Below are 235,287 nucleotides of genomic sequence, written 5' to 3' on the forward strand. Positions count from 1 at the left end.
AGTATTCTATTTAATGGTTCTTAGATCATTAAATGGCAACAATTTTTTACATTGAATATTTCATGTCTAAAGTTATGCATCAAAATGGACATTTATGTTAGTATCATATATCAATTAAGTGCATAATTACTGTTATCAAATCTGCACTTAGCACATTCTATCGGGGCAACTAACCTTCAGCGCCTTTTCCTGAATTTACCCCCTATGTCCACTACTGGCTTCACATCCTGATTCCATTTCCTGAATTTACCTCTAAGTCTGAGCTGTACTGCTGACTTTATGTCCTAATTCCCTTTCTTGTCTCCCTAACACTGTCCTAAACCAGCTTTAACACACTACTAGGTAAATTTTCAATACATTCCAGCATCGTCCGGAACTGAAGCTAGGACTGTTCTATAAACACAATTACTTGGATACTTTAAATTCTTTCAAAGTATCTGAGATAACTTTGTGGGTCAATTTCTGAAAATTTACCGTGGGGTTGTAGTTTTCAATCACATCTCTGAAATAAATTACGTTATGCACACCGTGAACCTACTTTTAGGAAGCTTCAACAATGTTTTTATCTACATGGAGCTGACCAAATTGCTTATCAAACTTTCTGCAACTGTGATCCCAGGAGGTGTGGACAAATGACATGTCTATTTAGAGCTTGCCCAGGCCACTACACCATATGCGGGTTTTGCAACCCACAGTTTGAGAAGCTCTGCCGTTCCACATTTTGAAATTCATATCCCCATTTATTCTCACTGAGGGCTTAGGAGTATGTGTGAGGTCTCTTAGGAGTATGTGTCAGGTATGGGCAGATGTTTTCAGCTTCCTGCCTTTAGTCTCAGCTACCTACACTGGTGACATCTGGAGAGCAACTGCAGTAAGACTGATAATGAAAATGATTCAGACAGGACACTGCACTAAAGGATATACAGGGGCCTGGGAGCTGTGTTTATAGCATTTGCAATGCAGTGAGACTGCAGAAATGGTGGGGTGGGGGGTGGGGGTGGGGGAGGGAGAAAGGGAAGTTGAATGAGTGTGAATCAGGATGGGGTGGAAGGGGCGGTGAGATGCTTTCATAAAGCCCTTTCTGCATGAAACAGAGCAGTTTGTGTTCACTGTCTTTGATCTTGACGTGTTTATGGTCTTTCACTTGGGTGAAGCAGGCTCCAGATGTGCAGCTCAGCCCTGGGGTTGGCATACACTTGCCCTCCAGCCTTCCTGAAGCAGAGGTTCTCCCTTTGAATTTGGGCTTGAATGCTGGTGTGGCTTTCAGTCTGACAAGTTTCAGGAACAGTGAATTCTGTACCCTTGTCTCTTTCCTGATAATTGATGAAGCACTAACAGTTGTTAATGCTCCAGACAGCAGCTCTGCCAGGCCTTTGCTCACTCCTGAGTCACTTCCAGCGGGACTGCAGAATGTGAGGTCAGTCCTGACCTGTGCTGACATCATATGTCAGAAGTTTGTGAGGGGGAGGGTCTTTTCAGCCATAATTTGAGGGAGAAAAGAAGGGGCACTATGTACCAGAAGATCATTTTTGCTCTCTTCCTTGGAATTCTGCACAAATTGGTTTGAGAATGGTATCTGGTCCTTTAAGCCTCTTCCTCAAATTTAAGGAGCTTTTGTTAACCTTCTCTGACTTCCATCTCTTCCTGCTGGCTGAACTGGAGTGTGCTGGGAGCGATGGCCACCCTGTATCTTTCTCTCAAGTGTTCCTGGCAAACCTATGGACCTTCTGCTCAAGATTAATGATTGCTTTTGGAATTGCACTGATTGGGGCTACTTTTTAAAATAATTTTTGGGTAGAAGTAGACAATTCCAGTAGTGTGTATTGGTGAAGGTGTTCCTGGGACTGGACATCAGGCAGCCTGGCGAGATATGTCGTATGTTGTAAAAGATGCAGTGACCAGAATTGCACACAGTATTCATGTGAGTCTCACCATGCAGAGGCATTATCAAATTCTTTGATTTATTCTCTAGTCCTAACATTCTGTTTGCTTTTATGGCTACCGCCACAAGTGAGCAGAAGATTTTAATGTATTGTCCACAATAACCCCTAAATCCATCATTTCCTCAGTGGTAACTCCTAATGTGGAAGCTAACATTTGTTTAACTCTTAATACTGTCGTAGCTATAATTTGGGTTATTCTTCTTAATGTGCATCACTTTGCACTTGTCCACAATAAATTTCATCTGCCAACCGTCTCTTTCTCTGCTCCCAACCTACTAAGCAAACTCTTTCTATCCTACCACTCATTTGGCACATGCTCTCTCTTTCTCTCTCTTTCCACCCTACACTCCCTCAGCACCTACACTCCCTCAGCACCTTTCATGATCCATTCTTCCTGCACTGGAGCAAGATGTTTCAGCATCCTGGGTCATACATCTTGAACTACATCCTACCTCCAACCAGTGCTCCAATTCTCCCCACCCTCAGATCCCATGCACCAGCTCTAGAAACTCCCTTTAACATATGGTGCTCAGGGCAAAGCCCCAATTCTCCCCAGCCTAATTATGTCCTGCCTCCTGTTCCTCCCAACATCCTTTCTTGCTTCACCCTTTGCATTCATTTCTCTCTCTTGCTGTCCCTTCCAAATGTGACAGGTTCAGGCTTTCTCAGTGTTTGGTCTGTGGCAGAATGGGGACCAGCATCCTCCTGCATTGCTCAGCCACTAAAGGAGGCGTTCTGTGGCCGTTGGCAGGAGAGTTTTTTCAGACTCCTGGGCTGACATTTCCTATGTCTTGTTTGCTGATTTTGTAATTATATGAAATTAGAAATCTGGAAGTGCCAGCCCACATTTTGAAAAATATTTGCTATTGGGCATGGTGTTGTAAATATGGTACCTGGTGGCTTCTGGGATTTTGCATCATCTAATTCACCTAGTGGACAAACTGGACCTGACTGGGCTCCAAGTTTCTGAAGATGCCTACATCTTTTGCCCTTCCATTGTGTGTCAACAAGAATTCAGATGTGTCCCTCCTCCTCCTTCCCTTCTCCCCATGAGATATCAGAGTGGATCCACAGGAGCTACATGTTAAGACTTTTGCAAGAGCTATTTTCTACATGTGAAATATCTACAGCAACTCTGATCTTTGTTAGAGGAAGATATGGTCATCACACGAACACATGTCCTAATAACCTACCACAACTACAGTAATGTTTGGTCCCAACTAACAGAGTGACGTGCAGTTAGGGAAAATACATCCCTTGTCCACTGGTTGCCTCTCTATTTCTGCACACAGTTCAGTTTTGTGATGCTGGTTTTCAAGGCCCTTCATGGGATGGGACTCGACTCTCTGAAGGACAGATTCCACTCTTAATCCCAAATTATACTTTGTAATCTTCCAACAATGCTTTCTTGAAATGACCCTTCCAAAAGGAGATCAGAGTAGTGGGAACTTGAATGTGCATTTTTGTTTACAGGACCATGATCATGGAATGTCAATATATGGTCAAGTCCATGGCTCCTCTCACAGGCTTTTTTTTACTGATTTCCTGCCAGCTTTGGCTCTGCCTCTTGTATTCTGTCTTAATTGATAATTTTTTGTAGTTGTCTTATGCAACTTCCTTTAGCTAAGAAGAGGTAGTATATTATTTATGTTGTATGGTGACTTGTGTTTAAGCATATTCTTAACACTCTATTCAACTAGTTTGGCAATGGGGGTTGGGGTAGCCAAGAGCTGCCAAGACATTAGAAGTCATAGGAACAGCACGGGCATCTACACGGTTGGGTTAGTACAAATGACAGAAGTTGAATTTGTCTGATAATGAGCAAAGTCCTATAAGATGTCCTGTGCTCATGTACCTTGGGTCTGTCTGGCAGGCTACACAAAGGACCTTGGAGGCCCGCTAGTAATAATAAATATTTAATCATACTGTGGTGATAGAGCCAAAGTGGCAGTTAGGCCTCTCTGGACTTGGGAAAATCCACTGCTTATTTCTAGGATAAGCAGCATAAAATATGTTTTGCTGTTCTGGGATCTTGTCAGGTATTTGTGACCTGGATTGGCCACTGTTGGAAACAGGATGCTGAGCTTGATGGACCTTCGGTCTGTCCCACTATGGCAATGCTTATGTTCTTATGTTGCGGAATCATAGTCTCCTCTTCTTTGCAGAACTGCTTTAATTCACACACATTTGTAGGTTTTTGTGCATGAGCTGCTCATTTCAGGACCTACCACAGCATCTCTATCAGGTTTGAGTCAGAACTTTGACTAAGTCAATCCAAACTTTAATGTTGTTTCTCCTCAGCCATTCAGATGTAGACTTGATTTTGACCCAATTACTCTTCAGCTGCAGCTCACAGACAGACGACTGGATATTCTCTTAAGAAATTTCTACTGCAATGCAGAATTCATGGCTCCTTCAATAATGGCAAGTTTTCCAGGTCCCGAGGCAGCAAAGCATCCCTACACCATCACACTACCACCACCATGTTTGACTGTTGATATGATGTGGACTGCTGAATTTGGTTTACAGCAGACATAATAGGACATGTATTGTCCAAAAAGCTCTACTTTTGATTTGTCTATCCATAGGACATTATCCCAAAAGGCTTTGAGGATCATCCAGATGTGTTTTACAAATATGAGATGAGCACTGATATTATCCTTGGATAGTAGCAGTTTCCACCTTGCTTCTCTTCCATTAATCCCATATTTGTCCAATCTCTTTTGTGTCATGGAATCATGAACACTGACCTTAGCAAAGACAAGAGGTTGCATCTCTTTGAATGTTCTTCTGGAAAGATTGTTTTGACTGTCACTTCACCCTTGTAGTAATTTTGGCAGATCGGCCACTCTTGGGAAGATTTGCCACTGCTCCAAGTCCTTTCCATTGGATATAATGGCTCCCAATGTGCTGTGTTAGAGTCCCAGAGCTTTAGAAATGGCTTTGTAATCATTTTTAGACTGATATATTTCAACAACTTTTTTTCTCATCTCTTCTGGAATTTCCTTTGATCATGGCATAGTGCTCTTGCAGAACCTTTATGGTGACTACTTCACTTTCATGGTAAAGTTCAATATATAGTGAGGTTTGGAGTCAACAGGGCTGGCTGCAATCAAGCCTGGCTTAGTTCAATCAGCAAACCTTGATGAAGAAAATGCCGTCTTTAATAAGTAATATCGAAGCTCCCAGGAGTCACACTCTCAAATGTCCAACTTGGTCATCGGTTGCTTCGGTAAATAAGGGAGCAGTTACATTTTCAAATGGGTGCTGGATTACTTTGTTTCTAAAATACATGAAGTAATAATTTCAAAACTGTGTTCCCTTTTTCTAATATTACATTTGGTTGAAAGATATACAGGGAATAACAGGGGAAATCAGGAGGGGCTAAAAAAGTTATCACCTCACTGTAGATAAAAGTAGCATGGGATGAGCTCTGCCCTAAGCCATATGGGGAGTTTAAGAGGGTTTTATACTGTCTCTCTTTGTCATTTCTTCCTTTTTTTCAATTACAGAAGGGTGTTTTATTTAACTATATATGTTTATGGGTGTTTTGTTGTATTATTAGGCCATTTATAGACCGCAAACCACTTAAAGACTGCAGTTGTGAAGAAACAAATAAATAGATAACCGAAAGTCACTGCTGCTTAGTTGAAATCTGATCAGTAAGCTGAGATTTATTTCAGAGCCACAGTCAAACCCTGTGTAGTCACAGAAGCTTAGGGAAAAGTGATCTCTATCTATCTATTTCTTTATTATCCGAGCCTGTCAAGCAGCCCAAAATGAGAAATTGTGCCCCAGAACCTGCAAAACCTCATGACACCATTCCTAAACACTTTATATCAGTTCATAGGAATCCATGTATGACTCTAATTAGGGTTACCAGTGAGAGTTGCCCACCAGGGCTCCAAAAGGAGCAGAGGAGGCTCTCCTTCTGGATGGCACCTGGGTAAGTAGGTACCTCATAGCTTAACCATTTCTCTGCCACCACCAGAGTAACAGATTCCCATCACTGTGGACATCAGGGCACAGATCAGTAGGCAGGGCAAAATGACACTGGGGCAAGGGTGACTTTTGGCAGCCCCCTTTCCTGTTGGACTCCAATTTTTGCAGATGGGTGGTGTAGAGCTTCCCCCTTCCCCCTGCTTGCCTACCCCTTTTCAACATCCCTGCATGCAGCCAGGGTTTAGTTCACCACTGGAAACAAGATTTCTGGGGAGGGGGGGTTAGAAACTGGCAGGAGAAATTCACATCTTGACCCTATATATATAGTCTGGCCTCCTCTATCCTGTCCCCTCTCCCTTCACACTCTGCTTCAGCAGGGGATCTGTATGAGGTACTGGTTCTCTTTAACAAGCAAATTTGTTTTCTTGAAGAATGGATGCCTCAGCTTCAGTAAAAGCACAAACTAGGCAGAAAATTCTGCAGCCAGCACCGAGGGTGGAAAAGGCAGTGTATTTCCAGCCTTCCTGTGCATTTTTCAGTCCTCGGTCTCCTCCCCTTCCCTCCTCCCCCCAGAAACTCCAGTGGGTTTGCCTGGGCAGCAGCAGAGAAGGCAGCAGCCATTGGCCCTGGGGTATCATGTGCCCACCTTTGCTGAATCTTTCAGATGGTCTTGGTTGCATTAAATTGATCACTTGCTGCTCATTATAGCTCAGCCTGCCAGTGGATCAGACCTTTTTTTTTTCCCATTTTTTCTCTCTTCCCCCCTCCCTTCCTAACACCAGAATTCAGGGGGAGCAGGAGGAGGAAGCGAAAAATGCTAGACATTGCAGCATCTAGGAAAATGTCCTGAGCAGATGGTGGACGTCACATCTCTCTCCCTCTCTTTCATTTTGGGATTTTATAAGATTTCATTTCTGTGTTCTCAATCCCAGGATGATGCACATTTGAGAGAATTAAAAGGTGACCAAGGGGCAGGAAGAAACGACAGAGAGAAGGGACAAGTCTGTGCGGCTCCAGGAAAAGATCCAAGCAGATTTTCTGAATTCTTTTTTCTGCAGATGCTGCAACATTCAGGTCTCAGGATGATTTGACGGTGGTGAGATTTTGGGGATTAGTAGAACTTCTGTATTTTCCTCCTCCTTGGCAGACACTGTGCAAGCAGCAGAGGTTCCAATTTCAGATCCCAGAAACCTGTGCAGGATGCAGCATTGAGCAGGTGCAGAGGAGGACAGAAGGAAGACTATATTGCTTTCTGAAATTTTCCCTCTCTCCATCTCCTCTTCATCTAGCCATTTTTGTTGGTTTTCCAGTGAGAGGAAGGGAGGGAGAGAGGATGCCAGAACCAGCTGCATGCATCGCCTGGGCACCTTGTGCCTGAGCCGGCACCGGGCTAAGCCACAGCCAGTTAATGGCATGCGATGTTGGAGCGCTTCCTCTCCTTTCACTCCTCCAGTGCAGAGTAACGTTCGTTGGCCTTTGCTCTTTGCAGGATGGCTCGCTTTGGAGACGAGGTGCCAGCCCGCTATGGTGGAGCAGGTGGCGGGGCAGCAGGAGGCGCAGGACGTGGGGGCAGCCGTCAGGGTGGACCGCCAGGAGCGCAGAGGATGTACAAGCAGTCCATGGCACAACGGGCCCGAACTATGGCTCTCTACAACCCCATCCCGGTACGCCAAAGCTGCCTGACTGTCAACCGCTCACTTTTCCTCTTCAGCGAAGATAATGTGGTGAGGAAATACGCCAAAAAGATCACCGAATGGCCATATCCTTTCTGGAGAATGTGATGAGGGACCCACAGTCAGTCCAGCATGGTCCCCGTGGAGAGGTAGGTGGGAGAGGGGGTCTCTGCTTACTGGAGATAATGGGCATAGAGTTGGGGAAGTGGAGAGAGTTGGTTGACTATTATTATGATTTGATTGTAGACTTCTGAGCTGAGAAACCCATATCATATTCAGCTGGAAATGAGTGAGTAGGGGATGTGCACTACTGCTGTGAATTTATTGAGAAGTTGAGTTTTGCTGGGGTTGAGGAACAGGGGCTGGCAGGGGTAGGCAAAAGGAAATTCATATTACTGGAGTCCCAAGGGTTTGGTTGTTCACTACTGAACTGGGCATTCAAGTGGGGTGAATTGACCTGAACTGAGTTACCAAAGGCCAGAGCTGCTGTTAGGCATCCTGGAGCCCAGGGTATAAATATGGTATGAGGTCCCAAAGCTGACCAGCAGGCTGTGCCTTCTTGAGCTTTGGGGCTCCCTGCGGCATGTGGGCCCAAGGCGATTGCCACCTTCCTATAATGCTGGCCCTCCTCACTGCCATTGTTCAGCTAGAAGGTGAGGGGAGAGGTGGATGGACGAGATGAAGTATCATTAAGAAGGGGCTGCTATCCATTTGGAATCAGATTACAATGTTGGAAGGAAAAGTGGAGGGAAGTGGGGGAAAGGCTTCCAAAAACTGCTTTTCAAAAAGGGGGCAGGACAGGCATTTTGGGCAAGGGGAGGTGAAGATGGGGCCCCTACTGACCATTGTTTCTGGAACCTTAGCTGTGTTTGGCAAGACAGAGATTGGTAGGTATGGACCCCCTAGAGGTACTGGTAGCTGCAGAACTGCAGATAAGGGGCCCACGGAATGCACCCCCTCCTAGAAGTGCTGTGTATGTGATTCAGAGCTGCATGGAAAGGAGGATGGGATAGTGTTCAGCATCTCTGGTGGAAGGGCAGGGCTCAGAGGCCCACGTGGGGCTGGCTGCACAGACCTGGGATTTCATTTGCTGCAGCATCCTCATAGATCATTTCACATTTGTGCTATACAGAGCTTTTATACTTATTAACAACAACTAGAGCAAACCGTTTCCAGGCTACTGATGCCTGACAAAAGTCATTTTTAGCAGACTGCATGCAGGAGACTTCTGTATTCGTTTGGAAACGGTGGTGGAACAACATACGTGGCACTGTCTTCATTTCTGGGAGAGAATGCCATGTTGTCTTTTTATTTCTAGATGTAGTGATGTCTCCCAGCAGTCAGAAACAGAGCAGTGAATAAAATATTTCCAGTCCTTTTCCTGCTAATGTGGAGATTGTGAATGTGTTAGCAGAGGTGCAGGCTGCATGCATGTGACCTCTGTCCACTGGGCCGGATCTGCATGGACAGCCCTGTACTGTACGTAGTGAGACAGAAAGCCACAAAGATGTGGTGGTTTAACGCTTTTGATTGTGGGTCTGTGATCTGTGTAACTTGCTCTTTTGCTCTGATCTACATTGTATCGAGTTAAAACCCTGTGAACAAGGGTTTAGGTAGGAAGGAGGAGAGCACGGGGACGGTTTTCTGCTGTGTGTGCAAGAAATCTGCATGGACTCTGTGCCTGCCAAGACTTGCTCACACCTCCAGACTTCCCTGCTGGCAGATCCTGAGGGAATCTTCTACCCTGCTGTGTGAGTGGGTGTGGATGGGGCCCTTGAGTTGCTGGAAAGACAGATGGATGAATGCTCGCTCAGGTGCATCAGAAAGCCAGATGAGAAGTACTTCAGGATTTTGCTGGGTGCCAATGGCATCCATCCCCCGTTTTTTTTTTTTTTTTTTTACATGAATGAAGTGTTGTATTCTTCAGTAAGTGGTAGAAAGAGTGAAAAACATGTTTGTCCTGGGCTGACCCTGCTTTTGTCCTTCTTTCATGATGAAATCAGGGCTCCATGCCAGTGGCTTTCCTCCTCCTCTGCCTCTGTGTGGACCCTTACAAGCTGCTTTACAAAATGGAGACCACACACACACTGCTAGTGACCATGTTTGCTGTGCATGGTGCTCAGGCCTTTAGCACTGCCAGCCGCTTTCTGTGTAGACCAGAGTTGTGAACAGTAGAAGCCATTTTCGCAGTTTGCTGCAGTCCCTGCGGGTATGTGTCACACTTAACGCATTGGCAGTGAGCGCCCCGTAACTCAGCAGTAAGCGGCCCCTTCCTGTGTGTCTCTGCTGAGAAATTCATTTTCCAGAGCAGGAGTTGGGGGTATAGGAGGAAAGATTTGCTTGTGCTGAATTTGCTCTTCGGCAGGAGGGGAGCTGTGCATGTGATCTGCAGGGCACTGTGTGTGTCTCTAGATTGCACCGCTGTTGCCTGTGCTGTACCTGCTGTGTGGTGATGCGGTGTGTGTGTTTCTGCCTTGTACTGTTGCCACTAGTGCTATATCTGTCTTGTGGTGGGGCAGGGTGTGTGTGGGGGAGAGGGACGGCAGTGTGAATGTATCTAGTTCTGTATGTGTGTGTGTATGTGTGGGAAGGTTTCACTGCAATCCCTGTGGTGCATTTACTGTATAGGAGGAAAATGTTTGATAATTTATAAATAGAAAGTGATGGGGAGGGGGGAGGTTTACAGATGTGTTGCCTGGTGTATTTCTTGCATGTGTGGTGAAACTGTGCAATCATGTCTCCTGATTTTTAAAGTATTTCTAAATAAACAATGTCTCATTTCCTTCGTACCAAACCCAGTAACCCCAGGGTGCTCGGGGCTTAATTTTTGCTGCACTTGCCAGTCACTGGCTTTCAGGCCTACATTTGGCCCTGCTGTGGGTGCTTAAACATTGGCTGTCCTCTTCCTGCCCCAAGACACCTGTGGGGGCCAATCTCTGCTCAATCTTTCAGCCCTGAGGGGGGGAATTCCTCCCCCCACCCCTGCAGGATCTGGCTGCCTATAGGTCCTGCTAAAAATCCCCCAGTAGGAATAGAGACATTTATAGAAAACACTGATTCATTTCCTTTACAATTCATAAAGCTCGAAGCAGGTTGCAAGACAGAAGATAAAAGTTTACATCTAATAAATGAAATGTGCTTAAATCCAACAGTAGACTAAGCTTCAAAGCCACATGTGGGGGTAAATAGTGTTTTAGCCACGGAAAACTGAGGAGGGGGATTGTACAATGACCCTCGGTATGGAAGTGGCTGAGGATGAGAATTGCACTACTTGATATTTTCAAAAGTAGGTGCATTATTTTTCCCTCAAAGTGGTTATGTAGTAACGTTGTTATCGTTTAAAAATCTTTAAAAAAAAGTGAGAACATACACATTCTTCCTCTTTGAAAACTGGTTCAAGCCCCTCAGTAAAAAATATTGATGAACCATGCAGCTAGCAAGCAGTGTGAAGTTACCCCTGGAAGCCTGAGGAGTGAGCGGAACCCCCCCTTAAATGCCAAGAAAGGGGGGTTCTAGGGAGAGCACTCTGTGGAACCTTGGCTCTGAGAAGCACTGGTTCCAGCGCAGGTCCTGGACACTGTGGGTGGGCGATTTCTCGAAACCATGTGACAATTTTGCAAAGTCTTTGGGGAGCTGCAGACTGCACAAGTGATTTGACCCACAGACTGTGCAACAGTTCTCAAAGCGAAATTGCAAAAGGAAAAGGGGCCCTGCTTTCTTTCCACGAATACTCCTTCCCTGCAAAACAATACCTGTGCTTCCGAAAAGACATTATTACCTCTCTAATGGACATTTTTATCAATGTGCATTTCACTCCCACCTTTTTTTCTTTTATGATAGCTCAAAGCAGTTACTTTCAGGCAGTGGTGTGCTGGAGCAGGCTCTCGAGAGCCGTTTGTTCAGTTTTTAAGAATTTTGGGAGCCGGTTCTCCATGGCTACTTTAACAAATGGATCCCAAAATGTGGGCTTGAGCCCCTCCTGAATTCTCTTTTACTTTGCTGGCGAGAGAGAGCCCCCTGTTAACAATTTACCAGCACACCCCTGCTTTCAGGTACACTAACAGCTCATTTTCGAAAGAGAAAAAAATGTCTAAAAAGTGGCATAAAGCAGCATTTGGACATTTTTCTCACAAAAATGTACAAATCAGTATTTTTCAAACCTATTTTTCAGATGTTTTTCTAAGCTGTTCGTCTGCAGTGCATCCAGATCTCAAGGGGACGTGCCGAGGATGTGTTAAGGGTGGGATTTGGGTGTTCCTAAGACTTAGACATTTTTCTGCCATAATGGAACAAAACAAAACTAAGACATTTTGAGCTAGACCTGTTTTTATAACAAATAAGAAACAAAAAGATGCCCTAAATGAGCAGATGACCTCTGGAGGGAATCAGGGTTGACCCCCTCATGTACTCACCGCCAAAATGTGAATAAAAATATGACCTACCAGCCTCAGATGTTATAGCCAGGTCTAGTAGAGCAGCATGCAGGCCCCTGGAGTAGTCTAGTTGTCAGTTTATCTCCCTCTACCTGTCTCATTTGTCGTGGAAACTGTGACCCCTCCCAGACTCACCAAAACCCTACTGTAACACATATAAGTGCCCTCTTCACCCATAAGGGGTACTGTAGTGGTGTACAGTGGGGGGCAGTACATTTTGGAGGGCTTGGGGGACAAGATAAGGGAGGTGAGATGTGTACCTGGGAGCATTTTCATGAAGAGCACAGAAGTGCCCTCTAGGGTGCCCCATTGCTCTCCTGGGATGTTTGGGGGACCAGGCTGCTAAAATGCTGGCTCCTCCTACATGCCAATGGCTTGATTTTCTACATTTTGCACTTATTCAGGTTTTTTTTCAAAAACGGACCAAAAAACAAAACATCCAAAGCACAAAACCTCATCTGACACAGTATTTTCAAAAAAAGATAGATGTTTTTCTTTTTCAAAAATGACCTTCTTTCCTATTCTGATTTTTGACGTTTTGTGCAAAACGTCCAAAGTCAGACTTAGATGTCATATCGAAAATGCCCCTCTAAGTGTTTCCCTGTTCCTGGAGGAATCATACAATCTGAGTTTGTACCCAAGGCAATGGAGGGTTAAGTGACTTGCCCAAGATCACAAAGAGACGCAGCGGGATTTAAGCCCTGGCTGCCCTGGATTGTGAACCTGCCTGCTTTTCCCACCACTTCCTGGAAAAGACTGCTGCAACTGGGGAAATGGTTTTTGCAAATTCCTCTCCCCTTACTAAAGTTAATCACTAAGTCATGCATGAAGTGCACCAATAGCCAGTGTAAACCCTCAGTATTAGTGCGATACTCACACATTTTCACGTGCCAAGCTGTGGCTTTTGGAAAGTCAGAAAGATAAACACAGTAATGCAGCAGAGATGTGTCACAGTTACTAAACTTAATTCCAGGAATTGACACAGTGTACCACAGCTACTCAGAATGCAAAGAAAGTCCTGGACCATATTGATGGCAGTTTAGTGGGACAGTGACCTTAATAAATCCAAATCAAAAAGCCTCTTAAATGTCCTGAATAGAAGAGTTACCAGTAGGAGCTCCTGATGGATACTGGTTCTATGCTGACACTGCTGGTTATACTCCTGTGGAAAATGTACCATTTGATTTTTCTGCATCAAATACTGGAAGACAAAATCCCGATCATCCCATGATGGTGCACCACCCTGGCACAAGGCTGTGGCAAAGCTCCCTACCAGCAGGTATCCATCAGGAGCTCCTACTGGTAACTCTGAATAGAAGAGTTACCAGTAGGAGCTCCTGATGGATACCTGCTGGTAGGGAGCTTTGCCACAGCCTTGTGCCAGGGTGGTGCACCATCATGGGATGATCGGGATTTTGTCTTCCAGTATTTGATGCAGAAAAATCAAATGGTACATTTTCCACAGGAGTATAACCAGCAGTGTCAGCATAGAACCAGTCAAGAGCCATACACAAGACCCTGGTACATATCGTGCTAGAATTTAGGGTGGTCGTATAGCCAAAAGGATATATATACACTTTAAAGCGATGGCACAAGCTAGCTCTAGTAGTGAAATGTCTAGAACACATGCATTTAAAAAAAAAAAAAAAATTCAGGGTTTGCATATAGTTTCCACACACGCCTTTTATACGACCTCCTCTTCCCCGGGACACTTCTTTTTCTCTTTCTCTAACTGTGTAAGGCAGAGAAATTTGCTATTCTTCAAGTGGGGGCCAGTTTGTTAAAATAATATTCAATGTTTGAACCAAGACCATCATTGAACAAAGAGGCAGCCATCTTGCCAGCCTCCACCATCCTGTCTCCATCCCCCAGACCCATCCCCTTCAAGCAGCTTTTAATTTCTCCCGTTTGTGGTTCTTTTGCACAGCGGTTCTGTTTTCTTCCAGCACTACGTAGCTCACAGTAAGTGTGAACTGCTTGGTACTTTCTCCGTCTTGTGAGAATAAAATGGGATTTTGGGCAGTCCGTACCTCAAAGTCACCAACAGTTATGAAACAGAATAACTGTCATGGAGGTATGCCGGCCTGGCAGCTAGTCTGAGGGAAAGGTGGGGTAGATTATGTACTGGTGAAAGAGGGTCGATGTGACTGCCAGTGGCCCCCAGGTCTTGCAGCAGGAGGGTACGTAACCCTTTGAAAAATGAAAGAGCCAATGGAAATGAAAGAACATTTGAACCTCAAGTCTTTGAGCTGGAACAGTTTGTTTAGTGGCTTTCTCTGCTGTGGGGATGTGAGTGGCAAGTATTTGTGTTTATGTGTGTATATGTTTATGTGTGCGTGTGCGTGTGAGTATTTGGGTGTTACATGGGTGCTTGATTCACACGAGCAGCAGGTTTATGTGCGTATTAGTATGTATTGGGCAGATTTTCAGTGGCAGCGTAGCAGTACTGCTGCACCGGTGTTTAAATTCTTCTGCGTATTCATCGGCGTTATCCGTAGAGTCACAGTGCGCTCGGTGCTGCCATTGTTATTGTTCATTTAACCGCTGGATGTTGCTCTTATACTGAATATCCTGTCCCGCCCTCACCTCACCCCATCATTAGGCAGGTAGTGGCTGAAAATCTCTGCGTGAGGAAGTTGTAAGGTAGGTAGGTAATTTCTTCTGAAAACTGAGACCTAGATCTCTATCTGTTGGTCTAGATGTGAGTGTGATTAATTATTTATTTCTTTATTTAATTTCTTATATACCATCCATAAGCCTGAAGGCAATCGAAGCGTTTTATATTCAGGTATTTCCTGTCCCCGGAGGACTCACATTCTAATTTTGTACCTGAGGCAGTGGAGGGTTAAGTGACTTTCTCCGGATCACAATCAGCAGCTCCTATGAACAGGGCCGTCTCCGTCTTTGGACTCAGACCCAACTTGCTGCCAATTCAGCTTTTCTTTGTGCAGTGAAACTGCTGTGCCCTACTTTAGGGGAAGGAGGGGGGAGAGAGAGAGAGGGAGAAAGACAGGACAGAAATAGCACCCTTCATTCCTCAGCTACACCACTAAGAATGATAGGAGGTACTTGGGTCTTAACTGGAGCAGTACCGTTCTTACTGGTCCCAGTATGAAGGCTGTGTTCTCACAGATGTGGGGGTCGGCATCTTTGCCTGCATTGATAAGTACGGTGGTCCTATTAAAACAAATAGGAGGAAATATTTTTTCACTCAAAGAATAGTTAAGCTCTGTAACTCATTGCCAGAGCAAGTGGTAATGGCAGTTAGCAAATCTGTGTTTAAAAAAGGTTTGGACAAGTTCCTGGAGGAAAAGTCCATAGTCTGCTATAGAGACAGACATGGGGGAAGCCACTGCTTGCCCTGGGATTGGAAGCATGGAATTGGGTTTCTGCCAGGTACTTGTGACCTGGATTGGCCACTGTTGGAAGCAGGATACTGGGCTACATGGACCATTGGTCTGAGCCAGTATGCCTACTCTTATGTTCTTATGGTTGGGGGTGAGTCCTTCTTTGCTGCAGAGCTTCAGTCCTCCACTTCACAGGTCCAGAAATTCCAGGCCTCCATCAGGACAACATGAGGATCCTCCTTCCTCCCCTCCCCCAAAGAGGAGAAGCTACCTCTGACAGGGGGCAGTAATTAACCCCTGCCCTCTCCACCCACTGGTACATATCCCACCCCCTCACCATGTGAGATCCTGTCCTGCTGTGGCTGAGACAAGACTTGCAAGAGCTGCAGATTTCTCTTTTGAGGTGATGCTAGGATACAGGAAACCCGGTCTTGCCTCTCACTGGGTTGACAACTCAGAGGTTATAAGTCTTTGATGAATCCCAGTGTAGTTTCTGTGTAACTCTCTCTTGGTTCCTGCTGAAAGCAAGGTGTTTTATCTCAGCTGGGTTCCTGCTAGTTAAATATTTCATAAATAAGAAATCCAGGCTGTGAAGCTCTGGGTTGTTTGATAATAAAATTAATGAGACTTGTAGCTTCCTCGGGTCATGGAAAGAAGCTTGTTAATTTCCAGCGAGCAGTTATGCTCTCTTGTCTCTCTGTATTGCTCTCTGTTTCTTCTGCAGTATCTTGGATTTCCTTTCTCTATTGTATTTCACCCTACAATTTTCTCCCCCCCCCCCCCCCGCAATCTCTCTTTCTCTTTACACATGTCCATCTTCCTGTCTCACTTTCTCGAGGTAACCTTTCAGCTTTTTTTCAGACCTGTGAGATTTGTTGGCCATATCCGGTTTTAGTCATTTCTCCATGTTAACTTGCTGGGTAAAACTGTTAGCTGTAGGAGCTCAAGTACTGCATGAAGAAAATATCAAACAATGCTCAAGATGAGTTCTGGCTCCTAACAATGTGGTCAGCTCTGGGTGATGGAAGCAGATCAGGAAAAAGTTAAGAGACCAACTTAAATCAGAGATTGGATTCTCTGTGCAATGATGCCCAGTTTCTAGGCATCAGTACTGGGAAGAAAATGTAGGGAATTTTGGTTTGGTGTGCTGGATCATGGTTTCTAGCTGCAGCCTCAGTTCTAGCAGGGCTGGAGAAGCTGCTGGATCCCAGAGCCAAAATGCCACTACTTAATAAAGGCTGAAAGCTGATGCAGCTTGCTCCCCCTGCACCGTAAGAGCGAGCCAAAGCAGTAAGCACATTCAGATTGGGCTGACTTACAGTGTTTCTGCAGGGTTTCACTGCAGGCGCAGTTTTTTTTTCTGCTCCCAGTGTGCTCTCGTCCCTCACACTTTGCAGCTTTCCTGAACCCATAATACCATGATTTCAGCTCCTTGATATTTTTAGGTGACAGCAGCGGGATCAGGGGGTCGAAGCTCTTGGCTTTATTTATGTAGATTTAGCTCACAGCTCTTCAGGGTGAGTTACATTCAGGTATTTCCCTGTCCCCAGAGGTTTACAATCATAGTTTCTACCTGAGATAGTGGAGGGTTAAATGACTTATCCCAGATCACAAGGAGCAGCAGCAGGATTTAAACTGGGCTTTCTTGGTTGACAATCTGATGCTGTAATCAGTAGGCTACTCCTCCTCTGCATCTCTTTCCTTCTCACTTGCTCTGTGTCTCCCTCTTTTCCCCATTTCGTTCAGTCTGGCAGAATGCAAACTTTCTTCTCTGGGCACTGATTAGCATATGGCTTATTTCGCTTCCTCATCCCACCATGATTCTCCCTGCACTGCTTCTAGGTCTGGCCGGAACCTGGATCAGACTGATGGTGGACAGAAAGAGAGATTCTGGACACCAGGAGCTGAGGCCTCATTAAGAGAAGGGCGTCCCTGGCGAGAATTAGGACTGCTTTATTTGGTCCCTTTTTTTCAGGTCCAAGTCCCAAAAAAGTGCCCAAATTGGCCAGATGGCCACCGGAGGGAATCGGGGATCACCTCCTCTGACTCCCCCAGTGGTCACTAACCCCCTCCCGCCCTCAAAAAACAACTTAAAAACTTTTTTTGCCAGCCTCTATGCCAGCTTCAAATGTTATACTCAGGTCCATCACAGCAGTATACAGGTCCCTGGAGCAGTTTTAGTGGGTGCAGTGGACTTCAGGCAGGCGGACCCAGGCCCATCCCCCCCTACCTGTTACACATGTGGTGGAAAATGGGAGCCCTTCAAAACCCACCCGAAACCCACTGTACCCACATGTAGGTGCCCCGCTTCACCCCTTAGGGCTATGGTAGTGGTGTATAGTTGTGGGGAGTGGGTTTTGGGGGACTCAGCACCCAAGGTAAGGGAGCTATGCACCTGGGATCAATTTGCGAAGTCCACTGTAGTGCCCCCTAGGGTGCCCGGTTGGTGCCCTGGCATATGACGGGGACCAGTGCACTACGAATCCTGGCCCCTCCCATGACCAAATGCCTTGGATTTGTTCATTTTTGAGATGGGCGCCATCAGTTTCCATTATCGGCAAAAACCGAGGGCACCCATTTCTAAATTCGGCGATCTCAGCATTTAGGTTGACCATCTTTAATGTTGACCTAAATGTTGAGATTTGGGCGCCCCCAATCGTATTATCGAAACAAAAGATGGACGCCCATCTCGTTCGATAATACGATCGGCCCCGCCCCTTAGCGGCTCTGTCCTCGAAGACGGGCGCCCTTAGAGATGGGCGTCTCCGGTCAAAAATGCCCCTCTTAGTATACAGGCTTCCAGCTTTCATTCTCTCTCTCATCTTTTCCCCACTTCTCACTTTCTTCACTCTCTTTCCTGTTCTCTTATGGTTTTCCCTGTCTTGTCTCTTATGACCTCTCTTCTATCTTTTTATAGTGACAAAGATAGTCTTTCTAAGGTGAAATTGCCAAACTATTCGCCTTTCCCTGCTACAGTTTCTCATTGCCTCATCTCTAGGGACCACTTCCTGCTTCCTGTGAGTCTCGAATTTTCAGGGGCTCTTAGTACAGGCTTCCAGCTTTCATCGAAGCCCTGGTCTGTCTGATGGTGTGCTTTCAGGGTCCCCCTCCACCTGACACCTCAAGTTCCTTCTCCTGGGTTCCCTTCCCTGTCTCTTTTCATATTGAATTTGACTGTTTGCCAGTTCTTTGCCAGGGAAGGTTGGAATGTGTGCTTCTGAGGGATCTTCTGATGCAGGAGACATTGCTGAATTCAGTGGGACTTTCACTTTCCCAGAGTGACATGGACATTTTTCAGAAACATCAGCACTGCATCTCAGTGCATGACACTTTTACGAACAGCTGAACAGGATTTAGTGTTTAGCTTCTGTGAACTGTAAGAATAGAAATATTCTCTCCTGGTCCCTTGCGTCCCTTTTGGTCTCTCTTAAAAAAAAAAAAAAAACCTTTACTTACGAGATACGAGCATATGAGAGCAGTTCAGTGAAGATTTTCCATCTCAAAGGAGTAAGATGAAGGAAGGACGCTCAGTCTTTGCTTGTCATTCTTCAGTCCACGTTTCTCTTTCTGCCCATTTTCGATGGGAGGCTGTGGAGACTGAAACAGTAAAGACACTGCCAGGGATAAGCAGAGAGAGAATCCCTCCATGCAAAGAAGTGAAGTGAAGCTGGAGATTGACTGGGCACCAACAATAAAACTGGGACAACTGGATGGCCGCTGGTGCATATTTGCAGTCCTTTCTCCAGTTCTCTCTTGATTTTTCCCCCCTTCTCTACCTTGGATTTTTCAAATGCTGAAAGTCTTAACTTTCTCATGCTAGGCATTCCTTCTTTTTCATTTACAGGCAAATTTTGAAGCAATTTACAAAGGGCCTGAAATCCTTTAATTCACTGACCATCACAGGCTGAAATTTGACCCAGATAATTCAGTGCTGGGCCCAGTTTAGGCCTGGCTGCTGGAGATTATCCAGGTGCTGGTCCACATTCAATCCCAATACCTAGATCCATCTGTAGTGATTGGATAAACGTCCGGATCTGCCTGAACTCTGCCGCTGGATGGTCCCAGCCAAGCTCTAGAGCCAACCACAGCTATTTAACCAGGCAGGTGCCTCTCCTGCCTGGTTAAGTTGTTTTTAATATCGACCCTGAGTGATTATCCTTGTTAAGGGGATGTTTGCAAAATGCCCTCCTTCAATGGGACTAAAAGTTTGCACTTTGTTCAGGGACATGGGGATGTTCAGAGGCATTTAGAGGAGGCATGTGAGAATGAAGGCGGAGAATAATTTTCTAACAAGGCAACTAGGCATTATGGGTCCAATATTCAGACTGCGGGAGGCAGCTGTGTAAGTGCTGCAATCGATGGTGACCCCGGATATTCAATGCCAGGCCATTTCCAGTGAGCAGCATTTGAATATCCGGGGGGGGGGGGGGGGTGTTGGCCACTCAATCTTAACCAGCTAAGTGAATATTCAGCACTGGCCAGTTAAGTTTATAGTGGCCAAAGATAGGACTGTTATTTAGGTGGCCCAATTTGGCTGCTAAACTTAGTCAGCCATTGCTAGAATATTAATGGATAGTTGACAGTATCACGCGATATAGCTGGTTAGCCACTATTCCCTGGATTCTATATAGTACGCTTAGCATTCCGCACCAAAATCCAAGTGGATTCTTTGACTGCAAATGTAACTTAATTGGTTTAACAAGACAAACAGAATTGCTAACAGCACTTAACAAGCAATAATGGGCATTAATTGACAATAATTAGAATTTACATGCACAAATCGCTAAGCAAATTCTGTAATGCACTGTGCCTAAATTTTAATGCATGCAGGCAAAAAGGGGCATAGTTATAGGTGGGGAAATGGGCATTTCATGGGCATTACAAAATTTATGAGCGTAATTATAGAATATGACTCAGTGCGCCTAAATCTAGACGCCGAGATTTTCATTGGTGTAAATGGATGCACATCATTTTAGGCACGAGATACCAACTATGCAGATTCTATATGCCGCACCTAAATCTAGGCGCTGCTTATAGAATACACTTAGGCGAAGATGGTTTCCACATGGATTTTTTAGGCACCATATACAGGTGCCTCTAGGTGCTAACTGTGAGTATTCAGCACAGATAACTTCCACTAAATATTTGTTTGTTATTTCTTTTGTTTGTTACATTTGTATCCCACATTTTCCCACCTATTTGCAGGCTCAATGTGGCTTACATTGTACCATAGAGGCGTTCGCAAACTCTGGTAGAGAAACAAACACAAAGAATTGTTGTGGTCGAATATTAGTGGTTAGCTGGCTAAATTCTATTTAACCAGCCAGGAGCCATTTCTGTCCAGTTAAATAGTGCTGAATATTGGCTGATACATGTTCTGAGCACTCACTTTTATGTACAGAAAGCTCCAGGGTATTCTACATGCCCAAATCACCCCTAGCGACTGCATTTTAAAATTTGATAGCTTACTTTTCCAGCAAATGGTTGTGCTTAGTCTTTACCTGCAGCACCTCTCAAAGGAAAAGTTTGTACAATACTTTCACATTGACATTTTGAAGACAGTTTCTATACAAATGCAAACTGCTTTGGTTGTACCACACAAAGGTGGTACATCAAAGCCACTCCCCCCTTACCTTTTAAAATGGATTTTATCATGATGCTCTCTTGCGTTTACTGGCTCACCTTGAGGTTCTGGTAGCTGTAAGAAATACACAAGAGGCGTAAAATGTGGTTATGTGTGTTATGAGGAGGATAGGCAAGGAAGTTCAGTCTGGCTTTAAGAACAGAGCAAACTGACATCAACCCTGCCCTCTTTTGCTTTGCCATTCTTCATTCTGTCCAATGCAGACTGCAGCCATGCAGGGTGTTCATTAGATACTCTATCCTCCTACATCTGGTGAGAATGTTCCCTTAATTCTTGCTCTGTTTGATCGGGGAAAGGGGACAGTGAAAGCAGGGTCTGACTGTTGTGGAGCAAGTGGAATCAGAATCTCTTTATAAAGTACTATATCTGCCCCTTCTGTCTGAGTCAACAACACTGGGAATCAAAGCTCTGTCTCATAAGAGCTACAACGCCAAGTTAAAAATTTATAGATGCAGCATTTTCCACAGTGCACATAAGCATATTATAGGATGTCCAATAAGTATCTCACTGCCCCTCCTCTGTTCCATCCCCTTGGCTTTGGTCATCGACTCTTGAAGTAGAAGAGCCTCATCCAGTGGCTAATGAAGAGCAGAAGAAGAAATCTGACCAATGGCTGCATGGCGATAGACAGGGCAGGGTGCTCTTATATTGATTGAGCTTCTGGGAGCACTGCCAGGAGCCCCTAGGACTATATCAATACTGTTTGCAAAAGTAAAAGCTCCTTGTTGGAGCCATAAAATATTTTATTTTATTTTTAATGGTAATACTTGCATTCAGATCTTACCTGAATGCTCATGGAGGCTGATGAGAGTGTGTGGACTTGCTCAATGTGAGCTGGAGAGTTGGTTTCCCCCCCCCCCCCTAAGAGACAGAAGAGGTTGGAAAGTCCAGGCTGATGCAGAGGGCCAGTAATTGAGGTTAGTTAAAGTCAGAGGTTACATCCTTACAGAACAGACTAGATGGGTCATTTTTGACTCTATCTGCTATGTTACTATGTTGTGAGCAATGTTCCCTCTAAGAGGAGCATGTGGACGATTGCTCAAGCAGATTTTAAATGGTTGCTCATTTTTTGTGCTATATACAGAAATGCATTGCACTCAAAAATTGTTGGATTTTAAAACTTGTTGCTCACATGAAACAAATTTGCACACACCAGGCCACTCCTTAGAGGAAACATTGGTTGTGAGCCCTTTTTTATGAGCCGGAAGAAGCTGGGATTCTAGCTAATTTCTTCACCTTTAGTAAGGTAGTAAAATCCATTTTATCCCACTCAGCATCCCTGTTGATTTTGGTAAGACCTTGTGATTGTGATTTAACTCATGTTTGTGCTTATGTCTTTATGTTACATCCTGTTTTTGTAATTATTTTTATTATATTGGTTGTTTTATTGTGGGTTTTTTTTTAAACGTAATACACCTTGAGCATTTTTTGAGCAGGGTATAATAACAGGTCTAAATAATTAAATGACTTTGGCTTTATTCTCTGGCAACAAATTCCACAACCTGAGCATTCCTTAAGGAAAAAAAAGCACTTTGTCCAATTTCTTTTAAATCTGCTGCCTGTTAGTACATGATACAGTTTGAAGCATGCCTTGTTCCACCTCTTCATTTTTTCATACAATTATCATATCCCCTCTCTGGCTGCTGTCAGTGGACAGACCTCAGGCCTGACACATCATGGTACATCTTATATTCTTACCAAAAAGAAGAATACAGTGGGTCTCAGATTGAACAAAGAAGATGAAACCCAGAAATCAGGGGAAGGAGATTTTATTTAAACAATCTGACATGGCCCATATTTCATTGTGTTGCTTACCTTAGGGGTCAAATGATGAGCTTAATTTCCCAATAAGTAGCACTAATATGAATAGTAAGAAGAACTAGTCCAGTTTGTGTCACTGTTTCTCTCTGGTCTGCTTGGTTTATATCTTATATTCTTACTATTAGGATTATTTTCCTTATGTCCATCTCTTTGCATTTGCCTGGATTAAATTTCATCAGCCATTGAGACACCCAATTCCCTAGTCTCCTAAAGTCCTCCTGCCGTTTCACATAATCTGCTTGAGTACATTTGTACCATTTGCCAGTTTGATCACTTCACTGGTTCCTTTTTCCATGTTGTCAGTTGGAAGTTTCTGGGTTTAATTAGGTATACGGGGGTCTTTTACTTAGGTGTGCTGATGTTTTTAGCATGCATTAAAATAGGTGCGTGCTAAATGCTAAAGACAACCATAGGAATACATTAGCATCTTTAGCGTTTAGCGTGTGCCTATTTTTAGTGCACACTAAAAACACCAGCGCACCTTCGTAAAAGACCCCCCAAAAGATAGTTGTTACCCTTCCCTAGTGAGAGGTTTTGTTGGAAGGAACTAGCCATGGTGCTGAAATGAAGCTCCTGGTGAAGTTAAAGACATTGCAGTACTGTTTTGATGGCTGGAGGCAGAGGCAGCGAAGGAGCTAACCAGTGTGCTGATATGTGGATCCAGGTGAAGCTGAGACTGCAGTATCAGTCTGGTGGCTGGACACAGTGTCTTGGAAGGAGCTAGCCATGGTGCTGAAATGAGCCTCTGGGTGGCATTAAGCCTTGCAGTACTAGGTTTTGGTGACTGGATAAGAACTAGTCATGGTGCTGAAATGAGGCTCTCACATTAAGACAATACAGTACTGGCTTTAGGTAGCTGGAGACAGTGGCTCAGAAGAAGCCAGCCATGGTGCTGAAATTGGGCTCCGTGTGAAATTGAGACACTGCAGCACTGGGTTTTTGTGGATAGACACAGTTGCTGAAAAGGAGTTAGCCACGGTTCTGGCATGAATCTGCTTAAAAGGAGCTAACCATGGTGTTGGCATGAGGCGCTGAGTGAAGTTATGACACTGCAGTACAGGGTTTTGGTGGGTGGACACAGTTGCTTGAAAGGAGCCGGCCATTGTGCTAAAACGAACCTTGAGATGAGCTTAAGACACTGTAGTACCAGCCAAGTGTTCACATGGCCTCAGCCTGCTTTTTCTGTTTAAGAATAAGGTTGTCCCTTGAAAACTTTTTTTCTTTGATCCAGTAGCCTTATAATGTCTCTTTGCTTTCTCTTTTCTCACTGAAAAGGTTTAAAACTATGCACAATACTGCTGTATTTTATAATGGGTCATGTAATCATTTTGGTCTGATTATGGTCCAACTGTTTCTTGTCTCCACTGAGGTCAGGTGGCAGGATATTAACACCTCTTCCCTCCACAGATATTCAGAAATATTAGGCAAGTTCTCAGTCTTACCTAGAAAGCCTAAGAAAGAACTTCCCTCAGCTCCTGGCTCAAATCTTACATTTCACCTTAGCCAATAAAGGCTGAGGTGAAAATAATATCAGACAGAGAGAGGACAGGAGTCTGAGGTTCCCTGTCTCTATCCCATTCAAACATATAGGATGGAGACTGGAACCTCTGAAGTTCCAGTGCTGATAGAAGGAAGAAGTGAGGCTGGAAGGAATCTATATCACAAAGTTTTGCTTTGGACTTTGTCCTGTTATTAATCAGTAGAACATATTATTTTGTGATGTTCTAGTCATGCTTTCTGATATTCTTGAAAGCATTCAATTTTTTCCTGTATGAATTGCATACAGTTCTTTCAGGGTCCACAGGAGATCCAAGATGCCACCAGTTTCTGTCTAAATCCAAACAAACATGTTTTTCTTTGAAAAGGCCTTGGCAGGGACATGGGGATGACTTTTATTGCACAGTGCTGAAGGAGAAGCAAACTTGGTATCTGGTAGCATAGCTTCCTGAATATTGAGAGAGGCAAGAGACCTTTTCCTTACCTCTGGTCTTCAGGGAAAGCTCCAAGGGCAAAACTGGGGAGGACTTTCTCCTAGCTGAGTGATAGCACTGGTGCCATATCATGCAATCCTCTTAGTTCCTCTGGGATGCTTGCCTTGAGAGTTCTGTAATCAGAAAGAAGTTTCCTTTTAATCTACTCTTTACTATTAAAAGAAAAAAGTTACAAACCAATCCAGCACCCAATCAGTGCTGTGCTTCTGAAACCTCATTCTCTCTGTTTCTGTCTCCACTTGGACTTTCTCAGTATGTGATGGCTTTTGCATCTTGCTGATTCAGTCCTTTTCTCACAAAGCAATCAGTGGTCAGGAAAGGCTGCAGTAGGATATCATTAATCAGCACTGATCAAGGAGCATGTTGCAGCCCTAGAACCTGCAGCTTCTGAACACTCCAGCTGCATTCCTCCTCACTTAGGCATCCTGAATTGCTGCTTCTCTCTAGCAATTTTCTAGTTCATCTTTTTTCATAGCTTCAGAAACAGTGGTGTAGTCTTGGGACCAGAAAAAATGCAACTGGATCTTCCACTCTGGAAGTGGCTTCCAGCAGTCTTTGAGCTCCTATTTGATTGAAAATCACTAATATGAATCCAAATTATTATGAAAGATACAGATGCAGTTGTGAAGGAATGACTCTTGGCTGTCAAGAACTGGTTGAATGTCAAAAGTTTGGGAATTTGGGGACCATTGTCACATTTAATCCTGGTACCTCTTGTCATATCTGAAGAAGGGTGGAAGTGTGTCAACTAGAACTAGATCACAGGAGTTAGCAGACAATCTGAAACTTTAGTCGCAGATGTAAGTGGAATAATATTATTCAGTGTTAAAAAGAGAGGGTCAGCATTTATCATGTGGGACAGGGCTTGGGGAGCCAGATAAATGATATACTAGGATGACTAATTTTATTTCTCAAGGCTTATTCAATGAGTATTATTATTAAGTTTTCTGGCTACCAATAATCAAATTAAACATTTAAAGCTTGAAACAGGTGTGAACCTTTTTAAAATTGTTTGGTTTGACTGAGCTTATGAGCAGCTGGCAGTCTTCGCGATAGTGAAAAAGTACAAAAATCAGAGCTTGCACCTCTTGACTATTAAAAAGCAACTTCCCTTCCCAGCCCTACCAAAATGCTGTAAGCTCAGGGAGGAAACTTTACCTTCACTCAGAGGCTCATTTCAGCCATTTGTGTGGTTAAAACATAATTTATATGTGTGTGTTAGTTATCTGATTATTGCTCTCTCTTCACACAGCTAAGGTTATGTACAGTGTTCCATAAAACAAGCATTTATAGCTGCATTTAGGAGTGGTGGACCCTGGGTTAGTAAATAACTCACACAGATTGTATTTTCAAACCTTTATGTGCATTGTCAATGGGAAATCTGCCTACACAAAAAGCAGGTGCTGTGGCAAATTTCAAAGAGAAAGTATAGATGAAGTCATATGGTTGCCATATTAGTCCACTTGAAAGTCTAGAAATAAAGGGGAATGAATAAAACAACAACAAAATAATAATATAAAGTGGCACTTTTTTATTGGACTAACAATATATTTTTCAACTAGATTTCAGGGGCTAAAACCTCCTTCCTTGGGGCAAGACAGAGTAAGCAAAGATACTCATACTATAAGTGAATGAAACCCTTCCACTGAGAGTCTGTAGGTGGAGAGGAAGGGAAGGGAAGAGAAGAGATGGATGGGTGAATAGGCGACAAAGCAGCAGAATTTTATGGTTGTATAATGTGATAGGAAACCCAGATCATGTTGGTGTTGACGTGTTTTATCATCTTAACTTCAATGGGCTTGCCTTCCTGGATTGTTTTAAAATTATCTCTTAGTATTTGACTGTAAAGTCATTGCTGTAGTGCTCTGGTCCTGAAAAATGCTCACCCACAGAGGTGTCACCTTGGTTTGCTGTGTGGTGTCTGATGTGGTGTAACATTTGAGGAAGGTCGTAAGTAGGATCCCTTTGGGGTTCCTGTGATATGTGTTGGCACAATTTTTAGCTGGGGTATATTGCAGGGACATGTGCCATTCTGTTCTTTCTGAGTTTCTGGTTAAAATGTGTCTCCAAGTTGCAAACAATGTATGGGGGATGCCACTTGCATGACAGTTTCTTGGCATACTACAAGCATGGTGGTTTGCCATTGTCTTCCCCACTTATTTTTTCCCCCTGCCTAAGGCTGGGTACTCATTTACTGATAGAAAGTGGGTGGATGACAGAGATGGCTAGAGGCAAACTACCTGACAGAAATCACAGTGTGAGGGTAGAATCCTGCTTCAGATTAGGTGGTTGTTGGTTATATCATAACAAGGGGACTCTCTCTGTGGTTTTTCATTTCTTTGTACTGCAGGTTTTCTCTGGATATTTTAAGGGAAAAGACAATCTTCCTGGAGATCATTTTGGGTTTGTTGCCTTTTGGGTCAGAGCAGATACAATGGTATCATGTAACTTGGCTGTGTATAATGGACTTCTTTGTATGTGAAGGGTGGGAGCTGGAGCTGTAGATGTAGCTGCATCTGTCAGTTATTTTCTTGTACATAGTTGTTTATATATAGCCATTTTTGATGGAAACTGTGGTGTCTTTAAAGTTAACTTTTTATATTGAGTAGTCAATATTGATTCAGATTAAAGGATGGATGCATTGAAAGAATTGTGAAAACAATTGAGAGTGTCTTCACTTTCAGTCCAAATCATAAAAATCTCATCAATAGACTAATAGGGGTCGATATTCAGCTGCTGGTGCTCAGTAGTTTTCTGACTGCCACTGGCATGCACGGAAATTCAATCCTGGACCATGTCTGGGCTTCAGCATTGAGTTTTTGGGTTTGCAGAGCTGGCTAAAGCATAGAAGATTAAGTGCAATATTTAGCCTTTAACTGGCTATAGGGCACCACATAAAGACAGGACTGACTTTTATACGGTTACCTGGGCCAGCTAACTACTGAATATCAGCACTGATTCTCCCCCAGAACATCCCCAAAACAGCTAGTTTTGAGATGGGCACTAACTTGACATTTTCTGCAGTATTAACTGGTCGAGTGTCCCTGAAAATGACCGTTTAGCCCTGAGCAAGTGATTTAACTGGCCAGGAGCCATTTCTGGCTGGTTAAATCACTTTCAGTATCCACCCATTGATATTTAAAGGGTTTAAAAAGTCTGATATCTATTTTAAAATGCCTCTTCCAATTCTACCATTAAGAGGTTGGCATATTGTGGTGCCGTCCTGATGCCGTGGCAGTGCACACAATTTGTGGATAGCAGTCATTATGGAAGCTGAGGAAGTTATAGGTTAGTCTGAGTTTGATTAATTTTGTAAGTGTCTCTGGTGTGTGATGGTGGCTCAGGGTAGATGCCTTTAGAAATTTGTCAGATACAGTAATGCCGTCTGCCTGGGTAGCATTGCTGTTTGCTGATTCTAGATGAATTGTGACCAGGAGAGCATTAACGGCAGGAAAAGCATGCGAGGGTTGTCACTTTGTAACTTTTTGCAAGGTCCACAGACAAAGGGCTCTTATGGATGTCACCCCAAAATTCACAAATAAAATAAAAACTTATAGTCTAAAAAATTCACAATAAAATAAAAACATAGGCCAGTATTCAAAAATATTTATTTGTAGAGCAGCAGGCCACTATAGTAATCACCAGTCTTCAGCTGCTCTATCCAGATATTGTCACTGAAAAGTCCTAAAGACTGCCCCGGCTCAATTCAGATACTGCCATCGAAAATTCTTACAGGATGCCCCAGCTCTATCCGGATGGAATCACTGAAAATCCTTACAGACTACCTTGGCATTGTCTGGATAGCACCACTGATCATTTTTACAGACTGCGATAGTGCCACAGGATGGAGCGTGGGCATTCTAGCTAACTCTGTGGATAGTTGGTAATATTTAACCACTCTCTGGACAGCTGTGTGAGCAGCAGTAACCACTGTCCACGCATTCACCATCCAGGAAATGGGACTGAATATATGAAATTGATGTAAATGTTGTGGCTGGTGTTTAAAACACAGGCTGATAGCAGTGTTTGAATAGTGACCCTTTCATTTCTGCTTTTCTAAAGAAAGTCTTAACCACAGTTCCATGAAATCCATGGGTACAAGCAGAAAGAAAGCCATTTAGCTCCAAAATCCAGATCTCAGAATAGAAAACTTTAGACGGAAGGTTGTCTTCTGACTTCCATCCTGAACATTTAGGAGCACAGGTCCTGTGTAATTCCACCACTGCTGTCAGACGTAAACCACCTTCCCAGCCAACAGCCAGCTCCTTTCACGTGCAGTCCTGAACACAGATCTGTAGAAATGTTCTAAGACCTGGTGATCTGAGCACATATGTCCACATGTTGTTAACAAGAGCTGGCTTTTCCTTAACCCCTCTGCACTCCTTTTGAATACATGATTTTAGCCACCATCATTGCGAACTGCATCGTTCTCGCTCTGGAACAGCATTTGCCTGAAGGAGACAAGACCCCCATGTCTGAGCGACTGGTGAGTGTTTTCTGTCCTTATCTCCATGAAGCAGGTCAGTTCTGACCCCAGGCTAAACCAGATCCATTGACCCATGTCTCGTCCCCTGTGGTGAGTTCTGGTAGGTGTTTTATTCCCAGATAAAGGTGATTACTGGGCCTTGAAATCTGATCTGTGTGTGACATGCTGTTCTGAGCCCACATGTGGCAGCAGTCTGGAGATGGACATGTCCCCAGTGAGTGTCCTGAACTGATACAAGGCAGCTGCCATCTGTGGAGGCTCATGAGTCAGGAAGTGATGACACAGGGGTATCTCAGGGAGCTGTCCAAGTCCTGCTTTCAGGCTGGGAATTAGGCCTAGCTTTTCCCTCTCCCTTCCTGAATGCTACCTCTTTCCAAGCAGCTGGGTCCTCTGGTGATGGCTGAATTCAACTTCCCCAAGTATTGCATAGTCTGTAATGCTGGATCCGGCATGCAGGTGTTTAATTGCTCTAAAATCAGCTCATTTTGTGCAATTTTGGGACTGGACTGAACTGACTGTATAACTGTGGACCTATTTTCTAAAGGGAAGGTGCCTGTAATTCAGATATAGAGGTGGCACACAGGCTTGAACCTAAACTGCTTAAACATGTGCATAAGTTACAATATTCTTTAATTTCTCCATGTGACTGTGCAGTCCAGCAAACTCTAGCCACCATCCTGCCTGGATAGGTCGCCTGGGTGTGGCTATCCTCATTTATCAATAGTGCTACTGAATATCCTCTCTAATTACCTCAGCCAAAACATAAAACATAGCCCATCTTTGGCTAGTTTCACCTGTCTGGTTATTGGTCTGAGCAGGATAAGCACCGGATAGTAAACACAATATTGAGGCATAAAGCTGGCAGAGGCTAAAAAAAACCACTGCCGCCAGCTGAATATCTAGCCTGGAATAGTGCTTAGCCAGAATTTTGACATACATGTGTCTGTAAATGTTAGAGCATTTTTAATAGAATTAACCCCTTTAAGTGGATCCTATGAGCCTGTAACTGGAGCGACTGCAGGGTTGCCACGTATATCTCCAGTCAGAGGGACTGCACAGCACACACCAGGGGATTGTTTGAGGGCTTTACTGTGGTGTATTTATCTACTGAAGACCATGAGACATGCCCAGAATAAGACTTGCACTGGACCCAGTGGCCAGAACAGTCACTATCACCAGAACCCCTGTGGGCAGGTGGAGGGGCAGGGGGCAGTTAGCATCTTACAAACCGTATTAGCAGGTGCTGTAGAATTATTTTAAGTGAGAGGTTTCTGCAGTGCTTGCTGGTGGTATCATGGCACATAGCCAGGGGCTGCTCTCTCGGTCCTTCTATTAGGGGTGATCCCTCTGCCAGAGAGTCAGATGGGCAGAGAGACAAACAGACATGGCATTGACCATAACTACCTGTCATTCATTTACATCCTTTACCAAACAACACCCTGTGACCAGCAAGGAATGAAGGAAGTCAGAGGACTGGCTGAGCCCCTGCATCAGTGCTGTACCAGTACTAAGGGGCAGTGTCCAACTGAAGTAACTTCTTTCACCATAAGGCTTCAGGTGGGGTAACAGCTCCATCCAGCCTGTGCTGTTCCCAGGTGAAGTCACTCCTGATCTGAGTCAGTTGTGGTTTCCAAGGGCAGTGAGGATACAAGATGTCATAAATAAACTTCTGCCCCTTTCGTTCCAGACAAATTGTAATCATGTTGTCATTTGACCAGTTTCAGCTTCTACTGTGTCCATTGGCAGCGGTAAAAGCGAGGGATGGTTTTGTCTGATCTTTTGGGACAGGTGCTGACGTCTTTCTTTGTCTTTTCAGGATGACACTGAGCCCTATTTCATTGGAATATTTTGTTTTGAGGCTGGAATTAAAATCATTGCATTAGGATTCGTGTTTCACAAAGGCTCCTATCTGCGCAATGGCTGGAATGTGATGGATTTTGTGGTGGTCCTCACAGGGTGAGTTACTTTCACTATTCTCTGTTCAATCTTTTCTTTTTTTGTATGTTAATGATTGGATCCACCTCTGTGGGTGTTGAGAAAGCTCAGGGAGGGGTAATTTTTACAGAGTTTAGCCACCAATCATTTGGAAATGTCGATACCTATGATCTTAATAATGTTTGATCAGCTGAGGCTGAACATGATGGGCGGGTCTCGCTCCATCACTGGATTTTAAATCTAAACCCCCCTGTCTTTCTGATCTATCGCTCTCATGCTAAACATGTTTGGATGTAACATGCTGGAAATTATAACCCGCGGGTCGATATTTGAAGCGATGTAATTGGCCAGAAATGGCTCCTGGCTGGTTAAATCACCTGTTCTGGGCAGTGGCACTTAAGTGGTTAATGCTGCTGAAAATAATTGGTTAGCACTGAACTGAAAAGTGGCTGCCATGGGGGAGGTCCGGGGAGAAGCTGGCGCTTGGACAATTAAGTGTCGATGTTCAGCATAAATAGGACACATAGAAGTCCGTCCTATCTTTATGCTGAATACAGACACTTAACCAAATGTGCATTACCCGGCTCCACAAACCTAGAAGTTCAATGGTGAAGCCCAGATATGGCCTTGCATTCAATTTCACAGAATAATGCCACTGACTGAATATCGGGCCCCTGGATGTCAAAATAGGTGCCAGGATGTGATGATCTGAGCGCAAATCCTATAACAACATCTGGGCCCAGATTCCCATAGTGAATACATAAGTACATAAGTACATAAGTACATAAGTAGTGCCATACTGGGAAAGACCAAAGGTCCATCTAGCCCAGCATCCTGTCACCGACAGTGGCCAATCCAGGTCAAGGGCACCTGGTACGCTCCCCAAACGTAAAAACATTCCAGACAAGTTATACCTAAAAATGCGGAATTTTTCCAAGTCCATTTAATAGCGGTCTATGGACTTCTCCTTTAGGAATCTATCTAACCCCTTTTTAAACTCCGTCAAGCTAACCGCCCGTACCACGTTCTCCGGCAATGAATTCCAGAATCTAATTACACGTTGGGTGAAGAAAAATTTTCTCCGATTCGTTTTAAATTTACCACACTGTAGCTTCAACTCATGCCCTCTAGTCCTAGTATTTTTGGATAGCGTGAACAGTCGCTTCACATCCACCCGATCCATTCCACTCATTATTTTATACACTTCTATCATATCTCCCCTCAGCTGTCTCTTCTCCAAGCTGAAAAGCCCTAGCCTTCTCAGCCTCTCTTCATAGGAAAGTCGTCCCATCCCCACTATCATTTTCGTCGCCCTTCGCTGTACCTTTTCCAATTCTACTATATCTTTTTTGAGATACGGAGACCAGTACTGAACACAATACTCCAGGTGCGGTCGCACCATGGAGCGATACAACGGCATTATAACATCCGCACACCTGGACTCCATACCCTTCCTAATAACACCCAACATTCTATTCGCTTTCCTAGCCGCAGCAGCACACTGAGCAGAAGGTTTCAGCGTATCATCGACGACGACACCCAGATCCCTTTCTTGATCCGTAACTCCTAACGTGGAACCTTGCAAGACGTAGCTATAATTCGGGTTCCTCTTACCCACATGCATCACTTTGCACTTGTCAACATTGAACTTCATCTGCCACTTGCACGCCCATTCTCCCAGTCTCGCAAGGTCCTCCTGTAATCGTTCACATTCCTCCTGCGACTTGACGACCCTGAATAATTTTGTGTCATCGGCGAATTTAATTACCTCACTAGTTATTCCCATCTCTAGGTCATTTATAAATACATTAAAAAGCAACGGACCCAGCACAGACCCCTGCGGGACCCCACTAACTACCCTCCTCCACTGAGAATACTGGCCACGCAATCCTTCTCTCTGCTTCCTATCTTTCAACCAGTTCTTAATCCATAATAATACCCTACCTCCGATTCCATGACTCTGCAATTTCTTCAGGAGTCTTTCGTGCGGCACTTTGTCAAACGCCTTCTGAAAATCCAGATATACAATATCAACCGGCTCCCCATTGTCCACATGTTTGATTACCCCCTCAAAAAAATGCATTAGATTGGTGAGGCAAGACTTCCCTTCACTAAATCCGTGCTGACTTTGTCTCATCAGTCCATGTTTTTGTATATGCTCTGCAATTTTATTCTTAATAATAGCCTCCACCATCTTGCCCGGCACCGACGTCAGACTCACCGGTCTATAATTTCCCGGATCTCCTCTGGAACCCTTCTTAAAAATCGGAGTAACATTGGCTACCCTCCAGTCTTCCGGTATTACACTCGATTTTAGGGACAGATTGCATATTTCTAACAGTAGCTCCGCAAGTTCATTTTTTAGTTCTATTAATACTCTGGGATGAATACCATCAGGTCCCGGTGATTTACTACTCTTCAGCTTGCTGAACTGACCCATTACATCCTCCAAGGTTACAGAGAATTTGTTTAGTTTCTCCGACTCCCCCGCTTCAAATATTCTTTCCGGCACCGGTGTCCCCCCCAAATCCTCCTCGGTGAAGACCGAAGCAAAGAATTCATTTAATTTCTCCGCTACGGCTTTGTCCTCCTTGATCGCCCCTTTAACACCATTTTTGTCCAGCGGCCCAACCGACTCTTTGGCCGGTTTCCTGCTTTTAATGTATCTAAAAAATTTTTTACTATGTATTTTTGCTTCCAACGCTAATTTCTTCTCAAAGTCCTCTTTTGCCCTCCTTATCTCCGCTTTGCATTTGGCTTGGCATTCCTTATGATCTATCCTGTTACTTTCAGTTGGTTCTCTTCTCCACTTTCTGAAGGATTGTTTTTTGGCTCTAATGATTTCCTTTATCTTACTGTTTAGCCACGCCGGCTGACGTTTAGTCTTTTTTCCCTTTTTTCTAATACGTGGAATATATTTGTCCTGAACCTCCAGGATGGTGTTTTTAAACAGCATCCACGCCTGATGCAAGTTTTTTACTCTGCGAGCTGCTCCTTTCAGTCTTTTTTTCACCATTTTTCTCATTTTGTCGTAATCACCTTTTCTATAGTTAAACGCTAGCGTACTTGATTTCCTAGTTTCACTTCCTTCAATGCCAATATCAAAACCGATCATATTATGATCACTGTTATCAAGCGGCCCTCGTATCGTTACCCCCTGCACTAGATCATGAGCACCACTAAGGACTAAGTCTAGTATTTTTCCTTCTCTTGTCGGCTCCTGAACTAGCTGTTCCATGAAGCTGTCCTTGATTTCATCAAGAAATCTTATGTCCCTTGCGTGTACAGATGTTACATTAACCCAGTCTATATGCGGGTAATTGAAATCCCCCATTATTATTGTGTTGCCCAGTTTGTTTGCGTCCCTGATTTCCTTTAACATTTCCGCATCCGTCTGTTCGTCCTGGCCAGGCGGACGGTAGTACACTCCTATCACTATCCTTTTCCCCTTTGCACATGGAATTTCAATCCACAGTGATTCCAAGGAGTGTTTTGTTTCCTGCAGAATTTTCAATCTATTTGATTCAAGGCTCTCGTTAATATACAATGCTACCCCTCCACCAATCCGATTCACCCTATCACTACGATATAATTTGTACCCCGGTATGACAGTATCCCACTGGTTATCCTCCTTCCACCAGGTCTCAGAGATGCCTATTATATCTAATTTTTCATTTAGTGCAATATATTCTAACTCCCCCATCTTATTTCTTAGGCTCCTGGCATTCGCATATAGACATTTCAAACTATGTTTGTTGTTCATATATCAGCAACCTGCCTACATTTATGTCCCCTTATTTCACGTCAATAGCAGGTGTAAATCTGGCCACCTAAGTGCAGCACTATATAATGTAATGTACAATATTCTGTAAGTTATGCATCTAAGTAGGAGTCATGCCCAGATATTCAATGCTGATCACCAGAAATGAATATTTGGGCTTGGCACTGACCATGTGAGACAGCCCGGCTACCTTCCGCAGTCTGAATATCAGCCCCTGCACCTTGCAGGCACTTGAAGAAGGATTCTGGGAGCTATGTTTGTAAGCCATGTTGTACTGCAGTGGCTGAAAATGTGCGTATTAAATGAAATTATTAAATGAAATGAAGCTCCTTTCTGCTGCTCTGCCCTGCTTTATGCTCCCAAGTTCTTCTGAAACGTTGCTGTGGGAGTTGCATGCTTTCTTTCCTAGGCAGAGTTTGGGGTCTGGACTTACGGTTTGCTTTGTGGGGTTTCAGGTTTCAGTGTTCCCCCTTTCTTCTCCTTGAACAGTGCATATTGTGTGTTTCACTGTGACTCTGAAGGTTTTTCCAATTTGAGCGCACGATCATTTCCTTACTTTACAGGAGTTTACTCGGCCCCCGTCTCTCTTCTTCCCTCATCGCAGTCCCCCAGAAAAGGATGCATGAGATCACGCTGACTGAACCATTAGCCTGGGCTGTGGGAATGCCCAGTTGAGGCTTAAAAATGTGCCATGCCTGCTTTTCTGCTGATAAGATAGCTGAGGGGGAGAATCTCGGAGTTCTAACAGAATAACATCAACCGTGACAGCTGTGAACGAGCTGTGTGCTCGGATGCTGTCTCACATACAGCAGGGTCAGAGAGGATCTTCATGAGGCTAGCTGCCAGCTGCTTCCCACCATGACCCTGCAGAGGTGGTGATGGAGCTGTGGACCAGGAGCTGCTGGAATGGATTTAGGAAACATTGCCTTCTCTCTCTCTCATGCACAGAAACACACTTCAGCCCTGGGTCCTCACTGGGATGACTGTCACTCTCCATCACCACAGAGCAGCAGTGATAATTCCTAGCTTGGTCCCACAGACAGTTTTCCTTAGCACTGCTGCACTGTGCTGTGCTGATGAATTTCATCCTAGTATATACAGAAGAGGGAGCCGGGGGGGGGGGGGGGGTGGACTCAGAAAAGAGCTGTGCTGATCAGGCAGGCAAGAAAGCAGGTGGGGGAAGGACAGACCTGCCCCATCCTCTAACCCCACTGCAACACAGCATGTCTCTATGCTGGGGATGCAGAATGGGTTACATGGCGTTCAGTGATCAGGATGAGTGAGTCCATGGTGCTTATGAGACAGGAAGGACAGTTAAGCCTGTGGATTCATGGCACCAGGATACCAGTGCTTGTATGAGAATCCAGTCATGGAATTTTTCTGTCTGTATGCACCAGGATAATGAATGGCAAGGTGGACTGGGGAAGCTGGTCCTCAAGATGTGGAATTAGGTTGTCAGCACTGGAAGTGGTTCAGCGGCAGAGACTTTTAACCCCAGAATATTTGAATTTCTGTTGGTGGGCTTTTGGGAGGGGTTCTGATACCTTTGCCTCTAAGTATGGAGAAAAATATCCTTATCACACTTCCTGAAGGAAGACAATGGGGTGTTGAATTGATAACATTAGCACAGCCAGAGGAATGAAATGTAGCATCACTAACACCTTGGGAGGTTGGCTGCTTGCACTGATATAGGAGATGGCAAAAAGCACTTGGAAATTTAGCCATAAGTTTATAAGTGTTGCCATACTGGGACAGACCGAAGGTCCATCAAGCCCAGAATCCTGTTTCCAACAGTGGCCAATCCAGGTCACAAGTACCTGGCAAGATCCCAAAATAGTACAATACATTTTTTTTGCTGCTTATCATAGAAATAAACAAAACAAAAAACTATATGGCTTGACTTACTCCTATTATAATGTAGGCTACTAAAAAATACATGAATTGAGGAGAAAATCGCTAATACTTGCAGTTAACAACAAGGTGGAGTCTCATATCTTTTTGCACGGATATTCATATCACTCCCCTGGTGACTCTATCAACATGCATAGGTTTAATCATCGACTAAAACCACCTCCACCCTAATGTTGTAATTGCAAAATGTAACTTGTATTGCCACACAATCATGTGCAAATATGCATAAATATATAACAAAAGACACTTAGCTTAAGGAGCATATAAACTCCATCATTCAGACTGGCGTGTGTAGAAGCCCCGACAGTGCCTGTTTCGCTATGCTTCTTCTGGGGGAACCCACACCATTTAGCCTCTTATCAGAGCGATCTGCTGCTGCCTGCAGCGCTTTCACATGGAGGTGAGAGGCGCTGTCAGGTCAGTGCAGGGGGCCCGGCACAAAGGGGGGAGGGAGTGGCGGCGAGGAGGGAAACTGGAAATCTCGCCCGTTTTAACGGGCTTAACGGCTAGTTTAAATATAAAATCATAAGTGTTCAAGGCTTCTGTAGATGAGGATAGAGCCCATGGGGACGTGGCGGGGACGGGGACAGAACCTGCAGGGACAGGGCGGGATGGAGACAGGGCCTGCGGGAATGGAGTGGGGACAGAGACAGAACCCATGGGGACGGGGCAGGGACGGGGACAAACTTTGCCCCCGTGTCATTCTCTATCTATGCTATTGTTCTGAAATAGTTTTTAGATGCTTTGACAATATACCAATATAGTTCTGAAACTATGGGGCTCATTTTCGAAAGAGAAAAAAGTCCAAAAAGTGTAATAAAGCACCATTTGGATGTTTTTCTTCTCAAAATGTTCAAATCGGTATTTTTGAAACCTATTTGCAGATGGTTATCTATGCAATTCATCTGCAGTGCATACAGATCACAAGGGTGGGGGGTATCGGGGGCATTTCGAGGTAGGATTAGGGCATGCCTAACACTTGGATGTTTTACAGCCATAATGGAACAAAACAAAAATGTCCAGGACTAAAACCAAGACATTTTGATCTAGACCTGTTTTCAGAATGGATAAGGCACAAAAAGGTACTCTAAATGATCACATGACCAGTGGAGGGAACCAGGGGTGACCCCTCACTACCCCCCCAGTGGTCACTGACCCCCCCCCCCAAAAAAAAAAACCAAAGTGAATAAAAATATGACTTACCAGCCTCTATCATAGTCTCAGATGTTAAAGTCAGGTCTAATAGAGCAGCATCCAGGTCCCTGGAGTAGTGTAGTGGTCTGCACTATGGAGTAGGGGACTCGGGCCCCTATCTCCCTCTACCTGTCACACTTGTGGTGGAAACTGTGACCCTTCCCAGACTCACTAAAACCTTACTGTATCCACGTATAGGTGCCCCCTTCACCCAAAAGGGGTATTGTAGTGGTGTACAATGGGGGACAGTGTGTTTTGGAGGGCTCAGGGGACAAGATAAGGGAGCAAAGGTGAGATTTGTACCTGGGAGCATTTTCATGAAGTGCACAGAAGTGCCCTTTAGGGTGCCCCATTGCTCTCCTGGGATGTCTGGTGGACCAGTCTACTAAAAATGATGGCTCCTTCTGTATCCCAATGGCATGAATCTATACGTTTTGCACTTATTCAGTTTTTTTTTTTCAAATAGACCAAAAAACAAAATGTCCAAAGCACAAAACCTTGTTCAAAACAGTATTTTTGAAAAAAGATAGACATTTTTTCTTTTTTTTGAAAATAACCTTATTTTCTATTCAGATTTTGGACATTTTGTGCAAAACGTTCAAAGTCGGATTTGGAGGTCATATTGAAAATGCCCCTCTATGTGTCCCTCCGGAGTACTACCTCCTTTAAGCAGTCCAAATTTGAACTCAGGACTTGGTTCTTTCTGCAGGCTTTCAGAGTCCCAGATACATGAGGTTTGCCGACTACCTTTTACCCTTCCTTTTGAATCCATCCCTTTTACATGATGATTTTCTTCCCCCTATTCCTGTCCCCTTCCTCAACCTGTTGTCCATGTCACAGCATTGTATGAATGTTTGCACTTTCCTATCAAAATAATAGAGTTTCTTTTCTTTTTTCCTGTATGTGTTGTAGTCCTGCAGCTCGGTCAGTTTAAGCGGTATAGAAAGTGCCAATAAACTAAACTAAACTATAAACTACCAGCTGGTTGGCTGATACTCGTAACAAAGCTTTGTCTGTTGCAGGAGCGATTCTTTGGAACAAGTTACCAGGTTATCTGAGATTATTGTGAAATATTTTGGAGATGATTGATGTTGGATTGGTCATGGACTTTTCTTCCATGCTTGCAGTTCAGTGTTAGATTTTCTTTTAAAATTGAATGAGCTATGTCTTTTGTTGTTTTGTGTCTATAATTATGTGTGGTTTTTACTGTAACCCTCGTTGGATATAAGGTGAGATCTAAATATGATAATAAATAAATAATAAATAAAAGTCTCACTCACAAACACACTGTTCTAGAACCTGTCTCATAAGCTTATTGTTCCAGCACACTGATCTAGACTCTGCCTCATGAACATAGTGGTCTACAGTCTGTCTCTGCTACAAGCACACAGTTCTGGAGCCTGTATCACTAGAAGATTGCTCTACTGCATGTCTCTCATTAGGACACAGTTCTAGAGTCAGTCTTATTAGACACTGATCTACAACCTGTCTCTATCATGAGCACCTTGTTCTAGAGCCTGTCTCACTGAGAGATTGCTTTTCAGAATGTCTCATGAGCACACAGTTCTAGAGTCAGCCTCAAAAGCATACTGTTCTACAACTTGTCTCTCACAAACACTCTGTATGGTCTGCCTCTCATAAGCCTGTTTCACTAGGAGATTACTCTGCAGCATGTGTCTATCATAAGCATATTTTTCTGGAGTCAACTTTATTAGCACACTGTTCCAGTGTCTTCATCTCTCATGAACACACTGGTCTAGAGACAGTCTCACTAGCATACTGCTGTATGGCTTGTCTCTCTCACAAGCATACTGTTCTAGAGCTGTCTCACTATCATGTCTCGTCAGTGTACTTTTCTAGTTAGTATCACTTCTTTATAGGCTGAATAAACTGTTCTACAGTCTGTTGTACTAGAACACTGCTTGATAGCCTATTCTTCTTGATAGCACACTGTTCTAGAATCTGTAGCATGAGCATACTGTGTCATAATAAATTCTCAGATTCTCTCATGAGCACACTGTTCCAGAGCCTGTCTCACTAGCAGACTGCTCTAGTCTTTCTCTCCTGAGCAAAGTGTTCTAGATCACATATCACTTGTGAGCATACTGTTCTAGAGTCTGAATACCATGTTGTTCTAGAACCTATCTCATGAGCATGCTATTTTAGAGTCTGTCTCACTTGCAAACTGCTCTGGAGCTTCTCTCTCATCAGCTTAGGGTCTGTTTCTTACCAGTATAATACTGTAGAATCTGTTTCTCTCATAAGCCCACTGTTCTAGAGTTTGTGCCTCTTGTGAGCCCACTGTTCTAGAATCTATTTCACTAGTATATACCTCTAAAGCTTGTATGTCTCAGGAGCAAACGGTTCCAGAATATGTTTCTCATTATCATACTGCTCTAGACAATGTCTCCTACCAGCATAGTGTCTGTTTCTCACTGGCACACTGCTGTAAGGTTTTTCTCTCATTAATGATTTTCTATGGGGGTCTGTCTCTTTCACCAGTGCATCCCTGCAGGTTCTCTTTCTCATCTGCATACTGCTTTGAGGTCTGTCTCTTTCACAAGTGCACGCTTGCAGGTTTTCTTTCTCATCTTCACACTGCTCTGGGGTCTGTCTTTCTTGTTAGGGTGCTGCTGTTGGATCTATCTCTCCCGTTACAAGCAAAATGCTGCAGTCCCACAGTGTCTTTTGGATGGATTCTGTGCTGGGAAGGTGCAGATGATGGGTTTAATAGTAATTGGGTAGTTGTTACTGAGTTTCTTTCTTATATTATATTTATTTGCATACTGGTCTCCAGTGAATTGCGCATCTGTAGCAGGACTGAATGCAGATGTTCTGCAGTGAAGTGTAAGGGAGGAGTGAATGGGGGGGAGGGGAATATAGAAGAGGGACTAATGAGAATTAGGGGCATCCATCTGTGTCTGTCAGAGGTCCTATTAGTATTCCACGGATGGAGGGCTGTGATTAGGGAATCCTTCATGTCATTTTACCTTATAGGAGGTTTCCGAGCATGCTGTGACTACCAAGTGATGGATCTCACTATGAATGGATGGACGCTGGTGGGAAGATGTGGGAGTCAGCAGAGGGGGCGGTTCTTTCTCTGGCAGTGCAACAAGTGAGCTGTGGATCCCATTGCTTGACATGTCTCCAGAGTCTCAGCCACTACTTTTCTGGGTCTCCTCAGTTTGGCATTTTGCTTTAGAGAGACATTGTCTAGCCGCTGCCTGTATATGTTTGAGCGGTTGTGCATGTGTAGGCGAGTGTGCACATGTATGTGAGTGTCTATGTATATATGTATGCATGTGTGGATGTGTTTGTTAGTGTGTGCATGTGTTTGTGTCTATATGTGTGTATGGGTGTATGCCTGTGGGTGTGAGTGCACAATCGTATGTGTGTGTATGTATATGCTAGTGTGTGTGTGCACATGTTTGTGTATGTGTGTGTGGGTATGTGTATAAGAACATAAGAATAGCCAATGGTCCATCTGGCCCATTTCCAACAGTTTACAATCCAGGTCACAAGTACCTGGCAGAAACCCAAAGAGTAGCAACACTCCATGCTACCAATCCCAGGGCAAGCAGTGACTTCCCCATGTCTATCTCAATAACAAACTTTAGACTTTTCCTCCAGGAACTTCTCCAAACCTGTTTTAAACCCAAATACACTAACCAATGTTAGTTCCAGAGCTTATCTATTTGTTGAATGAAAAAATATTTATTCTCATTTGTTTTAAAAGTATTTCCATGTAGCTTCAATGAGTGTCCCCTGGTCTTTGTATTTTTTGAAAGAGTAAAAAAAAAGAATTGATTCACTTCTACTCGTTCTACACCACTCAGGATTTTGTAGACCTCAATCATGTCCCCCCTCAGCTATCTCTTTTCCAAGCTGAAGAGCCCTAACCTCTTCAGCCTTTCTTATACAAGAGGAGTTCCATCTCCATTATCATTTTGGTTGCTCTTCTTTGTGAGATCACACTAAGGAGTTATAATACTTTTGGTCTTATTTTCCATCCATTTCCTAATAATTCCTAGCATCCTGTTTGCTTTTTTGACCGCTACCACACAGTGGGCAGAAGATTTCAGCATATTGTCTACAACAACACCTAGATCTTTTTCTTGGGTGCTGACCCCCAAGGTGGACCCTAGCATCAGGTAACTATGATTTGGATTATTCTTCCCAATTGGCATCACGTTGCATTTGTCCACTTTAAATTTCATCTGCCATTTGGATGCCCAGTCTTCCAGTTTCCTAAGGTCTTCCTGCAATTTTTCACAATTTGCATGTGTTTTGACAACTTTGAATAGCTTTGAGAGGCATAATCGAACGGGGCCAGCCATCTATATGGGCGGCTATCTCCAAGGCCAGTCCCGGAAAGCGGCATACCTGACTGTATTATCGAAACAAGATGGCCGGCCATCTTTTGTTTCAATAATACGGTCGGGGCTGGCCAAATCTCAACATTTGGGCTGGCGTTAGAGATGGCCGGCGTTAGAGATCACAGTCATTGGTTTCCCACCGATAATGGAAACTAATGGCGGCCATATAAAACCCGGCCAAATCCAAGCCATTTGGTCATGGGAGAAGCCAGCATTTATAGTGCAGTGGTCCCCCTCACATGCCAGGACACCAACCGGGCACCCTAGGGGGCACTACAGTGGACTTCACAAATTGCTCCCAAGTGCATAGTTCCCTTACCTTGTGTGCTGAGCCACCCCAAAACCCCCAAACCCACTCCCCACAACTGTACAACACTACCATAGCCCTTGTGGGTGAAGGGGGGCACCTACATGTGGGTACAGTGGGTTTCGGGTGGGTTTTGGAGGGCTCACATTTATCACCACAAGTGTAACAGGTGGTGGGGGGGATGAGCCTGGGTCTGCCTGCCTGAAGTCCACTGCAGTACCCACTAAAAAGTGCTCCAGGGACCTGCATAGTGCTGTGATGGAGCTGGGTATGACATTTGAGGCTGGCATAGAAGCTGGCACAAAAATGTTAACTTTTTTTTTTGGGTGGGAGGGGGTTGGTGACCACTGGGGGAGTAAGGGGAGGTGATCCCCGATTCCCTCTGGTGGTCATCTGGTCAGTTGGGGCACTTTTTTGAGACTTGGTCCTAAAAATAAATGGACCAAATAAAGCCGGCCAAGTGCTCATCAGAGTCGGCCTTCTTTTTTCTATTATCGGCCGGCTTGTAACCACGCCCCCATCCTGCCTTCCGTACCCTGCCGAAACACCCCCTTTAACTTTGGCCAGCCCTGTGACGGAAAGCAGTTGAAGCCGGACAAAATCGGCTTTCGATTATACCGATTTGGACGGGTTTAGGAGATGGCTGGCCATCTCCTGATTTGTGTTGGAAGATGGCCGGCCTTCTCCTTCGAAAATAAGCAGGTTTGTGTCCTCTGCAAATTTAATCACCTCACTCATTGTCCCAATTTCCATATCATTTATAAATGAGTTAAATAGCACCAGTCACAATATAGTTAGTTCCCTGTGGCACTCCACTATTCACCCTCCTCCATGGAGAAAAAAGCCCATTTAACCCTGCCCTCTGTTTTCTGTCCAATTCCTGATCCACAGAAGGACATTGCCTCCTATCCCATGACTCTTTCATTTTCTCAGGAGTCTCTCATGAGGAATTTTGTCAAAAGCTTTCTGAAAATCTAGATACACTACATCAACCAGTTCACCTTTATCCACATGTTTATTCATGCCTTCAAAGAAATTGGTGAGGCAAGACTTCCCTCTGCTGAACCCATGCTGACTCTGTCCCATTCAACCATGTTTATTTATGTGTTCAGCAATTTTATTGTTTGTAATAAGTTTCACTATTTTGCCTAAGTAGAGGAGTGTGGTAGCCGTGTTAGTCCACTCTTAAGGTTATCAATAGAAATCAAACAAAATAAAACATGGAAAAGAAAATAAGATGATACCTTTTTTATTGGACATAACTTAATACATTTCTTGATTAGCTTTCGAAGGTTGCCCTTCTTCGTCAGATAGGAAATAAGCAAATGTGCTAGCTGACAGTGTATATAAGTGAAAACATTCAAGCATTACTATGACAGTCTGACAGGGTGGGAGGAGGGGGGTGGGTAGGAAGTATGCATGGGGACATCAAAGCATATCATTGATATTCTAACAGGATGGGTGTGGATAGGTGAGGGGAGGGTGATCAACAGAGACATACAGCTTTATGGTTTATAATGGGCTAGGAACCCCAGATCCTTGTTAAGTCCTTTCTGTTGGGTGTTAAAACTATTTTGCCTGGCACTGAAGTGTGTGTGTGTGTATGTATGTATGTATGTATGTATGTGTGGGTGTGTATGAACTGCTTGTGAATGCTGTAGTTTTATATCTCTGTGGTGCAAAGAGAATTTTAGGGTACAAATGTAATGGCAATAGAATTTAATTTCTCTTCTGGAGGAGCTGTCAGCAAGGTGATAAGGCCTTTAGCTGATGGAAATATTCTAAACACTGTTTAAAACACTTCCTAGCTCTGTATGTGCTAAACTGGGTCCTTTAAAAATCTTAAAAATCAGCATTTCTTCCTGTGTCCTGAATCCCAGGGAGGGGAGGGAGTTATGGGCTAGAAATTTTGAAAAGCTCAGCTACCTTGTTACCAGGAACTGTAAGTTCTTCCTCATTTCCCCCAACACTGATGTGGATAAGCCGATCTGAGCCTAACCAGCGATACAAGGAATAAGGAAGTGTCCCCACCCCTACCCCTCGCAATCTTGTATTTGGCATGCACTAATTTCCAACTCTGCTATGACCCCTGTCACCTGCCTGCTACACCTGGTATTTAGCGCTGGCCGATTCCCAGATAGTGACACTGAATACCCAGAAATAGCTTAACAGTGACGGCAGGCATAAGTATATAAGTACATAAGTGTTGCCATACTGGGACAGACCAAAGGTCCATCAAGCCCAGCATCCTGTTTCCAACAGTGGCCAATCCAGGTTACAAGTACCTGGCAAGATCCCAAAACAGTACAATACATTTTATACTGCCTATCCCAGAAATAGTGGATTTTCCCCAAGTCCATTTAATAATGGTCTATGGACTTTTCCTTTAGAAAGCCGTCCAAACCTTTTTTAAACTCCACTAAGCTAACCGCCTTTACCACATTCTCTGGCGCTTAAAGCAAACACCGACCACCATTCTTTAAACATAGAAACCATTAGTTCACCATTGTCACTCAGTAAACACAATGTACAGATGGCATCAGGCAGTGCTTTTACTGTTCGTCGCTGGCATTAAACCTGGAAATTCAATGCCAGGCTGTTTCTGGCGACAGGCTTTGAATATCCAAGGTTTTTTTTTTACAGCTATAAAGTTAACCTGTTAAGCCGAAATTTGCCATTAGCTGGTTAACATTTTAGCAGTTAAACACAGGTCTTCAATTTATGCTAAAGACAGCCAGTTTAGCACTTACTATTGGTTTTTTAACCGGATAAGTTGTGCGATATAGCTAGTTATGTGCTACACAGAGGGGCATAATCGAACGCGAACGCCCATCTCCATGGGCGCCTATCTCCGAGAACGGGTACGTGAAGGGGCGGGACAGACCGTTTTTTTCGAAAAAGATGGGCGTCCATCTTTTTTTTCGATAATACGGTTTGTACCGGGCAAATGCCTAGGATTTGTGCGGATTTGAGCTGGGCGGTATTTTTTTCAGCGATAATGGAAACTGAAGGCGCCCAGCTCAAAAACGAACAAATCCAAGGCATTTGGTAGTGGGAGGGGCCAGGATTCGTAGTGCACTGGTCCCCCTCACATGCCAGGACACCAACCGGGCACCCTAGGGGCACTTGTAACAATTAAAAAAAAATTAAAATACCTCCCAAGTCCATAGCTCCCTTCCCTTGGGTGCTGAGCCCCCCAAACCCCCCCCCCCCAAACCCACTGCCCACAACTCTACACCATTACCATAGCACTTATGCCTGAAGGGGGGCACCTAGATGTGGGTACAGTGGGTTTTGGGGGTTATTTGGAGCGCTCCCATTTACCAGCACAAGTGTAACAGGTGTGGGGGGGGATGGGCCTGGGTTCATCTGGCTGAAGTCCACTGCACCCACTAACAAATGCTCCAGGGACCTGCATACTGCTGTGATGGAGTTGGGTATGGCATTTGAGGCTGGCATATAGGCTGGAAAAAAGTTTTTAAAGGTCTTTTGTTTGTGCTGGGAGTAGGTTAGTGACCACTGGGGGAGTCAGGGGAGGTCATCCCCGATTCCCTCTGGTGGTCATCTGGTCATTTAGGGCACTTTTTTGGGACTTGTTCGTGAAAAAAAAAGGGTCCAAAAACGTGCCCTAAATTCTCGCTAAAACGGCTATTTTTTTTCCATTATCGGTGAAAGCTGCCCATTTCTGTTCGGCCAATAACCACGCCCCAGTCCCGCCTTCACCACGCCTCCGACACACCCCCATCAACTTTGTCCGTTTCCGTGACGGAGTGCAGTTGAAGACGCCCAAAATCGGCTTTCGATTATACCGATTTGGGTGCCCATGCCAAATTGGGTCTCCCAATTTGGGTCGAAATATGGGCGCCCATCACTTTCGATTATAAGGCGGACAGTAACATAGTAGATGACGGCAGAGAAAGACCTGTACGGTCCATCCATTCTGCCCAATAAGATAAACTCATATGTGCTACTTTATGTGTATACCTGACCTTGATTTGCATCTACCATTTTCAGAGCACAGACCGTAGAAGTCGTGCTGGGCAGCACTAGCCCCGCCTCCCACCGGCTCTGCCACCCAATCTCTGCTAAGCTTCTGAGGATCCATTCCTTCTGAACAGGATTCCTTTATGTTTATCCCATGCATTTTTTAAATTCTGTTACCGTTTTCATCTCCACCACCTTCCGCGGGAGGGCATTCCAAGTATTCACCACTTTCTCCGTGAAAAAATACTTCCTGACATTTTTCTTGAGTCTGCCCCCCTTCAATCTCATTTTATGTCCTCTAGTTCTACTGCCTTCGCATCTCCTGAAAAGGTTCGTTTGCGGATTAATACCTTTCAAATATTTGAACATCTGTATCATATCACCCCTGTTTCTCCTTTCCTCCAGAGTATACATGCTTAGCTCAGTAAGTCTCTCCTCATACATCTTGTAACACAAATCCCATACCATTCTCGTAGCTTTTTTTTGCACCACTTCAATTCTTTTTACATCCTTAGCAAGATACGGCCTCCAAAACTGAACACAATACTCCAGGTGGGGCCTCACCAACGACTTATACAGGGGCATCAACACCTCCTTTCTTCTGCTGGTCACACCTCTCTCTATACAGCCTAGCAACCTTCTAGCTACGGCCACCGCCTTTTCACACTGTTTCGTCGCCTTCAGATCCTCAGATACTATCACCCCAAGATCCCTCTCCCCATCTGTACATATCAGACTCTCACCGCCTAACACATACGTCTCCCGTGGATTTCTACTCCTTAAGTGCATCACTTTGCATTTCTTCGCACTGAATTTTAATTGCCAAACCTTAGTCCATTCTTCTAGCTTCTGCAGATCCTTTTTCATGTTTTTCACTCCCTCCCGGGTGTCCACTCTGTTACAAATCTTAGTATCATCCGCGAAGCGCTAACCGGCAATTTTCAGGAGAAATAACCATTTATCTCTCACTGAATATTAGTGGTTAGGTGCTGATGTGTTATTTAACCAGTTAGCGGCCTTTGAATATTGGGGGGAAAGGAGTCAGTATTCAGCTGTGGCGTTCAGCTTTTCTTTAAACACTGAGGCTTCTTACAAGGGCCCTAATTATATAAACAATGTTTAAATGCACCTTATTCATTGTCTCCCAGAGATAGACACTTTTAGATAGATAGATAGATAGATAGATAGATAGATAGATAGATAGATAGATCGATCTGTCTCTATAGATATATTAATATTTGGTGCTGCTACGCAGAAGATGTAGGTTCAGCTCCTGGGGCAGATCTTCTGCTCTGCAGGTTGGTCAGGGCTAGAAATGCCATGGGCTACTGTCAGACAGCAGCTAATTGCCAGACAATTGCCAGCTCCCAGCCCCTGGCCAGCTGAGTAGAGAGCGGGGGATCTGAAAAAAATGGAGAAAGCCCCAGGTGGATGTGATGGAGGTTGAGAAGAGCAGGAGAGTGGCAGGGCCAGAGCTGCTGTTTAGAGAATGACTCAGGCACCTTTAACCTGTAAGATGAGCCTGCGATGTTGTCACATGAGGAGTATCTAATAATTGCAAAAGCAGTAGTTATTATGTAAATGAGGGAAAAGTCTCAACTACTACAGCTATATTCACACATCAGTGTTAATTTTATAGCATGTAGAAAAAGTCATCACCGACTGAAAAACCCTCAAATATTTATTTTTTATCCCTATACTTTTTATTGAAAATTTTTTTTTTAAAAATGTGTCCTTTAAATTGAATGACTTTGATGTCTAAGTGAAACTAAAAAATAACTTGTTCATTTATTGGAAAACGTCAAGCCATTCACTTATCTTGTCATATTCTTTTTTCTTTTTTTCAATACTGCGCCTGTTCCATCTCAGTACTGTGCCGGTTCCTACGGTCCCGTTTCGAATATCTTCATCAGGGAACCCGCTCACACCAAGGTTTCAATGCCAGGCATGCTTTACTGAATTCAAACATACACAATATCAGTCATATCATAATAGCAAACTTAAAATATAATATAGCTGTTCCTCATTTACACGTCATGTCTTCCTACCATCATTATTATCGTTTCGCAAGATTATCGGTGTCCTCACCTGATTCTGAAGGGGAATTTGAAACAAAATTGTCCTATCAAAGAAGGGTACGTCACTCACGTACTGCGTCAATCGACTAATCCCCCTGAAAATGTACTGACAGCTATAGACGATCTATTAAAGAGACAGTGCACGCTGCATGTTATAAAGCTCAAACAATTGAATTCAAAAAAATTGAATTCAAAAATTTTTTTTTCACAAATTCTTACAAAAATGCTGCCCATTGTAGAGATGAATTCAAACCCGTAGGTTCTAACGACATCAATCTGTGGATCCATCTTTGCTCTGCTTGTTGTAACAATTTACTACGGTCTCCACCCCGAATATGTTGCTGCACTTGGTCTATCACTAAACATTTGAAATGTCCAAAATTGTGATTAAATGCTTTACAATGGGAAACTAACGGTGTCCCCAATTTCAATGATGTTATACATGACTTATGTTCACTGAGTCTTATCTTCAAGCTCCTGTCAGTCTTACCAATGTATATTTTTTCACAAGGGCATTTCAAACAGTAAACCACATGGTCCGATTTACATGTTGTGAAATGTCTCAATTTATATATTTTGTTGTCCACAAGATTTTTAAAATTGTCACATTCAATCATAATATCACAAAACGCATATGATCCACACCTACTGTGGGCTCCATCTTTAACTTTCGTTCTCGACACGATATCAGCTGGACATAACAATTCCTTGAGATTACGTTCCCTAGAGAACGCAATCTGAAGCTCTGATTTGTTAAACAAGGGATGTTCTTGTACAATGTCCCAATTTTTTCGAATCAATTTCGCCACCTCTTCCCCACCCTGCTGATATTTGACCACAAAAGTTTGTTTATTATCTCTATTGTCATTGCCTGAATTCACATTGTTGGATGATAATAATAATGATCTATTGTTGTATTTAGCCCTCGTAAAGGTTTTCTTTAAAACTTGTATCAGATAACCTCTTTGATGTAAAGAATGGGCTAGCCCTTTAGCCTGTTGTTTAAAAAGACTGTCATCCGAACATATTCTTCTGTACCTCAGGAATTGGGAGAACGGTAAACTATCTTTCAATGATCTCGGGTGACAGCTGTTGTATTGCAGCATAGTATTTCTATCAGTAGATTTTTTGAAGACTGTTGTTTGGAAACTTCCAGCCTGCAATACAATGTCAACATCTAAAAAATGAATGTTTGATCTAGAACAGTCGTACGTAAACTGCAAAGCTGAATTTAAAGAATTTAACCAGACGACAAATTGTTTTAAGGCCTCATCATCTCCTCTCCAAAGGAGAAAAATGTCGTCAATGAACCTTTTCCATATCAGTACTGAATCTTTCCAAAAATGATCTGAGAGATGTCTCTCCTCAAATCGAGCCATATATAAATTTGCTACCGAAGGGGCAAACGAGGCCCCCATGGCTACTCCGGAGATCTGTTGGAAATATTCATTTTGAAAGAGAAAAAATTTTTTTTGTAAGGCCAATTCAGCCAGTTCAATCAAAAATTCTGTAGGAACATCTAATGGTCTGGGACGAGTGTCCAAAACCTCTTTAATGACCTGCAAGGCTTCATCCTGAGGTATCGAGGTGTACAACGATTTTACATCCAAAGTTACCATAATAACTTGTGCATCAGGTTCCAAAGTTACCTCTTCCAAAATATTCAAAAAATTAGTAGTATCCTTTAAAAAGGCTGGTGTTGATATGACAAACGTTTTAAGAAAATGGTCAACAAACACAGAGAGGGGTTCAAGCACTGATCCTCTCAATGACAGGATGGGACGCCCAGGAGGTTTTTCCAAATTTTTGTGGATTTTTGGTAACAAATATAGAACCGGAGTTCTGGGATGTTTCAAGTTTAGAAATCTAAATTCTTTCTTTGTTAAAAATCCACTTGCTAATCCTTCCATGGATACGATCTTAATAATGTCTTAAAGCTCTATAGTGGGATCTTGATCAATCTTTACATATGTATCAGTGGCTGACAATTGGGTGAACACTTCTTCCAAATACATTTCTTTGTCTAACACCACAATGGCTCCCCCTTTGTCCACTTTTTTAATCACAATCAATTCATCTGTTGTCAAATTGTGTAAAGATTTTCTTTCTTCCTTCGATAAGTTATCTTTTATCCATCCAAGAGACTCCGAATGTTTTGTGATGTCACGTAACAGGACATCCTTAAAAATTTTGATGATAGGATCCAACGGTCCAGGAGGCATCCACGAAGATTTAATGTGTATTCTTGAATCCTCATCATGTTGATTAGTATCACCAAAATAGATTCTTAATTGTAATTGTCGGAGAAACCGTTCAAGATCAATGCGAAACTGAAACATGTCAAACCTTCTCATAGGTACAAATGACAAACCCTTTTGTAATAAGCTCAGTTCTGCACTCGATAATTCTCGTTTGGACAAATTAGTTACCACTGTGGAACTTGATGAAATTGTCTCTGCGATCTGGTATAAGGGCGCGACGTTTCGCTTCCGCCCCTTCTTCTTCGGGCACTTCTCCCTCTTCCTTTGTATTGACGTCCGCCTAAAAAATCACCCCGTTCACTACCTGAAGATGAACTGTCACTTAATATGTTGTCTAGAGATTCGGCCCGTAATTCATCTCTTCTATTTGTGGATTGAGTGTCTTTTCTCATCCATATGTATACATTGTTGTTAGAATAGTCTTTAGCATCCCTTTCAAATTTTTTATTTTTGAAGCTCTAATGCTTTCCCGGAACACTTTTAATTTTCTTTTAATTTATCATGCTGATGATCAAATTCTGCCGTCTGACAATTTTCCTTAAGTTTATTCAGATCAACATCCAAAGCGGTCTTCTCTACTTCCAGTACTTATTTACTTTTTTCAATAATAAGCACCATCAAGTCCAGCGAACATTTGTTTAGAATTATGTTCCATTTGTTCACAAAGTTTTCATCCGACTTGAAGGCTTGCGGCGCTTTTTGTATTCTTAAACCGCGAGGGATACGTTCATTTTTGCAGTACTCAATTAATGCTGCACTGTTCAGTTCTAATTTAATCGCTGTCTTAAACTTAGTGAGTAAGGCATCCCAATCTCTGGACCCCACTCCCAATGATGAAGATCCAAAAAATGTGTTGTCTCCTAACAACGAGGTCACTGACTCTGATGTGAAACTGAAGCCAGTCTTCCATGAGTTAGACATGACAACTATCTGAATCCAAATGCAAAGTTCCAACCCCAGATATACTGCTCACTCTTTAGAAAATCTAATAATTGCAAAAGCAGTAATTATTATGTAAATGAGAGAAAAGTCTCAACTACTACAGCTATATTCACACATCAGTGTTAATTTTATAGCATGTAGAAAAAGTCATCACCGACTGAAAAACCCTCAAATATTTATTTTTTATCCCTATACTTTTTATTGAAAAATTTTTTTTTTTAAATGTGCCCTTTAAATTGAATGACTGTGATGTCTAAGTGAAACTAAAAAATAACTTGTTCATTTAATCACAATTTTGGACATTTCAAATGTTTAGTGATAGACCAAGTGCAGCAACATATTCGGGGTGGAGACCGTAGTAAATTGTTACAACAAGCAGAGCAAAGATGGATCCACAGATTGATGTCGTTAGAACCTACGGGTTTGAATTCATCTCTACAATGGGCAGCATTTTTGTAAGAATTTGTGAAAAAAAATTTTTTGAATTCAATTTTTTTGAATTCAATTGTTTGAGCTTTATAACATGCAGCGTGCACTGTCTCTTTAATAGATCGTCTATAGCTGTCAGTACATTTTCAGGGGGATTAGTCGATTGACGCAGTACGTGAGTGACGTACCCTTCTTTGATAGGACAATTTTGTTTCAAATTCCCCTTCAGAATCAGGTGAGGACACCGATAATCTTGCGAAACGATAATAATGACGGTAGGAAGACATGACGTGTAAATGAAGAACAGCTATATTATATTTTAAGTTTGCTATTATGATATGACTGATATTGTGTATGTTTGAATTCAGTAAAGCATGCCTGGCGTTGAAACCTTGGTGTGAGCGGGTTCCCTGATGAAGATATTCGAAACGGGACCGTAGGAACCGGCACAGTACTGAGATGGAACAGGCGCAGTATTGAAAAAAAGAAAAAAGAATATGACAAGATAAGTGAATGGCTTGACGTTTTCCAATAAATGAACAAGTTATTTTTTAGTTTCACTTAGACATCACAGTCATTCAATTTAAAGGACACATTTTTAAAAAAAAAGTTTTTCAATAAAAAGTATAGGGATAAAAAATAAATATTTGAGGGTTTTTCAGTTGGTGATGACTTTTTCTACATGCTATAAAATTAACACTGATGTGTGAATATAGCTGTAGTAGTTGAGACTTTTCCCTCATTTACATAATAATTACTGCTTTTGCAATTATTAGATTTTCTAAAGAGTGAGCAGTATATCTGGGGTTGGAACGTCACATGAGGAGTCCCATTTTCCCTTGTTAACAGAAACCTGGCATTTAAAAAAAAAATACTCAGTTGAAAAATTGTGCTCCAGATAACTTTTTTCTTTTTTATAACACCTTATTTATAAAATTTATTTATTTTATAAATAAAGTGTTATAAAAAAGAAAAAAGTTACCTGGAGCACAATTTATCAACTGAGTATTGTATGCAAGAGCTCTGGTTAAGAATAGTATTTTCCCTTTTTCTTGTGTAAAATTAAAAAAAAATGTCAGCTTGCTTTATTAAAAGTTGAACAAAAGTGCCGCTTTGGGTTTTGTGGCTGTATAGATCAAACAATGTTTCCAGCTGAATGGCAAGTGAACAAAACAGATGTGCAAACCCTTCCCTGTCCCTCAGCTGCTTTGCCACCTCCTCCTCTCTCTGTCATTTTCTCTGTCCTCCTTCTAACTCTCCCTCTCCCTTTTCACTCTCTCTCTCTCTTCTCCCCTGCCCCTTTTCCCCTAAATTTCTGTATGCCACTTTGGACACATCCATGTCACACACAGGACAATAGATGGAGATGAATGGCCAAGTGAGATTGATGGTAAAGTGCTGGCTGCAGGCTTTCTCTCATCTCTATCCCTGAGCTCCCCTAAAAACCCCAGAAGAGCTGGCAGGATTGGCACATGATATCTGTCAGAGTGCCATCTTTCTCACACATTAGCTTGGAAATTCCCAGTGTGTCATGCTTCCCTTCCTATCCTTGTGTCGGTGTGGCTGTATCGTGCAACTTCGGGAGGTCCCAGGGCGCAAGATGACTTCATATCAAGGAGCAAGATGCAACCAGTTGAATTAAAATAATCTTCTGAAGTGCAGGAGAGGGTAGAATGAACTGTTAGCTTTCTCCCTTCCATTTATATCAAGTACCTCATGCTGTCAGAATTGCAAGGGCTTTTCCTGATAAGAGTGTGAGAAGGGGGGGGGAATGTTCCTCATGTCTGTAGAATTACAGGGACTTTTCCTGTGGGGTCTGTATGAGACAGAGAAGGATCAAATGTGAGATGTGAAAGAAGGCTGAACCCAGTGCTGTGAACAGTGGTGGCACTCTCTGTATGTCTAGCATTAGACTCCAGGTCTGCCTGATTGCTCAGCCTTGGGGTATATCAGCTCCCCATTCAGAAACTGTCTCCTGCAGCTGTGGGGTTTGAGGGGACCCACCCTGTGCTGGCAGGGGTGGCAGAATGTACAGTGCTGATCTCAGCAGTCTGAGTGAATGTGGGAGTGGGGGGGGAGAAGAATTTTTTGATTTTTTTATGGTCCTTTCTACTCAGGCTTCAGTTTTATAGTCACTTTGCTGCTGGGGTGTAAAATTTGTCATTTTATATCCTCTGATGTACAGAGGGAAGGAGAAGAGCAGATGGAAAGGTTTTACTTAAAAGTGATCATAATTTGCTCTGCATGCCCCTCTTTTTAACCATATCAAATTTGGGTGTAAGTTATTCCTATAAATAATTTGATGTAAACCAAGGTACCTAATGGGATCTAAGGCTTTGTGAATCAGCCCCTACAATTGCTACTATCCCGTAGTTGTGGGAACTCACAGCTTTAGGAGTGAGATACAGGAACTGTGCAGGGTTTAGAGGTATTGCACTTGAGTGTCTAAGCTTATCAGCCTGCTGCTTGAGCAATTAGGCTCTTCTTCCACTCAGAGGGGGGTCACAGCTGGCTCTGACACTAGAAGAAATCATAGGAGCTGACAGCTGGATTCATCAGTAGAGACATTCATAACTGGGTTCTGAAGAGCTTGCAGCTGAATTTGGCTATAGAGGAGCTCACAGCTAGATCTGGGAGTAGAGGAACTCACAGATGGATTGAGCGGTAGAGGAACTCTTAGCTGGATTGAGTAGTATAGGAGCTCATAGCTAGGTTTGGCTGTAGAGGAACCTTCAACTGCATTTGGCAGTAGAGGAACTTATAGTTTGATGTGGCTGTAGAGGAGCCCACAGCTGGATTTGGTAGTAGAGGAACTTATAGCTAAATGTGGCTTTAGAGGTGCTCACAGCTAGATTTGGTAGTAGAGGAGTAATAACTAGATTTGGCTGTAGAAAAGCTCGCAGCTCAGCAGTAGAGAAGTTCACAGCTGGATCTGGCTTTAGAGAAGCTCACAGCTGGATTTGGTAGTAAAGGAGTGCATAGATAGATATGGGAGGAGTTCACAGCTGGAATGAGCAGTAGAGGAACTCAGAGCTGAATTTGGCAGTAGAGGGCTATTAACTAGATTTGGCTTTAGAGGAGACCATAATTGGATTTGGCAGTAGTGCAGCTCATAGCTAGATTTGGCTGTAAAAGAGCTCAAAGATCAGCAGTAGAGGAGCTCATAGCTGGAGTTGGTAGTAGTGGAGCTTAGGGCTAGTTTTGACTGTAGAGGATCTCGTAACTGGATATGTAGTAGAGGAGTTCACAGCTGTAGCTGGCAGTAGAGGAGCTGATAAATAGCTTTGGCTGTAGAGGAGCTCACAGCTTAATTTGGAATTAGAAAAGCTCACAGCTGGATTTAGCAGCAGAGCAGTTCACAGCTGGATATGGAGAGGTAGCTGTGTAGCTGTTCATTCCTACAACTGCTTGCAGACAGGTGCGATGGAATTATATGTGTTTGGTGTGTGGGGTTCTTGAATGCAGAAGGTGGCCTTTTGCACAGATTTGCACACCTCAAAGACGGTCATCTCAGCTCCTCGCACAAGATCATATCAATGAGCAGCAGCAGCATCCCATCACCATGGAAACGGTTATGAATGAGGAGAAGGACAGTAACTGTGGAAACCCATCAGAATGAGAAATGGCTGGTTGCCATGGAGACCTGGTGAATGGGAAGAGACCCACTGGCATCATATGCCAAAGGGAGAGAGAGAGAGAGAGAGAGTGAGTACAAAGCAGCTCTGGGGTGTGTGTGTGCATGAATAAATCTGCGCTATATATAAATATATATGCACACATACCCGTAACCCGAGGAGAATACGTATAAATATATATAAACACACACAAACACCCATAACCTGAGGGGCGTCTTTGTAAATATGTATGTATGGATACTCGTTAACCTGAGGGGTGTGTAAATAAATATATAAACACACACACACACACACACAATCCTGCTTATAATCGAAATAGAAAAACGCCTATATTGTGACCCAAATCGGGAGATAGACGTTTATCTCACAAAAACGAATAAAGCGGTATAATCGAAAGCCGAATTTGGACGTTTTCAACTGCACTTCGTCGCGGATGCGGACAAAGTTGATGGGGGCGTGTCAAAGGCGTGGTGAAGGCGGAACTGGGGCGTGGTTATCAGGTGATCAGAGATGGGCGCCTTTCGCCGATAATGGAAAAAAAATATGCGTTTTTAGCGAGAATTTAGGGCACTTTTCCTGGACCCTGTTTTTCCACGAATAAGGCCCCAAAACGTGCCCTAAATGACCAGATGACCACTGGAGGGAATCAGGGATGACCTCCCCTGACTCCCCCAGTGGTCATAAACCCCCTCCCACCACAAAATATGCCGTTTCACAACTTTTTATTTCACCCTCAAATGTCATACCCACCTCCCTGGCAGCAGTATGCAGGTCACTGGAGCAGTTATTAGGGGGTGCAGTGGACTTCAGGCAGGTGGACCCAGGCCCATCCCCCCCACCTGTTACACTTGTGCTGGTAAATGGGAGCCCTCCAAACCACCCCCAAACCCACTGTACCCACATGTAGGTGCCCCCCTTCACCCCTTAGTGCTATAGTAATGGTGTAGACTTGTGGGCAGTGGGTTTTGAGGGGGATTTGGGGGGGGCTCAACACCCAAGGGAAGGGTGCTATGCACCTGGGAGCTGTTTTACCTTGGTTTTTTTTTTTTTGTAAAAGTGACCCCTAGGGTGCCCGGTTGGTGTCCTGGCATGTGAGGGGGACCAGTGCACTACGAATCCTGGCCCCTCCCACGAATAAATGCCTTGGAGTTATTCGTTTTTGAGCTGGGCGCTTTCGGTTTCCATTATCGCTGAAAAACAAAAACGCCCAGCTCAAAAAAAGATAAACGTCCATGTTTTTCGAAAATACGCTTCGGTCCGCCCCTTCACGGACCTGTTCTCAGAGATAAACGCCCATGGAGATAGACGTTTCCATTCGATTATGCCCCTTCACGTGTACATATCCATATCCCAAGGGATGTGTGTATAAATATGTATGTATGCATTACCATAAGCTTAAGTGTGTGTCTATAAATATATTTATTTATTGGGATTTATTAATCGCCTTTATGAAAAGATTCACCCAAGCCGGTGTACTGCAGGTACAGTTTAACATCAAACTTACAATTTTGTTAACTGCATAACAATCATAAAATAACCCCAGTATAAACATAAATACAATGAAAGAGAAAAGCATGAAAACAGCAAATTGAAAGCTAATAATAGGGCTACCATGAAATAGGGTAAAAAAATATACACACTTAACAGCACTGAAATTCAAATAACAGAGATAATACAATGTCAGCATAATACTAATACACACGCATTAGAACATTCAAATAACATTGCTATGATACTAATGCTTTTCCACAATACAGCTTACCATGTAGCTGATGGGTCAGATGCAGATATATAATGGGAACAAGATGCGTGTTACAGAGTCAGTTGGGATAAATAAACTCAAGGCAAGTTCTTTATACAATTAATCAAGATATAAGGAACTGATCTAAGTTACAGTATGTGTAGCAAGCTAGTCCAGGTGCAGAATGTGTGTCTAGTCAGTCACCCTATGTATTAAAGGCTTGGGAGAAGAGCCAGGATTTCACCTGCTAACTGAATATTTAGGGACTACATATAAATATATGTGCATGCATGATATTTAGAAACTGTCCTCATTTTATATATATATATATATATATATATATATATATATATATATATATATATATATATATGTGTGTGTGTGTGTTTGTGTGTGTGTGTGTGTGTGTGTGTATATAGCAAAGTTTTAATATTTAAAAATATGGAAGTCAATAAATATGGGTCACTTATCAGGGTGGGAACTGCTCCTTCCTGGAATAGTGCCACTGATTAACAGCGACATTATCCGGATATTACCATTGAACATCTATAGATTTTACTGACCAGATAGTGTTGGGTTAGTCTGGGAAAACAGCCAAGGAGGGGCTGACACTATCCAGATACTGCAATATTTACAGCCATAACCCAGGTAACTATTAGATACTAAGGGGGTCTTAGCGCATGTTTTCTGCAGCAGGGTCCATAGGAATAAAATGGGTCCTGTGGGTCAGTAACTTGTGCTATTCTAAGTTATCCCTGGATATCCAGTGCTGTTATCTGGGTACAGACTGGCATTGGATATCCAGATATAAATTAAAATGTTGTCCTTGGTATTTGACCCTGGTGTCTAAATATTACAGGGATGGTTTCCAATTTATGCAGTTTTACAGGATTGTCCTGGGAGGAACAACGTTAGGTGATCCCAATTGTTTAGTTTAATTAAATCTTTGGGGTGGGCACTAGAGAGCTGACAGGTAATAAGGGAGGTGCATAGCTGAAGGTCCAGCTAAGGCATCTAATATCCTTGAAATGGCCTTGCAGATTTGTGCAAATATAATGTTTCTGTTTTTCTGTGTGACTCTACTCTCAGATATTTAAAAAAAAATTATTTAGGACAAGTTTTGGGGGCATCAGGTATATATATCAGAGGAGCAGCCTTGCCAGTTCCCTCCTCTACAGTTGTAATCCTAGGTCTGAAATTTTCAAATAATGACAAGATACTGGGGTGCACAAGTGAGAATCGCATTTCTCAGAGTTGTAATTTTAAAAAATGTTACTGAACCAGTCAAGAGTTATAGGATCATTTCAGCACATGCATCAGTACCTCAACATCACTTCATGTTGCTTCATGTCCCAGCTTATGAATGTCCCTTTCTGAAATTTCTCCCGGGGGATTGGGGCTGGGTACTTTCTCTTGGCGCTGTGAATGGGGGTAATCCTCGCTATAGATCTGGAAGGGGGAACGCTCTACTCCCAGACTGGCATTTAATTCTCCCCTCCTGTGCTGGGAGACCAGGCTCACACCCCACTTCAGAATGGGAAGCTTGGTTTGTCTCTGCCCAGTAGACGTTTCCCGTTAGTTGTGCTTTCAGAACTTTTTGGAGTTTTTTTTTGACTCATTGACTGATGAAGAGCATTAAATATCATCAGCCCTAATGAAAGAGAGCTATTACCAAAATTAACATTGTTTGCACAGTAATCAGATTGCAACGCAGGCTGGCTCTTACAGAAATTAACAGCAGACAGCTCTTCCCAGTCTCCATCTACAAATCTGGCTTGCCCTCACACTCCGTCTATCATTTTTCGTTGTTCTCTCCCACCCCCCACCCCTTTGTTGTGACTTTTGCTGATTCATTCCTTATTTTTTTTAAAAATGCCCGGCTTATGCCAGTCATTGTGCTGCACTGGTGAGTGAGTCAGCTGTGATTCAGGGTTTAATTACAGCAAAGGAAACACAATGTTTAAACAACAGCTCAGAAAAGAGCGCCTCTGCTCTCATGTGCCTCTTGTCCTCATGGGTTTGGTTGTTTTCCATGTGGAGCTGGGAAAGTCGCAGGCCCCCTCAGTACAGTGGTCCAGTCATTCATGAATCAGCAGAAAGGTGATGGGGGAGGGCTGCACCAGTTCCCTGAAATACTTCCGTCACCTCTGCCAGGCTCTCGTGGCCAGTGGTACGTCTCACCTTGTGGGAAGACTACTTATGCTGTAATGAGAGGAGACCCGGGGCACTGCAGAGATGGGCTTCAATGTAACAGACTTAGAAAGTGGTTGTGGTTTATACTGGTTGACAGTGGAGAAGTGACCAGAGTGGTTAGAGCTGAGAGGTGAGGAAGCCACTGATTCTGTTTGTGACAGAGCCTGGCTCAGAGTTAACTGTGTGAAAATAGACACTGGTGCTTGATCCAGCTCAACACCCCGAAGTATCTGTTTCTCCCCCTGCCCAGTATCTCCCATCCTCGAGAGGAGTAGCCTAGTGGTTAGTGCAGCAGACTTTGATCCTGGGGAACTGGGTTCAATTCCTGCTGCAGCTTCTTGTAACTGTGGGCAAGTCACTTAACCCTCCATTGCCCCAGGTACAAAATAAGTACCTGTATATATGTAAACCGCTTTGAATGTAGTTGCAAAATACCACAGAAAGGTGGTATATCAAGTCCCATTTCCCTTCCCTACTCTCTTTCCTCTTGTGCACATGATATGGAAGGGTTTGGAGGGAGAGGACATTGATCTGGCAGCACCTTGTGTGCATGGTACCTGTGGGTCTGGGCAGGTCACATTCCTCAAAAGTTGGCCCTACTTGCATCCTTGGGCAAGTTACCTGTGTTAATGGTCTAATGTGCTATTTAAATCAAACAACATAATTGCTATGTACTGCTAATTCTCATTAATCTCAGTAAGGCAGCTCAGTAAATATAGGACTTAAACTGTAAGCCCTTGGAGGCAGGGGCATGCCTCCCATACCCGAATGTATAACTCAGTTTGCACTCACATTTCTAAAACTGAGGAATGAAATACAGGATTGGGATTATGGAGGTCACAGCACGTGATGGAGTTGCAGCCCCCCTCCCTGGTATGTGCTTTACATGGGTTTCAGGTCACCTGGGGGCAGTAGAGCACCTTTTTGGTTGGAAGGGCCAAACAAACCAAACTCTGGCCAAGCCCAACACCCTCAAATTATTGGGGGGCCAGAGCTCCAGTGGCCGTCACCATTCCACTGCTTATGTCTTGCCTTTTTTTATGGGATCCATTCCTCCCCCCCCCCCCCCCTATTTTTTTGTATTAAGGAAATCTGTTTTTAGGAATTGACTTTCATGTGATTATCACTTTCTCTTTCAGCATCGTGGCAAGAAGCGACTCTAACTTTGACCTCCGAACTCTGAGGGCAGTACGTGTGCTCCGGCCACTGAAACTGGTGTCTGGAATCCCAAGTACGTGAACTGAGGCTTCCTGCTCACCCATCGTGGCTGCCCCCTAGGGGACCATTGCCAGCACAGGAGAAACAGTCACCTCTGGGGTGGAAACAGAGAGAGTGTAGTGAGCAGAACCATTTCTGAGTTAATGCTGGGTCAGGAAGCTGCACATTGCCAATAGCAGTGATGGGAGTCAGGGAGAGAGATTATTGGGAGAGGATAACCCCCATCCCCCTATCACAACTCACAGTTCACTTCAGAAGGTGCAATAATAAGCAGTGGGGGAGGAGCACTACATTTATGTATATATATGTCTATGTATATATGTATATGAATATGTGTGTGTGTATATTATATATGTATTTTTGTGTGTATATGTATGTATGTGTGTTTTATGTCTGTATGTTCATGTGTGTATGTCTATTCATGTGTATATGTATGTATGTTAGGTTGAGAAAAACTTGTGGAATATGTACTCTGCATGGTGCTAGGGTATGTGTCATTCAGTTGGGTTGGGTATCGAGAGTGAAGGGATTGCTGTATTTAGGGACAGTGACTGAACTCTAGGATGATACTAATCATTCAGTTGGACTGGATATGGAGAATGAAGGTGTTTCTATATTTGAGGACAGTGCCTGAGCTCTAGCATGATTGTAGAGTATGAATCTTTCAGTTGGGTTGAGTGTGAATGCGTCTCTATTTGAGTCACTGCCTGTGATGTGACATTGTACTAGAGTTTGAATCATTAAGTTGGGTGTGAAAAGATTTAGGGGTTTCTATATCCTGCGACAGTCTGCCTCTGGTCTGCATGTTGCTAGAGTATGTCATCCAGTTAGTTGGGTTGGGTATGAAAGAGAGAAATGGGTTTTTATGTTTATTAACATTTTGATATACCGCCTTCTCTTACAGAAAGTCAAGGCGGTGTACAATACAAAATATAAAATAATACAAGTACAGAAAAGAACTCCAAATAAAATAGTAAAGAATAAAACCATTCATACACAACAGATTTAAAAGGGAAAGATTGAGAGGGCAGTGGGGAAACGGAAAGCGTGGGGAAAGGTTGTGAAAAAAACTACTGTGTCTTTGAAATTACACAAAAGGAAAATACTTAAGAAGGGGTAAAACCAAATGCAGCTTGAACGAAAAAGGATTTTAACTTGGTCTTGAATTTCAGCAAAGATTGCTCAGACCTGATGTCTGGAGGTAAGACAAATGGGGTTCACACTCTCCACAAGGACAGAACACAGCAGTAACAGGGTGGAAAGGAACCAATTCCAAGTGATCAGTCACCACACCAGGATAAGATGCTCCAATGAAATTTTTATTAGGACCCAACACGGCTCGTTTTCGGCTATAACAGCCTTCCTCAGGGGTCAATCCATGAGTGCTCAGTTGTGTATCGATTGATAGAGGAGTGTTTTAAAATCTTGGTAAAGATTTGGTATAACATTCAAAACCGGAACAGGTTCAAAAATGTTTGAACCTGTTCCGGGCTTTCTATATTAGGAGATAGTGCTGGTACTCTGGTATGAATGTAGAGTATGAGTCATTTAGTTGGGTTGGGTATGAAAAGGTTAAGGGGCCTCTGTATTCTGGGACAGTGCCTATACTCTGCCATGGTGCTAGAGTATGAGTCATTCAGTTGGGTTGGGTATGGAAGAGTGAAGTGCTCTCTATTTTCAGAGAGAGAGAGAGAGAGAGAATGCTTCTGTGCTGGCTTGGTGCTAGAGTAGGGTTCTCCACATTCTGTGACTGTCTGTTTTTCCTTTTTCAGGTTTACAAGTTGTGCTGAAGTCTATCATGAAAGCTATGATACCTCTCCTACAGATCGGGCTCCTCCTGTTTTTTGCGATTCTTATTTTTGCAATCATAGGATTAGAATTTTACCTTGGAAAATTTCACACCACCTGCTTTGACTTGGTCACTGGTAAGTCTACCTGCACGATTGTGTCCTACTAAATTTCGAATCCTTGTACTCTCCAAATCCTTAAATACGACATAAATCTAAAAACCTTTTGAAAAGTGGTTGGAGATATAGGGATAAATCTTAATGGCTGAGGGATTCTGGGCTTTAAAGAGCTGGTGGCACATAAATGGATATAGACAGAAGCCATGCACAGATGGCACTACCCTTCAATATCAATATCAATTGATTGTTTATATACTGCTGTATCCTCAATAAGGGTTCACTATGGTTTACAACAGGTCAATTGAACATGTCAGGAAGCATGCAAGCAACAATTACTGGGATAAAATCTTAATCATCAAATAAAAACATTTTCAGTTTCTTCCTAAATATAATATAAGAAGATTAGAAGCTCAGACTGGGTCTTGGGCAACCACAATAGAACAGGGACTGGAGGAAGGGGGGATTACTGCTAGTGAGCAGGCTCTTTTAGTCCTCCCTAATTATGTCTCTGGCTGCTGACCCCCCCCCCCCCCCCCCCCATCCCATCACTTTTTCAGATTTCATATTAATTTTGATATACTATACCTCTGGTCAAATTAAAGATGTAACAACAGAAGCATCGCCAAAGCAAGACCTAAACCCTGGAAGGTAGTCAGTAGACAACAGGTCTTAGGACTTTTAGTTGACTTTGTTAATTGGGGGTCAGCTCTTTTGATCTTCGCAGCTTCTAGCTCAGTATGAACCCTCCCCAGCCAGAACTTTACTGTTTTGAATCTGCACTTTCCTGGGATTTTCTCTGAGTTTCTTACTATTGTGGGCTTCTGTCTAACCCCAACCACTGAAGTGACAGCCTTTGCATCATGGTACCTACAGAACCAGGCATAAGTGGGCTTTTGAGCCAGCCATGTAATTATCACAGTAGTCAGTAGGGCTCTCATTCTCAGGGTCCCCAGAAGCTGGGTCTGGGAGCTGAACCTGAGGTTTCCTGCCCAAAAACTCACCATTCCATGCCCAGGCCATTCAGCACTCCCAGTCCTAATTTTAAGAGGGTACCATGTGTGGGCTAACAGCCAAAGAACATGTTTTTCACCACGAGGGTGATCAGTAACTGGCAGCTGTTCTCAGTTTCTCCAGTAAAATCATAAAACCAGTGCCGTGCTGTATGGGGCCATTGGTGTGAGCTAAACTGGCAGAACCTGTCACCTCGGCAGGGTAGGAGGTGAAGAGCTTCCCTTGCTGCTGCTCTGTGGTTTTGTTGACCAGCCCCACCGGCAGCCTCAGCACAAGGAGAGAATACACTGCTGTTCCTCTAACCCACAGTCTCAGGGCCTGTAGGGACTTGTAGGCCTGAGAAAGGACTGACCCAGAACCATACAAGTGACTTGGAATCAGTGACAGCCAAGACGAGGGGCAAAGGTGTTTCCCATCCAAAGCTCCTCATCTCCTACCTTTCTTCCTGCACAAAGAGGTAACCTCTGTTTTAGCTGAAAAGAGTTCCCTATCATGAGAAAAAAGCTTTTCCCAATATTTCTGGAGGGAGGAGGCAGAGATGGAGGCGGCAGCTAAATCTCACTGTGAGTTCACAGAGGTGACCTACATGGAGTAACCTGATTACTCCTGTCCCCCATCTGCTGTGAGCCTTGTGAGTTTGGGAAGAGTTTCATAAGAAGGGTAACGTTGCTCTAATTTCATTCTGGGGGGGGGAGGGTATTAATGCCGGGGCAATATGAGTATAACAGGGACAGAGTGTCTGTTTCACTGGGAACACTGGTCTTCTTCCTACATTCCCTCTGGCAGACATAGCTGGAATGGACCAAACAGTAATACGGGGGAGGGGGATTGTCTCGGCAGTCCCTTTGCTTGAGGTTATTTTCACTCTGGATATGAAGTGAATAGATGACATAAGAAAATCTGAAACTAGACCAAGATGCTGGAAGATCAGGGATAAGAGTGAGTGGCAGAACAGGAGCTAGAACATTTCGGATTCTAAGATCTTGATTGTGTGTGGCCTCTGTACATAGGGCACACCTCCTGTGATTAAACCCCATCTCTGTTTTCTTTTTATCCCCAGAGGAAATAACGGGTAAGGAAACGCCATGTGGGACAGAGCCGTCATCTCGCCTCTGCCCGAATGGCAGCAACTGTACAAAGTTCTGGGATGGACCAAACAACGGCATCACTCAGTTTGATAACATCATGTACGCTCTGCTGACCGTCTTCCAGTGTATCACCATGGAGGGATGGACCGACATCCTTTATCATGTACGCTTCATCCGCACTTTGTCCTGCTAAGTATGAAGGAGAAATGTGTGGCACTTCCCATATCCTATAACTGGCATCAGTGAAGGTCTCTCCCTATCTCACTTTCTCACTTTTTCTCTCACTCACTCTGACTGTCTCTATTCCCCTCTCACTTTCTCTCTCTTTCTGTCTGTCTCTGTCTCTCTCTTCCTTCCTCACTCTGTCTGTCTCTGTTTTTGAGCCAAAACAATCTCAACCTATTCTCAAACTTTATTGGGCTTTTGTTTGTAGACTAGAAGATGTGCCATTTCTGTTGGACATGTCTCCATATATCTGTGCCTTAGTTTTGGACTAGGAGATGCACGATCTCTTTTGGATATATCTTGGAATGTCTGGACCTTAGTTCTAGAATAGGAAATGCACACTTCCTGTTATATATATCTCTGATTCTCTGCACATTGACTCTAGAATAGAAAATGTGTGATTCCTATTGGATATATCTCTGTCTGCACCTTGGTTCTAGAATAGGAGATGCTTTATTCTTGCTGGATATATCTCTGTTTATATGCATCCTGATTCTAGAATAGGAGATGCACATTTATTTCACTGAGGAAGATTTGGGAGAGATACTGGTGCCAGAAAAGATATTCAAAGCTGATGAGTCAGAGAAACTGAATGAAATCTCTATAAACCTGGAAGATATAAGGGCACAATTTGACAAATTTGAGTAGCAAATCACTTGGACTGGATGGTATTCATCCCAGAGTACTGATAGAATTCAGAAACGAACTTGTGGAACTATTGTGAGTAATATGTAATTTATCTTTAAAATCAAGCATGGTACCAGAAGATTGGCGAGTGGCCAATGTAACGCCAATTTTTAAAAAAGATTCCAGAGGTTATCTGGGAAATTATAGACAGGTGAGCCTGATGTCAGTGCTGGGCAAAATGGTAGAGACTATTATTAAGAACAAAATTACAGAGCATATTCAAAAGCATGGATTAATGAGACAAAGCCAACATGGATTTAGTGAAGGGAAATCTTGCTTCACCAATCTATTACATTTCTTTGAAGGGGTGAACAAACATGTGGATAAAGGTGAGCCGGCTGATATTGTGTATCTGGATTTTCAAAAGGCGTTTGACAAAGTACCTCATGAAAGACTCCAGAGGAAATTGGAGAGTCATGGGATAGGAGGTAGTGTCCTATTGTGGATTAAAAACTGGTTAAAAGATAGAAAACAGAGAGTAGGGATAAATGGTCAGTATTCTCAGTGGAGAAGGGTAGATAGTGGGGTTCCCCACGGGTCTATGCTGGGACTGTTGCATTTTAACATATTTATAAATGATCTAAAGATGAAAGTAACTAGTGAGGTAATTAAATTTGCTGATGACACAAAGTTATTCAAAGTTGTTAAATAACAAGAGAATTATGAAAAATTACAAGAAGACCTTGCGAGACTGGGAGACTGGGCATCCAAATGGCAGATGACATTTAATGTGAGCAAGTGCAAAGTGATGCATGTGGGAAAGAGGAACCCGAATTATAGCTATGTAATGCAAGGTTCCATGTTAGGAGTCACTGACCAGGAAAGGGATCTAGGTGTCATCGTTGATAATACATTGAAACCCTCTGCTCAGTGGCGGCTAAGAAAGCAAATAGAATGTTAGGTATTATTAGGAAAGGAATGGAAAACCAAAATGAGGATGATATAATGCCTTTATATCACTGCCTGTGCTTGACTGTATCTTGGTTCTAGAATAGGAGAAGCATGATTCCTGTTGTACATATCTGTTGTGTGTTTCCTGTTAGATATATATCTTTGCATGTCTCCACCTTGTTTTTAGAACTGGAGATGCACAATTCCTGTTTTATATATCTCGGTTTGCACCTTGGTTCTAGAAATGGAGATGCATGATTCCTGTTGGATATATCTCTGATTCTCTGCACCTTTGTTCTAGAGTAGGAGAAGTGTGATTCCTATTGGATAGATCTGTGCTTGTCTGCACCTTGGTTCTAGAACAAAATATGCAGAATTCCTGTTGGATATATCTCTGTCTGCACCTCAGTTCTAGAAAATGAGATGCTTGATTCTTGTTGGATATATCTTTTTTTGTCTGCATCTTGGTTCTGGAACAGGAGATGCATGATTTCTGTTGGATATATTTGCTTCTAGAACAGATGTGTTATTCCTTTTGGATATGCTTACCAGCATCTTTATTCTAGATTAGAAGATGCATGATTCCTGATGGATATATCTCAGTTTGTCTGCACCTTGATTCTAGAACAGGAGATGCCTGATTCTTGTTGGATATATCTTTGTCTGCACCTTTATTCTAGAACAGAAAATGTTTGGTTCTTGTAGGATATATCTCTGTCTGCATCTCGATTCTCTATCTCAGTTTATCTGCATCTCAGTTCTAGAACAGGAGATGCTTGGTTCTTGTTGGATATATCTCTGTCTGCAGCTTGATTCTAAGATTATTATTATTTGTTACGTATCCCACATTTTCCCACCTATTTGCAGGCTCAATGTGGCTTACATAGTACCGTAGAGGTGATCGCCAATACCGGTTTTAACAAATACAAAGTGAGGTTGTGGTAAAGTAAAGTTCATTTGTGACAGACACATTGGGGACTCGTAAGAAGGAAGAGTTAAGTTATGTCCAGTATGAGCGTTGGTTTTGTTGTGTTGCTGGGTTAAGGCATTTAAGTTGGATTGTTAGGGTATGCCTTTTTGAACAAGTTAGTTTTTAGTAATTTCCGGAAGTTCAGGTGGTCGTATGTTGTTTTCACGGCTTTGGTATTGCGTTCCATAGTTGTGTGCTTATATAGGAGAAGCTGGATGCATAGGTTGATTTGTATTTGAGTCCTTTGCAGCTTGGGTGATGGAGATTTAGGTATGTTCGTGTTGATCTTGATGTGTTTCTGGTTGGTAGGTCTATGAGGTCTGTCATGTATCCCGGGGCTTCTCCTTAGATGATGTTGAGGGGCATAATCGAACGCGAACGCCCATTTGTAAAAACATCCATCTCCGAGAATGGGTCCGTGAAGGGGCGGGCCGAATTGTATTTTCGAAAAAGTTGGACGTTTATCTTTAGTTTCGAAAATACGGTTTGTGCCGGGCAAATGCATAGGATTTGGGCGTTTTTTGAGCTAGGTGTTTTCATTTTTCAGCGATAATCGAAACCAAAGCGCCCCAGCTCAAAAACGAACAAATCCAAGGCATTTGGTCGTGGGAGGGGCCAGCATTGGTAGTGTACTGGTCCCCCTGAGATGCCTCTATGCCAGCTTCAAATATCATCCCAAGCTCCATGACAGCAGTATGCAGGTCCCCCAAGCAAATTTAGTTTAGTTGGTGCTGCCCGGACCCATGCAGAGAGCAAAAATCGGAAGAAAAAAAAAACATGCAAGTGCAGTTGGGGACCTCCAAATTAAAAAATAGTAAAAGGGAGATTTGAACCAGCCACCTTCTGATTCCCAGGCCAGTGCTCTAAACATTGCACCACATAAATCAGTTGTTTAGATGTCCTTCCCTTTCCATTAAGTCCCTCCACGTTTCTGTCAGCCAATCACAGCTGTTTAGCTGACATCATGTTTAGGGACAGTGACTGAACTCTAGGATGATACTAATCATTCAATTGGACTGGATATGCTAAACGAGCTGTGATTGGCTGACAGAAACTTGGAGGGACTTAATGGAAAGGGAAGGCTGTCTAAACAACTGATTCATGTGGTTCAATGCTTAGAGCACTGGCTTGGGAATCAGAAGGTGGCTGGTTCAAATCTCCCTTTTACTATTTTTTAATTTGGACGTCCCCAACTGCACTTGCATGTTTTTTTTTTTCTTCCGATTTTTGCTCTCTGCATGGGTCCGGGCAGCACCAACTAAACTAAATTTGCTCGGGGGACCTGCATACTGCTGTCATGGAGCTAGGGATGATATTTGAAGCTGGCATAGAGGCTGGAAAAAAAAGTGTTTAAAGTTCGGGTTTTTTTGGTGGGAGGGGGTTAGTGACCACTGGGGGAGTCAGGGGAGGTCATCCCTGATTCCCTCCGTTGATCATCTGGTCATTTAGGGCACTTTTTTGGGACCTGTTCGTGAAAAAACAGGGTCCAGAAAAAGTGTCCTAAATTCTGGCTAAAAACGCCTTTATTTTTTCGATTATTTGCCGAGCACGCCCATATCTCCTCAGTCGATAACCACGCCCCAGTCCCACCTTCACCATGCCTCCAACACGACCCTGTCAACTTTATGCGTTCCCGCGACGGAGTGCAGTTGGAAACGCCCAAAATCGGCTTTCGATTATACTGATTTAGGCACCCACAAGAGAAAGACGTCCATCTCCTGATTTAGGTCGGAATTTGGGCGTTTTTCTCTTTTGAAAATAAGCTGGTTTGTGAACCAGGGTGCAGACTTTGAACATGATACGTTATTTGATTGGGAGCCAGTGCAGTTTTTCTCGTAGGGGTTTGGCGCTTTTGAATTTCGTTTTTCCAAATATAAGTCTGGCTGCTGTGTTTTGAGCAGTTTGGAGTTTCTTTATGATTTGTTCTTTGCATCCCACATAGATTCCATTTTAGTAGTCTAGATGGCTCTAGTACCATAGATTGTACCAAGTTGCGAAATATTTCCCTCAGGAAAAAAGGTTTCACTTGTTTGAGCTTCCACATTGAGTGGAACATTTTCTTCGTTGTAGTTTTCACTTGGCTCTCTAGTGTGAGGTTTCATTCGATTGTGACTCCGAGAATTTTCAGGCTGTCTGAAATAGGGAGGGTGTAGTCTGAGGTGGTTATGTTGGTGGGTTTGTTCGTGTTATATTGGGATGAGAGGATGAGACTGTGTGTTTTTTCTGTGTTAAGTTTTAGTTGAAATGCATTTGCCCATGAGTTCATGATGTTCAGGCTGAGTTTGATTTCTTTGGTGATTTCTGTAAGGTCATGCTTGTATGGGATGTATATTGTGACATTGACTGCGTATATGAAAGGGTTGAGGCCTTGATTGGATAAGGACTTGGCTAGTGGGGTCATTATTAGGTTGAAAAGGAGTGGTGATAGTGCTCCCCAGTATCTCTCCACACTCGTCCATCCCTACACCCCTTCCCGTGCACTCCGCTCCATGGATAAATCCTTCTTATCTGTTCCCTTCTCCACTACTGCCAACTCCAGACTTTGCGCCTTCTGTCTCGCTGCACCCTACGCCTGGAATAAACTTCCTGAGCCGCTACGTCTTGCCCCATCCTTGGCCACCTTTAAATCTAGACTGAAAGCCCACCTCTTTAACATTGCTTTTGACTCGTAACCACTTGTAACCACTCGCCTCCACCTACCTTCCTCTCTTCCTTCCCGTTCACATTAATTGATTTGATTTGCTTACTTTATTTATTTTTTGTCTATTAGATTGTAAGCTCTTTGAGCAGGGACTGTCTTTCTTCTATGTTTGTGCAGCGCTGCGTATGCTTTGTAGCGCTATAGAAATGCTAAATAGTAGTAGTAGTAGTGATCCTTGAGGTACTCCACAGTCTGCTTTCCATGGTGATGATATGTTCGAATTTGATTTCACTTGATATGTTCTATTGGTTAGGAAACCCTTGATCCAGGTAAGTACACTTCCACCAATCCCAAAGTATTCTAGGATGCTTAGTAGTATGTTGCGATTTACCATATCGAATGCACTAGACATGTCGAATTGTAGGAGAAGTACGCTTTTGCCTGTTGCAATCTCTTGTTTGAATTTGGCTAAGAGAGTAATTAGAACTGTTTCAGTGCTGTCGTTGGAGCGGAATCCTGATTGTGATTCATGCAGTATTGTGAATTTGTTTATGTAGTCAGTTAGTTGTTTAGTTACCATGCTTTCCATCAGTTTGACTACTAGTGGGATTGATGCTACTGGGCGGTAGTTGGTGATATTGTTTGATTTTTTCTTGGTATCTTTTGGTATTGGGGTGAGTAGAATGTTGCCATTTTCCTTAGGGAAGAGACCATGTTGAAGCATGTAGTTTAAGTCGGATGTGAGGTCTGCTGTCAAGCGGTGGGGAGCGGATTTTAATAGGGCAGATGTCCAATTTATACTGAGTCTTGGAGAACTTATTAATCGCTCGGTTGACTGCTTCAGCGGTGAGTGGAAGGAAGCTTGTCCAGAGTTTGTCCGCTGGATATTCGCCGTGGACTGGGTCCATACAGTCGATGACATTTCCGATGCCGGTGCTGTTCTGAGGTAATGTGTTGCATAGGTTTACAATTTTTTCTTTGAAGTATTTGGCAAGTTTATCTGCAGGTGGGATATCTGTGTTGGTTGTGGTGACCACTGTGGTGTCTAGTAGTTTGCCCACGAGTTGGTATAATTTTTTCGTGTCTTTGTAGTCAGGTCCTATATCTATCTAAGATAGATGCATGATTCCTTTTGGATATCTCTGTTTGTCTGCATTTTAGTTCTAAGTTGTCTTTCAGTACTTCTCGGTCATTGGTGATCTGATGTGAATAGTTCAATGCAAATCCTTGGAAAAGAATTTAATCTGTCTGGCATTAAGCATAGAGAAAGCCCTTCTCGTGTGTGTCTAATTGTCTGGGTAACACTTCCTGAAGTATTAATTATTCCCAGGTGCTTATAGCTGCTCCTCTGCTCCAGTGTTTCATCGGTCTCACACATGCATTCTAGCTCTTTTGTTGAGACTTAAGAGTTGAATCTGATTATTTTTAGTGATTCCTTGGAATCGTGCCATTATTCACATTTTCTGGAGTTCCAGATTTGTTATTGGTCTAGTTAAACATGCTCCATATAAGGGAAAAGACCCTCTGGATAGATAATGAAGGTTTTGGTCTGGAGACAGACCTGTAGACTTCCTGCCTGTGTCTATTTGCCCACTTTCTGGACATCCCTCATTGTTTGCTAGCCCAGTGCAGGAATTCTTATAATTCACATACCCCCTCATTCTATAACTTGGCATCTATACACATGCGACTGTTAAGTGGTACTCTATAACTTTACCATGTAACTCACTTAATGCATAAATGCAAGGGGGGCATGTACAGGGGGAGGTACATGAATGAGGCATGGGCATGACAAACATTTATGTGCACACCCACTTAGGCCTGCTGTTGACATGATGTAGGCGTTTAGTTGCTGGATTACGGTAGCATTGTGTAATAGAATGTTAGCACCCAGATCCCATTATAGAATTAGCATCCAGCATACAATTCTGCCATACTGTCCAGTGCCATTAGGGTGTTTGCTATGCTTGGCATGAGGACAACTGATAGTACCATGTACTGACAGCAGAATGGGACACCAGAGGTAGGCATCTAACTGCAAGCTGTTCTGGGAGGACCATCACTGCCATGTTGGCTTGTTGCTTGTGCATGGGTGGAAACGTCGCTTCCCTTTCTCCTTCCCATCCCCCCCCCCCCCCCCATCATGTGCACTGCTCTGCCAGAGAAGGCCATTTGGAAAGAACTAGAATGAGGTCCCAAAAATTCCACAGAGGACGGATCAGTTTGTGGTAGATAGAGAAGAAGATCATCTGTCCCCGATCCAAAGGTCCTTTACTACAGAGAAACACATGGGCTGAACATATGTCCAGAGCTGTTAATTAGCCACATTTCTGAATGCTGAGCAAGAAGGATTCAGTTCATTAATGAAAGAAAAAAAAGGAAGAAAGTAAAACAAAAATAGATAAATAAATAATTTTTAAAGAGTGAGAGATAAAAGAGAGGGGGAGAGAGAGGGGGGGGGAGAAGAAGAGAGAGGGAGCAAGAGAGAGGGGAAGAGAGTGGGAGAGAAAGAGATAGGGGGAATGAGAAAGAGGGTGAAGGAGGGGACGAGAGAGGGGAGAGGGAGGGAGAGAGAGGGGGGAGACAGAGAGAGGGAGAGGGAAGAAGTGGGAGAGAGAGGAGGGGGAGAAAGATAGAGAGAGGGAAAGAGAGGGGGAAAGAGGGAGAGAGAAAGAGGAGAGGAAGAGAGAGAGAATGTGAGAGAGATGGAGGGAGAGAGAGAGAGAGAGAGTCTTAACAGTAGCCCATGTTGATAACTTCACCCCCTTAGTGTGAAGAGTTTCTGTCTGATAACCAGAACTGATATTGTGATGTCATAGTGCCTCATTCCACCAATAAGAGCCAACTTCATCAGTGATGTCACGATGGCTTGATTGCCCTATACTTGGCTCACTTCCGATATTGTGATGTCATAGTGACTCATTCCACCAATAAGAGCCAACCTCATCAGTGATGTCACGATGGCTTGATTGTCCTATACTTGGCTCACTTTTATTACAATGATTTCACTTTCTAGAGACATTTCTCTTTTCTTTAATTAAGGGGAAAAGTTATCAACAGGGGCTCCCTTTAAAATGGGTTATTTTACTACAGGTCCCATTTTATGCAATGAGACTAATAACTGGGGTTACCAGTAAAATAACCCGTCAATGGTAACCCACGTTGATAACTTCCCCCCTCCTCCTGAGTGGCTCAATTTCAGATGCTTTAGTTAGGAACCATATTTAAGGGTCTGCTTTCAGCTGTATTTAGGAGGGCACCTGAACTTAAACTTATTTGCCTTGAAACTGAGGTGTCTAACTCTAGGAAAGTTGTTCAGTTTCCTAATTTAAGTTTCTGAGTTAGGTGTCCAGTGTTGAAATTAAGAACCAAGCACCTAACTTCATTCCTCCCATCTGTTTCTGCTCTCTGTTAAGCACCCAGTTATGGGCATCTTGTGATTTTAGAGAGGGGTATTTTTAATGTATAAAATCGAAGCTCCTACATCAGTAAGTTAAGTACCTAGATCTTTTGAGAATTGACCTGCTAGCTCTTGTGTTTTTGGCTGTCGCGGACTGTTGAGGTCTGAGAAAGCAGAGAGCCTGGCAGTGAGGTGGAATGGAGAGTGGATACTGCAGTCTGTAATACCCTGCTCTCTTCCCTCTTCCAGACCAACAATGCCTCAGGGAACACCTGGAACTGGTTGTATTTCATCCCCCTCATCATCATCGGCTCCTTTTTCATGCTGAACCTCGCGCTGGGTGTCCTGTCGGGGTAAGTTTTAGTGGTGGTGGTGGGGTCACAGCTTCTCTGCATTTGAATAACTGTTGTACACTTGACCCTGTGTTTCCCCCTGGACATCATTGGCACATTTAACCTATGCTTCATCATGGCACATCTAGTCTACTCAAAGAACTATTCCTACCTCCCCAACCAAATATATGTCAGTCTTTGATTCCTACCATCATTCAATAGCTGTGTCTTTTCCCAGTTATCAGTAGTTGCTTGTTCCCATCTTCAGGAAAGATTCCAAAACACACACTGGCAAACGGTCTGCAAGTTAAAAGGAATGAAAATATAGAGGCAGATGCTATGGTGAAAAACAGGAGACTTTATTAACAAATAAATTGATTGAAAAGAATGGCTGTGTTTCGCCCGGTGAGGGTTGCTTCAGGGGCTTAAACGTACTTTACAGTGTGAACAATTTATATCGCCACAGGCATTGCAAGACCTCCAACCTCCAGTGAGCTGTCCAAACAGTGACAGACATTCATTTTAATCAATTTATTTGTTAATAAAGTCTCCTGTTTTTTTTAACCACACCATGTCTTCATTCCTTTTTTCCCATCTTTAGCCATCAACCTTTCCTGTCCATATCCTCAACCGTCAATGCTTGCCTATCCATAATCTTTGTCATCACGCCTATTTCCATCTTCAAGCATCAATGAATACCTGTTTCTGATGCTCCATTTCTCACTCCTTAATATCTAGCTATTCCTGTCTCCAATCAGCAGTGTGTGCTCCTGTTCAGCTCCCCAAAAGCCAGTACCAGTAGGTTCTACCTCTTGGAGAGTGTACAAGACCAGAAGAACCCTGAAGACTTCTGTATTAGGAATTCCACTTCCTGCTGCAAGTTGTCCTTCTGCCTTGACTAGTCTCTGATGGCATTCTTAAAGAAACTTTTCTTTTACAAAAGCCCTTTGAGTGAGGCATTAATGTAGCGATTGATCTAACTCTTATTCGGTCTGCTGTTCCAATCCTGCCATTTTGTGCAGTCAGACCAAGTGCTGAAGATTCATGGGTGCCATCTTGGGAAACTGTTTCATTATTGAAGACTTTGCAAACTGTGAGGAAGGGCTCTAGCCCCTAGGAAAAATGCCTATTTTGAGCTTTTATGCAAGTTCCTGGACCATTGCTAGTTAGATTCTGATTTCTCTTAGGAAAAGTCCCTTTCTGGATTAGGAACTGCCTGGTCACACTGTTAGTTAGCCTCAGACAGACTTAGATACACACCTGCTGAAATACTTTTTGGTTGTAGTTTAGGTCTCTCGCTTGCCAAATGTTACACCACCCACCTTGACTTGGTAAAGAAGGGCAAGGGCAGTGCTGTTCAGATTGTGCAACTAGGCATCTGGAGCTGGAGACATTTACGAATAGCTGAGGACTTTTTTTGGACAAAAAGGTGGACATTGTGCCACTTAAACTGTCAGTGATTGATGCTGGGGGACAACTGAATACAAGAATAGACTAGTTAATAGAGTATCCAAGAGATCATAGAGAATGAAGTTACAGAAACCTTGAGCCAATCTATTCCAAGAATAAAATGGGCCCTGCTGTAGATAACTCGAGTTAAGCTTTAGTAAAAGACCCCCTGGGTAATAAGTACATAAGTAGTGCCATACTGGGAAAGACCAAAGGTCCATCTAGCCCAGCATCCTGTCACCGACAGTGGCCAATCCAGGTCAAGGGCACCTGGCACGCTCCCAAATGTAAAATGTGGCCTCTAGTTCTGTCAAATGTAAGTGTGGGCAGTAAGAAGGGAATTCTGGTGGCCCTCACTTCTTTCAGATGTCAAGGGTATTTATTTGAAGAAAGGAATTCTGGTGGCACTCACTTCTTTCAGATGACAAGGGTATTTTTGAAGAAGGGAATTTGGATGGTCCTCCCTTCTTCCAGATGTTCAGAGTATTTTTGGAAGAAGAGAATTCTGGTGACCCTCACTTCCTCACTTCTTCCAGATAACAATAATATTTTTGAAGAAGGGAATTTGGATGGTCTGCCCTTCTTCCAGATGTTCAGAATATTTTTGGAAGAAGAGAATTCTGGTGACCCTCACTTCTTCCAGATGTCCAAGGTATTTTTAGACCCATGCACAGTGGAGCCTTTTATGTTGTCAGAATCGACAGATACCCCAAGTCAAGGTGTCGTAAGCCATACAGCGTCACGGTATTTTGTGCAGCACTGCGTATGCCTTGTAGCGCTATAGAAATGCTAAATAGTAGTAGTAGTAGTAGTAGTAGTGGTATGTGAAATTGAGAGCATAGAGTTTAATTGTAACAGAGACATTTCTGAGCTGCCGTTAACAGTGAGAGACAATGTGGAGGTGCTTTGCTGAGATAGTGAAGGAAAACTAGATGTAGGCCTGAGAATAAGCACTGAATTTGTAACTGTGTTTGCCCTGCTTGGTACTGAGAAGAAATGATTGCTAGGTTTCATTAGACGTTTGCTTCACGGACGATGCACTGCTTTCCCAGGAGAAGAGAGCATAGAACACTGTTACAGGGCCTTTTCCTAACTTTCTGAAATGTCGGTAGGCATTAGGCAGTGCGACCTGGGAAAATCACACTGATGCGGTTATGACAGATCAGAAATTTTCTTCCCAGCATTTCCCACTCTTTTGCTGATAGGTAGAAGCAGACGGCTCTGTAAATAGCAGATGGAGCTATTTGACAGCTTTCAGGAGACCTTACTTCCGCTTAGCAACTTCCTGTTCAGCTGCAGCATGATGGATTCATAGTTGTAGTAAGATGGCTTGCAACAGGCCTGGAAAGAGCTAACTTGGAAGCATCTCACTGTCCCAGAGAGGAAGCACCTAATGGTATTGAACACTGTAGGACTCACTGGCGCTAAGAATATTCCTACCAGTGTGGACTTCTCTCCTACCTCACTTCCCATGAACACAGACAATGGGGGAGAGGGGAGAGATAGAGGATGAGGGCAGACCGAATGCATACGAACAGGGGGATTTGAATGACTTCTCTGTTTGCAGGGAGTTTGCCAAAGAGAGAGAGAAGGTGGAAAACCGGAGAGCTTTCCTGAAGCTCCGACGGCAGCAGCAGATTGAACGGGAGCTGAACGGCTACATGGAGTGGATTTCTAAAGCAGGTAAAGATTTATTGACGAGGAATTCTGTGCAGAGGAGGAGGAGGAGGAGAGCTGATAGAGCTATGCTTGGAGGGATCACCAGCAGAGGTGAATTACTTAACTGGGTTCAGAAAGGGGTAAGAAAATTTATGGGGGATAAATCAGTCACAGACTATTAAACTGAAGAGTGAGGGCGGTTGCTTCCATTACTGCTTGTAGGCAGAGAGGTGTGACAGGCTGTGGATAGCTCTACGCCTGCTCCAGTCCAGTTTCTGTGCTGGACACTGGACTCGAGGTTGAAATTCCTTATGTTCACATCTGAATGTCTGGTATGTAAGAGCAGTGTTAAAAGACTGAAAATGGGAGAAAAGTAGGAAAGGCCTAGGGAATGCGGAGAGTTTTGTAAAACACATAGAACACCAGGCCAAAGAAACGAAAGTGCCAGCGATTTTATAAACAAACCCATCCTGAATTCCTAGCTCAGCAACGTATCCACACGTGTAACACTATTTGCATATGCTGGCGATGATTTCATAAATTTGGGGATATAATTGTGTGTGATGTGTCACCTGCACATGTCTGCAGCAAAATTTATAACCATGCATGTACAAGAGCCAGGGAGAAGGGAGTCTTCCTTAGAAAGATCAGCTTTGTCCCCATCAAAGAGGTGAGCAAATCTCCACCATCAAGTGCTCCTCCAAGTGCCAAGACCAGTTAGGGTTGTGTGTGATTCTGAGCAGATATACTGTGCTTCACAGTGATAAAACATGTGCTTTAGAAGGACTGCCTGGACCAAGGCTGCCCTTCCAGATGTGTAAATCTCTCTCTGTTGCACGAGACACATATACACTGTTTTTCTGTTTATAAAATCACCAGCCATGTGTATTTTGTCAGTTTCATGTGTAACTGGTGATTAAGTTTTGGGAAATGGCCCCCATCGTGTTGAACTGATTTTACTGATCTAAGCTGCCTTGTACCTCTGTGAATGGTTGAAGATTAATTAAATAAAGGCCTGGTTTGCTCATCTCTCTTCCTGAGCACAGCATCGAGAGATTATTAATAACATCTAAAAAAGCAATTAACATATCACATCCTTCAGAGATCAGAAGAATGCAGGAAAATGTTAAAGAGATACCTTCCCCCTCCCTGACAGGGAAGAACGGAGAGGAAATGAACTCCCTTAAAAAAATGACAAACGGAGCTGAAATTCAATTTCCTGTATTGAAGTCTGCTGATTTATAACCTACTGCGAACCAGAGCAATGTTTGACTTTGGGGAGCGGCTGAGTCCATTTTCAAAAGGTTTAGTTGTATCATTATGGGAATTTATGGCACCTCAGGCCCAAAATCCCTGGAAATTGGGCGGTGTGACATTCAGGCCCTTAACTGGCTCTGGGGAACCACATAAGGAAAGGACTGATTTTTGGCTGGTTAAGTGCTTAATGTCATACATAACCGGCCAAGTGCTGACTTCGTTCCCCCAAATAGCTTCGAGTTAGATGTTATCCAGTTAATTGCTGCTGAATATAGCTTGGACAGGAGATTTAAATTATTTTAAATATCAGACTCCTTAAGGGCAATGCCATGTGGTACCTTATTCTGCAAAGGAAAGTAGCTGCCAGTTTCCTCTATAGAAACACCCGGCTGTGTACGCGTGACTGCGGTTCGAACTGCCATAGAACTAGTGTTCTATGGCATACCCCCACCTAAACACTGGGGGTATGCGCAGAATTTATATTATTCTAGAAGTCACGCCCATGTTTATCATTTATTTATTTTACTATACCGTCACTTATTGCATAGCGAATGGATCCTCAGAAGCTTAGCTGAGATTAGGTGGCAGAGCCGGTGGTGGGAGGCGGGGCTGGTGGTTGGGAGGCGAGGATATTGCTGGGCAGACTTATACGGTCTGTCCCAGAGCCGGTGGTTGGGAGGCAGGGATAGGGCTGGGCAGACTTATACGGTCTGTGCCCTGAAAATGACAGATACAAATCAAGGTATACACAAAAAGTAGCACATATGAGTTTATCTTGTTGGGCAGACTGGATGGCCCATGCAGGTCTTTTTCTGCCATCATCTACTATGTTACTATGTTACTATACTAAAATTTACATAAATTAAAATTAATTAGGAACTCCATTTAAAAACAGGAAAGAAGACAGACAAATCTGTCTTACTTGAGAAAACAATAAAATAAAAACAATCAGCTTGAACAACAATCATACATCAAAACAATAACATAAATCAAAACCATCTCCAAAACTTCGCCCACGTGCACACCCACCTGTCAAATCTGCGCTATGTAAGATATTCAGGTGTGTACAGAAGAGCGCTTAGCAGATTTTTGGCATCTACACACATATATGACAGATATTCAAACCGTGTCAGAGCCTTCTTTTCAGTGCCTAATGGCTCTGAGCTGAACTCCTAAATCGGGTGGTTAAAGTTCAGATGGGGACAAGAAGTTCAGAGTTTAGTACTGATACCTAACATAAGATCCTAATCTAAGTAAATCCATATGGGTCCTTTTTGGATGAAAACGTAAGTCCTTATGTACTGTCTGAAAAGAACCTACATCTAGAATTTAACAACCTGATTAAGCACTGCACACTTTTTGTAACGGGTTAACCATGCACTGCTGTCCCGGGCAACCGCAGTTTCATGCATTATAATTACTGTTGTGTGTTGAGTGGGAGTGGAGATGAAGTTTACAGAGGGGTATTAGCAGGACTCTCTGCCAGAGCAGGGCAAGATTCTTTCACCAGACAGGTTGAAAAGCTCATTAGCTCTGTGGGGAGACAGTAGGTTCAGGTGCAGGAGTTACTGTTGCCATTTCTTTCTACAGAGGAGGTGATTCTCGCTGAAGATGACACCGATGGAGAGCACAGACACCCCTTTGATGGTAACCCATCTGTGTGAGAGCTATTTACAATCAGTGCCCCAGCTGTTAATGCCAGGGGTCCTAGCAAAATGTGATGCTCTAGGGAATTGTGTGGGAGTGTAGGCATGAGGGAGCTCACAGATCCTGCAGTCCCAACCTTTCCCAGCAAGAGGTGCTATAGGGAATGGTGCAGGAGCACTGAGCGTGTGGGGGAACAAGGATGCTCACAGTGCCTGCTGTCCCAGTATCTCCCAGGAGGTGCAGTTGTGGGGAAAGGTGCAAGAGTACTGGGACTGGGGGGGGGGGGGGGGGGGAGATGCTCACAGCTCCTGCAGTCTCAGCCTCTTCCAGCAGGAGGTACTGTAGGGAATGGTGTAGGACCGCTAAGTATGGGAGAGTTCAGTCCCAGGCTCTCTCAGCAGGAGGCACTGTAGGGAATGGTGCAGGAGCACTGTGAGTGTGGGAGGAGGGGGAATAATCATAGCTCCCACAGTCCCATCCTTTCTAAGTGGGAGGAACTGTAGGGAATGGCATAAGAATGTTGGGTGTAAGGGACTTCATAGGTCCTGCAGTCCAAGCCTTTCCCAGCAGGAGGCGCTGCTGGAAATAGTACAGGAGCACTGGGATTGTGAGGAGATGGAGGATGCTCACAGTTCCTGCAGTCTCAGCCTCTCCCAGCAGGTGGCACTAGTAGGGAATGGTAGAGGAACTCTCAGTGTGGGAGCAGTTAACAGCCCCTCAATCCCATAAGGTATCAGCGAAATAGTTAATATGTTACATTAGGAATTTGAGACAGAAAGCGGAAAGCTAAGAATAATGGAATATTTTTCCTGTCATGTTTCTATTGTTGGAGCTTTGCGGAGGGCCCCCATCAGAAAGAGCAAAACGGACTTACTGAGTGCTGACGATGCTGAGGACCAACTGGCCGACATCTGCTCCGTGGGTATGCATCTCTCCAAGATGAATGTGAGATCTTGCAGCACACGGGACCCTGTGTCCTCGCGCACATGCGTCTGCTCACATGAACGAGATGATTGAACGGAGCCTCCTGCTTGGAGCTTGTTATAACTTGTACGCTTTAATTGAGTCTCTGGCTCCAGTGCTCAGAATCAGTTTCTCATGCTGGGATGGTGCTAATGCTCTTGTCCTTTCCTTTGCCAGGGTCTCCCTTCGCCAGAGCCAGTATCAAAAGTGCCAAGCTGGAGAACGCCTCTTTTTTTCACAAGAAGGAGAGGAGAATGCGCTTCTATATCCGCCGAATGGTGAAAACTCAGGCCTTTTACTGGACTGTGCTCAGTCTGGTAGCGCTCAACACTTTGTGTGTGGCGATTGTGCATTATGGTCAGCCAGCAGAGCTAACCGAGTTTCTCAGTGAGTGGCTGCAGACATTTTCCTAATCTTTCCCCTTTCTGCACTTAGCCGCCTGCAGATGTCTCTTTACCCTGCTCTCTCTCTCCCCAATTCTCGTTGCTCCTTCTCATTCCTCTGTGTTTTCATTTCTCTCTCATTTCTAGCTGTTTGGATTTGACATTTCTAACTATACTAAAGCAGACCTGTCAGTTAACATAGGCAACCGAGACCCTTGGGCCCGGGGTATTAGTTACAATGTGTAATAATAACTCAAGACACATGGTATGGGGGGAAAACAGCCTCCCTTAGCGTCATATGCTGGCGTCGGTAGGGCCAACGTCCGGGCAAACCCTCTCCTGCATCGCCTGCCTCGCCCGACGCCGGTGGCGCTAAAATGGGTCCTAGAGAGCGATCCGGATTAAGGTCCGGTCCTACAATGGCCAAAAGGGGAGATAACGCGAGCGAACATGGGTGGAACTCGCGCCTGTTACCTGCGTGCAAAGGTTGTTATAATTGCTCCCCGAGGACCACGCTCACAACTCCGCTCACGGGGAACTGGATACACCTTGGGCAACCTGAAGGTCGGGTCATGATGGGCAGCACCAGGCCAAGAAGGGAAACACATGGGCGGAAGACCACCCACGGAAATCCCGTCTGAAGACGGGATAACAACGATGGGGTAACAACCGCGCAACAGCATCCACGCGGCAAACCCGCTAACATGCACTCACACAGCTACCAATCCCGCCGCGACGTGGAGGCAGACAATGTGCAGGTAAGCACACAGGCACTCACCCCGAAGAACTTTCTCCTCCGCTCGCCGCTGCAGCCTAACCGCTGGATAGTGTCTGCGTCTCCCCTCTCCCACACGTGGACCTTCTGGACTGCTGGTGCTCAGACGCGCTGGCTGGTGCTGCTGCTGCTGGCTGGTGCTCGGACGCCGAAGAGGCCGTCCGAGCTCAGCCCAGGGGTTTTAAACCCCCCCTTTGTTCTAGCCCCTCACAGTGGGGAGCACCTGCGAGGCGGGGTCCTGACCTCTCCCCCTCGCTCGCTTCCCGCTGCTTTGGGCATGAGGGCCCATCGGTGCACGGCGCCATGTTAATGTCGGCTCCGTGCACCGGGGGCACTTCGCCTCGCTTTTCTTCCTACGCACCCAGGGCCAGTGATCCCAGCACCGACTAGCCCTAGGCTTAGCACATCACTGGCCGCAGCACCAGAGAGAGGAGGGGGAGCTCAATGGTCCATCTTTGCCCCTTTTTACACAGTTTACTGTCACACAGGCATGTTGTTCACAGCTCAGAGCTGCTGCCACTATAATTAAAGCTTCAGAAAATAACCAAAAACCCTGTTCCACTTGAAATATGTGGGGATCATTGGTTACAAGACTTAACACCACCAAACATCCAGGATTCAGACAATACTGTGAATAGTGAGTGAGGCAGCAAGAATGGTTAAATGATTGATGGTTTTTATGTGTCGGGAAGAGCAGAGGTTGTGGATGGTGTAGGGTCACCCAATATTGACTTCGGGGATCTGGCGGTTTTTGGAGGGATTTCTCATCGCGCCCTTTGTTTTCTCTTTCAGACTATGCAGAATTCATTTTCCTAGGACTCTTTATGTCCGAAATGTTTCTAAAAATGTACGGGCTTGGATCGCGGCCTTACTTCCACTCCTCATTCAACTGCTTCGACTGCGCAGTAAGTTTCTTCCTGACTTTGCCTGAGTACAAGGAGGGTCTTTCTCTATCATGAACATGGGGCTGTGTTACTGGTGGAGGTCTTGATGGATACATGGTCTACACAGAGAATTCCCCCCACAGCACAAAAGTCACAAGAAGCATGGTGTCAGGTGAGGGGTGGCCTTATATAATGTAAAATTAGATCATGCAATATACAAAATGACAGACAGACCTGTTACAAGAAATGAGATGTTGGCTGATATAGAAATACCATTCTTGGTGGGAACTGTGTGGTAGACAGCTGATTCTCACAAAAATTAAGGGCTTGATATTGAAAAGAATTTATGCATCTAACTGCAGGAGTTAAACAGCTGTTAGTAAAGTTCCTCTTTTGATTGGATCTCAAGGGGGTAAAAGGCATTTTCTTGGGTAATATAAGGCAGCCTACAGTTTATACAAATAAGTTATGAAAGTAAACCCTGTACGTGCACAAGGTATCCTGAGCTGACTGTCGTGTTCCTGATGCTGAGACTCAGGAAGGTTTTAATACTTAAATGCCTACTTTATTCCATTGTCACAAGCAGTAAGATGGAGAATTTCTGTGTCCCAATAGAAAGTGTAAATCTAATCTGTTGCTTATATACTGCACAAATCCCAGCATGAGGTCCAAGGTGGTTTACAGGGCGGAAATCTAAACTGGAGGGGAGGGGAGAAGGGTGGGGGAGAGAGAAGAGTTGAAGGTGACTACGTGTGGTACGTGAGGGTTAAACTCTGTTGAATAGAAGGGGTTTCAGTTTCTTGTGGAGGCACATATAATTTGATTCAGTTCTGATCATGTCTGGTAGAGAGTTTCATTCAGAAATGTCACAGAAGGAGAATTTTAAGTTTTTGACTTGAGGGAGCTTCAGTAGCATATTGCTTCTGAGTCTAGTGGAGTTGTAGTGGTAAAATGAGAAGAGTCGAGTCAGCAGTTCGGAGGTATTTCCGCAGAGCACTTGAAAAACTAGGCAGACTAATTTGAAAGAGATGCAAGCTTGGACCTTCAGCCAGTGTAATTCTCTTAGGTGTCTGGAGACGCTGTCAAATTTTCTCAGATGAAATATCAGCCATACCGCCATGTTCTGGATGATTTGAAGCTTTGAGTTTGTTATTCAGTCCGGTGTATAAAGAGTTACAATAGTCAAGATTAGACAGGACCAGCATTTGAACTAGTACTGAGAAGTGTGGGCGCTGGAAGTAGGATCTTAGTAGCCTCAGTTGGCGCATTTGGAAGAGGGATTTCTTCCATACATGGTTAATTTGTGCTTCTAAGGATAGTAAGGATGCCAAGATGATGCCAAGGACCCTTGAGTCTTTGGATACGTTGTTAATCCATTAGGCAGTGTCAGGTTGGAAGGAATATTGGCGATGTTGTTAGAAAAACAGAGTAGGTTCATTTTATTTTGGTTTAGTTGGAGTTTCTGCTGTTTGGACCAATTATATATTTTGCTCATTCCGCATTTTTAGGTATAACTTGTCTGGAATGTTTTTACGTTTGGGGAGCGTGCCAGGTGCCCTTGACCTGGATTGGCCACTGTCGGTGACAGGATGCTGGGCTAGATAGACCTTTGGTCTTTCCCAGTATGGCACTACTTATGTACTTATGTACTTATGTACTTATGGCAAACCATCACTATGATGTTTAAATACATCATGACAAGGAAATGTTAAGTGCACAATACATAAAATAAATTACAATAAAAAATTTTGGAAAGGAGGTTTTTTCTAGTCCGATGATAAGACTGGAGTCCATTGAATGTTGGCACAAAGAATTTACTACTTGCTGCCAAGCTGGGATGTATGAGGTCTTTTAAGTAGTTTGTTTAATATTGAATATAAGATTTACAAACATCTACACTCTTCAGTTCAAGAGTCACAATTAACCATAAACTTCAGAAAGAGAGGTTCAACCCAAATCCATTTCACAAAGGATATTGGCAATGTGCTGACCTTGACAGTGGAAAAGTTACTGGAAGAACTGGAATATTGCACCTAGCTAGAAACAGAAAGTCCTTGGAGGCACGGATGGATCTCAGAATATTTCTACCATCACCAGCCAGCACAGGCTGGTTGTACATTTTGCAGGCAGAGGACTGTGGGTGCTTTAGTGGAAATAAAGGTCAACACTCAAACTACAGGTGAAACTTTCATATTGGACTAACTTAATGTATCTTTGACAAGCCCTCCAAAAGTGAGAGTTTCTATAGTAGAAACTCATCCAGAGTTTAACTAATCTGCATGTTAGTTCAACTCAGTGAAAGAATATGCTGGGTAGACAGAGGTGATGTGACGGTAACTCTTTAATGTCTTGTCACCTCTGTCTTCTTGGCACCGCCTTTCACTGAGCTGCACTAGCAAGTTGATAAACTAAACTCTGGATGACTGCACTGTTTAAACCCAGTGTAGTTGCATTATTTCTTCCCTGATCTGAAAGCTAGTCCCATTAAGAAGATTTCACTTGCAACCTGAGCCTTATTCACTTGCAGGAGTTTTTCACACTCTCCAGTGCCTCCAGATGAAAGGGGGCTTCAGAGAGGTTCCTTGTAAGGGTCCAGGATCTGATGGAGGGAGGGAGTTCCAGGTGTGAGTATCCCGGGGGGGGCTGCAAGGACACTCATGCTGTTTTCTGTTCTGCAACAGGTCATCATTGGGAGCATCTTTGAAGTGATTTGGGCTTTCCTGAAACCCAAAACATCTTTTGGAATCAGTGTATTACGAGCTCTCAGGTTATTGCGAATCTTCAAAGTTACAAAGTAGGTGCTTTGGTTTCTAGTATATATCTGGGTGTTTATGTATGTGTTCATGCATGTGCATATGTGTGTGTACACATGTGTGAACATATGTGTGTGTCTATGTGTGCATGTATATGTACATATGTATGTACATATAGTGTGTGTCTCTACAGAGGGTGGGGGAAAGCACTTGGCATAAGCAAATTAACCGCTTGCTCAAGGCCATGATGGGTTCCAGGAGCCCCTGGGTCACTTTTTGTTCTTACTATTTTTTCTCCCTCTTGCTAGACCCCCCCCCCCCCAGGTTGGTTCTGATGTGCCAAAACTCCAGTGTTGGCCTTATGGTTTTATTTAGGAGGCGCTAAGGGCTCCTGCATTATGGACGTGCTAACCAGTTAGCATGGTGGTAAAATGTCAGCACGTTAGCTGATCAGCGCATTCACACCCATTCTCCCCCCCTGATGTGCCCCATACGCCTAGTGCACACTGATGACAAAACTAACATGTTACGCTTTAGTGCATCTGGCATTAGCCCATTTGTCCTGCATTAGAGGTGCATTAACGCTTAATGCAGCTTAGTAAAAGGGCCTTTAACCATAGTTAGTGCAAGAAATGGCTTCTTTCTGTCCTCCCTGCACAAAAGCAATTTTCAAAGCCATTTCTCAGGGTGAAATGATGTTTTTATGTGAAAATGGGTTTTAGAAAACTGCCTACCCTATTGGAGGGTAAATGTCTGAGTATGGAGGGGAGGGGATTCTGGGATTGGCAGTAAGACGCGTTTCCTGATGCACAGTTGTAACTGTGTGCAGACACATTTTTCCTTAAAACATTTTCAGAGTACAAATGTGTGCATGTGTTCACTTTGAAAATGACAGCAGAGAATAGCTCTGGAGTTTGCAATATATGTCCCAATAAGGTGAGTGCTTGAACGCCCAGCCAGTCCGTTATGTGATGGGCTGAGCCATCTCTGGAGTTTTCTGGGTCTTAAAGGGACAGTCACTGTGCCGCTCTTTTCCCATTGTCCGCAGGTACTGGGCTTCTCTTCGCAATCTGGTGGTTTCCCTTCTGAGTTCCATGAAATCCATCATCAGTTTGTTGTTCCTCCTTTTCCTCTTTATCGTCGTCTTTGCCCTCTTGGGAATGCAGCTTTTTGGAGGCCAGTGAGTACCCACTGTCCCTGCAGGCACATTGCACCCTATGTAGGGTGCCCTACAGGCCTAACAGGGTAAAATACAAAGGGCAGCTCAAGGCAACTGCACTGTGAAGCCCTGAGGTAGATTAAGGAAAAGTCCTGTAGGGTCTTGGAAGGGAGCTGGCAAGGAGAAAACATGTTAATGATATGCATTGGACAGAAGCATGTTTCTTTCCCTAGTGCCCTTTCCTCAAATTACTTCTGGAGTTTTCCCTTCAGCTTCTGATGCTCCTTCTGACAACTCTATCATATTTTCCAAAGGCCCTTTATATAGAGCAGTTCTGACCTCAGACTACTTTTGACCCCTGCTTTTGCTCTTCTGTTGTTTCCCCTGGGTCATTTGATAACTCCTCATGAAATTTCTAAGATCTGTTATCATTGGTTAGAAAAATGTCATCTGTTAACAGCTGAGTTTGTAAGAAGCAGGTACCTTCTCTTCCCATTGCTGTAACATCCACTGGGAAACTCTGGAAAAGTTGTGAGCTTTGTTTTAACCATCCTTTCTAACACTTGTCTTGTGCTGGCTGCTTGTACTGGAGCTTCAATGATCCTTCATTGCTCCTGGTAGAATTCCTACATTACAGCTCAAATTCTGACTGCCTATTAATTGATTATTTAGAATGGACAGAAAACAGGGAGGATAATTCTGATTGTAGCCCATAAATCTCTTCAATGCCTCTCTTTATCTTCTAATCCAGGTTTAATTTTGATGATGGAACTCCACCTACCAACTTTGATACATTCCCCGCAGCAATAATGACTGTGTTTCAGGTGAGAAAATTGAATTGCTTTTGGCTTCACATGATTACCTAAAGTAACTTTATTGTTTCTTTTCTTGTTGCTATTGTTATAGTATTGAGAGAAGCAGATTAACAGTGAGGACAGTGGTGAGAAGAATAACGACACTATAATGATTATATCAATAGTAATGCCAGTGCTAAGGACTAAAGAACATGGGGAGAGATGAAAGCAGTGTTGGAGGTACTGAAGATGATAAAGGTCACAGTAGTGGTAATGAGAATGATAGTGATAGGAATGGAGACAGTGTTGAAGGTACTGAAGATGATTTTTATTATTATAATTTATATTCCTCTCTTATCCAGAGCAGAGTACAAACAAACATACATAATAATATGATAAAGGTCACAGTGGTAGTAATGGACAGTGATAGAGATGATGATGGTGGTGGTGAAGACACTGAGGATGATGAAGGTTGCAGAAGTGGTGAATATAATATATCATGCTAGAACTGATCACTGCAACGATAACAGTGGTGAGGTTGAGTGTGCTATATTGTGGAAGACAGTAATGGATATGAGCTGCTCAAGGACAATATTAATGATATTGAAGATAATTGATGGTGGTCCTGAGGAGGAGGTAGAAAAGATGATGGATGATTATGATGTTGCTGATTTTATGGTTGATGATGGAGCTGAAGATTTTCATGTTTGTAGTGATGAGAATCATGATAAACATTTTGGAAGATGACGCTAAGACTACATTGATGAGAAGGAAGTCTACGGTGGGTATTGTTGATGATACAAGGTGTGATGGCAGTGATAGTGATGGTGATGATGAAGATAGCAATAGCTAAATGAAGACCACTGGACAACTTGAACTCCAAGATCCTACTTTGGAACTTTACTCAGTGCATTAATGTCTATCTAACCCCATATGTCTTCTGCCTTTTTTTCTCAGATCTTAACTGGTGAAGACTGGAATGAAGTGATGTATAATGGGATTGAATCTCAGGGTGGAGTCCAGTCTGGCATGGTGTTCTCTTTCTATTTCATTGTGCTCACTCTCTTTGGCAACTGTATCCTTTCTATGTCTTCATTTGCTTCCCAGGAGAAGAAGCAGGAAATTCAGTTGACATCTGATTCAGAATCTGAGATACATCTTTGAAAGGAGATGGGGAGGGGGTGAACATAAGTTCCAAGGGAATTCATTCTTAACTAATGATACTACTGGTGCTGAGGAAGGGGGAGAATGGTGGAGTGAAGAGAAGGGGTAATTGGAGAATGAAGGTGAAAAGACAAGATGTGTGTGCTTGTAATATAGTAGATGATGTATGGTCCATCCAGTCCGCCCAACAAGATCAACTCAAAGCAAAAGGTATGATGTAGTATCATATGCATACTTGATCTTGATTTATCCTTGCCATTTTCAGAGCACAGACCATAACAGTCTGCCTGGCACTAACCTTATTCTCCAACTACTGAAGCTGTCATAGAAGCCCACTGCAGTCCATCCAAATCTCTCCAGCCACAATCGGGGCACAGACCATGGAATTTTGCACTACACTAGCCTATCTGTCCAGCCACGATTAGGGCACAGACCATAGAAGTCTGTCTGGCACTGACCTTGTTCTCCAACTACTGAAGCTGAATCTGTGCATCCATGATCAGGGCACAGACCATAGAAGTCTGCCCAGCAGTGCTTTGCTTCTCAATTACTAGTGTTACCATCTAATCACCATTATGCCTTCCATATAGGATTCCTTTGTGTTTATCCCACACATTTTTGAATTTTGTTACTGTTTTCATCTCCACCACTTCCTGCAGGAGACCATTCCAGGCATCTACCTTTCTCTCTGTGAAAAAGTACTTACTGATGTTATTCCTGAGTCAGCTCCCCCCCCCCAAAAAAAAAAAAATCTAAATCCATACCCTCTAGTTCTGCCAAGTTCCTTCCTGTGGAAAATGTTTGTTCGTATATTAATACCTTTCAAATATTTGAATGTCTGTATCATATCACCCTCTATCTCTCCTTTCCTCCAGAGTATACATCTTGAGGTCATCAAGTCTCTCCTCATTCATCTTGTGGTGCAAACCCCACACCATTTTTATCAATTGTCTCTGAACTGCTTCAACCTCATGAAAATATCTCACGTCACTGTCTCATGCTAAAATTAAGGTCAGGAATGGAAGAGGCAACTTGTTGCAATATGGGAGGGAGGGGGTTTGAGAGGGGCTGCAGAAGATAATTGCACTTTTTGGTCTCAAAGATTCCCTGACTCCGTAATCCAGACACCCTGCTGAATGTGTTCTTGGCCATTGCTGTGGACAACTTAGCCAATGCTCAGGAACTCACTAAGGTGAGACAGTGTTAATTGCAAGGCTGAAATGAAAGATTACAAGCTATTTGCTCACTATTTAAACTCGCCTCTGGCATTAAAAACATTTGCATGTATTCAATGCAACTCTGCATCTGGTCAGTGGTGAGGACTATGCATTTAACTGCTTTGCCCTAGGGATAGTAGAGGTATTGAGCTGCTATCGGTTTAGCTGAGTGGTTAAAGTTATGGTCCTCTCTCCACCCCAGCACTACACAAGTGAAGGACAGTTCTGTAACAGGGTGCTACATTCACATGCCTCTTGTGCACACAAATGGGTACTGAATACTGTCACGTGTGTAAGTGTGCACTGAACTGTGAAAGTGACAACAGGGATCCTAGTGCTATTCTATAAAGGCACTCCAGGGTGAGCACTCTTTAGAGAATAGTTTTGGTTGCTGAATTCCATGCCCAACTTTGGGTGCGAGGACTTACAGCAACTGAAACCAGGTGTGCAAGATGGGCGTCCATCTGCGATATTCTATAATACTATGCACAATTTTCTGGAATGGGAGCACCCCCTTTAGAGTTGAATGCAGATACACTTAGCCACTATCCTATAACTGGGTGTGTAAGTATTTTTCCAGCCCCATTTCAGTACTTTGCAGCTGTTGTTTCCATGCTGAAATCTGGGCACAGAATTAGCGCCTAACTTTAGATCCCATTAATAGAATCTCCTGTAAATGACATAACACATAAATGCAAGGGGATGTGAACATGGGCAGAGCATGGGTGGGGCTTGCACTTATCTATGGAACTTACAGAATACTATCACTTATGCATATTTCTGCTGTATTTACATAAGTACATGTAATAAGTGTTGCCATACTGGGACAGAGCGAAGGTCCATCATGCCCAGGTCACAGGTACCTGGCAAGATCCCAAAACAGTTGTGCCAGGTGTGTAAATGTAAGGTGGGACAATACCTGGTTATGCTAGTGTTGAAGAATGGAATCTGGGTGCCCAGATGCTGTTATAGAAGAAGTTCTGACCATGTGGCATCAGCACATTAAAAGAGGTGCCCACTTTTAGAATTGCCCCCATGGTGCTGTGGGGACAGGTAAGAATTTTCTATGGTTTTATCTAGGGTGTACCGAACATTCATATTCAATTAATATTTGGCCAAATACGTGATTTAAATTCAAATACAAATAATTGTGGGCTCTACTGTGCTAAATTCTACTGAAATAAACACTTGATCTCTGATTCCATGTTGCTTCTTTTGTTATTTGTTATGTTAAACCTCAATTTAATTTAATTCTGGCATTTATAATCTGCTTAACCATCAAGTTTAAAGCAGAGAACAGTCTCACATTATAAGTAGGTACTATCTCTGTCCCTAGAGGACTCACAATCTCAGTTTTTGTACCTGAGGCAATGAAAGGTTAAGTAACTTGCCCAGGGTCCCAAGGAGCTGCAGTGGGAATTGAACCCAGGATACCAGGATCAAAGCCTGCTGCACTAACGATTAGGCCACTCCTCCCAAGCCATCCCTTCCCAACTTCCATTGTTTATATTTAGTATTCATATTTGGTCAAATAATATTTACCATTATTTGTATTCAGCCAAATAGTAAAATATGCTAGTCGGTACAGCTCTAGTTTAATCTGCATAGCACTGCTGAAGATTCACAGAAAAGAGACTTAGATAAGTTGCAGACACTGCTAAATGAATAAGTGTTTTAAATATCTGGGGATGGAGTTTCTGAGCAAAGTGATACTAAGAATGTTCAGGGTAGAGAGAGTTTGTACAAGGAAAATTATGTCTCCTGACAGATGGTTCAGAGTATTGCAGGTCACGAGGGTGCATTGAATGAAGAGACTATCAATGAATATTCACTGTAATCCAACAGCTCCCACCATAGGTTTGTAGAGAGAAGCGGAGACAATTTTCCAGGATAAGAAATCCCATGAAGCTTGGAACAGGATATTTCTCAGCTGTTCCACCGTTAACCAGATCTGTCCTGATCTGGGAATTCTAGAAGGAGCAACTTCCATGCCAGTTCAGCTCTCTACAAGACCTCTTTTTTACACTGTCCATAATGAATGTACCTGAGGTATATTTGCAAGGTGGACTGGCATGAGTATCACTGCTTTAGAAGAAGCTTAGGGATGTCCCAGTCCTGTGAGGGGTGGAAGGGAATGTTTACAGGAAGAAGTTAAACTTTAGCAGGAACTGCTTTGCAGGCTGACACACTGGGAGTTCTGGACTCCTTTCTGGGCTGACACACTGGGAGTTCTGGTCTGGATTCCACTGGGTAATGTGTCTAAGCAAGGAATCTTGTGGTCTTGGGATCTAATTAGAAGCATATTGTGTTTGTTAGGAAGTGGGGATCTGTGGAGACCACAATAATGGGGGCATTGATCTTGGAGCAGATCAGTAAAGTGGAGCTAACCCATGCAAAAGCGTCTCCCCTTGGTGTCACAGTCATTTCCCTTGCATGAGTGTAATTGTGAGGTGGTGATTTCCTTTGGGTGACCCTGAACAGCTCTGCTGATTGATTAACAGCAAAGGAAATGTTTCAGTAGCCTGACTTGGTGCAGAGCCAGAAATCAGATAGATCTGCTTCTCTAAATGATCTTTGTGTTGAACAGAAACATTGTGCTGGAATTCTTGTGAGCCTTTTGGGAAGAAGGTGGCTGCTTCTCTGCTTTCTGGGATTGTGATTTTCTGTCTTAAAATCAGTCCGTGTGTCTTTAGGATGAGCAAGAGGAAGAAGAAGCTGCCAACCAAAAACTTGCACTGCAGAAAGCGAAGGAAATGGCCGAAGTGAGTCCTCTGTCTGCAGCCAACATGTGCATTGCGGTGTAAGTGGAACGCCAATATCTGCGCAGTACACAGCGGCTGTCTGCAGTGACAGTGACCTGCACCTGTGGAGACATTCCCAACTCTTCCCCCCTCCTGCCCCCCAGGGAACTGCACTGACATGTACTTGTGGAAAAATTCCCAAGCCCTCCCCTTTTTGAAACAGCACCTGTACCTGTGGAAACATTCACAACCCCCCCCCCCCCCCCCACCGGAACTCCATGCTCCCTTGCCATTTGGATTGGGTGCAAACAGAAGTTCTGGCTAATAGTCTTCACACATGTCTGTCCTTCCTTAACACCTGTAAAAGCTGTGATTTGCACATGGTGATCCTTCCAAAATAAGAGCCTGAAATACCAGGGTGCTGTCCAGGGTGCTGAACTATTTCTCTCTGCAACAACACATTGAGTCACTGAGAGGGACTGAGCCTGAGGAAAGGGAAGATGAGAACCTGGGGAAATCCACATTCAGAAGGTTTCCAAAGGAAATTCTCTCCTCCTGGTTCCACTACTGACCTCACCCCCTCCAGATTCAAATTCTTAAAACCCTACCTGTGCTGCCAAAGTGAAACCTGCAGAAGGAATTTTGTAGTCTTTTCCGCATTTCATGTGCAGATGTAGCTGTCTATAAAGTTTCCTGCGCTCTGCATGTGAAAATAAGACCTTGGGGTCATTTCTTAAAATGTTTTTAGTGTGTTAAAGCATATTTATATGAAAAAAAAAATCATTCTTTTAACATTGAGCAAGGTTTGCATGCATACAAGTACATGTGTATTTATTTAAGTACCGAACCCAGTTTTACACTGAACGAGGAGATTGGAATTGAGACATCCAGATCACAATGTGCTCAGTTCCCCTGGTATTTTAGAAAATAATCCATCAGTGCAAAATCTTTTTTAAAATACCTGCAAGAGTGCTTCTGTATTTGGTGGTATGTGCAGCAGGAGCAGCCATTTCACAAAAAATAAACAGCGCAGACCCGGCAGCTTCCACAAAGAGGTGTCAACACTTATACTTAGAAGTGGTGATTTCACAGCTGCCCCATCATACAAACCTACTATTGCAACTGCTGCCAATAAGTCATGCTGCAATTAGAACTGGTTTCACTTTGGAGGTGAAATAAACTACGTGAGATTAAGGAGGGTGACTCCATTAATCCCTCGTGTATAGCCTTGGCCACAACCTATGCATGCTTTTCCCTACAGGAAGTTGTTCTCATGTATTCCCTTTGTAGAATGGGAACAACATCTAGATTTATATCCCACTGAAGCCATGCCCCCACAGCACCTCCTTACCATTTTGATGTGAAGTGCATCTGCCCAGATCTCAGTGCCATTGCCTGGAGAGATTCCCACGGGTGTGGTTCCAGCAGAGGAAGGACAGATGTGCAATGTGTATGTGTCCTTTTTTAAATACATGCACACACATGTGGAGTCCATGCATGCATCAGCACCTGCCTTAGATCATGTGTACAGCTTTGCATTGGCATTTCAGCTCTGCTGGTGCTTCTTTTCTAAAGACATATTGGTGTCTATGTAGCCTTTAAAGCAGACATTTGAAAACTCTTTAGCTCTCCTGTTTTGAAATTAACCCCTTAGTCATACTGTTACCTGAAGTGAGTGAGCTTTTGCCTGAGGACAGAGTTGGGGGAAAAGTTCTGACTTCGGTGTGCAGGTTATAAAATACTGTGAAATGAACTGAGACATTTGCACAAGCCTTGATGCGGGTGTAAGTGAGGACAGGTGCTTCCCTGGGGACTGATTTTATAAAGGTAAATGCTGTATGTTCATAAATTCTCTGTATGAAATAGGTAACTGATGTGCATTTCTGGCACATGAGTTAAACATTCTCTTCTAAACCTACCCTCTTTAAAATTACCCCACAGAAAGTGCCTGCACACATTTATCCCAGTGGTTCAGGACACATAGATATCCTTTCCTGTCTTACAGGCAGATGCACCTGTGTTATAATCCTAACCCTCAGCACTGACTCCCTTCAGTTCAGACAAACGCAGCATTTACAGGCTCTATGCACAGAGGTTTACATGCTTAGACCATGGGAACTTTAAGAAAAGAAAGAAAACCCTGGTTTACCCACAGAAATGGCTCCTAAAATTACTCTAGAAGTGAGTCATTTTATGACAACTGACCTGGCTTGTGTGGCAGGCAGGTGCATAAGTTACAGCAGTTTTCAAAGTGAACTGAAATTAGCAAGTTTGCTTAGAAAACTACCCCCTATACTCACTGACAACCCGCGCGCATTTTAAAATCTAACGGGGTGAAATTCAGTGGCAGTTATCAGAGTCAGAGCAGCTCCCTCCTAAATGAGTGCCACTCACTAGGCCCATACCTGGAATTTCAGTACACTATCAGAATAATGCCACTGAAAATGTGCACAGCGTACCTGATTATCGGCAATATTCAGTCCTCTATTCGGGTAACTACCTGAATGAAGTTAAGATAGTAAAAAGGTTGGCCTGACTTTATCTTGTGGGCAGCTTATACCTCAATAGCCAGCACTGGTATCACTATTCAGGTACAAATGTAAATGCTGTGGCTGGCGTGTTTAATGCCATGCTGTCCACAGAATTAAAATATCAGCTGGAGAGGGAGGGGTCAATGTATGCACTTAACTGAGCACCTCTCATGAATGTGGTAGAAGTGTGCATAGAGAGGGCGTGTACAGGCATAAGCCCCACAGTTTATAACAGGACACTTCCAGGCTTTTCCAACGGCTCTTCCTGTGCACCAGAGGGGTTGATTTTATGCAGAAAATGGCTCTAATAACATGTTGCAGGGTGTTCACATGGAAAAAAGTAGGCATTCCTGGGGGAGGGAGTTTGGATGGAGCAGGGCTGGAGCTGCAATGTACATGTGGACTTTATAAAATGAAACCTCTTTTATAAAAGCACATAGACAGCTATATCGCTTTTACAAAAAAAGAGGTGTTTATATGACATTATTCCCCTCAAAGCCAAATGAACAGGCCACTATCTCCCAACAGGAGGCTCTGTAAGGCATGGTGCAGAAGCACTGGGTGTGGGGGAGTTCACAGCTCCTGCAGTCCCAGCCTCTACCAGCAGGAGGTACTGTAGGGAATATTGCAGGAGTGTGGGTTGTGTGGGACTCTCTCATGTTAAGATTTCAGAGGGAAAAAAATAAGGCTGAACAAAAAAAGAAAAAATAGATTATAGGAATATTTTCTTTGTTGTAGAAAAGAACAGCAGAAGAATCAAAAGTTGTCAAAATCTGTCTGGGAACAGCGCACAAGCGAGATGCGGAGACAGAACCTCATGACCAGCCGGGAAGCTTTGTACAACGAGCTGGACCCCGATGAGAGTTGGAAAGTGTCCTATGCTCGGCACATGAGGCCAGATATAAAGACCCATCTGGATCGTCCGCTTGTGGTGGATCCTCAGGAGAACAGGAATAACAACACCAACAAGAGCTATCCTCATGATCCAACCGTGGATGAACGTCTGAGCCAGCAGCGTGCCGAAGATTTCCTGAGAAAGCAAGCTCGCTACCATGAGCGATCCCAGGAGTCCAATAGCTCCAGAAGCTATGAGAGAACAGATTCTAGTGGCGTGGAGCCTCGAAGACCACGAAGTAGTAGCAAGGAGGTGGAGCTGAACCGGGACAGCACATCCCAGGAAATGGACTACCATGAGGGCCAGGAGCGCAAGGGAAACCAAGACCGAGTCTGTAGAGATGGGGAAACAGAGTGGACTAAAGTGACAGATGTGCACAGGCGGCACCAGCACCGGCAGGGAGGCAGCAAAGATAGCCGAAGTGGGTCCCCTCGGGGAGAAGTTGACAGGGAACACCGGCACCATCGACCACACCGAAGAGCTGGCGAGGAAAGCTCAGCCATCGATGGCAGTGGCAAATCAGACCGTCGATCCCGTCACAGAGAGGGAAGTCGACCCAACAGAGATTCTAGGTCAGGGGGAGGCAGTGATCAACCAGATGGGGAGAGACGTCGACGACATCGGCAGGCTGCACAGTCTACTTATGACACCGAATCCAAACAGGACGAGAAGGAAAGGAGGCACCGACACAGAAAGTAAGTGAACCATCTTGTAACCTGTTGTGTGACTTTTTTTAACACTGAATGCAGTGGGAAGAGATGCAACAGGAGACAGCTGAAAATTACCCAGAGACCTTCTCAGATGCTGTAAGGAGATAGGAGCAAGAGTAACAGTGTGGGGATATGGGATTAAGTGAGCAGTCCACAGCATTTCCTACCATTTTCCTTGAGTGGTTCTAGTTTTTAGTGTAATTAAGTTGTTTCAGACCACAATACTTTGCTATCTGTTGGTGGATTGGGGTTCTATAATAATATTCAATACATGGGGAAAAACTGTTTGCGTATTGTTTCAGTCTGACCATCTCTCCAGTGCAACAATAATCTGTCCTCATCAGCTCAACCTGATGAATTTGAGGGTCATGTAAAAAGGCAGTACCTACAGGACTTTCCCTGTGTCAGGGAAGAGGCTACAGCACTGAGGCCCAGATGCATCAACCATACGTAAAAAAATCTAAAACGTAGAAGTGCTTACTGAATTTGAAAAAACGAAGAATGCACCAAAAAAACAAGTTGTACATGTTCGGTGCGGTATTGTAAAGTACAATGCATTACAGATTCGTTAAACTGTTGTAATCCCAGTCGGTAATCAGCTCCTAAAGCATGCGCGGAGCAGCCAAGTGTTATGCTGGCTGCTCTGCGCATGCCACAAACGTCAAAACAACAGCCACCAAAAAAAACCACAAACACGTGGCTCCCCGCTTCCCCCTGCTTAAAATATAAAATCAAACCAAAAATAAAAAAAGGATCAGAAGGGGGCAAAGGCGCTCGTCAGGAGCATCCTGTATGGACGGCCTTGCCCCCCCCCCCCCCCGAGGTCGCCGATGCTCCCCGCTTCCCCCTGTATTAAATAAAAAATCAAAACAAAAATCAAAAGTTTAGCAGCCCCGGCCCCCCTCCCTTCCTGTCTCTCTCTTTCTCCTTCTTCCACAGCTCCGCCTCCCACCATCCTCCGGCCCCGTGCCCCACCCCCCTGAGGTCGTCGCTGCCGCTCCCCCCTCCATCGGACCCCCCTCCGCCTCACCGGGCTCGCACAGCACTTCTCACCTCTGTGTGAAGGCGCTGCACGGGCAAGAAGATCATCTGATCACTGCGAGTTTTCAGGAGGACGTCTCTCCTTTCCTGACCTGGGCCCGCCCCCTTACTTACATCAGAAGGGGCGGGCCCAGGTCAGGGAAGGAGAGACGTCCTCCTGAAGACTCGCAGCGATCAAATGATCTTCTTGCCCGTGCAGCGCCTTCACACAGAGGTGAGAGGCGCTGCGCGGGCCTGGTAAGGCGGAGGGGGGGGTCCGGTGGAGGGGGGGGAGCGCCAGTGACGACCTCAGGGGGGCGGGGCATGGGGGCGGAGGATGGCGGGAGGTGGAGCTGTGGGAGAAGGAGAAAGAGAGAGACAGGAAGGGAGGGGGGCCGGGGCTGCTAAACTTTTGATTTTTGTTTTGATTTTTTATTTAATACAGGGGGAAGCGGGGAGCAGCGGCAACCTCGGGGGGGGGGGGGGGGCAAGGCCGTCCATACAGGACGCTCCTGATGAGCGCCTTTGCCCCCTCCTGATCCTTTTTTTATTTTTGGTTTGATTTTATATTTTAAGCAGGGGGAAGCGGGGAGCCACGTGTTTGTGTGGGTTATTTATATTTTCAAACGTGCCAGCTTGGATTTTTATGCTGCAGGGAGAAGCAGGGAGCAGTGTCGCGGTAACTGATTCAGTGCAATCGTCGGTATGGTTAGTGCATTCCGAATTGTCCACATTACAATTAGAAGTGACTCGTTTGCATTCTGTTTTCGTTAGCTGCTAGCGTCGTCGAAAAATGGCCTTTAATGCATGCTACGGTTGAAAATTTCTTCGTTAAAGGGTCTTTAAAGGGTCGTTAAAGTTTAGTGCATCTGGGCCTGAGTGATAGTGAGGACATTTCTTTTACTTCTCATGAGCAGGACAATTTAATTTCCTTGAGTGAGGACAAGGAAGCAAATTACCAGAGTGAAATGTGATACTGGACCATATGAACATGAACAGAATTGTAAAACTTCAAACAAAGCAGACAGTATGAAAATAAAAACAAGAATGCAATTTCTAGAGTGAGGAAAGAGTAGAAAATGAGTGAGCAGAAAGGACTCACAGAAAAGGAATAGAAAACGAGTTCATTTTAGAACACAATGACCCAGTTTTACACACGCAGATGTCGCAGGATGTATTGCATTTTTAGAGGTGTGTTCTAGGCATGGTTTGGGGATTTGAAAAACTATCTCCCAATAATCATCCCATGGAAGTCAGTGTTTTTAAAATAAGTGTTTTATATCCCGATTTTCACCACTGGTAATGAGATACCAGCTGATACTGAAAATCCGAGTATAATTTGGTTACTGCTGCTTATCCAGGTATCGGTGATATTCAATCTCATCCCCAGAGAAGTGTTCAGACAACCTTTTGGCTGTCCTAACTTTATTCTCACAGTTAAATGCCAGTGCTGCCTAGGCCTGCACCCCAAACCGCTCTGGCACTTCCTGGATATACCAAGGTGGTCTATCTGCATTTTCAGCAGTATTGGCAAGATAATGCCAGAAGTGGACATTTTCTATTGTAATTTTGCTGGTGATATAACTATCTATTTCCACTTTCAACTGCCTGAGTAAGATACTGAGATATTTTAGCTGTAGACTTGTGTTTCATCACATTTTTAAAGCTGAATAAATTCTTTGATTAAGGAATTGTTCCTCTGAAATGATATATAAAGGACATCGTTAAGAGTTTTCACTTCCCTTCTGAAACTTCTTTGAGAGCGTTAGGAATCATTCTTGATCCTTTTACTTTCTATGGAAGAACAGATAAGCTTCCTGAATGGAAGCTGAGAAATCATTTTCATTTTGATCAGTTTTTAAAAGTTCAATCTTTCATTTTAACTCAATTAGACTACTGCAATAATGTGTGTATGGGAATGCACTAAGAAATTGTTAATTAACAATTACAACTCTTCAAAATATATCAGCAAGAGTATTATGTCATGTTAGGAAGTTTGAAAAAGCATCCCACTGTTGATAAAACTACACTGAAGGTTAAATTATATTTAAAGTTGCCTGCTTGATTTATAAGGGTCTTCAGGGTCATGAGCCATTAACAGCTCCCAGCTATGAGGGCTTCAAGGTCCATTTGCAAAAAAAATTAATTAAGCCAGGATGCAAGATAACAGTGGATTTTTCCCAAGTCCATATTAATAATGGCTTATGGACTTTTCTTTTAGGAAGTTATCCAAACCTTTTTTTTTTTTTTAGCCCTGCTAGGCTAACTGCTTGTACTACACTCTCTGGCTTACTGTAAATGTTTAAACAGCAGCCAGACTGCTGAACATTGACCTCTGTGTATTCTTTTAATAAATGTATTTGTGTTAACTTTTTATACTTTTTGACTTTTATGTATTTTTAAAGTTTTTACATTTCCTAATGTTTTTACAATTTTTATGGAATTCATCAAATGGTCCAGTGTTATATTTCACACTTCTGTAATTTGTTCCCTTGTTCTCTGCTGTCTTGTTTCTTTTGTTCATCCGCAGGAGACTCTGCCTCTCTTGTTCTCTCTTCAATTTAATTTTTCCATGTGTAACAAAATTATAGAGGTAAAGGACCAAGTCTCAGTTTGTGTCATTCCTGGGCAGTTTAACAAAAAGAAACGTGCCAGGGGGCAGTGCATGCTCTTTCAGTTAACCCTATTCTTTGTTTTTCTGCCATCAGAGACACACTGGGACCTGGCTCTGTGCCAGCTCCAAACCTCTCCACTACTCGGCCAATTCAGCAGGATCTGAGACGACAAGGGGACCAGTTGGCGGAAGACATTGATAACATGAAAAATGACAAACTAGCGACAACAGAATCCACAAATCCTCACAACTCTATTAATGCAATAAACTCCCAAAGCCCAGCCAAAATGGGCAATCATGCCAACTCCACCCCTACATGGACACCTCACAACCCGTCCAACACCTTAAACCCACCCAACTGCCAAAATACTGCCAACCGCAGGACACCCAACTATCCCGGTAACCCCAGCAAGCCAGAGAACAGCCTTATTGTCACTAATCCCAGTACCCAAAATAACCCAGCAAAAACGGTCAAGAAAGTGGAGCAAATGGCAGTAGACATTCCCGTCACCTCCCCTCTGCCTATTGATAACACCTTGGTACAAGGTAAGTGCTATATTTCTGACTCTCCAGACTCATATAACACTTAGGACTCTGTCTCTCTGCCTGTCTCTAGATAAGGTCTATTTGATTTGCATCCATCTGCTTAGTTTCTCTCTATAGCTGATTAATTTCTGTCTTACACTGGTTAATTTCTGTTGCTGGTTCATTTTCAGTCTGTCACTGGTTAGTTTCTCTCTGTGGGATAGTGGAAATGCTTGACTGATGGTTATATATCATTTCATCTGTTTTTAATTGGGTATTTCCTTTATAATCCACATAGATTTTCAGATATGTAGACTATAGATATTTTAATCAATAAATGATGATAATAATAATAAGTTGTACAGAATGGAACTGCTGAGTATGCCCAGCCTAAAGACAGTCTAAGAGCACAGCAAAGTCATAGAGGTTTGTGGTGTGAGCAATGCCTTTGGGATATATGTGGAAAATACAGAGCTCTGTGCAGGGGGCTCAATTTATGCTTCTCACTGGCACATCTTTCAACAGTGAACAAAAATGCCAATCCAGACCTACTCCCTAAAAAAGAGCTGGAGAAGAAGGAAGAAGAGGAGGAAGAGCAAAATGAAGATGGTCCAAAACCAATGCCACCCTACAGCTCTATGTTCATCCTGTCCACCACTAACCCGTGAGTCTTACCAAGTTCTCTTGATGCCAACCATGAAGGGCATTGTTTTTTTTGGTCAACTTTATGTAGGAGGAATCTGGGTACTCGGGGTCTAGAGGGTTCAGAGGATGGGCACAGGGACACAGAGTCTGTCATCTCTAGGACTGGAGGGCTAAGGGGATGGACACAGGGATGCAGAGCCTGTCACCTCTAGGAGAGATCAGGGGATGGACACAGGGATACAGAGCCTGTTACCTCTAGAACTGGAGGGTTCAGGGGGTGGACAAAGGGATATAGAGCCTGACTGGAGGATTCAGGGGATGGACACAGGGATATAGAGCCTTTGACTTCTAGGACTGGAGGGTTCAAGGGATGGACACAGGGACACAGAGCCTGTCACCTCTAGGACTGGAGGGTTCATGAGATGGACACAGGGACACAGAGCCTGTCACCTCTAGGACTGGAGGATTCAGGGGATGGACACAGAGTCTGCCACCTCTAGGACTGGAGGGCTCAGGGGATGGACACAGGGATACAGAGCCTGTCACCTCTAGGACTGGAGGGCTCAGGGGATGGACACAGGGATACAGAGCTTGTCACCTCTAGAACTGGAGGGTTCAGGGGATGGACAAAGGGATACAGAGCCTGACTGGAGGATTCAGGGGATGGACACAGGGATATAAAGCCTTTGACCTCTAGGAATAGAGGGTTCAGGGGATGGACACAGGGACACAGAACCTGTCACCTCTAGGACTGGAGGGCTCAGGGGATGGACACGGGGATACAAAGCCTGTTACCTCTAGAACTGGAGGGTTGGGGGGATGGACACAGAGATACAGAGCCTGTAACCTCTAGGACTGGAGGGTTCAAGGGATGGACACAGGGACACAGAGTCTGTCACCTCTAGGACTGGAGGGCTCAGGGGATGGACACAGGGATACAGAGCCTGTCTCCTCTAGGACTGGAGAGCTCAGGGGATGAAGACAAAGGTACAGGGTCAGTTACAGGTTGTAATGGAAGAGGTCTGTAAATGTTGAAAAAGCTTTTTATCTTGAAGTTCTCAGTTTATGATCTGGTTATTCCTCCTTCAGGCTGCGCAGGGCCTGCCATTATATTGTGAATCTCCGCTACTTTGAGATGTGCATCCTGCTGGTGATCGCCATGAGCAGCATAGCACTGGCAGCTGAGGATCCCATCCAGTCTGATGCTCCTCGCAACAACGTAAGTCTCAGGTGGTCATCCTGACGCTGTCCCCCCTCATCTCTCTTCCTGCACCCAGCTCAGGACTATGACCTCTGTTCCATCTCAATATTTGTCCTACCTCAGAATCATTCTTATCACTCACCATTTTCATAGGACCAGTGTCGGCAGAGCATGGCAGGGCAGCCTGAAGTCTGTGACTGTGGCAAATAGGTCATGTTCTCCTACGAGCAGAGGTTTAAGGTGGCACTTTCGATGAGTCCATATTAAGGTTATATCATCACAGAAGAGACCCAGGATGCAGCAGGGTAGGAGTAAGGTACATTGGCAGGGGTGCTGCAGGACAGGAGTGAGGTGCACTGGCAAGCTCTGTGTGTGTGAGAGGGTCTCAGTACTGGAATACCAGGAGGTGCTGCAGAGCAGGAGTGAGATGCAGAAAACTTTTTAAACATGCCTACGGTGAAAAACTTGATTAGAATAATGTGAGGAACCCTCGGTAATTGGATGTATTGTGGATTTTCTCCAGCAATTTGAAACTTAGAAAGTAGGTGAATCCAGATCAGTCAGGAACTCAAACTGGGAAAATGTGTGTTCTCTGAGCAGTTTAAAGAACAGGGATCTTTAAACCATCTCAGCAGCAGCAGAGCAGAGAAATCTAACTGATTCTCCCTGACTATTCAGTCATACTTAAACAAATTAAATGTGTGATTGAATATTGCGCAAAACTCCTGTGGTTAAATTGCAGGCAGTCGTGCTCCTGGATGGAGACGTCCACATAGATTTAACCAGTGATCTTTGTATATTTCACCCATCTTCTCCGGCTATGGCCCCCTTTTTAACCAACTAAATCTATGCCATCAGCCCTCTTGGGCAGCTACAAATGTAGCTGAATTGTGGAGGGATTATAAGACCACTCAAATAGAGGTGAAAAGCCAAATTTAAGTGCAGAAATCTTGTGAATTTTGGTCCCTGAGGGTTGCACAGCTTTATGCTGGGGTTCTCGGAGCCTCTGTGCTACTGCTAAGTAGGTTAGGAGTGAGGAGAGAGAGGGTCCATTAATCACCCAGCAGTACAGCTGTCTTAAGTTCTGCTGGAGAGCTCCCCAGAGCTGGGGGGATCAGAGGAAGCCTGTGGAACAACAGATTGAAATAATTAGAACAGCTCCCAGAGGGATGTGGCAAGCAGGTCTTGATCTGGCTTCCATTTGATGTTATTTGTCCTTTATCGAATCTCTCCACCACTTTCTCGTTCCTTGCCCATTTCAGTCCCTTATTTCCTGCTTTTTCCCAGCTCTTGGGGAATGCTGGTACATGGAGTGTAAGTTTGTAACAGGGTGCAATGGGTAGGCACCTGCTTGCTGCTATTACAGAAGAGTATTTTGAGTAAAGAGATATGTAGCTGTGTTAGTCCACTTCTAAAAGCAGTCAATAGAAATAGAATAAAATAAAACACAGAAAAGAAAATAAGATGATACCTTTTTTATTGGACTAACTTAATACATTTTTTGGTTAGCTTTCCAAGGTAGCCCTTCTTCGTCAGATCAGAAATAAGCAAATTTTGATAAGTAACAGCATATATAAGTGAAACATCAAAGTATTTCAGTGACAGTCTGAAAGGATGAGGAAAAGGTGGGCTATCTTCGAAAGCTAATCAAAAAATGTATTAAGTTAGTCCAATAAAAAAGGTATCATCTTATTTTCTTTTCTATGTTTCATTTTATTCTATTTCTATTGACTGCTTTTAGAAGAGTATTTTAAATGCAGGCATGATCACTAATACTTGCTCAAGAAGTGATGTAAATGAAATCTATGCACATACGTGTTCACTCCATCTGCACTGTGCCCAAACTCCACCCCACTGCATGTACACTGGGTGCAGAGCAGGAACTGGGCATGAAGCAGTGTGCTAGGTCTGTTTGGATCCCAGTGAAGAAAAGCAAGAAATGTGAAGATACATACCCGTAGCAGGTATTCTCCGAGGACAGCAGGCTCAGTATTCTTACGTATGGGCCGTCGTCCGCGATGGCCCAGGAGTCCGGAACTTTGAAAAACAAAAAGAAGTCTCCAGAATGCGCCGTCGTGCGGGCTGAACGCACTGAGCATGTGCGAACGGCTTCCCACCCGCAACATGAGCGTGCCCTAACTAGTTAGTAAAAAGCAAAGGAGAGAACTGTAACAACTCCAACGGGGAGGAGGGAGGGTTGTAAGAATACTGAGCCTGCTGTCCTCGGAGAATACCTGCTACAGGCATGTATCTTCATTTTCTCCTAGGACAAGCAGTATTCTTACGTATGGGGTATCCATAGCCCCCAGGCTCACTCAAAATAATAAACAATTGGGCCTCGCAATGGCAAGGACATAACAGAGATTGACCTGAAAAGAAACTCAACTACGTGAGAGTGCAGCCTGGAACAGAACATAAATGGGCCTAGGAGAGTGGAGTTGGATTCTAAACCCCGAACAGATTCTGCAGCACCGACTGCCCAAACTGACTGTCACGTTGGGTATCCTGCTGAAGGCAGTAGTGAGATGTGAATGTGTGGACTGATGACCACATTGCAGCCTTGCAAATCTCTTCAATGGAGGCTGACCTTAAGTGAGCCACTGACGCAGCCATGGCTCTAACATTGTGAGCCGTGACATGGCCCTCTAAAGTTAGCCCAGCTTGGGCGTAAGTGAAGGAAATGCAATCCGCTAGCCAATTAGAGATGGTGTGTTTTCCGATGGCAACTCCCCTCCTGTTGGATTAAAAGAAACAAACAGCTGGGCGGACTGTCTATAGGGCTTTGTCCGCTCCACTTAAAAGGCAAATGCTCTCTTATAGTCCAAGGTGTGCAACTTGTCTTCACCAGGGCGGGTATGAGGACACAGAAAAAATGTTGGCAAGACAATTGACTGGTTCAGATGGAACTCCGACACCACCTTCGGCAAGAACTTAGGGTGAGTGCGGAGGACTACTCTGTTATGATGAAACTTGATATAAGGTGCATGCACTACCAGGGCTTGGAGCTCACTGACTCTATGAGCTGAAGTAACGGCCACCAAGAAAATGACCATCCAGGTCAAGTACTTCAGATGGCAGGAATTTAGTGGCTCAAAAGGAGCTTTCATCAGCTGGGTGAGAACAACGTTGAGATCCCATGACACTGGTGGAGGTTTGACTGGGGGCTATGACAAAAGCAAACCTCTCATGAAACGAACAACTAAAGGCTGTCCAGAGATAGGCTGGCCTTCTACACGTTGATGATAAGCACTGATAGCACTAAGGTGAACCCTTACGGAGTTGGTCTTGAGACCAGACTCTGATAAGTGTAGAAGGTATTCAAGCAAGGTCCGTGTAGGACAAGAAAAAGGATCTAGGGCTTTGCTGACACACCAGACAGCAAACCTCCTCCATTTAAAAGAATAACACTTTTTCGTGGAATCTTTCCTGGAAGCAAGCAAGACTCAGGAGACACCCTCCGACAGACCTAAAGAGGCAACCTCTACACTCTCAACATCCAAGCCGTGAGAGTCAGAGACTGGAGGTTGGGGTGCAGAAGCGACCCCCCGTTCTGTGTGATGAGGGTCGGAAAACACTCCAATCTTCATGGTTCTTCGGAGGACAACTCCAGAAGAAGAGGGAACCAGATTTGACAGGGCCAAAAAGGTGCAATCAGAATCATGGTTCCACAGTCTTGCTTGAGTTTCCGCAAAGTCTTCCCTACTAGAGGTATGGGAGGATACGCATACAGAAGACCTGTCCCCCAATGAAGGAGAAAAGCATCTGACGCTAGTCTGTCGTGGGCCTGAAGTCTGGAACAGAATTGAGGAACTTTGTGATTGGTCTGAGTGGCAAAAAGATCCACCGAGGGGGTGCCCCACGCTCGGAAGATCTTGTGGACAACTTCCATGTTCAGTCACCACTCGTGAGGTTGCATGATCCTGCTCAACCTGTCGGCCAGACTGTTTTTGACGCCAGCCAGATACGTAGCTTGGAGAAACATACCGTGACGGTGCGCCCAAAGCCACATCTTGATGGCTTCCTGACACAGAGGACGAGATCCGGTGCCCCCCCTGCTTGTTGGTGTAATACATCACAACCTGGTTGTCTGTCTGAATTGAAATGATTTGATGGGACAGCCGATCTCTGAAAGCCTTGAGAGTATTCCAGATCGCTCGTAATTCCAGGAGGTTAATCTGAAGATCTTTTTCCTCAAAAGACCAAGCTCCTTGAGTGTGAAGCCCATCTACATGAGCTCCCCACCCCAGGAGGGATGCATCCGTTGTCAGCACTTTTTGTGGCTGAGGAATTTGGAATGGACTTCCCAAGGTCAAATTGGATCAAATGGTCCACCACTGAAGGGATCTGCAAAACTCGGTGGACAGATGGATTACATCCTCTAGATCCCCTGTGGCCTGATACCACTGAGAAGCTAGGGTCCATTGAGCTGATTTCATATGTAGATGTGCCATGGGAGTTACATGAACTGTGGAGGCCATGTGTCCTAAGATTCTCAACATCTGCCGAGCTGTGATCTGTTGAGACGCTTAAGCCATAGACATGAGAGCTAGGAGATTGTCCGCCCTTGCCTGGGGAAGATAAGCTCGAGACGTATGTGTGTCCAACAGAGCTCCAATGAACTCCAATTTCTGTACCGGGATAAGGTGAGACTTGGGATAATTGATTACAAACCCCAGTAGCTCCAACAGTTAAATAGTCATCCGCATGGACTGTAGAGCCCCTGCCTCTGAGGTGCTCTTCACCAGTCAATCGTCGAGATAAGGAAACACATAGTAACATAGTAGATGACGGCAGAAAAAGACCTGCATGGTCCATCCAGTCTGCCCAAGACAAACTCATATGTGTATACCTTACCTTGAATTTGTACCTGTCCTTTTCAGGGCACAGACCATATAAGTCTGCCCAGCAGTATTTCCCGCCTCCCAACCACCAGTCCCGCCTCCCATCACTGGCTCTGGTACAGACCGTATAAGTCTGCCCTCCCCTATCCTCGCCTCCCAACCACCACCCCCTCTTCCCCCCAACTGCTCCGCCACCCAATTTCAGCTAAGCTTCTGAGGATCCATTCCTTCTGCACAGGATTCCTCTATGCGTATCCCACGCATGTTTGAACTCCGTTACCGTTTTCTCCACCACCTCCCGCGGGAGGGCATTCCAAGCGTCCACCACCCTCTCCGTGAAAAAATACTTCCTGATATCTTTCCTGAGTCTGCCCCCCTTCAATCTCATTTCATGTCCTCTCGTTCTACCGCCTTCCCATCTCCGGAAAAGATTCGTTTGCGGATTAATACCTTTCAAATATTTGAACGTCTGTATCATATCACCCCTGTTCCTCCTTTCCTCCAGGGTGTACATGTTCAGGTCAGCAAGCCTCTCTTCATACGTCTTGGAACGTAAATCCCATACCATCCTCGTAGCTTTTCTTTGCACCGCTTCCATTTTTTTAACATCCTTCGCAAGATACGGCCTCCAAAACTGAACACAATACTCCAGGTGGGGCCTCACCAACGTCTTATACAGGGGCATTAAAACCTCCTTTCTTCTGCTGGTCACTCCTCTCTCTATACAGCCTAGCAATCTTCTAGCTACTGCCACCGCCTTGTCGCACTGTTTTGTCGCCTTCAGGTCCTCAGATACTATCACCCCAAGATCCCTCTCCCCGTCCGTGCCTATCAGACTCTCCCCGCCTAACACATACGTCTCCCTTGGATTTCTACTATCCCAAGTGCATCACATGCACTCCCAGTCTGCGTAGCGATGCTGTGATAACTGCCAGGCACTTTGTGAAGACCCTGGGTGCAGATGCAAGGCCAAAGGGCAGTACATAGTACTGAAAGTGCTGAGTTCCCAGTCGGAATCGAAGATACTTCCTGTGAGCTGGGAGTATCGAGATGTGAGTATAGGCATCCTTTAAGTCCAGAGAGCATAGCCAATCATTCTCCTGAATCATGGGAAGAAGGGTGCCCAGGGAAACCATCCTGAACTTTTTTCAGACTAGGAATTTGTTCAGGGCCCTTAAGTTTAGGGTGGGACACATCCCCCCTGTTTTCTTTTGCACAAGGAAGTACCTGGAATAGAATCCCAGCCCTTCTTCCCCTGGTGGAACGGGTTCGACCGCATTGGCCTTTAGAAGGGCGGAGAGTTCCTCTGCAAGTACCTGCTTATGCTGGGATCTGAAGGACTGAGCTCCCGGTGGGCAATTTGGAGGCTTGGAAACCAGATTGAGAGTGTATTTTAGCCGAACTATTTGAAGAACCCACCTGTCGGAGGTTATAAGAGGCCACCTTTGGTGAAAAAATATCAACCTCCCTCCGACGGGCAAGCCGTCTGGCATGGACACTTTTACCGAGGCTATGCTGCACTGGAGCCAGTCAAAAGCCCGTCCCTTGCTTTTGCTGGGGAGCCCTAGGGGCCATAGGCGCACGGTGTTGACGGGAACATGCATGCTGGGGCTGAGCCTGAACCGGCTGCCGGGAAGCAGGAGTGTACCTACGCCGGTTATAGGAATAGGGAGCACTCCTCTTCCCTCCAAAAACCCTCCTAGAAGAGGAGGCCGTAGCAGAAGACATCCGGCGGGAGAGAGAATCCATGGCGACATGATGCTTTTTTATCTGATCGACCATGTCATCTACTTTTTCTCCAAAAAGATTATCCCCCGGCAAGGAACATCCGCCATATGCTGCTGGGTCTTCTGATCCAGGTCAGAGACACGCAGCCATGAGAGTCTGCGCATCACTATACCTTGAGCAGCTACTCAGGATGCCACATCAAAAGTGTCATAAGACCCCCTGGCCAGGAATTTGTGACATGCCTTCTGCTGCCTGACCACTTGGTGAAAAGTTTCAGCAAGCTCCAGAGGAAGTGCTTCAACTAAACTGGACAGTTGCCTCACCGAGTTCCGCATGTGGATGCTCGAGTAGAGCTGGTACATCTGGATCTTGGTGGCGAGGTCCTAGACTCTCTGCCTGGGGGTGCCGAGGCATAGTCTCTAGTACTCTTGGCTCTTCTGAGAGTGGAGTCCACCACCATGGAATCATGAGGAAGTTGGGCCTTCACCATTACAGCTCTCTATGGACTCTGTACTGGGACTTGGATTTCTTGGGGACAACTGAGTTAGAAAGAGGGAACGACCAATTTCACATAAGCACTTCCCTGTGTGTATTATGCAAGGGGGCTGTAGCAACCTCTGTGGGCGGAGAAAGATAATCCAAGACCTCGAGCATCTCGGCCTTGGGCTCATCCACAACCTCCATAGGGAATGGAATGTCCTTAGACATTTCCCTAACAAAAGATGAAAAAGAGAGACTCTCAGGAGGAGACATTCTACTCTCAATGGGCGGAGTAGGATCATAGGGGACCCCACATGACTCTTCCTCCGAAAAGTATCTGGGGTTCTGCTCCTCTTCCCACGAGCGCTCCTCATCGGTGTCGGACAAAAGCTCTCTAAGAGCAGCCTGAACCCAAGCCGTCTCAATGTCAAGGATTGATGACCTCGTGGGGGATGTCGAGAAGGTGACCCCTGCCTAGACTCCGGCGAAGCTTCCTCCACCGACGTCAAGGGGGAATCGACCCGGGTGGCAGCCGACGCCGGTACCGCAAGTGGCACCGAGGACGGGGACCTCCTCACAGGCGATGACCCAGATGGCGCCTCTGCAGTTGGTATGGAAGGTGCAGGAGTCGGTACCAGAATCTGAGGGGGCTCGAGAGCCGGTACGAGGCTGCCAGATGACCGACGCGTCGGCACCTCTTGTATGGAAGGTGAGCAGTCCTCCCGGCACCGACGCTTCTCGGGTGCCAACTCCCTCGGCTCCCCGGAGCTCCCGGTACCATGCTTGGAAGGACATCGATGACGATGCTGCTTAGCCTTCGCTCGACGCCCGTCATCGAGACTCCTTGGTACCGACGAGGAGGACCTGGAATCCTCACGCCTCCTTGGGGCCGGGTCCGGGGGGCCTGCATAGCAGTAGGCCTCAAGATGGGTGGAGACCCACTCGATGCCTCGCTACTCCCAGCTCGATGCAGTCTCTCGGCAGTCATTACCTGCACTCTCGGTGTCGCTGCTTCCCTCGATGTTGACGTCAATGCCTTCGGTACCGATGTCGGCATCGAAGGAGCGGACCGCTCAGAAAAAACGTTTCTCACGCTGAGCCTCTCGAGCCACTTCGGTCCACTTCTTCATTAATTTGCACAGCTTACAGGGAGCTGGGAGATGGTTGGGCCCAAGACACTGAAGACACCACGTGTGGGGAGTCGGTGCTCGAGATGGTCCGGTTGCAGCGAGTACAACGCTTGAAGCAGCTGGGAGTCTTCGATGACATGGGCAGGAAAATAGCGGCTGCGAATTAAAAGGCTCGATGGTGCCAATAAAAAAGGGCACAAAGAGGGAAAAAGATCCGGCCGAGCGGCCTAAAGGTCGGCCATGATGAAAACTAAAGGAAACTTAAAAAGATGAGAAAAACTAAGAAAAATGAAGGAAAATGATTTTTAAAAAATATATTATTCTACTGAAAGTAAAAACTAAGAAATAAAGAAGAAAAAATAGCAATAAACGCTAAAAGTCCGTCTCCTGAGCGAAAAACCTGGACAGCGGGGAAAACCTGACTGTTCAGAAATGCGGAGAAGAAAAAACTAGTTAGGGCATGCTCGCATCGCGGGCGGGAAGCTGTTCGCACATGATCAGTGCGTTCGGCCCGTGCCATAGTGCGTTATGGAGACTTCTTTTTGTTTTTTAAAGTTCCGGACTCCTAGGTCGTCGAGGACGACAATTCATACGTAAGAATACTGAGACTGCTTGTCCTCGGAGAAAGTGAAGATACTTACCTGTAGCAGGTATTCTCCGCTCCACATAGAAGGCCAATGCTCTCTTGCAGTCCAATGTATGCAACTGACGTTCAGCAGGGCGGGTATGAGGACGGGGAAAAAATGTTGGCAAGACAATTGACTGGTTCAGATGGAACTCCGACACCACCTTCGGCAAGAACTTAGGGTGTGTGCGGAGGACTACTCTGCTATGATGAAATTTAGTATAAGGAGCATGGGCTACCAAGGCTTGGAGCTCACTGACTCTATGAGCTGAAGTAACCACCACCAAGAAAATGACTTTCCAGGTAAAGTACTTCAGATAGCAGGAATCCAGTGGCTCAAAAGGAGGTTTCATCAGTTGGGTGAGGATGACATTGAGATCCCATGACACTGGTGGAGGTTTGACTGGGGGCTTTGACAAAAGCAAACCTCCCATGAAGCGAACAACTAAAGGCTGTCCAGAGATAGGCTTACCCTCTACATGATAATGGACAGCACTAATTGCATTAAGATGAACTCTTACGGAGTTGGTCTTGAGACCAGACTATGACAAGTGCAGAAGGTATTCAAGCAGGGTCTGTGTAGGACAAGAGCGAGGATCTAGGGCCTTGCTGTCACACCAGATGGCAAACCTCCTCCATTTAAAAGAGTAACACTTCTTTGTGGAATCTTTCCTGGAAGCAAGCAAGACTTGTGAGACACACTCAGAAAGACCCAAGGAAGCAAAGTCTATGCTTTCAACATCCAGGCTGAGAGCCAAGGACTGGTGGTCAGGATGCAGAAGCGCCACCTTGTTCTGAGTGATGAGGGTTGGAAAACACTCCAATCTTCACGGTTCTTCGGAGGACAACTCCAGAAGAAGAGGGAACCAGATCTGACGCGGCCAAAAGGGCGCAATCAGAATCATGGTTCCGTGGTCTTGCTTGAGTTTCAGCAAAGTCTTCCCCACCAAAGGTATGGGAGGATACGCGTACAGAAGGTCCGTCCCCCAATGAAGAAGAAAGGCATCTGATGCTAGCTTGTCATGGGCCTGAAGTCTGGAACAGAACTGAGGGAGCTTGTGATTGAGCTGAGTGGCAAAAGGATCCACCGAGGGGGTGCCCCACTCCCAGAAAATCTTGCGTACGAGGCTCGAGTTGAGCATCCACTCGTGAGGTTGCATTATCCTGCTCAATCTGTCAGCCAGATTGTTGTGTACACCTGCCAGATACATGGCTTGGAGAAGCATGCCGTGCTGGCGTGCCCAAAGCCACATCTGGATGGCTTCCCGACACAGGGGGCAAGATCCGGTGCCCCCCTGCTTGTTGACGTAATACATGGCAACCTGGTTGTCTGTCTGAATTTGAATAATTTGATTGGACAGCCGATCTCAGAAAGCCTTCAGAGCATTCCACATCATTTGTAGCTCCAGGAGATTGATCTGAAGTCCTGATTCCTGGAGGGACCAAGCTCCCTGAGTGTGGAGCCCATCTACATGCACTCCCCACCCCAGGAGAGATGCATTCGTGGTCAGCACTTTTTGAGGCAGAGGAATCTGGAAGGGATGTCCCAGGGTCAAATTGGATCGAATTGTCCACCACTGAAGGGAATTGTGAAAATTGGTGGGCAGCTGGATCACATCCTCTAGATTCCCTGCAGCTTGATACCACTGGGAAGCTAGGGTCCATTGAGCAGATCTCATGTGCAGGCGTGCCATGGGCGTCACATGAACTGTGGAGGCCATATGGCCTAGAAGTCTCAACATCTGTCGAGCTGTGATCTGCCGAGATGCCCTGGCCATGGAAATGAGAGACAGAGGGTTGTCTGCTCTCGTCTCGAGAAGATAGGCCCGAGCTGTCTGAGAGTCCAGCAAAGCTCCTATGAATTCTATTTGTTGAACTGGAAGAAGGTGGGACTTTGGGTAACTGATGACAAACCCTAGTAGCTCCAAGAGTCGAATAGTCATTTGCATGGACTGTAGAGCTCCTGCCTTTGAGGTGTTCTTCACTAGCCAATCGTCGAGATAAGGGAACACATGCACTCCCAACTCCCAGTCTGTGTAGCGACGATGCAACCACCGCCAGGTATTTTGCAAACACCCTGGGCGTGGAGGCAAGCCCAAAGGGCAGCACACAATACTGAAAGTGCTGTGTTCCCAGACGGAATCACAGATACTTCCTGTGAGCTGGAAGTATTGGAATGTGAGTGTAAGCATCCTTTAAGTCCAGAGATCATAGCCAATCATTTTTCTGAATCATGGGAAGAAGGGTGCCCAGGGAAACCATCCTGAACTTTTCTCTGACCAGATATTTGTTCAGGGCTCTTAGGTCTAGGATGGGACGCATCCCCCCTGTCTTCTTTTGCACAAGGAAGTACCTGGAATAGAATCCCAGCCCTTCTTGCCTTGGTGGAACGGGCTCAACCGCATTGGCGCTGAGAAGGGCGGAGAGTTCCTCTGCAAGTACCTGCCTATGCTGGAAGCTGAAAGACTGAGCTCCCAGTGGACAATTTGGAGGTCTGGAGATCAAATTGAGGGAGTGCCCCAACTGGACTATTTGAAGAACCCATTGGTCGGAGGTTAAGAGAGGCCACCTTTGGTGAAAAAAGTTTAACCTCCCTCCAACCAGTAGATCGTCCAGCACAGGTACGTTTATGGCGGCTATGCTCAGCTGGAGCCAGTCAAAAGCCCATCCCTTGCTTTTGTTGGGGAGTTGCAGGGGCCTGTCTGGGCGCATGCTGTTGACGTGAATGAGCGCGCTGGGGCTGACCCTGAGAAGGAGAGTTGACCTGGGTGGCAGCCGAGGCACTGAGCCAGCCGCCACTTCCATCGTTGGTACCGGAGGCGCAAGCACCCCAGGTACCAGAACAGAGCGCTGCTGCAGCCCTTCCAGAAGGCCTGGAAGAATGGCTCAGATGCTGTCCTCCAGAGTCGCTGTCGAGGAAGGCTGGGAGGCCGGTGCAGGAGTGGAAGTCAGAATCTGCGAAAGCCTGGGAGGCGGTACCGGGCTGTCCAGAGATCGACGCACCGACACCTCTTGTATGGAGGGGGAGCGTTCCTCCCGGCGTCGACGCTTTCCGGGTGCCGAATCCTTTGACGCCCCAGAGCTCCCGGTACCGTGTCTCGAAGGAGACCAGTGCCGATGCTTCTTAGCCTTCGCTCAAAGCACGTCACCGGTACTCCTCGGTACCGACGAGGAGGACGTGAAATCCGGGTCCGACAACGGTCGGTCCCGGTGGGCCTGCCCAGCAGTAGTCTTTGAGACGGGTGGAGACCCAGTCGATGGCTCACTGCTCCCAGCTAAAGGTGAAGTTTGGACAGCCATTACCTGTGCTCCCGATGTCGATGTCATCCCCGGTGTCAATATCAACACCACCGACCTTGGTACCGATGTTGCCGTCAACACTGAGGAATCGGTCGGCGCTCCGAAAAGACAGTCCCGAAGAGCTCTTCTCGATGCCTGTGTCCACTTTTTAAAACTCAGACACAACTTGCAAGTGTCTGGGCGATGGTCTGGCCCAAGGCACTGGATGCACCAGGAGTGCGGATCAGTGCTCGAGATTGACCGCTGGCACCGAGCACACTTCTTGAAGCCACTGAGAGGCTTCGATGACATCAGTGGAAAACTCGCGGTGGCAAAATCAAATGGCTCGATCGTGCCAACAAAGGGCACAAAAAGGGAGAACTGCGGACGAGCGACCAAAAAGGGCCGCAACGGAAATCGAAAGAAAACTTACCAGGTCAAAAAACTAAGAAAAAGAGGGTTGTTGTTTTTTTTTTTTTTAAACTGGAAACAAAAAGACAAGGAAAAAGGCGACCTAAAACAAAAAGAAAGCGCTAAACGTGAACAAAGGGCACCTAAGCTTTTCCTGGGACCTATGGGAGAGAGACCAACATGCGGCCACTCTCCACCGCGGAAAAGAAAAAACTGAGGCGGGAACGGACGCACGCGGGCGGGAAGATGGCCGTGCATGTGTGGTGTGTCCATTCCGTGCTCTACTGGCTGTTGCAAAGGTTTTGAAGATTTTGCTGGAAAATCTCCGTTCCTGGGGCCGCCGTGGACGCTGACCCACATGTGAGAACAAGCAGCCTGCTTGTCATCAGAAAAAAACATTTACGCAGATAAAGATACTAAAGACAGACAAACAGACATTTATTAGCAGCTTAAAAATACATCATCAAACATTTCAGCATCATCTCAGTGCCTCTACAGCTAGGAAAGCCCCTCTTCAGCTACGCCTGAAAGAAGTTTTGATACCTGCATCACACTATTAGCGGAGGGTTTCAACCAGAGGGGGGGGGGGCTTTCCACTACTTTTATAGTCCATAACAAACAGATGATTTCATAGTCAGACACCTTTGACTCATCTCCTGTCTGTTTCCTCTGTGCTTTAGCCACTAGTCCAGTAAACAAGTAGCATATCCTCTCTTTCACAGACTGCTTGAGCTGCACAAGCTTGCACCAAAACATGAGGGGTCAGCTAAATGCAGGCTCTACACTGAGCCGAACTCCAGGTCTATTACAATCAGGAACCAGGTGTGAAGCAGGAACCAGGCATGAAGCAGGAGCCAGGTGTGAAGCAGGAACTGGGTGTAAAGCAGGGACTGGGTGTGAAGCAGAAACCAGGCATGAAGCAGGAACTGGGTGTGAAACAGGAACCGAGCATGAAGCAGGAACTAAGCATGAAGCAGGAACCAGGTGTGAAGCAAGAATTAGGTGTGGAGCAAGAACTGGGTGTGCAGCAGGAACCAGGCATGTAGCAGAAACCAGGCATGAAGCAGGAACTGGGTGTGAAGCAGGAACTGGGTGTGAAGCAGGCACCAGAAATGTTGCAGGAAGTAGGTATAATAAGAGTAGGGTAGAGCTAGGCAGTAAAGAGGAGCAGGATAGCAATAACCCAGGCTAGGTCCACTAAGAGCAGTTGTACCAGTGAGGGTGTGTCTGCCTGGCTCTCCTTACTTTCGATCAGTGATTAGACCAAACTCTTGCTGCTTTAATGGGTTCCTCCAGGGAGTGACATTTCTTTCTCTAAGTGGTCTCTGTGTCTCAGCTGCAAATGTCCTATACCCAATACACAGGGTCATCAGCTTGAATCCCTCAAAACATCCTGTTATATTACAATGCTGGGCCCAATGCACTTGTTTATTTAGGAACCGTCAGAGGGTAAACCCTGACCTGCTTCAGAGTCACGTGTTCTTCTGCTCTGTCCATATTTACATCTATCACCAAGGTTTAATTGAATGGATGGAAAAGTGAGATAATCAATTTCCAGAATGAAATGTGAGTCTTACCGAGGGCAGCGTCACATTCCCACCCATTTTCAGAGACATCCAGCAGAACTGAGGCTTGAGTCCCAACTCCAAAAATGATTCATATGCTGCTCTCTTTCTGTTCCTCTTCATCTCTCAAGGTTCTACGTTACTTTGACTACGTCTTCACAGGAGTGTTCACATTTGAGATGGTTATAAAGGTGAGGATTTTTACATGTTCTATACTAGAGGGGAAAGGAGAAATATGGAGCCATAAATCTATCACAGGGAATGAATTCCTGAGAATCACACCCCAAATGTATCACATGGATTAAATACCTGAGAATTACACACAAATACCTGAGAATCATACCCAAATATATCACAGGGAGTGAATGAATACCTGAGAATCATACCCAAATATATCACCGGGAGTGAATACCTGAGAATCACACCCAAATATACCACAGGGAGTGAATACCTGATAATCAAAACCAAATATATCACAGGGAGTGAATATCTGAGAATCACACCCAAATATATCACAGGGAGTGAATACCTGAGAATCATAACCAAATATATCACAGGGAGTGAATACCCGAGAACCATAACCAAATATTTCACAGGGAGTGAATATCTGAGAATCACACCTCAATATATATATCACAGGGAGTGAATATCTGAGAATCACACCCAAATATATCACAGGGAGTGAATACCTGAGAATCAGGGCCGTGCCAACATGGTAAGCAGGGTAAGCACCGCAGGGGGGCGCCGACCTCTGGAGGGCGCTGCCACGGTGCTTACCCTCGCCATTTACCTCAGCTCCGCGCTGCCCTGGGGGCTTTAAATCTTTTACCTCTGACAGTCGCAGCAGCGGAGCAGCGTCAGTGAAAGCACTGCCGATGTCTCCAGCCTTCCCTTTGTGCTTGTTGGTTCCCTCAGTGTCCCGCCCTCACAAGGAAATGACGTCAGAAGAAGGCAGGACACTGAGGGAACGAACGAGCGAGCGTGAAGGGAAGGCTGAAGACGTCAGCAGTGCTTTCACTGACGCTGCTCCGCTGCTGCGACCGTCGGAGGTAAAAGATTTAAAGCCCCCAGGGCGGTGCGGAGCTGAGGTAAGGGAAAGGCAGAGAAGGACATGGATGGGAGGGCAGGGCCCAGGGAGAGAGGAGAAATTGCTGGAAATGGATGGAAGGGGAGAGAGGAGAATTGCTGGATATGGATGGAGGAGGGAAGGGCAGAGAGGGACAAGGATGGACATGGATGGGAGGGCAGGGCCCAGGGAGAGAGGAAAAATTGCTGGACATGGAGGGGAGAGAGGAGAATTGTTGGACATGGATGGATGGGAGGGAAGACAGAGGAAGGAGATGCACATGGATGGAGGGTAAGGGAGAGAGAAGAAATGCTGGGCATGGATGGAGGAGAGGGAAGAGAGAGGAAGGAGATGAGATGAGGGAAAAGGAAGAGAGGAGAAAAACTGCACATGGATGGAGAAAATAGGCAGAAGTTGGATCCACTGGACAGTCAAGTCTGCGGAGGACCCAGCTTTTACTTATGGATATAGAGCAAGAAATGAAAAAGAAAGGAGGAAAGTAAAGAAATAAATGGAAAGGAAGCCCTGGAAATGGAGTTAAGAGGACAGATAGCAGCAGAATCAGATACTGGGCCAGCATGATCAGAAAAAGAAAGTCACCAAAGGTAGAAAAAAATCATTTTATTTTCATTTTAGCGTTTGGAATATGTCCACTTTGAGAATTTACATCTGCTATCTTATTTTGCAATGTATAGCAATTTGTTTCTAAGAATATTGCTGACAATTCCTGTCAGTGTGGCAACTGGTGAGCGATCATTTTCACGGTTAAAAATCATAAAAAATTAATTGCGATCAAGTATTTCGCAAGAAAGGCTTGTAAGCCTTTCCATGATTGCTATTGAGAATGATATATGTGCCCAGTTAGATATCAAAGATTTAATTACTAATTTCGTGAACATGAAAGCACGAAAAGCTAAGTGGTTGTAAATCCTCTATTTGTTGAGCAATCCCACAAAGATCCACTCCATGTTTCAGCTCCTATTTCCTTTGCTTCTTGTGCCACACGGGGGGGCGCCAACTGATAGTCTACAAGGGGGCACCAGAGACCCTAGGCACGGCCCTACTGAGAATCATAACCAAATATAACACAGGGAGTGAATACCTGAGAATCATAACTAAATATATCACAGGGAGTGAATACTCGAGAATCATAACCAAATATTTCACAGGGAGTGAATATCTGAGAATCACACCTCAATGTATATATCACAGGGAGTGAATATCTGAGAATCATAACCAAATATATCACAGGGAGTGAATACCTGAGAATCATAACCAAATATATATAACAGGGAGTGAATACCCGAGAATCATAACCAAATATTTAACAGGGAGTGAATATCTGAGAATCACACCTCAATATATATCACAGGGAGTGAATATCTGAGAATCAGGACCCTGAATGTATTGCATGGAATATACCTGGGATATGGAATTTATTATAATTACTATTATGATTGGATGGTGCTCAGTGATTTCTCCAGCCCGGATCTGTAAGTGCTGCTTCTGCAGCCCACATTCCTCCCTCCCCCCCCCCCCCCCCCCCCCCCAAAACCTTATCCTCCGGCCTTAGGAAGAGAAGCTAGACTCAGGATCTTCCAGTCTCGCTCATACCGTTCATCTCTCTACACCCCTACTGGAGATTTTATTTCATTTCTCTTTCTGATTCCTTTCCTTAGATGATTGATCTGGGATTGATTTTGCATCAGGGGGCATACTTTCGTGATCTCTGGAACGTCCTGGATTTCATTGTGGTCAGTGGTGCACTGGTGGCCTTTATTTTCTCGTAAGTTTTACATTGATCTTTTTTAGGAGGTGGAAATGTTTGGATCATGATTGTGGCAGCGATTTATGCTCTCCCGCTCTCTGAGTCCCAGCCTCACCCCCCCCCCCCCCCCCTTCACCCCAGGAATTACCAGGTTCCTATTACACCACTGAGCAGACATTCAAGCAGGGTTATTGGTTGTACAAGCATGGTTGAAAATGGCCGTTTAGCTCTTGAAAACTGAAAGGTAAGAGAATAGATGAAGTTGTGACTCTGTTTAGCAGCTGTTCACAGCTGGACTCTCTTCATTCCAGATATGCTAAGGATGCTGGCGAGATGCCACAGCCTGGACTCCCAGAAGCCTTTCTCCTGCCTGCTTCAGAGCTGTTTGATTTATCTTATTTTATTTCCCTGTGATAGATTTAGGGTGTGATATTATTTATTTATTTAACAAATTTCTGTTCCACTCAATCTAAAATCACCTCTATCAAACTTTTGTACTTATGTACATATATATTGCATGTCAGACTGATATTCCAAATCAATTGTGAATTTACCAGGGCTGCCAAACGCAAAATGGCTTTTATGGATAGTATTGGCTCTAAATGTCCCAATATGATCTACAGAACTATTGGTCGAGAGGTGGGAAATTATTGCATATTTAAACACTATCCTCCTAATTCTACAACTGGTGCCCAAATGTAAGTGTGATTTGTGTACTAAGATCATAGGATACTAGCGCTTGTGCGCATGAATATCACATTCACACGTGTGTGCCCAGAGATATTCAATCATGTAAGCATAAAAGCCACAGAACATGTAATTCCAGGGGGTTGATGGGGGAGGGCATGGATGACTCTAGTGCTGCTTACATGATAGCATACTGTCATTTTGTGCTACAGTGATGATTTACGCATGTGTGTGTTTAAGCAGACGCACCTAAATTTTGGCACTAGTGTTGTATAACAGAAACTGGGCAGCCGGATGCTGTTACATAAGAATATAAGTCCAAACAAAACAACAGCACCATGGGCCTTTAAAAATGGAACACAGTTCTTTAATGAATAAGCCTTGACAAAAAGACCCGACACGGGCCGTGTTTCGGTGACTAGCACCTGCGTCAGGAGTCACAGTGATGACGTGGAAAACTCGGGGAATAACTCGAATATATTCCTCTACAATCCCAAATAGTAGCACCATTCCATGTGGAATCCCAAATAGTAGCACCATTCCATATGGAATCCGAAATAGTAGTAACATTCCATGCAGAATCCCAAATATTAGCACCATTGCAGAATCCCAAAGAGTAGTAACATTCCATGTGGAATCTCAATTAGTAGTAACATTCCATGCGGAATCCCAAATACTAGCACCAGTAAGTATACATAGGACATCAAATACGTTAGCGTTTACCTTTAAAAAAGGAGACTATGATAAAATGAGAAGAACGGTGAAAAGAAAATTTAGAGGAGTGACTGCGAGGGTAAAAAATTTACATCAGGCGTGGATGCTGTTCAAAAACACCATCCTGGAAGCCCAGGCCAAATATATTCCGCGTATTAAAAAAGGAGGACGGAAGACCAAAAGACAGCCGGCGTGGTTAAATAGTGAGGTGAAGGAAGCTATTAGAGCTAAAAGAAAATCCTTCAGAAAATGGAAGAAGGAACCGACTGAAAATAATAAGAAATAGCATAAGGATTGTCAAGTCAAATGCAAAGCGCTGATAAGGAAAGCTAAGAGGGACTTTGAAAAAAAGATTGCGTTGGAGGCAAAAACACGTGGAGGGGCATAATCGAACGGAAACGCCTATCTCCATGGGCGTTTATCTCCGAGAACAGGTCCGTGAAGGGGCGGGCTGAACCGAATTTTCGAAAAAATGGACGTTTTTGAGCTGGGCGTTTGTTTTTTTTAGCGATAATGGAAACTAAAAACGCCCAGCTCAAAAACGTCCTAATCCGAGCCATTTGGTCATGGGAGGGGCCACGATTCGTAGTACACTCGCCCCCCTGATATGCCAGGACACCAACTGGGCACCCAAGGTCAGTGCGGTGGACTTCAGAAAAAACTCCCACATGCATAGCTCCCTTACCACGGGTGCTGAGCTCCCAACCCCCCCTCCCCCAAAACCCACTACCCACAAATGTACAACACTACCATAGCTCTTAGGGGTGAAGGGGGCACCTACATGTGGGTACAGTGGGTTTTGGAGACCTCCCATTTACCAGCACAAGTGTTACAGGTAGAGGGAGGATGGGCCTGGGTCCGCCTGCCTGAAGTGCACTGCGGTACCCACTAAAAGTGCTCCAGAGACCTGCATACTCGCAGGCCTCTAGGACTGGTTGCTGCTGTATAACATTGGCACATCAGTTGACACCTGAAGACTAATCTCTCCGAAAACGTCCTTTATTGAAATAACCGCCTTTACTCACAGTTAACTGCAGAGCAGAGGTTGTGCCCCACTGGCAACGAGTCTCCCTGGTACTGAGATGAGCAGTAGGTCAGAGCTGGCAGAATGCTGTACAATGCCCTCTTTCAGCCACATTCAAGGTAAGAACTAAGTTGTCTAATGTGGCTACCACAGGAAAGAGAACTAAAACTGGCTTACAAAAATGGCCACTACCGCATGGACTACAACAGGAAACACAACAGGGCACACTCTGACCCAGTAGGCAGGGGGAAAAGCACCATGGGAGAAGAGCCTACCAACTACCAACATCGTGAGACTGTAACACAAACTAATGAAATCACGGAGCCCAATACCCTACACCCACCACAATGCAATGCTGATGTGACCCTGTACTGCACCCGAGAGCCACATCTGACCCAGGGAAAGGCTGTGAGAGGATCGAACACATTCTGTTGTCATGGAGGTGGGTACGGCATTTGAGGCTGGCATAGAGGCTGGAAAAAAAGTTTGTAAAGTGGGGGTTTTTTTGGTGGGAGGGGGTTAGTGACCACTGGGGGAGTCCGGGGAGGTCATCCCCGATTCCCTCCAGTGGTCATCTGGGCAGTTGGAGCACTTTTTTGGGACTTGCTCGTGAAAAAAAAGGGTCCAAAAAAAGTGACCCAAAATCATGGTAAAAACGCCTTTTCTTCGATTATCAGCTAAAGACGCCCATCTGTCCTCGGCTGATAACCACGCCCCAGTTCCGCCTCCACCACGCCTCCGACACGCCCCGTCAACTTTATTCGTTTCTGCGACAGAGTGCAGTTGGAAACACCCAAAATCGGCTTTCGATTATACCGATTTGGGCGCCTTTGCGAGACAAACGTCTATCTCCCGATTTAGGTCGCACTATAGGCGTTTTTCTCTTTTGAAAATAAGCTGGATAGTAAAATTTTTTTTAGGTATATTAAAAGCAGGAAGCCAGCAAAAGAATCAGTTGGACCACTAGACGACCGAGGAGTAAACGGGGCAATCAGGGAAGACAAAGCCATAGCGGAGAGATTAAATGAATTCTTTGCTTCGGTCTTCACCGAGGAAGATTTGGGTGGGATACCGGTGCCGGAAATGGTATTCGAAGCTGACGAGTCGGAGAAACTTAATGAATTCTCTGTAAACCTGGAGGATGTAATGGGGCAGTTCTACAAACTGAAGAGTAGCAAATCTGGACCAGATGGTATTCATCCCAGAGTACTGATAGAACTGAAAAATGACCTTGCAGAGCTATTGTTAGAAATATGTAATTTATCCTTAAAATCGAGCGTGATACCAGAAGATTGGAGGGTGGCCAATGTAATGCCGATTTTTAAAAAAGGTTCCAGAGGAGATCCGGGAAATTATAGACCGGTGAGTCTGATGTCGATGCCGGGCAAAATGGTAGAGACTATTATTAAGAACAAAATTACAGAGCATATTCAAAAGCAGGGATTAATGAGACAAAGACAACATGGATTTAGTGAAGGGAAATCTTGCCTCACCAATCTACTTCATTTCTTTGAAGGGGTGAACAAACGTGGATAAAGGGGAGCCGCTTGATATTGTGTAGCTGGATTTTCATAAGGCGTTTGACAAAGTACCTCATGAAAGACTCCAGAGGAAATTGGAGAGTCATAGGATAGGAGGTAGTGTTATATTGTGGATTAAAAACTGGTTAAAAGATAGAAAACAGAGAGTAGGGTTAAATGGTCAGCATTCTCAATGGAGAAAGGTAGTTAGTGGGGTTTCCCAGGGCTCTGTGCTGGGACAGCTGCTTTTTAACATATTTATAAATGACCTAGAGATGGGAGTAATTAGTGAGGTAATTAAATTTGCTGATGACATAAAGTTATTCAAAGTCATTAAATCGCGGGAGGATTGCGAAAAATTACAAGCAGACCTTACGAGACTGGGAGACTGGGCGTCTAAATGGCAGATGACGTTTAATGTGAGCAAGTGCAAAGTGATGCATGTGGGAAAGAGGAACCCGAATTATAGCTATGTCATGCAAGGTTCCACGTTAGGAGTCACAGACCAAGAAAGGTGTCTAGGTGTCGTCGTTGATGATGCGTTGAAACCTTCTGCTCAGTGTGCTGCTGCTAAGAAAACAAATAGAATGTTAGGTATTATTAGGAAAGGAATGGAAAACAAAAATGAGGATGTTATAATGCCTTTGTATCGCTCCATGGTGCGACCGCACCTCGAATATTGTGTTCAATTCTGGTCGCTGCATCTCAAAAAAGATATAGTGGAATTAGAAAAGGTGCAGAGAAGGACGACGAAAATGATAAAGGGGATGGAACGACTTCCCTATGAGGAAAGGCTAAAGCGGCTATGGCTCTTCAGCTTGGAGAAAAGGCGGCTGAGGGGACATATGATAGAGGTCTATAAAATAATGAGTGAAGTTGAACGGGTAGATGTTCACGCTTTCCAAAAATACTAGGACTAGGGGGCATGCGATGAAGCTACAATGTAGTAAATTTAAAACAAATCAGAGAAAATATTTCTTCACTGAACGTGTAATTAAACTCTGGACTTCATTGCCAGAGAATGTGGTAAAGGCGGTTAGCTTAGCGGAGTTTAAAAAAAGGTTTGGACGGCTTCCTAAAGGAAAAGTCCATAGACCATTATTAAATGGACTTGTGGAAAATCCACTATTTCTGGGATAAGCAGTATAAAATGTTTTGTACATTTTTGGGATCTTGCCGGGTATTTGTGACCTGGATTGGCCACTGTTGGAAACAGGATGCTGGGCTCGATGGACCTTTGGTCTTTCCCAGTATGGTAATACTTATGTACTTATGTACATTGTATGTGGAATCACAAACAGTAGTAACATTCCATACGGCATCCCAAATAGTAGCACCATTTCATACTGAATCCCAAGTAGTAGCACCATTCCCTGCGGAATGTCAAAGAGTAGCAACATTCCATGCTACCAGTCTCAGGGCAAGCAGTTGCTCCCCAATGTCCATCTCAATAACAGTCTGTGGACTTTTCCTTCCAGGAGCAAGAGGAAAGAAAACAAAACTTTTTAAAGCTCAGATAAACTAACCACTATTACCACATTCTCTGGCAGTGAGTTCCAGAGCTTAACTGTTCTTTGAATGAAAAAATATTTCCTCTTATTTGTTTTAAAAGTATTTCCATGATTGTTCCCTGGTCTTTCTTTTGGAATGAGTAAGAAAATCAATTCACCTCTACTCATTCTACACCACTCAGAATTTTTGTAGAAATTTGCTCTCATGGCACTGCATTTGGCACACTCTATAGAACCTGCCCCGCTATACGAATAAGGTCTAGATTAAACAGATCATTCTGATGTAGTCATTTGTCAAGAACATTCAGCAAGAATAGCAGCACTGAATGTATTAAGGGGCTCTTTTACTAAAGCACGCTGAAAAATGGCCTGCGGTAGTGTAGACGCGTGTTTTCAGCACACCTGTAAAAAATGCCTTTTTTAAACTTTTGCCAAAAATGGACACGCAGCAAAATGAAAATTGTCATGCGTCCATTTTGGGTCTGAGATCTTACCACCAGCCATTGACCTATCAGTAAGGTCTCATGCAGTAACCAGGCAGTAATGGTCTCATGCAGTAAACAGGCAGTAATGGTCTACGTGCGTAAAATGCTGATTACCACCTGATTACTGCCCACGTGCCAGAAATTAAAAATACTTTCCAGTGCACATAGCGGATGCACGTCAAAAATGAAATTACAGCAAGGGCCATGTGGTAGCCGGGCAATAACTCAAAATTGATGCACCTACGCGGCTTAGTAAAAGGGCTCCTAATTCAACTAAGCACCATGGGTAAACCTTATGGTGACCACCCTGACTCAACATCTGTCTGTCTGTTTTTCTGAACACCTGTGCATGTGTTCCGAGACAATTTCCTAAGCAAGACACAGTCTTTCACATGCTGAAATGGATGTAAAATGACCTCACACAGACCAAATGTGGTTTTTAAGAATAATTTATTTATTTATTTATTGTATTTTTTAATTGAAAATTCAAATCATATATATATATATATCCTTAATATGCAACTAAAATTTTGCCTTTCTCGTCAATATCATGACAAAAGGAATTAAAAAAATAAGAATCAGAATTTAAAAAAAAAGAAAAAAAGGGACAAAATTAGCCCATGGTAGAAGAACCTGAGTTATCAACTATTCAAAAATAGGAAAAAACAAAGTAGAAAATTGAAATGACAATGCATTCCTACTATTGCAGGACTGAAACCAATTAACTATAATAGGAGTTACATCATATATCAGGGAATCTTAATACCTTCACTTTATTAGTTTGCAAAAAAAAAAAAATTTACAATTGAGCAGGATCAAAGAAAACAAAACTCTTCCCTTGCCAACTTATCAGGCATTTGCAAGGAAACCTCAAGCAAAAAGTGGCTCCCAGATCAAGTGTCCTCTTCAACTGAGTGGACTTGTCCATGGCTCAGCAGTGCTCCAGGATGGCACCTGTAGAGATGATGAAAAACTAGTACTAATACATTCAGTGAGTTTTCAAAGGATTGGCATAAGCCTGAGACATTTCTGCAGTGAGAGAGGTGAGAATGTGGATTACGGAGGTATCAGCTAAAGGTGATGGAGAGATGAAGGGAGGGGTGACCTGAGGGTGGGGGATCATGATAAGGTTGTAAAAGGCACTCCTGCAAATGACATATATACGTATGGAATGGGAATAGAGTTGTACTTGTTATCTTTTGAATTGTTTTGCTGTAATTAGTGAATTAAAATTAAAAAGGAAACCCCTCACAGCTCTTCCTTTTGGTCTCTCCAGTGGCGGCGGCGGAAAAGGAAAAGATATTAACACTATAAAGTCACTCCGGGTCCTGAGGGTGCTGCGGCCACTGAAAACCATCAAGCGATTGCCGAAGCTGAAGGTAAGGCCGATGGGGTGGCTGGGCTGTGTCTATGTGTGGGGCCTGGGGGGGGGGGGGGGGGGCAAGAGCTGCTTCTGATGTACTTTTCTTTGGCAGGCTGTGTTTGACTGTGTGGTGAACTCTCTGAAGAATGTACTTAACATTCTTATCGTATACATGCTCTTCATGTTTATCTTCGCCGTGGTGGCTGTGCAGCTCTTCAAAGGCAAATTCTTCTACTGCACAGATGAGTCCAAAGAATATGAGAAGGACTGCAGGTAGGTCACTGCACTTTTCCCCTGTAAACATGCGCAGAGTTTCTCAATACTCAGGAATAAATATTCAGCCGGCCACCGGCTTTCTGCTTCGAAATGGTCTGAGGACCTGCATTCACTATCTGGATATGTGTGGACAGGTTGCACTTATCTAGTTCAGGCCAAAATTCAGCCCTTAACCAGACAGATGCAACCAGACAAAGATAAAGCTGTGTTTTATGTGGTCTGATTTGTCTGGTTACCTTTTGTGGTTGGTTAAGTGCTGAACCCCTGCCATCAACACAAACATTTTGTCCCCATGAGATGTAACATAAAGGAAACAGCGAAGGTGACTCAGCACAACAATGATGCTTTAAGTGGTTTGGAAGGTTTATTGAACAACAATAATGACTCTACAGTGAACACAATGACTCGACACGGCCATGTTTCGGTCCATCAACCTGCCTCAGGAGTCCGTACATAAAAAACATTGAATATACATAACAAAAAACATAATAAAATGGCATTACATTCTCAAAATACAAATCCCTAATATGTGTGTTCCACACGAACCTCATTCTACCACAACATCACTGTGTAACTGTTTATTCCAGAATTGGCGAACACCTTTACGGTACTATGTAAGCCACATTGAGCCTGCAAATAGGTGGGAAAATGTGGGATACAAATGTAAAAAAAAAATAATAATAATAATTAAAAAAAAAAAAAAAATATATATATATATATATATATATACACATAAAAGAATGCATAAAAAGTAAGGTAAATGACACAGAACAATTAAAATTAAAATGATGGAATTTTGTTAGCTTTATGACCAAACTATAATCGCATTGTAAAAAAAAAACATATTGAGAAGCAAACAAATCACAAAAACTATAAAGTAACTTGTGCTGTAGACAGTTTAAAATTTAGTCAAATAACCATAAATATAGAAGGTAAAAGGTATATGTAAATCAAATTGAAATAATTAATAATGAATCATAAGGGAATATCCATGTGAAACTAATAGTTTTTGAGTTTGCTAAAAGAACTGAAAGTCTGGGGAATAATTTATTATGTGCTGCCATGTATATTAAAATGAAATAAACTCATTATTCTCACCCAAAGTACACTGTATAACCTTTTTCATACTTCATATTTAGCTATTCGACGTATGTATGTTATAATGAGACTAGTTTCTCATTTCTCTAGATGAGTTCTTGGGATACAAGGAAAATTAGGTTCTTACCTTGGTAATTTTCTTTCCTTTAGCCACAGCAGATGAATCCATTAACTGATGGGTTGTATCCGCCTACCAGCAGGTGGAGATAGAGAACACTGAAGAAACACAGTGACCCTTGGACGGCTAGCCCCAACTGCCTTCAGTATTTGAAATTTCAAAAGCAGAGTGAATAAGAAAGGTAACATCACATAAACTTTCCTCACAGCGAACAAATGCCCCAGAACCGGAGCAATAACCATACAAAGGAGGGATGATCTCAACCTCCTGTAATAGAACAGCATGTAGAAATTCTGAGAACTGGTTTCCAACTTCTCCCAATGAGATATATATCTGCATGAAAGATCTGAACAAAAAACAAAGTCAGACAGGGAGGGATCATGGATTCATCTGCTGTGACTAAAGGAAAGAAAATTACCAAGGTAAGAACCTAATTTTCCCTTCCTTGTCATCAGCAGCAGATGAATCCATTAACTGATAGGATGTACCAAAGCACTCCCTACTTAGGGTGGGAACAGGCCACTCCACGAGCAAGCACTTGTGCTCCAAAAGTTGCGTCCTGCTTCGCTGCAACATCCAGCCTGTAATGCCGGACAAATGAGAGCTGAGAAGCCCAAGTAGCCGCACTACAGATCTCTTGAAGAGAGAGTGCACCCGTTTCAGCCCATGAGGAGGAAATCGCTCTCGTGGAATGCGCTTTAAACGATTCAGGAGGAGACCGGCCTGAAAGCAGATACACAGAAAAGATGACTTCCTTGAGCCAACGGGCACCCGCGTCGAGGACCTGTCAACAATACAAAAAGGTGATCAGAAGTCCTGAAGTCATTTGACATCTGTAGATACTGCAACAGAGCCCTGCGGCCATCCAAAAGACGTAATTGCCCAAAGGAGTCCGGGAAATCTTCCCTAGAAAAAGCAGAAAGAAAAATGGGCTGGTTCAGGTGAAACGCTGAAACCACTTTAGGCAGAAAGGAAGGCACCGTATGTACCGTTACTCCGGACTCCGAGAATTGTAGAAAAGGGTCCCGACAGGACAGCGCCTGCAGCTCAGACACGTTTCTAGCTGATGTCATGGCCACCAAAAAGACTGTCTTGAGAGTCACATCCTTCTCCGAAGCTCGCATAAGCGGCTCGAAAGGCGAACGCTGGAGAGCCTTCAACACCAGCCCCAGATTCAAGGCCAGACAAGGCGACTGCACTGGAGGGCGGAGCCACAGCACCCCTCTGAGAAATCAGGCAATGTCTGGATGAGCAGTAAGGGACAAGCCAGAGACTTTCCCTCGGTAGCATGCCAATGCTGCCACTTGAACCCGCAGGGAATTGTAAGCCAGGCCTTTTTGTAAGCCATCCTGCAAAAAGTCCAGCACCGGCGAGACAATAGCCCACGTGGGTGTGATCGCCTTTGAAACACACCACGCCTCAAACTTGCGCCAGATCCGAGAATAAGCTGTGGAGGTGGACCACTTGCGGGCCTGCAAGAGAGTGGAAATGACCTTGTTAGAGTAGCCCTTATCTCTCAATTGCGCCCTCTCAAGAGCCAGGCTGTAAGACCAAATCGGCAGGGATCCTCCATAGACACCAGACCTTGAACCAACAGGTTCAGCACCAGAGGCAAATGAAATGGAGCCTCCACCATCATCCAACAGAGATCTGCATACCACGGACGCCTTGGACAGTCTGAAGCGATAAGAATCACCAATCCCCGGTGTAGTCGAATCCGAAGTAGGACTCGCCCTATCAAGGGCCAAGGAGGGAACACATACAGGAGGCCCGAGGGCCAGGGTTGAGCCAGAGCATCCAACCCTGCCGAGTGAGGATCTCTCCTTCTGCTGAAAAAGCGATGGACTTTGGCGTTTGCACTTGATGCCATTAGATCCATTCCGGGTGTCCCCCATTTGGCACAAATCTGAAGAAAAACGTCTTCTGCCAGTTCCCATTCCGCCGGGTCGATTTAGTGCCTGCTGAGAAAATCGGCTTGCACGTTGCTCTGACCTGCTGTGTGAGCTGCTGACAGAAGCTGCAGGTGGAGCTCGGCCCAGTGGCAAATCTGAGCGGCCTCCGCGGCCAGGGCCCTGCACTGAGTGTCGCCCTGATGATTTATGTAGGCCACCGCTGTCGTGTTGTCTGACAGGACCTGGACCGCAAGCCCCTTCAGACTCTTTTAGAAGGCCATAAGAGCCTGAAATATCACTCTCAGTTCCAAGCGATTGATGGACCACCCCGCTTCCACGGTTGTCCACTGACCCTGAGCATAGCTTCCCTGGCAATGCGCTCTCCAGCCCAAAAGGCTGGCATCTGTTATCACCAGGCACCAAGAAGGAAGCGCAAGTGGCATTCCCTGGCGCAGCATCCTGTCGGAGACCCACCACTCCATACTGAGCCGGGCCGCAGGGAGCCACATTAGTCTGCGTTGATATTCCTGGGAAATCGGAGACCATAGTTGAAGCAGGGCAATCTGCAGAGGCCTCATAAGCGCTCTCGCCCATGGAACCACCTCCAAGGTGGCCATCATTGACCCCAGCAGCTGGACCAAGTCCCAAGCACATGGGCAAGGCATCCGCAGGAGCAGACGGACCTGATTTTGAAGCTTGCACCACTTTTGGTCGGGGAGAAAGACAAACCCCAAGGCCGTGTCGAACCGGACCCCCAAATACTCGAGAGACTGAAAGGGAGTCAGGTGACTTTTGGGTATATTGACCACCCAGCATAGAGCCTGCAGGACTGTAACCACTCTAGCTGTGGCAAGACGATTTCAGCTGCCGAATCCGCTCTGATGAGCCAGTCGTCGAGATAAGGGTGAACTCTGATACCCTCTCGCCTGAGACAGGCAGCTACAACCACCATTACCTTGGAAAAGGTACAGGGAGCTGTGGCTAGGCCGAAAGGCAAGGCCCGAAACTGGAAATGGAGTGGAGTGGAGGAGTGGCCTAGTGGTTAGGGTGGTGGACTTTGGTCCTGGGGAACTGAGGAACTGAGTTCAATTCCCACTTCAGGCACAGGCAGCTCCTTGTGACTCTGGGCAAGTCACTTAACCTTCCATTGCCCCATGTAAGCCACATTGAGCCTGCCATGAGTGGGAAAGCGCTGGGTATAAATGTAACAAAAAAAAATGTTGTCCCAACCCCGCAAACCAGAGAAACCACTGGTGCAGGGGCCAAATAGGAATGTGCAAATACACTTCTTTTAGGTCCATAGACATGAGAAACTCTCCTGGCTGTACTGCCGCAATGACAGAGCGCAGGGTTTCCATGCGAAAGTGTCGTACTCTTAGGGCCTCGTTGACTCTTCGCAAGTCAAGGATCAGACTGAAAGACCCGCCTTTTTGAGGCATGACAAAATAAATGGAATAGCGGCCGCAGCCGCGTTCAGCAGGAGGCACCGGGATCACCGCTCCGAGGTGCAGCAAGACTTGCAAGGTCTCCTCTACCGCCGCCCGTTTTATGGCAGTGCCGCATCGGGACTCCACAAACACGTCTCTCACCGGGGCACTGAATTCCAATCGGTAACCTTCTCTGATCAGGTCCAGGACCCACTGATCTGAGGTAATCTTGGTCCACTCCTCTAGAAAGAGGGAAAGACGTCCTCCTACTGCAGGAATCGAGGAGTGGACCAGCCATCATTGTGGAGGACGCCCCTGAACTCCAGGCCGAGACCCGGCCGCTGCGGAGCATTTGTCCGAGCGAAAGGAGTTCCTCTGCTGAAAACAGGCACGTTGAGAAAACCCAGCAGAGCACCCCCGGCGATACCTAAGAGCTTCACGGAAGCGAGGTCTAGAGGAGGAGGGAAACACAGAACCTTTGGAAGAAGGCCTCGGCCTATCCTCAGGTAACCGCTGGGGCTTAGAGTCCCCTAGGTCGTTAACAATCTTCTCCAAATCCTCTCCAAATAACAGGAGGCCCCAAAAGGGTAACCTCACCAGCCTTTGTTTAGAGGCCATGTCAGCCGCCCAATGCCATAGCCAAAGAAGGCGGCAGGCAGAAACTGCCTCAGACATCTGTTTAGCCGAAGCTCTGACCAGATCATAAAGGGCGTCAGCCAAAAATGAAAGGCCTGACTCCATCTGCGGGGCAACTTCCGAGAGGGACCCCACACCATCCGTGGGCTGTTCCACCACCTGTTGTAACCAGGAAAGACATGCCCAGGCTGCATAGGAACTGCAAATAGACGCCCTTAAGGCAAGGCCCGCAGTTTCAAAGGACCGCTTCAGTGCGGATTCAGCGGATTCCTGCATGTCTTTCAAAGCGACCCCTCCCTCTACTGGGAGAGTGGTCTTTTTAGTCACCGCCGTGACCAACGCATCCACTTTAGGCATCCCCGAAGGGGCCAAGTGCTCCTCACTCAGAGGGTAAAACTGACCCATAGCCCTGGCCACTTTCAAAGGCCCATCGGGGTCAGACCATTGAGCTGAAATAAGCTCTTGGATGGAGTCATGCACAGGAAAGGCCTGAGTAGGCTTCTTAGCCATCCTAAGATTAACAGAGGAGGCATCGCCCTCGGCAGGATCATCATTCGAGAGGGCCTGCAAGGAGTCAGTAATTAGCGCTGGCAGCTCGTCACGGTGGAAAATCTGAACCACATTGGGATCATCCTCATCCAGTGGCAAACAAGCACCCTCATCTGGATCATCCGTCCATGAGGGCCTGCCAGATCCCTCAGACTCCCCACAGCCTGACCATGGGGGGGAAAAAGGAGGTGCGCCAATTTCAGATGGGGAATTTACCCATCTACGTTTAGCGTCCTTCCAACGCTTGGGGGAAGAAATAACTTCTTTAGCCAGCCCCGGGCCATCAACACACGGAGGGGATTCAGAATGCAACGCAGTGTCAGACACCTGCGGCAGAGCTCTTTTCAGCATGAAGGCTTTATGCATTAAAAGCACAAACTCAGGGGAAAAAAACTCACCCTGACCCTCCGCCTCCGAATTAGGAGAAACGGATGTTGGAGCTCCTCTGGCAGCCTCTAAACAAGGCGTCCCCCTACACTCAGACTCCTCCGCAACCGCGAGGGTCGAGACATGTGGCGCTTCCAAACTGACACCCGCTCCATCGAGCAGGAAGAATCATCGCTCAGCATGCTCATACTATCGCGAGCGTCTAAGAAGCACGTTTTGCACAGCCCTGCTGCTGATCTGCGCTTACCACAACGGGAGCAGCGCTTAACTCTCTCAGCAGCCATCACCCGACTGGACGGAAATATAGCAATAAAATGGCGGCTTTGCGCCAAAACTTACCCCGTTCAGAACGACGTCTGTGGGACCTCCCCGGAGGAGCTGGGCATCACTCTCACCTCAGAAGATCGAGTCAACGAGCTCCGGTCGAGCTGCACAGAACCAGAATCTCTGGAAAAAGCCTCAGAAATACCAACACTGTACAAGTGCGCACTTTTTTTTTTAACGCTGTGAGGAAAGTTGGAGGCAGGCAGCAATGGAGGTGCTCCGGGAGGAGGGGGGAATGGGTAAGGCAGGAAAAGGGCGAACCTATATGCCTTTAAAGTGGGCACCACCAGCCACAACACCCCTGCTCAACTGGCAAAGCACAGGAGCCACCCCAGGCAGAAATCCAGGAGCTGATCAAGCTACATCCACACCTGCTGGGAGATAGAGAAATACTGAAGGCAGTTGGGGCTAGCCGTCCAAGGGTCACTGTGGTTCTTCAGTGTTCTCTATCTCCACCTGCTGGTAGGCAGATACAACCCATCAATTAATGGATTCATCTGCTACTGATGACAACGAAATGTTATTTAAACTTGATACATTGTTTCAGCTCTTTACTAAGATGAGGATAATGAGTTTGTTAACAAGACTTAGCAAATGATCTTTGATCTATGCTAGTTTTTGATGTGTGGATAGATCACACACAGCATCAGAGACAGCTTGTCTTGTCTGGTGCTCTCTTGTCCTACATACATTTCATACCCTCTCTTTTATTGAATAAGGATTCACAATTAAAATTATAACCATTTGTTTTTTTTTAATGGGGCTAAATTTCAGATATAGCTACACAACCATTCTTGCAAAAGACGTACATACACAATTTTATTCACCTTGAAGTAGTCTACAGGCTGATGTCCAAGGACATTACATTAGCACTTTAAATACAAAGGAGTTCCATTCTAGTCCTTTTGCCACTGTTAGAATTCAGAACCAGCTGCTACGAGACTGAAGCATATCCATAGTGGTAAGTGATCCTCAGTATATGGCATTTAAAAATATTATTTTTCCTATCTCTGTAGTTTTTATATCAGTCGTGGATTTCTCCTTCTTTACACTTTGCTATTGGCTGCCATTCAACAGAGGCGCCAAAATCCTATACGTTTTCACATCAATCAAGGGTTCCTGTTTTCTTTATTTTGTTTACCCAAGGGGCAATGTTTTTACATGCCTTTTAACGTTATTATGCCGCTCACCCGTGGTGCTATTTTTTACATGTCTTTCTAGTTTTTTACACCAGTCCGGGTTTTTTATTTTTATTGTACTCTGTTTACCTGCAGGGTTATTTTCACATGTTCTCTTTCCATTCATTCTGAGAGCCATTTTTTCACTGTAATAATTAGCAAGTCTAGCCATACACTAAACCAAGATATTACCCTTGCAACAATGCAGAATTGCATCACCAGTAAACAGAGTTCAAAAGACGTTTTGGCTGTTTATTAATAATCATTTTTATATACCACACTTAAGCTTTTTTTGCAGCTGTTTTTTTACATCTGTTTTACATCAAACATGTTTAGCTAGTCATCAGGTCGCGTTTACATGCCACTGATCATTTTTAATCATGCTCAGGTAAATGTGGTTTGTTAGCAAAAAGATCCTTGTGGTTCGGCATATATTTTATTTGTGAATTCGGCTCACTTCCTTCAGTGTCTCTTGTCACCTTACACACAATTATATATATTTTTTCCTTGACGACGGTATTCAATACATACATTTACATAATGTTATCTATTTGTTTCACTGTGTTATAACATTCCATCCATTTTTTTCTATAGATTTAGCTTGAAATATACACATCAAGCGACATCCATCTACTCGTCTATATAAAACAGGAAGGTACATTAAGGTTTTATCTTTTAATTGTCTGTTTTGTTTGGCAGTTTGCTGATTAGTATTTAATATTTACTCTTATTTCTGTTATTTTATACACTCAGATGTTTATTTCATTTTAATATACATGGTGGCACATGATAAATTATTCCCCAGACTTTCAGTTCTTTTAGCAAACTCGAAAACTATTAGTTGCACATGTATATTCCCTTATGATTTATTATTAATTATTTCATTTTGATTTTCATATACCTTTTACCTTTTATATTTATGGTTATTTGACTAAATTTTAAACTGTCTGCAGTACAATTAGTTATATATAGTTTTTGTGATTTGTTTGCTTGTTCAATATATATATTTTTTAATGAGATTATAGTTTGGTCATAATGCTATCAAAACTATTCCAATGGCTTAACTAATGGTGACAGGCAACTTCCACCAAACCTGCCAACTCCAGCTCAGTGAACCACTATCAGTTATAGATGCTAATAACAAGTCAGTGTAATAGTACCTACATAAGTATTGCCATACTGGGAAAGACCAAAGGTAAATAATGTCAACAAAAGCATTTCCAAAACTCATTGGTTTTTTTAAAATACACTTTCTATATGCAACCCCCTTAAATGCCCTGACCCCTCCCCCCAATACCCCCTAACTCCCTTCCCTACCACTCATGACAGATGAACCACAACTCACCCCCCAGTGCTCATTTGCTCCTTATGGTTCCGGGAGTCCATTTTTCTTTACCTGATAAAGACTACAAACTCCCCATCTCTACCCCTTTGTTCAACCTCCTATAAGCCGCTTTCCCCATTCCCACCACCCCAGAATCCAAACTGATATTAATCAAGCAAATTCTTTTCCTCAACAAAGCCCTGAAGCTGGTTCAACACCATCCTCTTTGTCAGGGAAGAGGTGGGTGATTTGTAGGATCAGTAGCGTCCAAACCTCACGGCTGCTGTTTTGCAAATGCCGGGGTGACTAGCTTGGTAAAACAGTCAATGAATATTGATCCCGCAGCAACTCTGCACTCACAGTGCAGGGACTCCACACTGACTGTCTGACCTGTCTTCCTTCTTTTGCAGGGGGGAATATCTGGTCTACAAGAAGCACAATGAGGTAGAAGCTCGGAAGAGGGAGTGGAAGAAATATGACTTCCACTATGACAACGTGCTGTGGGCTCTTCTGACCCTTTTTACTGTATCCACGGGAGAAGGTTGGCCAGAGTAAGGAGAATGACCCCCAACTGGACATAGCAAGCAAACCTTTGTGTCCACTGAACTTCTCAGTACCTGGGTCTGGAATAGGCGGGGCAGGAGTGAGGTGCATTGGCAGAGCTCTGTGTGTGTGTGTATGTGTGCGCATGCATGTGTGAGGGTCTCAGTGCTAGAAGAGCAGTGGGTGCTGCACAGCAGGAATGGGCTGCATTGGTAAAACTGGTGTTTAATTAAGGAGGGAAATTATCAACGTGGGCTACTGTTAAGACGGGTTATTTTACAGGTAACCCCAGTTATTAGTAACCAGGTCTCACTGCATAAAATGGGACCTGTGCTAAAATAGCACCAATTAGTGGTAAAATTACCTATCTTAACAGAAGCCCACATTGATAATTATGCCCCCTATATTACATCTCTTTGTTTTTAAGCAACATTCTGTATTTCATGGGTCCAGATTGCATATGAGGGAAATATTCATTGAAAATATTCACTGAATTTTGAAGACTGAAAATTTTCTTTTGCTTGGAAATGTTGCGCATCTGCCTCTCTTCTTTCATCTCCTTCCCCTGTGTTTTTCTTTCTCAGCGTCCTCAAGCACTCAGTGGACGCCACCGAGGAGGATCAAGGTCCCAGTCCTGGATTCCGGATGGAAATGTCTATCTTCTACGTGGTTTATTTCGTGGTCTTCCCTTTCTTCTTCGTGAACATCTTCGTGGCTTTGATTATCATCACATTTCAGGAACAGGGTGACAAGATGATGGAGGAATACAGCCTGGAGAAGAATGAGGTACAGAGAGAGAGAGAGAGAACAAAGTTTTCTGTTCCCATGGAGAACTGAGAGCATATCATACCTCACTTACTAAATGGTAAAGAGGTCAGTGAAATTGTTTTATCCCGATAAAAGGAGAGAGGTGGTATTCTTCTTTGCACGTGACGGCCTCTTATAGACAAGTGTGTCTCGTGCATTTTGGGGCTAAATTCTCCATAGGTCACTAAAAATTAGTGCCAAAAAAGTGGATGTGAATATTCCGCAATGGTAGAGTTGCACCAAATCTGTTGTAGAATATTTTCCGACATCTGCAGCTAACACCAAACTTTAGGTGCAACCCTTTATGCTGGCACCTAAATGCAGAAATGAGGGTTTAAATGTGACATGCCTGTGCCCCTCCCACATTAATGTCCCTTTGCAAATTAGAACTAATTAGTGCTTGTTAATGCCCATTATTAGTATTTGTCACAAATTATTTGCCAATTTAGTGTCAATTACTGAGTTATGTTACACATGTAACTGGTCCCTCTTCTATAACTGTGGATGCCATCAACAGCATTTGGGGGATGGTGACTGGCCAGTGTCACAGTAAAGACCCTTATAGAAGGCTCAGAGCAGAGGGTTTTCAGGATTTCTACCATGAATATGCATAAGATAGATGGGAATGCACTGCCTCTGTGGCATGCAAATATACCTCATGCTTATTCATTCTGAAAATCCTGAAATGCAGACTGGTTTCAGGATCTCTGCACCTGCAGATATGCTTCTCTCACCCCCTCATCATCATCCCTTCTCTCTTCCCAGAGAGCATGCATCGACTTCACAATCAGTGCCAAGCCGTTGACGCGCCATATGCCGGAAAACAAGCAAAGCTTCCAGTACCGCATGTGGCAGTTTGTGGTCTCCCCGCCCTTTGAATACACTGTCATGGTGATGATTGCACTCAACACCATCGTCTTAATGATGAAGGTGAGTTACCTTGAGAAAGAGGAAGGCAGGAGTGGACCCAGTCTTCATCTGTGCTCTGGCAGTGAACCAAATCCTGCTGGGTAGATGGGTCATAACCCTTTCAGTGAGTTTACACCAGAAGGAACTGGATGAGCCCCCCAGCCTATCTGGTAGGATAGCGTGAGCTCGAGTGATGGATAAAATCCATCTGTCAGGTTTTCCCCTGCTAATGCAGGCTGAGGTACATAGCTTTGAGCTTGTGGCCGGGAAAAGCTACTGCATGTCTGGTGGAGTGTGAAAAGGGCTCGTTTAGCTGCCTCTGCTTTGCACTGTTACACGAAGCAGCATCTCTATGGTTACTCATGTCACTGTGGAACTTTTTTCTCTGCACCTCCTCTCTGTTTCCTCTTTATTTAGTTCGATGAGTCTCCTCAGAGTTACGATGATGTCCTACGGATTTTTAACATTGTGTTCACGTCTCTCTTCTCCCTGGAGTGTGTGTTGAAGATTGTTGCCTTTGGAGTCCTGGTAAGACCTTGGTCAGGAATGGCTCTTGTTTAGACATGGTGCAGGCCACCAGCTCAAAGCGTGCATGTAAACTGGGAGAGCGTTTCTCCACCATGTGAATTCCTCACCTGGGCTTGGATAGTTGTATGTAGGGGTCAAAATTTAAAGCAATTTAACCAGCTAGTTAACATTGCTTGTTGGAGGACAGCTGGTCATTTTTCAGTGGCACTTAACCAGCTATTTTGGGGGAGATTCCAGGGCGGGGTCATCACTTGGCTGGTTAAGTGTTGATATTCAGGACTTAGCTCGCCAAGGTCACCACATAAACAGGACCATGTAAAAGTTAGTTCTTCCAATCTGGTTAAGTGCTGAATATCACACTTAACCAGCTATTTATTTATTTGGTACACTTGTATCCCACATTTTCCCAGCTTGTGCGGGCTCAATGTGGCTAACAAAGTTACAAGAAATTACATAGTACTGCAGGATAAAATAGTTATATAAAAATTAACAAAGACAATAGCGTAAGCAGCTTAATAAAAGAATACGGATGGGAATACAGGAGCAACAAGAGGGAAACAGACATAAGGCCAAATGCGGGTAATCAAACAAAACGGAAATAGGGGATTAAAGAGTATTGTGGTCTTTAGGATATGCCTTACTAAACAGATAAGTTTTTAGTAATTTCTTAAATGTTTCGTGATCCGATGTCTCTTTCAGTAGTCTCGGCAAAGCATTCCAGGATTGCGGGCTGATGAACGAAAAGGAAGAAGCGTAGATTGACTTATATTTAGCTATGCTTTAGCTGGTTCCGCAAACCCGGAAATTCAATGCTGAAACCCAGACATAGTCCAGCATTGAATTTCTGGGCACAGTGCCAGTGACAGCCAGAAAATGCTGAATGCCGTCAGCTAAATATCAAGCCCACTATGTGTTTTTTGCTTGACAAATGACTGCTGCCCTTAGCCTGTTTTGCTGTTGTAGAATTATTTCCGGGATGCCTGGAACATCTTTGACTTTGTGACCGTTCTTGGTAGCATCACAGACATCTTGGTGTCAGACGTGGGGGTAAGTTCAATATCCCTTTCTCTGGGTACTGTGAAAGAGCTGCAAGGTTGGGGGTACGAGGGAATTCAAAGGGATGATCAGTGGAAAAGAAAGATGTGGTACAGTTAATTTTGCTGCTAGTTTAAGACTTGCCCCTCTTTCCCAGCACAAATGTCCCTCTGGAAAACCACAGCAAGCAGAAAATCCCTCTGGGACAGAATAGGTGGAAATCTGGAAAGATGGGAAACTCGTGGATCTGTCATGGAGTGGACATGTCACATTACCTCATTGCTCCTTGCTGAGTCCCACCCCCATCTGCCTAAAGGGTGCACATTCCATTTGAGCAGCTCCCCCCCCCCCCCCCCCCCGCTCCATGTGGTTGTAAAGTTTCATAGTGGAAGTGCTTCCACAGGACATCAGCCCCATCCACAGATGTGGTCTTCCGACTGGTACTTCTTCACTCTGGCACATGTTGGAATGAGCCCCAGCCTCTTCAGAAAGGGGTGCAATACAGGGCGATTCTTAAGTGGATGCCTGTGTTTACACATCACTTGTGTGCTTAACAATACAGAATAAGTCATTTCATGTGTAAGTGGCAGAAAAGTGACTCTGCTGTTTTGTAAAGATGCAGGTGACTAGCATGGTGTATAAACACAAGGGGGGTTCACATAGCTGGAGCATGGGGGGCATGGCAGGGGCTTCCACTTACCTGCGGATCTTGTGTGCCCTTGCCACAGGTCTATGGCTGGTGTAACTGGTGTAAGGCACGCCAATGCTGGGTTACGTATGTATCATGTAATAGAATCTAGGTGCCGCTATAGAAATAGGCTGTCACCATGCAGCATCAGGGCACCTAAAAGTAGGCAACCACTTGTAAGATTGCCCCCAGAGTATCCATCAGTGTTCTTTCACTCTGGCTCCCCTTGGTGGTTTTTTCTACCACTGTCACATTACGGCTTCCTCCAGCAGAATAGGGTCTGATTTGTGTTACCTTTTGCTGTGTCCATGTATAATGATTTTTGTATTTCTTGTCTTTTTACATGCTCTCTCTCTCTCTCTCTCTTTCTCTCTCTCTCTCTCTCCTCTACGCTGTGCTACAATGGCACAATGCCCACTGCAAAATTCTTCCAATCAAAATGCACTATGAATCTCATGTCCATCCATAAATCGGTGTGTGTGTCCATGCCAAACTAATATTCTCTCACTCGCTCCCCTGCCACCCCTCCCTCAAATTAAATATTACATAAAAATAACATACTTGCAAATGCCAAAATCAAATGGAAATCTTCCCCCGCCCCATTCATCTTCAACATCTGCATCTAAGAATCCGGTTGGTTTGTAATTTCTTACTGAAACCTAATGCATTACATTCAAAGCACCCTGTGCATGCTGTGCTCCGAGCTTTTGACTGTGCAAACTGCCTGCAGCAGCCCTCTCTCTGTCTCCCCCTCCTCTCATCTGTTCAGTATCTCTGGTTTCCGCAGAAAAGTACCCATCAGGGGCCTGGGAGGTAGGTAGTCTTGGGAGGGAAGGGACAAATGGACTTTCCTGTTAAGACAGTTTCATTATTCTGTGCTGTAAGAGACAAGGAAGACTTGGTTTCTACAAAGACACATAGGATAGCCTCAGGCAGACAGCTTCAAGGACTGGAGCCCAAAAGGAACTTGTTGGTGCTTCTACCGTTTTCAAACACCCTTTACCAAACATGGAGCCACGGCGTGGAGCATAGGTGTCGTACTCCTCAGGTGACACTGTCAGCCAGCCCATGCCCCTCTCTGATGATACACCTGCAGCCTCCTATCACTACAGCCCTAGCATGGAGCATAAGTGTTGTGGCCCCCTGAAGAAGTGTGTTGGTTCTCCATTTTCTCCCAGGCCTTTCATCTAGGGTGGTTACCTGCCTCACCGATCCCTTCTGGTGGCCCTGCACAAACTCCCTCATATGTTGCTAAATGTCCTGATATTTTTCTAGTACATGTACTGTGGCATGTAGGAGGATATCATGATGTGTTTGTAGCATGGATATTGTGGCATGTGGCAATGTATTTATAATGATGTGGCAGGATGCCCTGATGTATTTATAATGTGGACATTGTGACACGTGGCAGGAAACCCTGATGTATTTATAAAGTGGATATTGTGGCCCATGGCAGGATGCCTGATGTTTTTGAAGTGTGAATACTGTGACATGTGACTGGGTGCTTTGATATATTTATAATGTGGGTGCAGTGAGATGTCCTGAAGTTCTTATAGCGTGGATATTGTGGCACATGGCAGGTTGCTCTGATGTGTTTGTAGGCACCTTATAAACACAGGGCACGTAGCCTGATGCCACAGTGCCCATGCTATAAAGCATATCAGGGCAACCTGCCGCACGCCACAGTACCCACACTAAAAACTACATCAGGACACACAGTCATGTCACACGGCAACCATGCTTTAAACCATATCAGAGCATCTTCCCATATCCTACAGCAACCATGTTATAAACACATCATGTGCCTATGCTTTAAACACATTAGGGCACTAAGCCACCTCCAAGCGTACCAATACTACAAGTACATCAGGACACTCAGCCACATATCACAACACTCACATATAATCTGGACTTTGCATCAGGGCATCCAGCCAAATGCCACAGCACCCATATTATCAAGAGGGACACCCAATCTCATGCCACAGCAGGACATTTAACCACATATCACAACACCCATTCGGCTCCATCCCTTCATCCACACTTTAAATACATCACCCTACAAATATATCACAATGTTCATGTTAGAAACAGATCAGGGATGTCCTGATGGGTTTATAACATAGTTGTTGTGGGACATGACAAGTTGACCTGATGTGGTTATAACATGGTTGCTCTAGGATGTGGCAAGATGCCCTGATATGTTTATAGTCTGGATACTGTGACATGTGGCAGGATGCCCTGTGTTGATAGCATGGTTGATGTGGGACATGATGTTGTTTATAATGTGGGTGCTATGGGACATGGAAGGATGCTCTAATGTGTTTATAACATGGTTGCTGTAGTTTGGGTATTGTGGCGATGCCTTGATGTCTTTATAATGTGGTTGCTGTGGGACGTGGCAGGAGTCCTAGTGTGTTTATAGTGTGGATATTATAGGATGTGGCAAGATGCCCTGATGTGGTTTATAGCATGGTTACTATGGGGAGGATGCCCTGAAGTCGTTATAATTGGTTGCAGTGGGACATGGCATAATGCCTTGATGTGGTTTATAGTGTGGTTGCTCTGGGATGTGGGAAGATGCCCTGATGGGTTTATAGTGTGATTGCTGTGGAACGTGGCTGGATGCCCTGATGGGTTTATAGTGTGGTTGCTGTGGGACATGGCATAATGCCTTGATGTGTTTTATAGTGTGGTTGCTCTGGGATGTGGGAGGATGTCCTGATGGGTTTATAGTGTGATTGCTGTGGAACGTGGCTGGATGCTCTGATGGGTTTATAATGTGGTTGCTGTGGGACATGGCATAATGCCTTGATGTGGTTTATAGTGTGGTTGCTCTGGGATGTGGGAGGATGTCCTGATGGGTTTATAGTGTGATTGCTGTGGAACGTGGCTGGATGCTCTGATGGGTTTATAATGTGGTTGCTGTGGGACATGGCATAATGCCTTGATGTGGTTTATAGTGTGGTTGCTCTGGAATGTGGGAGGATGCCCTGATGGGTTTATAGTGTGGTTGCTGTGAAACATGGCAGGTTGCACTGATGGGTTTATAGTGTGGGTCCCGTGGGACTTGGCAGGATGCCCTGGTGTGTTTATAACATGGTTGCTGTGGGGCATGGCAGGATTCCCTGATGTGGTTTATAAAGTGAGTGCTGGGGCAGGTTCTTGTGTTCACAATGATGGCGTGGCACTGCCTTGTTTAATTTTGCCTTTGATGTAAGTTCTCTGGATATTTACACCAATAAAAGCTCTCTTCTCCCTGATAGGACTGCAGTAATTGAAACTTGTTTATGTGTCCCAGACTTAAATTCAAAGAACCCATCCCCTGCCTTCCTGAAATGGTTGAGGGAAATTTTAGCAATCTCATCTTCCTTTAATTTCTCTCTCTTCCTTACTGCCTCACACACTCTCTCCAGTGTGTGACTACCATGTGTCTCTTGGGCAGGAGCAATGGACGGCTTTATTGTGGTTTTGCATCTTTTCTTCTGTGTATGGGCTTGTCTAGCTGACTCAGACCTGATGGGTGGTGTTGCTGCATGCTTCTCCCCCACTTCTGTCCATCTTCCCTCCCAACAGAGGCAGCGGGTCCTGGTTTCCCTGCTTTCCCATCTGTCTGTCTGTCCTTTTGCGAGCAGAGGTGGGTGGCACTGTTGTCCTCTCTCCATGTGTCTTTCAGCAGACATGGGTTGTGCTTTTGCATGCCTCTGCTTAGATACAGGCTGGTTTCTACCTTCTGGGGCGTATTGATCACCCCCTTGTCCCGCTCTTCTGCATGCCATGTTGGAGTCCCAATTTATGCTCTGCCTGCTGACAGGAATGGCCTGCACTTCTGGAATAAATGCAGGAGCAGTGGGCTCCTACATCTTTTCAATTTGACTCCAGGACATATCCCCCTCTTCCACAAATCCAAAAGTCCCCCTACCATGCAGCTTCTGTGTACCTCCATTCCTCCCTTCAATGACAGCTGGTCAGCATTTATCACCTTAACATAACTAACAAGATTTCAGGACTTTCCACAGGCCCTGCATTGCTCTTCTGGTCCCAGAAGCTGCTGCCATCTCCTCAGAGAGTGCAGAAATGCATCTCCATGAACTCACCAGGACTGCTCCAGCTGACCCTGAAAACTGCCTACATCCTCCCCTCCCTCCAGAAGGAGCCCCTGCTAACAAAAGTATGTGGCAGGCTGTAGCGTCTCTCTCCACTGGCCTAGGGGATGGGAAAGAAGCTGTGAGACTGTTGAGTTCATGCCACAGATGTGTTTCTGAACTGCATCATAATGCATGCATGTAAGACACGTGGGCCTTCACCATCTCCACAGTGGAAGCGTGTCTTACATGTAGGAGAGACTCCTGAGTCTGGATACCACTGAACTCGCTGCTTGTCTTAGCAAATCAGTGCATTTGATTGTTGAGGTAAATTTAGAAAAAAGAATGGATCCTTTGATTAGATGATAAAAGTGTTTTGGAATTTCTTGGTGGCGTGGTGATGGGAAGATATTGGGGGATGGCAAAAAAATACTTTTTAAATATTTTTATTTTTAATCTGTGAATATTTATAAATCCATCATTAATTTGCAGATAATTTGCTGGTTTTTTTTTTATTTTTCCCACGCTAAGGAAACTGACATTTTCTCCTCCATTTCCTAGAATAATTTCATCAATCTCAGCTTCTTGAGACTGTTCCGTGCTGCACGCCTCATCAAACTCCTGCGGCAAGGCTACACCATCCGCATCTTACTCTGGACGTTTGTCCAATCTTTCAAGGTAACAATAACATTCCAGTATAGGCCTGCAGTGTCAGCACTAGAAAACCTGCACCTTCTGCAGTGCTGCACCTCCCCTAGCACTGTCCTGCAGTGTCAACACTGAATCAAGTGCCTCTAGCAGTGTAGTGACCCCTCTAGTTCAGCAAACAGGGAGGATAGCAGAGACTTCTCTTTCCTTCCAGAATTTTATATCTGCTATATATTTTCCTTTCTCTTTTTAGGCTCTTCCTTATGTCTGTCTGCTGATTGCAATGTTGTTCTTCATCTACGCCATCATTGGAATGCAGGTACCCTGCTGTACAACACTATATATCAAAATCCTATACAGAGAACTGCTGAGAATCTCTCCACTCATGTTGTAATGTATTTCAATTCTACACAGAGAAGGGGATTGTGAATCCTTACACATTTTCATCACGTTTCCACTGAGAAAAGGAGTGTGAATCTTTACACATTTTCACCCTGTTTACACACTGACAAAAGGAGTATGAATCTTTACACGTTTTCACCTCATTTACATTGAGAACAGAAGTGTAAATCTTCACACTCCTGTTCTCAGTGTAAACATGGTGAAATAGTGTAAAGATTCACACTCCTATTCTCAACGGAAATGGTGTGAAAGAATGTAAATATTTCCACTCTTTCACCCTGTTTACACTGAGAACCAGAGTGTGAATCTTTACACATTTTCATCCCATTTCCACTGAGAACAGATGTGAATCTTTATACTATTTCACCCTGTTTATGCTGAGAGCAGAAGTGTGAATATTTATACTATTTCACACTGCAACCAGGAGTGTGAATATTTGCACTCTTTCACCCCGTTTACACTGAGAACAGCAGTTTGAATCTTTTCATGCTTTCACCCTCTTTTCCTGAAAACTGGAGCGTGGAAACTCTTTAACCCCATTACATTGAGAGCGAGTGTGCAAATCCGGGCACTCGTACACTGCTGATCATAAAATGATGGCTAATGCACTGTGGGCTGCAACCCACTTCTCATCTGGGCTTGTCATGGACCTCACATGAGATGTGACTGACTATTTTCATCCTCCTAGGTTTTTGGCAATATCGCTATTGATGATAAGGATGAAGATGCAGCAATCACAGAGCACAACAATTTCCAGACCTTCTTCCAGGCTCTCATGCTGCTCTTCAGGTGAGTGTACCTAGCACACATGTTATTCTGTTGTTTTATGCTGAATACATCTTCCTTTCCCCAACACACAAGTGAGCATGGCTTTCTGGAAAGCAAGTGAAAATGTTTCTCCTACCTAAAATATCTGTGACCCTGCCTTCCCCTTCCCAAAGCACTAAAGCATGTCTTCTCCCCGCCATGGGTGCAAATTATCTGTTCATACCCTGCACACACAAACCTGCCTTCTACCAAATGTACTGGTATATGCTGTCTCTGCTAGAATTAATACTTCACCCCTTGTCTGAGCTTCATGCAATAGATTAATATTTCACTTACTTTTACATTTCGGGAACAGATGCCCATGTTTGATTGTTCTAGGGAAACCAGTGTCTCTGCAAAGAGGTTGTTGTCAGACTTTAACCAGCTCATTTTCGAAAGAGATCCCCGGCCATCTTCTGACACAAATCGGGAAATGGCCGGCGATCTCCTGAACCCGGCCAAATCGGTATAATCGAAAGCCGATTTTGGCTGGCGCCAACTGCTTTCCGTCGCTGAGCCAGCAAAACTTCAAGGGGGCGTGTCGGTAGGGTAGTGAAGGCAGGATGGGGGCGGGACAGGGGCGTGCTCACGAGATGGCCGGCTTCGCCCGATAATGGGAAAAAAAAGCCAGGCTTGATGAGCATTTCGCCGGCTTTACTTGGTCCCTTTTTTTTCACGACCAAGCTTCACAAAGGAGCCCCAACTGACCAAATGACCACCGGAGGGAATCAGGGATCACCTCTCCTTACTCCCCCAGTGGTCACCAACCCCCTCCAACCCAAAAAAAAAACACTTTTTTGCCAGCCTCTATGCCAGCCTGAAATGTCATACCCAGCTCCCTGACAGCAGTATGCAAGTCCCTGGAGCAGTTTTTAGTGGGTGCAGAGCACTTCAGGCAGGTGGACCCAGGCCCATCCCCCCCTACCTGTTACACTTGTGGTGGTAAATGGGAGCCCTCCAAACCCCCCCCCAAAACCCACTGTACCCACATGTAGGTGCCCCCCTTCACCCCTTAGGGATATGGTAGTGTTGTACAGTTGTGGGTAGTGGGTTTTGGGGGGCTCAGCACACAAGATAAGGGAGCTATGTACCTGGGAGCTATTGTTATTTTTTTTTAAATTTTTAGTTGTGCCCCCTAGGGTGCCCGGTTGGTGTCCTGGCATGTGAGGGGGGCCAGTGCACTAGAAATGCTGGCTCCTCCCACGACCAAATGCCTTGCATTTCGCCGGGTTTGAGATAGCCGGGCCCGGTTTCCATTATGGCTAAAAAATGAAGCCGGCCATCTCCTCTACACCTGGTGATCGATTTAGCCGGCCCCAACCGTATTTCGAAAATACGGTTGGCTCCGCCCTCTTCTGGCGCCGTTCGATTATGCCCCCTAAGACTCCTATATTTATGAAGGTTTTTGGGTGGCTTCCTCCCCCCACCCCTCATTTCATATGCACAAGCCCTTTGCTGCTGCCTTCCTGCCTGCCCTGCTTTCTTTTAAGTGTTTTTCTTTCTATTGCAGGAGTGCCACAGGGGAGGCGTGGCATAAGATCATGCTTGCGTGTCTTGGTGAGAAGCCTTGTGACCCTCGATCGGGGATCAAAGGAAAGGAGTGTGGAAATGAGTTTGCCTACTTCTATTTTGTATCCTTCATTTTCCTCTGTTCCTTTTTGGTAAGTCTAGGAACTTTGTACATATATGACTGAGCCACTTGTCATGGGTACAGCCTGAGATGTGAGACCACACTTGGCATGTACAACCTGAGCATTGAGGCCCTTCTTGCATGTGAAATCTGAGCACCGAGACCCACCTGCATGTAAAGCCTAAACTCAGACCCCCTCACATGTACAGCCTGAGCACTGAAGCCATTCTTCACATCTACAGCCCCCACCACTTCAATATGCTACCTATGTCCCCTCCCTCCTCCTGAGAGCAGAACCCCTACGTTGAATGTACGCTCCCTGCCCTAAGCATCTAAGAGGTGATGAATCATTTGTTTGTACTCTGCGGTTTTCATGCGGGAATCCTTTTCTTTCCTTTATCCTCTTCTTTTTTCTCTCCTTTTCTCCATTTTCTACCTTCTTCTTTCATATTCTCCCTTTTTGTCTTTTTTGCTTTTCTCCGTTTGCTCTCATTTTCATATCTTCCTATTTCTCTCATTTTCTCCTGTTCTCTGTTTTTCTCTTTTTGCTTCATTTTCTCCCTTTTCTCTACTCTTATCTTCTTTTCCCTCCCCTTTTCTCTTCTTTTTTCCTTTTCTTCCTTTGTCTCTTTTTCTTCCCTTTTCTTTGTTCTCCTTTTTCTCCCTTCCCCCTTTTTCCATTTTTCTTTGTTCTTCTTCTTTCCTTTTCTTCCTGTTTCTCTTCTATTTCTCTTCTTTACTCACTCTCTCATCTTTTCTTCTTTTTTCTCTCATTTTCTTTCCTTTTCTTCCTATTTATCTTGTATTCTACTTTCCTGTTCTTTTGTTTTCTCTCCGTTTCTCTTCTTTCCTCCCATTTTCTTTCCTCTTCACTGACCTTCAGATGCTGAACCTCTTTGTGGCTGTCATCATGGATAATTTTGAGTACCTCACCCGTGACTCCTCCATCCTGGGACCGCATCACCTGGATGAATACGTGCGTGTGTGGGCTGAGTATGATCCGGCAGCCTGGTAAGGAGCTCTGTAATTTTTAAAGTGGCTGAACCCACTTAGTGAATTTTTGGGTCCAGCACTTCAACTTTCCCTAGTTTGGTTTGTTGAATGCTTAAAGTTAAGCATCTGCCTAACAGTGGGATGGTAGAGCACAGCTAAAGGCGTAGATGATGCAGCTGAAGCAATGGTGCATTGAAGACAGAGTTAGCAGAGGTCCAGCTGCTGAGATCCTCCTTGTCCCAGTCTCGAAGAGAATAGGAAAGAGCTCTGGCATCAAGCTAAGGAGGAAGCAGAGACCAGATGAGGAGAAAACTATATCCAGTGAACACATCCTGTCTCTTACTACAGAATTCAGGACCTGCAGAACCAGAGTCTGTCCCTGCAGCTCTAGTGACACATCCCTCCCTCCCCAAGACACTCTCAGTGTCTGCATGTGATTCTCTGCCCCTAACCCACTAGTGAGAGATCTTGTGACACTCTCAGTGTCGGCAACGTTTCACCATGTGATTGTCTGCTCAGTGTCTGCTATATGTCTCAACATGAGACTCTCTGTCATCCCAGTGTTGCTGAGAGACCACTGTGACACTCTCAGTGTGTGCTATATTTATTTATTTTATTGGGATTTATTAACTGCCTTTATGAAGAGATTCACCCAAACTGAATGTACAGCAGGTAGAGTTTAGCGTAAAACTTACAATTTTGTTATAACAACATAACAATAGTAAAAATAACTAAATATAAACATAAATTAGATAAATTAGATAAACTTAAAAAACAGAAAATTAAAACCTAATAATATGACTACCATGAAACAGTATTGAAAATGTACACATTTAACAGCACTGAAATTCAAATAACTGAGATATAATACAGTGTCAGCATAATACTAATGAAACACCTAAAAAGCAATATTAAAACATTCAAATAACAGAGATATAATACAATGTCAGCGTAATATCAATGAAACAGCTAATAAGCGGCATTAGAACATTCAAATAACATAGATATAATACAAAGTAGGCATAATATCAGTGAAACAGCTAATAAGTGGCATTAGAACATTCAAATAAAATAGACATAATACGATATCAGCATGATGCCAATGAAACACCTAATAACCAATATTAGCACATTCATATAACAGAGATATAATACGATCTCAGTATAATACCAATGAAACACCTAATAAGCAATATTAGAACATTCCAATAACAGCGATATAATACAACGTCAGCATAATACTAATGAAACACCTAAAAAGCATCACTGGGCTTTCATCTGTCTAGTAGAGTAACCGATATATCATCCTCTAAGCCCACTGATGGAAGAGAAAGATACACCTAATAAGCACAAATTAAAATATTCAAATAACATAGACATAATACGATGTCAGCGTAATACCAATGAAACACTTAATAAGCAGCATTAGAACGTTCAAACAACAGAGATATAATACGATGTCAATATAATACCAATGGAACACCTAATAAGCAATATTAGAATTTCAAGTAACAGAGATATAATACAAAGCATAATATCAATGAAACAGCTAATAAGCGGCATTAAAACATTCAAATAACAGAGATATAATACATCAGTGTAATATCAATGAAACAGCTAATAAGCAGCATTAGAACACTCAAATAACAGAGATATAATACGATGTCAGTGTAATAGCAATGAAACACCTAATAAGCAATATTAGAACATTCAAATAACAGAGATATAATACAATATCAGCATAATACTAATGAAACACCTAAAAAGCATCACTGGGCTTCCACCTGTTCTAGTAGAGTTACCGATGTATCGTCCTCTGTCAGGCTTTCAAGGCAGAAACTAGGTTCGTGAGCCCTTGGGCCACTGCCGAGGAGCGGCAGTGGCATGCAAAACCACCCCACACCCGAGACAAGGCAAAACTCTGACAGAAACAGCTAGACGTCACCTGCGCTTGACTGCCGTTCCCCAGGAGTTGAGCCCCTGGGTGCAGGCGGCCGGCAGGACTTACAGGACAGGGCAGGCACTGGATACCAACTAGGCTGAACAGGGACTGAGGGTCAGAGGGGAAAGGAATATACATGGGCAGCAAGGCAGGAAACGGGGCTAGGACTCACAGACAGACAATACTACACAAAGCAGGAAATGGACAAGCTAAAGGACAGGAACCAACAGCTGCAGAGCAGTCACTAAAACAGGGTACAGATACTGACAGACAAGAGACAGGACTGAAAGCTGCAGAGCAGCCACTAAAACAGGGTACAAATACTGACAGACAAGAGACAGGACTGAAAGCTGCAGAGCAGCACTAAGCAAGAGACACAGACAAACAGAAACTAGACAAGGAATACAGACCAGAAACAAGACTAGGGAAATAAGCAAATAAACCTAAGCTAAACTACACATAGATAACTAGAATCAGACAAGGAACTAAACAAGAAAACAGACTAGGCAGAAGTGCAACAAAGCACCAACAAACCAGGGACCTTAGATGATGCAAAGGCAAACTCAGAAGGTTTCCAGGTGGTTAATAAACCCATCAGCCGCTGAAGCTCAGCTGCAGGAATCATGAGGCAGCTACGGGTGAGGCTAGCTGCCAAACTTCAAACCAAGTCTGGAGGGCTAGAATATCTGGACTGGACCGGAAAGAAAGTCTGGAAAGTCTATGGCAGCCACCGGTTCTGGCCACCAGAGGGCGAGAGGAACACAAACCAAGACACAGGCAGAAAGCATACTGAAGCACAGAGAGACTTAACACACACAGGTGCAGTATAGTGGAGTTATCAGAGCCATGCAGCCAGCACACAGAGTCAGAGTCAGAACTAACTCAGGAAGAACAGACAGAAGCCAGCTCAGAAGCTGACCGCCGGAAATAAGGTGAGTCTGAGAGGGGTCATGACCACAATCGTGACATCCTCTTAGCTCACTGATGGAAGAGGATGATGCACCTAATAAGCACAGATAAAAACATTCAAATAACATAGATATAATACAATATCAGCATAATACCAATGAAACACCTAATAAGCAGCATTAGAATATTCAAATAACAGAGATATAATACGAAGTCAGCATAATACCAATGAAACGCCTAATAAGCAATATTAGAATGTTCAAATAACAGAGATATAATACAAAGCGTAATATCAATGAAACAGTTAATAAGCGGCATTAGAATATTAAAATAACATAGACGTAATAGAACATCAGCTTAATATAAATGAAACAGCTAATAAGCGGCATTAGAACACTCAAATAACATAAATATAATACAACATAGGCGTAATATCAATGAAACAGCTAATAAGTGGCATTAGAACATTAAAATAGACTTAATACGATATTTATTTATTTAATTTGTTACATTTGTATCTCACATTTTCCCACCTATTTGCAGGCTCAATGTGGCTTACATAGTACCGTAAGGCGTACGCCAATTCCGGTAAAGAACAAATACAAAGTGATGTTATGACAGAATAAGGTTCATGTGTTACAGACACATTTGGGAATCATAGAGAGGAAGAGTTTTGTTGTATCCATTACCAATGAAACACCTAATAAGCAACATTAGAACATTCAAATAACAGAGATATAATACGTCAGCATAATACCAATAAAACACCTAATAAACAATATTAGAACATTCAAATAACAGAGCTATAATACAATGTCAGTATAATACCAATGAACCATCTAATAAGCAGCATTAGAACATTCAAGTAACATAGATATGATGCAAATGCTTTTCCTACAATACAGCTTACCATGTGGCTGAGGGGTCAAGTGCACATCTCACTATGTGATTCTCTATTCCTGCTGCACTGGTGAGACACCACTTATAACAATCTCAGTGACTGCCAAATGTCTCACCATGTGACTCTCTGTCCCTGAAACACTGGTGAGAGACCACCATGACACTCTCAGTGTCTGATATATGGCTCACCACATGACTCTCTGCCCCGACAGCATTACCAAGAGACCCTGTGACAATCTCAGTGTCTGCTATATGTCTCACTATGTGACTGTGTCCTTGTTGCACTGGGGAGACCTCCCACCCCCAACACTCCCAGGGTCTGCTCTTTCTCTCACCATGTGACAGTTCTTAACTGGGCAGTGAGGTTGTTTCCTCCTCAGGCTTCCTATTTGAAAATCTCAGCTCTTAGGTGGGTTCTGTATATGTACTGTGTGTACATGTTTATGTGTCTGCGTTCATGTGTGTGTGTGTGTTTATGTTTGTATTGTACGTGTGTATGCATATGTACGTGTGTTTTTGCTTCAGTGTGCATGTGTTTATGTGTATATGAGTATGTGTGTGTTCTGGTATTTGTGTGCAAACCTGTGTACTTCTCTGTGTGTATAAACTATTGTGTGTATGCATATGTATGTATAAATGTGTGTATGTGTGGTTGTGAACCAAAAGAGAATCCACGGAAGTGGAGAACTCAAGAAGTCCCACAGAGTAACTCAAGATAAAAAGGGGAGTGGGAATAAAAACCAGGATTCCCAAAGACTGGACCACAGTGATAGTGAAAACAAAGCAAAGTTTATTGAATGAGTCATTCAATAAACTTTGCTTTGTTTTCACTATCACTGTGGTCCAGTCTTTGGGAATCCTGGTTTTTATTCCCACTCCCCTTTTTATATTATGTGTGGTTGTGCACATATGTATATATCTGTTTGTGTGCATGCATGTGTATATGTGTGTTTTGCATTTATATGCACATGTGTGTCCTTTTCATTTGTGTGCATGTATGTGTGTATGTGTATTGATATGTGTGTATGAATGTGCATGCATGTGTATATTTGTGTGCACATGTTTGTATGTGTATATGTGTGTTTTGCATTTCTTTGCACATGTGTGTAATTTGTGCATGTATTTACATGTGTGTATGTATATGCATGTGCATATGCATGTATATATTTATGTGTGCATGTTTACATATGTTTATATATGTACATATGTGTATTGTAAGGTCTCCACCACCGGGAGACTCTTGGAAAAGTCTCCTGCACTGGGAGACTCTTGAGTCCCTCGGCCCTTTAGCCGAGCTGTGTGCTGTAATCCACTGCTAAAGAGCGCACGGCAATCCACAAGGTCAGATCATTATACTTTATTGTAATCCCTTTGTGTCAACTGCTCATCCAAAGGTAGTTCCCACCACAGCATTTCTCAAGAAGCATAGCAGTTCAACAGCATAGTATTCAAAACAAAACGAAAAAAAACCCAAAAGGTTCCAAAATCTCAGCAGTTCATATGAAGCAGTTATGCAAAGCAATTCTTCAAAAAAGTAGCTCAAAAAGGGCTCATACTCCCAGCAGTTCATGTATAGCAGGTATGCAAAGTAATTCTCCAAACACGGTAGCTCCAGAAAGGGTTCAAACCCTCCCCAGCAGTTCCTGTCAGCAGTTAGGCAAAACAATTCCCCAAACACAGCAGTTCAGAAAGGGTTCAAACTCCCAGCAGTTCATGTATAGCAGTTATGTCCAAAACCACCACTCCTCCTCTCTCCCTTTCCAAAAGAAATCAACCTAGGGAGCGTGGCAAGGGTCCCTCCCCAACCAGGCTAGCATTATACCCTGACCACCACCCGCATGACCCTTCCGTGGTAAACCTGTTTTCTCAGCTCCCCTCGTGGGATAGCCACCTTTTCCCTTCTTCTACCAGGCTCTCCTTCTGAGCAGCCCTCTCCTGTTTCACCTCCTTTCCTTCCAGTTTAGTCAGAGCAGCAATCTCCATCGGCTCCTCTTGCTCTAGTTCCTCCCCCTTTTCTTCCCCTTGCCAGTCCATAGGTTCCTCCCCACACCCATTGCTCAGCTGCTCTCCATTTGCTTGATTGGGCAGGTTCAGAACTCCTTCCCTCATCCTGGCTCTCTGGGACAGGTTTTTCCAACTCCCTTCTCTTGCCCTTCTCCTGACCGCCTCTGGGGGCTGTTGGGGATTGAAGTCCCTGTTTCTACCATGGGACCTTCTCAGGGGCTGCTGGGAATTGTAGTCTTTTCCTTTTCTCCACTCCCCCAGGGAAAAGACTCCTTCTTTTCTCTACCCAGTCTCCCTCCCTCTCGAGCCTCCTCGTTCCTCCATGTGCCTTCATTCTCCCTCTCACCCTCATATTCCTCAGTATGTGTGTGTGTTTTGCATTTATATGTAGCTGTATGTGTGCTGGATTGTGTAGATCTGTGTGTATGCGTGTTTACATGTGTGTATGTATGTGCATGCCTTTGCATGCTCATGCATATTTGTGTGAGTGTGTATATGTATGTGTTTTTATTTTTATGTAACTGTGCTTGGTTGTGTATATGTGAATGTATGTGTGTTTACATGTGTGTATGTATGTGTTCATTCAATTGTATATTTATGTGTATATGTATGTGTGTTTTGCATTTCTGTGCACATGTGTATATGCTTTGTTTGTACATGTGTGTGTTAACATGTGTGTATGTATGTGCAAGCCTGTGCATGCTTGTATATATTTGTGTGTGTTTTGCATTTCTATGCATATTTGTATGTACTTTATATGTTTTACATGTGTATGTATGTGTGTGCCTATGCATGCATGTGTATATGTATATGTGTCTGTTTTGTATTTGTATATAACTGTATGTGTGATTGGTTGTGTATATGTGTATGTATGTGTGTTTTCATGTGTGTATGTATGTTTGTATGAATGTGTGTATATTTCTATGTGCATGTATGCATATATGAACGTGTGTGTTTTGAATTTCTGTGTACATGTGTGTACTTTGCATGTGTGTTTACATATGTCTATGTATGTGCATGTTTGTGTCTATTTCTGTGTGTATATGTGTGGGTGTTTATGTATGTATGTGTGTTTTATATTTGTATGTGGCTGTATGTGTGCTTATTTGTATGTAAGTGTATGTGTGTATGTACATACATGTATGTATGTGTGTATATGTGTATGTTTTGCATTTGTATGTACCTGTATGTGTGATGGCTTGTGTATGCGTGTATATATTTATGTATATATGTGAGTGCATGAATGTGTGCGTAAATGTATTTGTGTGCATGTTGCATATCTGTGTGTATGTGTGTGTACTTTCTGTGTGTTTTTACATGTATGTATGGATGTTCATGGCTGTGCATGCTTGTATATATGTGTGTGTGTGTATTGTGCCGGGGAGGGACTGGTAGAAGAGGAGCAGATCTGACAGAGGGAAAGGATTGAAAATGTATGTTCTGTTATCCTTTATTGTACATAAATTATGCAGAGCTGGTATGGGAAGGGCAGAATGGGGTGAAAGTGGATTGAGAAATGAGAAATGGGGAGGGCAGAAGAGAATATTACAAAGCTGGAGAAATGGGAATGGCTGGGTAGGAGTGCATTGCCCTGAGTCACAGGAGATGCCCAGTGCTGTCCTGATGACTCCTGCAGATCACAGGCTGTGTCATTTATCACTCCTATGATCCACAAAAACTGCAGCTCTGTATTCTCTGCTGTGGGTGAACCTGACAGCGAGGGAGGCGCAGCCAACCTGGCAGGGTGACTGTCTCCCACTTCGAGGCAGGGCTGAGCATTTCTTTCTTCTACTGGTGCACTAACTTCCATGTATTCTTCTTGCAGCGGGCGCATTCATTATAAGGATATGTACAGTTTATTACGGGTTATCTCTCCCCCCCTGGGCTTAGGGAAGAAATGCCCTCATAGGGTTGCTTGCAAGGTTTGATTTCCACTAAAACCTAAAACCTGCTAGCATCAACGGAATGAATGTTGCTTTTGGTTTTTAAAATATATATATTTGATATATATATGTACGCATATATACGTGTATGTGTGTATACATGGATATGCACATAAGTATCTATCTATATATATATATATAGACGTATATATCCCTAATTTGCATTTTTCTACTTAGACCTTTTTCTGATTATGAACAAACGATGCAGGCACCGAGACTAACGCATGGAGATTGTCTTGGTTGTCTCCCACCATTTCTGCTTGCTGTTAGCTGGAAGGCATCGTGGGGCACGGGGGAGTGCATCAACGGACCTTTTCATTTGGGGGGGGGGGGTGACTGCATTGCCATGCCACCATTCCACACTCTATACCCTCCCGCCCTTCCCCCCTCCTCCAGTGCTGGCAGAGGGACCTCCTTGCCCCAAGAGGCTGTCTGTGTGAGGCTGTGCTAGAGGCCTCAGACAGAGCAAAAAAACAGCGATCATCAGATCATCAATAGCAAAACGAAACAAGTTCTGACCTTATGTCTCTCTCTCTCTCTCTCTCTCTTTCTCTCTCTCTCTCTCTCTCTCATGCCTCTTTCTCCTTTCAATCAGTGAAGTAATTCATATTTTCCCCTTTTCTCTTGCAAGTTTTGTTCCTTCTCTCTCTCTATATATATATTTTTTTTGGGGGCCGTTTTTTGGCTCATGTGTTTCTTTTCCCACTGCTCCCAGGGGCCGAATGAATTACAGAGATATGTATGAGATGTTGAGACACATGTCTCCACCCCTGGGTTTGGGGAAGAAATGCCCACCGCGAGTTGCATATAAGGTAGAATAAAAAAATCTACAGCAAAACAAACTAGCACACGTGGGAAACGGAAGTTTAATCAGCTGAACCCTCTCTCAATGAAGTTTTCTAAACCCTGAGAAGCACAGTGTGTCGTACAGTCTGTTAGTGTTTTTTGTCGTGTCAGAGACTCCATTATGGCCAGTAGACTCTGGGGGGAAAGGGATTGGGGAGCCTGGTCCTACTGTACCTCTCACCTGCTCAAGCAGGGGTAGACTTATCTCTGTGCTCAAAGCCTCTTTCATGGGTCCTCTTTGGGCTCTGGATAGGTCTCTCCTGACTCAGAAGAGGAGGGAGAAGGGGCTGCAGGCCCTGCCTGTTCGCCAGAAGCAGGAGGGCAGGTTGAGAGATACAACTGGGACCCTGAGAAACATTTATTTTCCTTTCATTTTTTGAGGTCAAAGATCATGTAGTCCACAGGGAGTGGGAGATTAGAGCGAAGGAAAGAGAGCTGTATATGCCTTATCAGTGCCAAACCTTGGTAAGTATGGACAGGTTACCTCAGAAAAGACATAATTGCTAGGCCTTATGGACAGATAGACAGACTTCCCGGAGCCCCTTTTCCTTAAGTGAATAGTGTAGTACAGCATAACCAAGTGTCCCCTGTTCTGGTGGGTCCTGTCTGCCTATGTTAGCTGTATTTGCCAATCCTGCTGGACGAACAGACAGCTAGACTACCTCCTTCACACAGGAGGTCCGGTACCCCAGCAGGAGTCAGTCTTTCTCAGGCATATTCCCTGTGGATGTTTTCAAGCCTGAGCAGTGAGGTCTGCCTCTAGGACAGGGATGAGAATCACTGGCCTAAAGGATTCTCTACAGCCTGCAGCTCCTTCTTTTCAGAAAAAAATTGGAAGTAAGAGTCAAAGAATTCAGGGGTGTGAAACCAAGCCTGGACTGGTCTGTCCTGCTTTCCTGACTCCAGGAAAGAACTGAGAGAGGGTCAGGGGGAGGCTTACAATCACTTTTGTGATTTTATTTACAGAGGTCAAGCAGAATAGAAGTGGATGTAATGAAGTGTGGGTGGTAGTGCTACTGCTCTGCAGTATGATATAGGAGATAGTGCTTCTGGCATTGCACTGTGTTATGGGACGTAGTGCTACTGACAATAGATTTTGTTAGGGAGAGAGTGCTGTAGGTCATTCAGTGTAGTCAGTGTGGTCCGGTAGTGGTCAGGCAGTGTAACTAGAATGCTGCTGGCAGTTGAGTTATGGCAGGTAGTACAGTCCCTTGTGGGAGGTAGTGCTACTGGCAGTACAGTGCATTATGGGAGATAATGCTACCGGTATGCAGTGTGTTATGGGAGACAATGCTACAAAAGTCTCCCTGTTAGACCTGGGTAACTTGGCAGTAGCAAAAACAACAGACTGCACCAGATTTACAAAGTAAAAGCATGTGCTTGCTTCTGTTTTGAATTTACCCCAGTTAAACTCTGCACATACATACTTGCCTGCTCTGTGGTACCCATAGTTTTCCAGGACAAAGTACACGTAGATATTTAAAATGTCCAGATATGTCCATAAGTGTTAACCCCTCTGCAGACCCACACCCAGTCCCTAGGAATATTTGTACTGGCAGGTAACAATCCACACATGCCGGTTGTCTAAATGCACCTTCCCTGCCAATCAGGTATGTTCTACTGTACAAGCTCATTCGCACAAGCATTGTTTAATGACTTAGAAAATTACTCTTTAAGTGGCGGCTTGAACATGTTTATTTTTATTGGTTGCTTTTTTTTAAGTGCATTTTTTGGGAAACAAGCAGAAGACCAGGACTTCATGTGTAGGACAATCCCAGCCCCAGTGGGGACATTGAGCTGGCCTCTGGACCTACTGGAGGTGATGGGCAGAGAGAAGTGTTCAGAGTGACATCTCAGGAACCCACTGACAGCAAAAGCTTTGCAGGCCAGGTTGGAGAGGGGCTCAGAGGAAAAAGAGAAGCTATGCAGGACAGGAGGGAGCAATGCCCCTGAACCCTGCTCTCTGTGGACTGCATGACAGGACCCTTCCCCCCCAGCCTGAGAGACGAAGGTGATGTCAAGCCCAACAAAAGGAAGAAACCAGGAGAATATTTTTATAGACATATTCCTAAGTTGAAAAGAAAGCTGCTACTAACCTTTTTTTTTTTTCATTCTTACCTTCTCTCCGTCCTCTCTTTGTTTTGTCTGTCCACTTCTAACCTGATGTCCAGCTTCTCCTCTGTGGCCCTTCTCTCACATCATATCCTTGAGTGCCTCCCTGCCTGCCACATACAGCTGCCATCTCATTTCGGTGTTCATAGTTATTGGCTCATTTCTTTCTTTACGCCTTCATTTTCACTCACCCTTTGGAGGTGCCAAACCCCAGGTCACACTGAGGTCCTTTTCCCCCAGTCATCCCAAAAACATCTTGGGCTTTTCCCTCTAGGAAAAGAAATTTACAAGCCCCAAGTGAGAAGCTAAGAGGAGCCATCTCTAATGTATGCATGCCAGACTCGGTCTCATGGGACATAGGGTACTCCAGCCTCAGTCCTGGGGACCAGTACTCAAGCTGTGTTCTTAGTGTTTGGGTGATGAAAGGAATGTTCCGAGTCCTTTCTACAAGGCTGGAGATAGCAGAAATATTACACACCCATCACACTTCAGCTGAAACATCTCACTGCACAATCCAAACCCGTAGCAAATGGCTGTGCATTTTCTCCTACCTGAAACAGAGGAACCCAGGAGATTTTAGCACCTGAAGCAGAACTAGCAATGGGTGGCAGCCATGTCACTCCACTGTAAAGGTTAAGACATGAGAACAGAAACAAAACAATGGAAAATAAGGTGATAACACTTTTTATTGGGCCAACCTAATACATTTTTGACTAGCTTTTGGAAACCAAAGCCCCCTTCCTCAAGTCTCAATAGAGGTGGCTCTTGTCAGATGAGGCTGATTAATTTCTTTGACTGGGTGACCAGAGAATTGGATCAAGGAAGAGCCCCACGTGTGGAGCACTTAGATTTTAGCAAAGCCTTAGACACACTTCCGCATAGATGACTAATAAATAAACTGAGTGCCCTCGGTATGGGCTTTAAAGTGACCGACTGGGTTAGGAACTGGTTGAGCGGACGGCAACAAAGGATAGTGGTAAATAGATAAAGGCATTACTAGTGGTGTGTTGCAGGGATGTGTCCCTGGTCCATTTAACATTTTTGTAGGCAATATTGTGGAATTGCTGTCGGGCAAGATCAGCCTCCCTGTGGATACTAAAATCTGCAACAGGCTAGACAGGTGTGGATAACATGAGGAGGGACCTAGCAAAGCTTGAAGCATGGTCCAGAATTTGGCAGCTAAGATTTAATGCTAAAAACTGCAAGGTCATGCATTTGGGCTGAAAACTCTTGAGGGAATGGTACAGATTATGGGATGAAGTACATCTGTGTATAAAAGAGGAGTAAGACTTGGGGGTGATCGTATGTGATAACACGGCAAACAGGTAGAAAAGGCGATGGCAAAAGCTAGACGGATGAAGGTGAAAGGGGATATACTCAGGAGTAATCTAATGAAATACTTCTTCATAGAAAGGGTGATGATCTCCCAGTAGAGGTGCTAGATGAAGACTGTAGCTGAATTCAAGAAAGTGTGGAATGAGCACAGAGGATCTCTGAGGAAGGGACAGTAGAGATTAGTAGTTGGTGTGGATGGACAGATTGGATAGGTCGTATGGTCTTTATCTGCGTCATTTTCTATGTTTCTATGTACAGAGGATCTCTGAGGGAGAGGAAGGGATTGTAGAGATTAGTAGTTGGGTGGACAAACAGACTGGATAGGTCGTATGGTCTTTATCTGTGCCATTTTCTTTTTTTTAAATTTTATTTATCATTTTACTTAATTACATTCACATTTATCATATAAATGTAAGGAAATACAGAAATTAATATAAAAAGGAAAACATTTTCTCTCAACAATATATATTTACATAATTGTCCACAATTGGAAGATCCAAGATCAGGAAAACAATCTTAAAGAAAATAAGAAAAACTCAAAATGCTTAATCTTACACTTCACATTTTCTGAGTGAGGAAGGTTAATCGGTTATTGCAGCCGGTACAGTGGTAACTGAAGGAAGTTGCTGCAGAGGATTCTTCATCTGTTTCCACAAACTCTTATAATTTCTTAGGTTCAAACAAATAAGTAATAAGGAAATAAAACACTTACAAGGGAATCGTGCTAGGAAGGTCCCACCTAGGGCAATGATTCCTGGCTTAAAAGCCAAGACCTCACACCTCCCAGTCTGCGATTCCCTTGATGTGTCAGGAAATATATGCATCTTTGAACCCAAAAAACTATCAACCATGTATCGGAAATACAATTTCAAAACATTATTCCTATCTAAATCAACGACGAAAGTCACTAATAATAACTCTATCTATAACTTCTGAATTTTCCAAAATGTCAGTTAAACTTACATCTCTTTTCTCTGATAAAGAAGATTTTAAAGGAAATAGAATTTTAGTCACCAAAAGGTGGCTATCAGAAGGTATTAGCAAAGTATCAGAGAAATATTTCTTCAAGAATTCAGTAGCTGATATATAGGATATTATAGGTAAATTTATCATTCTCAAGTTATTTTCCCTTAATTGGTTCTCCAGAAATTCCAGTTTTTACAAGAAAGATAACTATTCTTCATTACCAAATTATCTGATTTTCATAGAGAAGCCATTTCCTTAATCAAGGTCTCTATTTTTATATCTTGGACTTCCACTTTGTTAGATAAGTATTAATATAAATTCTTTAACTCACATAGTGAAAATTTTTAAACATCTGAAGAAGAGAGTTATTCACATTCTGCTGCAGTTCCTATAGTACGTCCATTATGACATTATTGGCTTCACCAAGTCCAATTTCTCCACAGAAACCACTCCAGATATCTTCGGGGGGGAAGAGCTCACTCTCCAATCCCCCAGTTAATTTATTATCCGAGTCGATGCTGCGCCAGGATCTCCTTGGGTCACATGAAAATCCTAACCCACTTCGGGCGTTTCCATTATTGACCTCCATAGCGAAGCATTACTATTTCCGGGTCTTGGAGGGGTTGTGCCAACAGGGGGACTCAAAGTCACTCCCTCCACTGAGATTCGGCAATAAAGCCTTGCTGTTACCCGAAGCAAGAACCGATATCCCCGACGTTATGACCCCGAATCTCTTCAAAATAGACTGAGAAGTGGTGGGAACCCCAGCAGTGTTCGAAGAGGACAGCACCACGGCTTTGCCTTTTCTCTTCCCCATTCTCTAGGGAGCGCGCCCTCTTCTTCAGGCATTCTTGTGTAAAACGGGAACTCAACTAGCGTACGTTCTCCCTCAACGCCATCTTGGATCCTCCAGGTTGGGACACTCTTTGTCTGGTTTCTCCTCAGAGGCTTGTCTGATATGGGTAACCCTACAGCATAGCCCTCTGAGTCATTGAAACACAGAAGCCCCTCCACCACTTACAAGTTGGTGTCCTTTCGGAGGGGATCTGCGCCATTTTCTAAGTTTCTATGTACAGAGGATCTCTGAGGGAGAGGAAGGGATTGTATTTATTTATTGCATTTGTATCCCACATTATCCCACCTCTTTGCAGGCTCAATGTGGCTTACAATACATTATGGATAGTGGAAATGAGAAGAGAATAGACATTTGGTGTTACAGTAGGATTTTGGATTACATGGTAATGGAATACATGATAGTGATATAACAAAAGGCATTCTTGACAATTCTGGATATATGTAGGAGTATCACATGTTTTGATCTTTGTGGTATATCTTGTCAAAGAGATGGGTCTTTAGTAGTTTGCGGAAGTTGGTCAGTTCATAGGTCACTTTTAGGTTGCGTGGCAATGCGTTCCAGAGTTGCGTGCTCATATAGGAAAAGGTTGATGCGTGCATTAATTTATATTTTAAGCCTTTACAGTTGGGGAAATGAAGATTAAGGAATGTGCGAGATGATCTGTTAGAATTCCTGGGTGGTAGGTCTATCAGGTCTGACATGTAGGCTGGGGCCTCACCATTGATGATTTTATGTACTAGGGTACATACTTTGAACGTGATGCGTTCTTTAAGTGGTAACCAGTGTAGCTTCTCTCGTAGGGTTTTTGCACTTTTGTATTTTGATTTTCCAAATATGAGTCTGGCTGCTGTATTCTGGGCTGTTTGGAGTTTTTGAGTATTTGCTCTTTGCAGCTAGCGTAGAGAGAGTTGCAGTAATCTAGATGGCTGAGTACTAATGATTGTACTAGATTGCGGAAAATGGTCCTTGGGAAAAATGGTTTTACTTTTTTTAATTTCCACATTGAGTAGAACATTTTTTTGGTTGTGTTTTTCGCACGATTCTCAAGTGTTAGGTGCTGATCAATGGTGACTCCAAGAATTTTCAGGGTTTCTGAAATTGTAGAGATTAATAGTTGGTGTAGATGGACAGACTAGATAGATCATATGGTCTTTTTGTAATTTTCTCTGTTTCTATGTACAGAGGATCTCTGAGGGAGAGGAAGGGATAGTAGAGATTAAGAACTGGTAAGGATGGACAGACTGGATAGACCGTATGGTCTTTATCTGCTGTCAGTTTCTGTTTCTTTGTTAGATACCCTCATGTTTTCCATTCTAATCCAACGTTTTCGGGAGTCTCCTGGGGCAGGTATGGACAGTAATTATGAGGATGGGGCATTCAGTCTGTTTCACAGAAAAGGGAGGAGGGGATTGGGGTCAGGGTTCGTGCACCTCCATTGACTGAAATCTCGCAGCTTCATTCTCCATTTGCTTATCCCATCCCCTCCCTTCAGCCTCTTCCATTTCCGCACACCACCTGCTGTCCAGGGAACGACTGAGTCTGGCCAGCTCCCTGCTGGGGCGGGAAACAAATACACTTTTCTTATAGAGTTCCCGCTTTCCTGGTCAGAAGGTGTGTGCTGAATATCCCTGCAGAAGTTCCTCTTTCTTTCCTTCACTCTCTCTCTGTCCTGCCTTCCTTATGCTGTGTCTCTTCCTGAAAGTTCTCGTGGATGCCATTTTTAGTTGCAAGGCTATAACCAAACCCTAACACCATTATCATGGTCTGCAACCATGACCATTGTCAGAATCACTTAGGATGCCCCATTGCACTGAGAACAGGAAGTCGATATCACGTTATTGGTCTATACGAGAGCTATGAATGAGTCTCGAGGTGTTCTCTGTGCTTCGCTTCTCTGTATGCCTTGCTTGTCCTGTGCAGGTCCCCGTGGTGAAGTTTGCATGATGCATGGCCCCTGCATGCCCTGGGGGCGGTGATGGAGGTGGTGCATGCAGCTGATTGTAGCATAAGATGCATGTTCTGTGCGCTTGAGGCACGTTTGATGGAAATCGATGCATTTCGTGGCATTGCCTTTCTTGCTTTCGGCCTACAACTCTATGCTCTGCTACCTTGAAATAGGCTTTGTGTTGGGTTCTTCTTTTGGGGGTTTTGGCCTTTTCTTTCCCAAATGAGTCCCTGGAGGAAGAACTCTGGGGAAAATGTAGGTATGATCTAAATGGGCCCTAGTTTAGGCTTGGTTGTTGGAGCACAGCATATGGGGTAATGGGGTGCAAGGGGAACAAGGGCTTCAGGCAGTACACTGCAGGTTGAGACTGTGTATGAGAGACACAGAGACACGCACGTGCGAGATCCTTGAAGATCCAGGAGAAAACAGCCTCTAATCTAAAGGCCTTGAGCGCTGTGTGTGTATGGCTGGCTGGCAGGGGCAGGTCACCTGGAGCTTTGGTTTCTCCTCAGTTCTGCACTATTATCTCCTGGGTCTTTAGCGAGCCCAGGACATTACTGTAATTCAGACACCTCAGAGTTCTCCAGAGGAGACATCATTTGCTGTACAGCTAAATACTGGGAGGGAAGGGTAACCGCTTTCTCATTGCATCTCTGCAGAGGCTCCTGCGCATGGACCTGCCAGTTGCCGATGACAATACAGTTCACTTTAACTCTACACTCATGGCTCTGATAAGGACTGCACTGGACATTAAAATTGCAAAAGGTAAGTGTAAAGAGCCTGGAACTGAATTCTCTGAGAAAGGGGCAAGCAAGGTGAAGGTACTCAAAAGAACTGCTGGGCTCACCTAACACCTGCACGGCCGTAGTGGTGATCTGTGGAACCACTAGTGACTGTCTCACATTTGCTTTGTGGCTTTTTGTATTGTAGGTGGGGCTGACAAGCAGCAGATGGATACAGAGCTGCGGAAAGAAATGATGGCCATTTGGCCTCACCTGTCCCAGAAGACGCTGGATCTCCTGGTCACACCCCATAAATGTAAGAGGTCCCATTGGGTCTGAGCCACAAGTTCTGTGCTTGAAAGTCTTCGAAAGTTGGTGGTGTCCCAGGGGTCCGAGAAGCTTGGGTTGCCTAGCCAAGCATACAGCCTCCAGTTGGATAGCAGATTGCACTTACTATAGCTGGGGCAGGTCTGACTCTCCAGTGCATGTCAGAGACAGGGAAGTGGTAATTTGCAGTCGGCCTCTCTAGAAGAGACTGGCAAAGCTGCAATGTGGGCTTCTGAACCCACCTTCATAGCACATTGCTGTTTGGAAAGAGACTCCATGCATGACAAAAGGTTTGGTCAGTCAGAGTAATCTCTTTCTGGTTTAGAATTAAATTTTAATGCCACTAAGGCCCTTTTTATTCAGGTTGGATTGGAAAAAGAAAAACAGTAGATCATGTTTATCGTTGCCTGTTGGCATTTAGTTTCTCACATTACCCCATTTTTTGGTTAAAGGTAAACTGGAGCTAGGGATTCCCATGCGTCAGTTCTATTTAAGCTGTCTTGTCCACAGAAAGGTTCTCCAGGGCCATCAGATTATATAGCCCTTACAAAAGCTGCCCATCTCTCCTAGAAATTAGTTTCTGCACATCTTAAGCTTTATTATGAACTGAGGTGGCTCTATGTGATGACGCAGACATGGGAAACACCTCACACATGCAGTCTGCCACTAGAAACCTCTAAGCGTGACTGTTACCTCAAGGTTTCGGGCTCTGTGGGTGACGTTACTCATACACCATCCTTCGGAGAACCCCTGTTAGAGGTAAGGTAAAATTATGTATCATACCTGATAATTTTCTTTCCATTAATCATAGCTGATCAATCCATAGACTGGTGGGTTGTGTCCATCTACCAGCAGGTGGAGATAGAGAGCAATCCTTTTGCCTCCCTATATGTGGTCATGTGCTGCCGGAAACTCCTCAGTATGTCGATATCAAAGCTCCATCCGCAGGACTCAGCACTTAGAGAATTACACCCACAAAGGGACACTCTGCCCAGCTCACCACCGCCGAAACGGGGGAGGGGAAATAACCCAGCTCATCCCCACACAAGTAGGGGAGGGGAATCCGTCCAGCTCATCCCCACGGAGCGGGGGAGGGACACCACACCCGCCGATGCGGGGGGATCTGGCTTATCCTGCAACCGCAACCGCGGGAGGAGCTGACTGACCCTAACACCGCCGAAGCGGGAGGGGTACAAAGCTGCCCTACAGCCGCACGAAGCGGGAGGGAGTGCCGGCAGAATTTAAATCTCAATCCAGCCCCGTAAAACGGAGGGGAGAGGAATGCAGCAGCTCACTGTAACACAAACTCGTCTCAACTCTTGAAGAATCCAAGTGAAAAAATAACTTGAACACGAAGTCTTCCTGAACAGGAACTGAAGACTAAACTTGAATCTGAAATGCAACCAGAATATAAACAGTACAGATATCTGGGAGGGACTATGGATTGATCAGCTATGATTAATGGAAAGAAAATTATCAGGTATGATACATAATTTTACCTTCCATATCATCAAGCTGATCAATCCATAGACTGGTGGGATGTACCGAAGCAGTACTCACCCAGGGCGGGACATAGAAATCCCTGACCGCAACACTGAAGCTCCAAACCGGGCCTCCGCCCGAGCAGCCACAGTCAAGCGGTAATGCTTGGAGAATGTATGGGCCGAAGCCCAAGTTGCCGCCTTGCATATCTCTTCCAAGGAGACGGAACCGGCCTCTGCCATCGAGGCCGCCTGAGCTCTTGTGGAGTGAGCCTTCAGCTGGATAGGCGGCACCTTCCCTGCGGCCACATAAGCCGCTGCAATGGCTTCCTTGACCCATCTTGCCACTGTAGGCTTAGCAGCCTGCAGACCCCTACGAGGACCTGCAAACAGGACAAACAGATGATCCGATTTCCGGAAATCATTGGTCACTTCCAAGTATCTGATGATGACTCGTCTCACATCCAGACATTTGAGAGCAGAGTATTCCTCTGGGTAGTCCTCCCTACGAAAGGAAGGGAGACAGAGCTGCTGATTCACATGGAAGCGAGAAACAATCTTGGGCAGGAAGGAAGGCACTGTGCGAATAGTCACTCCTGCCTCAGTGAACTGCAGAAAAGGCTCTCGACATGAGAGCGCCTGGAGCTCGGAAACTCTTCTGGCTGAAGTGATAGCCACCAAAAAGACTGCTTTCAACGTCAGGTCTTTCAGAGATGCCCTCGACAAGGGTTCAAAAGGCGGCTTCTGCAATGCTCTTAGCACCAGATTGAGATTCCATGCAGGCACCACAGAGTGCAGAGGAGGGCGCAGGTGATTAACTCCCTTGAGAAATCGCACCACATCTGGCTGTGAAGCCAGGGAAACACCCTTCAGGCGGCCCCGGAAGCAAGTCAGAGCCGCTACCTGGACTTTAAGGGAACTGAGCGACAGGCCTTTCTCCAGACCTTCTTGCAGGAACGCCAACACTGAAGAAATTGGAGCAGTGAAGGGAGAAAGTGAGCCTGCTTCACACCACGCTGCAAAGGTACGCCAAACCCTGGCGTAAGCAGTAGAAGTAGAGCGCTTCCTCGCTCTCAGCATAGTGGCGATGACCTTGTCTGAGAAGCCCTTCTTTCTCAGACGCTGCCGCTCAATAGCCAGGCCGTAAGACCAAAGGGGGAGGGATCCTCCATCACCACGGGACCCTGATGTAACAGGCCCTGCTCCACAGGCAGTCGCAGAGGATCGTCGACTGAGAGCCTGATCAAGTCCGCATACCAGGGACGTCTGGGCCAATCCGGACCCACCAGGATTATCCGGCCCGGATGCTTTGCCACCCGGTCTAGCACCCTGCCCAACATGGGCCAGGGCGGGAACACATAGAGAAGCTCTTGTGTCGGCCACAGGGATCGAGGGTCCCGTCCTCTGCTGAAAAAGCGCGGCACTTGGCAATTGGCCGATGACGCCATCAGATCTAGGCTCGGCTGGCCCCAGCGCTTCGTGATGTCCAAGAACGCCTGAGCAGATAGCTGCCACTCTCCGGGCTCCAAGGTATGGCGACTGAGAAAGTCCGCCTTGACATTCATGACTCCGGCAATGTGGGCCGCTGACAGCTGTTCCAGGTTCGCTTCCGCCCACTGGCATAGATTCATGGCCTCCTTGGCTAGAGGGGTGCTCTTGGTACCTCCCTGGCGGTTGACATAGGCCACAGCAGTGGCATTGTCCGACAGGACCCGTACTGGCTTCAACGCCAGTACCGGGATGAACTCCAAAAGCGCCAACCGAATGGCTCTGAGTTCCAGGAGGTTGATAGACCACTTTGCCTCTGCAGGAGACCAGAGCCCCTGCGCTGTCCTTCCCAAGCAGTGGGCTCCCCAGCCCGACAATGAGGCGTCCGTCGTGACGACAATCCACTCTGGGGTCACCAGAGGCATTCCTGCAGACAACTTGTCTGTCTGCAGCCACTAGCTCAGCGCCTTGCGCACTGCTGGGTCCAAGGGAAGGCGCACAGCATAATCCTCCGACATCGGAGTCCAGCGCTGCAACAGAGAGTGTTGAAGTGGTCTCATATGAGCCCTGGCCCAGGGCACTACTTCCATCGTGGCCGTCATAGAGCCCAACAGCTGCACATAGTCCCAAGCCCGAAGAGGAGAGGCTACTCGGAACTGGTCCACCTGAGCCTGAAGTTTGACAATCCGATTGTCTGGCAGGAACACTCTGCCCACTTGGGTGTCGAATCGAACTCCCAGATACTCCAGGGACTGAGTCGGGCGCAGCTGGCTCTTCTCCCAGTTGATGATCCACCCCCGGGAGCTCAAAAGAGCAACCACCCGGTTCACAGCTTTGCCGCACTCTGCATAAGAGGGGGCTCGGATCAACCAGTCGTCCAGATAAGGATGGACTTGTACTCCTTCCTTTCGCAGGAAGGCCGCGATGACCACCATTACTTTGGAAAAGGTCCGCGGAGCAGTAGCCAACCCGAAAGGGAGGGCTCTGAACTGGAAGTGTCGTCCCAGGACTGCAAAACGCAGGAAGCGTTGATGAGGAGGCCAGATGGGAATATGCAGGTACGCTTCCTTGATGTCCAAGGAAGCCAAGAACTCTCCTGCCTTCACTGCCGCTATAACAGAGCGGAGAGTCTCCATGCGAAAGTGCCGCACTTTCAAGGCCCGATTGACCCCTTTGAGGTCGAGGATAGGCCGGACAGAACCTCCTTTCTTTGGTACCACAAAGTAAATGGAGTAACGTCCCTTGCCAATCTGATTTTCTGGCACCGGAACGACCGCACCCAGGCGGATCAGGTTGTCCAAGGTCTGCTGCACTGCCACAGCTTTGACCGGAGACTTGCAGGGAGAGAGTACAAACCCGTCTCTTAAGGGTCGGCAGAACTCTAGCTTGTAGCCGTCTCTGATGACTTCCAGCACCCAAGCGTCTGAAGTTATTGTGGTCCACTCGCCCAGAAACGAGGACAGCCGTCCTCCAATCTGCACTGGGGCGTGGACCAAGGCCCCGTCATTGGGTACGAGACCCTGGGGGAGGACCGGAGGGAGCACCTCCTGGACGGCGGTCTCTGCGAAAGGAATGCTGCTTGGGGGAGAAAGTCCTCTTGAAGGAAGAGGGGGCAGAGGAGCCCGACCTGCCCGGGCGGTATCGACGGGCTTCCTGAAACCGTCCTCTGGAGGTACCGGAACGAGTACTAGCCCGAGCCCTGACCTCTGGTAACTTCTTGCCCTTAGACGTGCCGAGATCGGTCACGATTTTGTCCAGCTCGACCCCAAAGAGCAGCTTGCCTTTAAAAGGCAATCTAGCCAGGCGGGATTTAGAGGCGTGGTCAGCAGACCAATGTTTCAGCCAAAGCCACCGCCGCGCAGAGACTGTCTGAGCCATGCCTTTAGCTGAGGCTCTCAAGACATCATACAGCAAGTCTGCCAAATAGGCTAAGCCCGATTCCAGGGCCGGCCAATCAGCCCTCAAGGAATGATCCGAGGGGGAAGCCCGCTGCACCATAGTCAGGCTCGCCCTGGCCACATAGGAACCGCAAACCGAGGCCTGCAAACTTAAAGCAGTCGCCTCAAAGGACGACCTTAAGGCCGCCTCCAATCTTCTGTCTTGGGCGTCCTTTAGGGCCGTGCCACCTTCCACCGGCAAAGCCGTTTTCTTAATCACCGCAGTGATTAAAGAATCCACGGTAGGCCACAGATAGGCCTCACGTTCACTTTCAGGCAAAGGATAGAGGCGGGACATAGCCCTAGCCACTTTGAGGCTCGCTTCCGGGACATCCCATTGAGCCGAAATTAGGGTGTGCATGGCATCATGCACGTGGAAGGTTCTAGGCGGGCGTTTCGTCCCCAGCATAATGGCAGAGCCAACAGGGGCTGAGGGAGAGACGTCCTCCGGAGAGGAAATCTTCAAAATGCCCATGGCCTGCACTAACAGGTTGGGCAAATCCTCTGAGCTAAAAAGCCGCGCTGCAGAGGGGTCATCCGCTCCAACCGAGCGGGGATCCGTCTCCTCCAAGGATTCCGCAAAGGACCGTTGGGAGAACTCAGATACGCTGCCCTCATCTACATCGGAGGAGACAAGGTCCTCCAAGGCCTGGGAATCAACCCGAGGGCGTTTACCTCCGGGGACCTCAACCTCTTTACCAAACGAGGGAGCAGGGGCAGCGTTTTGCATAAGGAAGGCCTGATGCAGCAGCAAAACAAACTCGGGGGAGAAACCCCCCAGACTGTGCACTTCCGCAGCCTGGGCTACAGCCCTAGACGCACCCTCAACCGGCGCTCGCAAGAGCGGGGGAGAGATATGCTGCGCATCTAAAATGGCGTCCGGCGCGACACTCCGCGAAGGAGCCGCGCGGGAAAAACGGCGCTTTAGCCGCTTTGGTGCCGTCGCCCAAATTAAGGGCGTCCATGGCATTAATGTCTCCCTCAAGGGCGGCCCACGAAGAAGCCGTCCGAGCCGCGTGGCCAGCCAAGATGGCGGAGGCGAGCAGCGGGGGATGGGTGTTTATGGCGGGAAAAACCGCCACACCGGAGGAAGGACCGGGACACTCATCGGTCACGAAACTGTCACCCAACAAGGGCGAATCAGACTTTAAGACCCCCGCATCCCCTCTAGAAGCGCCTAAGCGATCCGGGGAGCAACTCTTTGCGCCCTCGCCCTCCGACGCCATATGCCACGTGGAGATCAATCAGGGAACCCCCTGCCCGCTATAAAAAGGTAAAAATTACCTGCTTTCCGCTCCGAGCTGTAACGACCTGGTGTCCCAGTGAGTAGCTGCAATACACGTTTAAATAAACGTCGAAATAAACGCCTTTAAGAACGTTCAAAATTTTTTTTTTTTTTTTTTTAAACGGAGCCAGCGGGAGGGGGGAGAAAAGGAGGGACCTGGCGCCACCAGGTTTGCACTTGCTCAAGAAGAGCCCTCAACCCCAGGCACTCAACAAAACCTAAAAATTAGGCTTGGAGGCCTAGCCAGAGCTGCTGCTGTGTGTGACCACCACCTGCTGAGATAGAGAACATACTGGGGAGTTTCCAGCAGCACATGACCACATATAGGGAGGCAAAAGGATTGCTCTCTATCTCACCTGCTGGTAGATGGACACAACCCACCAGTCTATGGATTGATCAGCTTGATGATATGGAAGCAACTTTTCTGTCACATGAGAACAGATCTTTGAGCAAATTGGCTGAGTGCTTATATTCAGAACTCATAAAAAGATTGGAATACTCCACTCAAATAAGAGGAATCCTGACACCAATCCCTATCTGTAAATAAGCCGTGCCAGTTTACACATCTCCTCTCCAGACACCAGAGCTGCTGTCCAAAGTGATTAAGAAGAGACAAGTCACCCTGTGGGCATCACCTTGTGCACAGGATGACATAGTAGATAGCCTAAAAGGTTATGTGGCGGTGGGGGGGGGGGGGGGGGGGGAAGAAGAAGGGGGGTTGACATCAAGCAATGGGACAGCCCAGTGGCGTAGCCACAGGTGGGCCTGGGTGGGCCAGGGCCCACCCACTTAGGGCTCAGGCCTACCCAACAGTAGCACACATTTATTGGTAGCTGGTGGGGATGCCAAGCTCTGCCAGCTGAAGGCTTCTCTCTGATGGTAACAAAAACGCTACTCTCCACGCTACCAGCACCTGCACATGCTCAGTTTTCAGTGCTTGCCTGCTGCAGACTGCCAAGGTGGAAAGAAGCGTTTTCTCACCAGCTGAAATATTTTTTTTTTTGGGGGGGGGGGGGGGGGGGGGAGAATACTTGGTGCCCACCCAGTTCTTGCCTAGGCCCACCCAAAATCTGTTTTCTGGCTACGCCCCTGGGACAGCCTATCTACTGAGTGGTACCCTGCAGAAGCTAATCAACCAGGGAAAAGGGTTCTGTGAAAACTGCCCACCTTGTATTCTTCGGGGGGGGGGGGGGGGGTAACAAAGTGGGAAAAGTAGGTGGGAGCAAATGCAGGGTTAGGCTGTGGAGTAAACACCACCCAAAGCACTGCATTTCCAAACCTACCCATGTCGGTTTCAGGGGAAAAGCAGAACCCATCTCTGTGGCTGTGTTTACCTTGGGCAGAGTTCATGGCTGGAAAGCACCCACAGATGCTGTGGGGAAATGTTCTAATAAAGTATCTTTTCAATCATCAATAATGCTGGAGCAGTGCCGAGATGTCCTGCAAATGTCCATCTCTCTTTGTCTCCTGTAGCCACAGACCTGACAGTGGGAAAGATCTATGCTGCCATGATGATTATGGAGTATTACCGGCAAAGCAAAGCCAAGCGGCTTCAAGCCCTTCGGGAGGAGCAGGTAACTGCACGAGTCAAGGAGGTGTCTGACCTGCAGGGTTATCTGGGTGGGACCTGGGTGAGATGAATTACACTGGTTTTGCATAGATGCTGGACTTGAGATAGTCAGAGTCTGTTCTCGCCTCCCCAGAAAAAGCTCCTGCCTTTAGTGTACCAGGTCCAGTTCCTGGGCACAAGTGGGCACCCTCCTTTTACTGCAATCTGCCAGAGATTGTGGGAAAAGACGGTTGCCAGAGGCAAGGCTGTTAGTGGCTTTCTGTGCTACCTCCCACAGCTTGTGACTGTGATTCTACATGGAGTCCTAAGGCTGCCTGCCACTATGATACCCTGCTAGAATAACACTGAGCTGTGACGTGGATAGATCCTTGTCACCTAATTCTGTTCTAATAAGAACAGATTCAAAGCGGATCACAGAAAAGCATTAACAAACTTAATTCAGATTCAATTCACTAGTATATGGCAATACAATCAGATATTCAAATATTTATCAAACAAATGGGCTGAGATTTAATCTGAGTGGGGACACTGTTCCAAATGTAACTGATTTCAAAATAAACAACCCTTAAAATGGGTATTTATTATTAGGAAAATCTGGAATCAAAAAGGATTGAAAGGTGAGGAATGCTTTGCCACAGGAAATGTTCAAAATTGCGTAAGAAGAGAAGAATTTAAACAATTCTGAATGTTAAACACTAAACACTTTTGAATTGAACCCCAGCTTAAACGAGTAACCAATGTAACTTCTGTAATCCATAAATCAATTTAGCTGTCGTGTTTTGTAACATTTATAGTTTAGAACAGAGCTGAGAAGAAATCCCAGTGTAGCAGCACCCAGTAATTGTATGAGAAACGTAAAATAATTGCGCAGGCATTTTTGCTTGGTTTTACAAAAAAAAGACACAAACAGATTACCTCTCTTAATAGTCTCCTTGTCCCAGGGGGACGGCTTGCGACCTCCAAGATAGCTGTGACATAAAGGGTAATTCTGTAACCAGTAGCTTCAGTTACACGCCATCTACTCACGTAAATGCAAGGGGTGTTCTCATGGGCAGGGCACGGGAGGGGCTGCCACTTATGCATGCACCTCTTCCCGCTTCGGTGCCGGGGTTACAGGGTGGCAAGCAGAGCAATTGCCCTGGACCCCCATACAACAGGGGGTCCGGCAGTCTGAAGGAGAAATACCTGAAGGTGGGCTTTCGGTCCCATCCTTGGTGTCTTCCCTGGGGCCCCGCCTGACACTAGCTCTATGGTGTAAATGTGAGATGCACCGATACCAGGTTCTGCTAGTATTATCTAAGGGAACCTGGGCTCTAACCGCACTCCATCGGGGTGCCTAAAAAGGGGTGGGGGGTCCATGTATAGATCTGATCCCTTAATGCAAGAAGGGCATAGGTCTGGCACTGCATTTGTTCTCTCAGTGTCTCCAAGAGGCATCAAGTGTTGCAGGTCTGTCTGATACCAGCTCCAGTTCATGTCGTGTCTCATGCAGAATCGAACGCCGCTAATGTTTCAACGCATGGAACCGCCATCACCAACGCAGGAGGGAGGCCTAGGGCAACCACCTCTTCCCTCATCTCAGCTGGATTCAGGAGGTGGACTGTAAGTGTTCCTCGTTTTCTCCTCTACCTTTTCTACTGCAGATATGAGCCAGTGCATAGGGTGAAAGATGCCCAGGAGATCTTTGCTGTCTATTGTGCCATTGGAAGCTAATTTTTCCAGGGAAATAGATCAGTATTCAAAGACTTAATCAGTTATAAAATGGATGTTTCAGTGATGCCATGTGAAGGGACAGATTATCCACTGAATATTATATATGGATTTTCAGTAGCACTACATGGATAGATAGGTTATTGGTTGTCTAGTCTAAGTGGATTTTTAGTAGGACTACATGCACAGATAGCTTATCTGTTGAATATTCTGCGTGGATTTTCAGTACCACTACATAGTAGTAACATAGTAGATGATGGCAGATAAAGACCTGTACGGTCCATCCAGTCTGCCCAACAAGATAAACTCTTATGTGCTACTTTATATGTATACCTGACCTTGATTTGTCCTTGCCATTTTCAGGGCACAGACCGTACAAGTCTGCCCAGCACTGGCTTTGCTTCCTAATTACCGGTATTGCCACCCAATCTCCGCTACGTTTCTGTGGATTCATTCCTTCTGAACAGGATTCCTTTGTGTTTATCCCACGCATGCATAGATAGGTTAACCGTTGACTATTCTGAGTGGATTTTCAGCATCACTACATGCATAAATAGGTTACTTACTGAAAGTTATACATAGATTTTCAGTGATACCATTTGGCGCCAGTGCAGGTTTTGCAAAATTCAATTCATGTGGTTTGAGAATTTGTCCCTTGCCAGTAGTCTTTCTGCCATGTTGTATAGAAACTGGAGGCATTCCAAATTGTTCTAAATTAGGTACGCTACTGAAACTTTATGCTAGTATGGGTCCTTCCCGCTTACTTTAATAGTGTGTTTCAATTGGATAGAAATAGACTATTGGCTTCTTTCACAATGGGCTGACTTTTAAAACCAGGTGCCTGAATTATCCCTTCTGAAAACTGAGCCAGAGGATCTATATTTATTTAGATTTTGTTCACACCTTTTTCAGTAGTAGCTCAAGGTGAGTTACATGCAGGTACACTGGATATTTCTGTGTCCCAGGAGAGCTCATAATCTAAGTTTGTGCCTGAGGAAATGGAGAGTTAAGTGATTTGCCCAAGATCACAAGGAGCAGCAGTGGGATTTGAACCAGCCACCTCTGGATTGCAAGACCAGTGCTCTAACCACTAGGCCACTCCTCCACTCCAGCTGAGTGTGGGAGCTGAGAGGGTTCATATTCAGTGCTGGACTGGCCAAAGCCAGGTGCTAGAATAGTAAGCCTAAATCTGGCTGGCCAGCATTAAGCAGCTTACCCCAGTTCCTGATGTCCACTTCCTCCTGGCACCCCTGCGAGCCCCCAACCATCACCTTTTAATCATGAGCTGTAACTCTCAGCACTTTGTCGCCTCGTCTACATAACACAATCCGTCAGTCTGTCTTGACGCTTCATAATGTACTGGTAAGCCGAATGCTGATTGCGCTCTCACTCTCTCTACATATATTTTCAACAGAGGTACACTGGAAGGTGGAATGAAGGAGAGTCAGTCCTGGGTGACCCAGCGGGCACAGGAGATGTTTCAGAAAACAGGGCCATGGAGTCCTGAACGAGGTCGTCCGCAGGACATTCACAGCAGGCGGCCAAATTCCCAGGTGCTTCTCTTCTTTCTGGCCAATATTCAAAGACACTGATGATGTTCTCAGTTGCCGAATATTCCCTAGGTTTGCAAGGGGTTTGAATGAATTCCCAGGACAAAAGTCCATAAACAATTATTAGCCAGGTAGACCTTTGACATAAGGCCTACCAAGTCCAAATTATTCACACATCATCTGGAAAATATTAAGAACTGGCCCACTGTCCTCCCATCACGATGCAGTGATTGACTTGCGTCAAGAGCTGTGATCTGCCCACTGAACACCCATGACAGGTGCCACCCATCCTTACTGTGACTCTCCCATGGAGAGGGAGGGTGGGGGACGTGTCAACTCTCTCATACACTCACTTCTCACTTCTGATTTGCAGTCCGTGGAGATGAGAGAGATGGGAAAAGGTGGCTACTCGGACAGTGACCACTACCTCCCAATGGAAGGCCACGGCCGGGCGGCATCCATGCCACGGCTCCCCGCTGAGAACCAGGTAAGAGTCTCTTTAATTGTTTCAATGTTGCAGTGGATGAGGGAAGAGTTGAGTCTACAAGTAGCAAACCTTAAAGGTGAACTTTGCCGCTCTCAGCAGTGTCGATGCTTAGGATCAGATTCTGTCTGACAGGGGTTACCATTGGGACCACACTGGCAGAACGGATTGTCATCATCTTTTAGCAGGACTTGTAAAGCAGAAGAAAGGCTGTCAAGTTGTAAAAGATATTTTTGCTTGCATTTCGATTACTGATCTGTCTATACATGCCACAGAGAAAGTGGGAGTCTCCCAAAAGTGGCAAGTAAAATTCTCATTTTCACGAGATTGTGGATCTGAACTGACATATCTCACAGCACCATTTAAGAGAAAAACCCTGAAAGGGGTTTCCATATGCCACATGGGCAAAGCAAAACAAAAAACTATTGTACACGGAAACCTGAGAGTCCAAAGTTCATCTTTAAGAAATAATCTACCCACAACACACTTTGTGATGGCCGTGCCCCGGATGAAGGAAAGATTTAGGTGTGTCCCTGTGAATCCTCCAAGCGCCTGGGAGCAGCAGTGTCACAGATACCCTGTCTGATGTCATAGCCTCAATGGACCAATCAGGTATTGTATGTGTGAGGTAATCTGTGACATCGTTCGGGGATTCAAGGGAAATGTAGGGGAGTGGCCCCCAGAAGTGGCAGTGGAGGTGCCACGTAGCACGTGGATTTTGGAACCACAGTGCTGCCAATGTTCTTTCTCATTTTCAAGTCCAATTTTCTTTTACTGTTGCTCACAAATGTGTGCTAAAAAATGGCTGTAACATGGGTTTCCAAATTTCAAACTCTGAAGAGCACATAAGCACCAGGAAAAGGGTATTCTTCCCCCCAGCCTGTGCAGAAGGCCGAGGGTGAGGGGGTCCTTTCAGAGGTGTAGACAGAGGTCTGAGTGACTGTTGAAGACCCTCAAAGAGAGAATTATAAAATGTGTTACAATGCAAAATGCCTACATTAAAAAAAGATTCATTTTTCACAGTCACACGAGACAAGGGATGTACTTTCACTGGGATCCCGAAGTGTGTGGTGTGTAGATTTGTTAGGGAAAGACGAAGGTGGAAGTATTCATGTCTATAACTGAATCGACTGTCGTGGTCAGAAAAAGCAAATCACAGCTGTGTGACGTCCAGTGACCATTTGCTGCCCCTTGTTCCATTCAGCTGCTCATAAGCTACCCATACCATGGAGCATGCCCCATGCCCAGTGCTGCAGTGCCCATGTGATGAGCCTACGCCGTCCAACCCATCACTGTAGCATGGCCCACAGACCATTTCATGTGTGCAACCCACATCAGGGGACAGTTACAGCACGCAAGCGGGGTCCGAAATCTGTCCAGCCATTCCGAGTAGTACTGCAGGAGCCCTGGCCATTGAGAAGAACCGCCTCAAATGCTGTGAAATAGATGGAAATAGGTTGTTCGCCTTTCCTTCTCTAGCAGAGATTTAGCATGTTAGTGACGCCATCCTCACGCAGGGGCAGGGGCAGATCTTGCCAGGTGAGATTCATCCTCAGGGCTGTTGTGATGGAGCTGTGTAGGATTCAGAACCCCCAGGCAGTTCTCCCATAGACACTGATCGCTGTTGACTCCCCTCAGCCAGGTTTTCTGTGTTTCGGCAGACAGGTAAATGCACCAGGGCTGCAGCCAGGGGGAGCTAGACACAGGTGGAGCTAAATTCAAGAGTGGGTCACATTTAGCAGTCTCCACAAAGACCGCAAAGCTAATTACATGCAAAGAAATGGTGCTTCTCAGCTTCATTCCTGACCTTCCCCTCTCTTCATATTGTTGCACTCCTTCTCCCTCTTTCACACTCTCCTCCCTGCTCCTCACGCTCTGTCACACCCTCCTTACATTCTTTCACGCTCTCCCCTCTTCTCACATTCTATCACACTCTCCTCCCACTGTCACAATCTCTCCTATCTTTCCCCCTTTTCCTTTACACTCTTCTTTTCATGCTCTGTCACACTCCTCCCTCTGACAACACCTCCCCTCTCTTTACACTGTCACAATCTCTCCTATCTTTTCCTTTTTTTTTTTTTTTTGCTATACTCTCCTTCTCATGCTCTGTCACGCTCTTCTATCTTTTCCCCTTACTCTGACACACTTGTCTTTCTGTCATACTCTCCTAGCCTTTTCTTCTCACCCTGGTATTCTCCCTTACCTTTCCTTCCCTTATTCTGTTACACTCCCCTTTACCATCTCCTCTCACTCTGTCACACTCTCCTGTCTTTCTTTCTGTCATTCTCTCCTATCTCATCCCCTTACTGTCACATACTTGTTTTTATTCCTCACTTATCATTCCTCCTCACTGCTGTGTTCTGCTGTCTTTCACTCTCCTTTCTTCTCCCTCTCACTCTATCATATTCTCCTTTCACTCTGTCACATTCTTTTCTCTCTCGTTTTCTCCTGTCCTCCTGTCTCTCACTGTCACACTCTCTTTTCTCTCACTCTGTCACACTCTTTTCTCTCTCGTTTTCTCCTGTCTCTTCCTGTCACACTCTTTCTCTCTCGTTTTCTCCTGTCCTCCTGTCTCTCACTTTGTCGTGCTCTTTTTTTCCTAGTCACTGTTCTTTTTCTTCCCCTCATTCTGTCACTCTTTTATTCTCCCATTCACCATTACAGCCCTTAACTCTTTCACGCTTTCTTACAGTTCTTCTTTCTGTGTCTCACCCCTTTCCCTTCAGCACATCTTCCTCTCACCCTCCTCTTCGCACTCTGATTTACCCCTCTGCCCTGCACGTTTCCTGCCTCTCGCCAAGCCTAGCTTTTCACAGTGAGGTGATGCTCAGAAGAACCGGGGTAGATACCACGCATCCCTGCAGCTTTCACGTCCTCCTTGCCTGCTCATCTCCACCTGTCTGCCTCTCTTTTTGCTCTGCTTTCTTCTCTGCTCAGGACAAATGTGAAGGAATTTGGAAATGAACTCTGTCCTTTTTTATTGCTCACTGTTAACTGTTTGATATTTTCTGTCCCTCCCCCCCCCCCCCCCCCCTCTCCCTTCTTCTATGGCTCCCTTTTACCTCATTCTCTTCCCACTCTGTTTCTTCTGGGCTGCCCTATTTATTTTCTTGTCTTTGTTTCTGTGTGCTCCGTCTTGTATGGCTGTGTCAGAGGAGGAAGGTGCGACCCCGAGGGAGTAATCTCAGTGTATGTACCTCATCTTACTGTCTATTCTCTTGCTCTCCCTCTCTTAATTGTCCCTGTTCCCCAACTTCAGTCAGAGCTCTTCTGAGCATCTTCAGTCCTGACCCCATGTGAGCAGCTTGCCCCTCCCCAACCCCAGAGTGTATGTTATCCCACTAAGGGGGGGAAGTTATCAATGTGGGCTCCTGTTAAGATGGGTTATTTTACTACTAACTGGTGCCATTTTAGCACAGGATCCCATTTTATGCAATGAGATCTAGTTACTAATAATTGGGGCTACCAATAAAATAACCCCTCAACCGAAGCCCACACTGATAACTTCTCTCCTTAATTAAAAAAGAGTCTCTAGAAAATGAAATCACTGCTATATATAATAAAAGTGAGCCAAGTATAGAGCACTCAAGCCATTGTGACATCACTGATGTTGATTCTTATTGGTGTAATGAGGCATTATGACATCACAATTTCAGCTCTGGTTGCCAGAGACTGAAACTCTTCACACTAAGGGGGGAAGCTATCAAAGTATAGGACAATCAAGCCATTGTGATATCACTTATGAGGTTGTCTCTTATTGGTGAAATGAGATAAACTTTTCATACTAAGGGAGGAAGTTATCAATGTGGGATACTGTTAAGATGGGTTATTTTACAACTAACTGGTGCTATTTTAGCACAGGTCCCATTTTATGAAATGAGACTAGTTACTAATAAGGGGTTAACAGTAAAATAACCCATGTTAACGGTAGTCCACGTTGATAACTCAGCTCACTTTATAACATATAGCAGTGATTTCACTTTCTAGAGACATTTCTTTTTTCTTTAATTAAGGGGGGATGTTATCAACATGGGTTAGCGTTAAGATGGGTTATTTTACCACTAACTGGTGCTATTTTAGCACAGGTCCCATTTTATGCAGTGAGACCTAGTTACTAATAACTGAGGGCAACAGTAACATAATTCAACTTAAGGTTAAAACATGTTAATAACTTCCCTGCTTAATTCTATAAACAGCACGCAAAGTCATGTGGACAATGGCACGCAGTTATAAAACGGTACCACTTCTGTGCATAACTTCATTTGTCCTTGATTATACTTAATTGGCAATAACTATCTATAGTTGGCCCTAATTGGTAACAGTGTGCAGTTGACACTGAGTTATGACCTTATTCTCTCATGTGTGCATAAGTTATCCAGTGGGTAACTGCATGGGGATGTTCGTGGGGGCACAGGCAGGCCATGGACTTTCTTACACTATAGGATACTCTCTGTTATGCACAAGGTGCTGCATTTAGACATGGTCTAAGTGGTTGCGCTTGAATGTTGGCATATAAATGGAGCTCTGAGTTAGTGTTCTATAACGCTCTTGTGACTATAGAATTTGTAATTCCCATATGAAAATGTGGCACCTGACTTCAAGTGATCTTTCTTGAATTCATCCCATATGGCCCTATGTTCAAAATTATCCAAAATTCTTAAATTGCGTCACTTCACCTAATTCTATAGATTTGATCATCAAAAGCTTGAGGTAATCCGGAAATGAGAGCCCCATACCAGCACTAACTGTGCTGCCCCTTTAAGGGCACTTTTCAAGCCCTGTGCTTTGTGTAAAATCCATATCACAGCTGCAAAGTATCCACCTTCAGAAGATGATGTGTGCAAAGTTGAAAATGCATGCATCATTGTTTAGCTGACGTGGCCAGTGGCCTTTTAAACTCAGCCTTGGTGGTGAAATTAAACAATGATATTCTGTACCAATCTCTGGAAACCACGCAGCCCCGAATATCTGGGCAGAGGAGTGAGTGCCATCATTATCGGGCAATGATATCCAGACCATTATCTGCATCGCTATCCAGAGAAAGTTAGAAAACCTAACTTTATCTGGACCGTAATTCAGACAGCAGACTCCAGATAACTTACCATTCCAGCCACGCTCCGCACCCTCACCGCACTACGCAGTCTATAAGGATATTCAGAGACATGATCTAGGTAGTGGCACCAAATTATCTTTGGAGAGTTGCAGCTAAGCCATTACCTCAAAGCAGCTCTTCTTATCCAGATAAATAGCTTTGACTATTGAGCCCGTGATTTATAGGTGCAGGATTTCCCTGTCCTGGTTTGAACATACTGATCTCAATGCAGTTACAGGTGCAGTGCGCAAACCTTTAGCTGCATCGAGGGAAGGGTAGGTTTACAACAAAAATTGTTATTTACCCACAAAGATTGTTTGTTTGAAAAATTCACTCCCGGAAGTGAAAACTGGAAATGTGTGATTTGCAGAAAATAACGACGTGGATTTAAAAATCCTTTTGCACCTCTTCTCTCAGCTTGCCTCTTTCTTCTGATTACAACAGACCCCCTTGATACACATGGGTTTTTAAATTATTTTATTGACCAATGGGGTTCACTGATGGTCCATAGATTCTCAGTAGTGGACGGCTCAGTATCTGTCCAACCATTCTGCCATGTCTGTTTGGTGGAGGGCGAAGTCAGTTTCAAGTTGACGCTCGCACTCATTCCTCTCTGTTTAGCAGTGATGAATCTACTAAACAGTCACTGACAATGGTGCTCAGTTGCATATACCTTGCATGTGTTCAGAGCCATTGACTCTGTGAATACCGATGACGGATCAATGTATCAATTCAAATACCATTGCTGGCATTTAAATTAACGAGCTGACTGCCTCTGCTGAAAATCCAGCTTCAAATTTCCAGCCCTAACAATAAAATTGATGAAGGCAGAGTAGACCCTCGACATATGTGATCGGGATAAGCATGCGTGGACAAAAGAGGAATGTGATACGAGAAAAAATGTCACACTCCAGACAGGAAATGTGTTACTTTACAGAGCAGAAGAGCCATGTGACTGGATACAAAGGCCTTCAGCTGTTTCCAGAAAATTGATGTGGCTGTGTCAAGACATTATTGATTTTCCTGCATATACAGGTTTCCATTTTCACTTCCAGGATCACTGATTGCTTTAAAGTGATACTGCAATCTCTGCTCGTTGAATTCTTGAAAGATTGTGATGAAGTGCTAGTATTTCATTTTGAATTGTCACCGTGCACATGTTCAGTTGTGTCTCCTGTAATCTAACAGGGATTCAATTTTTGGTAATATGGGGGAAGTCAACAGACACTGTCCTCAGGAAAGTCTGACTGTTCCCCCCTCCCCCTTCTTATCGTGCTGCTTGGGTCCCCCCAGGGCTGTGCTGCCCCAAGTGACTACCTGGTCTTACCTAAAGGTGGGATCAGCCCTGGGACTCCTACTGCTTCAGTGTGCACCCCCTTCTCCGACCCACCTCAGTGGCTGCTAGTGGAAAACAAAACCTTCCACAAGCAAACTTAGGCAACACACAAGAATGGAAGATGCCAGTTGCAATCTCCAAGGTGATCAATAAAAACATTTATTTTTCAGATTCAACATGTAATAACACTGACAGCAGAAACCCAACACGGGTCGTGTTTTGGCACCCAAGCCTTCATCAGGGTTTCTTATAAGCCAGCCATAAAATCATAAAAACATTCCACTTCTATTGAAGCAATGTATTTTTGTTGCTATCAGTGACTTTCGCTGAGCAAAGTTCTGATTCATGGTGTTAAATGTTTATTTCATCATCTGTATGTTTTTATGATTTTATGGCTGGCTTATAAGAACTGTCACAAAAAGACTCCAGTGTAATTTAGATATCAAAAAAACGTTTATTCATTATACTTTAGTGTCATCCTACAACAGCTGACACTATCAACTACCTAAAAACTCTCATTCACTTCATCCACTCGCCGTTCTCACCCTGTACCTAATAATAGAAACTACACTAAATTGCATTACAAACGTACAACACTTGTTAAATTAATTTACATGTTGCACAAGTTTTACACAGTTGACAGAGAACCACTACCCAGTCTGTCCAACGCAGTGATTAATGCCACGCTTTCCACCAGGCCACTGCTTTCCAGATGTTAATTATTTAGTCCCAAATATGCAGGAACAAACTAAAATGTTGATGATCTATCAACTGCTTGCACGCAGAAATTTCTCAGTACCTGTACAGTGATCTTAAAGGACGCTTGTTGAAGTAGCAGACTGCGTGCAAGCAGTTGATAGATCATCAACATTTTAGTTTGTTCCTGCATATTTGGGACTAAATAATTAACATCTGGAAAGCAGTGGCCTGTTGGAAAGCGTGGCGTTAATCACTGCGTTGGACAGACTGGGTAGTGGTTCTCTGTCAACTGTGTAAAACTTGTGCAACATGTAAATTAATTTAACAAGTGTTACATATTGTACATTTGTAATGCAATTTAGTGTAGTTTCTATTATTAGGTACAGGGTGAGAACGGCGAGTGGATGAAGTGAATGAGAGTTTTCAGGTAGTTGATAGTGTCAGCTGTTGTAGGATGACACTAAAGTATTTTTTTAATTTGTATCTTTATTAATAAATTCAATTTTCACAACAAAGTGTAAATATGCAATCGGCATTATTCTACAAATGAAATTCAAAATACAATTGAATAATTGAAAGAAAAATGTAAGTGCCTATTTGTCCACAAACAAAGAAATTTGGTACCAAGATAAAAGAATTAAAAAAGAAATTAAAGCATATTAGCGGCTGCTGCCTCGGGTTATCGACCCAAGCCTGCTTGTTAGGGTGGGCATACTACATTCACATCGGCTCTAGCATCAAGAAATTCTTTAAACTGTTTTGGGTCTACAAACTGAAACTGTTTACCCTCAAGCAGTACATTACAAATACAAGGAAAACGTAATACAAAATTAACTCCCAGTGCCAACGCTCTAGGGCGCTGCTCCAAAAAAGCCTTGCGCCTTATCTGTGTAGGCCTCGAGAGGTCTGGAAAAATTCGAACCTTTGAGCCCAGAAACAAGTTTTCTAAATGTCTTAAGGAAAGTCTTAAAACAGCATTGCGGTCAGGCTCCAGTGCAAAAGTGACCAGCATAGTTGACCTCTGTGTAATTATTTCCAATGAATTTTCCAGGAAGGAGGTAAGATTCATCCCATCCCCCACCACTAGGGGATTTCCGACAGTCCCCTTCGGATTCCAGATGTAATAGGCCCGAGTAATGGGAGGTAGTGAGTCTCTATCCATTCCGAGAATATCAACCATATATTTTTTTGCCATCTCGGTAGGAGAAATTAAAGGAGATTTGGGGAAATTTAGAAACCTAAGGTTAAGTTTCCTAACCTGGTTCTCCAGGTACTCCATTCGTTTATGCATGAAATTATTGTCTTTGACCAATGCAGTTTCCAAATTCCCCATTTCTTGAAGCTCATTATTCACTTTATCTAATTTCAAGGTCTGCTGTGCAGTCACTTGCGCTTGGAGCAGCGCAGCTTCAGACAAAACTTTAATATCACCAGTATGTTCTTTCAAAGTATTCTGCATAGAAACCTGAATGCTGTACACCATGTCCCACAGTGACTCAAGTGTCACTACTGCTGGTCTAACCACGCCACTTAAAGCTGGGAGAGATTGAGATTGGGCTTCAGTTCGAGATAGTTTTAAAACAATATCTTGAGGTAATACCTGTGAGGCTGATTGAATTAACTGCTCTCGTTCATGAGCTCCATTCTCTATGGCTGCAGACCTTCCCTCAGACAGGTTCGATTGAGCCCCTTCGGCTTCCGTCGCTGTTCGGGCTGCAAACACCTCTCTCCCAGGCTGAGGCGGAGCAATACGATCCACAGGGCTCAAGGAAGCCCCGTTAGGACTCTCAATCGGCGGCAAAGCGTCGAGAGTTGCAGTAGGGGTCGAAGTGCCCCGAGGCCCCGATTGTTGCTTGGAGAATTGCAGGGTCGTCTGCTTCAACGTTGGGATGGTCTCTGGAACCGAGGGAAGTTCCCTGACCTTTCCCCTCCGCTTCCCCATCCGAAAAAACGAGGAGACAGAAGCACCAACGGAGCTGAAGACCGGAGCTTCCTCGAGAGCAACTTCAGGTGCGTCCGTTTAAAACGCCATCTTGGCACCAAAAACCGCCGGATGACACTAAAGTATAATGAATAAAAGTTTTTTTGATATCTAAATTACACTGGAGTCTTTTTGTGACAGGTTTTAAATTTGACTCTGGGAGTTGAGCATTGTCCCCTAATTAGTAGCATTGAGAACCCTAATTGCTGATCACTGGAACTGTAGAGTTTCAGGTCATCTACAAACAGTAAGCATGACGAAACCTCTGGTTCATTGGCATCATTAGGAGTGAAGCTAAACTCAGAACCCATAGACTTAATAAGATTCTCAGTCAGTAGATTAAGGGCCACACAAAACAGAAGCGGTGACAGGGAGACTCCCTGAAATATGTTTCATTGGATCTTGATGTTAGGAATGACAAACTGTCCATCTGCATATTTCAGGTGGAACATGGTTTGCCATATTTTCACGGTGAACTTGATGTATTCGATCAATCCAGAGTTTATTTTGTACATTTCAAGGCAATTTATTATTCAGTAATGTAGAATGCTGTGAAAGGCTTTCTCATAATCAATACACACTACACTGAGACTTCTGCTTTTCTTAGCACTGATTATGATGGCTTTATTCAGCATTAACTGGTCCTTGGTTCCATATTCTCCCTTCTTATTGCTCCTTTGTTCTACTGCCATGATGTTATTAGAGTGATATGATCACATATTCTGTTGGCATCTGTTGTAGTGAACAACTTATAGACTCTAGACAGACAAGTGTTGGGTCTGTATTAATTTTGGGGAATGTTACTCGGATCTCCCTTTGGAAGAAGTGTTCTATTCATTCTTAGCCACAGTGGTGTTGTCTAGCTGCCTGTCCAAATAATTTTTGCAGTCTCCCAGGTCTTGGTGTAAGGATGTTAGCTGAGCCAAAAACTGGCGACTCCATCTTGGGCCAGTGCTCTTCCAGTTTGGGGCTTTTCTTAACCTGTTTTCCAGTTCATTTGTTGTTACATCAGGCCATTCCATAACCTTAATGTTTGCTTTTTCCAGATTCTCCTGTATGCTGGGTAGCCACTCTGCTTCTCGGTTGTGGTCTACAGGATCCTCGTATAAACTTCCCCAGAACATTTCTGTTTCATCTTTAGTCGGTTGTAGTTACGTTGTACTTATGCTCTTTCCCAGTTCCCTGTAAAATTGTTTTGGGTTCTCTCTATACAGTTTTTTTTTTATATCTCCTTTCCTGTTCTCTTCATATCCCTACAAACTTGCTCTTAAGTTGTGATCCTTTTAGATACTCATCTATCAGGGACACCTCTGCTCGCAATGACTTTATTCTTACTGTTATCTTTCTATGCTTCCTCTACCCCTATATCTTTATTGGTAGAATTCTCCCAGTAATAATTTTTGCATTCAATTCTGTGATATTTGTGGATTGTCCCCTAATACAGGTTATGGTCTTATTCATCTTACTTATCACACTCTTCACTCTAGGTGTTAAATTCACCTTGGATAATCTTTCTCTGCATAAAGCCTGTTTTACGTGCTTAAAATTGTGTGGCTGAATATGCACATGGAAACAATCATACCATATGCATCCATTCCTAGGGGATGCAGTCTGGGGAAGCAGGGACAGATGCAGTGTTCACATGTTCTCTATGAAGTACATGGGTACAAACGCAGTGCACACACATGCATTTACAGCTTTTTTGAAGCAGGTACATGGACATTTGCATGATAACAGAGTTGGATCTGGAAACCTTATTTTATAAAGGCATTAGGCACCTATGTGTCTTTACAAAACAAGAAAAGTCCAAAAAAATATTTTGTAGAGGTGAAACAAACAGAACACTTCCTAGTAAACCCCCACACATTAAATAAACTCGTATGTCCAGAGATGAATACAACATCATCAAAAGTGTGGCAAAGGGATCATCAGAACGGGTAGCTATATGACATACTGTCTCAAAAATCTCCCACAGTACAATCATCGGTCCCAGTGACTAATTAAGGAAAAAAAATTCATTGCACAACAATATATATATATATATATATATATATATATATATATATATATATAACTTGACAGCTAGCCAAGATGAATTCCAGCACATTCCCATTCCAAACTCCCAGCTCTGCATCAGGATGAGTGCTCTCAATGTATCAAATATATAGACAAACTCATTTCAACCTTATGTTTGCCCTGATGCAGACCTGGGAGCTCAAAACGTGATTGTATCGGTGTTCATCTTGGCTGGCTCTCAAGTAATTTTTTTTTTTTTTTGCTGTGGAATAATGTTTTTTCCTTAATATTACTTACTGGGACTGACAATTGTACTACAGGAGAATTTTGAGACAGTTTGTTCTATAGATTCCCTTTGCTACAATTTTGAAGTTGTATTCTTCTGTGGACATAGGGCTGTAAAATCATGCTTTTAATGTGCAGACTGAAAGAGGGGCTGAAGAGTAAGTGCTAGTCATGGGCAGGGCATCAGGGTATAATTCCAGCACTGCCACTGAGTCTCTCTGGGGTGAGTCACTTTCCAGTTCTAAGCCCCAGTTCCGTCATGGACTCTATATGTGGCCTCAGGGTGAGTCCTTTTCTCTCCTGTGCCTCTGTCCTAATCCCCAGCTCTGTCACTGTGTGTGACCTTAGGGTGAGCCCCTTTCTCTCCTGCGCCTCAGTTCTAATTCCCAGCTCTGTCACTGTGTGTGACCTCAGGGTGAGTCTCTCTGCCCCCTGTGCCTGGTTCTCTCACTGATTCTCTGTGTTTGACCTTGGGGAAGTCACTGACATTTCTAATCCTCAGCTCTGATACAAACTCTGCGTGTGGCATTAGGGTGAGTTATAATCCCCACCTCTGGCACTCTTTGTGTAAGACCCTGGAGTATGTCCCATTCTCTCCCTAAGCCTCAGTCCCTGACACCATGTGACCTCAGAGGAGGGGGGTCACATTCTCTCCTTGTGCCTCAGTCCCAGACCCCTGCTGTGTTCCCAGTAACCTGGGTGGGGGGGGGGGGGGGAGAATCACTTTATCCTTTAGTGTCTCAGTTCACCCTCAGGATAAAGAGGTTTCAGGGCAGCTGCTGTTTTTCCAATCTCCTTACCAGGTGCACAAATGAGGGCATCTCTGTGGCATCGGGGGTTGAGGCATGCCCAAGTAAGTGTACCCTAAGGCAGCTTCCCTTCTGTGCTGAACCAGCATGTTTATATCAACCTCTGATTTACAGACCATTGCTGACGCCAGCCCAATGAAGCGCTCAGCCTCCATGTTGGGACACCCACACACAAAAGGCATTCGATTGGATGAGTATTCCCTGGAGAGGGTTGTACCAGAGGAGAACCAGGTCCAGCGACGGAGGGAAAGAAGCCATCGAACGTCCGAGCGGTCACTCAGCAGATATACAGACATAGACACAGGTCAGAGCTTTTGACTGCATGCTGAGAGTGTATGATGTGCATGGAGGAAGGATGGAGCTGCGATTACAGAATGAAGAGTATGCCGAGTGAGCAGGGAAAAGCAGAGCACAGGCGGAAGTGGGGTAAATGTCACAGCTTTCAGAGGACATGTCCAGGGAGCTCAGAACAGCTCTGGAGTAGCATGTGGCTGGATCTAGCAGAAATGATGAGGACTCCAATGGAGCACTGGATTACAAACTTGTTGGGTATGAGAGTTAGGAGTGTGCGACACCCTGGTGTTTTCTGCGCTCAGGGTTAGGAGCTTATGTATCTGCGGGAGTGTGCAGCACCCCTAATGTTTTCTGTGTGAGTGTATCTGTCTGTGGGAGTTGAGCTGATAATGCTGCTTATGTGTGTTAAGGGAACAAGCCCTATATTCCTGGGAGGGAGCGGGGATTGGCAGTCATTCGAGGGATATGTTTTCAGTATCTTACTACTACTACTACTTATCATTTCTATAGCGCTACTAGACGTACGCAGCGCTGTACACTTGAACATGAAGGGACAGTCCCTGCTCGACAGAGCTTACAATCTAATTAGGACAGACAAACAAGAGATAAGGGAATATTAAAGTGAGGATGATAAAATAAGAGTTCTGAACAAGTGAATAAGGGTTAGGAGTTAAAAGCAGCATCAAAAAGGTGGGCTTTTAGCTTAGATTTGAAGACGGCCAGAGATGGAGCTTGACATACCAGCTCAGGAAGTCTATTCCAGGCATATGGTGCAGCAAGATAAAAGGAACGGAGTCTGGCGTTAGCAGTGGAGGAGAAGGGTGCAGATAAGAGAGATTTACCCAGTGAACGGAGTTCCCGGGGAGGAATGTAGGGAGAGACGAGAGTGGAGAGGTGCTGAGGAGCTGCAGAGTGAATGCACTTATAGGTTAATAAAAGGAGTTTGAACTGTATGCGGAAACGGATAGGGAGCCAGTGAAGTGACTTGAGGAGAGGGCTAATATGAGCATAACGACACTGGTGGAATATTAGTCGTGCAGCAGAATTTTGAACAGATTGAAGAGGAGAGAGATGGCTAAATGGGAGACCTTTGAGAAGCAAGTTGCAGTAGTCTAAGCGAGAGGTGATAAGAGTGTGGATGAGGGTTCTGGTAGTGTGTTCAGAAAGGAAAGGGCAAATTTTGGTGATATTATAGAGAAAGAAATGACAGGTTTTAGCAGTCTGCTGAATAATAGTCCCATTAACATGAACATCCCTGTTGCTTGTGCCTGCTCTGTGACTGTATGTGAGTGATACTGTATCTAAAGCTCTCGATGTGATCCAAATCTGCAGTCCCTAGATCAGAATTATCTCTGAATTCTCAACTAGCTGCGGGGGGGGGGGGGGGGGGGGGGGAGGAAGACCTGATCTTTTAGTGACATCTGGTGGTCAGGCAATGAACTGCTCTTAGCTGTCTGCATAGCACTGTGTGTACTGAGGTTTTCACCTCTCTCACTGCCTGTGTGGATACTGCTCTAGGAAGTGTGGGGAGACCGGGCGCTAGATGTGGTATCCCTGACTCTGCTGTGTTGCCGATCAAGTTGCCATGGTGGCCATAGAGTCCCAGTGAACAGCACCTGATGGGGTTATTCTCTGTGTGTGATATTTGTGGCTGGTCGTTAAGTGATAGATGGACCGTGCTAGGGAAGCAGCTTTTGTTTGTAATGGCACTGAAACGTGCATATGGCCTCTTTGCACCAATTAGTGTCAGAGTTTCCTTTCCTGTCTATGTGCCGGTGACTCTGAGTCTCAGATTCTCTTTGTGTGTCTTCTCTCCCCACACCAGGGCTAGGAACAGACCTAAGCATCACCACACAGTCGGGAGATCTGCCCCCTAAAGAGAGGGACCAGGAACGAGGAAGATCTAAGGACAGAAAACACCATCACCATCACCATCACCACCACCACCATCACCATCACACGTCATCAGACAAGGACCACCATGACTACAGCCGGCGCTGGTCCCGCTCTCCCAGCGAGGGCCGGGAGTGTGGCCCATACAGGCAGGTGGGTCTGACTTCCTCAACAGATACAAGTGAGGCAGATGGCACCAGTCACTAAGGGAAGGCAAACCTCATGCTGACCTTTCCCTCGCTGTAGGACACTGGTAAGCCTTCCCTCGCTCAATGCTCATGAGGTTTCTACAGCTCAAGGAACCAGAACCACAGCTACAGCTAGTGACCAGGCTGCAGAGCACTGGGTTCTGGAGGGAGCCCAAGTCTGCAGACTGCTACATGGCTCAGCGGCATGAAAAGATGTGTTAAAACAAGCAAGAAATCCCTAGGTAGGTGTGATGAAGGCTCATGCCATTGTAGTCTTCCAGAGACTGGTTCATACCGGTCATAGAAAAGCTAATGCTTTGTATACTGGTGATATTGGGAGAGGACTCTGACAGAAAGAGGGATATCTCTCAATTGGAACTCATTGGGATTGGTAATAGTTGGAAAAGGCTCCTCAGTCTGGGCTGCTGATACTGGGAAAGTGGTCTCTTAGTGGATTGGTGGCAGGAGGAGAGGGACTCAGTCTGGGCTGATAATACGGGAAGAGGAACTGTTGTGTCCCCACCTATAGTGGGTCTCCATCTCTCTCCACTGTCCTTTCCTGCAGTGACTTCAATATGTCTTCACTCTATCTCCACTTGCAGCGGCTTTCAGATCTGCTCAGCCTGTATCCCTGCTTGCAATGACTTTGTGTCTCCGTGTTCCCCACCCTCAGTGTTTCTAAACTACTCTTTTCTGTGTCTGAACTGTGTCCAAGCCCATAGCAGCCTCAGATCTGCTCTGCTGTGACCCCAAATGAGGTGGTTTTCAGTCCCATGATTCCACAAAGTCTCTGTTTATCATGGTTCTTAGCTCTGCTCCATCATGTCCACACCTGCAGCAGCCCAATGCCACTATAGAAACAAGATGGAAGATAAGGGCAAAAGGCCCATTCAGTCTGCCCATCCTCAGCATCCACTATCTCCTCCTGTCCTATGCTTTCTTAAATTCAGACACAGTCCTTGTCTCCACCATCTCCACCCTATTCAACACATCCACCATCCTTCCATGAAAACGTATTTCCTTAAATTACTCCTGAGCCTATCACATCTTAACTTCATCCTATGCTCTGTCATTCCAGAGTTTTCCTTCACTTGAAAGAGGCTTACCTCCTGTACATTAATGCCACGGAGATATTTAAACATCGCTATCATATCCCCTCTCTCCCACCTCTCTTTCAATTTATAGATGTTGAGGTTCATAAGCCTGTCCCCATATGTTTTATGACAGAGAAAACTGACCAATTTTGTAGTCGCCTTCTGGTCTGACTACATGCTGTTTATATCCTCCAGAATTGCACACAGTATTCTAAATGGGGCCTCAACAGAGACTTATCACCTCTTTTTTCCTACTGGTCCTCTCCCTATGCACCTGAGCATCCTTCAGGCTTTGACCATCGCCTTTTCTATCTGCTTGGCCACCTTAAGATCATCAGATACGATCATCCCTAAGTCCCGCCCTTCATTCATACACAGAAGTACTTCACCCCCTATAATATACCGTTCCCTTGAATTGTTGCAAACCAAGTGTATGACCCTGCATTTTTTAGCATTAGATCTTAGTTGTCAATTATTGGACCATTGTTCAAGCTTCTTATGATCCTTTCTTATGCTATCTACACCCTCCGGGGTGTCAACCCTATTACAGAGTTTGGTATCACCCGCAAAGAGACACACCTTACCAGACAGTTCTTCAACAATATGACTCACAAAGATGTTAAAAAGAGCCGGCCTAATGACCGATCCCTGCAGCACACCACTGATAACATCCTTTTCCTCGGAGCAAGCTCCATTTAGCACTACCCTCTGTCTCCTTCCATTTAACCAGTTTTTAACCCAGTCAATAACTTTAGGTCCCATACTTAGGGCACTCAATTTATTTATCCAAGTACACCACATCTAGTGCCCCTCCCGTATCCAACTGTTTGGTCACCCAGTCAAAAAAATCAATCAGATTTGTCTGACAAGATCTGCTGCTACTGAAACCATGATGCCTCGGGTCCTGCAGTCCATTTGATTCTAGAAACCTCACAATCCTCTGCTTTAGAAGCATTTCCATTAGTTTATTCGCCACTGAGGTAAGACTAACAGGTCTGTAAATTCCAACCTCCTTTTTACTTCTGCTCTTGTGCAGACGGACTACATCTGCTCTTTTCCAGTCCTCCAGGACCACTCCAGACTCTAAGGAAGAATTGAAGAGCTCAAACAATGGAGCAACCCCATCATTTGGTTTTTAGTTTAGCCAGCTTCTCGCCAACACAGTCTTCTGAAAATTGGTCCTGGACTACTACACAATCATTCTAATTAGCATTTGTTTTCTATGGTCCTATATACAGCCTCTAGATCTAGAAATTTGTTTCCCATACTACAGGCATTGGTACACAAAGCTCTCCAGATATGACCCTTTTGATGTCTTACATGAATGTAAGAACACTTCATACACAAACTGTAGCACAGGTATAAAGAGCAAGTTCCAACCACACACTGTGCACAATATTATATATACTCATAGTGTTAACATGAATGTAAGACACTTTCCCACTGATATTTTGCCACCGCTGGTGCTGAACTCGGATATTCAATGCCATGCTGTTTCTGCTGACTGGCATTGAATATCCAGGGTTGTTTTTTTTGGCTGGCTTTAACGTAACCAGCTATTTGACTATTCAGTGCTGGACAGTTTTAAGTTAATAGTGGCTAAAGATAGAACAGCTATTTAGGTACGATTTGCCCACTAAACCTAGCTGGATAGCACTTGATAGTCACGGATAGCTGGTAGCCATTATGCGCTAGTATCCAGTGGTGATAACTGGCTATGTTGCACTGAATATTGGCATTTAGCTGGCTAAGCGCTATTTAACAGGCCCTATGTCTCCATTGTGTCCCTGCCTATCACAGCTCTCAGTTCTGCTCCACCACATCTAAACCTGCAGTGACTCAGCACCACAGTTTTATTTATTTGTTACATTTATACCCCGCTCTTTCCCGCTCAATAGCAGGTTCAGTACGGCTTACAAAGCATGGGTTACAAGTGTCACAAAGATAATAAAGCTATAGAGTAGTAGAGTTATGCTATAGTTGTGCTATATCATACAGTGCCATCTCTACAGTACTTCCTGCTTATTGCAGCTCTCAGCTCTTTTTCCAACATGTTCGTGCCTGAAGTGGCTTTAAGACCATGCCACCACGTTTCAAGTGTTTCCCTGCCAATCAAGGCTCTCAGTTCTGCTACGTCCACACTTGTGGTGGCTTTCAGCCCTACAACACTGTGTATCCACTGTATCACTGCCTATCGTGGCTCTCATCTCTGCTCCACTGTATCCACATCTGCAGTGGCTTTCAGCCCCACACCACTGTGTATCCACTGTGTCACTGTCTATCGTGGTTCTCAGCTTTACTCCACAGAATCCACATCTGCAGTGGCTTTCAGCCCCACACCACTGTGTCACTGTCTATCGTGGCTCTCATCTCTGCTCCACTGTATCCACATCTGCAGTGGCTTTCAGCCCCACACCACTGTGTATCCACTGTGTCACTGTCTATCGTGGTTCTCAGCTTTACTCCACAGAATCCACATCTGCAGTGGCTTTCAGCCCCACACCACGGTGTCACTGTCTATCATGACTCTTATCTCTGCTCCACTGTATCCACATCTGCAGTGGCTTTTAGCCCCACACCACTGTGTCACTGTCTATCGTGGCTCTCAACTCTGCTCCACTGTATCCACATCTGCAGTGGCTTTCAGCCCCACATCACTGTGTATCCACTGTGTCACTATCGTGGTTCTCAGCTTTACTCCACTGAATCCACATCTGCAGTGGCTTTCAGCCCCACACCACTGTGTCACTGTCTATCGTGGCTCTCATCTCTGCTCCACTGTATCCACATCTGCAGTGGCTTTCAGCTCCACACCACTGTGTATCCACTGTGTCACTGTCTATCGTGGTTCTCAGCTTTACTCCACTGAATCCACATCTGCAGTGGCTTTCAGCCCCACACCACTGTGTCACTGTCTATCATGGCTCTTATCTCTGCTCCACTGTATCCACATCTGCAGTGGCTTTCAGCCCCACACCACTGTGTCACTGTCTATCGTGGCTCTCATCTCTGCTCCACTGTATCCACATCTGCAGTGGCTTTCAGCCCCACACCACTGTGTATCCACTGCGTCACTGTCTATCGTGGTTCTCAGCTTTACTCCACTGAAACCACATCTGCAGTGGCTTTCAGCCCCTCACCACTGTGTATCCACTATCACTGTCTATCGTGGTTCTCAGCTTTACTCCACTGTATCCACATCTGCAGTGGCTTTCAGCCCCTCACCACTGTGTATCCACTGTGTCACTGTCTATCATGGCTCTCACCTCTGCTCCACTGTATCCACATCTGCAGTGGCTTTCAGCCCCACACCACTGTGTCACTGTCTATCGTGGTTCTCAGCTTTACTCCACTGAAACCACATCTGCAGTGGCTTTCAATTTCCTTTGTTTCTCTTGGGTTCCCTCTCCTCTCCTCACCGCACTAGCACTGTTGGTAGACTCACGCTTCATGACCCAGCTGCTTGCCTCATTTATTTTCATTTGCTTTGTGGTTTCTTTGTTTCTTTTTCATTTTTCAGATGCATATGAGCAATTTAAAATTTTTTTGCTATTTTAACCCCAAAACTTACGAAACTTCATTTCTCTTCTCAATTTTTATTTATTTATTTATTTATTTTGTCTTTTCATTTGTTTTATTTTTATGGCTGTGGCTTTTTCCCTATTTTCCATTACAATGTTCAATCTCCTCTACCTCTCTGTCTGTTTCCCCTGGTTATGTTGCTACCCCTTTGTTCTTCCACCTCTTCTTGGTTCTTTTTCTTGTATTTTTCTTTTGATTTGCTTTCTTTCAATTTTCATGTAGGGCAGTAGTTCCGTCAGTGCGAGCCCAGTCCCGTCAACATCTGGCACCAGCACCCCTCGGCGTGGACGCAGACAGCTCCCCCAGACCCCATCCACGCCCAGGCCGCACGTGTCCTACTCCCCTGTGGTCCGCAAGCCCGTGAATACAAGCTCTCAGCAGCATTCATGCCGAATCTCCAGCCCTGGTTCTCGAAGACACACCCACCACACAGGAGAGCAGCTGAGTGGCAGCCGGTCCCCGGGGATGGAGAGGCACTCAGTCCCACGGAACGAGTCACCCCGTGCGCATCGCCACACCAGCAGTCGATGGTCGGCACCGAACCCTCACACATCGGAAGCACCGGCAGTACCACGGCATGGCACCTTCTACAGGAGCCCTGACTACACTGCACCGAACGGAGATACCTTTCCATATGAGAGCACACAGACACCCAGCTCAGGGCGGCCGCCCAGGACTTCCCGGGCTGGCACGGCCTCCGTTTCGCCCTCCAGGCATGGGCGGCGGTTGCCAAATGGTTACTATCATTCTCATGGACCAGTTAAGCCCCGGGGAGGGGGCTCCCGCAAAGGAATGCATGAACTGTACAGTGAAACAGACGATGATGACTGGTGCTGAAGGGGGTATCTGGAAGCAATGGAAAAAAAGCAATCAGGCAGCCCCTTCACCTCTTCTGCTGCCTGGTTTGATTCTACTGCGGCTCCTCCTGGGGAGAGGAGGACAGGAGCATGTTCATGAGAAGCCAGGAGGAAGTGCATCAGCAGCCTCTGAGGCTGGACAGAAACTCAGGCCACCCACTTTCCAAAACACTTCAGAGAAAAACGTTCCAAAGGAAGGAAACAAATTGTTTTTTTGCTTATATTGATGAGTTTTATCATCTGCTGACTTGGGTCACCGAAGTCTGTGGCCCAGCTATTTGTGTGGTGATGAGGGAGCTGATAAATCTCACTCACACACACACCCACACACATTCACACAGTACACTCACAGCACACACTACACACGAAGACAGTGGCATCACACACACCCATACACACAGACTCACATTACACAAATACACAGGCACTACATAGATACAGAGAGATACAGACACACACACATACGAGTGCTTGCTGGTAATATCAACCCCTTCCTATTACTGCCTGCAACAAAAAAATAACGACAAAAATCCAGAGCCAAACGGATTCGAGAAAAAACAGCGTTTCCTGCGCCAAACAGTTCTGCCTGAAGAGTTCTGTCCCTTCTTCTGCCTTTCCCCTTGTCTGAAGCTACGGGGTCGGGACTGTGATGTACTGCATGAAAAATTAAAACATTTAAGACAAAACAAGCAAAACGATTTAAAACCACAGAAAGTTTGATTGAAATGTTCTCCTTAGTCCTGTTGTTCAATGTTTTGAAGTTCTCTTCCTCCAGTGAAAGGAAATCAAAATGCCATGGGAATCCCACACAGCCAAGCGTGTAGAGAGTTTCTGTCCCAAAGCAAAGAAGAGAGAGTGACACAGATCTTCTGGCTCCCAGTGCAGGGCCCCAGCCCCCTCACCCCAGCCCCCCTCACCCCAGCCTCAGGTCCCTCACTCCAGTTTTATTCCAGGCTTGACTCAAACTCTCCCTTTCCCTGCATAAAACTATGACCCTTTTCCATTTCCCCAAGCATCTCCTCATTATAGGTGGACTCATGGTGCAATCAGTAGGTTACTTGCCTACTGTGTCCACAAACTGAGTTCAAGCTCCAGGCTAGCATGGGGTTTTCATCAAGGTAGCCAGCCTCAGGCCAACTCAGCCATCCATCCGCTTTGGGTCAGTAAATAAGGACTGGCCTTAGCAGGGAGGAAAAAATGACTGGTGAAGTCAATAGCAACCCAAACCCATTAACAGTCTGCCAAGAAACCATCATGCAAGTGGCAGCCCAAAAATTGTTGGTACTTCACCTTTATCTTCTTGTCCTTATTACATGCCACAGAAATTATGCATAACACCAAAACAAAATCTGGAAAGTGGGCAAAGATCATCCATTTCTTGAGTAGCTTTCAGGAGCTCACTCCCCACCCCCTTTCCTCAGGTCAGACTGAGAAGGTGATCTCTGCACTCAGGATGCGCCTGGCGCAAGAGAACTTCAAACTTGCTGCTCAGCTCAGCCCTCTGGACGGAACCCTGAGCTCAGCATGTGGCCAGGTTCACTTGTAGACCCTTCTCCCATGTCTGGGTTCCCTGTCGCTTGTGCAGGTTTTCTCACTTTGGAATGTGTTTATCTTGTGCTGTTTCTGTCTGCACTGGGGAAGTCTGTGTGCAAGCACTGGATTGTGGAAGCAGCCCCCAGCTGATGGGGCTAAGGGGGAGGGGGGAGGTTTCTTCATTTCCTGTCAATTACAGGGAGGTGGCTGGAGGCTTTGACACTGTCAAGTAGAGCTTTGAGGTACTGCAACCTCTTTCTGAACCTGAAGTATGGGAAGCTCAGTTCTCCCGAAGAGATGTGAATTGGGGGGGGGGGGGCAGAACCCCACAAAAACACAATACTGCATGGTGAAATAAACTCCAAGGCTGGAGATTTGAAGGTGTTCACACTACCAGTAAAGACCTGGGTGCAGAAAGGCTCCTCATTCACGTTTTCTGAGTCTAGAAAGTTTAGGATGACCTAGAGCTTGTCAGAAGATGCCGCCCCCAGCTTGCCCTGGTTTAACTATGCAAATGCCATTTCTCTCTAATGGAAAAGATATCCGAGTGGTGAAGGAGGGTGAACATGGAGGCCTCTTTGGCAAAGTGTCCTGGGGGCAAGTGCAGACACTTTGGGCATGCTCAGGCCCTCAACTAGTGTGGGTCTCTTCATGCTTTGCATGTATGTTTCTTCCATTGTGAATCATTGTCCAAATATCCCTTATGCCAGATGTGCAGGTGTCTGATTGCCCCCCCCCCCCCCCCAATATTAGGTCTTCCTCCATGTTGCCTCTTCTCAACTGTTGCAGGTCCAGGAGATTGAGGTGACAGATTTGATATTGGAGGCACTCCAGCACCCCTAGAGCGGATGCCTATACCAGACATTTTTGAAGATGTGTAGGTTTGGCTTTCAGAACCAGAAGCAACTTCCGGACGCTAAAGCATTATGTTCTCTTCAGTTTCTGCGGCTGGCCACATGAATGTTGTGGTTGTCCTGATCTTGCTGCGTCTGAGTAAGTGGAACTGACGTTTCAGCCACTGTACTGTGGCTTTCTTCAGGGTGTGCTGTTTGGTCTGCACTTTGATTTTTAATGTGGTTTTCAGGTGGGTGGATTCCTCAGGAAAGCAGGAGATTTCATTGGGAAATTAAGGCAGAAAAGTCCGTTAGTCACAAAGTTAAATGTTGGTGGGAAAGTGTGATGGTAACAGATTTAACTTTGGTGGGAAAGTTCATTGGTCACAAATTTAAATTTTGTTAGGAAAATTTGTTGGCTACAAATTTAAGTTTTAACAGGAAAGTTTGCTGGTCACAAAATTTGTGACCAAAAGACTTTCCAGCCTCAATTTTCCTGCTGAAATCTCCCACCTTCCACTTATTTGGATGCAGCAAGACCCAGATAACCACAACAACTGCTAAAGCTTGAGTTCATGGGGACCACCATGCCTTCATTGCACAGACCTGACCCTCCACACTGCTCTTAGCTTTAGGGGTAACTGTTGCAAATGAGGTGAGGAGAGAGCAGGAAGCAAGACACAGGAAGGCACCAGGGTTGGGATCTGAATGTTAAATAGAGCTTTACTGGTGTCCTGCCTCAAGATAGGGAGAAATGCTGCTCATTAAACTGGGGAGGGGACACTTAAATGTTCTAAGTAAGTTGGTGATTAACCCAGAGAAGAAGTGTGGATATCTTCCCCTCTTCTTATTTATTTGTTACATTTGTGTCCCACATTTTCCCACCTATTTGAAGGCTCAATGTGGCTTAAGTGTAGTAATCATGGAGGGCTGCAGGCTGACCCCCCCCCCCCCCCCACACTTATTTCTAATCTTTAAGAAATGAAAGGAGGGAAAAGGGAGGGCTCAAGCAGTTATTGCTGTAAAATATTTCAGAGGCTATAGTGACGTTGGTGGCCCAGTGGCATCCATCAGCCACAGAATCAGCACCATCAGAAACATGTCCTTGATAATAAGAGACAATATCCAGAAATGAAAGTTTATGGGACTGGCTAACAAAAAAATGAGTATTTCCATATATGCAATATAGAGATGATGGCATATAAACATATATTACCTTTAAGATCCCACTATTTTTGCTCTCATCAGTATGTTGCTTGTTTGATGTCCTTGCAGAAGAGGTGCCCCCTCTAGTGGCAGTGTGAGGGTAGAATAGTTTAAGAATGGGAACTAATGTATGGTTCTCAGGTAATCTGCTGCATTTCCTCCATTAGGATTACTTCTGGAATAGTGGTACCACTCGGAAACAAAGATCAGGAACAGCAAACAGGAGGGACTTCTATGTAGAAGTGCAATCAAACTGAAGTAGAGTTTGACCAACAGACACTCCAACGCAGGAAGCAGTGCATATAAGACGCTTTATTTGCTGCTTGGACAAAGGGACCTGACATGGTCTGTGTTTTGGCGTGATCAAACACCTGCCTCAGGGGTTACAATAATGTTTGAAATGAAATCAAGCAGCCCAAAAGATTCCGTGCTTGATTTTCTTTTGAAAGTTATTGTGATCTGAGGCAGGTTTAACCATACTAAAACATGGACCATGTCGGGTCCCTTTGTCCAAGCAGCAAAGCGTCTTATAAGCACTACTTCCTGCGTTGGAGTGTCTGTTGGTCAACCTCTACTTCAGTTTGATTATAGTGGTACCACCCGACATATAGCCTCGGAGTCAAAGTAGGCACAAGGTTCCTGCTTTATAACAAGTATGAACAAAGAGCAGCTACTACTATAATGCTACTAGATATATGCAGGTACTTCCTCTACAATCTAAGTTTTTGCACCTGGGGCAATGGAGGGTTAAGTGACTTGCCCAAGGTCACAACAGCTGCAGTGGGAATTGAACCCAGGTCGCCAGGATCAAATTAGGCTACTCTTCCACTGCAAGCAGCTGGGGTCAAGCAATATCTTTCAAGAATCACAAAGTACATCAGCAAATTGTGTCCAAAAACTCATATGTACAGGATGTTGTTGGACAGGATAAACATACATCTTATAAACATGAGTCTTTGGACACAAGGCTTCACCCTTCCCAACATCCGTCCACTCCTCGTCTGTCACATGCCACATGGCATCCTGCCGCTCTCTCTTTCCACACTTGAGCCTGGGAAGGGATGACAGGCCTGTGGTCATCCAGGCTGGTGTATATAAGGGCAGTGGAGGTCAGTGAGCTGTGAAGGTCACACATTTCCAGTCTTTGAAGAGTCAGTCAGGTCCAGCTTTCCACTGTGGGTCAGTTTCTGATTACTGAGAACAGAATCTCACCAGTGTGTCTTATTGCTGTGCGGCTACTGGGCACTCTAGAACGTTTAGCCTTACCCCAAATAATCTGTCTGCTCATCAAGAAACCATGCTTTTAAATATTAAGTTTCGTTGTGGGTGCGTGTGTATCAGATACACACAAATAATGAGGGCAGTTTCCAAAAGTCATTTAGCAGGAAAATAGACTATTTGTAAATTAGTCCCTTCATGTAAAACTGCACACTGATGATCCTTCAGTTTATGACTGCAAAGATCTATCATTTTGCTTTGACTGCAGCTGCTCTCCACCCCCAGAAGGTGCTGCCTCAGGCCATTGCCTAGTATTGACTAATGACTAGTTAGAGCATGATGGTTGCATTTACTTATATTTAATCTATTTCTCTTGTCACAGCTTGCACCCTCATGAAAACAGCTTCTCAGGATGGATATTCTGAGGGGGGAAGCAATGTCGGAAATGTCTATATGGAGAGGTTTATGAGTTAAATGTAATAAAGTGATAGATGGACTGGGCAAGCATTCCGGAGAGGGTGAGAGAGTTGTTGAGGTGCGAAATACGATGAACATTAATGTAGGAATACATGCTGGTGGTGTGGAAGGTTTTGTTAGTTGAGGAATGGAGAGAGCGGAGGGGCCTCATGAATACCTGTAGTAGGCGTGGGAAGGTGTTGTTTTGTGGTATCTGTGAAATGGCAGCATCAGGAAAGCAATGAGGTCTTGCATGGCTACAACAAGATCAGAAGTTACGATGGTGGCCAGTCTTCAGTGCATTTGTCCTCATAGTGGTGCTGCGCTGTGTGGTTCCCCTGCCACATCAGAGACACTCCAGCTCGTGAAGTTGAAAATATTGAATCATTTGATTGAGCATGTTTTATCTGGGTGAGAAGAGGGGTTCCTGAGTCAGCAAAAGAGGTGTGAGCATAGAGAGAAATGGGGGAAACATCCTTGATTTAAGTGTGCAAAGCGGTTCTCCATAACACCATGCTAAGAAAACAAATTCGTTAGCTTTCCTACTTGTATAATTGTGAATACTGCATAAAGTTTCTTGGTAATCATTTGAAAGCTTTAAGATAGATAGTCTCTCTCCTCGTAGTGCTTAATGGCATCGCACTGCATCCTGGACACAGGGCTTAGCATGCACACAAACCAGGTCTCCGGAGTCACATGGAGAGATCAGCACAGTCCCCAGTGTACAATATCACACGTTCACACAGAAATAAGCGACAGTTAGTGTGTGTGTGTGTGTGGGGGGGGGGGGGGGAACCCAAGGAATACAAGGTGATCCTTATATTGGAATAATGTAATGCATGTGAAGCCCCTGAGGCAGCAACTGAACATCCAGACATGAAGCCATTTGTAAAATAAGTATAAGCACGGCACATAGAGAGGGAGCAGAGATTGCACAAAAGAGCGACATCACGCAGCAGCTTGCTTATCCCTAATTTCCAACCCCAATGAGAGCCTAGAAGGGGACGATTCTGTAAAGGAAAGGAGGTGCTTCTTTCCTTCCTCGAATTCTAATGGGTGTGTTTTCACGGATGCACTGAGGCAGCCACAGAGTTGGCATCTGTGCGCCTAAATGCAAGCGATATCTGCATAACCTCTGGTATTCTCTACGCTACGCATATGATTGTGAGTCCCACCAATGTAAAACGCACACTATGCTAGAGACAAGCGTATTTACAGAACACTGCGCAAGTGGAGAACATTATTCTAATCATTTCTGCACGTAATCAGCACATAACATGGCAGAAACAAAAAAATGAGACTTTCTGGTGTGTTTCAAGTGCCGGCTGACACGAGCACTTTAATGAAACATATCCATGCCTCGAGGGTAGAGCAAAAGCCAGTGGAACTTTTTTTAAATAGATGTGTATTCCCACTGGAAAATGGCAAATACGCGTCTGATTTTTTTGGCCACTTTGATTTCTATACTTGGAAATAGCGGCTTTCAGAAATCGCTTTTACCAAGCTACACGTGTAACTGCAGCTATTTTCATGCAAGACTTCTAAAATGGACACTTTTTCGGGGGCTGAAACATTCTTCCGTAGGTCAGGTGTCTCAGGTGGGGTTTCCAAAATCTAGCCAATAAATGTATTGTTAGTCTAATGAAAAGGTCACGCCTTATGAACTAAACTCAAACTTAAAATGTGAAAATATTCACGTTTTAAAACTTATTAACCTTTATTTCTACATATTGAGCAACCACTAGATTTTATTTATTTGTTACATTTATATCCCACATTTTCCCACCAATTTGCAGGCTCGGTGTGGCTTACATAATACCGTAAGGCGTTCGCCAAGTCCAGTAGAGAAAGAAATACAAGGTTATGTTGTGGTCGAATAGGTAGGTGCAATACAGGCACAATGGGGTCGAAGAGAGGGAAGGTTGTATATTGTTCAATCCAATCATTAGTTTAGCTGTGTTGCCGGATGTAGGGATTTATGTTGGGTCGATAGAGTAGGCCTTTTTGAACAGGTTGGTTTATCCTACGTTCGCTTGGGTCTCAGGTTTAAAACACAGAATAGGTGTCCTCTCTGCTCTGCTTCCACCCCATCCGCCCGTCACGTCATCGGTCTCGGGGGTAAGGACTGAAAACTCCTGAGTGACTTGGGCTGGGTTAGCTCATGATATATATTTTTCGGATCGCTTGCACACTATTTTTAAACACCATCTCAGCAGCTTTTCAGAGAGGAAATAACATATCTCACACTGCTCGTTAAGAGCAGTTTCAGTCTGTGCACTAAAACTTAGAGTGGAGGAGTAGCCTAATGGTTAGTGTGGTGACCTGAGAACTAGGGGACCCGGTTTTATTCCCAGTGCAGCTCCTTGTGATTCTGGGCAACTCACTGATATTAACAATGCTCCTAGCTCTCGATTCCATTTGCCATGCTGATTTTTACAGCCTTTTTATCTCTCTTCGATTCTGTCTGCCCTGCTGGTTTTGGAAGTGCTTCTAGCTCTCCAGTGCTGAGGCACATTAATAGCTGTCTGTGAATATTGTGTATCGGGAAATGTTTGCATATTAACTGCTAGCTCATTAACATGGTGCGTGCACAATTTTAGATTCTTGGGGGCATGGGGGGTCATTTTATAAAGTTTTGCACATAAAAGGCCACTTTTAAACTACCCTCTGCGTGAAAGTATATGCAGTGAGAAGGCGCACAGTTTTACATGAGCTGAGGGTGGGTGTTTGTGGGAGGAGTTTGTGCGGAGTCACAAAGTGACATGTAGAATATAAAGTATTCACCTATGTGCATACCTCAGCCCCATACATTCACACTAGCGCCCAAGAAACAAAGCACATTTTAGCCATGGTTTTGGTAGCATTTTCTATGCAATTTTATAAAGACGCTGAGGTGCCCATGGGTTGTTATTAAATAGCCTCCGGACGGTTTGCAAATATGAATGTACTTCCCATCTGCTTAGCTGCAAAACCCACGGATACTTTCTACACTGTGAGCTTTGCATCCAAGGCGAAAGGGGGTCATACATCAATGTGTATGGGTTGAATTTTTATAGAAAGTCAAGGCATGTTATTTTCTGATGCTGCCCAAAACATGCTCCCAGGAACACCAGACGGAGAGGTCAGTTTGCAGACAGCTGCTGCCCTTTGCCCAGGTAAATGTCCCTGTGTATGAGTGTGCGTGTATACTGCGTCAGGCAGGTCTGCTCCTGTGCACCTCTTTGGATACCCAACCTGTATGGTCAGCAGAGGTCCAGAGAGAAATTGCATCCCAGCGAGGTGGGGGATGGGGAATGATGGGGTAGACAGTTCTGAGACTTTAAAATGAAGCTTTGGGAGTTGGAGAGGGTTCTCCAGTGCCCTTCATCACCACCACCACCATGCTAGAAGAGGCTTTAACCTCAGCTCTACCAATCCACCCCGTCCCCATTCTAAACAACTCCCTGCAATTTTAGGAGATGGAAAGTGACCCAAGAAAGAGGCTGAGATTGATCCCCTTCCCCTGTCCACAATTGCATGTCCGTGTGCATGCCACAGAAAATACAAACGAAAAAAAGGAAACCTCTTCTTAGGGAACCTGCCTCCTTTTTTTAAACTAATCCGATGATTCTAGTTTTGCTTTCTTCTATTTTTTTACACGTCTTTGGTAAATGGGTGACGGCCTCATTTCTGTAAAATTCCCAGTGTTAAGCAGATGCTGGTGAACTCTGTGTTCTGTTTCTCTTTTCCCTTCTCTCCTCTCTTTCTCTCTCTCTCATGAATGCTGTTTCTACTGGTGCATTTTGTAAACCCAAACAGAACCTCCTTTACCAAACCTTAATAAAATCCGAGAGTATGCACATTTTACATTGGATATGGGGCCCTTTTTATGTCTCCTTTTTGAATGTTGGATGTTTTGGTGATGCTCACTCCTGTCTTTGGACTGTGTGCCTCAGGCTGTCTTCCCACGCATGAGAGTGTGTCAATGTGTGTTTATGTGTCTCTCTGGCTTTCTTTTTCCTTCTGGGATTGAGTATGTGTGTCTGTCCATCAGTCTCTTTCTTCATGGGGTTGTGTGTGTGTGTGTGACAGAGATTGTGTGCATATCTACCTATCTCCCCCATATGAATGTGAACCATGGGTTCAATTTGTATAGATCTTTCATTTTTTTTCTCTATTTTGGGTTTATTATGAAATAGAGCTGTGCACCTCAAAGTGACAGACAACACATATAATTTCCTAATGCAATGATTTTCTTTTAAAAATGTTTGATTTGATGGGCAAACAGTGCCAACAGGATCCTGAAAAAAAGGACAAATTGTCAGGAGGGATCGTGGCTGCAGGGCTGATTCTGAATCATTGTGGGCTCTGATTTTGGTGCCAGAAAGAGCCCTTTCTGAGGTGAGTGCCGTGTGTCTTCAGGGGCAGCACGGTACTGGCAGAGGGAAGGAGTGCAAGAGGTGGGGTAAACCCTACAGGTGGATTACTGTATTACACTTGCACTCAAGGTCCAAACGGGTTCCCCAAATAAACTCCACTCAGCCAAGGTATCAATCGAGTGCATCCAATATCGCTATCATCTGTGGAGAATACCCTCTGGTGTTTGGTCAGCAGTCTCTGCAATTCCTTTTCTTGGAGGACAGTTAAGTTCTACTACTACTACTACTTATCACTTCTATAGCGCTACAAGGCATACGCAGCGCTGTACATCATACACGAAAAGACAGTCCCTGTTTAAAGAGCTCACAATCTAAATAAGACAGGTAAACTTGACATGCAGCTTAGGGATGGGATTGTATCTCTCAGGGGTTTCTTCCACTGATGTGAGACTAGAGCCCTGCTTTTGTGTTCCTGAAACTTGATCTTGGGTTCATAGCCTCTACACTTTCTAGCACCACTACTTCTGTGATTCTGGCCCTCGGACGAATCTGGAGAGTTTTCTGGCTCAGATTTAATACCCTACCTGGCACCTTTCCTTCTTCGGCACTGGCCAGTATCTTTGCAACTAGTAATCACTCCAGTGAGGTGATGCTTAGAGTCGGTTCCACCAGCACCTAGAATATCGGTAAGGACCGTATCTTGTAACAGACCTCCTGGGCTATCTTTTCAGAGAGTGGAGGTATGATTACTACTACTATTAAACATTTCTATAGCGCTACTAGACTTACGCAGCGCTGTACAAATTAACATGAAAAGACAGTCCCTGCTCAACAGAGCTTACAATCTAAATTGGACAGACGAACAGACAGCTAGGGGTGGGGAAATTGCAGTGGTAGGGGTGATAAGTGAGGGTGTTGAGTAAGAGAGTCATGGTTAGGAGTCGAAAGCAGTAGCAAAGAGGTGGGCTTTAATGATGATGTCTCTTGTTCCCCAGAAGCTTTACAAACCGTACTGATCCTGGCATCTCCAAGATTTGATAGTCTCTCTATATTTGGGCCACAATTTTGGAGACTTGTTTGGTACTCCTGCTCCTCTCGTGTAACGGAAGGACATGAGGGAACCCATTGATTTCCTTTAACATGTTGGTCCCAATCAGACTGGGGACCTCACCATCATCATTCGCTGGGTCATCCTTGGTTACAAACACACACCTTTTTGAGATGACTTGGCCAAAGCAGGATATGTAAACCTCTAGGCAGCTAATTACAGAGATTACTAATCCGTTTGCGACTGTCAGCTTGATCTATGTATCATCTGATAGTTTCTGGCCTTTCATCTTTGTGTAGAAGTAACTGGCGATGATGGTTGAGACCTCTGAGCTGGTATCTATCAGGCAGTTTACTGGGACTCGTCCAATTAGTAGCTCTGTGACTGGCCTTGGTTTAATCGCCTTTTCCTTCTTGCTGCTGTCAAAAGAGCAGATCTGAGTGTCTATATTTATTATTCCTCCCTCACCATGAGATGTTGTAGGGGAAGACACGTTTCTCTCTGGTTTATCTTACTCCTCCACAGTCTCCAAAAAAAACTCCCTTCTCTTGGGCTCCTCTCTTCATGGCTTCCCTTTAGTATTCTCTGACACCCTTTCACTTCAGTATTTGCTATTGTGGCCTGGCTCCTGACATCTGTAGCAAATGAGTTGGCCACTCTCGTTCTGCTGAGGTGGGTCCCTTCGGGAAGTAGTTCTCTTTGGCACTTGACTACTGCACTTAGCTGTTGTACAGCCTGGGCTATTGGGTCAGGATCTCCGAAACTGCTCTCACGCCCACCTCATTTTCCCATTGGAGAATCTCTACATTTGCCTCTCCATCCACAGGTTTTTTCCCTCTTCAGATCATTTTATTAATGGGGGCAGTAGGTCTTGGTAAGACAGTTTTTCCAACTGCAAGGCCCACCTCCTCACTTCCCTCCTTAAGGAGTTTCATTTAACCCAATGACCAACAGTTCTTTTAACAGCACCTCCACATCAGCGATAGCCTTGGGGTTTCGAGCTATGATTTTGTTCACCTTTTCCCACAAACAGCAGTCAAATATGCATAGTCTCCCCCATCAACTGCTTACGGGCATAGAATTATCACTTTCTAATGTTGAGGGACACTTTATCGCCAAACTCTAAAACATTTCTTCTATATCCTTCTTGCCATACATGGAATGATGCAGCTTCATCACTTTTGTATGCAGACCCCCTCAAGTGGTCCAGCACCACCTTCCACCAGTTGTGTGGAGGAACTCATAAGTACATAAGTAATGCCACACTGGGAAAAGTCCAAGTGTCCATCGAGCCCAGCATCCTGTCCACAACAGCGACCAATCCAGGCCAAGGGCACCTGGCAAGCTTCCCAAACGTACAAACATTCTATACATGTTATTCCTGGAATTGTGGATTTTTCCCAAGTCCATTTAGTAATGGTTTATGGACTTGTCCTTTAGGAAACTGTCTAACCCCTTTTTAAACTCTGACAAGCTAACCGCCTTCACCACATTCTCCGGCAACGAATTCCAGAGTTTAATTATGCGTTGGGTGAAGAAACGTTTTCTCCGATTTGTTTTAAATTTACTACACTGTAGTTTCATCGCATGCCCCCTAGTCCTAGTATTTTTGGAAAGCGTGAACAGACGCTTCACATCCACCTGTTCCACTCCACTCATTATTTTATATACCTCTATCATGTCTCCCCTCAGCCTTCTCTTCTCCAAGCTGAAAAGCCCTAGCCTCCTTAGTCTTTCTTCATAGGGAAGTCGTCCCATCCCTGCTATCATTTTCGTCGCCCTTCGCTGCACCTTTTCCAATTCTACTATATCTTTCTTGAGATGCGGCGACCAGAATTGAACACAATACTTAAGGTGCGGTCGCACCATGGAGCGATAAAACAGCATTATAACATCCTCACACCTGTTTTCCATACCTTTTCTAATAATACCCAACATTCTATTCGCTTTCCTAGCCGCAGCAGCACACTGAGCAGAAGGTTTCAGTGTATTATCGATGATGACACCCAGATCCCTTTCTTGGTCCGTAGCTCCTAACGTGGAACCTTGCATGAGTTAGCTATAATTCGGGTTCTTTTTTCCCACATGCATCACCTTGCACTTGCTCACATTAAACGTCATCTGCCATTTAGCCGCCCAATCTCCCAGTCTCGTAAGGTCCTTCTGTAATTTTTCACTATCCTGTCGCGAGTTAACAACTTTGAATAACTTTGTATCATCAGCAAATTTTATTACCTCGCTAGTTACTCCCATCTCTAAATCATTTATAAATATATTAAACATCAGCAGTCCTAGCACAGACCCCTCAGGAACCCCACTAACTACCCCTCTCCATTGTGAATACTGCCCATTTAACCCCACTCTCTGTTTCCTATCCTTCAACCAGTTTTTAATCCACAATAGGACATTTCCTCCTATCCCATGACCCTCCAATTTCCTCTGTAGCCTTTCATGAGGTACCTTGTCAGACGCCTTTTGAAAATCCAAATACACAATATCAACTGGCTCCTCTTTGTCCACGTTTGTTTACTCCTTCAAATAATTGAAGTAAATCGGTCAGGCAAGATTTCCCCACACAAAATCCGTGCTGACTTGGTCTCAGTAATCCATGTCCTCGGATGTGCTCTGTAATTTTGTTTTTGATAATAGCCTCTGCCATTTTCCCCAGCACTGACGTCAGACTCACTGGTCTATAATTTCCCAGATCTCCCCTGGAATCTTCAGGGCAGACCTGGTCTTCTCTATTCTCTATTCACTCCTCCACTGGGAGGTCTCCCAATCTTTGCGGGTGCCCACTGGGATCTGCTTTTCCAGCAAGGTGTAGAACTCTGGAGCTTGGGCTTGCGAAATGATGTGGAACTTCTCAATGATTATTGTTGCCAGAGGACACAACTCCCTTTGGAACTTTTTTGCTTGATGGAGAGCAGCAGTTTGCTCTTGTAGTTTTGTCTCCTATTCCTAGAACTGCACCCTCAAGGCTTCCAACCCCATTTTCCACTCTGGCTCAGTCATTTTATGAAGCTGAGACTAAGTATCTACTGATCATCACAAAACTATCTCTTTCAAATTTACCTAAGCAGGTAAGATTCTTGTGCTAAACGGACTAGGGCAAGAATCCTGTCTGTGTCGTTACTCTTTGTAAATCCCCTAATGGTGGAGTAATGTATTACACTTGCACTTACAGAACTGTCTCAGTCCAAACGGGTTCCCCACATAAACACCACTCAGCCAAAGGATTTGACAAGGGGAAAATATGTTATTTATTATGGGAGAAGTTGATAAATAAATAAATAAATAAGTAAATGTAACATATGTGTCCTAATGGATAGTGGATGTTAAGATCCCAGCTAGTGTCTAAAAATATTTCTCCAAGGACAAGCAGGCTACTTGTTCTCACTGATGGGTGACGTCCAACGGCGGCCCCAGGATCGGAAGATCTTCCTAGCAACAAGTTTGCTAGCCCTTGCGTGCACAAATGCGCAAACCACGCTTGGCGACCGTCTTCCCGCCCGAACGCGAGCGTGCTCCTCAGTCTCTCTTTTTCCGCGGTTCGGAACGGCTGTGTATTGGTTGTTCTCTGCCCCAGAGAGGCCCTCGCTGCGTTCTTTGCCGGTTTCAGCTTCGTTTTCTTCATTAGTACTCGTGTTTGTAAAAAAAATGTTAAAAAATAAGAATCTGTGTTTCCTTACGTTTTTAGAGTTTTTCCCGTAAGTTTCCTTTCTTTGGCGTGAGCGGCCTTTTTTCGCCGCCCGTACGGGTTTTTCCTTCTTTTGGTGCCTTTTTTTCCGGCATCATCGCGTTTGACCTCGCCGGCGCGATTTTTCCGCCCATGTCATCGAAGCCTGCCAGCGGCTTCAAGAAGTGCATGCGGTGCAGCCGGACGATCTCACTCACTGATATGCACGTTTCATGTCTTCAGTGTCTCGGGGCTGGTCATCACCCTAACGCCTGTACTTTGTGCCTCCAGCTGAAGAAGAGGACCCAGGCGGCGAGATTGGCTCAGTGGAAAATTCTGTTTAGAGCCTCGTCCGGATCCCAGATATTTCTCTGACGAGGAGTATTGTGGTCTTCCTTCTGATCCCACTCCTTCGCCTGAGAGAAAGTGGTCTCCCCCTGAGAGTCTGTCTTTCTCGTCATTTGTCCAGGAAATCTCTACGGCCATTCCCTTCCCAGTGGTTACTGAGGATGAGCCCAGGGCTGAGATGTTCGAGGTCCTGGACTATCCTTCAACACCTAAGGAGTCGTCCACTGTTCCCCTTCATAATGTCATCAAGCAGACATTGATGGCGAACTGGACGAAACCCTTAAGTAACCCCACTATTCCCAAAAAGATTCAGTCCCAGTATCGGATCCATGGGGAGTTGATGAAAACCCAGTTGCCTCATGACTCTGGAGTTGTGGATCTGGCACTCAAGAAAGTCAAGAGTACTAGGGATTATGCCTCGGCGCCCCCGGGGCGGGAGTCTAGGACTCTGGACTTTTTTGGGAGGAAGGCCTACCATTCTGCTATGCTCGTGTCCAAGATCCAATCCTACCAGCTCTACATGAGCATCCACATACGGAACAATGTGCGGCAGCTGACGGACTTGGTCAATAAGCTCCCGTCGGAGCAGGCCAAGCCGTTTCAGGAGGTGGACAGGCAGCTGAAGGCATGTTGCAAATTCCTGTCCAGGGGTGTTTACGACACTTTTGATGTTGCATTCAGGGCCGCTGCTCAAGGTATAGTGATGCGCAGACTCTCATGGCTGCGTGCCTCTGTCCTGGAGAAGAGAGTCCAGCAGCGGATTGTGGATGCTCCTTGCTGGGGGGATAATATTTTTGGTGAGCGGGTCAAACAGGTGGTAGAACAGCTCCACCAGCGGGACGCCGCATTCAACAAGCTCTCCCACTGGACATCTTCAGCATCTACCTCTTCAGGTAGACGTTTTTATGGGGGAAGGAAGAATGCTCCCTACGCTTACAATAAGCGCAGGTACAATCCTCCTTCCCGCCAGCCTGCTCAGGCTAAGCCCCAGCGCGCTCATTCAAGTCAACAGCGTGTGCCTCAACAGGCCCCTGTAGCTCCCCAGCAAAAGCAAGGGATGGGCTTTTGACTGGCTCCAGGAGAGCATAGCCGACATAAAAGTGTCCGTGCCGGATGGCCTACCAGTTGGGGGGAGGTTAAAGTTTTTTCACCAAAGGTGGCCTCTCGTAACCTCCGACCTGTGGGTTCTTCAAATAGTCCGGCTGGGATACTCCCTCAATTTGATCTCCAAACCTCCAAATTGCCCACCGGGAGCTCAGTCCTTCAGCTTACAGCACAAGTAGGTACTTGCAGAGGAACTCTCTGCTCTTCTCAGCGCCAATGCGGTCGAGCCCGTGCCACCGGGGCAGGAAGGGCTGGGATTCTATTCCAGGTACTTCCTTGTGGAAAAGAAAACAGGGGGGATGCTTCCCATCCTAGACCTAAGGGCCCTGAACAAATATCTGGTCTGAGAAAAGTTCAGGATGCTTTCCCTGGGCACCCTTCTTCCCATGATTCAGAAAAACGATTGGCTATGCTCTCTGGACTTAAAGGATGCTTAAACTCACATCCCGATACTGCCAGCTCACAGACAGTATCTTCGATTTCGTCTGAGAACACAGCATTTTCAGTACTGTGTGCTACCATCTGGTCTCGCCTCTGCGCCCAGGGTGTTCACAAAATGCCTGGCAGTCGTGGCGGCGTCTCTACGCAGGCTGGGAGTGCATGTGTTCCCTTATCTCGACGATTGGCTAGTAAAGAACACCTCAGAGGCAGGAGCTCTACAGTCCATGCAGATGACGATTCAACTCCTGCAGCTACTAGGGTTTGTGATAAATTTTCCAAAGTCCCATTTTCTTCCAGTACAAAGACTCGAATTTATAGGAGCTCTGCTAGACTCCCAGACTGCTCATGCCTACCTTCCCAAGGCGAGGACAGACAATCTTCTGTCCCTTGTTTCCTGGGTACGAGCATCTCAGCAGATCACAGCTCTGCAGATGTTGAGATTGCTCGGCCACATGGCCTCCACAGTTCATGTGACTCCCATGGCCCGTCTTCACATGAGATCAGCTCAACGGACCCTAGTTTCCCAGTGGTTTCAAGCTGCGGGGAATCTAGAGGACGTGATCCAACTGTCCATGAGTTTTCTCATCTCCCTACATTGGTGGACAATTCGCTCCAATTTGACCCTGGGACGCCCTTTTCAAATTCCTCAGCCGCAAAAAGTGCTGACGACGGATGCGTCTCTCCTGGGGTGGGGAGCTCATGTTGATGGGGCTTCACACTCAAGGCAGTTGGTCCCTCCATGAAACAGGTTTTCAGATCTCCTGGAGTTGCGAGCGATCTGGAATGCTCTAAAGGCTTTCAGAGATTGGCTGTCCAATCAAATTATCCAAATTCAGACAGACAACCAGGTTGCCATGTACTATGTCAACAAGCAGGGGGGCACCGGATCTCGCCCCCTGTGTCAGGAAGCCATCAGGATGTGGCTTTGGGCTCGCCAGCACGGCATGTTTCTCCAAGTCACCTATCTGACAGGCGTAAACAACAGTCTGGCCGTCAGGTTGAGCAGGTTAATGCAACCTCACGAGTGGTCTCTCAACTCGAGAGTAGTACGCAAGATCTTTCAAGTGTGGGGCACCCCCTTGGTAGATCTTTTTGCCACTCAGGTCAACCACAAGGTCCCTCAGTTCTGTTCCAGACTTCAGGCCCACGGCAGGCTAGCGTTGGATGCCTTTCTCCTCCATTGGGGGAAGGGCCTTCTGTACGCGTATCCTCTCATACCCTTGGTGGGAAGACTTTGCTGAAACTCAAGCAGGATCGTGGAACCATGATTCTGATCGCTCCTTTTTGGCCCCGTCAGATCTGGTTCCCTCTTCTTCTGGAGTTGTCCTCCAAAGAACCGTGGAGATTGGAATGTTTTCCAACCCTCATCACTCAGAACGAGGGGGCACTTCTGCATCCCAGCCTCCAGTCCCTGGCTCTCACAGCCTGGATGCTGAGAGCATAGACTTCGCCTCCTTGGGTCTTTCTGAGGGTGTCTCCCGAGACTTCCTTGCTTCCAGAAAAGATTCCACGAAGAGGTGTTATTCTTTCAAATGGAAGAGGTTTGCCGTCTGGTGTGACAGCAAGGCCCTAGATCCTCGTTCTTTTCCTAAACAGACCCTGCTTGAATACCTTCTGCACTTGTCCGAGTCTGGTCTTAAGACCATCTCTGTAAGGGTTCACCTTAGCGCAATTAGTGCTTTTCATTACCGTGTAGAAGGTAAGCCTATCTCGGGACAGCTTTTAGTTGTTCGCTTCATGAGAGGTTTGCTTTTGTCAAAGCCCCCTGTCAAGCCTCCACCAGTGTCATGGGATCTCAATGTCGTTCTCACCCAGCTGATGAAACCTCCTTTTGAGCCACTGCACTCCTGCCATCTGAAGTACTTGACCTGGAAGGTCATTTTCTTGGTGGCAGTTACTTCAGCCCTTAGAGTCAGTGAGCTTCAAGCCTTGGTAGCTCATACTCCTTATACTAAATTTCATCATAACAGAGTAGTCCTGTGCACTCACCCTAAGTTCCTGCCAAAGTTGGTGTCGGAGTTCCATCTGAACCAGTCAATTTTCTTGCCAACATTCTTTCCCCATCCTCATACCCGCCCTGCTGAACGTCAGTTGCACACATTGGACTGCAAGAGAACATTGGCCTTCTACCTGGAGCGGACAAGCCCATTCAGACAGTCTGCCCAAATGTTTGTTTCTTTTGATCCCAACAGAAGGGGAGTGTCTGTCGGGAAACGCACCATCTCCAATTGGCTAGCAGATTGCATATCCTTCACTTACGCCCAAGCTGGGCTGGCTCTTGAGGGTCATGTCACGGCTCATAGAGTTAGAGCCACGGCAGCGTCTGTGGCCCACTTGAAGTCAGCCACTATTGAAGAGATTTGCAAGGCTGTGACGTGGTCTTGTGTCCACACATTCACATCTCATTACTGCCTACAGCAGGATACCCGACGCGACAATCGGTTCAGGCAGTCGGTGCTGCAGAATCTGTTTGGGGTTTAGAATCCAACTCCACCCCCCTAGACCCATTTTTATTCTGTTCCAGGCTGCACTCTCAGTTAGTTGTTTCTGGTTTTAGGTCAATCTCAGTTATGTCCTCGCCGTTGCGAGGCCCAATTGGCCTCTGTTTGTTGTTTTGAGTAAACCTGGGGGCTAGTGATATCCCATCAGTGAGAACAAGCAGCCTGCTTGTCCTCAGAGAAAGCGAAAGATCCATACCTATAGCAGGTATTCTCCGAGGACAGCAGGCTGATTGTTCTCACAAACCCGCCTGCCTCCCCTTTGGAGTTGTGTCTTCCCTTGTCTTTTGCTTTCTACTTGACTGAGGAGCACGCTCGCGTTTGGGCGGGAAGACGGTCGCGCATGTGTGGTTTGCGCATATGCACGCAAGGGCTAGCAAACTTTGTTGCTTGGAAGATCTTCCGATTCTGGGGCTGCCGTTGGACGTCACAATCAGCCTGCTGTCCTCGGAGAATACTGCCACAGGTATGTATCTTTCGCTTTACACACTCGAGTATCACAGTAACAAATTTCAAAGTTCACAGTGAACAAAGTAAATCTTCACACAGTATTAGTCTTAATTAAACTTTACTTATACTTCAATGGCAGATGAGGTACTTTATTACTGTTACTCAGTCTGTGTGTATATATGGTGTAGAAGTAGTACTTATCTTCACTAGTTCACTGCTCTTTTGTGTTGAATACATAAGAACTAAGACTAGCCATACTGGGTCAGACCAATGGTCCATTTACCCCAGTATTCTGTTTCCAACAGTGGCCAAGCCAGATCACCAGTACCTGGAAGAAACCCAAATAGTGGCAACATTCCATGCTACCAATCCCAGGGTGGTGGTCGGTCTCTGAACCATCTCTTCTTGAAGGTGGTCAGCTCTTCAGTGCAGAAACCTACTACACTAATTCAACAAATTTAAAAAAAGGAAAACCCCGACTCCCTCTTCTCGTGTGTACCCTTTAGTCTTGGTCAGTGTTTTCATTGGAAACACCGTGCATAGCTAACTAGATTTAAATAAAAAGATAAGCAAGGGAATCCCTATCTAAACCCCCTCCCCCCACCATATGCCTCTTTCTTGTTTCTTTATGCATGTTCCGCTAAACTCAACAGCTCACACTGGCAGGCACTTAAATTGGGCTCCTAGGAGAGCAGGCACTCATGAACAGGCACTCGGACTGGGTCTCCATTCAAGGCAGACTCTTCCTCTTTAGGTCAGCAACACAGTTGGGCCCTTGGGTGCAGGCATTCGCGATTGGGCTTCTCTCTCAGGGTTTGAGTTCCTTTCATGGGTTTGGGGATCCAGCCACATGGCCTCCTTCTAGCTTCTCTTCCACTCAGCACGCCCTGCTCCACTCTGCTTAGCTCAGACTTTATCTCTCTCTCCCTGCACCCACCGCCTGCTGTCTTCCCTCCAGGCCCTGTCCAGCATTTCCCAGCCTGACACAGCTGATACACACCAGCACTCTTCTCTTCCCAGCCCTATGACTCACCAGGCTTGCTTGCAGCCCCTCTCTCAGACTTGTGTGCAGCTCTCTCTCACTCCAAGGGGTCCAGCCTGCAGATCCCTCTTTTCTTCTGTCCCAGGTTTGCTTGCAGCTCCTCCTACTGCTCAAGTTTGTCTTCCACTACAGCTCTGGGCCCAGTATTGTTACCCTCCCTTTCTTCAAGGCTTACCAGGGCTCGTGTCTTTCTCTTCTTTCTCCAGAGGGTCCAGCTGCTGCCTTCCTCTCTCTTCCCTGCCTCCTGGGCTTGCCTGGTTCTTTGCAACCCTCTTGCCAAAACTTGCCTGCAGCCCTGTTCTGCTTGGGCTTGCTTGGATCTATGCAGCCCTCTCCTGCCTTGGCTCATTTGTTTTCCGGTCTAGTTTGAATTGCCTAGTGTAGATCTAGGCCCTGCCCACTTCTGGGGCTGCTCCTCCCCTTGGGACCCTGTGATTGGCACAATTTTTACATCAATCTAGGGCTCCCACCTCTCCTATTGGCTGTCCTCCTCCTGTGCATGTGCACTATTCGCACGTGCACAGCTGCCTGGTCACCCATGGTACCGGAACTGCCATGGCCCTGATTTTGCTGCCTCCCATGGCACTGGAGAGTGCTGTGGTTCTCTACCTCCGCTGTTCCTGCCTTCGTCCTGGTGAGTGCCATATCTTCCCTCAGCCCGAAGCGCTTCCAGGTTTGCAGGGAAATCTGCTCTCTCTCCTCCTCTTGGCTGCCAGCTCTATCCAGAGACGGCAGCCTGCACAATCAGCTCCACACCTCCCTCCTTGCTTCAGAAGCCTCCGGCACCCTCCCAATGTTGGGAGCAGGCCTCCTCCAGGAGGTGAGAGGGAAAGGAAGTAATTTAAAATAACGTTTTCCCTCTATATTTGCAGTAGCTTTCACTGGCTCCACATCTTGGCCAGGCATCCATGTGCCTCTGTCCTAAGCCCTTGTGTCCCATTAAATTCTGGCTATTTCTCTGGGTCTCTCCCTGTCTGGTGTGTCTTTTTTTCAGCCTTGAGTCTCTCCCCTCCACCATTTAACAAGGTGTCATTTCACTCTCCTTCACTGCAGCTACCAGGGCCAATCTGGGATGTGGCTATCCTTGGGTGGTGGATCCTCCCTGCAGCTGGTCCAGGGCCCCTTCTAAATATATTTCAGCCTTAAGCTGCATTCATTTCCACCATGCTACACCAGGAAACACCCTTTTCGAGGTTGAAAACTCTGCAGCTTGGAGCCTATGACCCTCTCCTGCCCAAACTATCTAAACAACCCTGAGACATCCTTATGGTTTTCATGCTTGTTAGGGGCAGGCTCATTTGCAGTTGCCCTAGTGGCAGTTGAATATGGACCAGAACAGCAGTGTCTGCTTTATCGGGACCAGGGGAGAAACACATGAAGGACATGGGAGAAGCTGAATGACTGGGTTTGTTGTACCACTGAGTTACTTGACTTGGATCCAAGCAGTAGTGCTTGTGTCCTGTCACTCAGCCGCCTGAGTCGCTCCCACCCCACCCCTGGAACAAGCCTAAGAGGGAAACTGGGTAAACCAGGTCAGCCAGTGGAGGAATGTGGCAGAGCAGCCCAGGGCACCTCATTCCTGCCCAAACATGCAGCAGCCTGCAGAAGCCCAGAAGGACCTTCCGGCTGCAATTCGGCATCTCACAGGGATCTGGGATATGGAAGAAGAATGGCAGACCCTTCTCTGACAACACACATCTTTCAGCCCAGGACCTGGGCCGTCCTCAGAGAGGAAGCTCGTACAGCAATTAATAATATTGAGAACAGAGCCCTTTCTCATCAGCCTGCTCCCCCCAGGAGAGCCTTGACCCCTGCCCTAGAATGGGTACTGTGGGTGACTGCTTCCAGTCCAGAACTAACCATTGTGCCCTGCCCGGATACTCTGCAGCCTAGGATCCCCCCGAGATACCACAGCCTCCTCTTGTCCCTTCTGTAAAAATACTGCAAATGGAAGTTTTATCCCAAACCTAAGATCCAGAGAGTTTTCCTCCACAACATTGTTATAAGGCTTTAAGAGACCCACAGATCCCATTCTAATGTAAAGAAATGGACAACCCATGCATTTCTTCACCCCCGCCCCCTCCAAAACAGAATACGAGGAACTGCTGTGCTTAGATAAAACCAAAAAGCAGGTTCTGAGCTACGAGAACTTGGAGGGCTGCCTGAGACTGAAAATTCACAAAATGTGGAGGGATTGTGTCCTCCTGCCCCCTCGCTGGGAGGCATGGGGATATGTGTGTGTGTGTATATACGTACATAGTACATATATACACGCACACCTAACACCATCTGGATCAAGCAAGGGCAAAGAGAGGACATGCCACCCAACTATACGTTGTGGCACCATTCAACTAGCACTAATCAGTTTGAGACCTGCAAAAAAGCAGTCCTAGTCATGCAGGCTCTCTTTTAGAAAGGATTTGGAAAAGGGAAATCAGAAATCCAGGCCAGGATGTGGAGATTTCCCAAAGTAATTTACAAGCGTAAGGCTGCATGTCAAAGGGTCCAGCTACTTAAAGAGATGTGTTACCATAGCTCAGTACCAGAGCTTCCTACATCCCCTGGAAAGTGAAAAAACTACGGGGAGTCTGAATATACTGGAGTTGCCCAGAGGTTGAATCTAGTTTTATAACATGAAAGAGGTGGCACAAGTCAAAGGAAGTGAAGACCACAACATATTCTCCTCCTCTCCCTCGGGCAGCACAGTGGAAAGACAGAAAATCGCCTGCACCTCCTTCCCTTCCTAACATATGTACAGATCCTTGAAGAAACAGGCACCTTCCAGCATGCATATGGATACAGCTTAGAGCCAGGGCCAACCCAATCATGAGGCATCACTAGGCAGATTCCTAGGGCACAAGCTTTGGGGAGGCAGCAAAGAGCAGCTACAACCAAAGCAGAACAACCAACAGCCACAAACTGAGAGGTACAATGGCAGCTGTATTTAAAGAGGAGAATGAAATATAAAAGATAGATTCCTAAGGAAGAGCTCATTAGAAATCTCAGTCCCCCCTGGAGATCTGCTCCTTTCACACGAGCCTCCCCTCGGTTCAGGTACAAATTTAAATTGTGTCTTCTGGGGACAGGAAATACCTGAACGTGAATTGTAATTCAGCTTCAGCTGCAACTGAAAAGGGGTGAGTTTTTTAATCAGCGAATGTATTATGTCCAATAAAAAAGGTATCATCTTATTTTCTTTTTCATGTTTTATTTTGTTTGATTTCTATTGATAACCTTAATCAGCGAATAAAAGTGATAAAAGTGGATGGGTTTAAAACGATATGGACAAATTCCTGAAGGAAAAGTCCATAAACCGCAATTGAGGTAGACCTGGGTGGCGTGGAATTCTGCCAGGTAAGTGGGACCTGGTCTGGCCACTGTTGGAAGCAGGATATTGACCTAGACGGACCTTTCATCTGACTCTTTATGGCATTTCTTACATTCTGGTGTGTATGTGTACAGTACAGAGATTGTATGTTTACACTTAGAAGCCACACACATCCTGTGGTGCTGTTTACATGCATTTCTGTGAAGACCAAGGAGCTGCATTTATACATATGCATGTACTCTGACAAGTATGCTCGTGTGAACACTGATATATTGCATTTATACAAGTATATATACTCTGACGTGTGCACACATGTAAACACCAAGGTGCTGCGTTTATACACATGTATACTTTTGACATGCACATATGTAAACACCGAGGTACTGTATTTATAAATGTGTTTATATACTCTGACATGTTCACTTGTGTGAATACGGAGATGCTGCATTCATATACGTGTGCATATACTCTGACATGTGCACATATATAAACACAGAGGTGCTGTGTTTACACGTGTATGTACTGACGTGTGAACATGCACATGTTGCATTTATACACGTATATATACTCTGATGTTCACACATGTAAACACTAAGGTGCTATACCTGGGTTTGTGGACACAGAAAAGATAATGTGCATTTTGTAGGCGAGGGAGAACTGTAGGTGGAATGGCGGGAGGGGGGGGGAGAGGGGGCAGAGGCTGGTTGCCATAGTAACTCTGGAACTTTGCCCTGTGATAACTTACTAGCAGCTGCTACACTTCCTGGGGCAGTCAGTCATATAAGCAGCATCCTGTGTGTGGGCGCAGACAGGAAGGAGGGGGTGGAGTGTACTCTGCCTGACTGAAGCAGCTCTCAGGACTCCACCTGAAGCAGTTCTGGGCTGGAACAAAGCCAAACCCAGGCTATGAGCCCGAGGTGCAGGAGTTCACTGCTGAATCCCCAACATAGCCCCCTCCCCAAACCTGACAAAGCAGCTATTGCAGGGAAGGGTGAGGCGAACATTGAATAGCAGCAGGGTCAGATTACACTGCTTGCAGGGCTGAGAAAGGAAGAAGGAAGGAAGTGGGAGGGGTGGAGGTCCTTTCTGCATTGCTGAAGCAGTTCTCTGCTGGTGAAGATCAGCAGCTTCCCCACACTCCCCATCACAGTCTGTGTAGGTTCATTCCCTGCTGTTTTCATTACCTGCTGAAGGATCTCAGCTCGTCAAAAGCCCCTGAGTGACTAAGCTCGTATCTCTGCCTGCGCCAGCTCCCTGGCCCCATGAGTCACCAGGCGTGGAAGTCATTATATGAAGGACACACCCTCCCTCTCCTGTTCCTAAACCAGCTCTGGTCACAAAGACACACAGCAAAGACTTTTAGGTTTTATTGCATAAAAAGTGTCTGAGATTACAAAGAGACTAGTCTCCTAACACAGAAATGCATCACACTGACACCAAAAAAAGCCCAAATCACCCCATGCAGGGAGATATTCCAGTTATAGATGTTAAACCCCTTACACCACATCTTTAGCCTGCGTTACTGAAATCCCCACCCAACTCCCAGCTCCCCAAACAACAGTCCTAACCCACAAAGGCCACTGGCCAGGTGTCAGTGCTCCAAGGGGTCTCTCCTATGTAGTGTCCATCTGTAAAGCCCCTCTGGTTTGTCCATGGTGATGGTCAAGGGATCTTTACGGTTTCCATCCGTAGGAACCCTCTGCTCAGGCCCTGTTATGTCCATCTGCAACATCCTCCTGCCAATCTCGACTGTGTCCATTGCAGATCCACTCTGTCTGGGGCCTGTTGTGGCAATAATGTTGGTGAATGGTCACTCTGTACCATGTCCATCTTTGAGGACCCACCATCCAATCTTTGCTGTATTCATAAACATAAAGGTCCGGTCTCTACCATGTTCATCTACAGGGCCTCTCTGCTAATCTGGATTGTGTCCATCTGTGGGGCCACTTTGCCCAGACTCTGTGTCCATAGTGTTAATGAATGGTCTGTACTGTACACATCTGCAGAGCCCCACCATCCAAATGCTAATGTATCCAAAACGTGAATAAACCAGTCTTTGTGTTTCCATCTTCGGGGCCCCTTTACCCGTCTGGATTGGGGCCACACCATCTGTACCCTTATCCATAAACCATCTGCAGTACCCCTGTACTGGGGCTCTGTTGTGTTCATCTGTGGGGCCCCGCCATCCGGTCTGCACTGACCATCTCCAGGACCCCTCCATTCAATTGACCGGTCACCGCTTGGTGCTTTCCCCGGAGAGCGTAACACTCCTGGACGCCTGGACCCCTCAGAAGGCCAGGACGGGGCGCGGCAGGGGGCCGATCAGTCCCTGGGAGGGGCTGCAGCGACTCCGGTTTTGCAGCACCCGGGCTAGAGTGGGAAAGGTTCCGTCCTGCGGCTGCGCCTCGGTGTCCTCCTCGCTTTCCCCGAGTCGCGCCCGCTTACTGGGCACCAACTCCTGTCCCCGGACTCCCAGATTGCAGCCATGGCGTTTGCGGCTAAGGCGAGGCGGCTCAGGGGCCGCGGTACCAGCGGCCAAGTACAGATCGCGGGCGCTGCGCATCACCTGCGAGAGCTGCAGACTTCGGTGCAAGCGGAGGCCGCCGCGCTGCGCCCGCCACTGGTATAGCTTGCAAACAGAGAGCGTCATGATGCGCTGAGCCTCCTCCTGTCGCTGAAGTTGCTGCATCGATCTCTGCTGCTCCACCACCATTGTCTGCGCGCAAAACACTAAAACGCACCGCCCCGCCACCACCGCCTCTTATACTCGGCTCAGCCACGCCCCACTGGCCTCGCCCTTTAGAGGTCAGCCTGGCCCCGCCCGCCCGCGCCTTCTTCTCTGACCAATGAGGTTTAAACCCGGCCCCGCACGCCAATACTTCCATTCAGAACACACCCCGACCACGCCCATCCGTCGACAACATCTCCTTCCTCTAAGGAGGCTTGATTACTGGCTGCTTCCCAGACTACCAGCTGACTCCTCCTCTCAGAGAACACTACTCGGCCTCGCCTACCTGCCGACTCCGCCCACACGCTTGACTTATACGACCGACCAAGGAGGCTTTCGCCGAGGCGGGGAATCGAATGTAACAAATAGGAGGGACCTTTGAGTTCATGCCACAGACTAAGACCTTGGTACCGCCCAAAGCTCTAGTACGACCGCTTCCTGTTTCCATAAAAGGCAAGGTCTGGCGGTTCCTGTGACGTCAGCGGGTCTTTCCGGGACCGAGCCTCCGGAGACCGAATATAGGTCTAGAATGCATAAAAGAAACTAGAAGAACCGAAAACGTGCCAGCTTTACCGATTCCATCTATAGGAGCCGGTCTCCTTCCTATCCAGATAATTTTATTAGCGTGTCACAGGCTACAGGGAAGGGTCCTAGCTCCATATTTGCTGTTTCCAACTATAGGGGCTTGGTTGTCTTCAGATTCAGTAGCTTGCTAACAACAGTAGCCAATCCAGGGCACAAGTACCTGACAGAAACCCCAAAAGAAGCACCACTCTATGCTATCATACCCATGTGCATCTCAATAACAGATTATTGACTTTTCCTCCAGGAACTTGTGCAAACCTTAAACCCAGATACACTAACTGCTACTGAATGGCCCCTGCTCTGTGTACTTTTTCAAAGAGTGAAAAATAAGATTTTCTTCTACGTGTTCTACACCACTCAGGATGTTATAGCCCTTAACCATATTCCTCCTCCTCCTCCTCCTCCTCCTCCCCCCCCCCCCCCCCCCCCCCCCCCAAAATCTGTTTTCCATGCTGAAGAGCCCTAAGCGCTTTAGCTTGTCCTCATAGGGCTCAGGAATTCCAGCTCACTTAGCATCTTGTTTGTTCTTCTTTTACCCTTTTCTAATTCCACTATATCATTTTTAAGATATTGTGACCAGAATTGAACAGGAAACACAAAGGTGACAAAAAAAAAAGTTCCAAACCAACTCATGTACAGAAATTTAGTAGTAGGTATAAGAGACAACACAAGCCTCTCTCAACCATAGGGCTGACGCAGGAGTCTACAAAAAAAAAAACACAATATAGCCGAGGGAACATACTAAAACACAACATCAAAACAAAAATGAGAGACACATACTTAAATAGCCAAATAATTACAATGATTGATAATACATTAAAAATATTGAACAATCTTCAGTACAAAAGAATAAATTCCAAATGAATCATTCAAAACATTCCATTATTATAAGACATAACACAACACAGGCCAGATGAAAATAAGGAACACGCGTTGAGATATATAAATGAAAACATACCAATACCAGCGATTGCACACTGGTATATAATCTTATAATGAACATAAATAAATGCAGTAAAAAAAAAAAAAAAGGGAACATTAATATCTAATATCGACAATTACACTATGGTATATAATCTACTAACAAAATATTAAAATAATATATGTACACAAAGATGTAATGAATAAAAAGTATATGTTTGAACAAAATGAGTAAGGGAGAGAAAAATAATAAATGATTGTAGACTGAACTAACACATGCACATAGAGGGAAGTGCCCACTGCATATTACCACAGGAAGAATGTACATAAAATATATCTAGAATCTAAAATATAAAAATCTAAAACATCAGTGTAAATATGTCGTCAACAATAGAGATGAGTGATAAAGATCTCTCCAATGAATGATATCATGAATTGGAACCTCCATAAAGTGAATTCTAAGTGATTAATGTCTAAAGAGAAAGGTAATATGGTCAGGATTCAAAAATATAATAGTAGATATGAAATGCAAATCATGGAAAAGTGAAGACCAACACATGCAGAAAGAATATACGATAAATGTCAGGCACGAATCACTGAATCAAAACTAAAAACCATAGCGCATAGAAAAAAAACATGTAAAACCATGGATGCAAAGCCATGGCGCCCTTGAAAAAAAGAAATCTCAGAGAGTGTTTTGAATCATTTTAGCATCAGTAACAGTTGCGTTAATTTTTGCTGCTGTAGAATAGAGCTGTTTTGCAGCTCCCACAAGGTGAGCAGCACGTGGTTTTGTTCAGCTCACTATTTCAGATGATGACACTGTTACACTACATCCTTACTTTCTTCATTGTAGGTCAAATATTTTGGATGCACGACTTTGGGTACATTATCTGCACTTCTCTGTTTTTAGTTTTATAAAATTATTACTTTCCGTTTTTGACTTTTGTCTACAATGTGTGTTTCTTCATTTTTAGCTGCTATGGTTTAACTCACCAATGTTTTTAGGATTTACTTTGTGGTGGTCTCTCCATTCATTCTTTGTGGAGATTTTATTATTATTATTAAGGGCGCCATAGCTTTGTATCCATGGTTTTACACTTTTTTTTCTATACGCTATGGTTTTAATTTTTGAAGCCACGATTTGTGCCCGACACTTACCATATATTCTTTCTGCACATGTTGGTCTTCACTTTTCCATGATTTGCATTTCATATCTACTATATGTTTTTGAATCCTGATCAAATGACCTTTCTCTTTAGACATTACATTTCATTAATCACTTAGGATTCACTTTGGGGAGGTTCCAATTCATGTCGTCATTCACGGGGGAAATCTTTATCACTCATATCTATTGCTGACACATTTACAATGATGTTTTAGATTTTTATCTTCTGGATTCTAGATATATTTTGTGTACACTTTTGTTGTGGTAATATTCATTACATTAAATTAAATTTATGCTTATATCCCGCTGACACCTTTTCAGTTCTAAGCAGTCAACAGGTATCCTAGGGGATATAACTTAATACATTTCTTGATTAGCTCTCAAAGGTTTCCCTTCTTTGTCAGATCAGAAATAAGCAAATGTTGGTAGATGACAATATATATGTGAAACATCCAAGCATTTCAGTGACAGTCAACAGGATGGGGGTGGATAGGTGAGAGACAGGAAGAGTTGGGTGGATGAGGGACAGGGAGATATGCATGGAGATAGGAGGGTGACAAAGCAGTACAATTTTGACTTGTTTCAGATGCTAAAGAAGAGATTTAATTTACATAGACACCATATGAAAAATGCTAGTACCAATCAGGATGTCACCTCTGTGGGGCAGCACTTTACAAAACCAGAACACTGTACCAGTGATTTCATGGTAAGAAACCTGAAAGGTAACTTTAAAACAATACAGGAACATAAGACCTTTGAAGTCAGAATGATTAAATATTTTGACACCCACCAGACAGGACTTAACAAAGATCTGGGTTTTCTTGCCCATTATAAACCATAAAATTGTACTGCTTTGTCACCCTCCTACCTCCATGCATATCTCCCTGTCCCTCATCCACCCGACTCTTCCTGTCTCTCACCTATCCACCCCCATCCTGTTAGACTGTCACTGAAATGGTTTGATGTTTCACTTATATATACTGTCATCTACCAACATTTGCTTATTTCCGATCTGATGAAGATGGGCAACCTTCAAAAGCTAATCAAGAAATGTATTAAGTTATGTCCAATAAAAAAGGTATCATCTTATTTTCTTTTCCATGTTTTATTTCTATTGATTACCTTTAAAAGTGGACTAACATGGCTACCACACCTCTCTACTAGGGGGGCATAGAAATCAGAACATTCCTCTGAGAATTACAATGGTCATTTAGCAACAGGCAGAAATCTAATTAAAGAACATATTTATTGAATAAGAGGGGTTTTGTTCTCTTTCGAAATCAGAAGTATGATTGTGAGAAAAAGAACATTCCTGCAATGTTTTTCCAAAGTCTGGCTGCTTGGACGGCAAGGGATTTACCCTGGAATGGCGATGCCATAACAGACCCTTGTAAGCCACATTGCGCCTGCAAATAGGTGGGAAAATGTGGGATACAAATGCAATAAATAAATAAAAAGGCTAGTCTCTTCCTCCCCTTGTTTGAAGAGAAGGTGAAGAAGTTGGCAGCTTCCCGTCTCCTGGTTCTGGTTGCAAAGCAGAAATAAGCTAGCAGGTAGCTGGAGATCAGTCCATGTAGTGTTTTAAAAAAGGAGGCATGCTAGTTTGAAAAGTAATCTTGCCTCGATGGGTAGCCAGTGTAGATTGATATAAAAAGGGTAGAACCTGTCAAATTTTGATGGCCTGGAGATTAATCTTATTGCCGTATTTTGAATCAGGTCTGAGTAATATTTTTTGAGCTAAAATTATAGCTTTTTTGTAGATATGGACTGCTTCTCACCAATTGGTTCTAGCTAGATTGGATTTATCTTAGGTCCATTTGTGTTCTAGTTTTCTGCATTCTCGTTTTAGATTCAGTAAATCTGGGTTGAACCATATTCGATGGGCACTTCACTCTGTGTGTACCTGTTAGGGTTTTTTTTGGTCACAATCATTTATTATTTTTCTCTCTTCTTCCTTATTTTGTTCAAACATACATACTTTTTATTCATTACATCCATGTGTATAGATATTTTTTCAACTTTTTTTTTTAGTAGATTATATACCTAGTTTAATTGTTGGTATCAGGTATTAATGCTCATGTTCCCTTTTTTGTAGTGCATTATTCATGTGAATTATAAGATTATATATCATTGTGCAATTGCTGGTATCATTTCTACAATCTCTTAATGCAAGCATTCCATATTTTCATCTCTCCTGTGTTGTGTTATAATAATGGAATGTTTTGAATGATTCATTTGGAATTTATCATTCTTTTGTACTGAAGATTGATAATACATTTAAAACACTGAACAATCATTGTAATTATTTTCATACATAAGATAATACATTAAAAATAGTGAACAATCATTGTAATCATTTATTTGGATGTTTCAGTATCAGTATATATATATTTTTTAATATAATCTTTATTTTTATATATTCCTTGGCCTATAGCTGTATGTTGGGGTTTTTTTTTTTTTTTTGTAGACTCCTGAGGAAGGCCTTATGGCCAAAACACAGCTTGTGTTGAGTCTTTTATCTACCAATAAATTTCTGCACTGTACCATTTGGTTTGGGACTTTTTTTTTTTTGTCACCGTTGCTGTATGTGTTCCTATTTGGGTTTTTCAAATGTTAGTTCTTCTCTTGTGTGACCAGAATTGAACGCAATACTCAAGGTGAGGTCACACCATAGAATTTATTTATTTTTATTACATTTGTACCCCGCGCTTTCCCACTCATGGCAGGCTCAATGCGGCTTACATAGGACAATGTAGGGTTAAGTGACTTGCCCAGAGTCACAAGGAGCTGCCTGTGCCTCAAGTGGGAATTGAACTCAGTTCCTCAGGACCAAAGTCCACCACCCTAACCACTAGGCCACCCCTCAACAATAAAGAGGCATAATATTCTTGGTCTTATTTTGCATTCCATTCCTATTAATTCCTGAGCATGTGTTCTCGGCGGAAGCCGAAAATTTGTGCTTTGTCCTGTTTGTCTTCCTCCCTCCCCCTCCCATCCAAACAGGAGCTGCCTCTCCTTCCCACGTGGCTGTAGATACCCCTCTTGGGCCTACAGTGGGGGAAATAAGTATTTGATCCCTTGCTGATTTTGTAAGTTTGCCCACTGACAAAGACATGAGCAGCCCATAATTGAAGGGTAGGTTATTGGTAACAGTGAGAGATAGCACATCACAAATTAAATCCGGAAAATCACATTGTGGAAAGTATATGAATTTATTTGCATTCTGCAGAGGGAAATAAGTATTTAATCCCTCTGGCAAACAAGACCTAATACTTGGTGGCAAAACCCTTGTTGGCAAGCACAGCGGTCAGACGTCTTCTGTAGTTGATGATGAGGTTTGCACACATGTCAGGAGGAATTTTGGTCCACTCCTCTTTGCAGATCATCTCTAAATCATTAAGAGTTCTGGGCTGTCGCTTGGCAACTCGCATCTTCAGCTCCCTCCATAAGTTTTCAATGGGATTAAGGTCTGGTGACTGGCTAGGCCACTCCATGACCCTAATGTGCTTCTTCCTGAGCCACTCCTTTGTTGCCTTGGCTGTATGTTTTGGGTCATTGTCGTGCTGGAAGACCCAGCCACGACCCATTTTTAAGGCCCTGGCAGAGGGAAGGAGGTTGTCACTCAGAATTGTACGGTACATGGCCCCATCCATTCTCCCATTGATGCGGTGAAGTAGTCCTGTGCCCTTAGCAGAGAAACACCCCCAAAACATAACATTTCCACCTCCATGCTTGACAGTGGGGACGGTGTTCTTTGGGTCATAGGCAGCATTTCTCTTCCTCCAAACACGGCGAGTTGAGTTCATGCCAAAGAGCTCAATTTTTGTCTCATCTGACCACAGCACCTTCTCCCAATCACTCTCGGCATCATCCAGGTGTTCACTGGCAAACTTCAGACGGGCCGTCACATGTGCCTTCCGGAGCAGGGGGACCTTGCGGGCACTGCAGGATTGCAATCCGTTATGTCGTAATGTGTTACCAATGGTTTTCGTGGTGACAGTGGTCCCAGCTGCCTTGAGATCATTGACAAGTTCCCCCCTTGTAGTTGTAGGCTGATTTCTAACCTTCCTCATGATCAAGGATACCCCACGAGGTGAGATTTTGCGTGGAGCCCCAGATCTTTGTCGATTGACAGTCATTTTGTACTTCTTCCATTTTCTTACTATGGCACCAACAGTTGTCTCCTTCTCGCCCAGCGTCTTACTGATGGTTTTGTAGCCCATTCCAGCCTTGTGCAGGTGTATGATCTTGTCCCTGACATCCTTAGACAGCTCCTTGCTCTTGGCCATTTTGTAGAGGTTAGAGTCTGACTGATTCACTGAGTCTGTGGACAGGTGTCTTTCATACAGGTGACCATTGCCGACAGCTGTCTGTCATGCAGGTAACGAGTTGATTTGGAGCATCTACCTGGTCTGTAGGGGCCAGATCTCTTACTGGTTGGTGGGGGATCAAATACTTATTTCCCTCTGCAGAATGCAAATAAATTCATATACTTTCCACAATGTGATTTTCCGGATTTAATTTGTGATGTGCTATCTCTCACTGTTACCAATAACCTACCCTTCAATTATGGGCTGCTCATGTCTTTGTCAGTGGGCAAACTTACAAAATCAGCAAGGGATCAAATACTTATTTCCCCCACTGTATCTTACAATCCCAGGTGGTCTAGGGCTGTAGTCAGGGCAGGAGTCATTCTCAGTCGGTCATGCACATGCTGGCTCTGCTCTCAAAATGGCTGCCATGACCACTAGTGGCAATCTCCCAGGACTACCACAAGTGGTCACAGCAGCCATTTTGACAGTAGAAGTGATATGGGCAAGAGCGACTGGGGATCAATCTTACCCTGCCTACGCCTCTAAACCACCAGGGATTGTAATATAGTCGGGGGGGGGGGGGGGGGGGGTGAAGAGCTTCTCTGCATTTTTTTTGTGTGTGTGTGTAATGTGACTGCAAATAATTTAGTTATGATCCTGCATAGTAGTTTATATGGTAAATACAGTGCTCCAAATAATGCTTTTAAAACAAAAGTTTAGCAGAAACTTAAGTCTGTATGTCTGGAATGATAAAACTTCTTAGGAATTAGCCTCTCTGTGGAGATAGGACTTCAATTGTCACTCCGACAGTGGCACCAAATCAGTCATTGTAAGAGCACTGTGGTGTTTAGTTTCAGTTTTCATTAGCTGAGGTTCATGTGTGCAGAAGTTATTTTGCTTGAAGGTAAAAATATGGTCTTTCATTATTTAAAATGATTATATGTATTCTGGCTTGGATACTATTTGGGCAATCTTGTAATTTTTTGCTTTTGATATTTATGTTCTGTTAAATTTATTCGTTTCAAAGCATTATCTTCTGGTTCATTTTCGTTTTCTTCTAGTCGTCTTTGGAATAAGTTACCTACTCAGATACGTTTGTTAATGAACCTTTTTGCTTTCTGAAAGGTGTATTTATATTTAGTTTATTTAGTTTTCCTTTTTACTTAATCTGATATTTTGTTACATCCTGATTTATGTTTCAGTATTACTACCTTGCCCTGAAGTCCGTTTGGAAGATTTGGCGAGTTATAAGACCCTTGGTAACATAACAGACTTGTTGAGAAGTCCTTGTTAAAATGGCTGTCCCAGTTGTTAGCTTGTGCTTGCAGTTCCTGGGAATGGAGGGTAATAATCTCCTGTGGGTTTAAACAGAAAGCTTCCCACTGCAAGCTCTGACAGACTCCAGTGACCCTCATTGGTTCACATTCACATAACTAAACTTTAGTTTTTGGTTTTGGCTCTGGTTAAAACCAGGCGATACATTTCAGCTGCCGTTTTGATTTCAGCCAAAAGTGTTTAGACAGTTGTCGATAGTTTTGGTTTTGGCCAAAACTGAAAACAGTGGTTTTCGTCGGCTTCTAGTAGGGTATCCACTTTGGTGGGGGAGGGGTGTGTGCGTATGATGCGGGTGTATGTTTGGGGGGTGGGGGGCGCAGCAATTATGTGAAATGCAGTCTATGGCCTTGAAGATTATAAACTGAGCTCGAGTAGAAAGAGATACACTAGATCCCATCTCTTCCTCCTAATTCTTGCAAGTGCATCTCCTTTGTCAACTGAAGAGACAGAGCCGCTGAACCTTTGTTAGAAATATTCTCTTTATTCCGAGGTCAGCGTTCTCTGCATCACTTTACAGCAGTTAAGATGCAATTCTCTGTAGTATCTGCTCACAGTAAGAATTTCACAAACTTCTTGGCACTTATAACACAGAACAAATACTGGCATCCGTCTGGGTACAGCAGGGTCAGGAGAAAGATCACTGTTTAGTTTTTAAGTAGTTATTTCAAGAAGAAGGGAGAGATGCTGATGTGAATTATAGAAGCAATGATGAGTTTTTGTAAGGTTTCATAAGCATCTCTGCCAGAGTCCATGCTGCAATGGCACGATTAACAATTTAAAATGGTGTTAGTGCTTTATTCTAAGTTTCCTAAAACAAACAAACAAAAAAAAAAGAACCCCAGGAAAAAAACCCACTACCATTCAGTTGCAGAGTCCTTGGTAATAAAGAAAAGAAGTACCCCATGCTACTCAGCCAGCATCCCTCCCCCCACCCAGCCCTCTATAAAACCAGCAGTGTGGGCCAGTGTGCTGCTCCCAACTGCCACGGATCAGTACCTCAAGTACCTTCCTCCGCCCCCACTCTAGCGCTACAAAACAAAGTGTACTACATTCTGCATAAGGCACAAAGCCCTCCCCTGCTTCTTTGGGTCTTCGAAGGAACACACACAGAATCCGCCCCCTGTAGCGTGCTGGAACACATCACATTCGCTCACACACACATAGCAAGCTCCTGGCCCAAAAGGTAAGAGCTAAGCCTTCTTTGACACACACTCCCCAAGGCCACAATGAACTAGCGGTGACTCGCAGACAGCTGTCATAGACCATGATCAGGCTTTAAAATCAAAGGTGACTGAGTATGAGGGACATGCAAGCATGCTGCCTTTCCTCTCTCACCGCGTATAAATGTTCAGAAAGCATCCCACCACCCCTTCTCTTCATTATTGCTCAAGGGTTTGGCCTTGTGTGCAAATAACAGAATTGACTGTCCCCCTCCCCCCCTCCAGTAAAACGCTAGGCGGGAAGCCTGTACATCCAGAACATGGCAGAGGGCGTGTTAACCACCTAGCTTACGATGCCCTACCTGTTAAGGAGACATTGCACAAGCCAGAGATCTGGCTGCTAAAAATTTTCACAGTCTTCAAAGGGTCACAGGTGCTCATCAGAATGTAATGGGAAAATCATCTGAAATAATCACGCTGCACATCTCTCACTCAAGGAAGAGACAGACATGGTTCAACACATGGGTACAAACTGTAACATGCATGCACATCCCACAGAACACAAAACCTTCTCATGTGAAGTCTCGAGGGGCCCAAGGCACAGTATCCTCCCCATTCACTTGAAGCACATGAACATACTTGCTTCTACCCTTCTCCACAGCACTGCAGCTTCCTTTTGGCTCTAGCTCACCTCCACCTTTCTCAATGTAAAAGCTCAGGAAGCACAGCAACTAGAAAATCAGATCATCTAGAACAGGTATATGCAGGAGCCACACCCACATTCCTAATGGGCACAAACCGAAAGCCAGCCAGAAATGACTGTACACGTTCCCAGCTGGGTGATGCCAAACACTACACAATGTGCACAGCAGGAGACAGATATACCCCATCAGTTGTACTCCTTTCACCAGGTTAAGCTGAAAGGGGATGAAAAGCAGGATGATGGCGTCATAGCAGGCGGAGGCAGCACATAATACTTTCTTCTGGCCAGTTTAAAGAATCCGTAACTTGTAACTCGTGGGAGAAACATGCAACACTCAAGAGGCCAATGCACCAGATCTACAGATAATCAAAAGTACAAGAACAGGGGCTGGGGTCAGATGCTAAAGGGGAAAGGGGAAGAGTAGAAAGCAGCCATGAGAAGAGAATCCAGGGGAAAAAAAAAGACACTAAAAACAACAGACAAGGCAATGAACCTCAAGCAAGCAGATTTAATGAA

At 44.9% G+C, this 235,287-nt stretch overlaps 1 protein-coding gene across 3 annotated transcripts; it reads left to right on the forward strand.

The window, feature by feature from the left end:
• Nucleotides 1–7,375: 7,375 nt before the first annotated feature.
• On the forward strand, nucleotides 7,376–198,690 carry CACNA1A (calcium voltage-gated channel subunit alpha1 A). 3 transcript variants are annotated; one of them, XM_030196931.1, is made up of 49 exons: nucleotides 7,376–7,644; nucleotides 29,175–29,280; nucleotides 31,097–31,236; nucleotides 61,187–61,278; nucleotides 63,038–63,190; nucleotides 65,244–65,434; nucleotides 74,335–74,438; nucleotides 77,434–77,549; nucleotides 80,373–80,429; nucleotides 80,664–80,666; nucleotides 81,262–81,351; nucleotides 81,570–81,779; nucleotides 83,343–83,455; nucleotides 86,116–86,228; nucleotides 87,236–87,367; nucleotides 88,098–88,170; nucleotides 89,098–89,215; nucleotides 90,429–90,496; nucleotides 93,215–93,321; nucleotides 96,532–97,383; nucleotides 101,127–101,578; nucleotides 102,083–102,221; nucleotides 103,292–103,421; nucleotides 117,594–117,653; nucleotides 120,208–120,314; nucleotides 127,514–127,616; nucleotides 127,713–127,873; nucleotides 137,220–137,360; nucleotides 137,937–138,138; nucleotides 138,925–139,089; nucleotides 139,486–139,596; nucleotides 140,560–140,643; nucleotides 141,947–141,952; nucleotides 145,963–146,079; nucleotides 146,303–146,368; nucleotides 147,140–147,240; nucleotides 148,769–148,919; nucleotides 149,772–149,899; nucleotides 158,295–158,391; nucleotides 166,299–166,404; nucleotides 166,570–166,677; nucleotides 174,353–174,453; nucleotides 175,942–176,051; nucleotides 177,574–177,712; nucleotides 178,083–178,196; nucleotides 181,347–181,382; nucleotides 190,526–190,715; nucleotides 192,531–192,751; nucleotides 197,685–198,690. In XM_030196931.1, exons 1-49 carry the CDS (start codon nucleotides 7,376–7,378, stop codon nucleotides 198,297–198,299), a joined length of 7,368 nt encoding a protein of 2,455 aa, XP_030052791.1. In that variant the 3' UTR covers nucleotides 198,300–198,690. The 3 variants fall into 3 exon arrangements, with proteins under 3 accessions (XP_030052791.1, XP_030052790.1, XP_030052789.1); XM_030196930.1 differs by lacking the exons at nucleotides 141,947–141,952; nucleotides 158,295–158,391 and adding an exon at nucleotides 157,462–157,558; XM_030196929.1 differs by lacking the exons at nucleotides 80,664–80,666; nucleotides 141,947–141,952.
• Nucleotides 198,691–235,287: the final 36,597 nt, after the last annotated feature.

This window comes from Microcaecilia unicolor, chromosome 3 (genome assembly GCF_901765095.1).
Source record: "Microcaecilia unicolor chromosome 3, aMicUni1.1, whole genome shotgun sequence".
Taxonomy (NCBI): domain Eukaryota; kingdom Metazoa; phylum Chordata; class Amphibia; order Gymnophiona; family Siphonopidae; genus Microcaecilia; species Microcaecilia unicolor.

Bases quoted from the DNA above. Each gene is read 5' to 3' on its own strand.
- CACNA1A (XM_030196931.1), top strand. From the start codon at position 7,376: ATGGCTCGCTTTGGAGACGAGGTGCCAGCCCGCTATGGTGGAGCAGGT. The intron at 103,422-117,593 runs GTAAGTCTCAGG...TCATCTCTCAAG, and splicing joins CTGATGCTCCTCGCAACAAC to GTTCTACGTTACTTTGACTA. The intron at 190,716-192,530 runs GTCAGAGCTTTT...TCCCCACACCAG, and splicing joins ATATACAGACATAGACACAG to GGCTAGGAACAGACCTAAGC.